The sequence below is a fragment of the Lynx rufus genome, unplaced genomic scaffold (genome assembly GCF_022079265.1).
Source record: "Lynx rufus isolate CCGP_SWC_20201006 ecotype Redwood Valley unplaced genomic scaffold, mLynRuf1.p SCAF_10, whole genome shotgun sequence".
Lineage (NCBI taxonomy): Eukaryota > Metazoa > Chordata > Mammalia > Carnivora > Felidae > Lynx > Lynx rufus.
In genome coordinates, this window is record NW_025814824.1 from 71,031,290 (window position 1) to 71,306,499 (window position 275,210).

The window sequence follows — 275,210 nt, forward strand, 5'->3', positions numbered from 1 at the left end:
CCTTAAGGAGAAGTCCAATTGTGGTTACTGTTCATGTGCTCTGACCTACTGGTGGTCTTAACGTCCCTCCCCTCTCCCCAAGTCCTATGCAGGATGAGTTCTTCTGTGGGCCCTTTGCACCAGAGATCTCTATCATCAATTTATGTAAAAGCAGGAAAAGGGTCAAACTGATTTTATGCTACACCTAGGTCTTAGAGAAAAGTCCTCAAGGATGGTCCAGACCATCTCATCAGGGTAAAAGATCACTGACACTGACCGAACTTCAGCATTTTGGTTCCAAATTTTTGGCTAATTTCAGTTCCTTACTTGATGATCATGAAATCAGCAGGAACTCACGGACGCCAGCCCTGTTTGTGGTCCAACTATCCGACCTTCTCACACTTTCTCTGTATCATCATAATTTCTGTTAATCTGAGCCTCTTGCTTTGCCTAGTTTAGTCTACTTATCTTGCTCCTTGAATTTGATCCCTTTTTTAAAAGCCTTCAGATCACCTCTGTAGAGCTTTTTCCTCAGGCTCCACTCTGCTTCTACCCTCACCTAACCATGTCCTGGCTCTAATCACCTCCTCTCCCAAAGCCCACACATAGCTTCTACCTGACCTATAGTTGGACATTGCCTTCCCCAGAATCTATAATTAGTTGCCATGTAATTTAAAATGTCAGTAGTTCACAATGTTCTTCAAAGGGTACCATGATCATGATCTCTGATTGCTCCAAACCTAAGCAGTTTGAGAACTGCTGATGTATAAAATGGGGCTCAGATGACCCGGCCTGCCTACCTCACGGAGTTGTTGTGAGGATTAAATGAGATTATATATGGAAACTGGCTTTGAAAGCTTTGAAGTGCCCCACAAATCCATGGGATTGCTACTGCCATTCTTCTGAGACCAAGCAAACAGTCACTGGGCACCTATACTGAGGCATACAGATGAATGAACAGTAAGGCCATTTAGATATTAAGTAGAACCTAGGTCTTAAATTTATGACATGGAGCTTCTCGTTGGTCTGTTTAGGCCAAATCCTCTTTTGGGTTTTGATAATTCGATTTTGTTATAGAAGCAAAACAACTCACGTAGAGGATTTGGAGTATATAGCTCTTTCATTGGACCACCTTCTCTTTCTCTTCCCTCCCTCCCTCTCTTCCTTTCTTCCTCCCTTCCCCGTTAAAAAAAAATTCTCAAACCATGCTTTTCTACACATAATATGGCAAACACAAGGAGTGTTTTGGGACAGAGAAGAGGTAGATTTCATCATATGTGAGTCAATTTTTCTAGAAGCTGTTGGATGGTCAGGTAAGTAGCTCAATCACCTGTAACTCCCTAGACTTTTCCCACTGTCATTCTTTTCAATAATGCTCATTGGGACACATGCCAGGATCTAATTTGAGAACTCTACTACAATACGCTCTATGTGTTGCATGATGTAGAAAAGGCACACAGTCTGCAATTCCCACCTTGCCTAAATGAACAATTCTGGGACAAAAACACCTTGTCATCGCCTTCCCTTGGCACTGGAATTGGTATTTAATCAGCCAGCATTGACACGCGAAAACAGTTTGGTGCTTGAGTAAAACACTGTGCACTCCTCTCCCTTCATCCCCTCCCTAGTTGCCTTCCTCTTTCTTTCCCCCAAGAGATAAAGACAAAACATGAGCACAACAGATGCAGACATGCCTAGGAGATTATATTATCACTTTCAAAAATGTAAAACCACATAAATGGAAGGTTTCACAATAAAACACAAGGCTTTACTTAATTGGGTAACTGAGGAGGGCATGGAAGCAGGTTAGGGGTAACTGGAAGTAGAGAGGGGAAGATTTGGGAGCAGAGTCTCAGAGAAGGGTCCATTGGCCAATCCTGGGGAACTTGGTCTCAAAACTGGAGTTCACAGACAATCTTCATAGGATGTTGGGAATGTGAGCAGTGCTATTTGCAACCACTATGCTAGACTGTTACTACAATGGGTGTGTGGGGCAAGAGACTTTTCCTCATTAGTAGAGTATCACAAGTCAGTGTGATAAACACAGGTCAACTTTAGGGGCATGAATACTCAGTGGTGGGGAGGGAAATGGTGACAAGTTCTGGAAAGAACTTCACAATGTACATTCCAGAGATGTCTCAGAGCCAAAGAGAAAAAGAATGGCAGATGTTACTTATTTGGGAAAACTGTAAGACAGCCTCAGGCCCTCCAGAAATGGTTGAGAATGCAGGCGAAGAGAGCTGGAGGTTCTACTACAGCAACAGGTGCTTAGTAGGAAACACATCTAGAATATACAGGTGCCACAGTCAAGTCCAGATTTCATGTGCTTCCAAAAATAGAGAAGGTGGACCCAGTGCACCTTCAGAGGAGGCGTCAGTGCTTAATGCCACACATTAGATTCCTTCTTTTATGTTGGCTGGATAGAGTAAGACCAGATTTACCATCTTTTTTCTGAGTCAGTGCTACTGGTAGGGAGTTAACTCTTGCAGGTAGTCAGGGGCAACCCAAAGAGAGAAACAAAGCAAAAGAAATCGTGTCCTTAATCAACATTCCTCCCTTTCTACTTGGAAACTAAAAAGCCTACCCTTCTGTTATATCCAGCAGCTCTAAAAGATGGAGGAGAAAACAGCTAAGCTGGAGACTGGACATGAACAATACATATGAAGAGTCTTGAGACTGGCCAACTTCTGGGGAGGGGGTAGTATCTGGTAAAGGGGACAGGAGGTGGGACTTCTGGAGGAAAAAAAAATTAAAGGAGAGTGAGGAGATGAAAGAAGGGAAGGTTTAGATTGTATCTCCCTCCACTGATTTAGGAAACATCTAAGAGAGGACATCATGAAAGTCTGGAGCTAGAGGCCTCACACTGTCACAGAGAGCAAAGAACCAGATAGCTAGAGGCCATCTAGAGGCACCCTCACCTCTCATTACTACGTCTGTTAAGTTTTATCACTTTTATTTGAGACAAAATTTTTTACTGAATCTGTTTCGGATTGTGTGTGTATGCTTTTGCTTAAGAGGGAGGATAGCCAAAATGTTCAACGGCATGAAGAAGAGAATACATCCTCACGTCAATGTCATATAATTTCACGGTAAAAGATGTTTGATAAATGAATCCAGCCAGGGAAGAGCCCCCAATGGAGAAGGCATTAAAGGGTCAAAGACAGAACCTATCACCTGGTTGAGTGAAGATGTCAAGGATATAGCTTGGGATATGCTTTGACCCTTTCCATACATCCTCCACTCTTTGATGCGGACAACTGATTTTCTCTTGATCTTAAATAAAGTCATTTGCAGGTGTGCCTTCAAGCTCCATTTCCCAACCACACTGCTACACCTATAAAGCCACCACTCTCTGTGTTTGACAGTGATGTCCAATACCTTCTCATACCCTTTTATTATAATCCGGAAAGATTTCAAAGAGGATGAGAGCTGCTTAGTGTTACCATTTATCTGCTCTCCTTGAGGCTGCAGTGGAGATAATCTAAACTGAGGGAAGAGGTACACATTCCCTGGGGGAAGGGCTAGTGGTCATGGCCAAGGTTCTGTTCCTCACGGTTATTCCTAATGGTGTCACTCTGGGTGAGTCCTTCACCCTTGAGCTCCATTTTTTAAATCTGAAAATCAAGAGAGTCCTTGGCCCCTGAGGACCTTAACTTTCCCAAGGCCCTTTCCCCTTCTGGTTATAACAACGATTCAGAAAACTGTGCCATCAAGGGGAATGACCAGTTGTGATTGTTACTGCAGAAGCTGATTTGGGAAAAAGCATACTTCCTAGGAGAGAGGACTATGAAGCAAAAGATCAGCACACCAGGAGAAAAGGGAAAGGGGATCATATCAGCAATCAGAAGACAAAGTCAGGGTGTGGGGGTGTAGTTCAGATACCACTGCCAAAGAGACAGGCCCTTCAATGTGTGTTTATGTGACTCACCAGGGAACTTGATGACAAGGCTGATGGTGGGTGGAGAAGGTAGTTTACGTGTGTGAAAGGGAATGATTCTGTTATGAGGCATTTTAGGGGGAAAGAAGTTGGATTTAGCCAACTCCTTTTTTTCCGTTTTCTTCACTCACTTATTAGGAAAAACCAACAGAATTGAGGGGGGTGGTCAGGATCTGGAGAGGCATTCCACAATGACTCATACAAACAAAAACAATGGAGCTTAGGAAAGAGCCTTTTTCAAATCGAAGTTCAGGGTTTCAAAGAACTCATTTGTTTTTCCTTTATCTTGCTGTTTATTTTTTATTAACAACAGCAGGGTTGGGAGGACAAAGAGACTCAGAAGGCTTTTCACAGACCCAGAAAGCACCTCCAGAGACTTGGGCCGGAAATTCACCTAAGACTCTAAGTTTCCTTATGTTAAATATATTCATACAGGGCCAGGCACTGAAGATGTCATTTGATTGCTTCTTATTAAATCTAAGATACCACAATGGTAAGATACACGATTAAACTGCCAGTTATATTACACCATGCCATTTCTAAGATGCATTTTCATCTTAGAGACGTTAAAAATATATTTTTGGTAGGGGCACTTGGGTGGCACAGTTGGTTAAGTGTCCGACTCTTGGTCTTGAGTTTGAGCCCCGCATCAGGCTCAGTGCTGATGGTGCAGAGCCTGCTTGGAATTACGTCTCTCCTTTTCTCTGCCCCTCCATGCTTGTGCTCTCTCTCTCTAAATAAATAAACTTAAAATAATTTATAAAAATATATTTTGGATGAATAAAATGTATTAAATATCCTAACTCTTTGAATATTGTGGTTTGTGTTAAAGTCTAACTTCAACTGCTCCCTAGACACCATCATAGCTAGGGATGTGGTCAGGTGACTCCAGCCAAGACTTTATTAATCCTCAAGGCCTTTTTCTTTTTCTTTTTTTTTTAAATTTTTTTAACGTTTATTTATTTTTGAGACAGAGCATGAACAGGGGAGGGGCAGAGAGAGAGGGAGACACAGAATCTGAAACAGGCTCCAGGCTCTGAACTGTCAGCACAGAGCCTGACGCGGGGCTCGAATTCACGGACCGTGAAATCATGACCTGAGCCGAAGTCGGACGCTTAACCGACCGAGCCACCCAGGTGCCCCTCAAGGCCTTTTTCTAATACCTGGGTCAGAAGGCAGAACACCAAGCCAGTAGACCTAAGTGGAGGAGACTTTGTGCTGTGTTGGTAGCAGAGGCACTGGGTGGTAGGGTATAGGATTGATTGTCTTAGCAACTTGAGAGCAAGCCATAACAATGGGCCAAGGATAAGAGTGCTCTTCAATTCCAGTTCTAGAGCTTGACCGTATAGTTATCTCAATGTTGTTCCTTCTTCAATGGAAGAGATTTGGGGCCATCAAGGCATCAAATCCATAAGATCCACAGAATGTTTCATTTACCTGTCTAGAGTATCGGCAATGTTGCACTGTAGCTAATGTTGCCTGTATTTCCTGTGAAGGAATCGTTTGTTGGTATTGTAACATTTCCTGCAGTCTAGTCCAGTTGCCTAGAGAGAATATGGGCTTAGAAAAGAAAACAGCCTGGGCTACAATCCCACGGATGGCTAGTGTAGTAATGGGACTCACAAGGAAATGTACTCAACTGAGAAAAACTGACTGGTTCCGTAAACTGTGCGAGTGCCTACTTCTTTGTGTTTGTCATCCTCACGACAACAGTGATCAAAGTAGGTCCTGTTATTGCTTCCATAATGCAGATGAAGAAAGGGAGGCTCTTGGACAAGCACCTTGTCCAGATGATGTGGCCCGTAAGGCAAGGAGCCAGGATTTGAATGTGGGTGGTTGAATTCCAGAGCCTGTGCTTTTCATGACTATATCCATAAATAAGAAAGAAATCTTGCCATTACGGAGATTCAGACACATAAACTAGCCATGACATAAAGAGGAAACTGCCTTAAAAGATATGTGAACAAAGTGTACTGGAGCCCAGAGGAGGAAGCTATTAAGTTCAGGGATCTTTCATAATACAAAAAGTGACTATGAGAGCAAGTCAGCTACATTTTCTTTTTTTTTTTTTAAGTTTTATTTATTTTTCAAAGAGAGAGAGAGAGAAACCGAGAGAGAGACCGAGAGAGAGATCATGGGTATGCACGTGCATAAGTCAGGGAAGGGCAGAGAGAGAGGGAGAGACAGAATTCCAAGCAAGGCTCCACACTCAGTGTAGAGACAGATGCGGGACCCGATCCACAATCACAAGATCACAACCCGAGCCAGTATCAAGAGTCAGACACTTAACTGACTGAGCCACCAAGGCACCCCTACACTTTCTTTTTAAGAAGGGACTTCCCTTATTGTTCTATAACCTCAGACCACAGGTTTCCCAGATACCATGCATTTGCCTATTTGTGGATTGAATGGCAATAGCTTTTCTCTAAGGCTCATGGATGTATATCAAACACAAGGGTTTTCAGCGAATAGCCAGTAAGTGTGATGTAAACATATTGTTTGGTTGTGGAAAATTTCACCCACACCCCAAGGTAGAGGACAGTATAATGAACCCTGAGTATCCTCTGCCCAGCTTCAGCTGCTATCAACATTCTGCTGCTGTTCTTGCTTTAGCTGCACCTGCCTGACCTGCACTTTTTTTTTTCCTGGAGCATTTAAAAGCATATACAAGCATCCATTTAGTTTCACTAGTAAATACTTCAGTCTGAATATCTATTATACCACGACTTAAAATATTAATGACAATACCATTATCCCAACCAATGAAATCAACAATAATTCCAAATATTCATCTGATATTCAGTCTGTGTCTAATTTTTCCTTATTAATAAGCATGCTTTTAACAGAAGAACTTTTACTCCTTTTGTGCAGAATAGACGCGCACAGTTTTCCCTCTCAGTTCTATTCTGGCATATTTGCAAAGACACAACCTTTCCGAGGAGCGATTTAGGTTGTTAAGAAGTAAAATAAAATGAGTTTTCATAGATCACACATAGAACGTAACTGTATTTGTAAGGTTAAAGCCACTAAGTAAATTAAAAAAATTTTTTTAACGTTTATTCATTTTTGAGAGACAGAGAGAGAGAGAGAGAGATCATTGAGCAGGGGAGGGGCAGAGAGAGAGGGAGACACAGAATCCGAAGCAGGCTCCAGGCTCTGAGCTGTCAGCACAGAGCCCGATGTAGGGCTTGACCCCACGAACTATGAGATCATGACCTGAGCTGAAGTTGGACGCTTAACTGACCGAGCCACCCAGGTGCCCCAAAGCCACTAAGAAAATTGAAAAACAAATGCCTGGTAATGATGGAAGTGAAATAGCATGTGCCAAGGTGAGGAACTAGGCTGCAAAAATCCTATTAAAGTATAAGCCTATTCTTGAGACACTAAGGTTACAGGCTTCTGGTTCCATTTCTGCATTTTGGGGTTTACCCAAGATTTGAGTGTAGCAAGCTGGGCAGTGGCTTAAGACCAACGTCATGGACTATTTTAATAGGAATGAAAAGGCTTATGGTGTGTGTGTGTGTGTGTGTGTGTGTATTTAAGAGAGCTTCTGAATATATCTGACCTGTTGCTTCTCCTCTGAATCTTAGTATTTTGCGTGCGCATGCACACACACATGCACACACTCTCACACACACACACTCACACAGAGTATATTCATTCTATATTGGATATCCACGTTGGTTTGTCTGTTCTACTCATTGGCATTGTTGACTGGGAGGAATACTGAAACGAGAAAGGGCATAACTCACTCTCCCTGTTCCTATGAACTTGACCTTGGGAGAGAGGCAGGGGGTTTAGAACGAAGTCACCAGCATCTCAGAACTCAAGAACAAATGGTAGAAAAAACAGTGTGGGGGATGGTGACTACCACGGTGGGGTTAGGTGAGAACTGGGAGTAGAGAACAGTGACACAGGTAAAGGGAAGGACTTGGGCAAAGGCCTCGAGATGACAACATGGCATTCTGAAAACTGAAAGCCATTCATCATGAGGTCTTCTCAATGTGGCAATTATGACTTATGGAACATTTTGGGCTGCCCTTTAAACATAGCCTAGAGTTATTTGGTGGGACTCTCACAAAAACCAAGGCTGCTTTGTGATTAGGAACATTTTCTTTTCCAAACGCCAGAAACATAGGCTGTAATAATAAACTACCATGGTTACAAAGCTTATTTGGGGTTGAAAATGCCAGCCATATTCTAGCTAAGGTTTGTTGTCTAGAAAGTGCTGTGGCTGAGTACTCAAGCCTAGCCTTGGACTTCAGGAGTTGGCTGGTAGTTCCTAGATCTTGTAGGCATTGTTTCTTGGTAACTCAGTTTTCTTGGGTTCAAGAGAGACCTTTGCAGAATTAGCTGAGAAGGGTTGGGGAGGGGCTGAGAAGAGGGAGGGACACAAACATTTATTCAGCCATTGGTTAACATAAGGCATCCACATAACTTCTTTTGAGACAATGCAGGACAAAATACATGTTAAATTACAAAGCAGCATACAAACTGTAAGGTGTGCAGAAAAGAGTTTGGAAATATTTCCCCTTTGATTATATACTTCATAGAGTCTCAACAACAGCTCTTTTGAAGAATGTGGTAGAATTGAGAAACACGTATGTAGTTTTTGCTTCTTTTTTGTGGTCTTCACGCGAATCCATTCTTTCAGGTTTTTCTAGTTTGTCAGTTCACACTCTTTATTACCTTTGCTGATCGGACACACTTTAACTTACAGAAGCATAAACTAGCTTGAGCACTCTGCTGGGGAAGTCAAAGATCCAGTGGACATAATGAAAGAAGGAATCTCAATGATTCAGAAGGGCGAGGATCAGGTGTGTAATTAGACAGGTCGGGACTTATGAGGGTGGAGGGAACGCACCAGAAAATGTTTTCTGTGAGCGGTGGGTGTGATCCGCATCTCTCGGTAGTTAGTACTGTAACTCTTACAGACACCCAGCCGAGCTCTGTGTGGGTTTCTTTAAAGTAGCATGGCTTTGTTCACAAAACGTAACAGCCCAGAATCGTTCCACCTGAAGAGCGCATATTTTAAGTGGCTTTGCCTGCTGCTTTCCGTGGCTAGGAGCATGTGGACGTGCAGCCCTGACAACACGTTTGCAGCTTTTCATTATTTTCAAAACAGCCCATTTCACTCAGGTTCCCTCCAAGTCTACATGTTGGGCCCAGGTTACCTGGGATGGCTGGTTTGTAAGATAATGAGGGGGAAAAATGAAGGTCTGAAGTTGCTGTCACTGCCTTAAGGTCAGAATTAGGAGGGAATCATGAGTAATTAGGTGTAATCCCTTAAAAAAAAAAAAAGAGTATTGTTGTCGCTATGTTGGTTGTTAAGGAAGCACAAGAAGGTAATTCTGATGTAACCTGGCAGGCAACTTTGCAATATTGTGTCAGTCTCTTAGGTTTCCTCTAGAGCATAAAGCACAAGAGTATTCTGTAAAAATACACTGATAGTCTCAATAATTAATCTGTTAAATCCTTTAATTTGATCCTCAGCAAATATTTTTCTCCTGTGTACAAAGGTAGCTCAACATTTATTGGTATTTCCTCTTGGTAACAGTTTCCATTTTTCTATTAACCTAAGGATCACCTTGATGTGAATTCTTCTCTAAAGATTCCTAAAGAAGTGTTTAAACAAAACCATATGGAGGCAAGATCTTTCAACTTACACATGCCGATGCATACCCCAGGCTAATTAGGGCAAACGGAAAGATGACACATGCATTAATGGGAGGGCTTTAAATCAATTACCTTTCATGAATTTAAGATTACTTCTGATGAATATGAAAGTACACTTGTCAATATAAAAGTAATATATTCTCATTGAAAGTAAGTCAGAAACTCTAGCCATTGTCCTGGGACAATATGTTCCATTGCCGTTGATCCTTGAACCCTACTAATACCTGGACTGCACGTCTATCTGTGACTGTGTTCTGCAAGTAAACAAAAGTGTATGTGACAAATAAAAATTCTCTGCGTGTTTCAGTAGAAAAAAAAAAGTCAGAAATAAAGGGGAAATTTGGACAAGAGATAAAAATCTCCCAGTATTCCATGTCTTAGGGAAAATCATTATTAACAAAGATTGGCATACTATTTCTTTCTATGCGTACTGCATATGCATATTAGGCAATGGAGAGCATACTATAAGCACTTTGTTGGTGCTATTTTTTGATTTTTGATTTTTAAGTAATCTCTACACCCAGCGTGGGGCTCAAACTCACAATCCTGAGATCAAGAGTCTTGCGCTCCACTGAGCGAGGGGGCAAGCCAGGTGCCCCCTGTAAGCACATTTCCTATACTGTTTCCACTGAACATTATGCCATAATGATTTTTCATGTTATTAAAACTCTTTGTAAATATAATATTTAATGGCTTCATGGTATTTAATACTATAAATATACCATGAATTCCATACCAATTCCAGGATTTTTAGTCATGTAAGTTGTTGCTAATTTTTAATATTAAAATGCCATGATATTTTTGTGCATAAATATTTGCCTCTAAGTCATATATATATATATATATATATATATATACAGAATTCTCAGACTGGGAATTACTGAAGTAAAAAATATGCATGCCTATTTTTCAAGTTTTTAATACATGTTGCCAATTTTTTGGACAAAGGTTGTACCAGGGTACATTCCCTATAGAAGTTCAAGGAAATGACTGTATTTAATAGCCAACTCCATTTATCACTAAAATAAATACCACCACCGCCACCAATTTAGTAGGCAAAAATTTACATCATTTTAATTTGCATTTCTTTCATAATTCATGAGGCTGCTCCTTTTCTATCTGTATTTCTTCTTTAATGAATTGCTCGTGCCTATCTCGGCCCCAAACAAAATGTCTTCTAAGGGCTATTTATTAAGTCTTAATACTTTAGAGTATTATTATTTCGTCATGTATGTTTTTGCTTTGTTGGAAACTCCGTTTATGGTCATTTTTGACTTGTGAGAGAAGTTTTCACATTTTTTGAAGTTTATTTATTTATTTTTTTTTTTTTTTTTTTTTAATTTTTTTTTCAACGTTTTTATTTATTTTGGGGACAGAGAGAGACAGAGCATGAACGGGGGAGGGGCAGAGAGAGAGGGAGACACAGAATCGGAAACAGGCTCCAGGCTCTGAGCCATCAGCCCAGAGCCTGATGCGGGGCTCGAACTCACGCACCGCAAGATCGTGACCTGGCTGAAGTCGGACGCTTAACCGACTGCACCACCCAGGCGCCCCTGAAGTTTATTTATTTTGAGAGAGAAAGCAAGAGCGTGTGCATGAACTGGGGAGGGGCAGAGAGAGAGAGGGAGAGAGAGAGAATCTCAAGCAGGCTCCACGCTGCCAGTGTGGAGCCCAACGCGGGGCTCTAACTCACGAACCGTGAAATCACGACCTGAGCCAAAATCAAGAGTCGGACGTGTAACTGACAGAGCCACCCAGGCGCTCCAGAAGTTTTCATATTTTGTAGTCAAATACATATTTCTTTTGTGAGTTCCTTAAAATTTTATTTTCAAATTATTTTTAAAGTGTCCAAATCAGTGGTTTTTAGTCTATTCACAAAGTTGTGCAACGATCACCACTATCTAATTGCAGAACATTTCATCACCCCCCAAAGCAATCTTGTACCCATCACCAGTTACTCCTCATTCTCTCCTTGTGCATCTTCTGTCCCTGTAGATCTGCCTATTCTGGGCATTTTACATAAATGGAATCAAACAATATACGGCCTTTTGCATCTGGTTTCTTTCATTGTGCATAATAATTTCAAGTTCCCAAGGTTAATGTCAGTCTTTGTTTTTTGTCTCCTCCTGACCACATTTGGTTTTGCTACATCCTTTGTCCTTTTTGAGAAGCCATAGGAACTTAAGATTTATTTGGTTATAGCACACCCTAACCCACTGGCTTCAGTTAATTTGCTAGTCAGCTTCTACTAAACATGATTGATATTAGTTTGAAAAAGAAAAGATTTACTTTTCTTTTTATTTTTTTAGATTTATTTTTGAGAGAGGCAGAGACAGAACATGAGCAGGGGAAGGGCAGAGAGAGGGAGACACAGAATCGGAAGCAGGCTCCAGGCTCTGAGCTGTCAGCACAGAGCCTGACACAGGGCTTGAGCCCACAAACCCCGAGATCATGACCTGAGCCAAAGTTGGATGCTTAACCGACTGAGCCACCCGGGCACCCCAAAAAAGGAAAAGCTTTACTATAGTAGAGAAGTATCTTTCTAGTCTGAGTTTTAGAGATTCTTATTGAGAATGGATATTAAACTTTGCTGAAAGCTTTTCCTACATCTGTTGAAGTGACCACATGACTTTTAGTACTTGATGTTCCCATGACACAGGGTAGGAATCACTTTACTGTGGTTGAACGATTTTTTCACTCTTGTGGCAAAACCATATTCCATTTGACTGTCATATATTGTTGAATTTGTTTTTATCTACTGCTGTTAATTATTTTATGTTTGCCATATAGATATTCTAAAGTTAAGAAGTAGTATTTGAAGACAGTGAAAAGAGCACAGACATTTGGGGCCAGACATAGCTGAGGGTTTTTTTTTTTTTTTTAATATTTATCTATTTTTAAGGGAGAGAGAGAGACAGAGCACGAGCAGCAGAAGGGCAGAGAGAGAGGGAGACACAGAATCCGAAGCAGGCTCCAGGCTCCGAGCTGTCAGCACAGAGCCAGACACGGGGCTCAAACTCACGGACCGCAAGGTCATGACCTGAGCCAAAGTTGGCTCTTAACCGACTAGACGCCACTATGAGTTTTAATTCAAGTTCTAATAGTTATAATTCTGTGACCTTGGCATTTTTCCTTAGAATTTTTATTATGCATTACTTTTGTAGATTTGTAACCAAATGAGCATGGAAAATTTTATATCTTGTTTTTTTCCCCTTAATTTAACCTTGTACCACAAGCATTTTCCATGTTACTGCATAGCTTTGAAAGCGATGTAATATGTGATTCAAAATGAGCTTCAGGTAGCAGAGTTTAGAATTCCTTACTGTTGAACCTTTCATCCACGTCCATATTTTAACCAATAATAATAATGCTATGATCAACTCAATTATGCCTAAAATGTGCTTTATATTAGCTCAAAGTGTATAGAAACACTTATTTGTAAGTTTATTTACTTATTTTGAGAGAATGAGTGAGTGAGAGCAAGGGAGGGGCAGAGAGAAGGAGAGTCAGAATCCTAAGCAGGCTCCATGCTGTCAGTGAGGAGGAGCCCCACAGGGGGCTCGAACTCTTGAACTGGGAGATCATGACCTGAGCCAAGATCAAGAGTTGGATACTTAATGCACTGAAGTCACAGCAGGTGCCCCTGTACAAATACTTTTAAGGATACATATGGTCAAAATGCTTTCTAAAATTATTATACTGATTTACATTTTCACTGACAATGTATAAAATTTCCTACATTTGCCCACATTGTTTATTAACATTCAAAACAAGTCACTGCTAATCCAATAAAAAAAATGGCTTCTCACTATTGTTTGAATGTACATGCCACATTTGTGAGGCCCAACATTCTCTCACATGTATATGAATTTACTGCATTTCTTTGGTGGGTTGTCTGAGTTCTTGAATTCATAAATCTTCTTCAATTTATATAATAAAGATATAATAAAGACACTGTTCCTTGGTCTATTATAAAAATCTGATTACGATTTTTTAAATGACACCAGAACTTTCCAGATGCTATCAAATCTGCCCATCGTTCCTACCATGATTATTCTGACTTCTAGGCTTGGGAGAGGTTATTAAGCCTTCAAATTGTTAAGAAAAATTAATTCCCAAAGCCATTTTTATGGTTTTAATATTGGTATTTCACTTCCCTATCCAACCTGAATTTAGTTTTGTTTGTGGTGAAAATACAAATTAAAAGATTCTCTAAATTTTACCAATTGTCTAATGGCAGTCACTCCTTCTAATACTTGGCAACAAAAATTCCACTGGTCACTTAAGAGTTTTTAAGTAGAATATTTGAAATTATGTATATAAACTATCACATTGATGCTTTTGTATTTTTTTTTAAATTTTAAGTGGGCTTGATGCCTAGCACAGAGCCCAGTGTGGGCCTAAACTTCGGACCCTGATCAAGACCAGAGCTGGCATCGAGTCAGGTGCTTAACCAACTGAGCCACCCGGGTACCCCAGATGCTTTTGTGACTCTTGATCCAGCATGCACTATTCGAATTACTGTAGCTTTTTAAAACATTTATTTTGAGAGAGAGTGCGAGTGGGGGAGGGGCATAGAAAGAGAGCGAGAGCGAGAATGAGAGAGAGAGTGAGAATCCCAAGCAGGATCCACACTGTCAGCGCAGAGCCTGATGTGGGGCTCAAACTCACAGACCGTGAGATCATGACCTGAGCTGAAGTCAAGAGTTGGATGCTGAACCGACTGAGCCACCCAGGGGCCCCATACTTACTGCAGCTTTTCAGTGTTTTGAATTTTAGTAAAGATGGGCCTTTTCATCATTTTTCTTTACAGTATTCTAATTTCCGGAACACCTGGGTGGCTCAGGCACTTCAACGTCCAACTCTTGATTTTGGCTCAGGTCATGATTATATAATCTTATATAATTATGTAATTATAATATATTTATATTTTATATAAATATGCTGATATTGTGGATAGGATCTTTTTCACTATATTTTCTACTTTATAAATATTCAGGAAAGCTCTTTTTGTATATTTATCTGTAACAATTCAGCTTACTGGACTCTTTTTAATGGATTTTCAGGCCTTTGGGTTTTCATTTTATTTTTTATTTTTTTTTATTTTTTTAAATATTTTTTTTTTCAACATTTATTTATTTTTGGGACACAGAGAGACAGAGCATGAACGGGCGAGGGGCAGAGAGAGAGGGAGACACAGAATCGGAAACAGGCTCCAGGCTCTGAGCCATCAGCCCAGAGCCCGACGCGGGGCTCGAACTCACGGACCGCAAGATCGTGACCTGGCTGAAGTCGGACGCTTAACCGACTGCGCCACCCAGGCGCCCCTGGGTTTTCATTTTATAAGGTATATCACCTTCTGCCAAAATAAAACTTGTGACTATTAATTTTCTCATCTTTATACCTTTTATTTGTTTGATAAATTTATGTATTACTGTTTTGGCTAGAACTCAGAATAATGTCCAAGATAAGTGGGGACAGCTTTTTTGCTTTGTTGCTGATTTTAAAGGGAAGCATTTAATACCTCACTACAGGACTGGTTATAGTTGGTCTGGAACAGATAGGTTTTGGCATGCTGGACAAACACTCTCACTTCCTTTTTAGAAATTTAAGAATTCATTGTGAATATATGCAGTATAGAAAATTTAAAAAAGAACATTCTTCAACTACTTTTAGTGTTGTTACTCTGTGACTCACATTTCTAGTTAGGAAATATGATTTGCAAACCTCATATGTATGATGGTTTATTTCATATTACTGTCTGCATAACACAGATAATTTGACCTATTGTGAAATATGGATTTTTTAACCTATTCAAAGTAACCCAATACGAGTTCTACTCAGTAGGCACACTTTCAGAAGTGAGTTTTGTTTTCAATTGCAGAAGCTTTCCCTATTGTATTTTCTGGTGCTCTCTTTCTTTTTGTTACTTGGCTTTCATTTTGTAGTTTTCTGATTATGATGAAGATCAACATAGTTTGGAAGCTGACGGGACAGTGATAAGCTAAATAAGAGGTATGCTTGTAAGCACATAAAATTGGTCGAGAGCAAATGTCAGGAGAAATAAGGAGAAGTCAACAGCCGGTACGTGCAGGGCAGTAAAGAGAACCACTAGGACAATGAAGATCTTTTTCATCATTCCTGCATTTCTTCATAGTGTTACAATGCACCCCACGGCCTATTTGGGAACATTTCTCCCAGAGGATGAAAGTGAGGTGATCGTGATTGTTCCTATTTTAAACAAAACCTAGCGTTTGGCGTCTTTTCCCCCCAGAAGTTTGGGGAAGTCTTTATCCCGGCAGAAGCACGGTGATGGAGTTAGCGGGGACTGAGAGCAGGTCCGCTCTGCCTTGGGCAACATCAATTCTTTTTTGCAAGTGAGACCAGGAGCACAGTTTTGGGGACCTTCTCCCATTTGCATTTTTCCTTCCCTTTCTCTGTCCTGCTATTCCTGTCTCCTTTCTCCCAAAGCAGTGAGTTGTGGAATTCTGACCCACAAGTGGGCTCTCTGTTAATCTTCCGGTTCGTGCATTTCTTATACCATTATACTTTCTTCCTCTGTCCACTAAGTTGATCGCCTACGGCTTTACAAGTGCTGGGAAAGGAATTAGCCAGGCTGCCCTCTGAGCCGGGACAGCATTCTATATGGAGGGTAGTATGTCCAATGCTTACCTGCCGATTAAATAAAAGGAAACCTTTACTGTTACACATACTGTAAAGAAGAAAGAGCTAGAAGGAAGGGGTCTCCTTCATTGGGATTTCTTGGTACACTGCTTGTGATCCTGTACTGTGCCAATAGCATAGATGAAAGATCATGACCCTCTTCATTATTTCCTGGACAGCTCACAAAACGGCACTATCCAGCAAACTATTATTTCATAGCAAAATATATTTTAATTGGAAAATCACTTGAAGTAACGGAATAAAAATGTGTAGCAGGAACTTTCCCAACAGACAGCAGAGTATGTACAGTTTGTGAGTGGAGCAGCATGTATTTAATATATTTTTATATAGAAAATACAAGCATATTTAAAAATGGAAACACGTAACAAAGTATGTCACAACGAATAACAAAATATAACACAAAATAAAAAGGTAAACCCAAAATAACAAGTTTACTAAACAGAACAAGACCCAGCACCGTGTTGGAATTTCTTTGCGTAAGTTCCAGGATGCCCAGGACTCCCAGGAAGAGATGATCCTGCTTTTAGGAGAGCTGGTTGGTTGTGCAGTGGTTAAAACCCAGTCCTCCTTTTCCTGGAACAAAAAAACAAAGAGATTCAACAGAAAAACTGAAGACGTAAGAGCTTAGGGGCTGATGACAACAGCATTGAAAGTCTCAGATGCCTGGGCATTATCTGTGACATGGTTTGTAGGGATGGGGGTCGTTCCTTGAGAACAGGTGCTACCTTATGAAAAGATCGGAGAATCAAAAGAACCCGGGTTTTGATCCCGTCCCTCTCACCAATTCCCTGTCTGATAATCCTCTTATCTCTAAAATGATGAGCTTGGACTTTGTGAACCTGGAAGTCTCTTAAGCATTAACAGTTGATGGTTTTTGTTTACGGCATTTACTTAGGGTCAATTTTCTGAAGATGCACACAGAGATCAGAGGAAACCCGGTCTCTTTCTTAAGGACGGAACGAACTGGAAATGATACGGGGTCTGCCTTTTTCATCAGCAGAGAAGGTTAGAGGCTGAGGGATTTAATGGTTGCCATGGGGTGCTTCTCCCCCAGCCGTCACTGATGGCAGGAAGGCGCTCCATCTGTGAAGAAGCGTCTACTGAGCACCAGTTTTTGTGCCCGTACCAAGTCCGAGGGATACAATCTTCAAGGCACTCAGTCTTGTGGGAGAGAAGGAAATAAAAAATTGCTTGGAAACATTTACTGTTTTGATTTCTCAGAAAAGCTTTCTCTTCTCCTCATTTCAGGGAATCATACTCCACCTTTCTTTCTTCCGGGAACTGCCAGCCGCCTCTCCCCTTCACCCATAAGTAAGGTAGAGATTTTGACAAAATGACCCTTCAAGTTAGTACAACAGAACTCAACCTAGGGCCGCAGTTTCACTGACCCCTCGTGGGCCCTTCAATCGATCTGGAGTAGTCAGTTCTTCTGGATTGTTAAACGGGGTCAGTGTCTTATTTGTGTGGATACCGTGGGATGACATGTAAAATGTGGAGGCTATAAGCAGGGCTGTCCCTCCACCTGAACTGAGCAGCAGAGAAAACCCCACTGCAGCAAAAGACAGGATGGAACGGACGCTGGAGAGAGGAGGGGAGACGAGAGGCGGACAGGCTTTAGGTGGCTTTCAAGTCCTCAGTCTGGTCCTCCTGATGCTCAGCCACCTCATGTCTTTGGGTGCAAGGTCCTTCTAGCCTGAGGACATATTCCATTCTTTAGTGAAGCTAGCTAGAGTTGCAATAAGAGAGTCCCGACTGTCACACATCTCCTAGCATAACGGATCACAGTACAAGGAGGCAGGGACTTGCCCCATCTTCTGGGTTGAAGATGAACCTCTCCTCGTATATGGGATATGCCTCTTAACTCATTTCGCTGAATATATACATCTGGATTCCTTCGTTAAACTTTTGCTTTAAAAAATTGAGATTTTGTTCTCTTTATTAATCATTTTCTTCACATAAGCTAATAATTATCCTTCCCCTAGTTGAGAAAGAGATCCTCTGGAGTATTTTGGTGTTAGGGAACCACACAAACTCTGGGTTTCCTTTTCTTATCTACAAGATGAAGGAGTTGAAATAGAAAGTATAAAATTATAAGAATTTTAGAAATACTTCCTGTTCCTTTTTGAGTCACTGTCATTCTTAGTCCTTTTATCTTTTCTTTTCTCTCTCTCTCTCTCTCTCTTCTTTTCCTTTTTCCCCCCAGAAATCCATTGCAGTTTGACTCTCATTTTTTTAAAATTCTTTCAACTCTGCTCTCATGTAAAACCATCATTTTTATCTTGGAAGTTTCTACATATCCATATATAATCCAAATTTGCTCTTTGGAGTTTATGTTTTCTCTCTGCAGAGATGGCATACACTTGATAGGAAGAAATTCATTGGCCCAGGGCTGATTTTTTTTTTTTTGTTCTTGTTGTTAATAAAGTGTGTACTTAAATAGGTTTTTGCCTTTGCAAGCTGAATTGTATTCTAATCACAACGAAATTTTAAAAAATGGGAAAATTAGAGATGATTTCAGTTAGCTGAATTTCCCACTTTTTAAAGAGAATATGAAACTATCCATTTATTTTTAATGATTACTTTAAGACAGAAGTAAATGTACATAATACAAATCTAAGTGATGTAATACAATGACACGTACTGAAAACCTTAAACTAGAGCTGTTAATATTCCAACATTGCAACATTTGTGAGGACAATGTTACAATATTGAAAATATTTTATCCGTGGTATGAAGTAGTACGTCTGACATTTCCTGACCTTTAAAAAAGTTTAAACCTTGGGGCGCCTGGGTGGCGCAGTCGGTTAGGCGTCCGACTTCAGCCAGGTCACGATCTCGCGGTCCGTGAGTTCGAGCCCCGCGTCGGGCTCTGGGCTGATGGCTCAGAGCCTGGAGCCTGTTTCCGATTCTGTGTCTCCCTCTCTCTCTGCCCCTCCCCCGTTCATGCTCTGTCTCTCTCTGTCCCAAAAATAAATAAAAACGTTAAAAAAAAATTAAAAAAAAAAAGTTTAAACCTTGAGGAAGAAGAACAAAGCTAGAGGCATCATGCTCTTGCATTTCAAACTATATTACAAAGTTTAGTAATCAAAACAATATGGTATTGCCATAAAATCAGACATGGAGATCAGAAAGACAGGAAAAAGAGCCCAGAAATAAACCTTTGCATGTATGGTCAATTAATTTATGACAAAGGAGCCAAGGATATACAACAAACTCTTCAACAAATGGTGCTGGGAAAACTGGACAGCCACATGCCAAAGAATGAAATTGGACCACTTTCTTATACCAAACATAAAAATTAACTCAAAATGGATTAAAGATTTGAAAATAAGAGCTGAAACCATAAGACTCCTAGTAGAAAACATAGAACTTGGTGATGATTTTTTGGGGGGATTTGACAGCAAAAACAAAGTCAAGAAAAGCAAAAGTCAGCAAGTGGGACTACATCAAACTAAAAATTTCTTCACAGCAAATGAAACCATCAACAAACAAAATGAAAAGGCCACCTACTGAATGGGATTATATATCTGATAAGACGTCACCATCCAAAATATATAAAGAGCTTATACAACCCAATAACAAAACAAACAAACAAACAAAACAAAATAAAAACAAACCCCAAACAATTGGATTAAAAAATAGGCAGAGGATATGAATACACATTTTCCCAAAGAAGGCATATAGCAGGCCAATAGGTACATGAAAAGTGCTCAACATCATCAGTCATCAGGGAAATGCTAATCAAAACCACAGTGAGATATCACCTCACACCGGGGAGAATGGCTATTATCAGAAAGACAAGAAATAACAAGTTTCGGCAAGAATGTGGAGAAAAGAGAACGTTTGTGCGTTGTCGGTAGGAACGCAAATTGCATACTATGCAAACAGCACGGAGGCGCCTCAAAAAAGAAAAAAAAATTAAAAACAAAACTGCCATCCAATCCAGCAATTCTACTTGTACTTCTGGGTATTTCTCTGAAGAAAATGAAAATACGAACTTGAAAAGATGTATGTACCATGTTCACTGCAGCATTATTTATAATAGCCAAGATATGAAAACAACGTAAGTGTCCATTAATTGATAAATGGATAAAGAAAATGTGACACACACACACACACACACACACACACACACACACACACACTGAAATACTATTCAGCTACGAGAGAATGAAATCTTGCCATTTACAACAACATGGATGGCCCCTGAGGACTTTATGCTAAGTGAGATAAGTTGGACAGAGAAAGACAAATACCATATGGTCTCACTAATATGTGGAATCTAAAAGAACCAGAAAAATCCCTTACAGATACAGAAAACGGATTGGTGGTTGCCAGAGGCAGGGGGTGGGGGTGAAATGGATGAACGGAGTCAAAAGGTACAAACTTCTAGTTATAAAATAAATAAGCCATGGGGATGTAACATACAGCATGGTGACTACAGTTAAAACACTGTGTTGCATATTTGAAAATTCCTAAGACAGCAAATCTTAAAAGTTCTTACCATGAGAAAAAAATTTTGTAATTATATATGGTGATGGATGCTAACTAGATCTACTGTGGTAATCATTTTACAATATATATACAAATATCAAATCATTATATCGTATACCTGAAACTAATATAATGTATGTCAATTATTCTTCAATAAAAAAGTTTACATTATTTTAAACATATTTTTTTCCTTAGACTTAATTTTGTGATAATCTTTTCTCACCTAACACACTTACTGGTTAGAAATGAGAAACCAATTGACAGATGTATTTTTACACTAAAATTTTTTAGTCAATTAAATACTGAATATATATATATACATATATTTATGTATATATATGTATATATATACACACACATATATATATATGTATATATATACACACACACACTAAAAATATGAAACAAGAGTTTTGATTTTAAAAATAAACATTTCTTATCAATTTCAATAGTATTTTTTTTGTAATCAGGAATGCAAATGAACATCATTAAAATGTACTGTTTATTATTTATTTTACAACCTTACATATGAAGGATGCAATCTTCTGTTCATGAAGGCAGTTAATTTATTTGTTTAATGAAACCTTTTTTCTTTTGTTTGGAAAACTATGGAATGTTGCATGAATTTGCATGCAATCCTTTTAGAGGAGGCCGTGCTTTCTCTGTAGTGTTCCAATTTTGACTTTATGCGCTGCCAAAGGTGAGCACAAGATTATTTATTTGTGAGATACCCTTTTGTCAATCCTTAACTAACATTTCTTTGTGTGGCTTTAGTTCAAATTTAAAGAGTACCGGAAAGCAGATATTTTTGGAAAATAAAAGCTTCTACTTAAACTGGAGATACGTTCTGGCTTTTGGGACACACTCAACTTGAATTTTGATCTCTTTGTGTTATAGTTAAACATTTGTTTCTTCTAATGGTCTTACCTGGAGCAGTCATGTCCTGTCCAAGCTGAGAGACAATGACATCGGTTTGGTCTTATGCATTTTCCACCATTTAAGCAGGGAGACTGGCAAACAGCTGGGATGAAAAATTCATGCATTTATTTAATTAATATTTAGCAGGTTGGAAAACATCCATGAAGAGGTGTAGAATAAGATCTGATGCTGCTTTCCACTCCAGCCACTCCCATTCCTCACTGACCATTTGTATTACATATTCCTGCCACTCTGTTTGACCTTGGGTCTCATGTGAACTACCCACCATCCCTCCCTTTCCCTTCCAAGCTAGTCAAGTTGCAAATGTAAGTCCCAGGTTAAGTCCTGCCTGCGTATTGAAACCTCTGCTGATGACATTAAATCCACTGATTTTTCTCAGCAATTCTTTTTATTTATGCAACCGATGTGATGTATACCGTTTTGAACTGCGAATTTTTCAAGCGCTCAGTGAGACTATATATCACTTGAGAGAGCTGGCAGTGAATTCTATGACTGACTGCGTTGTTGCACCAGACATTGACACGTATGATAATCAGACACAAAGATTATCCAAAATAACAACAAAAAAACCAAATAAATAAAAATAGCAGATGATTCAAAAGCTCCTTGTATTTGCTAGAAAACACAATTTTCAGGGCTTTTACCAGCTTTACTTGGAATTGCAGAACCTGGAATAGAATTAAAAGTTAGCCACAGGTAAAACCCTGAGTGAACATCCAAAGATTTACTATATGGACATCTTTTCTCACAAGGCCATCTTGGCATAACCACACTCTGCTTGCTACAAAATTTACAGATGCTAAAAACTGATGAAGACCTACCACCAGCAAGTTTAATATATCACAGAGAACGAAAAACTTTCTCGAGGAAGAAGAAAATAAAATTCTTTTTGAAAGAAGGTTGGAAATGAGAAAGTTTCAGCCTCATGATTTTACCCTCATTATTGCTTGGACAAGTAGCCTTCCCCAGATGAAAAACTCATCTTTGGTAAGATATACATGAATGTCACTTCTTTTTTTTATTTTTATTTTTTAAGTTTATTTATTTTTGAGGGAGAGACAGAGCGTGAGTTGGGGAGGGGCAGAGAGGGAGGGAGACACAGAATCTGAAGCAGGGGGCAGGCTCTGAGCTGTCAGCACAGAGCCCGATGTGGGGCTCGAACTCACAGACTGTGAGATCAGGACCTGAGCCGAAGTTGGACGCTTAACTGACGGAACCACCTGGGCACCCCACAAATGCCACTTCTTTTATCACTTATTTATAAAACATGGGGAAAACTCCAGAAAGTACCAAGCACTTGATATGCAAGCACCAGGTAGGAAGAGCGAGGACAAAGGTAAAACCATCTTTGCCCGTGGGGAGCTCTCTTGGGGAGTTAAGAGTAGGTATGGGCCAAGAGAAGGCATGTATTTGCCACATAACAAAGAGGAAATTATGAGACAAAGCAGAATTAAAAATAACAAAAATAAAACCCAATCATTGAAAACTAACTCTCCATAGATTCCACTTGCTAATAAAAAATTTACTCCTTTTCATTTTTTAAAAATGTTAATTTATTTTGAGATAAATAAATCTCTGCACTATCAGTGCAGACCTTGATGGCAGCTCGATCTTGTGAACCGTGAGATCATGACCTGAGCTGAGCCACCCAAGCACCCCAAATTACTCCTTTTCAATAGCATGATGATTCAGTGGTTCTTGACAGTACTAACAAATTCATTTCACTTCCTTGTCTAATAGCTTAACACCTTCCTCCTTCCCTATAATATGGGTGCCCCCAATATTCCATTTTAGGCTACCTTCTCATGCTATGTGCCTTCTGCACCGTCTTACATTTTTCTTCGTGTATGTTTTCCAGTGATGACTCACATACCACTATCTTCAATCTAGATGTATCTTCTGGGAACTCAAACCGTCATTCAACTCCTTATCAGACCTCTCCCTTGCAGGTTTCATGGGCTCCTCAAACTCAACATGTACATACTTAACTCCTTAACCATACATTCACACCTGCTCCTCTTGGGTTCTCTATCTCAGTAAATGGCACCGCCTTTCCCTCAGGGGCCCCAAAGCTGTATCAGTCTTGACTCTTCTCAGACCTCTCCCGCTGCAGTGTATCATAACAAAACAGTAACTTCTCTCAAATACATCTTTTTTGGTTATCATTTTTTCAGAATTCATTACATCTTGCCAATTCTGCTTTGATAACTTCCTAAGTGGTCTCCCTATTGCAAGTATTACTTTCTGCCATTTTCCATACTGCTGCCAAAATCACTTTTCTAAAAGAAAATCCGATCGTATGATTTTCCTGCTTAAAACCCTTCAGTGGCTTCTGTTGCTCGTAAGACCTAATCCAGCACCTTGAACTTGGCACCCATTGCATTTTTCTACTGTGGCTCTGTCCATCTTTACAGCTTCATTTCCAGCCACACCCCTACATTCCCTCTATGGCTTCAGTCCTGCTATGGTGAACACACCTGTGTTATGCTTCCACACTTTTGACTAGAATGATCTTTTGGTGACTACTCTCGCTTTTCTGATTCTATGCTTGGGAAGACTTCTGAATGTCTTTACTTGGTTAGTGTACCTATCTTCGCTGTTGGCAGAGCCCCTTTTAGAGAATTCAATTAGCTAGAATTATCTACTTAGAGGCCATTCTGCATCTTTTCTCCTGTTTCATACACTGCTGTCTGCTTAGTATGTAGGGGGTGTAAGCAGGTGCCAAGATAGCTGCTGCGAGGTTAACAAGAAAGGAACACTATATGATGCAGCATCATTAGGGAGCTTATTCTAGTTAGGGAGCCAAGGAGCTAAAAGAAATACAAATAAAGCAGATCAATGGAGCTTTAAACTTCATGGTTCTAACTAACTGTGTAGTATCTACAGAAATGGAATGTTAGAAAATAGATTATTGTGGTATAAAGCAAGTTTGGGGATAAGAGGAAGAGGTAGGGGAAAGAGGTGGGGAAAGAGGGAGACTGTGAGTTTGTGCTGAGAGATGCGGGGAGAAGGGACTGACTATTTGGGGGTAATGAAGAAGCCATCACTGCGGGCGATGGTATGAGATTGGTAGGATGGGAACTGAGTTTTATCAGGTGCGCTGAAGCCAATTTAGGCAGAACCTTGGAGGTTAGAAGAATTTGGGCTGAAAAATTTGGGCTGGATATGGAGACAATAGGGAACCATGTTAGGTTCCTAAATAGGGCAAAAAGATAAGCCCAAAGTGGTACATAGTGATGTCTAGCTGGGAAATGGAGACAGAAAGATTCATCAATAGACTCTGACAGTGATTCCAACAAGAGATCTTTTACTAGCTGGTGACAGCGAGGACAGAGGAGGATGTAGGAGATACCGTGCAGGAAGAAACAGAAAGGGGCTGATACTGGTGATCGCAGAGGAAGGAGCAGGAGACTCAAGGATGCCTCCATCTCGAAAAGCGGTGCCCCCGCTGCAGAGTAAGATGCCTGGAAAAGGGCCAGACTCGTCTGCATGTGACTTCAATTTGAGAAATGCAGATAAAACATCACAGCTGACTTGTTAGAAACAAACACTATATAGATTGCGTTTAGAGTTTCAAACAAAAGCTTCACATTTGGCTTCCTCTGGTAGGTTTTTCCTTTCCTACATTCATGGGTGGCTGTTTGGCTTGAGGGAGGGTGACTACACGTGTGATTTTGCCTGTGACAGTATGTTTCACCCCCATTCCCTTGGTTTACTTATTAATAGTACCCCTTTCACTCAAAAAATGCCCTAGTGTGAAAGCTAAATTACATGGTCACCGAGCCTTAGAGTTCATGCCAAACCCTGGTGCCAATATGCCTGTTCTACTTGATGTTTTACCCACCAGAGAGGTGGTATAAATACTGCTTTCACGAGGGATGGTAGAGTGTTAGACATAATACAAATAAATACAGCAAGTTCTGTTCTTTTAACAGTTGCCTAAAGATTTCAGACTTTAAAAACCTGTCATTCATTTTTTTTAAAAAAAACTTAACGTTTAATGAGAGACAGAGAGAGACAGAGCATGAGCAGGGGAGGGGCAGAGACAGAGAGACACACACACGGAATCCAAAGCAGTCTCCAGGCTCTGAGCTGTCAGCACAGAGCCCGACTCGGGGCTTGAACCCACAGACCGTGAGATCATGACCTGAGCCGAAGCTGGATGCTTCACGGACTGAGCCACCCAGGCGCCCCAAAACCTGTCATTTCAAGCAGATTCATTTATTCGATATGAGAAACTGATCATATGCAGGCACTATGCTAGGTAGCAGACATACAAAGATCATGAAGAAGCATCCCTGCCCTCAAGTGGCATATAATCTAGTAGGAGCAAGGACAGATCGATAATCAGTTAAGACCTCAAAGTACAGAAGAGTAAATATTCGAGACAGGCAAAGGTTAAGGGGACAACATTTGTCACCAATCAATGAACAACAGTTTGTTACTGTTGTCCACGAAGGAACCATCTCTTTGAGGAGATTTCCACTTTAACTTAAATGGTTTTTATTCAGGGTCGTGTTCTTTCTAGTTACCACAAATACAGTAACTTAGTTTCACAGAGCTTAAAATAAATATTCTTCTGAACCTCCGCATGCTGTCTCGATATTCTGCAAACAGAGCAGATGACGTGAAGAAGGCAGGCGGTTGAGCTGACTTAGAAGCTCTTCTTTGGTTCACGACCCTGACAGGTGCCTACGAAGCAGCCGTAGAGTTCAGCATTGAGACTATCATTCAAGACACCATCTTGGGGGATTTGTGAAAAACCTTGGCATCCTTTTGTTTCACTGCCACCTCTGAATCTGAGTCATACTCATCAATGTTCTCTAGGGCCTCATGGAGCCAAGTCACCAAGAAAACAAACCCAGAGAGAAGACCTACCTGTATGACAGCGGGACCCCGTCCAGCCAGGTGGGCAATCGCACTGATAAGGGGCCACACAGCGACCACCGTTCAGACAGGGGAGGATGCATATTGCTAGAAAGGAGATCGACAGGGATTAAATCAAAACACACACACTCAGACATACGTTCAAGTGTTCACAAACCGTTTTCCGGGAGGAGTAAAACCTTGAATGACCCACTAGATAGTCTCCCCGGATGTGTTCTGTTTATTAATCAGTATCACTGGAAAAACACAATCAGGAAAGTAAGTCTGGACCTTTAGCCTAATGAAATGACTCTAGTTCCAAATGCACTCTTTTAGAGAGGATACACCGTGATCGATGTCCGCTAAGTGCTGTGCTTTCTCTTCACAGGATAAGCAGAATGTTCTCCCGTTATTATTGTTTCAAATTTCCTTTTCAAATTACATAAAGTGCTCAAGAAGTTTGGCCGTCTCGAGGCTCTCTTATTGTCTCGAATTAAATCTAAGAACGGGTCAGATGGGCTCTCTGTAGGCCGGTGTTGGCAACACATTAGTAGCGATGGAACAGCTCATCCTTTATTTCCTTGAAGCAAAGGCCTGATGGGGACTGAGTGAGGCCTCTCCTACACTGTCCCCAGTGATCATTCTTCCTAGAAATTACTGAGCTCTTTAAAAGGGAATAGTCTGTTTAGAAGGAGTGAGACTGTCTATTGGCTTGCTACTCAAAGCACAGTTCTCCAGCCAATAGCATTACCTAGGAGTTGGCTACAAAATGCAGAATCGCAGGTCCCAACCCAGAACTACTGAATCAGAATCTGCATTTCACATCTCCTAGGTGGCACGTATGCACCTTAAAGCTTGGGGAACCCTGGTCTAATGCAGTAGCACAGGCACGTGCTCTGTGAACCAAGCGAGGCCTGCTGTCAGGGTCCCCCAGGGTAAATGTTTCCCCGGTCTTTGGACGCTTAGCATTAAAGCAGGTCAAGTTTGGGAGCTCTAAATGGGAAAGAATGATAGCAGAGCAGAGGGAGGAAAAACATAATTCTTCTTCTTTCTTACTCAGTGTGAGAACACTTGCTTTGGTGAGTTGTTGGCCTAAATTTATTTCCATTGTATATTTTTTTTCTTTCTAGATTAGTTGAAATAGTTACACTCAAAACAGTTTTAGAATCTCTTATGACATGTCTGGCCTTCAAAAAAATGATAAAACTGATAGAGGCCAAGAGCCATCACATGAATGACCCTGGATGTGATTTCCATATACCACTCCCAATGAAACAGGCAATAATTTTTCCCCACATATATTTTTTTAAGATATTAAAACAAAGAATAGTTTAGACATTAAAATTTTTTTCAAAATCACTTATTCACTTTCTCCCGCAAGTTCAAATTCAAACTTACAAGGATCAAAATTCTGTATTAATTTACTAAGCGTTGTGTAGACACAGGAGTGACTGCTTCCCCTATTTTTTTTTTTTTTTTAAGTTGGGAAGAACCACCCCTAGTGAAAAAGAGTGAATGGTGGGTTGCAAATACGACACACAAAGTACAATGTTATGCAATGCTGTGAATTTATCCCAACTGCAGCAATGAGAGACACAGTATATAAATTGACTTGAGGTAGGAGAAGATGGGGGCTGGGAAACCCTCTATTATAAACTCCTTCCCAAGAAGATTCTTGGGAATTTGTGACAGGAGGTATGTGTGGAGACGGCTCTTGATAACTGTGTTTTCAAGGTCACTTATATTCCAATTCTTCTGCAACCAATTGACATATTCAGATAGACTCCAGATGCTTTTGTCTGGTCTACCACAGGACCAAATGAGCTCCTTCCACCAGTAAAGCCCACCAAAAGCAAATGAGTTCCTTCCACCAGTAAAGCCAGTTCCTTCCACCAGTAAAATTTGCTTCCACCAAAGCAAATGAGTTCCTTCCACCAGTAAAACCAGTTCCTAGTAACTCCCCTGATTTGGCAGCTTCCAGGCAAGGTATCAGGACTCAAAGTAAGATTTAAGGACATAGTATGTAAGGTCTGAGGAGACTCACGTTCTTCACAGAGGCGCCCCATCCAGCCATCTGGACAGGAACAGGCATTTGGGCGTTGGCAGATACCTCCATTCTGACATGGGAATCGACAGACAGCTGGAAAAGAAGCAGGATGGGTCACAGATCTAGGGAATTATAGAAGAGTGTCTGTCAGAAGATAGGATTCCTTATTTATATTTCCTTGAGTCAAGTTTTACAGAAGAGAAACAAAACCGAATCTCAAGATTCAGCGAGGGGTTAATGTGAGGGTTTTGAGAAAAAGGCATACACAAGCTTGGGTAGTTCTGGGAATATGGCTTCCAAAATTTAATAACCTGGGGGTTCAGAGCAGAAGGGGACAAGGTGGTTTAGACCAAAGATAATCTCTTTTGGTCTGCCCCAGGGGAAATGCCTCTTCTAGAAGATGTGGAAATGCCCTTCCGAAGGTGCCCTTTGATGGCCAATAGCTCTTTGGTGCTGCCTCTGTCACTCAGTGTCTTAAAATAAACAAGTGAAGACACAAACAAGCAAGCAAAGCAAACACACAACTCTCATTTGCCTTCTGGTTTTGAGGGAAACTTGGGCTATTCTTTGAGGATGTCACCTCCTCAGCTGCCCTCTCACGAGGAAGAGGTTGTACCTTCTCTTACATCTCGCCTGTAAGTGATCTCATTTCTCACTGCTGCTGTCAGACAATCTCCTCCGAGCTCTTGCAATTGCCCTTGCCTCTTTTGAGGCCATTCATTCATGGATTTCCTCAATTCTCCCAACCCCACAGGTCATTAAAGACTTTGGCCTTTTCACCCCAAATCCAAATCCAACCATTGTTCACGCGGCTGTGTGAACAACCCATTCAACAATTAGATTATTCTTTTAGTTCCTGGGTTAATGTTTGTCATGTTCACTAGCATAGCTCCTGACTTTCAGTAGAATGGAACAATCACTATGATTTGTAAAACAAAACAAAACAAAACAAAACAAAACAAATCTGTTTTACTAGAAAAGTATAAGTTTTAGGACATACCAGGATGCCTCATTGTCTACTTCTTTCAATTTTGCAGAATTTTAAGCACAGAACCTTCTTCCCCCAAGGAAGATTTTATTGAGTGCACATACACAATTCATCCTTGGGTTTGCCAATTCAGTGCACCAAATGAAGAGACAGCCGTGCTCACATGAACTCAGAGTGCTTGTCACCAGCCCCCAGCGTGGCCAGGGAGACCTGGGGCTCCGCTTCCCTGGGGCTGACTGGTACCTCTTCCCTCTGAATCTGCCCACTGGGCGGGCTATCCCGTCCCCAGCGGGGCTAGGGGTCTGCCCAGGATGCGAGTGTGGAACTGGAATCTGCTGAAACATCTGAGCATCCGAGAGGTGTCCTCGTGGCTCAGACATGACACAGCTCCCCCTAGCAGCTGGAGAACACGCCAAGAGAGCACAAGCACTTCCCTGAGGAGCCATGATTGACTCAGGAAGGGGCAGTGTGCTGGGCCAGAGTTTTGTGTGAAAGCTTTTAAAACTCAAACCCAGAATGTTAAGGAAAATGACACAAACGTCAAGGGAAATGTATTTATTTTTAAAATTTTTTTCTTAATGTTATTTTTGAGAGAGAAAGAGGGAGACAGAGTGCGAGTGGGGTAGGGGCAGAGAGGGAGGGAGACACAGAATCCAAAACAGCTCCGGGCTCTGAGCTGTCAGCACAGAGCCTGACGCGGGGCTCGAACCCACAAACCGTGATATCATGACCTGAGCTGAAGTCAGACGCTCAACCAACTGAGCCACACAGGGGCCCCAAGAGAAAATTTAAAGCCAAGGAAAAAGAACAGAGCAGGCATCCTAGCTGTTGGCCTCCCCAGACTTCCATATACATTTCTCTACAGTTTCAATGAGAAATAACCATTCAAATATTTCCTTACCTCTGCAAACAGGAGGTGATGTCCAGGTTCCATTCTCCAGGCAAACACTCCTTAGGGGACCTTCCAACATGTATCCACTGTAGCAGGAGTAGGTGATCATGTCCCCATACTGATAACGCACGCCTCGAGTGATGGCATTTTCTACAAAAGTTGGTGGACCGCAAGATATTTCTACAGGAAAACAAAAGCACAATTGAGCCTGTGCTACTAACCCAGCCAGCGGATGAGAGAGAACACAGTCTCATCTCAAAGACTGAATTCATTTCAAGAGCAAAGATCAAATAGCACCAGAGAGGTGGCTTCCAAGAGAACTTCAATGCAGGATGTTTATCAAATTACAAGAGGAGAAGCATGGGGACTATTTGTAGTCTATTGTGTTAGAGTAAAGATCATTAATTGCAGTATTGCAGATTCCATCAAGGCTGTTTTATTAGTGCCTAGAGTAGCAACTGACATGCAGTGGGCTCTTGATAACAAATTTGAAAAATGAGTAAATGGATGAATATTGTCTCTAGCCTCTAGAGACTCAATGTACACACTTTGATGAGGTTTACAACATTCAAGGTTTCACATCAGTTTTCTTCTTTTCAAGACTGTAAAGCAGTGACTTGTCACTTATGAAACGTGTGAGAATGAATGATAATTTTAAAAGTGATGCATACTGTATATTTTTAATTTTTATTATTTTAAGAGAGAGAGAGAGAGAGAGAGAGAGAGAGAGAATCCCAAGCAAGCCCCACGTTTGGTGAGCAGCCTGATGCGGGGCTCGATCTCACGACTCTGGGATCATGACCTGGGCCAAAATCAAGAGTTGGACGTTCAACTGACTGAGCCGCTCAGGCACCCCTGTACTGTATGTAAATTTCAATAAAAAATCTTGTAACTAATTTTGCTTTAAGAAGCGTTGAGATAACTAGAGTCGTTCTGGGGAGGCTCACAAGACAAGGGTTGAATTAGAGTTGGTGCTCCAATCGATATCCAGTTTGTAGAAGTCTAACTTTTTGGATGACTCTCCCTGAATTGGCTTCTAAAAGGTGACTGTGGACATAATACCATTAAGAACTTGTCGGTGGAAATCAACAATGTGTACGATTTTTCTAAATTTTCTTTTCTCTCTAAGGTGGTTACAGACATTAATTAAACGAATCGGATATCAAATATGTATTAATGTAAATACTTAAATCAAATATTTATTGGAAACTGGAAAAGAAATTGATGAAGAAAATGCTGCCCCTTTACTCAGAGTAGTGGGAAGAAGATGGGCAATTTAAGAGACAGCTGTCATAGAGGCTTGGAGACTATTCTATGGGAAAATCAAGGTGAACGTCACTAATTATGCCTAGGACTGTCAAGATACAAATCGCAGTGAGAGTAGCATTTGGACTAGGCTACAAAGCTTGAGTGGAGGCTATGAAGCTTCCAGGTTGGGGTGAATAGCATGTAGAAAGATCATGGCTGGTTCACCGAAGTGATCAAAGCATGGATTTCAAACCACCTATATGGGAATCACCTTGGGTTCACATTAAAAGTGCAAATTTTAGGGGGGCGCCTGGGTGGCTCGGTCAGTTAAGCATCTGACTCTGGCTCAGCTCACAATCTTGCAGTCCGTGAGTTCAAGCCCCGCGTCGGGCTCTGGGCTGATGGCTCAGAGCCTGGAGCCTGCTTCGGATTCTGTGTCTCCCTCTCTCTCTGCCCCTCCCCTGCTCGTGCTCCGTCTCTCTGTCTCTCTCAAAAATAAATAAACATTACCATTTTTTTTAAAGTGCAAATTCTGGGAGTTTCTAGCTTATGAGTCTGCATCTTACTACCCTTGGTGATTCCTAGACACACTGAATTTGAGTCGCTGACTCGTAAAGACAGATATCAGGATGAGGTGACAAAAAAATGAGGGAAGTTGTTGCTCATGTCTCTCAGGGAAGATACTTTCTTCTAAGCCAGAGGCTTTGCTTTAATAGAAAATACAGAAGAGGGATTGAGGATAACAAACAATGGTAGAAACTGTCTCCTTCTCTCCAAGGCAACCCCTGATCCTCTCAAGAATATTGAGGAATAATTAAGCATGCACCAGAGTGCATGTCTCTCCTTGCTTTTTCTTCCAGTGCTCGGAGTGGTATTTGTCAGGGAGCCAAGACCGATGTGAGGATATGCGTGCAGAAATCAGGCCACTTGGCCTGCTTTAGTCCAGGCTGGTGGTCAAGGCTTATACACACGTAATGCTTCCTATTTCACTTGGAGTAGATTTTATAAGACTAAAAGCATAGTATATGTTCCCTGGAGTCAAATCAAAATTCTTTTTTTTTTTTTAATCTTTTAAATGTGTATTTATTTTTGAGAGAGAGACGGAGTGTGAGTGAGGGAGGGGCAGAGAGAGAGAGAGAGGGAGACACAGAATCTGAAGCAGGTTCCAGGCTCCAGGCGGTCAGCCCAGAGCCCAGTGCGGGGCTCAAACTCAGGAACTGTGAGTTCATGACCTGAGCCAAAGTTGGACACTTGACCGACGGAGCCACCCAGGTGCCCTAAAATCAAAATTCTAATGCTGTAGTAGGCTGCTAGTTGAAACTCCAGGCACTTGGGCCATTGGTGCATCTCCTCCTACCAGGGGACACTGCTAAAATACACCAGTTCATTTACTCTTCAAAGCAAACTTACAAGATAACTATTATTGGTGTCACTAACACAGGAGAGCCCGAAGGTTCGGAGAAGTTAGGGCACTGGAATAAGTTCTGACTTAGAAAGTTTTGAGGATAGAATTCAAACCCAGGTCTTCTCTGACTCTACAGTCCCCATGGCCTTCGCACTTCACAACTGGGGTGCAAGTGTTCTAAAGATAGACGCTATTGTAGGCATGATATAGTTGTTGACTATATAGCCCAGTGTCTTGCATCTGGTTAGACTCGATGAGAATTTGTTCACTGACTGCTGCAGAGGGAGTAGCTTGGAGTACAAGGGAGCCGGAGGGCAGAACGTTGGGCAGGGGAGATGTTTTCAGTGCAGGAAGTGTATGTGAAGAGATGTCAAGAGTTATCACAAGGCAATAAGAGATGCCGCCAGATGACGTGTGATGTATCACATGGTGCTAGCCAGGAGGGTCTCAAATCGTTTGGTTCCAGGACCCACAGCAACACCTGGGGGCTTGTTCAAAAGGCAGATTCTTGGGCCTCGCTGAATCAGACATTCTAGGGTGGGGTCCAGAAACCTGTTTTAAACAAGCCCTCTAGGTGGTTCAAGTTTGAGAACCAATGTGGAATCATTTTCGTATTGTAAAGCATCCACAGCCTATAGTCTGGGGACTCTCAGAATATGGGGAAAATATGTATTTTATTTATTTACTTATTTACTTATTTTTAGGTAGGCTTCATGGCCAGCATGGAACCCAACATGAGGCCTCAACTTACAGTCCTGAGATCAAGACCTGAGCCAAGATCAAGAGTCAGACACTTAACCGACTGAGCCACCCAGGCGTGCCTTATTTTATTTTTTTTAAGTAATCTCCATGCGCGGTGTGGGGCTTGACGTTAGGACCCTGAGATCAGGAGCTGCATGCTCTACCCGCTGAGCCAGACAGGTACCTCAGAAAAAAATACGTATTTTAGATTTAATATTTTGCTCATTCCTAGAAGAGCATGTTTTGAAAATCTCTTCAGTGAATTCTGGTCAGGTAGGTTTTAGCCTACTTCTGGGAAGATTTTTCCCTTTTTATGTTTGGAATGCAAAGATCTTTTTTTTTTTTTTTAATTTTAAAAATTGTCAACACAGAAGCCGATAACCACGATAAGACAGAGACCTAAATATCTACATTTAAGTTACTTGATTGAAAATAATCTCACAAGGATGAGAAAACATTCTGCACTCATGAGATGAAATGGCTTCCATCTCCATTTACTTACTTTCACATTTGGCACTTGTCAGTGTCCACGTCTCGTCGGGGTTACAGGTAATGACGCCCCGGCCTTGGAGCAGGAAGCCTTCCCTACACTTGATGGACACGTTCTGATCAACGTAAAACTCCTTTTCAGAAAGCAGAGCATTCTCAGGAATCACAAAAGGAACAGGGCATGGATTTGCTGTTAAACAGAAAAAACAATGCTTACTGATATTCTCTTTTCTGATTTCTTCAAATGCAGAGTGGGGTGAGCCCTGTAGGAGCTGGGTTCACAGTTATGATAATGAGGCTTAAAAATATGGAACTTCAAACATTAAGAAAAAAACAAAAAAACCTCGGTTTGGGGGCAGGTGGGTGGCTCAGTCTGTAAGCACCTGACTTTAGATTTTGGCTCAGGTTGTGATCTCAGGGTTGTGAGACTGAGCCCCACGTCGGGCTCCATGCTGAGCAGGGAGCCTGCTTAAGATTCTCTTTCTCTGTCCCTCTCTCTCTCTGCCCCCGCTCTCTAAAATAAAAAAAGGAGGGTGCCTGGGTGGCTCGGGTGGCTCATGTCTTGATCTCACAGTTTGTGAGTTCGAGCCCCACGTGGGACTCTGGTGGCAGCGTGGAGTCTGCTTGGGATTCTCTCTCCCTCTCTCTCTGCCCTTCCCTGCTCGCAGTTCTCCCCGCACCCCCTCAAAATAAATGAATAAATATTTTTAAAAGTAGTGTTAAAAAAATAAAACAAAAAATATTTGTTTTGTATCCACATGACATTATTTTTAAGGATAAGATCAGTTAAGGTCTGAAAACCCCAAGTTAGTCAACCACTCACACATTGCCCCAAAATTCTAAGATGGGAAATTAAATAGTTGTTTGAAATGATGGCTCAACACTAGGGAAACAAGAGGTGTGCTAGAAATCACGGAGTGCATCAACATTCCCCCCTTTTTTTCATTTATATATATGAAGAAAAAAATATTAAAAATGCAGAGTAAATGCTTCTCGTTGTCACTTTACTCTCTTTAACTGAACATCCTACAGAAGGACGACCCAGAGAATTGGCAGACATTTCTAAGTAAGCTGATATTAACTTTAGACTTAAACTACCATGAACAGGATATTAGAACTTCAATTGTAGTGTTTTCAAGGCTTATTTCTAAGAGTGGATTCATTTTGTAGGTCTGAAGGAAAAACAGCAATGATGATAGCACAAAGACTTCTCACTGCAAGTGTGTGACACACATATTAACATATATTTCAGCAGTTTTGGTTTTCCTGATTTTCAGTGCGCACAAGAGGTGTTTGTGAGTGAGGAAGGCATCAGCTGAGTCTTGAAGGCTCAGTTACTGCATTATAACACTTGAAACAATAACCAGAACTCCCTCAGTTCAGATCTTACATGTGAATATTGTTTTCATTCTAATGCTTCTAAATTATCTTCATTCATTATATATATGTATATACTTTATTATATTAAAATTAGACATTAATATATTCTTTCTTCACCCTTTTCACAGCCCCAGTCAGATTCATTACACACTTGCGTGAAAATTTTTTCATTAACTTGCATTTTTTATCAGTGCCTTGGACTACCTGTAATCATCCAAGGAATCTGACGAAAGCCAATTCTTAGGATATTTCAGATAATATAAGTAGGTTTTAAAAATAGCCCACAGTATTTGGTTTGGATATACACTGATTGCTTTCTCTGGGTCAGTCTCACTCAGTGGAGTTTCCTCTGTTTCAGACACTGGGGAAATTAATCATGAAACTGAATCTGATTAAAACCTCTCTTAGAGTCAACACACACGTTTGCAGAAAGGAACTGGGTGGCTCCAAGCTCCGTTTTCAGTGCAGTATGCCTCAGGTGCCCCTTCAAGGCTGTACCCTCTGTTACAGGAATATGCCACACTGGGTCCAGCAGCAGTGTTTTCGACTTTGGCTTTCCCGTTCAGAAACCCAAGAGGAGCTTCACACCTGGTCTCTGGAAAGAAAAATAAAAGCCTCATATTACATGCTTCTTCCAACCCTCTTTCCTTCTTCTGCTACAGTTGCTAAAGGTACTCAGTGCATCGTATAAAATATTATAGCCTGCTCATATGTGAGATACAAGGATACGTTTTGAAGGAAGAAAAAACCCCAGCGTGTCTAAGTTTTGGATTCATACATGCAGGTGATTCAAGACTGGCATTTTGCCTATTGACTCTAGCTGTCTTTATGTCTATTGCTACCTTTTGTCATTACTAGTGCTGGGGGTATAAATGAGCAAGCCCTGTCTCAGACCAAACGAATCAGTATCTCTGTGTTGTGGCCGAACTTCTGGTATTAAAAGCACCCCAAATGATTTCTAATGGTCACTCAGGGCTGAGAGCCAATGGATTAGACACTAACTGACTTCTCTGGGCCTCTTCCAGCCCGGTGAGTATTCCGTATACTGAGACCACGGATCTTAACTTTGGCTGTACCTTGGAATTACCTGGGAGCTTTAAAAACATATTGATGTGGGGTTCTACCCCCAGAGATTCTGACCTGATTGATCTGGGCAATGGATTTTTCAAAGCTCCCTTAGGGCGTCCCACTGTGCTGAAGGCTAAAAGTAACGCAGTGCTTTCAAACTAATGCGCACAGGAATCACCTAGGGATTTTGTTAAAATGCAAATTTTGGTTCAACAGGGTTGGGGTAGGGCCTGAGAACTTGCATTTCTTTTTCTTTTTTTAAAATATTTTTGATGTTTATTTTTGAGAGAGAGAGAGAGACAGAGCATGAGTGGGGGAGGAGCAGAGAGAGAGGGAGACACAGAAACCGAAGCAGGCTCCAGGCTCTGAGCTGTCAGCACGGAGCCCGACGCGGGGCTCGAACCCACAAACCGTGAGATCGTGACCTGAGCCGAAGCCGGACGCTCAACCGACTGAGCCACCCAGGCGCCCCGAGAACTTGCATTTCTAACAAGATTCAGCTGCTATTGATGCTGCTGGTCTGTGGGCCACACTTTGAGAATCATATTGATGTGAACAGGCTTCCCTGAAAACTGATAATACAGATATCAATATATTTAACAATTCCATAATTATATAAGAATCTTTCAAATCAGGTTGCTCAGTATGAGCACTTTTCCCCCACAGAAATATCTGTATTTTTTATATGCCTCAGAAAAAAGGTGTATAATAAAATATGTAAAATACCAATAGTTTTTTTTTATCCATGAGTGGTAGAATTCAAACTATCATTTTCTTTTTGCTTATTTGTGTTTTTTAACTTTCTGCCAAGAACTTGTGTCACGTATTTAGTAATTTAGAAAGAAAAAACCCCACAGATAATAATAGGATTCATACAGAACTTATTACTATCTTGCATTTCAGAGAGAGCAACTGTACAAACCATTGTCATTGCAGTTTGATTTATACCCGCTGCAGAACTAAAACAATTCCCTCACCAATGCCATGGTGGGTTCCTATGCCAGATCTCCATGTTTCCTTTTCTTTCCTCTCTCCCATTCCCTGCAAATATGTTCCTACATTTTATTTTAATCATGAACAGCTGAGATTAAAAAAAAATGCTATTATCAGGAATCCCCAATGATGCCTTTCTGTGACTTGAGATATCACTCAATATCTTTAAAAAATATTTTTCTGGGGCAGCTGGGTGGCTCAGTCAGTTAAAAGTCTGACTTCACTCAGGTCATGATCTCACGGTTCATGAGTTCAAGCCCTGCACTGGGCTCTCTGCTGTCAGTGCAGAGCCTGCTTCAGATCCTCTGTCCTCCCTCTCTCTCTGCACGCCCCCCACTCGTGCACTCTCTCTCTCTCAAGACATATAAGTAAACTTAAAAAAAAAATATTTTTCTGTATAATATATACAAGTTTTGGAGAACTAAAAATAGTCATATATTCTCCACTGAGTTTCAACCACACAATATTCCTTTAAGAATGTAAGATTCCTGTGTATATAAAATCAAATCATTACTCTACCCCAGAAGACACGTGGAAACAACCTTGAGTCCTAGCGGCAGCTTTGACACTAACTTAATTTATGATACTGGGTAGGTCACTTCACTTCTCCTAGTCCCCATTTACTTATTTAGTGAGATAAATAAATCTATCTGATCTTGGACTTAATCCAATCTAGTCCAGTTGAATCATCTAAGAAGCTGCTTGACTAGAATCTAAGAAGCCAATTCTAATTTGAAAATTTGATGATTCCCCATGATTATTAAGAAAAAAAGTTTAGGGGCGCCTGGGTGGCGCAGTCGGTTAAGCGTCCGACTTCAGCCAGGTCACGATCTCGCGGTCCGTGAGTTTGAGCCCCGCGTCGGGCTCTGGGCTGATGGCTCGGAGCCTGGAGCCTGTTTCCGATTCTGTGTCTCCCTCTCTCTCTGCCCCTCCCCCGTTCATGCTCTGTCTCTCTCTGTCCCAAAAATAAATAAAAACGTTGAAAAAAAAAAAAAAAGAAAAAAGTTTAAAGCCTGCCACTTTGATAGGCTTGTAACTACTTGTATCTAAATACAGTTGACACTTGAACAACATGGGGGTTAGGGGCGCCAACACCCCATGCGGTCAAAAATCCATGTATAACTTTTGAATCCCCAGAAACTTAAGAAACCAGTAGTCTACTGTTGACCGGAAGCCTTGCTGATGACATAAACAGTTGATTAACAAATATTTTGAATGTTTTATGTATGATATGCTGTATTCTCACAATCAAGTAAGCTAGAGAAAAATGTTACGAAGAAAGTCCTAAGGATGAGAAAATACATTTACAGTACCAGACTACATTTAAGCTAGAGAAAAATGTTACGAAGAAAGTCCTAAGGATGAGAAAATACATTTACAGTACCAGACTACATTTATTGAAAAAAAAAAAAAACCCACATATAAGTAGACATGCATGGTTCAAACCTGGGTTGGTTAGGAGGTCAACTGTACATTGTCTCCAGCAGAGGGATCATATGGGCCATGTGTTGGGAATGAACTCATGTGAATGAACTCATGTCTTGCTCAATAAACTTGCATGTTCTCATAAGATGAGTTAATGCAAAATTCCACACACACACAAAAAGTGACAGATGTGATGACAACATCACTTTAAAAAACTGTCAGTTTTGGCTAGTACTGTCACCAAAAAACAATAGCGCTAAGCCTTCTAATTATAATCATTTGGGGGAAAAGCCCACAAAAAGAATGCAAATAAATCCAATAATGAACTAATTTCGAAACAAAATGTTTGCTATTCCCAATTTGGTAATTTTGTGCTCTATTCCAATTTAATCATTAGTTTCTACTATTATTTTTGACCCTTTTATTGGCTTGGGGACCTTGAGCAAAAAGCCCATTAAAGATTCTCCGACAGTTTACGGAGATGATTAAAAAAAATTTTTTTTATTAAAAAACTGATTTATAAAGAAAATGTGGCCACGTTGTTATCATGTGTCATATGATATCGTATCTTTTTTTTTTTTTTAGGACTGCTCAGTGTCATTTGACTTACTTTTGCACATTGCTACCTCTCCACTCCACATTGTGTTCTTCTGACAAACACGTTCCTTGTTCCCCTGTGAATTGATGAGAAAAAGGTCATTGACAAGATTATACTCAGTAATGGAAAGATAATAAGGGAACACAAAGTAATCTTGGCCATGAACTTGAATCTTCCAGCACTGGAATGCTAAATAAATTGATTAAATAAATATAGATTTTAAGGGCTAGGTTTAAGACTTTCAAAAATGCTTTCATCAAATTACTTCAAACTTCATACCCTGGCTGAGCAGTGTAATTAACGTACAGATTTTATTTCACTTTCTACTGACCTGACAATTGATTATTACCAATAGCAAAGGTCGATCAAAAACATGTTTGAAATGTCAAAGAGGTATATTTGCTTAGTAAGTTTTAAAAATATTTTGAATTGAATTTATTTTTCAGTACCTGAGAGGTATGGCCAAGAATGTGAATTGGCATTGTTACACCTTATAGTTTTGAACATAAAACAAGTTAAGATATCTTATGGGTATGAAGATTGAATTTTTGGCAATGTAACTTAACCATTAAAGATAAATTTATCCTGGGGCACCTGGGTGGCTCAGTAAGGTCAGCATCTGACTTCAGCTCAGGTCATGATCTCACAGTTCACGGGTTCGAGCCCCGCATCGGGCTGTGTGCTGATAGCTCAGAGCCTGGAGCCTGCTTCAGATTCTGTTATCTCCCTCTCTCTCTCTGCCCCTCCCCCACTCACGCTCAGTCTCTGTCTCTCAAAATAAATAAACGTTAAAAAAATTGAAAAAAAAAGAAAAAAAAGAAAAATTTATCCTACTAAGGGCCCAAGCATTGAAAATTTTATTTGGGGTAAAAATCTTTCTAAAATGTATTTCCCTGCCTTCTTAAATAAAGTAAAATGATGGGGCGCCTGGGTGGCTCAGTCGGTTGAGCGTCCGACTTCAGCTCAGTTCATGATCTCACAGTTTGTGAGTTTGAGTCCATGATCTCGCAGTTTGTGAGTTCTGCAGTGACAGCTCTGAGCCTGGAGCCTGCTTCGGATTCGGTGTCTCCTCCTCTCTCTGCCTCTCCCCTGCTCATGCTCTTTCTCTATCTCTCAATAATAAATAAAAATGTTAAAAAAAAATAAAGGATAATTTAAAAAAATGAATATAATTTACTTGAAAAATTTTATGATTATTATTCTGAATATATTTTTGCATATTTTTCAATATCCCATAGCCCTTGATGGCTATATAGGCAGTTGGTCCTCTACAGTTATTATAGGCATATATGGACTAAGATTACTATTCTTTGACTTCTGGATATAATTTTTATGAGTCTTTGTTTCTTCCCTCTTTGTTGGTTATCTTTTACTGTAATCATCAGTGTTCCTAATGATAACGCTTCTCCATGCTTTAAATTCCTTAGCTACTATGGAAAAATAAGATAAATAAAATTTTGTAATATATGTTTAAAAAGATTAGGTTCTAAGTAAAGTTTTAGGGACCTTAAGTCTAAGTCAGTATATGCACATGGATTTTGTCACCTGTTTCTTCATTGCTCAGAGCCCTTTGGATATCATATTGTCTTGAAGCTGTGTTCTACATTAGCAAGAAGTCTGAAAATGAGCTATTGCCTCTATTTTGGTTTGATCTGAATGATGCCTTTCATCCTTATTCTTTATCAAAGATATTTTCTTTGAGCTATCAGTTTATTGATAAATCTTTACCTATAAAGATTCCATTGACTTTGGTGGAAGGTTACTGTCCTGACTTTCCAAGAAAATAATTGAATCAATGAAGAAAATGTTTCTTTTGATATACAGTCATTATTTTTTTTTCTTATTGAAAAAAGTTATGTGTGTTGATTATAGAAATTTTGGAAAATACAAATGAAAAATGGGTTTTTTCAGGATTCTCCATCCAGAGACAAACACTGTTAACATTTGCCATGCTTTTTCTACATTTATATACTTATGTATGCACAGGAAAATGTGCTATTTTAGTTTGTGAGTTTTTATTAATTTTGAGGAAGTGTATGACAAGCCATTAAAGCCAGTTCCCTATTTAGGTACTTCCAGAGTGGACTACAGTAAAGTAGTTAATTTCAGTTAATAGTTGAGCATTTTCCCCACTATTTTTCCCTTCTCTTTCATCTAACAATTTGAATAATAAATATTCTGTTTTGACTATGCCAATTTTTAATTCCAACAGAAACTCAAATAAATCTATTTTCTGTAATTATTGATGTAAAAAAAATCAAATGCTATCTTTGGGCTCCCTCCACAGTTACACTGCGAATTTCATCATACTTTTCCTTTTGACTTTTTTTCTCTCTGTCCCTTTACATCTCTTGTTTTTGATGAATCAAGCTGGAGTTTTAGATCCAGATTAACATCCAGTTACTATTTTTGACATAATGTTTTTGCATGATCAACCATTAGGTTAGATACTTACAATGTTTTAGAATCATCACAACTATATTGTTCACTAGTGATTTTATAAAATGACTAGCCCATTTTTGAGTTCTTTATTTTGATTTATTCCTCAATTTCCTGTAGTAATTTTATTTCAAGAAGATTGCACGTGTGGTAAAATTTCTGAGACTTAGGTGGCTTAAGAAAGTTGTTTATTGTACATATAAACAGTAACTTACTTACAAAGCGGAAGAATTTAACATGACTGACATTGATTGTCCAAATTGCTTTGCCTGATTTGGGTAACAATACAAATAGTAGTAGGGATCACAGTAATTGCCCTATACTGAACTGGAACCATGCATAAAAGGCAGTGCTTGCCACTTTTTAAATCTTCAGCCCTTGCAGTAACCTTGCAAAGGTCGCTATCAAATTTCTAGTGTAGACAAAACAGAGATGAAACAGCGGCAGAGAGGTTTGATTTGTTCTCTTAATACTTCTCGCCCAGTGAGAGACAGAGCTTGTAACAGAGGTCTGCTGGGACCATGTTGCTCTTCTTAACCACTTTCCAGCCACTGACCCTTGCCATCTGGAGTGCTTGTTAAAAATGCAAACCCGTACGTCTTATTTTTAGAGGGTCGCAGCCTAGGAACATACACTCCTTTTTTGAACTTCTCAGATGATTCACGAGCAACGGGTTCATAGACCGCACTTTGAGAAACATGGAGTGATGTCTCAGAGTGGTTCTCTGTCCTGGTCCTGGCCATACGTTGGAATCACCTGGGAAACTTTTAAAAAGCTGCTGCTGCCCCGGACCCAACCGACAGAGGTACTGAATTAATTAGCCAGGGGTGACAGTAGGTATTGGTACCTTTTAAAATCTTGTCTCATGGAAAAACTCAAACACATGAAAAATGTAACAGTAGAAAGAAGAGTAACAAACTCCCACATAACCATCACCCACCTTACACAATTGATTCAAAGCCAAACTTGTTTCCTCTAAGCCCCACTCCCTTCCTAAAAACTCACATTATTCTACAGCAAATCACAGATATCAAATCATTTAACAGTAATTATTTCAGTATGAATCTCTAAAAGATGAGGGTTCTTAGAACTATAACCACAATAACCAATAACATTACCACAGCTTAAAAATGACAATTCCTTAATATTAATCTAATCCTGTTAGCAGTCAAATTTCCAATTGTTGCATAAATTTTGTAACTGATTATTTTGTAGTTCACTTGAATCGGGACCAAAATAAGTCTACCTGGTTTATGTACCTTTTTAAATCTATAGGTTCCTTCTATTTCTCCCTTATACTGCCAACTTATTTGTTTTAGCAACTGGAAAACTGGGTCCTTTGTTCTGTAGCCATTTCTACAGACAGAATTTTGCTGATTGTTCCATGGTGGTATCACATAGCATGTCCTTCTGTCTTTGGTGTTGGTTGTCGGGATTTAGAGATTTTATAAGATTCAAATTCAAAAAAAATTTTTTTTGGCGAGACTTTTTCATATGGTGTGTTTTTCCATCCAGAGGCACATAACATCTGTTTGCTTCTATTTTTTCTAACACCAGTAGCCATGATGATGACCTACATCCATTAGTTCCTAAGAACTGCAAACTCTGAGATTTAAATCCTATTATTTATTGACTGAAATACTTCTATAAAGGGAAGCTTTCCTCATCTACTACTGGTTTTCTAGTCATCCAGCTAGCCTGGAAAAGACGATTCTTCTTTTATTGTCTGTTTTCAAAATAATGAATTTGTTCATAAGCATCTTCTAATATTGGTTACCAACTAATTTTCTTTAGTGTCATTATGAGTCTACTATTATTCATGACATATTTGATGTGTTTCAGTCCATTAAGTTATTACCTAATTGAAGCCCAAATGGTCTTATGTTGGCCTGTGGGAGCCTCATTCAGTTGACCCTCAAGGCTTTTTGACACGTAGGCTTTGATAAATTCCCTGCTATCTCACAGGACAAGTTTTCTTAGCTAATCTTTTATATTTCATGTACCAGACCTGGCATTGGTTATTTCTGATAGTAACTGGACATTAACAATTTTTAAAAGTTTCTAAGATAAGGGGAGCCTGAGTGGCTCAGTTGGTTGAGCATCTGACTCTTGATTTCAGCTCAGGTCACGATCTCGCAGTTCATGAGATAGAGCTCCAGGTCAGGCTGTGTGCTGACAATGTGGAGCCTGCTTGGGATTCTCTCTCTCCCTCTCTCTCACACCCTCCCCCACTTGTATGCATGCTCTCTCTCTCTCAAAATAAATAAATACACATTAAAAAATTTTCTAAAACAAGTTTCTAAGATGTTTCTAACATGTAGCCTAGAATGAGAACTATGGCTATAGCACTTCTTCTCCTCAATTTTATAGTTAACACTAAGGTATTTCCAAAAATTTTTAAGGTAAATTACCTACCTCCTCAAATTTAATGACCCATCAAGTTGTTAAATATTAAATTTCAATTATTAAGTTTAAATTTTATACCACTTTACTTCTTAAGAAAATGCAAGATTAGTACTCTAACATGAAGAAATAAATTTCAAAAACAGAAAAACTCTCCAATTGCAATCAACCATTACATTATCCTCCTTCTTTTCTTTTTTTTTTAAATCTTTTAAGAAAATGAAATAAGATCCATATATGTCTAGTTCAGGTTTTAATGGGCCTATGTTATGACAATTCTGATTGCATGCTCAAAAAATAATAGAACATACTATACAAATTTAACAAATCACTGGCAATGAATACTTCTGTAAAACCCCTATTTAAATACCATTACAACAATAAAAACAGGAAAGAAGTTTCCTGAAAAACCAGACGATGGCATTATGAAATATAAACAAGTCTCTTAAATTTCAAGTTTGATGATATAATCAATCTTCAGCAAAACTGACTCGCGAGAGGAGGGGAGGATGGCAATGGAGGAGGACCCTAGACTTGCCTCATCCTGCACATACAACTAAATAACTATCAAATCATACTAAATGCCACCCCCCCACCCCCAAATCAACTTGAACACTAGCAGAACAGCATCCACAACTTAAGGTAGAGAAGAGGTCACATGGAAGAAGGTAGGAAGTGAAGAAATACAGTTTGAGAGAGAAACAGATTGTGGTCATTGCAGTGGGAAGAAAGCTGCAGTCACAGAGAAGGGTGAGAGGCAGAATAGCATAGAGGGGAGTGCATGGGGAAAACAAATTCCCAGAGCAATTGGCTTGGAAATCAAGAGAGCCTGAATTTCATGAGTTCTGGCAACCAGCAGGGCTTCAAGCCTGGAGTTTTGTTTTTTTTTTTTAATTTTTTTTTTAACACTTATTTATTTTTGAGACAGAGAGAGACAGAGCATGAACAGGGGAGGAGCAGAGAGAGAGGGAGACACAGAATCCGAAACAGGCTCCAGGCTCTGAGCTGTCAGCACAGAGCCCGACGCGGGGCTCGAACTCACGGACCGGGAGATCATGACCTGAGCCGAAGTCGGACGCTCAACTGACCAAGCCACCCAGGCGCCCCAAGCCTGGAGTTTTAAAGATCAGTATGCTTGTCTGGAAGAGCTCGGAAGACGTTGGGGCTGCTCTTAGAGAGAAGGCAGGCAAACATCCTCGGACATACAGTGTGGACACAGTGATCTGAAGAATGCCTGGGGCATACAGTGGGAAGGTTAGTTGCTTATCTCGGAGCATGTCCTAGAGAGGTAGTGCTCACAGCAGACCCATCTGGGAACAAAGGAACTAGCAGGTGCCATTTCCCTCCCCTCCCCTCAGCATAAGCCCAGAGCTACCTGCAGGAACCAGCACAGTGCTGACACTCACTACCTCACTTGCTTACACCAAACCATGCCATCCCATACTCCAGAAGAACCCTGCTTCCCAGTCATGCTTGCCTCAGTCCCAGTGTAGCAGACCTCTCCCTCAGAGGAACAGTCTAAACCCCTGCCAACACCTCATCTCTCAATCTGGGAGTTTTGGAAGACCTTACTTCTGGTGGTCGTGGTGGTGACAGATCTCATTTCACAAACAGACCAGAACACAGCTAGTTAAAATGTGCCACATTCAGGTCAGGGACAAACACTACTCACAATAAGCAAAGAGAACCTCTGCAGACCACTGGCCTGAAGTATAACGAAGCCGGGACACAAAATCAGAGCACATGCAGCACACATTGGAGTTACTCTCAGAAGCACCAGGCCCTGGGGGAAAAGGGACACTACAGTGCAGGGTACTACAGACCTCTTCTTCATAAAGCCATTACCCTCAAGAACAAGAGATGTAGCTGACTTTCCTAACACAGAGAAACTGGCACAGAGAGTTAGACAAAATGAGAAGACAGAGGAATCTGTCCAAATGAAAGAAAGGACAAGGCCACAGCCAAAGGTCTAAGAAAGACAGATATAAGTAACATACCTGATGGAATGTTTAGCAATGATCATAAGGATACTCACTGGACTTGAGAAAAGAGTAGAGGACATCAGTGACATTAACAGAGACAAGGAATAACATAGCAGACAAAGGGCTCAAAAACCAAAATGAGCAACATGCTTAATGGAATGAACAGCAGGCTGGAAGAAGCAAGGAAATGAATTAATGACATAGAACAGAGTAATGAAAAGTAATCAAGCTGTAAAAAAGAGGAAAAAAAAGAATTATGAAAAATGAGGACAGACTTAAGGAACTCAGTGACTCCATGTATTATTGGAGTCTCAGGAGAAGACAGAGAAAAGGCAGTAAAGAATTTATTTGAAGAAATAATATCTGAGAACTTTCCTAATCAGGGGACAGAAACAGATATTCAGATCCAGGAGGCACAGAGAACCCCCAACAAAATCAACAAAAGCAGATCCACGCTAAGACATATTATAACTAAAATGGCAGAATATAGTGATAAAGAAAAATATTAAAAGCACCAAGGCAAAAGAAGACAGTTACGTACAAAGGAAATCCCATAAGGCTATCAGTGAATTTTTCAGCAGAAACTTTCCAAGCCAGAAAGGAGAGGCATGATATATTCAAAGTGCAGAATGAGAAAAAGTCTACAGCCAAGAATATTCTATCCAGCAAGGCTCATTCAGAATAGAAGCAGAGATAAAGAGTTTCCTGGAAAAACAAAAATTAATGGAGTTTGTGACCACTAAACTGGCCTTGCAAGAAATATTAAAGGGGACTCTTTGGGTGGAAAGGAAAGACCAAAAATGACAAGTATGAAGGTAAGAAACACAAAGCAATAAAAATGAGTATTTCTGTAAAAGTCAGTCAAGGAACTCACACAATAAAAAAGATATAAAATATGACACCATATAACTAAAACGTGGGGAGAAGAGGAGTAAAGAATGGGTTCAAACTTGAATGACCATCAACTTAATATAGAGTACTATATGCAGAAGATGTTATATACAAACCTAATGGTAACCTCAAATTAAAAACCACTAATAATTATGCGAAGAATGAAGAGAAAGAAATCCAAATGTCTTACTAAAGAAAATCAGTAAAACATGAAAGAGAGAATGATAAGAAAGGATCAGAGAAAATCTTCAGAAACAACCACAAAACAAGTAATAAAATGGCAATAAATATATATGTCAATAATTACTTTGAATGTAAATGAAATAAATGCTCCAATCAAAAGACATAGGGTGACAGAATGGATAAAAAAAAAAAAACCATCTATATATGTTGCCTACAAGAAACTCATTTTAGGCCTAAAGACACCTATGAACTGAAAGTGAGGGGACGGGAGAAACAACTATCACATACCTGGGTGTTAAAAGTAAGCCAGAGATGCAATACTTACATAAGACAAAACAGACTAAAACAAAGACTGTAATGAGAGACAAAGAAAGACACTGTATAATAATAAAGGGGAAAATCTAACAAGAAGATATAACAATTGTAAATAATTATGCCTCCAACATGAAGCACCCAAACACATAAAATAGTTAATTACAAACATAAAGGATCTAATTTACAGTAATACAATAATAGTAGGGGACTTCAACACTCCACTTCAATCAATGGACAGATCATCAAAACAAAAAGTCAACAAGGAAACAATGGCTTTGAATGACACACTGGAACACATGGATTTAACGGAAATATTCAGAACATTCAATCCTAAAATAGCAGATTAGGCATTCTTTTCAAGCACACATGGGACATTTTCCAGATCACATATTAAGTCACAAAACAAGCCTCAACAAATTCAAAAAGATATAAGTCATACCATGCATCTTCTCTGATCACAATACCATAAAAACAGAAATCAACCACAAGAAAAAAATCTAGAAAAAACACAAATACATGCAGGTTAAATAAAATGCTTTAAACAATGAATGGGTCAACCTGGAAATAAAAGGAGAAATAAAAAATATAACGAAACAAATGAAAATGAAAACACATCAGCTCAAAACCTCTGGATGCATCAAAAATGCTTACAAAGAGGGAAGTTTATAGCAGTGTAGGCCACCTCCAGAACCAAGATAATCTCACATAAACAACCTAATCTTACACCTAAAGGAGTTAGAAAAATAACAACAAGCAAAACCTGAAACCAGCAGAAGGAAGTAAATGATAAAGATAAGAGCAGAAATAAATGATATAGACAATGAAAAAAATAGAACAGATACATGAAACCAGGAGCTGGTTCTGTGAAAAAAAATCAATGAAATCCACCTAGCTAGACTTATCAAAAAGAAAAGAAAAAGGCCTCAGAGACATAAAATCACCAATGAGAGAGGAGAAATAACAAACAACACCTCAGAAATACAAATATTTTTAAGAGAATATTATGAAAATCTATATGCCAAAAAATTGGACAACCTGGAAGAAATGGAAAAATTCCTAGAAACATAGAAACTACCAAAACTGAAATAGGAAGAAATAGAAAACTTGAACAGACTGATAGCTACCAAAGTCCAGGACCAGATGGCTTCACAAGTGAATTCTAGCAAACATTTAAAGAAGAGTTAATACCCATACCTTCTCAAAATATTCCAAAAAACAGACGAGGAAGGAAAACTTCCAAATTCATTCTGAGGCCAGCATTACCCTGATACCAAAACCAGATAAAGACATCACAAAAAAAGAGAACTATAGGCCAGTATCTCTGATGAACACAGATGCAAGTATTCTCAACAAAGTACTAGCAAATCAAATCCAACAATATGTTAAAAAATTATTCACCACGATCAATTGGGATTTATTTCTTGGTTGCAAGGATGGTTCAATATTCACAAATCAATCAACATGATACATCGTATCAGTAAGAGAAAGGATAAGAACCATACAATCTTTTCAATAGATACAGAGAAAGCATTTGACAAAGTCCAACATCCATTCACGATAAAAAAAAAACAAACCCTCAACAAAGAAGGTTTAGAGGGAGCATACCTCAACATAATAAAAGCCATATATGAAAAACCCACAGCTAACATCATCCTCAATGGGGAAAACATGAGAGCTTTTCCCCTAAGGTCAGGAAAAAGACAAGGATGTCCACTCTTACCACTTTTATTCAACATAGTACTGGAAGTCCTAGCTACAGCAATCAGACAAAAAGAAGAAATAAAAGGCATCCAAACTGGTAAGGAAGAAGTCAAACTTTCACTGTTTGAAGAAGACATGATACTCTATATAGAAAACCCAAGACTCCACCAAAAAACAGAAAGAGAAATTCAGAAAACAATCCCATTTATAACTGCACCCAAAATAATAAGATACTTAGAATAAAACTAACCAAAGAGGTGAAAGACCTGTACTCTGAAAACTATAAAACACTGATGAAAGAAATTGAAGATGACAGAAAGAAATGGAAAAACATCCCATGCTCGTGGATTGGAAGAAATAATATCGTTAAAATGTCTATAATACCCAAAGCAATCTACACCTTTAATGAAATCCCCATCAAAATACCAACAGCATTTTTCACATAACTAGAACAAATAATCCTAACATTTGTATGGAACCATAAAAGACCCTGAATCGCCAAAGCAATCTTGAAAAAAAAAAGGCAAAGCTGGAGACATCACAATTCCAGACTTAAGGTACATAACAAAACTGTAATCATCAAAACAGTATGGTACTGGCACACAAAAAAAGACACACAGATCAATGAAACAGAACAAAATGCAGAAATAAACCCACAATTTATGGTCAACTACTCTTTGATAAGGCAGGAAAGAATATCCAATGGAAAAAAGGCAGTCTCTTCCACAAATGGTGTTGGAAAAACTGGATGGCAACATGCCAAAAAATGAAATTAGACCACTTTCTTGCACCATACACAAAAATACATTTAAAATGGATTAAAGGGGCGCCTGGGTGGCGCAGTCGGTTAGGCGTCCGACTTCAGCCAGGTCACGATCTCACGGTCCATGAGTTCGAGCCCCGCGTCAGGCTCTGGGCTGATGGCTCAGAGCCTGGAGCCTGTTTCCGATTCTGTGTCTCCCTCTCTCTCTGCCCCTCCCCCGTTCATGCTGTGTCTCTCTCTGTCCCAAAAATAAATAAACGTTGAAAAAAAATTAAAAAAAAAATAAAATGGATTAAAGATCTAAATGTGAGACTTGAACCATAAATTCCTAGAGGAAAACATAAGCAGTAGTCTCTATGATATCAGTCATAGCAACATTTTTCTAGATAGGTCTCCTCAGGCAAGAGAAACAAAAGCAAAAATAAACTATTGGGACTACATCAAAATAAAAATCTTCTACAGGGGTGCCTGGCTGGCTCAGTTGGTGGAGCATGCAACTCTTGATCTTGGGGTTGTGAGTTCAAGCCCCACATTGTATGTAGAGATTACTTAAAGATAATAAATCTTAAAAAAAGAAAAGCTTCTGCATAGTGAAGGAAATAATCAACAAAACTAAAGGGCAACCTATGGAATGGGAGAAGATGTTTGCAAATGACATATTCGATATAGGGTTAGTATCCAAAATATATAAAGTACTTATATAACTCAACACATCCAAAACAAATAACCCAATTAAAAATGGGCAGAAGACATGAACAGACATTTCTCCACAGAAGACATACAAATGGCCAACAGATACATGAAAAAATGCTTAACATCCCTCATCATCAGGGAAATGCAAATCAAAACTATGATGAGATATCACCTCACACCTGTCAGAATGGCTAAAATAAAAAACACAAGAAACAACAGGTATTGGTGAGTTTGTGGAATGGAATGGAATGGAATGGAATATTAGCCATAAAAAGGCTGAAATCTTGCCATTTGCAATGACATGGATGGATCTAGGGAGTATAATGCTAAGCGAAATAAGTCAGTCAGAGAAAGACAAATATCATATGATTTCACTCATATGTGGAATTTAAGAAACAAAAACAAATGAACAAAGGGGGATAAAAAGAGAGAGACAAAGCAAGAAACAGACACTTAACGATAGAGAACAAACTGATGGTGACCAGGAGGGAGGTAGGTGGGGGGAACAGGTGAAATAGGTGATGAGGATTAGGAGTGCACTTGTCATGATGATCACTGGGTGATTAAAATAAAAACTTTTAAAAAAAATGCAGCTTTCCCACCAAGGTAAATAGGAAGATAGAGATGCTGCTGATGGGGTTTTAATATTACAAACCAGGAGTGGTCTTGAGACTAACTTGGTATTCAGCTAGAACTGCTCTGAGGATTTTCAGGCCACACCTGCCAGGTGGCAACCTAGCATCTCCACCAAGAACTCTCCAAAGTATTTAAACCCATTGCTTGAGGAAATCCTAGTTTGCCTACGTCAGTCCCTATGGTTACTTCCCCACAGTGACAGATGGACTGGCCTGTTACACAGTAGGATTAACAAGAGGCCAAAACACAAGTTTAAATGGCCAACTAAAGTAACAATAAAAGTCTTGTGGCTGGTATACTAGTTTCCTCTTCCTTTTCATGGCTCTGATTCTTTTGTAATTTGAGACTTACTTTGTTTTTTTTTAATTATAAGTCATTTAAAAAAATTAAAAAAAATGTTTTTAACGTTTATTTTTGAGAGAGAGAGTGTGAGCGGAGGAGGGGCAGAGAGAGAGGGAGACACAGAATCCAAAGCAGCCTCTAGGCTCTGGGCTGTCAGCACAGGCCTGACGTGGGGCTTGAACTCACAGACCGTGAGATCATGACCTGAGGTGAAGTCGGACGCTTAACCGACTGAGCCACTCAGGCTCCGCCCCCCAACTTTTTTTTTTTAATGTTTATTTATTTTTGAGAGAGAGAAAGAGAGACAGAGTGCAAGCAGGGGAGGGGCAGAGAGAGAGAGGGAGTCACAGAATCTGAAGCAGGCTCCTGGTTCTGGGCTGTCAGCACAGGGTCCAACGTGGGACTTGAACCTGTGGACTGGGAGATCAGGACCTGAGCCGAAGCTGGACGCTTAAAGGAGCCACCCAGGCTCCCCAATTATAAGTCACTTCAAATATTTCTTGGAAAGTGTTAGGATGTAAGGTAACAAAGTATAAAAAAATCTTTTAGGACCAGAACCAGTGAAACAAATTGGTATTGTACTAAAAATGTTCCCAGAATACTCAAAAAACAAATTGATTCTAGTTAAACAATTAGTTCACTTACCTCTAATTCATAGCCAGGTTCACACTGATAAATAACTGTGCTTTCAAAAGTAAATTTACTGCCAAACACGAACCCATGTTCTGGACTTTCAGGTTTCCCGCAAGAAACTGGACTGCAGGATTCATCAGAAAACGGTGGCTCCCAGGTGCCATCAAGCTAAATGACAAATGACAGATTAGAAGTTACACTTAAGAGTTAATACATATGAATGAAGTTTGCAAATATTGGCAGAGCAGAATAATCCCTAAAATGATGATCCTAGAATTTGGTTCTACTTCTGATACGTATAGTCTGTGGCCTTAAAAAACACACATTAGTTATTAGATGCCCTTGTTAGTTATCACTGAATAATTTTAGACATTTCTCAAACACATAAAACAAGCATTTTCTTCCTAATAGAAACCATTAAAATATCAAGAACGCCAAGAAGTGTGTTTTCATTATGATGCATGAGGACTGGATGGTTGATACAAATATTCCAGGGCATCCTTATATCCTGATACCAATCTATCCTCACTTTTCACTTTATTTCCCACTGCCATGGTCAGAGTTAACATTTTTCAACCTTCTATTTAAGTGAAGTGAGGCATACACAGACGTTTCCCTTAAAGACTGTTATTCTCTTGCTAATATTCTTCTGTTTTCCTTGAGGAAACAGTGCATGAGCTCATTAACAGTCAATAACAGGACTTCAGGCTAAACCCTTTATTCTATATATGAGGCAGAATTAATCTTATACATATGTCTGCCTCATAATTAACCATTCCCTTAGTGTCGGAAGTGTTAGTTGTATCTAATTTTTCAATACTATGAATGGTGCTTCAATAAAGATACCTTTTTGCATAAATTGTTCTGGGTATTACTATTAACTTTTAAAAACTACATAGTACTGTTTTCTTTTGATACATCTGAAACCTGTTTTGGCATATTTTAATCCCCCCCTCCATTGGTTACTTCATTATATCAGAGTAATTTGTTTACTAATGATTCCTTTCTCCATGGACTTGTGGTGACTCCTTTATCAAGATGTACTTGGATTTATTTCTTCCGTTCCACTCATTTTCCTTTCTGCTGAGTCTACACCAATACCACACTGATAGGACCTTTGTAATTCTGTAATATGTCATCATTTCAGGAAAGGCTGGACCTCCTATACTCATGTTTCAAACTTCATAGTGATCTTCTCATCCATTTATTCTATGAAGGACAGAATCATTTTGCTCTATCAAGATAAAATATTTCTAGGTACTGAACATAGTGTTACACAATTTGTGCATCTAAACACTTATAAAGGGTCTATTCTACCTTTCGGACCAAAATTCAAACCCAAAACTCAGTTGTGTGAGGGCTAGGGGTCATACCTTGTGTAGAGAAAGTGAGGAAGGTTGTCAAAAATAAATTACTGATTCAGAAAAAAAGAGCATAGTCACCAGTATTTGGGGTCCCACAGGGCACATGGAGGGGCACTCGATTGTTCACACACCCAACCCGGAGAAGCTCTGGGAGAACATCGAATTATTCCCTTAAACATGGTGGGACGAATTTCCCATTAGCTTATTTCAAACAGTTCAGGGTCTTTGAAAAAGCTTCCCCTCAAACTGCTTCAGTTCTAAATCTAAAAGGGATAACCTGGAAACGATACCAATTTTGAGAGCGTGGTTCCCCCTGCCAGTCATCTGGCCTGCTTCCTGTGATGTTCCTGTTTTTAGGTTTGGCAGAAACCAATCACTGAGTATGCATGACTTATAAATAGAAAACTGGGAGGAGAATGAAATAGTTCTTGAGTCCCTGCTAAATGTCAGGCATGTACTAGATGCTTTATTAACATTAATTAAATCCTTGCAATTACTGACTTACAAATAAAACAAGTTGGGGGAACATAAGGCCACAGAGCCTATAAATACATTCAAAGGAATGTTTAAGGTAAAACTCATTTCTAGACCATGCAGCCTGCTCCCCACCTTCAACTCCTCCCTCCCCCAACTCCAGAAACAGAAGAATATATCAATAACTCATTTTATTTTTCTTTCTCTGGCTCATCTTATGGAAGCTAGGAGAAGGGGATGTGCTAGGAATATCTTCTATCTATGGTGTTGATCTAGGCCCTTTCCCCCATTAATCCTCTAGTTTTTTGTTCTAATCATACAAGACACACACTATTATACACATTTTTTTTCAAATAAGGAACCTGAAGCTTAGACATTTTAGGTAACTTTCTTAAAGTCATACAAGTAGTAGGTAGCAGAGACAGCATTTGACTCTATTGTTTCTGCGACTTTTGTTTTTTCTACTAAAACTAGAGACATTTGCTCTCAATCAGGGCTCAGTTCCCACACAAAGACACCCTTTACAGGATTTATGTATGAGCCACCTGACTTATGGTTAATTTTTCATGAATATTTTGTTATACATGTTTGAACACTTTATCTAACTTTGGCACTTTTTATCTACTCTTGGCATTTTCTTGGTTTAAAAATGGGAATATTGAAAAGAAAGATGCTTTATATTTCTACCAAAAAAAACTTCTCAAATTCTTGACACAATTGGAAACTTGAGACATTTTTTTTTCAGGGCTGCAAAATACTGCTTGTGTGGACACACACACATTTAATATATGTAAATGAGTTACAAATACATGTTCTAAGGCAGTGAATCTTACCTGACATGTTGATACGTTAACCCCCTCATAGATATACCCTTCTTCACAGGACACAGAAACTTGCTTATTCACACTGAAATCATCTCCGTGAACAAGTATACGTGTTATATTTGCTGGCAGAGGACATTTTTTGGGACTGCAGGAGATTCTCTCAGGAAACCAATGACCGTCTTTCTGACAGGTGAATGTGTCTATAGCTGTATCCATCACATAACCTTCTAGACATCTGGAATGGAAAAGCCAAATGAGTGTCTTAAAGGGAGTACAATACAGCTGGTGACTTATTCTTGGATTTAAGATGATGTTCCAACACTCAGTGGAGATTTTATGTGACATATTAAAACTGATTCAAAGCTCAAGGGAATGGCGCTGCCATGCAAAAAACAAAACAAAACAAAACAAAACAAAAACAACAGAACGAGGACAATCAGATCAGTCCTCATTTGTCCACCCCAAGGATTAACCAAGCCTACGGTTGATTTAAATGTTGTTGACATTATTTACCTTTCTTGCAGGTAATATTAACACTGAACTCACTTTTATTCTGAAAATAGCTAACAGTTCTAAAAATTCTAGACAAAGTCCAAAATAGACTCAGATATTAACAAGAATACGACATAATTAATATTTATTGGGTATCTATATGTGCCAAGCACTGTTCTAAGTCCTTGATAGAGGGCATTTCTTTTAATCCTGAAAGGCAGATACTGTTATGTAACAAACCATGAGTTTGGTATTCAAACTCAAATCAAACTGGCTCTAAAACACTCTGATTTTTAGAATTTGCATTTATTTATTCAGCGAATGTTCACATAGCACTTATTAAATTCCAGTCACTGTTCTAAGTGCTCTACAAATATTAATTGATTTCATTTTAATGTCAACCCTATGAGTAGGTATGATTATTATCTTCATTCCCATTTGGCAGATGATGTGACTGACACCAGAGATACCCCAGGAAGTGACAGAGCTGAGATTCCTGCCTACGGAGTCTGGTTCCAGAGTCCGGTTCCAGAGTCCATGCTTTCACTGCCGTACTACACTGCCGCTTAAGTTGAACCATTTAATTAACTAACATTGACTAGGTGGATATATATATTTTTTTAATTTCACAAATCACCAAGCTGGATAGGACTCACTTTTGCAAACTTGTAATCTGTTTACTACAAGATCTGAAACATCATCAACACACAACAAGGAAGAACAAACAAGGGGGGTCTTGAGAAAGAGGTGATATCGGGATTTTTCAAGATATCTCACACATCAACATCCAAAGAGAAAGCTGAAAATATATTTCAAAAGCAAAGGATAATTGTTGTTTTTCTTCTTGGTGCATGATATACTACTCTTTGGCTTTCTTGTCATTGAGGATCCTCCTGTGGGTTTATTCTTACCGCAATCAGGAGAAAAGGAAGTCAGGGCTAAAATGCCCACAAGAACAGTTACTGAATTATTAACATCTAAGAAGCCAATATGTGAAAGATAATCCATAACTCCTTCACAGACGTGAGTCAAATCTAAGTTGATTTAGAGGGTTGATATATTTAGGGACATTCATTCCAATAAAAAAAAAATTAATTTATAGATTTATTCTGTATTCTCTCATTTCTTTTTAAGAATGCATTGTAGATAGGGAACTTTACAGAAAAACTCACTATTTGTGCATTAAATGCTTAGTTTGTTCAAATTGCGAAGTCTGAAAGGTTCCTTAAGATATCTCCCTATTTATATTGATCAGTGAAGGCATATGCTTTTTGACCTGAATTCTTCAGCTTTTGCCTAATATGTCCAATATTTGCATGTATGGATATAACCATAAAGTGGTATCATAAAGAAATTTACCAGCATGATGTTTAAAAGAAAAAAGAGCCTTGTGACTTAAGAGATATGAAAGCTAGCTAGAGAATCTTACTGTTTCATGAAGATCAACAGAATATGATAATCATGATACTTGTATTAGGAACTACAATCTGAAAATGTAGTTTAGTTTTTATAGACAATGGACTTCTACATAATTATGAATAGAATAAGGCCAAGGGGTTAAAAACTTCAGTTTTGGGAGAGCAGTCCAGAGGTGGTATTTTCCCAATTTGCTAAATTTTTGACCGAGTGCTTTTTATTTTACCGCCCTCCTGCCTGCACCCTTTGGAGATTCTAGAGCCACGGTCTTACCTGAGTGTCACTTTACTTTCATAGGTGTGTGACTCTCCAGTTGCTACTGCATTGGCGACAGATGGGGGTGGTCCACAGGACAGGGGCTCACAGACTGGATAAGGCTGGCTCCATGTCCCCTCCTCGGTACAAATCAGATCTGAACTCCCTTGGATGACATATCCGGATCTGCAGTTGTAAGTTATCGCATTTTCCTCCAAAGAGCCGCTCTCACTGATGAATGCATTTGGTATCGTTGGGGGAGAACCACAAGAAGCGTGTTCACAGTGTGGGAAGACAGAGCTCCACTGGCCATTGGCTTCACAGGTGATTTCAGAAGCTCCATGGAGCTTGAAGCCTTTGAAGCACTGAATCTGGGTTGCCTTTCCACAGCCAAAATCTGTCCCGTTGACAGCTCCATTTTGAATTACTGGTGTGGAACACCTGCAAGGCAGGCAGGAAGGTGGGCTGCCGCTCCAGGAGCCGTTGGAAAGGCACCTTCTTGAAGGACTGCCATGGAGCTTATAACCAGGAAAGCACTGATACTGTATATGCCCCCCGTGATAAAAGGAGAAGCCATTAGAAAAGCCATGGGGAAGATCTTCAGGAGGGCCACAGTTGACTGGCTTACAGAAAGGAAACTCTGTATCCCAGTTGCCATCTGATTGACAGGTGAGTCTTGGAGCACCATGCAACACGTAGCCCTCCTGACAGTGGAACACCACTTCCTTCCCAAAGCCATAGTCCAAGCCATCCATCACTCCATTTGTCAATTGCGGTGGGGTAGCACATCTGACAGGCACACAGAGGGGAGTGGTTCCACTCCAATTTCCATCGGCAAGACAAACACGACTCCTGGCACCCTCGAGTAAGAACCCTACATTGCAAGTGTACTCAACCTCTTTTTGAAATGTATATTCATCTCCTTTCACCTGGCCGTTGGCTGAGACTGGAGGTGAACCACAGTCCACAGGGATGCAGATCGGCTCATTCCCATCCCAATTTTTATTTTGTTGGCATGTTCTCCTCTCGTTGCCATTCAACACATACCCAGGATTACACTCATAGAACACCACACTCAGGTAGGTGTAGTTGCTTCCTTTGACAGAGCCATTCATAACTGGATTTGGTTTTTTGCATGAAATGGCCTCACAGGTTGGGGAAGCACCACTCCACTCTCTATTCTGTAGACAAAGTCTTATGTCAGAGCCCACCAGAATGTGCCCAGGTTTGCAGCTATACTGTATAGCACTGCCCATGGTAGTCTCTGTAAAATGCATAAAGCCATTTTCAGGAGCAACAGGCAAGTCACATTCAATTGAAATACAGGAAGGTGCACTTCCATTCCACGTTCCATCTTCCTGGCAGATCAGTATAGGGTTCCCCAAAAGTTCATACCCTGGACTACAGGTGTATGAAACCATGGTGCCATGTGGAAAGTGTGCTAAATGTGCAGTAGGAGATCCCTTTGTGTTTTCCCAGGATTTAGTCACTGCTCCCAGGTGATGAGGAGGGAGAGGAGTCCGATATGGAACTTCCATCAAGTCTTCTTCTTGGTCAAAATATCCTTGACCACCTTTGACCTTAGTACAGTCTCCAAAATCAATATGAGGAGGGAGACCACAGTCTATGGTTACACATGTTGGTATGGAGCCTGACCATCCTGACTCTTCACAGGTCTGCATGGCATGACCAGCTACATGGAACCCAGGAAAGCAGCTGTAGATGATCATGGCACCGAAGCTATAATCTGCACCCTCTACAAAACCATTTTCAATGGGTTGTGGGGGATTACAGTGGATCGCACTGCATGATGGGACATCCACATCCCAATCACCTGTCTCTAAACAAGTCAAGGCTTTGGGACCTTGAAGCCTGAAGCCTCGGTCACAAGAATATATAACGCTTTGCCCATAGTGTAGGTCTGTATAAGAGAATTTGCCATTCAAAATCTCCTTGGGTTTGGGGCACTCAATGGGTTTACAGGTGGGTTTTCCTCCAAGCCAGTGACCATTTTCTCCACAAAGGGTGGTAGTATTTCCCACCAACTCATAGCCTGGCTTGCAGGTATAGAGAGCTGTGCTGAGATAGGCAAGACCTTGCACATCGATGATGCCATTGAGAATTTCCTCAGGTTGGGGACATTCCACTGGGACACATTCTGGCAGTGGGGAACTCCAGGTACCATCAGCTTGGCAGGAGGTGGTAGGATTCCCTCTTAGGAAAAATCCATCCACGCAAGAATACTCGACAGTACTTCCAAAATGAAGACTGGAAGAGGGAGCGGGGACACCAAAGGGAATTAGGGGAGGTGGGAGGCAAAGAACCATCTTGCAAACAGGAAAAGAATCATTCCATTGCTGTGATAGCAAGCATTTCAGGACAGGGGGGCCCTGAAGGGCATGTCCTTCTTTACAAGAAAATGTCACCATTCCTACTTCACTAGCTAACTCCTTCAGGACGAGCTGGTTTTCCAAGAGGGGTGGCTCTGGGCACCTGGAAGGCACACACTTCTGGTTTGGCTTCTTATTCCATTTGCCAGACTTCAGGCATGTCCAAGAATGATCACCAATGAGCTCATAACCCTCATTACAGAAAAACTGAACCTTGGACCCTACTTCAAAAATTTCTCCTTTCATGTAGCCATTCTGGATTGGGGGAGGTTTTCCACAGTTGAGGGGGATGCATGACAGAGGGGATTCACTGTACCAGTGGCGATTGGCTTGGCAAACAAATACAGGACTTCCAACTGCTTTGTAGCCTGGATTACATCGGTATCTCGCTTCACTCTCAAAGATCCTGCCAGCTGCATGCTGTATAACAGGGAGAAAACAATTAAGCACAGTTTGCATAACAAATCATATGGTTGACTAAATACTGTGAATAATAATTTAAAAATTAAACTAAAAATACCTATGTTAAAATGAATCCATTAAGGCATAAGTAAATGTAGACTTCTGTTTTTTTTTTCAATAGGTCCACTCTATTTTTAATAAGCAAAAAGGATAGGTCAAATTAGGTAATCTCTACTGCAGAAATTTTTACCATAGGGTTGAGCCCATAATTGGTAAAAGACCAACCATTTAAAATTGATGATTTGATGGAGCACTACCAAAAATTATAAATTACTTAGTTCAAAAAAATCTTGCTCACCAAAGCAATGCTGGAGTGTGTTGCTTTAATCACAGAAAAGGAAACATACACATACAAACATACATCTATTTGTTAATGTTGTTAAAAAAGAAGCAAACAAAATATGTTTCATGGATATATTCCTAACAGTACCATCAGAGTTTTGTGTGTTCATTCTTAACATACTTCAAAAAAATTGCTGCTCTGAGGATGGGAAATAAAAAAGTAATACTTCATCTTTTAAACAGAAAGTTAATACTCATGATCTCAACATTTAAATAAATAAGTGCTTAATATAAGAACAAGTCCTTTTCTTTCCCTTCCTTCCTTCCTTCCTTCCTTCCTTCCTTCCTTCCTTCCTTCCTTCCTTTCTTAAAAAATGTTTAAGTAGGCTTCACACCCAGTGTGGAGCCCAGTACAGGGTTGAACTCATAATCCTGAGATCGAGACTTGAGCTCAGATCAAAAGTCAGACATTTCACTGACTGAGCCACCCAGGTGCCCCAATAACAGATCATTGTTAGGCAGTACGAAAGACGAATTAGTTATGAAAGCCTTAAAAGGATTATCATGGTAATGTCTAGCTTCCACGCTATCGTGAACTTCTCATTCTAGTGGACATAATTATTTGTTTTGTGCATTTATTTCTTGGGCACCCACCCGCATGCACATAAGCACCATACCATCAGAGGCCTAAGCTGTGTTGTTAAATGCCAGCTTTCCGATGCTTACCTGGTGCCTAGTAGGAGCTCCAGAGATATTTGTCAAAGAAACAGATGAAGAAAGCTCCCTTATCTTATATACACCCTCTTCCAATAGAATGCTAATACAGCTGAGCAAAGGTGTCAAACAGAAGGTTGTTACTGTTGTTTTAGAATATAAAGGAGAAAAGGTATTATGTATGTGTGGGTTTTTACATAGTGTTTAATTAGAATATTGTCTCTTTAAAATGGCCCTTGATTTGGGGAAATAGATCCTCATTACTGTTTTCTTTTTTGTTTAAGTAGGCTTCATGCCCAGTGCAGAGCTCAAGATGGGGCTTGAATTAATTACCAGGAGATCAAGACCTGAGACCAAGAGTCGGACGCTCAACTGACTGAGCCAACCAGGTGCCTCTTATTACCATTGTCTTGATGGACTTCATGAGAAGGCACATATTAATATGAAAGGAAGATATGTGTGGATCTGAGAGAGCTCTTTGTCCTGGTGAATCTATCGTTGGGTCCGCTGAAAGAAACTTGCAGAAGCTGCATTATAGTGAACGGGTGGTTCACGCCATCTGCTGTTTAAAAATTAGAAATGATACCAGATGTCTACAGGTTCCATTAGACCTTGTTTTCTACAAAATCTACATCCATCTTGGAATAACCTCTTCTACAAAGCAAAACAATATTGTATTAAAATTGGTTTATTCTAACTTCATAGTTAGGACCAAGGTGTTGCTACAAAGCACTTCAAATGTCTCTACGCCAGCAGAAGGTAGAAACTCTACATGAAAAGGATTCCTAACCTCTATCAACTTCTTGCCAATACTCACTACCTATAGGGTTAGCCACTTCTGCTTTTCAACAGTTAATTTGTTCAATGCCCTGCTTCCGAATCCCCGGTTAGCTGCAGTGGACTAGCTGTCAGTGACAAAAGCCGCGAACTACTCATTCATCAGTCTCTTACCTCCAGAAAGCCATTCTCAACCTTAGGTGGTTCACTGCAAGACACAGGGTGGCATGTGGGTGTGGGGCTACTCCACTGTCCTGTGGCTTCACAGGTGCTCTTCTTCTCCCCTTTGATGTAGAACCCTCTGTTGCAGCTGTAAGCCACGATGGCTCCAAAACTGTAGTTTGATCCACTTGCATAGCCATTCAGGATGCTTGGTGGCTCTCCGCACCGCACGGGGATGCACCGGATGGACATGGGGGAAGGGCTCCACTGCCCGCCTCTCAAACATTCAATCTTTGCTGAGGTGTTCAGTACAAAACCTTCTGTGCATTTAAAGCTCACAACTGACCCTGCTGCAAATTTTGCTTTGCTCACAGATTCCAAGATGCTATAGGAAACAGATGGAGGTTTTTCACAGAAATGAGCTATACAACGGGGCATGGCCTGACCTTCTGGGGGAACCCACTTGCCCTGGGCATTGCAAAGGAGCTGGGAATTGTCTGCCAGGCTGTAACCATCTGAGCAATAGTAGAATGCAATGTCTCCAAATAACCGATGGGCAGTCTCTGGAGAGGCGTGTTCCACGTTGGGGGGCTCATCGCAGGAGACAGCCAAACACTGCTGGTTACTTCCATTCCACTTGCCATTGGCCAGGCATTCAATGGTGTCAGGACCAGCAAGGGTATAGCTATGAGATTGGGAGGAAGGGAACAATAACTAAGCATAATATTTGAGAAAAGGTATTTGCATCTTTGTATATTCTGTTTTTATTTTTTTATCCTTCCAACAATGATTTTGCTTTCATTTGTTATTCTTTAAAATAGTATTTGCTAAGATGGAGGCATAGTAGGGGGACCCTAGGCTCACCTCGTCCCTCAAACACAACTAGACAGCTATCAAATCATTCTGAATAACCAAGAAATCGACCTGAGGATGGACAGAACAAACTGCACAACTAGAGGGTGAGAAGAGGCCACATCAAGAAAGTGCAGAGACGGTTTGGGGGAGAAATGGATCACAGGTGCCGCAGAGGGGAGAAAGCCCTGGTGGCAGACAAAGGCGACAGAGAAAGCCCTCAGGGAAATGCACACAAGAGAGTGCTTCCCCAAAGCGATTGGCTGAGAAAATGAGAAAATGAGATTGGCGAGTTTTTGCAACCAGCAGGGCTTTAAGACTGGAGTTTTAAAGATCGGCAGGCGTGGCTGGTGTAGAGACCTGAGGACGCTGCCCTGCTCCTGGAGAGAAGGCAGGCAAGCGGCCCAGGGGCAGATGGCGCGATCTGAAGAACACCTAAGCCACACGAGGAGACTGTTTGCTCTTCTTGGACAGCACCCGTGGGAGGTGGCATTCACAGAGTTACCTCTGCAGGGACAAAACAGCCGGCAGGCACCATTTCTCCCCCTTGCCCCACAGCATGAATGCAGAGCCACTGGCAGTAAACAGCACAGCACTGACGCTGGCTGCCTGACCTGCTTACACCAGGTCCCACAGCCCCGAGCTCTGCTGTTACCGCCCTTCTCGGGCAAGTCTGCCCCAGCACCGATGCAGTGGGCTCCTTTCCCTTTCAGACCAGCACAAACCCCTGCCCACATCATGTCTTCTGACCAGAAAGTTCTGCAAGGCTTCAGCTCTAGTGGAGGGAGTATCAGGTCTTACTGAACAAGCAGAGCAGGGCACATCTACTTAGGGCTCACTATACTCTGGCCAAGGACCAAACACTGTCCACAGCAGGCAAGGAGAGCCTCAGCAGATGACTGGCCTAAAGGACAGAGCAGCTAAAACATAGCACCAGAGTGTACTCAGCACACACCGGACACCCCCGGAAGCCCCAGGCCCCGGACACCATATGACCTCTTCTTCACAAAGCCATTCCTCTCAGAAGCAGGAAACGTAACAGGTTTTTCCAACACAGAAAAGAAGACAGAGCCAGACAAAATGCCAAGACAGAGGAATTCATCCCAAAGGAAACAACGTAATAAGGTCATGGCCAGAGAGATCTTATTGAAACAGATATAAGCAATGTGCCTGATGGAGAATTTAAAGCGACAATCATAAGGATACTTGCTGGGATTGAGAAAAGAATGGGAGACTTCAGGGAGGCCCTCCACAGAGATTAAGGAACTAAAAAATAAGCAGTCAGAAATGAAAAATGCAGTAACTGAGATCGGAAATAGACGGGATGTAGTGAGCACAAGGCTGGAAGAAGCGGAGGTACAAATAAGTGATCTAGAAGATAAAATAATGGAAAATAAGGAAGCTGTACAAAAGAGGGAAAAGAATTATGGAACATGAGAATAGACTCAGGGAACTCAGTGAATCCATCAAATGTAATAACATTCATAAGAGTCCCAGAGGAAGAAGAAGAGAGAAAAGGGGACGGAAAATTTATTTCAGGAAATAATAGCTGAACACTTCCCTAATCTGGGGAAGGAAGCAGATATCCAGATCTAGGAGGCACAGAGAACTCCCACCAAAATCAACAAAAGGCAGGCCAACACCAATGCATATAATTAAATTTGGAAAAGATAGCGATAAAGAAAAAAATCCTAAAAGCAGCAAGACAAAAGATGTCCCTCACTTACAAGGGAAGAACCATAAGGCTAGCTGGAGATTCTCAACAGAAACTTGGCAAGCCAGAAAGGAGTGGCATGATATAATCGATGTGCTGAATGGGGAAAACCTGCAGCCAATAATACTCTATCTAGCAAGGGTATCATTCAGAACAGAAGGAGAGATGAAGTGTTTCCCAGACAAACAAAAACTAAAGGGGTTCGTGACCACTAAACCAGCCCTGCAAGAAATACTGAAGAGAACTCTTTGAGTGGAAAGGAAAGACCAAAAGTGACAAAGACAAGAAAGGAACAGAGAAAATCTCCAGAAACAACAACAAATAATAACATGGCATTAAATACATTCTAATAATAATTCTGAATGCAAATGGATTAAATGTTCCAATCAAGAGACATAGAGTGTAAGAATGGATTAAAAAACAAGACCCATCTATATGCAGCATACAAGAGACTCATTTTAGACGTAAAGACACCTGCAGATTGAAAGTGAGGGGATGGAGAAACATTTATTGTTTATCACACAAACAGGCATCAAAAGAAAGCCGGAGTGGCAACACTTGTATTAGAAAAACTAGATTTTAAATTTTTTTTTTTTTTTCAACGTTTATTTATTTTTGGGACAGAGAGAGACAGAACATGAACGGGGGAGGGGCAGAGAGAGAGGGAGACACAGAATGGGAAACAGGCTCCAGGCTCCGAGCCATCAGCCCAGAGCCCGACGCGGGGCTCGAACTCACGGACCGCGAGATCGTGACCTGGCTGAAGTCGGATGCTTAACCGACTGCGCCACCCAGGCGCCCCAGAAAAACTAGATTTTAAATCAAAACCTGTAACAATAGATGAAGAAGGGCACTTTATCATAATAAAGAGGACTATCCAACAAGAAGATCTAACAATTGTAAATATTTATGCCTCCAATATGAAAGCACCCAAATACATAAAACAGTTAATGACAAACATAAAGGAACTAATTGACAGTAATACAATAATAGTAGAGGACTTTAACACTCCACCTACATCAATGGGCAGATCTAGGCAGAAAATCAACAAGGAAATAATGGCTTTGAATGACACACGGGAACAGATGGATTTAACATATATTCAGAACATTCCATCCTAAAACAACAGAATACACATTCTTTTTGAGTGCACATGGAACGTTCTCCAGAACAGGTCACATACAGGCCACAAAACAAGCCTCAATAAATTCAAAAAGACTGAAGTCATGTCATGCATATTCTCTGACCACAACACCATAAAAATAGAAATCTACCACAAGAAAAAGATCTGGAAAGACCACAAATACATAGAGGTTAAATAACATGCTACTAAATAATGAATTGGTGAACCAGGAAATAAAAGAAGAAATAAAAAAAATATAGGAAAACCAAAGGAAATGAAAAAACATCAGTTCAAAATCTTTGGATGAATCAAAAGTGGTACTAAGAGGGAAGTTTATAGTAATACAGGCCTACCCCAAGAAAGCAAGAAAAATCTCACACAAACAACCCAAACATACACCAAAAGGACTAGAAAAAGAACAACAAACAAAAGCTAAAACCAGTAGAAGAAAGGAAATAATAAAGATGAGAGCAGAGATAAATGATATAGAAACCAAAAAAACAATAGAACAGATCAATGAAACCAGGAGCTGATTCTGTGAAAAAAAAAAATCAACAAAATTGGTAAGCCTCTAGCCAGACTTATCAAAAAGAAAAGAGAGAAAGGACTCAAATAAACTCACAAACGAGAGAGGAGAAATAACAACCAACACCACATAAATACAATTATAAGAGAATGTTATGAGAAACGATACGCCAACAAATCTGACAACCTGGGAGAAATGGATAAACTACAATCCTACAAATCCTACAAACTTATAAACTACCAAAACTGAAACAGGAAGAAATAGAAAACTTGAACAGACCAATCACCAGTAAAGAAGCTAAACCAAGAGTCAAAAATCTCCCAGTGAACAAAAGTCCAGGACCAGATGGCTTCACAGATGCATTCTATCAAGAGTTAATATCTATTCTCAAACTATTCTGAAATATAGAAGAGGGAAAACTTCCACATTCATGCTATGAGGCCAGCATTATCCTGACACCAATAAAAACTCCACTAAGAAAAACTCCACTAAGAAAGAGAAACACACAACAACATCCCTGATGAACACGGATGTAAAAATTCTCAATAAAAAACTACCACATTGAATCCAACAATACATTGAAAGAATCATTCTCCAGAATCACTTGGGATTTATTCCTGGGTGGCAAGGGTGATTCAGTATTTGCAAACCAATCAACAAGATACAGCACATTAACAAAAGAAAGGATAAGAACCATATGATCCTTTCAACAGATGTAGAAAAAGCATTTGACAAAGTACAATGTTCATTCATGACAAAAACCTTCAACAAAGTAAGGTTAGAGGGAGCATACCTCAACATAATAAAGGCCATATATGAAAAACTTACAGCTAATATCATCCTCAATGGGGAAAAACTGAGAGCTTTTCCTCTACAGTCAGGAACAAGGCAGGGATGTCCACTCTCACCACTGATATTTAACATATTACAGGACGTTCTAGTCACAGCAATCAGACAATACAAAGAAATAAAAGGCAACCAAATTGGCAAGGCATAAGTCAAACTGTCACGGTTTGCAAATGACATGATATTCTATATAGAAAACCCAAAAACTCCACCAAAAAATTGCTAGAACTGATACATGAATTCATTAAATTTGCAGGATACAAAATCAATGTACAGAAATCTCTTGCATTTCTATACATCAATAATGAAGCAGCAGAAAGAGAAATCAAGGAATTAATCCTATTTACAAACATACCAAAACCCACAAGATACCTAGGAATAATCCTAACCAAAGAGGTAAAATATCTGTACTCTGAAAACTATAGAACACTAATGAAAGAAATTGAAGAGAACACAAAGAAATGGAAAAACATTCCATGTTCATGGACCGGAAGAATAAATATTGTTAAAATGTCTATATTACTCTAAGCAATCTGCACATTTAATGCAACCTCTATCAAAATACCACCAGCATTCTTCACAGACCTAGAACCAATAATCTTAAAATGTGTATGGAACCACAAAAGACCCTGAATAGCCAAAGCAATCTTGAAAAAGCAAAGCAAAGCTGAAGGCATCCCAATTCCAGGCCTCAAGTTACATTACAAAGCTGTAGTAATCAAAACAGTATGGCACTGGCTCAAAAACAGACACATAGATCAATGGAACAGAACAAAAAAATCTAGAAACAAACCCACAATTATATAGCCAATTAATCTTCGACAAAGTAGGAAAGAATGTCCAATGGAAAAAAAAATCTCTTCCACAGATGGCTTTGGGAAAACTGGATGGCAATATGCAAAAGAATGAAACTGGACCACTTTCTTGCACCATACACAAAAATACATTCAAAATGGACTAAATACCTAAGTGTGTGACCTGAACCATAAAATTTCCAGAAGAAAACATAAGCAGTAGTCTCTTTGACATCAGCTGTAGTAACACCTTTCTATACAGGTCCTCTCAGGCAAGAGAAACAAAAGCAAAAATAAATTATTGGGACTACATCAAAATAAAAGCTTCTGCATAGTGAAGGAAACAGTCAACAAAACCAAAATGCAACCTACGGAATGAGAGACGATATTTGCAAATGACATACCCAATATAGAGTTAGTATCCAAAATATATAAAGAACTTATATAACTCAACACCCAAAAACAAATAATCTAATTAAAAATGAGCAGAAGACATGAACAGACATTTCTCCAAAGAAGACATACAGATGGCCAACAGACACATGAAAAGATACTAAAAAATCAGGAATTGCAAATCAGGGGAATACAAATCAAAACCACAATGATATATCACCTGACATCTGTGAGAATGGCTAAAACTAACAATACAGGAAATAACAGGTGTTGGCAAGGATGCAGAGAAAGAGGAACCCTCTTACACTGTTGGTGGCAATGAAAACTGGTATAAGTCACTGTGGGATAGGGTATGGAGGTTCCTAAAAAAGTTAAAAATAGGGGCACCTGGGTGGCTCAGTTCGTTAAGTGTCTGACTCGTGATTTTAGCTCAGGTCATGATCTCACAGTTTGTGAGTTTGAGCCCTGCGTTGGGCTTTGCGCTGACAGTGCAGAGCCTGCTTGGGATTCTCTCTCTCCCTCTCTGTGCCCCTACCCTGCTCATGCTCTCTCTCTCTCTCTCAAAATAAATAAATAAACTTTAAAAAAAGTTAAAAATAGAACTACTGTATGATCGAGCAATCACACTACTGGGTATTTACCTAAAGGATACAAAAATACTAATTCGAAGGGATACATGCACCCTGATATTTATAGCAGCATTATCAACAATAGGCAAATTATGGAAAAAGCCCAAATGTCCATTGACTGATGAATGGATACAATGTATAAAATGATGTGGTGTGTGTGTATGTGTGTGTCTGTGTGTGTGTGTGTGTGTGTGTGTGTGTGTGTGTGTGTGCACGTGGTGGAATATTACTCAGCCTTAAAAATAAAATCTTGCCATTTGCAATGACGTGGACGGAACTAGAGTGTATTCTGTTAAGTGAAATAAGTCAGAGAAAAACAAATACCATATGATTTCACTCATACATGGAATTTAAGAAACTAAACAAATGAACATGGGGAGAAAAAAAGAGGAAAACCAAGAGACAAGACTTTTAACTATAGAGAACAAACTGCTGGTTACCAGAGGGTAGGTGAGCAGGGGGATGGATGAAATAGGTGATGGGGAATAAGGAGGGCACTTGTTGTGATGAGCACTGGGTGTTGTACATTAAATGTCAAATCACTAAATTCTACACCTGAAACTAAACTTACACATTATGTATGTTAACTAACTGGAATTTAAATAAAAACTTGGAAAGACAAAAAATAATATTTACTGCTTGAATATTGAGCTTACTGATCAAATGATGCTCCTTTAAGATATAGAAATACATCTTCATATTAATATTAATGCTTGTTTAAGTAAGGGAAGTGGACTTACAATTTTGGCTATTTAAAAAACTCTAAAAATTGTTGCACATTTCTTTAAAAATAAGAATGACTCAGTTTAAATTTAGAACATCATCTGTCTACAGATGGTTTTAGTTGGTTGATTTTATCACTAGTCTTTGAAACAAAAACTCTAATGAACCATATGTGGCCCACACATAATTCATGCATTTACTCATATTCAATGATATTTAAAGCAGCAATTATAATTTCAGTCCGCAATGTTTCCTAAACCCTCAACCAACCAAGCGTTAGCGTTTGGCGCTGTGTTACACATACGGCTCTGCTATTCAACCAGTATGAATCAACTTTGCTTAATAACTCTCAGTCTTTCTTTCTGCCTTTAACATATTTTCCCATAGATGATGACAGATTAATGACTTGCAAAACCTTAAATTATTCTCAAGGGCTCTCTCAACAAAGTGGAACAAAGTATCATGATATACAGTATTAGAATAATTATAATGGAGTCATCCTTATTTTTAAAAAAATTTTTCTTAATGTTTATTCATTTTTGAGAGACAGAGAGAGAGAGAAAGCATGAGTGGGGGAGGGGGCAGAGAGAGAGGGAGACACAGAATCTAAAGCAGGCTCCAGGCTCCGAGCCGTCAGCACAGAGCCCGTGAGATCATGACCCGAGCTCAAGTCAGACCCTTAACCAACTGAGCCACACAGGCGCCCCTGGAGTCGTCCTGATCTTGATTCTTTCTTTTTGAAGAGAAAGATACAGAGTTTTAAAGGAATGTCTGGGGCATCTGGGTGGCTCAGTCAGTTGAGTGTCCGACTCCTGATTTCAGCTCAGGTCATGAGTTCACAGTTTCTGGGATCAAGCCCCACGTCAGGCTCTGCACTGTCAGTGCAGAGCCTGCTTGGGATTCTCTTTCTCCCTCTCCTTCTGTACACCCCCGCCTCAAAAATAAATAAATAAAAAATATAAAGGAACGTCTAACACCTGATCAGTCCATCATTTTGCTACTAACGAAGGATAAAAGGACTAAAATAATTTGGCAATTAACATAATCCTTTTTAGACATACAAATTTCTTCATTTTACAGATGAGTTAATGGTGGTTCCACAGGTTGAAAGACCTGCCTGGAGTCACACAGCCGCAAGCAGCAGAGTTAAAAATCTGCCTTTGATTTACTAGATTCTAACACTTATACCTTTTCCATGACATTGTTCTGTTTCCCTTCCTTTTTCTTTTTAAAATGAGGCAGATCACAATTTGCAGGTGTCCCGTGGAAACTGCACTGCAGTGTCACTAGTACAAATTATTTGACCCACCCTTCAGCAGAGATTCTCAAGTCATCAGTTAGCAAACATTTCCCCTGAGGTCCCTTTTAGTTTTATGAGGGATCTGCTATGATAGAGAGCTTTGAATCCCTTCGCCCTCGCTGTCAAGATTCATGAAATCTGTAGGAAACAAGGATCAAGGAGAAAAAGGCACAGCATCAGCAGAGATGTGAGCATCCACCTTGCTTACGGCCATATATCATGCTGTGGACAGAAGTGGTCTGGAAACACTCACAGACATCCCTAACAACTAAGCGCAGGGTCTGCTACAGTTCATGGCGATCGATAAGCTCTGCTCTTTCTATTAGAAATCAAACTTAGTAAGTTTTCAGATGGCTTCTGTCTAGAAGGATACAGGAAAGTATCCAAAGACAATATGTAAAGGCATAATGTTTTTAAAAAATCCATTATCCCAGGTTTGAGTGCCCAGATTTCACTGTTTCTATGTTGAATGTGCTCTGAGTAGAAATTCCATTTGTAGAGACTCCTGAAGTTTTGTATTTTTATAGCACAATTTACATCCTTTGTGCACTTTGAACCACGCATCATTATTTCCATGGGTCCCTTGATGCTCCTAGCATCAGTTCATTGGTGGAAGTTCACAGACGTCACCTGAGACATCCCTGATTTATTAGGATCCACCGGGCCATCTATAAAATGCTTCCTTTATTTCATGGGACCAGCTACTCTGAGGCAGAAGCATCTGCCTCCAGAACCTTCCTTATTCTTCGAAGCCTCTTAAGGATACAAAAAATTGTGTGTAGCAGTTTGGCAGTACTTTGTAAGGCCTCTGACCCTGATCTTCAGGAAAATCTCCACCAACGACTCCTCCCTAACGAAAAATCACAGCAAAGCTCTTCTGTAAAGTAGTGAAAGATTACCACCAAATACATATATTATGAATAAATGAATGTAAACAATGCATTTTCAACACTACCCATAATTTCCCGGAACCTACAATATCTCTTTCTCTGACCTAAGGTCTTAGCTTTTCTTTATTACTCTCAATCAGCATTTAGTCCTTCATTAAAGAATTCTTAAGGACCATGCTATGCGTTAGAGTCACTTCCTTAGTACACAATGCAAAGCTAATGCATTTGCTTGTTTTATGCATCTGTGTCCATCCTGTATTCCTTACCCCCTCCACTGCCTGGCGTACTGTAGGCCCCTTCACACCTAGAGAAGTTGCTTAAAGGAGAAACGATGGATTCTACCTGAAGAATGGAAAGAGGAGGGAAGCCTTCCCTGTTGAAATGGCTTTTGAGAGGAATCATCAGAGAAGACGAGCAGAAAAGGAGTCACTCAAGGGTGAAAAGTAACATGAACAAAGGGCTAGGAGTATGATATGGGTGGGGCATTCTGGCAACTTACAAATAGTTAGGAATAGCATATGAACACCGGAAGAAGGAAGTGGGGATCACGAGGATCTTGTGTGTTGTGGCAGGCACAAGTGAACAGGATATGGTTTTTGACAGTGTGACAAGGATACTCAGGTTTTGGCAGACAAAACGTTGCTAGAGCAGAAAGATACTGAAGTGGTGTATTACCTGGATGACCCAAAGAGCACTGATTCATAGAAATAAGCAAGTTGGGAGTTTCATATCTTGTGAATGCCATAAAACTCTGTCCTCAGTCCCTATGGTGCATCAGTTTACAAGAAACACATAACAATAGGGTGGGGGATAAGGATTTTTATAGTCCAGTTCTAATAATGTTTCTAATTACAAGTATAAGACTTAACAAAGATAAGAGGCAAAGGTCCTGCACATACACAGTAAAGTAAACCTGCACAAATGGCAAACCCGGCTTGACGACTGCCAATACGAGTCTTTAGTGTTTCACTGAATGTAAGTTGAATGAGTCAATGGTGACATCCTTAAAGGATGACTGATTTCTATAAACTCATTTATTTAGAAAGAGAAGAGAAATGAAATACATTTTTATCTTTGTATGTATGTGTCAGCCTCTCGATTTGGCATTTTTATCTCTGTTATGTTCTAATTTGCACGTGTCAGTGTGCATTATGGCTTTGGGTACCAAGATTGAAAATGGACTGCAGACCTACAAAATAAGCTCAGAGAGTGACTCTGAGAGGAACAGGCTTGTAATCACAACCATTTAAGAGGAACAAGAGCAGACTGGAGGCTGAGTTGGCTGAAATGTCTGTCTCTTGGCACCAGAGTAAGGGATCCTTTCTCAGTCAGGAGATGTGTGAAGGGCTGGGATCTTTTCCTGAATACTCCCCATTAGCTCTAATGATCCCTTTGCGGGAGAACCTCAGGACCAAGCTATGAATACTCGAAGGTGCGGAAAAATTTATGCTGAGTAGTTTCAAGAAGTGAAACCAAAGCTAGTACTTGAGAACAGATAAAATATTCAATAAAGATGGGGGTTGAGGTTTATTAAAAACAAACAAAAAAACAAACAAACTCTTCCGGGGCACCTGGGTGGCTCAGTCAGTTAAGTGTCTGACTCTTGATTTGAGCTGAAGTCATGATCTCACAGTCGTGAGACTGAGTCCTGCATGGGGCTGTGCGCTGACAGCATGAAGCTTCCTTGAGATTCTCTCTCCCTCACCCTCTGCCCCTCCACTTCTCACATGCACCCTCTCTTTGAAAACAAAATAAAAACAAAAAAAAAACGATCTTCAAAATATGTCAGGTAGTCTTTCAAGATGCTAAAGAAGGATATATTTTCCAAATGACAAAAAAAAGAGGGGTTAACTATTGTCTAGATTGAATTATAATTGGTCTCTGATCCAACTGCTGCATTACTTCCTTATGTTTGGAGTCTGAAGGTGTGTTATGATTTCTGGGGAACATATTTCACCTGCTCATTTTTTTAAAAGAATCATTTAAAAAACAAACAGTTTTGTACAGATGATGACACACACCCTATTTTGGCCAGCAAAGCAGGAAAATTGGAATTGGCACAAATCTAAAGTGCTGGAATATTTAATATTCTGTGACATATTGTATTCTCATTCAAGAGACATTGGGGACACTATTACAGACCCTCATTTAAAAATCAGGGCCTATGTATTATATAACAAATTGTTTTACTCTGTAATTCCAAGGAAAAATGACCCACTGGTATTACAGTGATGTCATAGAAGGGAATACTCCAGGATGCATTTGCTGTAATTCATTAGCATCTTTCTGGAAGAATGTTGAAAAATTCTTTGAAAATGGGCAGAGTAGTCTTCAGATGCAAATTTCAGTGATTTGATTCACACACTGAGTGGAAGCCTACTAAGGGAGCATGTGTGAAGCTTTATGAGAGAGCTCCCCAGTGGATTGTTAGCTCTTCTCTTTTTAAAAGAAGAACCTTAAAAGAGCCTTAAAATAGCAGCATACTAGATATGTAAAGAGCCGCAATTTAATAAGAACGGTAGAAAGTATAAATTTCCATCAGCAGTTAATTCTGTTTCCAATTAAAAATGATCAAAATTTTTATCTTAGTATATTCAGTAATTGAATTTAAAAATCTATATAATTAAAGACGAACCAAAGGGAAACATTCTATTAGGATTTTAGGATATCAATGACTCTTCTCTCCCTCTGAGCTTCTTATCAAAAGAACAGACACATAAGGATGAAAAGGAAAATGAGAGACAAGTTACCATTTTATTAACTTGGGCAGACAGCTGAACACTTCCAGCCCAGTATTTTGATAAAAGGTGAATTTTAAAGACCAATTTTAGGGCAGGAGGCAGAAATCCACTTTCTGCTTCTTTCTTTCCCTGACACTCATCTTACCACTCCTGTCTCCTAAAGTATCGGCTCTTCCATCTAGAGTTGAGAGCGGTTCATTCCCCCTTATTTCAAGGAAAGGTCTGTACAAAGGACAACGCCAATATGAGAAGAAACAACGCTGAGACTTGAAGCAAGAATGTGTGTATGTGGACTCACTAAGCAGGCCTGGGTGGCTCACACAGTGTGCAGGGCAGTGGGAGTTGAGGCAGCTGGAGAAAGAAAGAGGCTCTAATCCTCATATCAAGCCAACAGTATCTTGGGAAGCAGAAAGAGACCGCCAAACAGGCCCATCGCACATAAGCCAACACTTGAACACAGTGATGCCATCCTGGAAGACACAGTGCATGCTGGCCTATGCCAATCAATTCCTTGGGGGAAGAAACAGAAAAGGAGTGCACAGACAGAACTTCTACTTCTGGCCATGCCACAGTCTGAAACCTTCCCTCTACCATATTTGACGGAATATAACAAAAGTTATTATGCACATGCCAGAAATAAGGAGGGAACTAACAGAGAAGTAAGCCTGTGACTGGATGCTGCAATTGCCATGGATTGGACAGGGAAGGGAAGAAGAGGCGGTAGGAAATATAACTTTGGAGTTGAAACAGGGGAGCAGCCAAGTATCAGACATGGGTCTTTGTCCTACAAGGACATTCATTGAAAGGACATTCACTAGAAAAATTCCACCTAGAGGCCCAGTGAGAGGAAAAGTAAGATCTCTGTATTTGTTGAGGCCCTAGGTGGGTAAATAAAAAGTCCCTGCTAAGGTAGTAGTCCCTGGGTCTCATCTCACGTGGATTTGATGTTAGAATTTATACTATTTACTTTATATGGAAAGCCTTCAAATTTGTAAATTAATGTAAAATTGGGTTCTTATCTGGTGATATCCCCTGGGTTCCTGATAGAAAAAATAATCCACATACTTAAACCATAAGGGATTGTCAGGGATAAAACAAGTTTTGCTTACTCTAAGGACACAATATGAAATTACAAAACATACATGATCATGTTTTTCATCATGAATCAGTCAGCAGGCAGAACAAACAGCGAGATTAGAGTACCAACAAATTGAGACAGTAAAAAAAGTTCTAACATTAAAAAATTATATGAAATAAGTATGTTGAAATAATTAAGGACAAAAAGACAAAATCCTATCAAAAAAGGAAAAGATATTTAAAAAGAAAAGATATTTAAAAGATATTCAAGATGAAATACTTGAAAAATAAACAAATATAAATTCTAGAAGCAAAAATATATAAAGTACATTTTTAAAAAAATTGATGGACTCATTTAAAAGCAGATTACATATAGTAGAAACTGTAAACTAGATGATATATGTGAGAAAATTACCCAAATTACAGCCCAAGTTTATAAACAGATGGAAAATGTGACAGACTAATAAACACGGGGAGAGAAAGAAAAGGTCCAATACATAAGGCTTAAAGAAACAGAGAAAAGTGAAAGTGAAGAGGAGGGAATATTTGAAGTTAAAATAGCTGAGAATATTCCGAAATTGGTGAAAGATGTGAATTTTCACAGGTAAGAAGTACAATGAGTCCTGAACAAGATGAATGACAATATAACACATTTTTAGTCATATCATAAGGAAATACTAAAACAACAAAGACATATTAAAAATAAAAAAGCCAAAGGGGAAAGATATTACTTATAGTGGAACAACAATTCTTTCAGAATTTCTCGATCTCCGCACTAGTGACATTTTGGGCTGGACACGTCTGGGTTGCGGGCTGCTGGTCTATGCATCATAGGCTGTTTAGCAGCATCCCTAGACTCTATCCATGAGAGCTAGGAGCACCTTCCCCTCAACTGTGACAACCAAAAAAGTCTCCAGACGTTGCCAAATGTTCCTGGTGGGCAACACTGCCCCTGGTTAAGAACCCCAAGCAGACTGATGATGGAATCCTCAATAGCAACATTAGCAGCCATAAGGCAGTGGAATAATATTTTCAAAAATGTCTAAGGAAGAAAACTATTAGTGTAGACTCGTATACCCAGCTAAACTGTAATTCAAGAGCAAAGGTAAAGTAATATTATTTTTAGACAAAGATTGTAGAACATATGTTTGATGAAAAAAAAAAACGTAAAGGATATACTTTAGGAAGTAGAAATATTAAACCCAGAATTAAGGAATGGGATGCAAAAAGCAATGGTGATGAAGAGATTAATAAATGTGAGTAAACCTAAATAAGCGCTATGTTAAAAAATTACTAATTTGGAAAGTTGCAAAAAAAGGGAAATAAAATATAGTGATGAGATGTTTAAGATGAGAGGGGAGACAGAAGTTATTCATGCTTTCCAAGATCTTTGAGTTGTTCAGAAGAAAGGCAAAGATATTCAGTATGACCTCAGGGTAGGGATGATTCCTTAAATCTGACAAACACACACACACACACACACACACACACACACACACACACACAAATATAAACAACTGATAGATATCAAATAATATCTCCTAAGGTTTAAAATATGCATATTTCATGACACAACACTAATTCTTGGTGTCTGAGCCAGAAACAGTCTCACTCATATGTACCAAGAAACATGTGCATCTGATATTTACTTCAGAACGGTTACATCAGCAAATAAAGTGGAAACAAATTAACCTTCTACCAGTAGAGAAACGGGTGACCTACAGATAGTTCATTCTTCCAAGGGAATACCTTATAGTAGTCAAGATGAATTCTGTTAATTTACACGTATCAATAGAGAAGAATGTAAAACACGTGGTAAGCAAAACTCAAGCTTCAAAAAGACACTTAAGAGTACTAAGAGTCATATTCAGAAATTGAAAGACATAAATCAATAGAACATTGTTTATGGAGACATACATATGGAATAAGGGGAAAATGAACATTTGTTACTTCGGGGAGAATGGGAAAGTGACGAGGACGGCTTCTCGTTACATTTGAGGTACTTTACTGTATTATTTTTACTTCATACTGTATTTCTTTCATGAAAAGAAAGCTATTATAACTATGGCAAAAAAATTAATATGTACTTGTCTCTCAAGAATGGATGCCCAGTAACTTTAAATAGAGATTAATGACTTTTTGTGGTTTTCTGTATATTTCAAATGTCTCATTGGCCATTTGGCCAGACAAAAGAGGAGTACAAAGGCTTTCTTTCTATCTGGCCCTCCCTGTAGCATCCCAAAGAGGAGTGAGGGTATGCAAAGGGGCATCAATGTTCTTCCTCTCGCCTAAACTTTTGCTTTCAGAAAAAAAAATGAAAACTATCTCTTAATAGTTTTTGATGTTTTTCGTTTAGAACAAAATGTAGATGGGCAGTGATTTGTGACTGCAGGTACTTTCTATTAATTTGATTAACTATTTAAGATAGTTACCCCCTAAATTATTAAAATGTTATAACTGTATACAGCAATAATGGTGACAGAGAAAATAAAACAGCCATTTTTACACAAAGCACTTCATGCATGTTTAAAGCACTTTCTTAAAACTGTTCTCAAGCCTTCTAACAGCTATGTGATTTAGGTGGGTAGATTCGATTTCCATCTTTTCAATGGGATGAAATCTCCCACAGAGTGTCCATTTGCCTAAACCAGGAGGAATATGTAAGATAATGTGGCCCAATACCTTCATGTTTTAACTATAAAGCTGGAATACTATTTATTCTGCCAAACTTTCATTGTTGTAGAAGGGGGCACATGAGATAATTCATGTGAAAGTCCTCTGAGGAATGTAAACCCTCTATGAATGTATGGATTTGTTGTAATTTTTATTACTGCCTATAGTACTTTTAATAAAATCCTTTTGTATAACATATAGACTTAACATTAGGCAGACTCAGAACTCTTGTGACATATTTTAGGTGAATTATTCATAAAGAAAAGAAGAAAAATGTTAATTTGCATCTATAGAGTGATCTTTAGTATTTAAAAATATTTGTAGACAAAATTCTGGGAAGAAATACAGTAACTACTACCATTTACCTTTGGGTAATTAAATTTTTTTTGATGTTTATTATTTTTTAGAGAGACAGAGACAGAGCGTGAATGGAGGAGGGGCAGAGAAAGAGAGACAGAGAGAGAGAGAAAGAGAGACAGAATTCAAAGCAGTCTCCAGGCTCTGAGCTGTCAGCACAGAGCCCATTGTAGGGCTCAAACCCACGAACTGTGAGATCATGACCTGAGCTAAAGTCCGGCGCTTAACTGAGTGAGCCACCCAGGCATCCCTATTTTTGGGTAAGTTTTTAAAATATATTTTTTACTTAAGAAGGTGTCCAAGTTTGGGATCTCTATCGGCTATTCAAGTGTTTGACTCTCAGGAGCTTTTTGCAAAAAAAATATTGTCGCCACCTGCTGGCAGTCCTGTATTCCCGGGACTGTCTTCAACCCAGGTGAAATGAACTTCAGCTTCTATGGTAGAATAGAAACTTCACTGTCATTTGTGCTCCAGTCATAATAATGGCAAGGTTTGTTGAATTAAGTTTTTTTTCTTTTAATTGAAAATTTTTTAATGTTTATTTTTTATTTTGAGAGAGACAGACAGAGTGTGAGCAGGGGAAGGGCAGAGAGAGGGAGACACAGAATCTGAAGCAGGCTCCAGGTTCTGAGCTGTCAGCACAGAGCCTGACATGGGGCTCGAACCCACAGACAGATCATGACCTGAGCCCAAGTCGGATGCCTAACCAGCTGAACCATCCAGGTGACCCTTTTTTGTTTTTTTGTTTTTTCTGATTAGGCTAGGCATGATACCATTTTATTCCTCACAGTATCCATAAGAAGTGTGAGCCTTTAATGAGATTATTTTTATGCAGGACAATTGAAGCCCAGAGCTTTTCCCCAAAGCCACACAGTGAATGACAGAGCTGAGATGCAAATCCAGAAAGCAGCAACTCTTCTGCTGTTGCTGCTTCCAACTGTGTGAAAAACACCTGCTGTAAATCTGGAGCGTGAAAGCACTATTAAATGGTGAAAATATTTCTTGAAGAAGCAAGGGGGGAAGCAAGCAATGAAATGCACGTCAGAGGAGCCGGGATTCTCCTTCACTTGCTTGTTGCCTGCCTGAGATCTTAAGCAGACCACCCTCCCAGAGTGAGCCCCCCCTTTCTCTGCACTTCCACAGTTTTGGGAGGATCATATGAAACAGTGAGTGTGAAAGCTCTTTGTAACCTGCTTCCTCGTTTTTCAAAATTTATCTCTGAATGATACGAGATCATTAAAAATATAAAAACCTGAACTCTATTATCTTTTGTCCCTGTGGACATGTCACCTTTATGTTGTGACTTAAAGTCTTGCCTTCAGGTTTGCAGAAGATAAATATGCAACTGCCTATTTAAATGTGTTTTTCTCATCTCTAAGAAAGGTATAAAGATATTTTCCACTGCACTGCCCAATATCCATTATTCAAGGCCTAATTTGATAAATTACTCTAATTCCAGGAAAACACTGTTCCCACAGGAGAATATGCTCCCTTTCTGCTGTCAGGAAACAAGAGCATAAAACTCTCTGTGGCTTTGGCTGCCAAGAAATTTAATTTAGTGTCCAATGGAGCCCATCTCCACAGTTGGGGGTGCGTCCGCTCCCTCGAGGCTCCCAGTGTTTCTTTCCCTCATAGGGTTACTCACCCTTCTTTGCAAGTGTAAGTGACAGTGTTCCCAAAAGTGAAGTTGCTCCCAGTGATGACAGCATCTTTGATTGCCGGCGGCTCTCCACAGACGACAAGATGGCAGGTAGGTGGCGCTCTGTCCCAGCTGCCTGATGCCGAGCATTCAATGACAGAAGGGCCCTGTAAGCTACAGGAAAGAATGATGCCACCTCTTTCATTGGCTATTATTCACTGCTATGGAGAGGATTACATAAAAGCAGGGGAAACCCGAGCAGGCTCCAGGGTGTTTATAATAATGAATGGGCTTAGGGTCTCAGCTGCAAAATAAAATGTGCTCACTGGTGGTGGCATAGGGCACCCCAGACCTCACAAATAGGTTACCGGGATGAGAAGGGGTTAATGGGCTGGTTGGGATCCAGCAGGAACTGAGGCAGACACTCAGGAAGTCATGGTAACTGAAGTCAACGGGCATGAGCCTGGGCACCTGAACGTGCGTTGCTCACGACTCTGACCTCTGGTCTTCCTTTGATTTACAAACCTTACATCTCAAGGGCGTGGCTTACCCACCTTTGCTTGCCAACCTGATTCTGACTGTCTGTATCATTCTACTTTCTGGTCACTGGATATGTTTCACTTCAGATCCTGTTGGCCAAGTTTATGACTACAACCTCTCTCTATTGTCCCTTCTGTTTGAACATACGCACATACATCCCCTCACACACCATTAATCAAACCAACCTCTTACAGTATTAAGAACCCAGGCCCTTACCTTGACATGTTTTTTGGAACATTCCATGCAATGTTGAGTATAAGCGTGGTAAGTTATTTACCACCCACCCCCCCCCCAATCCAGATACTGTGTTTTGCTTCGCAAACGCTTTTTGCTTTTATGTTTAATGACTGAATGCTTATAGTAACTGACCTAGAGCTCCCAGAGTCAAAGTTAGGTGGAATATTTTTCTAGGCATTCCTAGCACTATAAACTAGTCTTCAGGAAGCATACTAATTTGAGACGATTTTTACATTTAGAAATTTGTATTTAAAGTCAGCTAGTCATATACAAATGAAATCTACTGAGTGAATAACGAGTAACAGGGTATTATAGGCAGCTTGGCTGGTGTCTACGGACTTTACCTGTATCCACTCTCACACGAATATGACGCAGTAGAAAGGTAGGTAAGCCCGCTCAAAATGTATTTCCCATTATTTATGTTTTCGGGGCTAGAACACTTGACCAGTTCACAGACAGGAAGAGAATGACTCCAAGAACCGCTAGCAAGACAGGATGATTCTCTAGCACCATCCAGAGTATATCCTTTATTACACCTAAAGAAGATAAAGGAAAATTACTGAATATACTTTGCTTTATTTTGCATCATTTTATGAGCACCAGAACCTTTAAAAATATTGAGGATTTACACTTTACGATTTATTGGAGGAGTTCTTTTTTTTTCCTACTGAAATAATGCTTTGAAATTATTTTTTTTTTTAAGGTTGAATATTGTACATCTTCCCCCAGGGACCCTGCTGAGTGATAAGTAGAAAAATAAAGAATTTGGCTTGCCTCCAGTTTGTGCCATGGATTAGTAGCTGCAAACAGACAATTCCTAATTTGAGAATGGTCTGGTTTAGCACAAGTGCCTGAGATATTGGGTCTGGAGACAAAACTCCAGCTTATAACCAAGAATATTCATCAGCTTGCATGGCCTTCCTCTATGACGTCCATTCTCAGAACACCTCAAGGAGATGCTGGGGATGAGAATAGGTGACTGGTCGAGGAATTTAAGGATTCTAGATAGGACTACCCATTAGGTTATTAAATTAGATTTCTTCATACTAGACATAAATTAATTCCATATTAATTCAAAAACATCCTCTGGGATTCTTCTTCTCCCTTTCTTTCAGTATTATATCAAAGCCAGCATGTCGTCAACAATGTATACAATGTAGTTTAAAGAAAATTTTTTAGTGTTTATTTAGTTTTGAGAGAGAGAGAGAATGAGACAGAGCATAAGCACGGGAGGGGCAGAGAGGAGATGACACAGAATCTGAAGCAGGCTCCAGGCTCTGAGCTGTCAGCACAGAGTCTGACACAGGGCTCGAACTCATGAACTGCAAGATCAAGACCTGGGCCGAAGTCGGACACTCAACTGATTGAGCCACCCAGGTGCCCCCTACAATGTAGTTTTAATCTTACGCACTTACTGATATGTTACTTTACTGCCATAGGTAAATGCTGAGCCATCAAAGCCTCCGTTTTCTGGAATAGCTGGTACACCACAGGAAACAGCTTAAAGGTGGAAAAACAAAGAAGGTACTGTTTTTCTTTGCTAGTGTGTACAAAAATCTCTAAAAGCTCCAGGGCAGCTCTAGGTTATCTTGTCACGTTTAAAGATGAACCTAATAGTTAGGCTTTAAATACGAAGAATATTGATACACTTAACACGTGACATTTCTACACTTTAAATCTCTAGTGCTGCCCAATGCCACGAACATGGTGAATTTACTACACATACCTTCACAATATGGTATCAGATGACTCCATTCTCCAGACCCCAGACATGTGATTTTGGTCACTCCCATCAGCTGATATCCTTCCTCACACGAGAATGTGACTTCGGCGCCCACTGTGTAAGTCTCACCATAAGAGTGGCCATTTTCTGGATCTCCCGGAGCCTTACATTTTATAGGTTCTTGAAAGGAAGAACAAGTTTTTGTGGGGAAATAAGTGGTGTTCACACAACCATGCAAGGTCTCACAGCAAAAGAGTTTCACTACCATTAAAGTACCAGTTAAATTTTTTGGAAAAAAACTTTTCAAGGGAGATGCATGGAGGTGTGGGATATGCTGAACATTAGACCAGAACGTTTTTGTTTTTGTTTTTTCAGAGAGAGAGAGACAGAGAGAAAGAGAAAGAGAGAGAGCTAATAAGCGAATGGGGGAGGGGCAGAGGGCGAGAGAAAGATTCTTAAGCAGGCCCCACACGGAGCCCAATGCGGGGCTTGATCCCACAACCCTGGAATCATGACCTGAGCCGTAATCAAGAGGTGGACGCTCAACCAACTGAGCCACCTAGGCAAACCCACAGAACATATATTTAATAGGCATTTAAACAACAATATTTTGGAACATCAATGACTAACAAAAATATACAAAATTGATCTGGCTGCAAAGGGAGTTGTTTGTTGGGGAAGTAGCGGTGGTACCAGGGCATTTATTAGAAGAACGTTAGCTCCTCCTACCTCGCCCAACCTCATACCTACTTTTTAAGCGCAACTGACTTTCTCTCAAATTGATGTAAAGGCAATACCTAAGCATATTTGAGGAAAGTTCTCAAACTCCCTTTCCAAACAGGCTATGGATCAGAGACCCCTCCTACGTACAAATTTGAGGTTGGTCACCTCTTCTAGGGAGAGAAATAAGTTAAAGGGATATTTGGGGCTAGAGTTGGATAGGAGTAAATATAATACTCAAATTCTCAAAAGGGGAAGATATATTGATTCAATCTTTCTAAAGGTCATTATGGCTATGTAAGTCAAGGACTTTAAAGCCTCTGAGAAAGTAAACGCCATTATAAGACTTGATTTTGAGAATTCCTCTTCACTTCCTGTTTTACTATTTTCTGGGAGTTGCTTTCTCTCAATAAATGCAGAAAGACATCAGTGAGTTGAGGGATGGGCTCGTTTTATCAAAGTTACCACAAAATACAGAGATGTGATAAGGCAAGATGTCCCTTTTTTCCAACAATATAATTCTGTGTGGCTGAGGCAGAGGAAAGATACTGATGGCAAAGTATCTTCTTTGCTCCGATTGAGGCTTTAGAGGCCAGATTATAGTTCTAAATCCCCTCTCTTATTCTCATACTATGCAGATATTGCTTCAATATTCTGGTGATATAGTTGGCTTTTGTTTTTCAGAGACTGGGAAGCTGGGCATAGCACAGTGCTAAGGTAAAGCTCCTTTAGTCGTTACTTATGTTTTGTTTTTTTTTTTTTAATTTTTTTTTTGAATGTTTATTTATTTTTGGGACAGAGAGAGACAGAGCATGAACGGGGGAGGGGCAGAGAGAGAGGGAGACACAGAATCGGAAACAGGCTCCAGGCTCTGAGCCATCAGCCCAGAGCCCGACGCGGGGCTCGAACTCACGGACCGCAAGATCGTGACCTGGCTGAAGTCGGACGCTTAACTGACTGCGCCACCCAGGCGCCCCGACTTATGTGTCTTTTTAAAGATGGTTTATCTTCTCCACCTGTCCTTTGAACTTGAAAATAGTGTTGTGTTTTTAAAAAAAATAAAAAATTAATAATCTTCCCAATTACACACGTACTAGTTACCTGCACAGTTTTTGCCATCTCCTGTGTAGGGTGGGATACAGGAGCAAATGTAGGATCCATTTGTATTCAGGCAGGAAGCATACTCACTACAATCTGACCCAACTGCACATTCATCGACATCTAAAATGAAGACAGCTTACAGGTAGTGAAGTTGATTGATTTTTCTTATGTAGTAAGCATTTTTTTATATTTTATATATAAATTTTATATATATAATTATATATAAATATATTTTATATATAAAATATATATTTTTATATTTTTTATATTTAAATCAACATATAACACTGTATATATTTTCATAAAATTTAAATATAGTAATAATGATCACATTGCAGTTATGCAATCAAAGCTACGATTTCCGAACTACTCTACAATCCAGCAATTGCACTATTAGGTATTTACTCAGAGGATACAAAAATACAGATTTGAAGGGGTACATGCACCTCAACATTGACAGCAGCATTATCAACAACAGTCAAACTGGAGAAGGCCCAAATGTCTATCAACTGATAAATGGATAAAGAAGAAGTGGTTTATATATACAATGGGATATCACTCAGCCATCAGAATGAAATCTTGCCATTTGCAATGACATGGACGGAGCTAGAATGCAGTATGCTAAGTGAAATAAGTCAATCAGAGAAAGACAAATACCATATTATTTCACTCATATACGGAATTTAAGAAACAAAAATGATGGGTATATGGGAAGGGGGAAAAAGAGAAGAGAGGGAAACAAACCCCAAGAGACACTTAATGATAGAGAACAAACTACGGGTTGATGGAGGGAGGTGGGTAGGGGGTGGGCTAGATGGGTGATGGGTACTAAGGAGGGCACTTGTTGGGATGAGCACTGGGTGTTGTATGTAAGTGATGAATCACGAATTCTACTCCTGAAACCAATATTGCACTGTATGTTAATTACATACAGTAAAAAAACCTATTTCCCCAGTTTGTAGGTGGGTAAGTAGAAGAACAGAGAGATAAAAATAGTCTTGATGTTGAGCCTGGTAACAATTTAAAACATTTTTGGCACCTCTAGGGACAGCTGCTTGGTCACTATGGCTTGTCCAGGGTGTCTTGGGATGAGATGAAGTTAACAAAGGAATGTCACAAGAGAGCCTCAGGGATTTGGGGTGACTGTCTCTCATGGAGCTGGAATAAACACACACAGTACTTGCCAAGATTTATCTCACCAAGGCATGATGGTGAAATGCCATTCCAGCTCCCATTATCTGTACAGAACATCCTCGAATCACCCAACAAATAGTAGCCGTTGTTGCACTGGTAGGTCACTGTGCTGCCAGCATGGAAGTCCTCGGCTGAATAAAAGCCATTCTCCAAAGGGGGTGGCACCCCACAGCTAATGCCTGCCACGTGACCAGGAAGAACAGAACTACGTTAGGAGAAACATGCTCAAAGGACATTTTGTTTATATTAAACTAGTAGTTCAGTTAAGCATGACTTTTTCATTGCACACAAACATAGATGGAGAGTCTGCTAGGAGGGGGAGCAGGCAGTAGACATGCCCGTGCCCTCGGCATCTAGCGTGCTCTCTGGCTCAGAGTGGGCATGCACTTCATTCGTTAGGAAGAAATATTCACGAAGGTCCTACTAGACACTGCCAGAGGCGCTAACGTTGCAGTAACGAACCGGAGATAAACTGCCCTGTGGAGCTTACTATCTAGTGGGAGTAGAGAAACAAGCCACAGATAAATATGTAAGTCAGTGAGAATAGATGCTATGGAGAAACTTTGCTGATCACCCTACCTACAACAGCAGTCTGCCTCCACCCAATCTCTCACTTTGTATTTCCCTGCCTTGCTTCATTTTTCTCCATAGTCCTTACTTCTGGCCCTTGTTTTTCTTATTTATTATAACTTAAAAAATACTTGTTATTTTCTGTCTCTCCTACTCCAATGTAAACTCCATGAAAGAGACTTTCTTCCAATGCTGCATCCCTAGAACATAGACCTGTGTCTAGCACATGGTAGGTGCTTTAAAATTGCTGAATAAAGAAATGAATGGACGCACCCAACTCAAGGGATCTTTTCCTATTTCCCACCCGGCCATAACCCGTCCCCCTTTGGACTCCAGGTCGCAGATCTGTCTTTCCCTCCCAACCAGTTCCCTGCTGCACCTGGGGTACAGCCACAGGTGGGTGTCTCTTTGGATTTCCACCACCCATTTCCCTCATGGTGGCCAGCACAGTTCGTTACACGAAGGAACTATTCAATGAACATTTGCTGTATTTGCTACTGTGGTGCACCAGGCTTTTATGCAGCATTCCTGAAACATTTCTTATGGTCCAACATCTTTCAAGAGCTACTGAAATGCCTTCAACAAAGGCAGCTCACGTTCACAGTGGGGGAGTGGTTGTGTCCATTGTCCTTGATTCAGACAGTACTGCACAGGGTTCCCGACCATCTGGAAGCCTGGATCACAGAACAGACTGATTTTGGAGCCTGGCTTTAAGTCTGTTGATACAGTTCGCAGATGAGGTACCTTTCCTTCTAAAGATGGGCAATCTGAGGGCAAAGAACAGAGGCCCAGAGTTCGTCAGCAACATTGTAACAGCATCGCTAGGTCAAGAGTTTCAAATCATGTGTTGTGCAGCATCCAAAGGCCACTCCACTGACACTAAAACAAGGTAACACGTGACCAGATCACTGACAAGCAAATTTACTCAAAAAAACTATTTGAGTCAACCACTTTTCCTCTTTCAGCAGAGGTCAGCTGAACATTTTTTAAAAAAAATTTTTAATGTTTATTTTTGAGGGGGGGGGAAGAGAGAAAGAGAGTGGGAGAGGGGCAGAGAGAGAGGGAGACACAGAATCCAAAGCAGGCTCCAGGCTCTGAGCTGCCAGCACAGAGCCTGACACGGGGCTCAAACTCATGGACGGTGAGATCTTGACCTGAGCAGAAGTCGGACGTTAGCCAAATGAGCTACCCAGGCTCCCCACTGAGTATTTTTTTTGAAGGGAAGAAGTGGTATTTTAGGAATATTAATGAAATCTATCAAAACCCACAAATTCTAGGACATCTTTTTTTTAATGTTTATTTTTGAGAGAGAGAGAGAGAGAGAGAGAGAGAGAGAGAGAGAGTGTGTGAGCAGGGGAGGGGCAGAGAGAGGGAGGCACAGAATCTGGAGCAGGCTGCAGGCTCTGAGCGGTTAGCACAGTGCCCGACATGGGGCCCAAACCCACAAACTGTGAAATCATGACCTGAGCTGAAGTCGGACACTTAACCAACTGAGCCACCCAGGTGCCCCAATTCTAGGTCATCTTTAGGAACTTCTTTACATACACTGAATTTTACAATCATTGAGACTTTGATTATTCAGTGTATGGGTTATAATGTCTGTTGCTTTACTCCTTGCAAAGTAGGCTGCTAGGAAGTGTGGAGTCAAGAGAGTACCCCATCTCAAAGAGGAGGACAGGACTTTGGTGGCATTTCAAAAATTAACTGTATCCCTCCTCTCGTCCTATTTTCCTCATCTTCTTTTACCATTGTCCAAGTTTCCTCCATGATGAATTTCGTACTCTCTTATACAGCATGTATTTAAGAATTAAAAAATGAATCCTTTGGATAAAGGTTAGAGTGAAGACGAATTCGTAGTTAAACAACAGACTGACAGGCACATACTATTTGACCAACATGGAATTTTGAATTGTCTCCTTTTGCCATAAAGTCTCGGGAGTGGTCAAGGGATGGCAGTCTAGAGAAGAAAGACATTCTAACCAGAACAGAATATGCTCTTGGAATCGATCTTCACTTTCCCCACAATTCCAGACAGGAAATCAGCCCAGGCTAACACATTTCCTTTACGGAGTTCCTCTGGGCATGAGGTTGCCAGTGACTTCACCTGAAAGTTTAAACACACGTCTTTAGATCAACCTTACTTGCCTCAATGTGACAGAGTTATTATGTCTTAATTTAGTCCTGCTGAAAAGATTCACAGATTTTAGCGGGGAGGGTAAAGGGAAGGAGGCTTTTGTACAGTATGATTTCAGGGGTAACAGGTAAGCCTCTTCCCTCCCTCTCTCTCCTCCACCCCATCATTCCTTCTCCCAAATACGTCAGTTGCCAGAAATCCTGAAATTCTACACACAGAATTTCTTATGTAAAGCTTTACAGTTTGTGGAAGTGTTGTAGAGGTTCCCCATTCCTCATCCTCCTGTTTTCTGTCTCTGATTGACAGGCGGGTAAACTGAGGTCTAGGCAAGTTCTGCCACTGTAATAAGGGCAGACATCTATGAAGCCCTTGCTCTGTGCCAAACAAGACCATGACTGTATACGCCGTGTTGTGTTCGATCCTGCCGAAACTCTACTAGGTACTATGCTATTCGCTCATCTTTCACGGATAAGGAAACCGGAGCTTGCTTGTTCATCTTTCACAGATTTGGAAAACTGAAGCTCAGAGAGATGGGGTAACACGTTCAAAATAATCACTACACGTGTGTGGTAGAACTGGGATTTGAACCCAGGCTTTTGGACTCCAGACTGTCTTTAACCACTAGCTCATCTGTTAATCTCTATGCATGATCTTGTGCCAACCCTCAATTTCTGCAACAGAGGAATTTGAAGCAGTATTCTCTACAGTTTTGAAAGCGCCGAATCCTGACCACTAGACCACCAGGGGGTGTCCCTACAGTCCTGAAATTACAAGGCATCATAAAATAATCATGTCTAATAAAACTTAAAAACATCACCGAGAAACCGAAAAGGGGATTCGCTGAAAGTCACTGTAGATAACCTTCGCCTGGCCTAGTCTACGACCGTAGTAGCATCAAATGATCTCGGTGGTCAAGTTTGAAAACCCAGAGGTTGCAATAAGATCATCATCATTAGTCTGTTCACAGTTGTACTAGGTTTGTACCTTTGTATCTCATTACTGTCATACACTGAAAATGGAATTGACCTGCTGTGGAGACAGGACATAGTCCCAGAGGTTCAGCTGGCTTATGGAGCCCACAAAAGACTCAGCTGGGTTGAATCCCTCTCCTTTTTTGTCTTGCTCTTGCCCAAGCACTAATGCACCACCACCTACAGAGACAAGAGAAATAGGGAGGAAAATTGACCTTAATGTCTGTTAGTCTTGAAATGCCAAATTAATGAAAGCACTGCCAATATAAACATATCAGGGAAAATTATTGAAAAGTCAAATTACCTACATTTACTGTGTGTTTTACCAATAAGGAAAAATTCAGTATTTTATATAAAGCAACTTAGAACATAGTCAGAGAAGGTTTAAATATTAGATTTACAAATATTTAACTATTAAGAACCACATATATACATAATATGCATGTAATATTTTGTGTCAGCAGTAAGTCCTGTTTTTCCTCCTTTCTTCCGGGAAATTACCAGAAGCTTCCAGTAGCTGCTCTTTGTTTTCTTCTTAAGCCTACAGTGCTTACATTTCTATCACCAATTCCAAGGTAACTTCTACATTTGCCAGGCCTACCTAATCACCAAACTCAATGGAAAGTCTTTAATATTCTCCTCTGGTGATTTCACTGTATCATCTGTTGCGGTTGAACATTTATTTCATTCTTTTGAACTGTCCTTCCTAGACGCACTGGATGGTCTGTGTTCGCTCCTCCAGAGACACCTGCCACCCTTCTCATCTCTGCTTTGTGCCCCCAAAGGTTGACACCTATCGATGGCACCACCTGGCTGCCTTGTTCCTCTGGCTTCTGTTTATCCCTGGCCAATGGAAGGACCGGCTCAGGCAAGAAAGTGGGATGAGAGAAAAGTTTAGTTTTCCTGGATGCCTTTGTCCCAGGCAAAAGGTTGGAGGAGGCTGTTTTCCTCTATCGAATGTCATGGTTTCTGCTGGGTGATTTCTCTCCGGCACCACAGGTTTGCCTAAGTTCTGGCAACAACTCCCACTCCTTGCCACTTCGAGTTTACTTCTTGTGCCATTCCATTGTTGCTAGTCATGGATGTTTTACTGTCATGTTTTGCTTCTCTGAATCCTGACCACGCCTTTGAAAACAGTCCCTTCCTTAAATTCTTGTCAGTTTATCCTCCTCGCGTGTGCTACCCTTCCTGCCAGGAGCCAGGCTGATTCCACTTGGTGAACATGAAAGCATCTTCTCCTGGTTCTCCTCGAACCTTTCTGCTCATTCATCTCTCTTGTCTGCCTGCCTCTTAAGGTGCTGATGCACCCAGGCTTCCACCCCTGGCCTCCTTGCTCCTTCCTTCAACAATCTCCCCATCTAATCTTACTCACCTGCCAATTAGTATGTGAAGAACCCCCTTTCAAGGCTTCCCAAACTATATCTTTTTCTTATAACAATAATCATTAAAAATTAATACATGCACAGAAGGAGATTTGGAAAAATAAAGCATAAGGAATTCTACTAACCCAGAAAAAAACATTTAACAGTTTTGTGTATTTCCTTCTAGGATTTATTTTTATTATTTTTTTAGTATATTTGTATGTGTGGGAGAGAGAGATTTTAATACACACAACTAAGGATCATACTATATACAATGTTCGAATCTTGCTTTTCTTCTTTTTTAATTAATTTACTTATAAATGTATATTTATTTCTTTTGAGAGAGAGAGTGAGTGGGAAAGGGGCAGAGAGAGAGCATCCCAAGCAGGCGCTGAGCTGTTAGCACAGAGCCTGATGCAGGGCTTGAACTCATGAACCATCAGATGATGACCTGAGCCAAAATCAAGAGCCAGATGCTCAACACTGAGCTAAAAAAGAATCTTGCTTTTCTTCTTCAACATGCTCTCATTTCATGAGTTTTAATGAATGTACAACAGTTCCTAATTTGCTTAATTAATTATTAACCATTTCTTATTGGATACTGGAGTTGTTTCCAAGTTTGGTGCTAAAGTTTCACTGAGATAAATATATTGATACATAAGCACTTATTCAGATCATTGATTATTTCCTTTAATCTGATTCCTGGTAGTTGAATTGTTGGTTGTATGCACAGGGTTTCTCTAACGTTCTTGATGAAAGTTTCTACAATGCTTCCCAGAAAGGCTGTATCAATTTTCATATCAGCAATCTCTAACAGTGTCTGCCATGCTGAATCCTTGCCAATCACATCCTATCATCAAAAACAACCCTGTCAATTTGATATAAAATGGTAAAAACGTATGTTTTTAGCTGCATGTATTCCTGTGATTAGAATTCAAACTCAATATGTCTAAAATCAGATATAAAATCTTACCTCATTCCTAACCTCTGCTCTGATAACTGTCCTTCTTCCTAGAATTCTTTTCTCAGCTAAGAGACTCTTCAATAGACCTAGTCACCCAAACTGAAGCCATCTATTCACTAAGCTCTGTCAGTTGGAGCTCTGCAATTTTTATGGACTCAAATTCATTTATACTGATGTGGGCAGACAACCATCTCCTTGGGTGGTTACTATTACAGTTTCCAGGTTTTATTCTCCTATTCCTTTAACCTACTTTCTCCCTTTTATCATGGTTTATTTTTTTTTTAAATATACAAATCCTTTTTTTTTACCATAAAGGAAATACATGTTCATTATGAATATGGGAAGAGAATAAAAAAGAAAATAAAAGCCACCTGCAATCCCACTATCCAGAGAAGAGATAGTTGAACCTAAGAATACTTAAACACAAAAAGGGAACAACACCCCACTTCACCTGATAATAATGCCACACATAGAAGGATCCAGATAGAGCAAGCATATTGCCCCATACAATACTGAGAACCCCGTATCACCTAATACTTCTGCATTCCTTCAAACAAAAACTCTCTGAATACCTTTTAAAAAGTACTTTTAGAAAAGAGTTTGAGTTCCATTTGAAAAAGGGCATTAAAGAATTGCTGGGAAGATGGCGGCATAGGAGGATGCTGGGCTCACCGTGAAAAAGGGCATTAAAGAGAGATACTATTAGCAGTGCTCCAGTTTATATATTGGATATACTTGTATACTACGTACATGATCATGAAACTAAATAAGCAAATGGAACACACCAGCAACTCCTCTCCTCCTTGGAAGACAGTTTTGTAGCCATCCATTGTTACCTCAGCATGGATCTTGCTAGTCTTACTCTAAGTCCCCAGTCGCATTTCTTACACAGGGAGTCCCACAGCTCACCTAGGAAAAGCTTCTAATAATTCACAGTCTGGATAATCAGGGAGTAGAAATCGAGAGATAATTGTTGACCTTTGTGTAGAACCAAGGACAACAAAACCAGCAAACTTGATGTTCATCTAAGCACCCGCACGTCTGGCATCAAACAGAATTACATTCCTTTAGCTAAGACATACCAGGTATGGCTGAACCAACAGAGAGGCCCATACCACCGTCAGATAATTTCCCATCGATATAGACTTTCCAGGCTCCATTAGCACTTGTCCAAGTGATTGCAATATGATGCCAACTTCCATCATTCACGGAGGGACAGTCTGTTATCTTTTCCTTGCCATTCACATAAAGAACCCAGCTGTGAAAAGATTCCAGGCAATAGAGTCATCAGTCATATGTTGTAATCTCATCTGTAAGACATGTTGCTATTTTTCTTTTTCTTTTTTTGTTCTTTAAGCACTTCCAGAAAAAACATTACTTCTTTTCTTCCATTTAGTCATATTTCATTGAGGCAGATTTGGTTTACAAATTATACTTTATCATAGTTCACTGAAAATTAGTTTATGCTTCTTAAACATGAAGGGGTAGGAAGAAGTCTTAGGATGATGTGAGAAGCTGATACAATGTGAGATAATTCACCAACTGTCTATCCTGGAGACGGTGAATCAAGAATGGAAGGAATGAGAGTTGTACAAACGTCAGACTGGTTTCCTTCCTTCTGAATGGATGTTCCTAAGACCAGGAACAAGCTTCAGATGACTCTCAGAAAGAAGTTCTGTCTCTGGGTTGCTGAAGCTGTCACAGGGCAGACAACATATGTCGCTCCAAAAGAAAGCATAATTGGCACTGAACAAAGGTGACCAACTACAAGAGGGTTCCAACAACCATGTCACTTTGGGGAATGTCAAAGATAAGAAGCAGCTTAAAGTACACTATCTTCCAAAGCAATTGGAGAAAAAGAAAAAATTAGGGAAAACTCATAAGGAAGATAAGAATCCGTTAAATATCTCTTTCTGCATCTTCTTAGTCCCTATTCAAAGATGTTTGTGGAAAAAAATGGTATCTTTATAATATTAATTGTTTCCCCTTTGTGTTTTCCCCTTTTCCTTCTGCTATTCAAGGGGGTAACAGATTCTCTCTTTATATGTATTTTGCCTCAGGAGAGTTTTTTTTTTTTTGCAAATACCTTGGATTTTGTTTCTGAAAGTTCAGGTCCACTAAGAAGAATAGGGTTTGAGGACAGGACGATTTCCACCAGAATAGTGAGCGTCCCATGGACTAAGGAGAGGGAAGGGAGCTCTGTGGGGCTGGCAACCTGCTCAGTAGCAACAGGACAGAAATTTGGGAGGATCAGACAGAGAAAGGACACCACAGAATCTGTCTAGATTGAAGGTAAGGATTCCACGCAGCAAAGAGCTGTGATTCTGAAGGAGCCACGGAAGCCGGGGCAGTTCACAGCCCAGTGGAGAGCAGTGTGGACAAAGGACCGATGACAAAAGTCCTGGCCAAGTCTGTGGCTCTTTAACACAGCTCTGTGGGGTTTTGACAATCTGCAAAAATCTAAGGTAGGGAAGTGCCCAATCGAAAAAGAAGGCAGAGACAGCTGAGGATGGCCTTTCTGATGGCCCAGAGAGATGGGGCCCTGCAGTTGGAATTAATTGATCCAAAAGGAAATAAAGAAATATCATTTTGTGCACTTGAACTTGTAGGTGGATTCATACTCAATGTATGTGTCTCGCATGGGTCAGTAATGTCACTGAAATCCTTCAACCCACAGAGGCTCTGATATGTGAAAGAAAGAGTGTCAGTGTTAAGAGTCAGAGTCTGAGACTTAGCTCTTCCACTCCCGAGGTGTAAGATTTTGGGCGAATCATTTAGTCCTTCTGAAACTTTGTTTTGCTACCTGTAAAACGAGTTCCTCAGGTCACTATGAAGATTAAATGAAGTGATACTTAGAAAATAGCAAAACATAATACATGCAGAAGGTACTATCCCTGAAACTTGCTTACAGAACTTGCCCAAATGTTCTGTTTGATTATTGTCACTCTGCTGTCCTGCTGGGGCACCTGACCCCCTTGTTCCTCTGTCCCCCATCCCCAATGTCAGTTCTACCTGGTGCCGGGATAAGATCCAGCGTATGGCTTTCCTGATGGTTTTGCTTACCCATTATAATCAGTCAGGAGGAAGGTGTTGTCACTGCCATTCTCAACTGCATAGGAGATTGGTGTCCCATAGTTAGTGGTGTCAGAGGATTTCATCCAGAAGGTGCAGGTTACAGCATGGAGAGGTGGAAGCACACCATCTAGCATGGCGTAGCCATAGATACCCGAAACTTCAAAATCCAGGTTAAAACCTGAAGACTGGTCTGCAACAAATAAGAAAAGTGTGTGGCCCGTGGCACTTGGGAGGCATTTTTCAACTGTCTAAGGTGATCAGCAGATCATGTAGTACTATTGTCAAAGCAGCCCATTTCAGTAAATATGATGATCTGAGAAGCAGTTTCAACATTAAATATATATTATTTATAAAATATAGAACACATTCTTTTAAATAGAATAATCAGTGGGTATCTAAGATAGGGAGAGCACTCAGTAGTGTCAGGAAGCAGAGAAATAGGGAATAGCTAGAAGGAGAGGTGGAATTGGGAAGTTAGTAAAGCTGGCATTTACTTAGAGACACTAAGGCATGTCTATATGCTGATGGGATGTCTCCGCAGAACGGGGTAATTATGCTGCAGGAGAGGAGGAGGGATAACTGCAAGGGCCACATTCCGCCTCTACTCAAGCCCCTAGTTCTTCCCTAGTTCATGAGCAATTCAGCTCTGCCCCAATCCTGCAAACCACACTCAAGAAAACAAAAGTCCTAGAGCTAAGAGACTCCAGCGTCCCGAGAAAGCTGCTCGGCACCGATTCTCATTCGTGTCCACGGACTCTGAAACCAAGTCCTCCTAAATCAAGCGTCCTTTCTAAACATGTAGAATGTGAAGAGTTCTACTATGTTCCATTTTCTCTATTTCCCCGTTAAGCTTCAGTTTCCTCACCTGTGCCATGGGGGAGAATATTACCTCATCTGCTGGATGGCTATGAAGATTAAGTAAATTCAAAATGCTTAGCATAGGTTATGGTATGTAGACAGTGCTTGGAATAGGTAAAAATGGACACTTTTATGATATCAACAATTTTAGTGCTGTTATGAGTAACACTGAGTTCATATATACCTATTTCACACCTGCTGCCTGAAAATCCTGGCCGACATTTACAACTGTATGAGTTTAATTCATCCACACAGGTGGCCTGATTTCTACATGGGTTAGAATGACATTCATTGATGTTTAATTCACAGAATGGCCCCGTGAAGCCTGTTGCACATTGGCACCTGAAAGAAACAAAATGTTACTAACACATAGAAAGGCATCAGAAGAAGTCTCCCATCTATGACAATATTATCTCAAGCCTTTGAAAACTGAAACTCATAGATACAGAGAACAGATGGGTGGTTGCCAGAGTGGAGGTGGGATGGCAGAAATGGGTGAATTGGGTTTTGTTTGTTTTTAGTTTAAATAAATTGGGTAAAATACTCTGAAATGCTGAAACATGTTCCACGTAAAAACAATACTTTGTTAGTCACCTTTATTTTTTTAGTTCCTTTGATTAAACCTCTTTAAGACAATATATATTTGGAGTGTTGTAGTAGCAAAAATAGTGTAGGAAGTAGGTCTGATCCAGTTGAAGTATTATGTACACACTGGGAGTTCTCTCCCCACAGAAGTGCTAGGAAAAATTATAAAAAGCTCACGTGCCATTCTAAAGCCTTTATATACATTAAACCAATCTTTACTGGTTTAATGAAGTAGCATTATTATCATTCCCCTTTTACAGACAAGTAAACTGGCTCAGAGAGGTTGATCTGCCCAAGTTCCCTTGTTATTAAACAATGGCGTATCATTTTTAATTAATTAATTAATTAATATCATTTAAAAAGTTTTTTAAATTTTTTTTTTGAGAGACAGAGAGACAGAGTGTGAACGGGGGGCAGGGGCAGACAGAGGGAGACACAGAATCGGAAGCAGGCTCCAGGCTCTGAGGTGTCAGCACAGAGCCTGATGTGGGGCTGGAACCCACAAACTGTGAGATCATGACCTGAACTGAAGTCAGATGCTTAACCAACTGAGCCACCCAGGCGCCTCTGGAATAGGATTTTAAACTCAATCTAGTGCCTTGTTCTTAATCATCATGCCATATGGTCTCTGTGGTATGCAACAAATCATTTAAACCTGTCAGAATGGAAAATATATTTGATAATGTCAAATGCTGATATAGGTGTCATGAAATGGGAAATCTCATATAGTGAATAGAAATACAATTTGGGATTGTCAAGGGAAGTTGAGAGTTTGCATTCCCATAGGCTGTATATCCATTTCTACTTAACGTGCTCCAGGAAATTATTGCACCAGTGCACAAGGACACATGTAATGAATGTTCATAAGCATTATTTTAAATATTTATGAAAAGGAGAATGGGAAAATAAACCATGGTATAATCATTCACTGGAATACTAATCAGCAGTTAAAATAAACTAGAGCCAAATGTATCAACCTTGACAACACATAATGTTGAGTGAAAACAAAACCTAAATTACATAATACCAATTATGTAATACGTAAAATTATACTATATACTATTTATGTAGTAAAAAATGAAATCTGAATGAGAAAAATATTCACCAACTTCAGAATAGTGGTTACTATTGAGGAAAAAGAGGAGTGTGTGTGTGTGTGTGTGTGTGTGTGTGTGTGTCTGTGTATGTGTATTGAAGGGACTCCAAAACTATCTTCAGAAGGTATTTCTTTAAAATAAAAGATGTGGGGGCCCCTGGGTGGCTCCGTCGGTTAAGCATCCAACTGTTGATTTCAACTCAGGTCATGATCTCACAGTTCGTGAGATTGAGCCCTGTGTCAGGCTCTGTGCTGACAGCGTGGAGCCTGCTTGAAATTCTCTCTCTCCCTCTTTCTGCCTCTCCCTTGCTCACGCATGCTCTCTCTAAATAAATAAATAAATAAATAAATAAATAAATAAATAAACATTAAAAAACCCCCAAAAGATGTGAATCAAATATGACAAAATGCTAAGGTTTGATAACTGCTGTGATGAGTGTGTGACTTTTATTGTTCTTGGTAACCTTTTGTATGTCTGAAATATTTAATTAAAAATGATCAGTCCAATACATGATAGTTAACATTGTTAGTAGCATGTTTCCATGGGGACCTCTAAGAATAAATGGTGTTTCAGGGGTTAAGAGAAAATGTCAGTTGGAATTGTGGGGGGGGGGGGGAGGAATCTTTACTGAGCTCTCTCCATTTGGCAATAAATCTATTTTGGCTAGAATTTCACTCCTCTTTATCTGCCCATGTTTGACATCATCACGGCAGTCCAATATCCTTGTCTGTGAAACAGGTTCACTGTGGTGACAACTAACATTTCCTCGGAATTAGGAGAGTTTACCTTCACCTTTCCTCTAGTTAGGATTTAGACAGATTTGGTAATCAGCAATTGTTTTTGACGCTGCGGAGACTTTAGAACTCTGTGTTTATCTGGAAATTTCTCATTTCCTATGGGTAGGCACTATATGCCAGAAGATGTAAACAGCCTATGAAAGATGAAGCTACACTGATAAGATTTCATTTCCACATCAAGAGTGAAAGTCTCACTGGCAGAATTTGCTTCCTATTTCTTCTGGATATGCCCTGGCTATTTTGTTGGGGGACAGTAACAAGGGGGGTGGTGCTGAACCAGAAGAGGACTGGCAAACGCTGGAATTGGGGTAGAGTGTTTTTTTCTTTTAACTTTTATAAACTTACAGAGACAGTGGCATGTTGAGGACAATAAAGTTTCCTAAGATTCTGCAAGTGAGATGAGTTCTGTTTTTTGTATCTGTACTACAGAAGGCATACACCCTGCACGGGTAACAGGATGAAATAGGGCAGACTTGATCACGATGAAGGAGAGTGTTGGTTTTCAAACGATACTCCACTGGCACCCCAAGAGCTGCCTCAGGAAGACAAAGTGTTTCTTCTCTACAAATACTACTGTTTCCGAACACAAAAGTTTGGTTTTTATTTATTTTTTTTACTTGTTTACATTCATATTAGATTTCTTATGAAGCAAGGGTTACTGAGCTAAAAAAAAATGTTTGAAAGCCACAGAGACTGTCGATTGGCCCTGTGACAGCATGATTGCACAATTTCCTTTGACTTTAGCTGGTGTAAAACCTCCAGCTAAAATATAAAACGCTTAAAAATGAGGTTTTGTCTCGTGCTTCGGGTATTTGCTTCTGTGTTACTCTGTTTCCTTTGATCTTTTGACCTCCCAAGTATAGAACAGTGGTTTCCAAGTCTGGCTGTGCATCGGAATCACAGGGGAACTTAAAATATACAGGTTGCCTAGACTCTAGCCCAGACTTAGTGAATCAGAACCCCAGGTGGTGGGGAGAGTCTATTGTAGTCTATTCTTGGGCTAGAATTAGGGAATGGCTGACTCGGGGCTCACAGCAATACTCGGTAAAGACTGCAGAATGACTGAATGGTTAAGAAAATGAAAATAGTGCAAAGCACCAGACTTAGGGCTTTACCTGAAGCTACTGGCACCATCTTTACAGGTAGCTCCATTTTTGCACGGTTGGCTGAGACACTCATCCATGTTTTTTTCACATCGGGTACCCAAAAATCCAGGAGGGCATTTGCACAAGAATCCCCCGACCTGATCTTCACAGACGGCATTATTTAAGCATGGGCTTGGCTGGCATTCATTGACTTCTGTTTCACAGTGCAGGCCTGGGGATGGAAGAGGACGAGGAAAGAGCCCAAATGTTAACCTTCTCGAAACCATGATCAAAGTGTTGACTCCTTGGAGGATGCTGCTCCTGAAGGAAGCAGGAGATTCCCTTCCTGGAAGGGAAGCTGTTAGAACTACTGGCCTGTCACACTGCTTTGAGATCCACTCCTGAATGAGCTTTGGCTTTTGTAAGTCATTTTAGCATTCTTTTTTCTTTTTTCTTTTTTTTTGGTAATCTTCTGTTTTTATCTTAGAACTTCCTGAAGCTAACATTAGTAAGGGACATCTAATTGAGATAATGTTAAAAGATGAAACTAGCAAATTTAGTTCAAAATTTTACTGTTTCTTTGACCTTGCCCTTTTCCTTCACTGGTCATTTTTCTGGAAATTTCTCTTTATAAATTATATATACTACATCATTTTATTTAGCATCAATTTGCAATACGATCTTACACAATTCATTTCCGGTTCCTTCTTGAATGTTTATCTTAGCATAAAACTCTGGTCTTCTCTCTCTCTCTGTCTCCGTGTCTCCCTTTACACACACGTACATATGCGTGCACACACACATACACACACACACACATTTTTCTAAACTGTTTGAAACTAAATTGCACCCTTGATGCCTTTTTACCCTGAAATACTTCAGGGTGAATTTCCTCAAAGGACTTTCGCTTAGATAATAATAGCACAGTTACAAAATCAGAAAGTCAATGTTAACATAGCATAATGTTAAAAAAAAATGTAGTACCTTGTGGTGCCTTTGCAGGACTTTGAGACAATGAAGGAAAAATGGAAACATCTTACCTGTGTATCCCTTCACACAGGAGCAGTGATAGCCATCTAAGCCATCGATGCAGGTTCCTTTATTTAGACAAGGACTAGAGTTACACTCATTTATATTTTCTTCACATAGTTGACCTGCAGAGAATAACAGAATATTTTACCCAGAGAAAACCTGAAAGGAATTTAAGACTAATAGTTTTCAAGCAAGCCATTCAGGTGTAAGAACAGAAGAATCAGAAATTGTGGCTAATATAGTTGTGAAAAATTGTTGCTCTTTGCCAAATATATTGCAGTAAAATGTTTTCTTCCATTCTACTTATTGCAAAACATTTCTAGCAGGAAATCTGGTATTTTCAGCATAGGACGGAAAATGATGACCGTGAATATCTTGCTTATTTATTTATTTTTATATTTATTTATAGTTAGGATAAGTGTGATCTGCTTTAAAAACTTTATATTATTTGTTAGTTGTTCACCTCTCTGTTGAATTTATTCCCCGAGTCCTTAAACATGACTTACTTATCTAGTAGTTGTAGGTTTGTACCCTTAAATGACATATATGATAACCCCACACCCAGCCCCTGGAAACTACTATTTGACACTCCGTTTCTGTGAGTTTGACTGTTTTAGATTCCACCTATGAGTGAGATCATACAGTATGTCTTGCTCTGTCCAACTTATCTCATTTAGCATATGCCCTCCATTTTTGTCCATGTTATTGCAAATGGCAGGATTTCCTTTTTTTTTTTTTGTGGCTGAGTAACACTCCACTACATATAAATCGATCGCCTTTTATTTATCCATTCATCCCTTGAGATACACTTAAGCTTCCTTCCATATCTTGGCTATTGTGAACAATGCTACAGAGAACAAATTTTCCAGACAGTGACTTCATTTCCTTTGGATAGATACCCAGCAGTGGAATTGCTGAATCATACAGTAGTTCTATTTTTAAGTTTTTGAGGAACCTCCATACTCTTTTCCATTAGAGGCTGCACCAGTTTACATTCCCACCAAGAAAGCCTCCCTCTTCTCCATGTGCTTGCCAAGACTGTTACCTCCTATCTTTTTGATGATAGCCATTCGAACAGGTGTAAGATACTATTTGTGGTTTTGATTTCCAGCAATGAAATTTCAATGATTTCAATGTTTATACTGTAAAGACAACAAACTCTCCTCTTACCTGTGTAACCAGATGGACATTCACAAACGAACTGCCCAACTAGGTCTTTACAAATTCCACTGTTGAGACATGGCAGCGAGCTGCATTCATCAATGTCTGTTTCACACTTTAAGCCTAAAATGGAAACCAAACACTGAAGGACAATCAAAGGAAGGATTAACAGAAACAGAACCATGATCACTTAAAGATAATTCTCTCAATTATCTGAATGTATAGGGAGCGGTGGTGATGAAGGAAAGGGCAATATCCCTTAAGTGCTACCGTCTAGTTAAGTATTTAATGAAAGCACTGCCTCTTTCTAAAGAGATTTAAGATATCCTTATAAAAATACATAAAAGATAGAAAACCCCAAGTTAGAGGTTGGTGGTGGGAAGGGTGAGGGGGAAGACCTGGGAGCATAAAATGGAGCCAGAAATTAGCTTAACTCCAAAGTGAAAAGCACCAGGTCATGTATACTTTCCACCAAGACCACTGGCTGAGAAGAGGGGGTGGGGCCAAGTCTTGCCAGATCTCAGCTCCTATACCAGGTGTCCTAGAGTGAGGATATATCTTTCCTTAGGATGCACACAAGCTATCGGTGGGCTAGCTCTGCCAGAAACCCATGTTCTTCCTCTACACCACTGGGTCTCAAAATGGTCCCTGGACCAATAGCATAAGCAATTACCTGGGAATGAGACAGAAATGCAAATGATCAAAACTTCCCTCGATCTACTGAAATCAGAAATTCTGGGTTAGGGTCCAGCACTCTGTGTTTTAAGAAGCCCTCCAAATGATTCTGATGCACATTAAAATTTGAGAACCACTGTTCTGTATTACGCCCTTGCTCAACCACCACTCGCTTATAAAATTCTAGGATAAGATCCATTATTTCTTATGGAATGTTGGGACAAAATTTTTGTGAAAATTGAAACACACACACACACACACACACACATACACCCAAGTTGAAATAAGTGGAATGCCATATTCTTGATAGGCCTGGGCTACATTGTTTTCCAACTTTCCTTTTGTTCATTTTGTGGTGAATTCTTTTATTTCAATACCATTTTCCTCATTGAAAAGATATTTTATGTTGGCTTCATAAAAGTGGGGAAAAATGCAAAAACTACATTTCTAGGAGGAAATAGCAAACTATTTTAAATAAATTATAATTTTAAGATATAGTTCACTTCCCTCTCAAAAACTGTATTTCTGGACTGAACTAGAATGCGACTCAAAGTGCAAGAAAACATAATTCTTACATAATTCCTGCATAATCAAGTTCAAAGCCATATTGTTTTTCCAGGCATAGCTTCCAGAAAGACAGAAACAAAGCAACAAATCACAGCTATTCACAAAAACTTCCACTAGTGTGAGGCCAATGAGAGAAACGGGAGTTTGTTTAAAGATGTTTATGCTGGACAAATTGTTCTACGTTGAGTATCATACATTTAATTTGTGTTAGAATGGAGCCTTGGCCATGGCCTCTGAAACTGCATTCCTATTTAAATTGTGAGTTATGATGTAACTTTTTCATAGAGAAGATGATTCGTTATTCTTCCTCCAAAATGTGCAAAGAAAACTGTAATTTGTAATTTATGCACTTTTTTCACCTTGGTTTATCAAGCCTAATCAAATTTTTGTGCATTGATACAGTCTAATGTATCTCACAGGGTTTATTTTTAGCAGATATGCAAGTCACAATGATTTCATTTGAAACGTATATTGAAAGTTGCATTCCTCTATGTTACCTGTATATCCAGATGGACAGAGACAAACATAACCACGCCCAAGCTGTTGGCAGGTTCCACTATTATGGCAAGGGTTTAAAAAACATTCATGGAAAACCTACCGGGTGGCAAAAAAGAAATCTATCAGAGACAAAACACTCAATCACTTCAAAGCAATCCTGACTAGGGAGTTTGATGTTTGCAGTGTTAGGTTCCTGTTTCTGGGTGAGTTCACGCAATGCTAGCTGGACTGTTGCCTGCATCATGTTGGTGCCTGCCACGTTGGACATATATGATATATATTATCCTTAAGTGATGTTCTAGTAAGTGTTTTCAAATGCTGCCTTCATGTTAGAAACCATTTGAGGTGTTTTAAAAGTACACAGGATGGGGCTCCCACCCAGACCAGCTAAATCAGAACCTCTGGAGGTTGGGGATCTGTGCATCATTGTTTTTTAAATTTGGCCAGAGGATTCTAATACTTCTCCAGGGTTGGTAGTCACTTCTCTGGTTATTATTACAAATTTCTATGTCTGCTGGGCTCAGTTTCAAATGTGACTTATGAAGCCCTGACAAGCTTGGACGAGACTGCAGAAACTTGAAATAAGAAATACAGCCTTATTATCCTCCTTAAAAATACTTAGAGCCAAAGAATTTATCATGACGTTGGGCAAGGTCTATTCAGAGTAATGGCTAAATCTACCAAACAATTAATCTAGTTATGTTCATGAGCTCTATCTCTTAATTTTTAAAAAACTATACCTTATTCCAATAAACAATCTCTTTTTTTCTCTGACAAAAATTTTAAATAACTTTCATGAAAGTTGAGTAACTCTTCCTGCCAATCAGAAAAAAGGCCTTTGGCTAAACCAAATGCCCCTTACTCAAATGATGGGTTATGCTTGTGATAAGTGTTAGTTATTAGTGAATTTAGAGGTTCCCTTTACCCACACGTTCTCTATGCCAGACATTGCTGGGGAAAATTCCCAATTTTTGGTACTCAGAATTTCTGATACTGCATTTTTTTAAAGTTCTTATTAGAAGTCACAAGTAAATACTATTATTCATTGATAATATCCATGAGACGATTACTTAAGGTTTCAAATCTGGCAATTTCCCCGAGTGTGGCATGTAAAATGACATCATGTTTTCCAAACATTCCACTGGAGAAGATTCTAGAAGTATAAAAGGGACTTGCCTGACTGCTGACTTCATAGTTCTTTTTGATATGTCCAGGAGAAGTAAGGGGCACTACACTTTCCTCTGCTGCTGAGAAAGTTGAACTAAAACCTAATAAGATTAATAAGAAAACATTAGATTTTCCAATTAGTGTGCTGTAGATATTGCCAGTAAGTAGACTCTACCTAAATATGATAGTCAATATTCTGGTTATCAAAGTGGGTAAAGTCACACATATTTTGTTTTAGTAACAGTAAAAAAGAGACCATATAGATGGATGGCATATATAATTAAATCCTAGACTCTTAGAGAGAGATGTGGAAGTTATCAAGTCCAATGCTCCCAAAATAAGAATCTTTGAGTCACTGTCATCAAAAAGCCCCCCAAAGGACAATTTAGCAAGTCCCTACACCCACATCCACTGAGAATAGTAATATTCGGAATCACGGTTACCACAAGACAAACACAAGTCTCCAACATGCGCGATTACGTAAGAAATGAAGTGTATCTTCTTACTGGAGCAGTCGGTGATCGATCCGGAACCGGAGGAGGCTGTAGTTCCATAAAAGGGACAAGATAAGCAGAAGGACTTCCCTGGATTGGGTTGGTAGTAGTCTCGAGGACACGGGTAACAGGGTGTTAATCCAGAACGAGAGAATTCTCCTACTGGACAAGGTACTGCACGGGTAAAAACAAAGCATTTGTGAGTTGGAAGCAACATGCTCTATTTTGAAAAGAAGAAAATCAACTTTCAGTCGTAAGAAAGCTACTGAATTGTGAAAATATTCTCTTGCACATATCTACTGCTTGCACTATGTTATCACCCAAACATTCTGTTGTTTCCCCCCCTCTTAACAACACACATTAACTCAATAAAAATTTGAATTGACCTTGTAATATTGTATTCTGATTTTTCTACTTTACATTATATCCTAAGCATTTCCCAAATCATTCTCCAACTTGTTAACCAGCATGGTTTTTAAGAAAAGAAAAATATTACATGCCATTGACAGACCATAAACGATCTAACATTTCCTCTACTACTGGCCATTTAGGTTGCTTTTCTTTGTTAGCTATTATAAATATTGCTGATGTGAAATTTTCTACATAAACTTATGTATACAGCTCTGATTATTTCCTTGGGATAATAGTTGAATTTGAACAGCTGAATTTGAGTCGTTGAATCTATAGATCTAAAGATAATGGAAAATGTAAAGCCATTAATACAGAATGTCAAATCCTTAAAAAAATAAATAAATAAAAAAGATTTTAACTTACAGCCCCATCAGTAGTGTATGGAATTGCTCTTACTACGTACTCATCACTACTGATAATGATCACTTAAGTATTTTTTCAATTTGAAAGTGAAAATGGAATTGCACTGTTATTTGAATTTACATTTTGATGATGATTTAAGTTGCTTTTTTCATGTTATTAGAAATTTTATTTCTCCTGTATAGTTATCCATGATTTATGGTATTTATGGGGAAGGGTCTTTTTTTTTTTTTTTTTTTTTTTTTACTTTTAAACCTCTTAATGTCATTTTGTGTTAGACATGCTTTTTATAAACAACATCCAGTTGAATATTGTCATTTATCCAAATCTTGCTAATTGGTGGGACGGTAACCAAACAAGAAATAGCTTCAAATATGACATGAACTTGTATTTTCTTCAATAAATTTTGGTTGCATTTGGCAGAGGGAAGATGGGGCAGACTAGCCACGACTAAATCTTTGGGTTGGGATTTTAGATGTGACCCAAAGATGAATTCATCCAGTGCATGTTCTTATGTGGACTGACTGGTGTCATGTGCATGAGTCCTAAAACCGTTACAAACTGAGGAAACCACTAAAATTATCAAGACGTGTCTGCATAAATTTAAATATAGAAGAACACAAGGAAGTAGCTTTGGGGAATCTCAGCATACTTTCCATTTAGGTTTTGGGTTTTTGTTAATAAAAATTAGTATGGCAGAAATAAGTAGCAATATGACTGAAAAATTTAGAAATGCACTTGAGGCTCAACGGAGCAGGATATTCTGGGTAATGGCATCTCTTTTTTATTGGTATGACAATAAACATTAAATAAGCAATAAAGCATCTGCGGTCATCTCAAGAGGTTTAGGTCAAAGTTTTTAAGCAGCAACAGCCAGTCACATCTTTTGCAAAAGTGCTCCTTTACACACCCTCTGACAAAAAGTCAGGAGTCAAATCAAGAGATGGCAGAAGATATCATAGATATGAATGCTTATTTAGAAACAAATATACTCGGGGCGCCTGGGTGGCGCAGTCGGTTAAGCGTCCTACTTCTCAGCCAGGTCACGATCTCGCGGTCCGTGAGTTCGAGCCCCGCGTCAGGCTCTGGGCTGATGGCTCGGAGCCTGGAGCCTGTTTCCGATTCTGTGTCTCCCTCTCTCTCTGCCCCTCCCCCGTTCATGCTCTGTCTCTCTCTGTCCCAAAAATAAATAAACGTTGAAAAAAAAAATTAAAAAAAAAAACTTTAAATTTTAAGTATCTTAGTGAAACAAGATACCTGTTATAACAAAAACATTTGTATATTAAAACTTCAAACTATAAATACCTTTGCTCACCAAGAATCAATTAATCTATTCTTTGTTGCTAGATCTCAGAGTTCTAGACAGGGCTTTGCACAAACATATTATAAAGTTGCTGAGTTTAAAATGGGTTTTCTGAATGTCAAGTTTCCAAAAAAATTAATCATCTATTTGGAAAAGGTACCTCCAAACAGCTAATTACAGTAGTTAATTGGAGGCATAGATCTTCCACCAATAAAGGTATAAAACTCTGCTTCAGAGGATATATGAGTGTGTATGATAAGGTAAAAATATAAATTCTAGGGGCGCCTGGGTGGCGCAGTCGGTTAAGCGTCCGACTTCAGCCAGGTCACGATCTCGCGGTCCGTGAGTTCGAGCCCCGCGTCGGGCTCTGGGCTGATGGCTCAGAGCCTGGAGCCTGTTTCCGATTCTGTGTCTCCCTCTCTCTCTGCCCCTCCCCCGTTCATGCTCTGTCTCTCTCTGTCCCAAAAATAAATAAACGCTGAAAAAAAAAATTTAAAAAAAAATATAAATTCTATCAGTGAAACCAAGATGCTATGATGAATTAAACTGTTTTGCACATACATTTTTTTCAGCACCTTACCCTCAAACAGAAAAAAAGACTACACCCCTAGAAACTGACAGAATGTCAAAAATTATACTAATATGCAATAATAATAAAATCTTAAGATTAAAAATCAGCAAGTCAGTTGGCTTTTCATAACAGTGATGTTTATATTTTGCTTTTTTTTTTTTTTAACGTTTATTGACTTACTTGAGAGACAGTGAGAAAGTGCAAGTGGGGGAGTGGCAGAGAGAGGAGAGGCAGAATCCCAAGCAGGCTCTGTGCTGCCAGCGTAGAGCCTGACATGGGGCTCGAACTGACAAAAGTGCAAGATCATGACCTGAGCTGAAACCAAGAATGAGATGCTTAACCAACCGAGTCACCCAGGTGCCCCTATACTTTGCTTTTTGGCACAGAAAATGTGAATTTTCATGTGAAAATGAGCTTAAATTATATTCCAAAGGGAGACAGTTGTCATCAGCAATATACTTTCCAGGAGTGGACAGTCAGTACTTAATATATTATTGATACATATAGTAAATACACATATATATATGTTGTAAGAATACATATACACATATAGCATATGTAAATGTAAACATAACATACATAACAATAGCGTCATATGTAGTATACAATACAGTATTAAATATACACACATGCGCCTATACACAGGCCGTTCCTCATGGTCTAATTTTGTAAGAAGAGAGGGGGAAAAAGTTTCATTTTGAATCTTGGTCAAAGCAGCTGTGGTTTCTGAGTCAAGAAAAATGGGACAAGATCCTTTTAACCTCTTCTACTGGAGACAGAGAGAAATCTAAGTATGCCAAAAGTGATATTAAAATAGAACTAAAAATAGTGCATTGAAGTGACCTGAAAAATGTAATCCCACACGTCTGTTCCCTGATGGTGTTAAGGATAACACAGACAGCCCTGGAGCCAAGTGAATTTTGCATTTTAAATGGTTTTCCTGGGGCGCCTGGGTGGCTCAGTCGGTTGAGCTTGAGGTCAGGCAGGCTCTTAGTCAGCTCAGGTCATGATCTCCTGGTTCATGGGATCAAGCCCACTGCAGGCCTGCAGCACAGAGCCTGCTTGGGATTCTATCTTTCTCTCTCTCTCTGCCCCTCTCCCACTTGTATGTGAGCGCACGCGCTCTCACTCTGTCTCTCTTAAAATAAATAAACTTAAAAAAATATGAAATAAAATAAATGGCTTTCCTAAAACAAATTCAGGGGTCAGAGACTCTTATCCTAAGCTTCCTTTTAACTTCATTCTGTGGGGCCGGGGTAAGAAATATCATCCTGGTTCAGCAATAATCTTTCCTTTTCCTATAGGACCATATGTAAAGAACACCATCACCAAAAAAAATCATTTGTGGGACTTATTCTTCTGGTAAAAGTCTACGTAATTTTTAATTTTTTAATTTTTATTTTTTAAAGTTTATTTATTTATTTTGTGTGTAAGAGAGAGAGCTTGAGCCAGACTCCATGCTGCCAGCACAGAGTCTGATGTGGGGCTCGAACCCGCAAACCATGAGACCATGACCTGAGCCGAAACCCAAGAGCTGGATGCTTAACTGACTGAGCCACCCAGGCACCCCTGAAAGTCATTTTTAAAAAATGAAAAATTTCAGACTCTTCAGTTTGTAGCCACCGACCTAAGGATATTTAATATTCTAAGTGGTGATAAAAATTGAAATGCATGAAATATATATTACTTTAATATAGTAATATACTTAAAAATAACTTTAAATTCAACATGCTAAAGAATGCAAAAAGTAATACTTTAGTAAAAGAGTAGGTAAACCATAAACATATACCTAAAAATAAATGACTACAGAACGAAAAAAATAAGGAAGGGAGGAAGGAAAGAGCTTAAAACTAAGACAAATATATATGAGACTATTTTAGAAATCATACACATGTAAGTTTAAAGTAAAACGGTATTTATTTAACACCACAGAAGAATGTTGAGTTCAGCTCTGCCTAACTCACTTATGACGAACAGAATGTGGTTAAAACTTATGCTGGGAATATTAGGAGAAACATGGCAGTTACCAGAAGTTTAATTAGAGACTTTCTGGGAATTATAATCACTTTATTGCAATAATTTGGTATTAGACAAACCTCAAGGCTTATTTGGGAAGCTAAAAGGAAAAATCGTCAGATATGAATTTGTTGCACTGTAAAGATCCTAGTTACTTTTGTGGTTGGAGGGAGTGAGGGAGAAAAAGAGAATTTTTTACTGTAGACTTTCTTCCAAAACTCATTTGTATATTGACCAAAAAAAAAAAAAAAAGTCCTTAGTAGATCAATTTCAACCATAATGTGAAGCCTGATTTGCTTTTTTTTTTAAGTTTTTTTTGTTAACATTTATTTATTTTTGAGACAGAGAGAGACAGAGCATGAACAGGGGAGGGGCAGAGAGAGAGGGAGACACAGAATCTGAAACAGGCTCCAGGCTCTGAGCTGTCAGCACAGAGCCCAACGCGGGGCTCGAACTCACAGACCGTGAGATCATGACCTGAGCTGAAGTCGGACGCTTAACCGACCGAGCCACCCAGGCGCCCCCTGATTTGCTTTTTAATAAAGAAAAGAATCCTCAAAGCTGGTATGACGTAACAGACATGGTTTATGAGTTTCAATTAGGTCGCCGTTAAATTCTCTTCTCTTCAGTGAAATATCAGGTTGATGAACGCTGCTTGCCCGGTTCCAAAGTTCTAACAGACTTTTCTATGTACTGCGATCCCACCTGACTGAGATGATTTAAACTGGCGAAACTGGCACAGTATATAAAACCTGTAATTATGGCATGCTTCCTGGTTTTTTCCCTGCAGCACCGTCTTATGAGGACTGCAGATCCTAAGATGTAATGCTGGACGTTACAAAAGGAATGTCCCAGCACCAAAGGAAAATGTCCTATACAGTTGTTGTCCAAAAATTTGTTTCTAATTGGATACAGATGTGTATTATTTACTAAGGGAGCGGTTTTTAAATTTTCAGATGGCCGTAGACCTTAGGTTTTTAAATAAGGGTGTAGAGAAAGTGGAGGATCCACAATTTTTAAAAAGCCATGTTTCAACCAGCATGCTTATTCTGTTCTCAGTGATGCAGCAGAGGTAGGCCAGCGACTTTTTATTTTTAAACAAGTTTCATTGACTTTGCAAAGTACATGCATGGAGTTGGGAGTTCCTGGCAGCAGGGCTCTCAGCCTTAGGGTCATGGCCATTTTAAGTTTTCATTTTTCAGTTTTGTTTGCATCTTCTAGTCTTTATGCTGTATTGGAAAACTGTACATGGTAGGGATGTTAGAAATATTTGAAAACTGGAGCCCTAATCTTTTTATTTCTGTTTAAACCAGTGGCTCTTGGGGCACCTGGGTGGCTCAGTTGGTTAAGCAACCGACTCTTGGTTTTAGCTCAGGCTATGATCTCAATGTTCATGAGTTTGAGCCCTGCATGGGATTCTCTTTCTCCCTCTCTCTCTGCTCCTCCCCTGCTCATGCTGTGTCTCTCTCAAAATAAATAAATAAACTGAAAAACAAACAAACAAACAAACCAGTGGCTCTCAACATTTGGTCCCTGGACCAAGTAGAAGGAGCATCACTAATGAACTAGTTAGAAATGTAAATTTTCAGGCCCCACACCAGACCTGCTGACTTAAAAACTCTAAGGGTGGGGCCCTGCAATCTTCATTTTGAAGCCCTCCATGCTGACATGTGAGACCCAAAATTAGTCATACTCAACTTTTCCTGTTACTTTTTTTTTTTTAATGTTTTATTTTATTTTTTAAGAGACAAGGACAGAGTGCAAGCAGGGGAGGGGCAGAGAGAGAGGGAGACAAGAATCCAAAGGTGGCTCAGGCTCTGAGCTGTCAGCACAGAGCCTGATGCGGGGTTCGAACCCACGAATGCGAGATCATGACCTGAGCCAAAGTCAGAAGCTCAACTGACTGAGCCACCCAGGTGCCCCCTTGTAACTTTTGAATCACTTGGGGAAGGGTATAGAACTTAAAAAGAACACCAGACAAGTTAAATCAGAATGCTGGAGAGGAGATAGGGCTTCAGTATTTTTAAAATGTTGATGTAAATGTGCAGATGATTCCAAAGTACAGCCAGAGTGGATAACTGCTCACAAAAACCTTCAAACTACAGGAAATGAAATGTCATAATTCACTGAATGTCTTTTCAGAGTTTCAAGGAACATGAGACAGGACCTCACTTCATAAAGGAGGAAACTAAGTTCCTAGATGAGATATATTTCTACCATATCATGGAGGCACATGTTTATTAATACTGAATCCTGAGACCAAGTCTTGCACCTTTTTTTGGGATCCTAAAGGCACGAGCACAGTGTTCGTGTTGCTGGTGTTTAGACTTAAGTGTTGACTGGCTGAATGAAAGGAAACTCTCCATGAAGAGACAGTAATTTACTTCCTTTGTGTGCAGTAGACATAACAGTTTTGCTGAAAACATTCCACTCCTCCAGGTATAGAACCTATATCAGGTGTAAAGAAATAACAACTTCTAAGGCTTCGATTACCTCCACAAGCAGATATGTCCACGGCTCCTCTTTTCACAGTTGAAGTGCTTTCTGGACACGAGAGGCAGCTCCGGGAACCAAATGCTGGCTGGTAGCTGCCCAGTGGACACGATTCACACATCTCAAGGCCATTTGATGAGTAAGTGCCTTGTTTGCACTGAGCTGAAGAGAAAAACTTAATATGGTTAGGAACAATGACATTAAGCTATACAAAACTAGCACTCGGTAGGGTAAGGTTTTCTGCATTTTAATTTATTCAGGATACAATGAGGGACACAAAGAACTACATATAGACTGTATTTTAGACTGCCCCATGCTTCTCTGTACTAGTAAGTTTTAGACTGATTTCTAGTTACTTTCGTTATTACCTAGCATAGCCACCTAGAAAGTGCCAATAATTATTTTTTAATTTTTAAAGTTTATTTATTTTTGAGAGAGAGAGAGAGAGAGAGAGAGAGAGAGAGACCTAGCACAAATGGGAGAGGGGCAGAGAGAGAGGGGGACACAGAATCCGAAGCAGGCTCCAGGCTCTGAGCTGTCAGCACAGATCCCGATGCAGGGGTTGAACTCACGAGCCATGAGATCATGACCTGAGCCGAAGTCGGACACTTACCCAACCGAGCCACCCAGGCCCCTGCTAATAAATGGTTTTTGAGTGAAGTTAGAAATCCCATCTCAGAGGGGCGCCTGGGCGGCGCAGTCGGTTAAGCGTCCGACTTCAGCCAGGTCACGATCTCGCGGTCCGTGAGTTCGAGCCCCGCATCGGGATCTGGGCTGATGGCTCGGAGCCTGGAGCCTGTTTCCGATTCTGTGTCTCCCTCTCTCTCTGCCCCTCCCCCGTTCATGCTCTGTCTCTGTCTGTCCCAAAAATAAATAAACGTTAAAAAAAAAAAAAAGAAATCCCATCTCAGAAAGGTACTGTCATAAGAACAAGTTGTACACAGGGGGACTTGTCCTTGTATAAGTTCTCAGCTTGTACACTACTTCTGGAGTGACAGAAAACAAAACCTCGAATTGGGCTAGAACCTCATAATTACAGTGGTAACTTCATGGCTCTGAGAACTGGCCCTCTTCTGCCCTCCTACCTACAGACCCCATCTGAGGGCTGGCAGAGCAGAGAATAAAAGTAGTCTTAGCATGAAGCCCAGAGAGATTAAGCAACTTTCTAAGATTCAAAGCAGTGGCTTTGTGGTAGGGCCAGAATCCTCAACCCCCAAGTATACCATCCATTCCTTCTGCCTTCGTCCTCCAAATGATGCTCATTTCCAGCACTGCTAATATTTTTAGCACTTCTAATCACCTAGCGCAACTCTCACGTTTATATTTGTCATTCAGCAACCACATCTGCATTTGCAACAACAGTGAGGGGTGCAGGTCTGAAATTCCTTCTTCTAGGTGTAGCTTATTATAACTTTAACCATGAAAGAGAACATTCCCATCAGGAATGTTTATTGAGAATGACAATAAAATGTTTTTATAAAATCTTGAGATACTTTACTAGAAAGAATACATGCATCTGTACCTATAGTCATAAATTTCCAAGTAAATGGAGAGTTGATCTCGTATCAAGTATCATTCTAACATGATTGCTAAGTGTTACGGAAGTCCTTGCCACCAATTAATGTGAGATTCACTAAAAAAAAATCTGAGTTATTTGATAAATGTGGATTCGAATTATTGACAGTGGAATTTGACTTAGAGCAATAAAATGTTCCAAAGGGGAAAAAATAGACTTCTTTAAAGTGAGGGAAACATGAAGATAATAATTGAAAATCAAAAGACAAAAATAATCCTATCTGCCATTGAGACTTCATAACTGGAGATCAAATTCAGGCTTCTGGTCAAAATGTGCACTAAGCCATTACCTCTGCATTCCGAGCTGCTTCTAGAATGGGGATATTCAGTATAAGTCCCTGTTGGACAGAGTTTGCACTCAAGTTGCCCTTCTTCATCTTGATAGGATCCCGTGAAGCAGCTTTCACAGACAGAATGCTTCAGGGAATAATAGGTTCCCAAAGGGCAATTGACTGAAAAGAAAACAAACAGGAAACACTGAATACAGTAAACTAGAGAAATGGAACAATTTGGGTTCTTTTTTCCTAAGGTACGAAAATAATTAAGCACGCTTCCAAGTACTACTGTTTATGTGTTAAATCTTATTGTCAGAGGTTTACTCACAAGATAAACCTTCCAGAAATGTATTTCTAGAAACCAAGAGTAGATTCTTTTTTGTTTAAGAAAATGCAAATTCTTATTGCCCAAGCTTCAGGCTTCCACGATAGGGGCTTTAAAGTGTGGATTAAAGAAGATCATCCCGGGAAACACAGAGCTAACAAAGAAAAGGCTGCTGAAAGAAAAGGATAAAACAATGCACATTTAGGTTAATTTGAGGCTTCAAGATCTGAAAAACAGTTCCTTAGCTGTTGCTCTGAATGGCTCCCTTATGAAATGGACTGCTTGTCCATTGCAGCATCATTTCTAGAAACAAAACCAGGAAAAGGCTATGAGAGTAAAAGAGATGAGTTAAGCAGACCCCTGTCTCTGCCTACAGGAATTACTGTCCACTGAAGGCAAGTCCGAGGCATCCTCAGACTCAAGGGTTCCCAGGAAACAGGCCAATGTCAGGACCTTCTTCCTTGGAGATCTGGTCTACTACTTGGTGGACTTGACGTGACTGAGGATTTCTGAGACCACAGTGGAATGTTAAGCCCACTAAAAGGCTGCTTGCAAACTTAGTATTTGCACAGAGAGGATATTTGAAATTAGCACCTAGAGGATTCTGATGTTAAAATCTATAAGAATTACCTGGGAACTCACTAAAAATTCAGAGTCCAAGGCTCTGCCCCCAAAGTGTCAGATGTATTAGTTCTGGGACAGGACCTGAGTCAAGATGCATTTTGATAAGCACTTCAGATGCTGCTGCTACAGGCAGTCTCAAGAACACACTGAGAAATGCAGAACACTGGTCAAGGTGACTTCTAATTTTTATTCACAAGGTAGGGAGGAAACAAGAGCAGGCTCAGAATGACCACTTTAATGTGCTTTTGCTGGGCTGCATTGATCACCCAACTGAGCTCTGGGAAAAGCAATAAAAACTGCTGAGGAAGGTTTTCCATCCAGGAGGCAAGATCCCATGCCTACAGAGAGACTGGCACCAGACTCATGTCATTTGGTCCAGTTGAGGTCCAGTTGAGTGTACAGAACCTGGTTAGAGGAGTTTCCAGTATCTATAAACAATCGGCTTATACGGGAAACAGGCTGGAATTGATCCAGACTGTGGCAGTCGGGGTTAGAAATTAAGGGGCTGGGGGTAAGGAGAATGAGGAATGGCTACTTAATGGTTATGAGATCTTCTTTGGAGTGATGAAAATATTTTGGTAGCAGTGATGGCTGAACAACATCATGAATGTACTAAATACCAATGAACTTGTACACTTTAAAATGGCTGATTCTATGCCACGCGAACTTGGCATTGGCTACCTGGGTGGGAATCTTAGCTACACCACTTACTGTCTTAAGGGGTAAGACTTACTAAGTGCCTAGCCTCTCTCTCTGGCTTCAGTTTTGCCATCCGTAAAATGTGCTTAAAAATAATAGCACTTCGCAGAATTGGTAAACAGAATTAAACACGAGAGGTGCTCAGCCAGCCTATGGAAATGGTCCAAAAGTATTCGTTATTATTATTACTGGAGATGTTGTTGAAAGCTGTGAACTCTAAGGATCCGAGTCCCATACGTGAAATAGTTTTCTTGTCCTGAACAATAGTGGTTACTTAGACTCCTCAGACAGAATAGTAGTAAGGACCACACAGCAAGAGCGAAATGTTTCATTTCAGTATCCCTGTATAGTTGTAAAACAGCTCTGTGCATCTCATCTGACCCACTATGCGCCAGGTATTTTGTATTGCAGGGAAAAGTCTTACCACACATCCGCCCTCTCAGCACTGAGCCTGGTCTGCAGAAAAGGAAAGCCTTTTCAGTCTCCAACGAATTGCTCTCGGCCACAAGCATGTCAGTTTCAAGCTGAAAGGAATACATGGGCTCCTCATTGAGGATCCTTTTCAGTTGATTTGTAATGGTTTCCAAAGTCATAATGAGTCGTTGCTGATTTTCCAGTTCAAGGGTATCATTTCTTTCACTGGGTAATGGCACACTAGCTGAGATAAAAACAAGATGAAATAAAACATAACACGGCACACACGGTGTTTCAGGAAACTGTAGTTAGTTCTTCAGCAAGAGGAAATGGCATATTTAGAATCTTCCAGGAAAGATAAACTCAAACTCAGTCACTACTTACTGAACAACTAGTACGTGGACAATATTAGGAACAATGCAATTTGTTTAAATCCTTCTCTTATATGCTGGATCTAGATTGTTTTTATGAAGTTCTCCCATGTAGCATGTTAAATTTCTGCAAGCTCTTGCTTTTTAAAAACATGCCTCAGTGTGTCATGTCAAAATGAGTACAAAGAAGGCTACTTGTTGCTGCGAGAATCATAAAATGTATCTGTGATATTAAATTGAAAAGAATGACAAAACTTAGGGGACTGTGCTGTCCCTAGTTTTGGGTTCCAGGATTATTTCCTAAGAATAAGACACGGAAAATTTGCAAAATAGGTTTCCACACCTATTTTCAAGGTTTCCACACTTGAAATAGGTTTCAAGACTTCCCCACAATATTGTTTTTTTCAAATAGACAGTCTATCCTTACCTGTGATGTTAAAAATTAACTTAATTTTGTGGTTAGATAACGGGGCGCTTCTTTTCATTCGTGAAGATCTGGCTTTGCTGGCACCTGAGGGTGTTTCTTGCACGGAGTCCAAGAAATCATCATAAGAGTAATCCAACCTATTAGCCGCGCCCCAGCCACCAGGTCCTAGACAGTTGGGGCAGAGAAACAAAATTCTACAGTTGTCTCTAGCAGCATTTAGATTTTAATGTTAAGCCACAAGTCAGATCACCCTTGATTATTTCTTAAATTGTCCATAATGAACTGAATGATGTCCATAATGAACTGAATACAGGGTTTCTTCTAGAACCTCATGGTTTTCATCTATGATTTTATAATTTTTAGGCACATCACTTTAAATTTAGATTCCCAAAGAATTACACCAAAAAGAAGAAAGAGAAGTCTCAGTGGAGCTACCTATGCCTGTAAGCCATTCTAACTTTGAGCTAATAGTTAATTACTTCAGCTTTAGAGGTAAATAGGATGTGGGTGCAGAATTTTAATAAATTCCCATTTCCCTTCAGGGTTTGTTCCATTCTCTTAAAAAATGTTAATATCAGCTTTACGAACTTAATGCACATGAGCAGGTTTCCTTTTGTGGGGATTATTCAAGATAGCTACATCATACTTTAGAGTGGGGTCAGTTTCTGAAGATAGCATGTAAGTTAAACGTGACGTAACCACGCTGGAGGATGTGACATGGAGACTTGAGATTCTTTAGATTCCCTGCATGGATTCAGATTGTAGCTTCATGATGTGAGGGTGTACAGTCCTCATCAAATTACTTTCATCTCTCTGAACCACACTTTCTCCTTTTATAAATTGAGGTCACTATTCTTACCACACAGGCCTGGGGGATAACTGAGACAATATACATAAACCATCTAGCTCAGTATTTGACTCACTCTAAAACCCCAGTAAATGATGCGAATATTGGCCTGAGTATATTGTTGTTGCTTACTTATGTGCTTTAAATACCAAATTATATTGGGGTGCCTGGGTGGCTCAGTCGGTTGGGCGTCCGACTTCGGCTCAGGTCATGATCTCACAGCTTGTGAGTTCGAGCCCCACGTCGGGCTCCGTGCTGACAGCTCGGAGCCTGGAACCTGCTTCGCAGTCTGTGCTCTCCCCCACTCATGCTCTGTCTCTCTCTCAAAAATAAATAAACATTAAAAAAATTATAAATATCAAATTATATTTATACAGGCCTGTCCACCTAAGTAGGCTGTTTAAAAATTTTAAATAAAATTTAAAATAGATTTTTAAATAAAATAAGCTGCTTAAAAATTTTTTTTGTTTAACTTGTTTTGGGCTATTAAAATTGCCTATGATAAATAATTTTGTAAATAATTTTGTTTTTCACTTAAGTGTTTTTCCCACAAGTATTAGGTAGCCATTATAGAAAAACAGATGAGTAAGACCAAAAAAAAAAAAAAGTGTAAATTATCTATAATTCCACCACATAGAAGTAACAACTATAGCACTTTAGGCAAGATTTTCTTCTATGGATATAAAAACCCACACATACACATTTGTGCATATAGATACTTGTAACAGTGGAATAGATATAAACATAAAAGATTATACTATGTGTATATCATTTAGTAATCTCTTTCTAATTTTATCAATGGTATATTATGGCATTTCTGTGTCAAATGTTTTCATAATATTCTCTTCTATGTCTATATACCAAAAAATAACCAGGTTTCTGTTTTCAGACTTTTAGGTTATTTTAAAATTTTGAACATCCTTGTGCATATAGGATTTCATACAGTGTAAGCACCATTATTGAGAAGACATTCCAATTTCAGAGATGTTCAGATGAAAAATGAACGCCTTAGAATTTATGAAATGGAGTACATCTTTGCGCATTGGCATGATTTTTACCTTGAGGAATATTCTTAGAAGGAGAATTTCAGGCTTGAGTGTTTTTAATCCTTTTGACACATGTTGTCCATTGTCCTCCAATTTCTCCTCTGTGTTCAATATGTGAGTATGCTTTTTTTTTCCTTATACCCTTGCCAAGTTTGGGTGTTACGGTTCTTATTTGAATTTGTTAATCTGACAGGTTGAAAATGGCATCTCATTTTAGTTTTCATTTGAATTATAAGACTATCATGAGGTCAAACCATTTATATATATATATATAAAGTATATATATATATAAAGTGTATATATATATATAAAGCATATATATATAGTATATTTTTCATACATTATGACTCATCAAGTTGTTAGAAAAATTATGCTAATTTTGGGGCACCTGGGTGGCTCAGTGGGTTAAGCGTCTGACTTCAGCTCAGGTCATGATCTCACGGCCTGTGAGTTTGAGCCCCGTGTGGGTCTCTGTGCTGACCGCTCAGAGCCTGGAGCTGCTTAAGATTCTGTGTCTCCCTCTCTCTGTCCCTTCCCCACTCATGCTCTTTCTCTCTCTCTTTAAAAATTAAAATGTTTTTTTTTTAATAAATATTATGCTAATCTTGGGACTCTCCATTGTAAAGGCATTCAAGGATGAAGGCTTATCTCTTAGGATCAGTGGTACCATCTGTCCATGTCTGAATCTAGAAAACTGTTATTTTGATCCTTATTGGATGACAACCATTGCCTATCTCAAAGTCTTCTGACGGCAAGTGATTCTCTCTGTGTGTATCCCTAAACCCTCAATAATCTACCTCAGTAACATGGGAGGGGAAACCTGGGTCACGTGTGGCAGAAGAGGCCTGTTACTCTAGTCATGTCACTGCCAATGCCACTTCATATTTTTCTACCTAAAACTTTAATGTCCGAAATTTTCGCTGAGAAGTTTTATATAATAGTTAAAATGGAGAGAAACCCAAAGTCTACCAACCAGAAGTTGTTTACCTAAGTTACAGCAATTGATTGATTAAATAATAATATGTGGCCCCTGAAATTGAAGTATAATATTTAATAAAGGAAAAATGTCCTCAATAAAATGTTAACTAAAAATTCAGGTTAATAAGATAATATGGGCACATATACACACATACATGTACAGTTATATGTGTGTATACATATACATTAGTATATTATATATACATATATTTGTACATTAATGGAATTATTTACAGGATTATTTATGTGGATTATCTTTATTTCATTCTTTGGGTTTTGGCAGTTTTCAAATTTTTTGTAATAAACATATATGCAAAATAATATTTCTAAAATTGAAAAAGTATAAAGCAAAGGTCAACATCACTCTTCATGCTAAGTCACTAAAAATACGATATATGTGATTAGTGCGAGAAACAAAAAGGATGTCTGCTGTAATGTCAACTAATATTGTCTCAGATAACCTTCTAAGGACTTTATTTGTACCTGTGTTTACTCAATTTATCCTGAGAATGGCCCTATGAGTTTAGAATTCTTATATACCCATTTTATAGGTGAGAAGACTAAGTAAGGCACAGAGTACAAACTTGCTCAAGACCACAAGCTAGCACGTGGTAGAGCCAGAATTTGGATGTAAGAAGTTGGTGTTAGAGTCCATGGTGCTTAACCATGACACTATTTTGTTATCACTATTATTTTTAAAAACAGTATTCTGGAAGTGTTCGGCAGTTTTATAACAAGGCGATAAAAATCAGAAATATAATTACTGGAAACGTTGATGATTTTGCTAATGAAAGACCCAAGAGTGACTACTAAAATCTCCCAGGAATATTAAGGCAGTAAGCAAAATGGCCAGATACACCAGCAAAAAATCACACACCAGACTTAGGAATAACCTTCATAAAAATGTTTAGAGATGCCATGCAGAAAACATCAAAATTCAACCAGAATGTATATCCGACCTGAACAGATTGAGTCTTAACATATTCTTGGTGAGGAATCGGGAGCATTTTACATGTGTAACTGTTTTAAATTCACGGCTTAATTGCAATTTTAATTGAATGCCATATAATAACTGCTTTAGTACTATCCTATCATATAAATATTAAACGATCACAATCATAATGTGACTTATTCTTCTTTTTATCACTTCAAGAGTTTTGTGGCTTAAAAAAAGTTAATTTTTCTAATTTGCCCCACTCTTCTGGAATTAGTTTATTTTGCAGATCAGTCTTGCAAACTACTGACACTACATAATATAATTACCAATTGCAAAGCCATTTTCATAGTCATAATTATATTCAAGGCAATATTTCTTGGTCAGGTCCTCCAATCTGCAGTCAATGTCATTAGCATCACTACAAAATGATGGGACCTGCAAATAAAAAATGAGAAGTATAAAATGTAAATCACATCTCTGTGTGCTTTGGATAAGCTCTTCTTTCCCCTGACCTTCACAATTCTATCCACAGGAGAGAGGAGAGGGCTAGAGCTCTGCATGTTCCTGGACAGACTCCTGGTCCTCCTCCAGGCCCGCCCCTTACAGCCTCCCGTGTCTGTGAATCACCACAATTATTTTCACGCCTTTTTGTCTCTGTTTATATCACTGATCCCCAGAAGCCCAGAACTCCTGGCGTATCTCTTGTCTCTGATCTTTTACCCCATATGGCTCTTTAGATCCCTTTCCTCTGACTTTATCTCCCACCCATCTCCAAGTCCTCAGAAGCTTCCTCTGCCCTTTGGAACTCACAGCCAGTAATCAGCGAATCTCCTATTATTTTTTTCATCCCCTTTCTTTCTGTTCCTTTTACCTTTACTCTCAATGGCATCTCACTTTCCAGCTTTCTCAAACTATGGGCATAGAGATGGAGGAAGTATCTTCCTCACTCTTCCCTGCTGTTTCCAGATCATGCTCCCTCACCCCTCCTTAGAGCCTCACAGTCCTGAAGCTCATGGTATAGTAGATGGCCTCTCCATGTGGCCGCTACCAACAGCCTTTCCCCATTCTGCATCACCCCCTCCTTCTAAGAACATCCAGTAACTCTCCCTGCTATAATTGTTGGGGATTTCTGTATCCATCCAGCTAATCCTTCCTTCACCTTGGCTTCTCACTTCCTTTTTCTCTTTCTCCTCATGTCTTCCAGCCTTACTTTGTCACCTGCTCTCATGGCCATACCCTCAGACCTCATCATGCCCGGTAACTGCACCCTCTCCTCCTCTTGGAATTCTTTGACTTCATCAGATTTATAATCCGTTGACCCCTCCATCTCTTCACCGTCTCTCAGCCTGATGTCTCTTCACCTCCTTATTATGAATTACTCCTGAATTACTCTCTCACACGCACCCTTCTTCACTTGTTTGTCTGCAGAACCCTTAACCCTAAACTGATTGCTCTGCTTTGTCCACACATGCACCCACCCACATGGTCGATTACAGCTTGAAAGAAAACACACACCTGCTTCTGGCCAATCCTAGCACCTTTCTTTAGCACATTCATTTGTGCCTTTCTAGAAAATTATTTGGTACCATCACCTCTCTTTCCAAACCTCAACAACTCCTTCCCATCCTTATTCTTTCAGCTGATCATTCTGTATCGTTGTTCACTGAGAAAATAAGAGACATCAGAAAAGATCCTCTGACACACTTCCAGCCATGTATACCCATTCGTGCGTCCGTGTTCCTGGGCACTCTGACTCCTTGACTCCCCTCTTTCTCTCACACTGCACATCAAATCTACTACCACCAATTCCACTCTTAGAATCTATCCCAAATCTAAGCTGCCTACTCCATTAGGGATTCAAATACGTATAGAACACGTTTCCTGCCTTTGAGATGCTCAACACAAGTTAAATATATTGTTTTGCTTTCCTGTAAACATTGAAAGAATCCTCAACAAAAATGCATGAAAAAGAAAGCCCTTTCAATGTTCAATTATCCCATCCTAAAATAAATACAGCCTACAATGGCATTTTTGTCATACTTTAAATAACAAAGCAGACATTTTCAAACCACATGGACCCCAAGCTTCTCTGGCTTTCTGACTCAGAATGTTTTAAAAAGTTCAAAATGTTTTAATAAAGATTCACTTATAATTCATTCCAGACGTCCAAAACCTATGACCAATTCTAAATATGAGGGAAAAGTCTGGATTACATAGAGGAGGGAAGTCATCAGGACAAGGAATTCCAGTGGCAGGTTACCCTGAGACGCGACGAAAACGCTCAACGGTATCCTTTAAAATATGACAGACAATACTACTGACATACCATTTTCCCCAGGGTAATCTCAAATGCTTCAGAAAACTTCTTCAACAGATCTGTATCATCACAACGAGTTGCTTTGTACAGCATCTCAAAGGACTTGAACCCATGATTTGCAAAACGCTTTACTGGAAAATGTTAGAGAAAACAGTTTCACTTAGCTGGTGTTCCAACCCAAAGATTCAATTGTCTTTGGAGTAATGGTAACTTAGTATTTTAATTCTAAAACAATTTGTGGGATCATTAGAAAAACAGGAGATGACAGTTAGGAAAAGTTTCTAGGCATTATAAACCACGAGCCAAGCAGCACTGTACCGAATTACCCAGTGATGAATTTGCTTTGATAAATTATTCTTTAGCTTACAACCACGTTAAGAAAATGAGTATTTACGGGAAAAAGAGATGTAAAGATTTTTAAATTGTATTTCTGGGAATTTCTGAAAAATTCTGCCTGGGTCGAAGAAATCTTTTATGTTTATATAAATTTGTATCATACATGTTTATATTACACTTTTAACCAATAGACACTGAAATTTTTCTAAATATTAGAGAAAATAATTCCTTGAAAGTATAATTTCCACAGAGAATTTCTCCTTGGATCAAAAGCTTGCATGGTTAGCCTTAGCAAGATGTCTCCAAATATTCAGAGACAATGCCTCCTAGTAGTATCAGCATTAAAATCCTACTGTCTAAATCTGTGATATAGGTGAATGATACTGCTTCTAATTACTTCCCTCATTTGGGATAAAAAATAGCTCAAGTAAGCGGGCTTTACCCTTTCTCCAAGACACTGGCATTTAAACTCCATCTATGGTACTGGATCAACTATTAATTCCAAAGAATATTTACACTAGACAAAGATATTGGTTATCTTTATAACAATACACATATTTAAGATTATAGAATAGCTCTAAATCTAAATCAGATCTAAAGAGAATGTGACTGATCTTTCATTCTATCACACATGTTGGATCTTACTTTATTTTATTTTTTTAACTTGTTTTATTTTTTATTTTTTTAAATTTACATCCAAATTAGTTAGCATATAGTGCAACAACGATTTCAGGAGTAGATTCCTTAGTGCCCCTTACCCATTTAGCCCATCCCCCCTCCCACAACCTCTCCAGTAACCCTCTGTTTGTTCTCCATATTTAAGAGTCTCTTATGTTTTGTTCCCCTCCCTGTTTTTATATTATTTTTGCTTCGCTTCCCTTATGTTCATCTGTTTTGTCTCTTAAAGTCCTCATAGGAGTGAAATCATATGATTTTTGTCTTTCTCTGACTAATTTCACGTAGCATAATACCCTCCACTTCCATCCACGTAGTTGCAAATGGCAAGATTTCATTCTTTTTGATTGCCGAGTACTACTCCATAGTGTGTGTGTGTGTGTGTGTGTGTGTGTGTGTGTGTGTATACCACATCTTCTTTATCCATTCATTCATCCATGGACATTTGGGCTCTTTCCATACTTTGGCTATTGTTGATAGTGCTGCTATAAACATGGGGGTGCAGGTGTCCCTTCGAAACAGCACACCTGTATCCCTTGGATAAAGGCCTAGTAGTGCAATTGCTGGGTCGCAGGGTAGTTCTATTTTCAGTTTTTTGAGGAACCCCCATACTGTTCTCCAGAGTGGCTGCACCAGCTTGCATTCCTACCAACGATGCAAAAGAGATCCTCTTTCTCCGCATCCTTGCCAACATCTGTTGTTGCCTGAGTTGTTAATGTCAGCCATTCTGACAGGTGTGAGGTGGTATCTTATTGTGGTTTTGATTTGTATTTCTCTGATGATGAGTGTTGTTGAGCATTTTTTCATGTGTCGGTTGGCCATCTGGATGTCTTCTTTGGAGAAGTGTCTATTCATGTCTTTTGCCCATTTCTTCACTGGATTGTTTTTTGGGTGTTGAGTTTGATAAGTTCTTTATAGATTTTGGATACTAACCCTTTATCTGATATGTCATTTGCAAATATCTTCTCCCATTCTGTCAGTTGCCTTTTAGTTTTGCTGATTGTTTCCTTTGCCGTGCAGTAGCTTTTTATTTTGATGAGGTCCCAGTAGTTCATTTTTGTTTTTGTTTCCCTTGCCTCCGGAGACATGTTGAGTAAGAAGTTGCTGCGGCCAAAATAAAAGAGGTTTTTGTCTGCTTTCTCCTCGAGGATTTTGATGGCTTTCTGTCTTACATTGAGGTCTTTCATCCATTTTGAGTTTATTTTTGTGTATGGTGTAAGAAAGTGGTCCAGGTTCATTCTTCTGCATGTCGCTGTCCAGTTTTCCCATCACCACTTGCTGAAGAGACTGTCTTTATTCCACTGGATACTCTTTCCTGCTTTGCCAAAGATTAGTTGGCCATACATTTGTGGGTCCATTTCTGGGTTCTCTATTCTGTTCCATTGATGTGAGTGTCTGTTCTTGTGCCAGTACCATACTGTATTGATGATTACAGCTTTGTAGTATAGCTTGAAGTCTGGGATTGTGATGCCTCCTGCTTTGGTTTTCTTTTTCAAGATTGCTTTGGCTATTCGGGGTCTTTTCTGGTTCCATACAAATTTTTGGATTATTTGTTCTAGCTCTGTGAAGAACGCTGGTGTTATTTTGATAGGGATTGCATTGAATATGTAGATTGCTTTGGGTAGTATTGACATTTTAACAATATTTGTTCTTCCTATCCAGGAGCATGGAATCTTTCTCCACTTTTTTTTGTATCTTCTTCAATTTCTTTCATAAGCTTTCTCTAGTTTTCAGTGAATAGACTTTTCACCTCTTTGGTTAGATTTATTCTTAGGTATTTTATGTTTTTTTGTGCAGCTGTAAATGGGATCGATTCCTTGATTTCTCTTTCTGTCGCTTCATTGTTGGTGGGACCTTACTTTAAATATAAACTCTTCTGCAGACTATAAGATTATACTTTAAGTTCATGTTTATAGATCAAGAACAGTAAGTCTCTTCAGATATTTCTGATAAATAACAATAAGAGGGCCAAGATGGTTTTGCTTTAAACTGAATCTTGTCCTGTAGCAATTCAACCAATTGTCTCTGGGGGGGCTAACATTTTAAATCAAGGGATGAACATTTCTCTTATCCACAGACATTTCAAATTCATGGCACCATTTTTTCCTAATCCCTATTGTAAGGCAGTTTTCCTTTTTAATGGTCAGAAATGTGCACACACCCAGGTGTGCCTGGTTAAGTGTCTAGGTGCATTTGGTTACGTGTTCAACTCATGATTTCGGTTCAGGTCGTGATCTTACAGTTTGTGAGATGGAACCCTCATCTCTGTGCTGACAGGCTCTGTGCTGACAGTGCGGAGCCTGCTTGGGATTCTCTGTCTCCCTCTCTCTCTGCCTCTTTCTCTCTCTCTCTCTCTCTCTCAAAATAAATAAACATTAAAAAAATGTACACACACCCAAACACATACTCACATATATGAAAGGAATCCAGAAAAAAAAATTAAAACTTACTAGCACAGTCTGGCCATTCAGTGGAATATGGCGGCCTCCATATACCATCTTCATAAGCACAGTAATAATTCTCAGTAGACCCTTCTGTGAAATCATAGCCCTCCAAGCAACTTAATGTGCAGTTAACTCCAGCACTATCTTTAGTGCATATAAAATCCCCATTTATTGGTGTGAATGGAACTTCACAGGGAGAACCTGTATAAAAAAAATGATACTATTTATATACAGTGGTATAAACAATATAAATTAAATTCCATGAGTCTAAGGTGATGTTTGAAAAGAATTCCCTTTCCACCACTATTCCTAGAAAAACTTTTACCATAAATCCTTGTGACAACGGACACTTTTTGGTTCCGAGGTGGACACAGTTGAAAAGCTGTACCTATGTGTAATCAGAATTAGAGGCTGTGCAAATTTTATGAAATGCTAAAAGTTATTTCTGAGTTGGGGTTGCTGTTTGTGGCGTTCTTTTAATAAGAGTGAAAAGTAGATAACATTACGTAGCAAGTACATCTTCAGAACCTGTCTCCTCAGTTATTTGAAGTAGAATTATGACCATAGTATTTTGTACCTTTAGTGCAAATGTTAACGAAGCGTTAATTAAAAACTACCTTGGAAGAGGTGCCTGGGTGGCTCAGTCGGTTAAGCGTGCACCTCTTGGTTTCAGATCGGGTCATGATCTCATGGTTCCGTGACTTCGAGCCCTGCGTTGGGCTCTGCAACGGCAACACCAAGCCTGCTTGGGATTCTTTCTCCCTTTCTCTCTCTCTCTCTCTCTCTCTCTCTCTCCCTCGCTCTCTGCCCCTCCCCCACTCACACTGTCTCCGTTTCTCTCAAAATGAAGAAATAAAGGTTAAAAAAAAATAAACTGAAAAAGACTACCCTGGAAGAAAATATTTCTACCTATTGTCAGGTGAAGCAATAATAATCGGAAACGTAAATAAAATCTGTCAGTATTCTAAATTTACAAATCTGCTTTACACAGTCTATTTTCTGCCACAAAACATAGCAATTAAACGTAACAAATGTCAGCCAGATTTTTCGAGGCTTATGAAGAGAATACCTTTTATGACAATGTGGATGTCACATGTTCTGTTATTGCCCGAGGGATCCGTGGCTGTATATTGCACTACAGTCTCCCCATGAGGGAAAAGGTCTCCTGGTGTATGGCTTCTGGTGATGATCAATACAGCCCCTAGAAGGGAAAGAAGGGATCTAGTTGTGGGGTGACTGGTCTGCCGTCACTTTACTTCTCACTTTTTTTGATCTGAATTTTCATTTTCTATTTATGCAAACCAGATGGGCACGCAACTTATGTTGATTTGGCCACTGGTGAGAAACAAACGATGTTACGCTATAACACAGAAGTGGTAGACTCAAAAGGTTCGTTAGATTAAGGCATTCTTGCTGAATCGGTGATTTTCCTCGAATGGGTCAGTCTGTCGGGACCCTGGAGAAACTTAATTAAGCAATCCATGTAATTTGCATTTTTTATTATTATTTACTGGGCTTTAGTGAAACCTCTAACATGAAATTCAGTTGTGTTTGCTCTTTTTTTTTTTTTCTGCTGTCCTATGAACTTTTATCATTTTGGGGGCATATGTTTAAGAAATGGGCATGAATACATAAACTGTACTAAAGATACGAATAAAATGCATAGTTTATGCCTTCAGGACAATATAAGCTTAGAGATTCAGTGAATTTATAGAAATCTTCAAGTCCTCCTAGTACAGGTTTAATAAATGTCCGCTAAATACTGAATGAAGGAAGGGAACCTAAAGAATGGGTAAGATTAATAACATTAAATGACATGTAATTATCCTAGATTAAAACATATTACCTTATGTGATTATTCATACCACTTAGACAAGACGTAATTTGCTTTTCATTTCTTTTATCCTTTCAAAAGCTTTTAAGGGGTGTCTGCGGGTCTCAGGTGCTTAAGCGTCCGACTTTAGCTCAGGTCATGATCTCATGGTTCAGGAGTTCAAGCCCCAGATGGAGCTGCCTGCTATCAGCATAGAGCCCGCTTCAGATCCTCTGGCCCCCTCGCTCCCTGTCCCTCCCCTACTCTCTCTCTCACTTTCTCTCAAAATAAACGTTTTAAAAAAGCTTTTAAAAAGGAAACACAATTCAGTGTTACCATGCTGACCACAACATCCTTGGGCTCGCACCTGAGTTGTCTGAGAACTGAGGCTCATCCCAGGTTGCAGCATGCTCCTTCTCCGAGACCTGCATCGGAGGTGGGGATCTGCACCAGTCTATGCTAGGCGGTTCCACGTCTAAAAGACAGGAAAGCAGAGAAAGAAGTCACAACTGATATTCAAAAATGACAAGGAGGTTTGCATAAGAGAACTGAAGTTTACTTGTGCTGGCAGAGAGCCTTGGCCTTGTTAGCACAAGGCTGGCCCTGGAGCTCCTTTGACAATGAGAGTTTGTTATCCCTCGTCTCAAGGCAGGAGAGAGAGCTGGTTCTTGCTATACTTCCCTCTGCCTGTTGAAGAAGAAATGCTAGGTGTCTAAAATCACCCTATGCACAGTGGTGTCAAAGGCAATTCTAGATGCGGCCAGGAAGTGAAGAGAACCTTCCCAGAGAAGTGGAAGGAGTGAAATGACCAAATCTCAGAGTACTCAAATAAAGGGACTCATCTGAGGTCACTAAGCTAGAAAATTGCAACCGCAGGCATCCAGACCAGGGTGTTTCTTTACATGATATATGAAAACACACACTCTGAAATTAAATGAGCTGTATCCGTGAGAATGTAGAGATTTCTGTTTTACACTACGTCTTATGAATAAATTCCATTTTCTCTTTTCCTCATGCTTGTCATTTCATTGGTCTAGCACCTTTGGTTTGGCTCCTTTTCTAGACTGTAAACTCTGGGGACCAGTGACGAAGTCTCTCTTGCTCACAGTTAGGTTTCCACTGCATAGCATAGCACCTGGCCTGTCACACAGGCTCAGAAAAACTTGCTGCACAAAGAAAAAAGTGAAAAAAAAATGCTCAGTGGAGGTCTGTGCGCTTGAAGAGTGACTCAGTCGAGTCCATTTACAGTTTAACTGAAGAATCTGGTGGTATTTACTATTTTCCCAAAGACATTGCAAATCGGTTCTTTCCAAGATTTTCTACACTCATCTGATTCTAGACGAATATTTTAAAGGCGAACTGCAGGTACGAGAGGGTGCTAAGACTCAGTCAAATACTGTCAAAAGAATGGGAGGTACCAGCGGAGGCGTGGTGTCCAAAGGAGAGAGAGAAAGCCTATTTCAAAGCAAGTGAGGCAGTATTCCCTGGAAAGCTAAGCCAAAGCATTCCTGCCTCCTCTCATTTATCAATAAGACACCCACACCCTGTCATCTGAGGAAACAAGAAAATGCAGGCTTTAGAATATTTTCTGTCTCTTATCTTTCTCTCTCTCTCTTCCCTCCCTCTCTCCTCGTCTCCCTTTCTCTCACCTTCTCCCGCTCCCTCGTCTTTCCCAGGTCACCTCTCTCTTTCACACTTTGAAAACTCAGCTAGTGTCTAGTCAGACGCTTGAGTACATATTTTACATTTCACTGTGCTGACTCTTCATGGCAAAACATTGAAACTTGGCAAATGCTTGAACCACAATGCCATGTTTAAGATCATAGCACCACAAAAAATGAATCCAGCATCTTTTACATATGACTGGCCAAGTTCATGCTTAAAACAAGTGAGAAAGCATTTAAAATACCTAAGCACTCTGAAATGTAGTAGACGGATTTTTACTTGAGTCTCTTTCTATGCACTTCTACCAAAACCTATCATTTCTAGGGTCAGGAGCCGGTCTGATTATACATTAGTTATTTCAAGAAGTTATGTAAAATTCTTAACATAAAATGAACTTGTTGTGTTGAAATTTTAAACAAACAGATTAAAATATATGAGGTGAATATTGCTAAATGTCAGTATGTTTACACAGAACTTAATGTGAGTTGGGCACTAGTTCGAGTGGTTTATATATTTTAACTAACTAAAAAGCCTTACAATAACCCTATACTCGACTTTTGGATGAAGCAGATTGGGTTCAGAGTCTGTGCTCTTGACCACTACAGGCTGCTACGTATCCTATTTCTCCACATATTACTTCTTGGTGGTGGGTACCTGGTATCTGTTGAATATCTACTGAATTGATTGAAAGTACAAAGAGCAATTGGAAGACTAAGAAATAAACCAGCACCCCATCCAAAATTAGACTGATCTACAGCAGTGGTTGTGAGGGTGAAGAGACTAGGGCAGATTTCCGAAACAATATGTAGATGAAACCAGAAGAACTTGAGAAATAATTGAGTGTTGGTGATGGAAGGAGAGGAGTCAGGGATGACTTCCAGATTTTTGCATGGTAGGTAGGCGGTTGGTTGTGCCATTCTGAGCTAAGAAATATACTAGGTTTGGGTGAGTCTGAAATGCCTCTAAGACATTTACCTGGGAATGTTGAATAGGCAGTTCTATATATTGCTTTGAATTTCAGAAAATAGATCTAAGCTTCAGATTGAATTCTGGAAGTTGTCAGTTAACAAAATCACCAGAAAAACTAGAGAGAGAGAGAGAGAGAGAGAGAGAGAGAGAGAGAGAAAAGAAGGCTAAGGCTGGAACCTTGGGGATGATCCACATTTGAGAGCCGGTCTGAGGAAGAGAAGCCATGTAGGAAAGAGAGAAAGAAGGAGAAATGAGAAAAACAGGTTGTGGAACCAAGACAGATTGCTGTCAGATAAGCTGGGGAAGGAGACAGTTTCGATAAGGAGAGTGTGGTTAATAAAATCTAAGGTGATAAAATCTAAGGAAAGATTATGTAATATAAGAATGAAAAAGTGTGCAGTAGAAATAACTCTAGAGACCAGTGATGCCCCTGATGAAAGTAGTTTGTACGTGAGTGAAGGGGACGAGAGTCACTTGAGTGACTTTGAATATAAATGGCTGTGGAGACAAAACAGATGACAATTACTGGGAACTTTTCCAAAGGCTCATATTGGAAGAAATCAAAGAGAGGCAGCAATGGTTAAAGAGGATGTAGGTTTCAAAGAGGGAGTGGCATGGGCAGGTTTCAAAGCCAGCCGGGAGAAACGGGGGGAGGGAGTTGTTGAAGATAAAGGAGAAGCCAAGCCCTTGGACTACTGGATTATTTTCGCAATCCTACTCAAGCAATTTTGTGACTTACCGACAACCTTGACGTGGAAAGTGCAGCTGGCTTGGTTGCTGGATAGGTCAACGGCTGTATAGGTGATGGCAACATCTCCAATTGGGAAGAGGTAAGGTGGGGTGAAAGCCGGATGAACATGGATGGATACCTTTTAGAGATAAATAAATATTTTGAAAGTTAAGGTTAATACTGACAGTGTATTTACTCTTCTTATATTTAAATATTATTAGGGAAAATAAAATTTTAAATGGCACAATCAATATTTCATATATATAGTGAAACGGAAAAAAAAATCAGACACAGCCTTTTAGTATGTTTCTTTCCAGACTACTATTTACATAGTTTGTGCAGCTGACGTACACATGGAATATTATTCTTTGTTTTTTAAACATAATATCTTAAAACACTCTTTATTCTGTTATGTAGTCTTTAGAATTCAAGATTAAATGTCTCTGTAATTTTCTATAGAATAAATATATGGTAATTTAAAAAAATCTATTGAAGGACATTTAAATTGGTCCCAAATTTTACTATACCAAACAATACTGGGGTGAACAGTTTTGAACAGGTAATTCTAAAATATTTTTATTATGTCTTTATAATACATTTCCAGAACAGAATTATTAACCAGAAGTCATTAACAATGTAATGATAGATAATACAAAATTCCTTTCCCAAGACACAGTAGTAATTTGCATTCCCATTTGTCAGTATTTGAGAGTCAATGTGAAAGTTCCCACTCTAAGTTCTCTGACCTATATTAAATACCATTACTTTTTGGTAACTCAAAAATATGACACCAGGTTGTTGTTTTAATTCACAGTTTCTTAATGCCTTATACCGAGATTAAAATCTCACATGTTTGCATGATATGGAAATATGGACATATTCATTCCTTTTTTTTTAAGTTTATTTATTTTGAGAGATCACGACCTGAGCCAAAATGAAGACTGGGATGCTTAACCTACTAAGACACCGAGGCACCCCTGTTCTTTTCTTTTTGAGTGATATGCTTGCCTTCTTAGTCCCTTTGAAAATTATGTTATAAGATAACATAACATGAACATGTTAGGTAATACATATTCTTCACTTTTGACACTTTCGAAGCATTTTTTTTCAAGTTTGCTATTTGTCTTTTAATTTAGAAAATTTTAAAAATGCAAATTTAGAAATACTTTTGTAGTCAAATACCCTGGTCTTTTCAATTGCAGTGTTAAAAATATTTCAACACACAGGTGCTACATTTAGTGTGACTTCTCATTAGATCCTGAAATGTGTCCCTGTGCTCTTCTTAGAGCTTGATGACAATCATGATGAAGGTAACAACAATGCATGCATGTTTTCATGGGTCCTTTAGTGAAAAGTAAAAACCACACATGACGGACTGATTGTTCAACACTTATATCACCTACTAGATGTCACATTTGCGCTTTTGAATTCACATGTAAAAGTTACCTTGTCTTTAGTTACCTAAAATATCATAGGATCTCATTTAACGCAGACTCCAAGGAAACAAAAAAGCAAATGCATAGATACAGATAAGAGATGGTGGTTGTCAGAGGAGGGGATGGGGGTAGGGGTGGGGGTGGTGAAATGGGCAAAGGGGATCAAAAGGTACAAACTTCCATTTATAAAATAAATAAATCTGCTGGATGTGTGATGGGTTTTAAGGAGGGCACTTGTGCCTGGGTGGCTCAGTTGGTTAAGCATCTGACTTCAGCTCAGATCATGAACTCACGGTTCCTGAGTTCGAGCCCTGCTTCGGGTGAGCTTGAGCTCTGCTTTGGGTGAGCCCTGCTTCTTTCTCTCCCTCTCTCTCTCTCTGCCCCTCGTAGGTTTTTTTCTCTCTGTCTCTCTCTCCCTCTCTCTCTCTCCCCCTCTCTTTCTGCCCTTTGCTCACTTGCGCCCTCTCTTGCACCAAAAAAAAAAAAAAAAGGAAAGAAAAAGGAGGTCTCTTGTTATGATGAGCACTGGGTGTTGTATATAATTGATGAATCACTAAATTCTACTCCTGAAACCAATACTGCACTCAGTAAATAACATAAAGTAAACAAAAATAAAAAAAATAGGGGTGTCTGGGTGGCTCAGTTGGTTAAGCATCCGACTCTTGACTTCAGCTCACAATTTGTGGGTTCGAGCCCTGCATCAGGCTCTGTGCTGACAGTGCAGAGCCTGCTTGGGATTCTCTGTCTCCCTCTCTCTCTGCCTCTCTCAAAAATAAATAAATAAACATTTAGAAAAAATAAAACATTAAAAAAATACCCTCCCCCCACACAAAAAAAGAAGCTGGTTTTACACAACACACACACACACACACATACACACATGCTCTCTCTCTCAATCAATCAATCCTGAGAATGTAACCCATAGTTAATTTTTTTAAGTGACCTTGATTATAAGTATATTTAACACAACTATCAGAACAGTTTTGTGTGTGTGTTGTGGGCCCCACCCCAGTATATCCTGTCTGCCATGATTTGTACATATTTATATGCAGCTGTGAAAACAATGTACCATAAAAGTATCTTCATCTATGTGAATACTAACAGTACAGGTTCAAGGGGAGTTAAATCATAAATTTATTTCTTTTCCAACATCTGATGGATAATTATCTCAAGCTACTGTACATATAATATTAAAATATTGTATTCTGAGTAAAATACTGTGTTAGAAAATGCTGAATTAAAAACACTGAAATCTCCTTCAGCTTGGCCAATATGCAGTCGTTTGGGGCTCATATTTTAAAAGATATGTTCATAAATAGGAATTAAGATCGTTTCCATATCTTCTTTTTCTTAAAAGATCACTGGAGCCTAATAAGAGGCAAAGAATTTTTAGTCCAGTAATCTTAGTGGATATACAATACAACAAGTCCACGGAATAAAAGTTTCCGTTTTAGAGATTTTTTTCTGATTTCTAGTTAAAAATTCAAGGTGAATCATTCTTTTATCCAATGAGGCATTAATATTTATGAGTAGAGTTTATACAGAAAGTACTATCCTGAGGGTATTAGTAACTCTTCAATATCGCACATATTTGCAGCGCATTCAGAATCCACTTGAAAAGGATGCAAATATTTGCACAAACCTTACCTTTTCCCCAGAGTTGTCGTTAGCTGTGGGGATTTGCCAAGTGATATTGGCGGAGTCTTGCTGTTCCTGGGTCTTCGCCTCTATGTCCTTGGGACAGCTGATCTGAGGGGCCTCCACATCTGACTCAGAAAATGCACAAATCGATATATAGATTGATATGTAATTCTAAGTCATTTAGGAAAGAGGCAAAAATATATGAATACTCTGTGACTCATGTTTTTGTTTATTTATTTTGAGAGAGGAGAGAACGCCAGTGGGGACGGGGCAAAGAGAGAGAGAGGGCGAGAGAAACCCAAGCAGGCTCCGTACGGTCAGCATAGAGTAGCCCCAATTGTCTAGCCCCAATGCGGGGCTAGATCGCATGACCCATGCGATCGTGACCTTAGCCAAAACCAAGAGTCAGTGGCTCAAGTGACTGAGCCCTCCAGGCACTCGTGACTCATTTTTTACACCGCAATTCCAGATTAATTTGGAATGTACAACTGCCTTCAGCATGGCTTACGAGGCCCTTCCTGAAGTGGAACCTGCTGACCTCTTAGCTTCATCTCTTACGGTTCCCCTACTGGAACTCACTCTCCATGCTCGATAGTCTCATTCCCATGGAAACCCCGTGGTCTTTCCTGCACCTGAGCCTTTGCCCGTGTTCTTCTCTGTGCCTGAGTCAGTGCCCTCTTCCTGTTTTACTTAAGATAACTCCTATTTGTCTTTTAGTTCACAGATTAGACACAATCTCCTCAGGAAGTGCTCCCTCCAAAGGGGCCCCCACAGCCTTCTGTCCTTCCTGACCAGACAACTTGCCATCAGGAAACTGAGTTTCTCCTCCAACAGAATTCAAATTCTTTGAAGGCTAGGGTATCTCTTGTCCCATTGTGTTACATAGTGCCTGGCACACACTAGAAGCCTGATAGATACTTTTTGAATGAAATAAAGAAACAATCAAAAAAACCTGGGGCGCCTGGGTGGCTCATTCGGTTAAGCGTCCACTGTGGCTCAGGTCACGATCTTGCGGTTCGTGAGTTCGAGCCCTGCGTCGGACTCTGTGCTAACAGCCCAGGGCCTGCTTCTGATTCTGTGTCTCCCTCTCTGCCCCTCCCCTGCTTGCATTCTGTCTGTCTGTCTGTCTCTGTCTCTCTCTCTCTTTCAAGTATAAATAAATATTTTAAAAATTAACAAAAAAGAAACAAACAAAAACTAAATGTTGACTGTGGCAGGAAAGAACCACGCTTGAAAACAAGGCTGTCAAGTAGAATTAATTAGCGGTGCTAACATGTACTGTCAAAACAAGAAATTAAAGCCAGTGTTATTTTTTGCAGTGTGAAACTCTATGGTACAAATACTGAGTTAGAGCTGGTAACATAAACATAATCCACATCAGTCACTGTAGAGCTAAATTCTGAATATATAATATAAAAAATCCCTTATTTTATGTTATGTTAAATTAGGTCTTCTGTAACTTGCAGGTGAATATATCCGAGGTGATACAATCTGTGTCTCTTCTTGTTTCTTTGAAACTTCATACAATTTATATTTTCTTTTTTTCCTGGAGGGAGCTTATCCTTGGACACTTTTTCCCCACAAATATGCATTAACATATTGACTCTGAAAATCTAAAAGAGTAGCTGACTTTTATTCATACTTGACTAATACTTTAACTGGATTTGGGATTGAAAGTTTATATCCATTTTCTTTCTGTATTCTTTGGACACTGCTGTATTTCCTTCTGGCATTTATAGCTGGAAATGAGAAGTATAATGTAAGTCTGGTTCTTGCTTCTTCTGTGCAATTTCTCTTTTCTCTCTGGAAACTCATTTAAGACTTTCTCGCTTATTTTTGTGCCAATACCATACTGTCTTGATAATTACAGCTTTGTAGCAGAGGCTAAAGTCTGGGATTGTGATGCCTCCTGCTTTGGTCTTCTTCACTACCACTTTGGCTATTCGGGGTCTTTTGTGGTTCCATACAAATTTTAGGATTGCTTGTTCTAGCTTCGAGAAGAATGCTGGTGCAATTTTGATTGGGATTGCATAGAATGTGTTTGTAGATTGCTTTGGGTAGTATTGACATTTTGACAATATTTATTCTTCCAACCCATGAGCACGGAATGTTTTTCCATTTCTTTATATCTTCTTCAATTTCCCTTATAAGCTTTCTATAGTTTTAAGCATACAGATCTTGTACATCTTTGGTTAGATTTATTCCTAGGTATTTTATGCTTCTTGGTGCAATTGTGAATGGGATCAGTTTCTTTATTTGTCTTTCTGTTGCTTCATTATTAGTGTATAAGAATGCAACTGATTTCTGTACATTGATTTTGTATCCTGCGACTTTGCTGAATTCATGTATCAGTTCTAGCAGACTTTTGGTGGAGCCTATCGGATTTTCCATGTATAATATCATGTCATCTGCAAAAAATGAAAGCTTGACTTCATCTTTGCCAATTTTGATGCCTTTGATTTCCTTTTGTTGTCTCATTGCTAATGCTAGCACTTCCAACACTATGTTAAACAACAGCGGTGAGAGTGGACATCCCTGTCGTGTTCCTGATATCAGGGGGAAAGCTCTCAGTTTTTCCCCATTGAGGATGATATTAGCTGTGGGCTTTTCATAAATGGCTTTTATGATGTGTAAGTATGTTCCTTCTATCTTGACTTTCTCGAGGGTTTTTATTAAGAAAGATGCTGAATTTTGTCAAATGCTTTTTCTGCATAGATTGACAGGATCACATGGTTCTTATCTTTTCTTTTATTAATGTGATGTATCACATTGATTGGTTTGCGAGTACTGAACCAGCTGTGCAGCCCAGGAATGAATCCCACTTGATCATGGTGAATAATTCTCTTTATATGCTGTTGAATTCGATTTGCTAGTATCTTATTAAGAATTTTTGCATACACATATATCAGGGATATTGGCCTGTAGTTCTCTTTTTTTGCTGGGTCTCTGTCTGGTTTAGGAATCAAAGTAATGCTGGCTTCATAGAATGAGTCTGGAAGTTTTCCTTCCCTTTCTATTTTTTGGAACAGCTTGAGAAAGATAGGTATTACCTCTGCTTTAAATGTCTGGCAGAATTTCCCAGGGAAGCCACTGGTCCTGGACTCGTATTTGTTGGGAGATGTTTGATAACTGATTCAATTTCTTCACCAGTTATGGGTCTGTTCAAATTTTCTATTTCTTCCCATTTGAGTTTTGGAAGCGTGTGGGTGTTTAGGAATTTGTCCATTTCTTCCAGGTTGTCCAGTTTGTTGGCATATAATTTTTCATAGTATTCCCTGATAATTGCTTATATTTATGAGGGATTGGTTGTAATAATTCCATTTTCATTCATGATTTTATCTATTTGGGTCCAACGGAATAGAACAGAGACTCCAAATTGGACCCACAAATGTATGGCCAACTAATCTTTGACAAATCAGGAAAGAATATCCAATGGAAAAAAGACAGTCTCTTTAACAAATGCTGCTGGGAGAGCTGGACAGTAAGAATGAAGGACAGAAGAATGAAACTAGACCACTTTCTTACACCATTCACAAAAATAAACTCAAAATGGATGAAGGACCTGAATGTGAGACAGGAAGCCATCAAAACCCTAGAGGAGAAAGCAGGGAAAAACCTCTCTGACCTCAGCCGCAGCATTTTCTTACCTGACACATCTCCAAAGGCAAGGGAATTAAAAGCAAAAATGAACTACTGGGACCTCCTCAAGATAAAAACCTTCTGCACTGTAAAGGAAACAATCAATAAAACGAAAAGGCAACCAACGGAATGGGAAAAGATATTTGCAAATGACATATCAGACAAAGGGCTGGTATCCAAAATCTATAAAGAACTCACCAAACTCCACACCCAAAAAACAAATAGTCCAGTGAAGAAATGGGAAGAAGACATGAATAGACACTTCTCTAAAGAAGACATCCAGATGGCCAACAGGCACATGAAAAGATGCTCAATGTCACTCTTCATCAGGGAAATACAAATCAAAACCACACTGAGATATCACCTCACGCCAGTCACAGTGGCTAAAATGAACAAATCAGGAGACTATAGATGCTGGAAAGGATGTGGAGAAACAGAAACCCTCTTGCACTGTTGGTGGGAATGCAAACTTGTAGAGCCACTCTGGAAAACAATGTGGAGGTTCCTCAAAAAATTAAAAATAGATCTACCTTATGACCCTGCAATAGCACCTCTAGGAATTTACCCAAGGGATACAGGAGTACTGATGCATAGGGGCACTTGTACCCCAATGTTTACAGCAGCACTCTCAACAATAGCCAAATTATGGAAAAAGCCTAAAGGTCCATCAACTGACAAATGGATAAAGAAGATGTGGTTTATATACACAATGGAATACTACGTGGCAATGAAAAGGAATGAAATCTGGCCATTTGTAGCAACGTGGATGGAACTGGAGAGTGTTCATCACTTATGCTAAGTGAAATAAGTCAGGCATAGAAAGACAGGTACCATATTTTTTTACTCAAATGTGGATCCTGAGAAACTTAACAGAAGACCACGGGGGAGGAGAAGGGGGGAAAAGTTACAGAGAGAAAAGGAGGCAAATCATAAGAGACTCTTAAATACTGAGAACAAAGTGAGGGTTGATAGGGGGTGAGGGGGAGGGGAAAGTGGGTGATGGGCATTGAGGAGGGCACCTGCTGGGATGAGCACTGGGTGTTGTATGGAAACCAATTTGACAATAAATTATACATATATACATATATATATCTACTTTATATGTATATTATATCTATACATATGTATGTATATATGTGTGTCCATATATATATATGTGCGTATATATATATACACACATATATATGTGTGTGTGTGTATGTGTGTGTGTATATATATATATATACATATATATATATATATATGTATATATATATATATATAACTTTCTTGTTAAACTCTGGAACTCAGAAATTTCACCAGTAGTGAAAATATGCTGCCGTCCTGGGCTATGATTGATCTCAAGTTTAGCCCAGAGAAACTTCCTTCTCCTGGTAGGAAAGTTTTTCTCCTCCATCTACTCTTCTCTCTGCTTCTGGAACTCGTTAGTAAATGGATACTGGCTTTTTAAAAATCTATCACTGGTATCTCTTAACTTCCATCTTTTTACTTTGATCCATTGGGCTATTCAAGTTCGTTGTGTATTATTTCTCCGTTCTGAGGGAACTCTCAGTTTGGTTCTTCAAATCGCTAATACTGTTTTCAACAATATCCACTCCACTTTATTTATCCTTCTCTTAGAAATATTTATGATGTTTTTACTTCTAAGAACTCTTTCTTGTTTTTAAAACCCCCTTTTATGTAGCAGGCTACTCTTGCTGCCAGTCAGATGGCAATATTCTCCTATGAAAGTAATGGGATGCTCATGTCTCTTTAATTTTTTATTTTTTTTAACTCATGTCTCTTTAAACTGATTTAGTCCTGCATTATATGGGCCATTAAAATTCCTCAAAGATCTCCATCTCCTGATGGGAAACTTACCTGATTTCCAGCTTGAACATTATCCTTATTTTTCTATTTCTTCTGTCATTGCCTGGCATATTATAATCGGATTCTGTAAATCCATCATTTTGAAACAGAAACCCTCATAGATCATATTAGGATAATACCCACCAATGTATCATGGGTTTGCAGCAAAAGCTGCAACGAGGCACAGCCCCGCACTGTACCAGTATATCATTATACAGGAATCTGGTTTCAGCCCGATGGATGAATGATGGGACCTACCTTTACAAACAGCTGTCTGAACTCTGGCACTCCACTTTCCAGAGGTGGTACATCTCACTTCTTCTCTGACGCCTGATAAAATGAATCCTCTGCGGCAACTCAGTTGACAAATCGTCCCAGGTCTGGCAGGCTGCTTGCCACAGCTGGCCGGGAAGATGATGACACCTTTGGGCTTCTGAAACGTGGGGCAGTGGCGCTCTATTGTAGGGAAACGAAAGAGTGTTACTTGCATTTCCACAAATTTCAAGAAAAATACAATTGTGCTGCCTTGGAACTGATGTAAGTCACTAAACGGTATCTGTTGATGACACTGAACCTATGATAGATTGTAAACAACGCTAAGCTGTTCTCTCTCTGGTTATCTCATGTTATTTTGCCAGTGCATCAACACCTTGAAAAACTTCTTATATTTTAATTAATGCCAACTGTGACTGTTATCACTTTCAGTTTGTGGAACATTTAAGGTTCTGAAGTATGAAAGAGTAAACAGAGTTCCGTGTTCATGGATTAAGCAAAATATTCAGCAGTCTCCATTTTATGAGTTTTTATTGGTTCCATCTTTATTTAAGTGGGCACATTAGGAGAAAAGTTTTTATTCCCTCCCTCCAATCACTGTGTCATAATCGGGGCCCTGATCCTAATGTTATCTTTGGAATCAATGAAGAATAACAAATGAAGGGGGCAGAATGCAAACAAAATGGAAAACCAAGACTAAGACCTAATGTAGGGTGTGTGTGTGTGTGTGTGTATGTGTGTGTGTGTGTGTGTGTGTGTGCCTGCCCATATGCACATTTATTTGTTGTAGGGACGATTCTCCCGGCAGCAGTGCTAACATCTTTAGTTTGCATCTCCCATGTAATAATCGCTAACATGTATGTACTATGTGCTGGTCATTGTTCTAAGTGCTTTACAAGCATCGACTCATTCAATCCTATGCACTAAGGGGTATTGTTACCATTCCCATTTACAAACAAGAGTCCCAAGGCACAACTATGGGGAAGTTACCCACAGTCTACATTCTTGAGGTCACCCCGCAGCTAAGTGGCAGACTCTCTGTGCCCCTAAACACTTCACCACCAGGCCTCCTCCCTGAAATTTCTTTTAACCGTCTGTGCCAGCAAATGCAATTGTTCCTGAGAAATTGGTTTCTTCCTTTTATTTTCGCCCAGTATGTGCCAAATGACTGCCCAGCCTTGCTGTTCGGCTGTGATGAAGAGCAAAACACAGAGCCGAATTTGCGGTTCAAATGTAATGACTACGTGGGGCTCAATATCCCTTATTTATGGATGGCTCTTCATAAATTAAGAAAATTATTCTTTTGGTTGTGATAATTGTGGGAGATTTTGTTCCCTATTAATATTCTCTTTTTTATTGTTTGCTTACGGTATTTGGGGTAAACATGTCTTTAATTATTTATATAGTCTAATCTGCTGATTTTATGTCTGCTGCTTTTATACTTAAGTCCTGAAATTGGCTAACGCTCACCTATTTTAACTATACTGCCTTCTAATTTTTAACGGTTTTATTTTTTTCTTTATATTTTAATATCTATGAAGAATTAATGTCAGTGTCTCATATGAATTAAAGACATACGAGAAATTCATTTTGTTTCATTTGTTTTTCCCAAAGAGCCAGCCAATTTTTCTATATTATAAATTGAATAAATCTTTTATTCGCAACTGACCTGCGATGCTTCCTTAGTAATACATGAAACTCGTAAGTTTCAGGATCTATTCAATCATCTTGATCTATATGGCAGTACTTGCAAAACTCTTCATTTTTGTATTTTCAGTATATATTTTAAAACCCTGTAGGAGCTACTTTCTCTTTACTATTCTTTATTACTCTTCCCTTTTCAATCTTATTTTCGTGATTCTTGCCTACATATTCTCCCAGATAAGCTCTAGAATCACTTCCTAATTCCAAAAGAGGGTCAAAAAGAAAAGCTTTGTTGGGATATTAAGTGAGATTGCCTTTTACCTATACATATATTTAGAGAGAACTTTCATTTTGATACAATTTTATTAAAATATTAAGGTATGTTTTTTGCTTCTCAGTAACATTTTCTAGTTTGTGCGACACAGGTTCCATGCACTGCCGTTTAAGATTATTCTTACATATTTTATATTTTCCACAAATCTTTTGAATGTGATTTTTTACTATATATTCTGCTTATCACTGTATATGGAAAAGTTCTTTATTTGGTATTCTTATGACTTTAGTGAACTCTCAACTCTCTTAGATTTATTCAATTTTAAGACATGTAATTACAAATGATGATGGTTTTAAATCCCCAAAGCTCTAATCTTAAGATTTATTACAAGTGCTCCAGCTTTGAGAACAATACTAAACAATGGATGATTCTGAGCCAGCACCCTTTTCTCTTCCCAGATTTAATAAGACTGCCTATATTGTTCCATAAGTGGCTGGGGGTTTAAGGACATCTTTTTTATTATGTCAGTTATCAACAAGAGTTCCTCAGAATTGTATTGAAAATGTGATTTAAACGATGATGAATGGCATTTTTATCTTCTGCCAAGCAGCCATGTGAATTTTTCCTATTTGTTATGGTGAAGTAATTTATTATGTTGATAGATTATATCTTATTTTAAGCCCTTCTGCATTCCTGGGATAAACCCTACTTGTTTGACAGGCTATTCTTTCAGATATGGATTGGTAGCATATTTGTTGTCATAGTTTATTATCTGTTTTTTGGTAATAGCTATCGGGTTGCCAACAAAATAACATTATTTTATTTGTTAATATAACCTGTTTAGGTTCCGATTACTTGGGCCAAATTATACAGCACAGAGTTACTGTTTCTGAAAAATCTGGAAGAGTTTCATTGGTCCCTCAGTCATTTTTGGAGAATTAAAACTCTGATAACATTTTCCACTTATGACTAATTATACACTTGCATTTCTACTTTTTCTTGATTCATTTAAAAACTTTCATTTTCATAGAAAATCATACATAAAATATCAACGATTTTTATTTTACGTGCACATATTTATGTATGATGTTTTATTATTCTTTGAAAAAACCTCTGGCCTCTTATATTCTTTGTTAGAGCTTCTTAGAATAATTTTACTTTTGCATTTTTCTTACTTATACTTTAAAAATCCATTATTTTATTCAAAGATTTCCCTCTTACTCACTCTATGGCATCCCATCTCCCTTTATAGCTCATTTTCCTTAAACATTAGTATGTATTTCTTTCAACTTCCGTTGCAATCTTTCTTTTCCTAACTTTTGAATTTAATGTTTAATTGTTTCCACTTCCCTGATTAACAATGAAAGGATTTATAACTATAAAATTACATCAGTGTGTAATTTAGCCCATATCTCGTAACTCTGGTTTTAGAAATTTCTCATTTTTTATTTTCTAAAAACTGTATTTTTAAATTTCTCCTTTATCCATTTAATTCACTTCCTTTATGACTCTTGGTATTGGAGTCTATACACTTTTGTGTTTTTGTCTAGTTTCATACTTTAGAAATGTTAAGGACAATCATTAATAACATTGACGTGGTTGTGTGTGTTTCAAGTAACCTTTCTTTTTCACTGTTTGCCTTTTAGTGATGTAAAGAATTCATTTGAAGAGTTACTGTTTAATATTTAAATCTTTATGTACTTAAATATTTATGTATTCAAATCTATTCTTTTTTCCTTTTATTCTTAGGAAATTCTTCTCCATTAAAAATTCAGATTGTCTTTTATTCTTAGAAAGTTCCCCTTCATAAAAATCTGTACCTTTTCTTACATTTCACCCCTTAACTTGCCCAATTTAACTAATTAACTTAATTTAGTGATTTTTTTTGTGGGTGTGTAGTGAGAGTCAAGACTAATTTTTAGATAAACTTTTTCCCCATTGATTTCTGAAATTTCCTTTACCAAGTGCTATATTCTTCTATAAACTAATGTTTGTTTCTGTACCATATTTAGTCATGTGTAGCTCCATTGTTCTGTGCATCCTTGCACCATTAATGTGCTATTTTAATTACTGTAGGTGCACAATCTGTTTTATGATGGTGAGAATAAGTTCTCCCTCATTTTACCTCATGTTCAAAATTTTTGTTTTGTACCTGTCTATTCTTCAACACACATCCTATTCATTTATATCAATTTTTTAAAAATCAGAATTATCACAGTAATTACGGTTGTTGTCAGAATTTGGAGGCTACAGTGAGTGGTTCTCCAATAAACTGTAAAAAGGGAAGCAATCTCCCTTCGATGGTTACATAAATCACCAAGATTTGCATATGCTTTAAATCATTACAGAAATGCACACAATGATTTTTACAAGAACTGAGAATAGGAAAACCTTATTAGATGCATTTTTTTTAAGTTTTATTCTATTTACTTTTGAGAGACAGAGAGAGCACACAAGTCAGGGAGGGGCAGAGAGAGAGAGGGAGAGACAGGATCCCAGGCGGGCTCTGTGCTGTCAGTGCAGAGCCCAACTCTGAGCTTGACCTCACCAACCCTAAGATCATAACCTAAGCGGAAATGCAGAGTCTGATGCTTAAGTGACTGAGCCACCCAGGCACCCCAGTATTACTATTTTTAAAAAAAGATTGGGTCCCTCAGAAGAGGAGTTGATCAGCCATGGAAGCAGGGTAAGAGGTGATTCTTGGGAGTAAACATTAGTACTTACATAGAAAATCTAGTGTAAGGAGACAACATCCCAACTAAAGAAGTTCATTGACATTTATTGTGCCATCGTAAAGGCACCTTTCTATGATGGAAGACCCATCATTTTTACCTCATTTAATTCTGTGGAATATCTGAAGGGCTATCTCCCTTTGTCTGGGTTTCATACAAACTAAGTGTATTCTTGACTTGGGTGTCCTTGCAGCTTTTGTCTACAGGGAAATACAACGTATTCCAGGCCTAACTCTTACAATATCCATAATAGTAGGCATCTCATTGCTAATGAATTGAATTTTTGCTTAATAGTGAATTTCATTTGCCCATCCAGGAGAGATTAATCTCTTCTCAGTTTGATAATATCAGTTTTTCTTAGCTTAAACAGTGAGGGCCAACTTTTGGACTGTTAAATGAATCCCCCCATACCCTGTAAGCTCAACAACCTTCCTGGTGATACCTTCATCAACCACGGATCGAGTACTAGATTATACTAGAACAAACCTGTAAATCAATTTGGAAGGAAATGACAGATTCATAGTACCTAGTTTTCCCATCTTGGGTCCTGGCATATTTCAATTTATTCCTTACATATAGTTCTTCTTTTTCCTTTTTTGGAAGTTGCTTATTTAATTATCTACCTGCCAAGCTCTGTATACTACATCTGACATTTTATAAGGATTCTCATCATCATCATCATTATCGTTATCATTTGTATTTACAGTGTATAAGGAGCAGCAAACTGGAAAGATACCTGAATTTATTCATTCTGGACCTGATTTCAGTAGTGAGATGTCACAACTCTTCGAGAAGGACAAGGCAAAAAAATCTTCTGATGAAATAGAATATTATGGTCTATCCTAAGGTTCACTGGTTCATAATTTTGTCCTTTTATCAACAAGGTAAAAGTAACTTCTGTTTAACAAAGCAGGGGAATCACACAGAATTTGGTCTTTAAAAAATCCATCCAAATTGGCCCCAGTTAAAAAAAACATCATCACCATTTCAAGCTGTAAACTTCAGTGACTCGGATAATGGGATTCTGGTGTCTTTTTATCAGTGGAGCGGAATAAAACTGCACATTCGTTTATGTACATGTATACCTGTGTCTCCGCGCATCTGCATACATGGATGTGGATTTATATTCATTATGAATCAACTTCACAGAAGTTCTAGGCCTTCACAGAAGAAAGGAGAAATCAGAGAGCAAGAGAAATAAATCACCAAACGCACCATGCCTTCCATGACTTACCCACACACCGAGGTTCTAGACCATCCCACTGGGTGTTAGCTTGACAAGTAAGCTTAGCACTTCCTTCTAGTCTGTACCCTTCATCACAGGTAACCAAACACACTGTCTTGTAGGACATTTCCTTGGTAGAACAGCTGATGCGGCCATGTTTGGGTTGGCGAAGATGGGGGCATGTTCGTACTATATAAAATGAAAAACATTGGGTCACATTTTACTAAATAAAGACAAAAATAGGAAGTTTAACAATGCCTACACGTTGTAAGCAAGAAAATAACTTTTCTTAAAATGGCAAATAGTAAATAGCACATCATTATGTTTTGAGTTAGTATGGGACAACTGAAGGCATGTGTTTCATCAAATGCATTGCCCTAGGAAGATCCCAGCACTCAACCTCCTGCCCATAAGTGGGAAACTTAACCTGTCTAAGGAGTCTGGTCCTAGATGGACGATGATACCTGTAGATTGGAGGTGGCTGACAAAGGGAGGGATCTTCAACCATCAGCTGGGCCTCAGCTGAGCTTTTCCAGGCTACATTCCAACAAAAAGAGGACGTCTTTTCCAGGACAGGGATTCAGGTTCACGATTAACTCAATTCTCAGATCTCATGGGTACATCCTGGGCTTTTAATGACCCCAGCCTCTGTAATCTTCAATTTCAGCATCCTACTCCTTGACTGTAACTCTGCTCCTTTTGGCTTTTTCACTCCTGTCTTCCAAGACACTTGCTGCAAACTCTACCTCATGATGCTAATCTTGACTTACGCGCTAACGTTGTTTTGTTTGTGTGTTTTGCTGCTTTGGCAAAGAGTGCCAGTTGTGCACCCGATAACATTCTTCCAAGTTCTATTCAGCACCAAATATGCACAGTTAGAAGGTAACAACTGCCCACCTCCATCACAATGACTGACAGCCAATGAAATATAAGCTGCAGTTGTGCGGGATGTGTGGCAAAGCTTTTTAATGGTGACCCTTTCAATTGAGAGAGTACTTTTCACCTTCCCCTCTTCCTCCTTTGTTGTCCTGAAATACGGACATGAGGGATGGTACCCCAGCATATTATCGTCTAAGTACGAGATACTACTATAGAATAACTATCAAGTACTAAGAGGGTACAGCAAAAAAAATTAAAGAAGCCTGGGTCTCTGATGATAATGGAGCTATCATACCAGCTTCTCGTCTTCTTTTAGATGCGAGAAAAGTAAACTCTTAATTGCTTTAAGACATTGTTATTTGGGTCTTTGAAATAGCAGCAGCTGTACACAATTCCTAATTTCCTGTGCCCAGCATCCATTCACTCCTCCTTTGCTACTTTCCTAGGGAAAGGTTTCTCCCCTCTTTCAGCTCATGGGATTTGTGTGTGCTCCAGCCCTGCTCAGAGGTAGAGCATGTGACTTAGGATCACATTTCCCTGGGCTCAGAAGTGAGCAGGTACAACTGGTGACATGACCCTTTTTTCTACCAACTTCAAAACCACCCTGAGAGAGTAGCCAAGGGGTATTTACTAACCCCTCAATGCCGGAAATGCCCCTGTGCCTCAGTCAGCCTCAACACCACCAGCAGAAGTCCCACGGGGTGTCCAGAGACATATGCCTTTTCCTAGTACTGCAAATTCTAACTTGATGGCTTCAACACTACATCGGAGAAGTTACGAGAGAGTACTCATGCTGATTCTGCCTCTACAGGTCCCCAAATGGAATCTGTGCTCTGAACTCTTCTGGCAAGATTTTCCTCACTGCCCAGCCCACCAAAATCCCATAATGTGTTTTAGGGTCTCTCTCAATTAATCCCATGATGCTCTATATTTCTGCTTCTGACAATCTCATAGGAAGCCCAAGGCTCCAAAGTTATCCCTCATCTATCAGGGTCATCCTCATATATGTCTAATCCAAATCTAACTCACAAGCTCTGGCACCTGCCCTCTGAAATACACAATCAGTCTTCAATAAATCCCCTCATAACCTAAACTTCACTTGTGAACTTTTCTCTCACTTTCTTATCTTAATCAGAATCCAATGGTCTCTTATAGACAAGGCCTGGAGAAAAAGATGTCCTCTTTGTTCCTTGTGCCTTCCCAGATTATTCTCTCTTCCTCCTCCCTTCTCTGTAAAACCTTTTAGCTCCCACGAAGTGTCAAAGTGTCATATTAAATATTCAACATCTTTCTCCCCCCAACTGTCTGCTGACCTCCGGGCCACTTCTCATTCTTTGAAGATTTTATTCTGTCTCTGTCTCTATCTGTCTCTGTCTCTCTCTCTCAGACACACACACACACACACACACACACACACACACACACACACATTGATGATTTCATTGTCTGTGTAGATGATCATTCCAGTATTGTGGGGTCATATTCTTCACCTCCTTTCCTGCAATAACCAAATCCTTCACCTATTTCATTGCCTTATCCTCTAGACCTTGCCATCACCAAGATAACATCCCACCCTCTGACAACAACCTCCTGTCTTCTTGGATCACTCGCTGAAGGGCTTCAACTCCATCAGTTTCTGTACCCTACTGGGCTCTCCAATATGTTGTGTGTTCTGTAGATAAAATCATCTCTAAAGAATTTATACTCTCTCTACTTCTTTTTCTCCAGTTCCAGCTTAAACCCACTCCCTTCAGATTTCCAATCAGGGGAAGGAGGGCAAGGGAAAAGGAGAAAGGAAATGGGAGAATAAGAAGAGAGAAGACAGGGAAGAGAAGGGGAGGAGAATGTAGGTATAAGAGAAGGAGGGGAGGAGAGAAAAGGGAAAGGGGATACGAAGGACAGTGTAGAGGAGGGAGAGGAAGCTGAAAAATAGGGAGGAGAAGGTAAGGTAGGAAGAAGGGAAAGGGAAAGAAAGAGGGAGCAGGGAGGCTGTCCAGCCCCGTGGAAATTTGTCCTGTCAGACAGCATGTACATCCCTGTCATAAACAGAAATACAAAGAGGAAAAGAGGGTGCATTTCTGTTAGATATGTCAAAGGATGGTCACATAAACTCATGTGCTCACAGATAAAATCCTACAAGCATCAGGAATAGCACAAAAAAATAACCCCTACAGAAGAACAAAGTTCTACTATCAACAATAGCACTTCTGCAACACTAAAGGCCCAAAGACAACATAGCAATCTCTAAATATTTTTGAACAAAATCATTTGGGACTCAGAATGTTTTGGAGGACTCTGGGTAGGGTGCATTTTTCTTTCTTCCACATTTCTGTATTTGCCAGTTTTTCATATGAAGCATATATTTATGATGAAAGCTTAACTTTATAATAATAGGAAATGAAGTTGGGGCAAAACATTCAGTGCATATTCAACTGAAGTCACCGCTTGGCAGGATCTATTCTGAAGGAACCCATTTAAATGATATTAGTCGGCATAGCATAAATATTGGGTGCATTAAATATATATTTAGGATTGATCATTCTTAGAGAAAAGACAAAAATCAAATTAGGAGTTAAACCATAAGCCTTTGCCTTTCAATCCCTGAGATGGCTTGGATCGAAATCAACTACTAATGACAAATGAGTAGACACATTTTGCCTTCCACATCTTGATTTTTATTGAATGTGTCCATCATGTAAGTAGAATCCTTGCTGAGTGCATCAAGGGCATAGAACTATTTTGCCTTCCACAGTTTGGTTTTTACTCAGTGTGACCACCATATATAACAAAATGCCAAGTGCCACGTGGAATTAAAAGGTAAGATAAATCCCTATGATCAAAATGTATAAAATCTGGAAAGCCATATTTTAAACAACTGCTTTTAGATTTAAAACACTGATGAAATCACTCCAGCTTTCCCACTCAAAATGAAATGGATTCACAACATCTCTCAAGAGTACTGATAGTAAATTAGAGTTGGTGTTTCATACACATACAAATTATATTGCTTCTCAAATGTTGCTTTCAATAAACTTTGATTGCTCCTCTGAGAAAACAAAGCATATGCAAGGATTCCTAGTTAGCCCTTAAACATTTTATACTCCTTTTCAACCAGGAATGACCATTTATTATCATTCTTAATAGGAACATGTTTATTTATTAGTTTCAATAAATTTTTTTTTATTTCAACAAGCTGACAAATTGTGCAATAAACGTTTCTTGATTCACATTCATGTCAAAGCAACCTTAAATGCTCATTTGGTCTTTTTAGAAAATAGCAATCGTTTCAAGAATACAGTCTACTAAGGAGTAGACACTGTGAGACCTGCTCTGGTTCTGATTTTAAAGACTAATTAGATTTCCACCCATATAAATAATTCCTGTCAAGCCCAAATTGTGATAGCATCTATACTGAAAATAAAATAAATCTGATATTAAGTGTAGGATTCTTATTGTTGTGTGAGCCATTTTCTGAGGAAACCTATCGCAAAATTTAATTTACTGTGATGTTGTGGCTTAGTTATCATTAGGAAACCACAAAAAAAAAACCCTTCCTAGTTTAGAAATAAATGTATAATTCAGAGAAAATTGAACAAAAAGTATAAATGCTTTATGATGAGTACAGAGGAGGAAGAAGGCTCAAGCCTATTAAGTATTACTTAACACTATAAAACATTAATGATGCAAAATGAAATTTGCAAAAGGCTTTACATTTTAAACTGCTCTTTCATTTCTGTCTCGATTTCAGGAAGATTTGCAAGAAAGAGATGACATAACTAAAATGATTCTGTTCGTACCATTAGATTTCACCTGGAAATGTAAAATACAACTTTCTCCAGTTATCCGCCCTGAAACAGAGGTGAATCCCAATGCAGCTGTCATATTTCATTGAATGCCAGATGCCCCATTTGTGAGGCACACCATTATTTTATGTGCCACTAATAAAGAAACAGTAATATCTATGAAAGGATTTCATGCCACTGACTTTAAGGTACATCTGAGTTTTTAGAGACATTAAAATATGGGGGAAAGTGTTTTATAATTAATGAAATATGGTATATATTTTCAAAGAGCAATATCTCACGTAATTAAAGTCACAAATGATGCGCCAGAGTTAGGGAGTAGGTATCTTCATTCGGGACAGCTTTGTACACTGGTAAGTTATGTGTAGCTTTGGGAATGAAACTAAAGCGATCTTTTAATCTTTGATTAACATTGTTTTGTTTATATTGGAATGTCAACTGAAATCACATAAATAAGAACAAGAATGCTCTTTAACAATGTGAATGCATAATGGCAAGTGATGCAGTCCGACCATCAGTATATCTATTTATCAATGGACTTACCAATACATCTATTGATCAAGTTCTTGATCATTCACCAGAGGTATAAGTAAGGGTTGAGAAGAAAAGATACATTCTGTGCTCATAAAGAACTCAGTCTAGCAGAGGCGACAGACAAGCTGATTAATAAAAGTTAAGTGTGTTGGTTTGTATTATATCGAGTTGGTTAAGCTGGGAAACAAGCTGTCAGACTCCCCTTACAATAGGGCAGGCTAGGGTTGATCAGAAGAAGAACGTGCCCTGGATTTTGGAAAGCAGCCTGGACCAATGTAGCCAGACACGGTGATGGACAAATGTAGACATGTCCCACGGATCCCAGCTTGTCTTTGCTTGCCTCTATTCCATGTCCCAATTGTTGACTGTGTTGGCCTGAGGAAGCCCCAAGCTTGATGCCAGGCTCTTGGCTGTGGAACCATGGAAACCTTCTCTAAGACCTCTCAACGCATTTCTCCTTTTCAGTCCCACCCCAGCAGCAGGGCAGGCTTGGTCTCACAGACTGAGTTGGTAGAAACACCTCTGATGCTCCAACTTCTCTTCTAGATCTTCAGTTTGCCTTCAGCTCCTTCCAAAATTGCATAAGGTTCAATTCCTAAAATATATCCCTCATCCCATGACACTCGTGGTCACTGTGCCTCCTTGACTGAGCCTGACACACAGAGCACAGGCTCTAGAATGAGGGGAGAACGGATGCATGGACACACGTACAGAAGTTGAGGTCATCCCATCCAGGCTGAGAAGTCTGATGACAGCAGAGGGTTTATATAGAGAGACAAAGAGCAAATTCAGGGCCATCAGGCACTCAAAGCTGTGGTAACAACTTGTCAAAGGATGGCTTCCTGAGAGGACATGGCCATTTCTTATGGCTTTAGTGTAGGATTTGAGGCTCAGGGTGTAGACTGTGGAGGGTAAAGAGGCAGGGGTTGGACCTTACCCTGAAGGCGTCGTCTACCCGCTTTTCTCACTCTTCTTTGGAAGACCAGTAAGTGGAAAAGTTAAAATGTAATGTTTTCCACCCTCTGCCATGACGTATTTGGAAGAAGGGGTAGTGATTTTACACAGAGCTGATAACTGTTGACTTTATAGGAATATATCTAAGAGGCTTTCTACGATTAACTTTTTCAGGCATGGGATGTGGCTTTTTTACCATTTGAGACTGCATGACTGAAAATGTCTTTCCTTGGCCTTCCCACATAAAACAGTAGCTGATCTGAGCTCAGAAATCTAGGGTCTGATTCTTTTCTCTCAGACTCCTGGCAACATACCCTTATCTTCTCATATTTAGAATGGCTAATAAGAGGCTCAAGTCTGATTCTCTTTCCTCTGTAGGTAATATTATTTATTTCTAACTGTGAAACAGGCACAATTTTCTATTTTTCCAACACATTCAGAAATTTCACTACGATTCTTTCCAGACATGGATCTGTTTTCAATAATTTTTTTCTAGCACTCATTAAGTGATTTTAAACTGAATATCAAAGATGTTAGTTGCATATATTTTCAAGATTTCCGCTTGGGGCTATGTTCTCTTTCATTCCACTCTCTCTCTAGGTTCCAAATATGAAAAGAGTCTATTTCCCGGGACTATTCTCATGTCACGTTATCATTTTATATTTTTTTAATCTTTGAAACTCTGCTTTACTTTCAGAAGAGTTTCTTTTTTTTTTAAGTTTTAATGTTTTATTTTTGAGAGAGAGAGAGAGAGGGAGAGAGAGAGAATGAACAAGCAGGGGAGGGGCAGAAAGAGAGGAAGACACACGATCTGAAGCAGGCTCCAGGCTCTGAGCTGTCAGCACAGAGCCCGACACGGGGCTCAAACACGTAAACTGTGAGATCATGACCCGAGCTGAAGTCGGAGGCTTAACCAATTGAGCCACCCAGGCGCCCCTTTCAGAAGTGTTTCTTGAGTTGATTTTGTAACTTATTAATTTGGCTTTTAACTGCATCTATTCATTGCGTCTGCAAACTTTTATTTCCTCTTAAGAAATCCTTTTGTTTTCAGAGATCTCCTATTTCTTGGAATCCTGGCCTTATTGAAGCACTGTAATTGCCTTAGAATCTCAGTGATTCCATTTGTTTCCCTTTTCTTTCAGGACTCTCTTGTTCAATTTTGCTGATTTCTTATTTTTTTAATGTTTATTATTATTATTATTATTTTTTTTTTTGAGAGACAGGGAGAGAGCACAAGCAGGGCAGGGGCAGAGACAGAGAGGGAGACACAGAATCCGAAGCAGGCTCTAGGCTCCAAGCTGTCAGCACGGAGCCTGACGTGGGGCTCGAACTCATGAACCGCGAGATCATGACCTGAGCCGAAGTTGGAGGCTTAACTGAGCCACCTCAGCACAGGCGTGCCTCTTCTTTTTTTGTAGGTACACAGAAGAGGACGGGTTGGGACCTTCGTTAAGCAGACTCATACTTGCAGATGGCAAAAACTGGCAGGTGATAACCACAGTGGTTATCTCCTGTGGCTCACAAACGACCTGGGTCTGAGTAGGTGGGCTTCCCTTATGAGTGCAAGAGCCAAGAGAAAACTCCTTACCGTACTCCAGTGAGCTGTGTGATGTGGGGTCCTGGAGCAGTCAAATCCTCAGCAAAGTGTATTGCCAAAGGATGCCTGGGGGATGTGGTGGGGGGTGAGGTGGCCAGATTTAGCAAAGCAAACAAACAAATGAGGAGATCCAGTTAAATTTGAGTTTTGGAAAATCAACACCTCATTTTTAGTATAAGTAAATCCCACATCTTGCATGGGACTCACTTACACTAAAAGTTGTTGTTTATCTAAAATTCTCGTCTCGCTGGGTGTCCCCTGTATATCATCTGGCAACTCTAGGTAGCGGGTGAATACTGTATTCAGAAGCTTGGAAAGGAGGGATTCTCAAGGCCTTTGGCTTGTTCCCCTCTTTTCTTAGATAGCCGTCTTTTCCAACCCTACTTGTGAAACCTTAGGAAGTTGTGTGTCATAGTTGTAAGAAGAAGGAAAGGAGATCCTACAGATGGCGAGAGTGGAGGTGAACTAAGCTACCATAATATTCGTCTTTTCTCTGTGTGATGTGGGAGCCTCTGCTTCTACTCGAGGTACAGTCCCCATTTCTATTGGCCTGACTAGACTCTGTGATCTCACTTTGGCAAATCCCCACTCTCTACAGCACACTGTCTATTCCAAGCAAAGGCTGGAGACATACAAGTTGGCTCACTGCTCCCACTGCCGGACCCTCATGTGGCTCCCTGAGTCCTCCAATCACATGAGTCCTCAAAGCCCTCATTCTAACCCTCTCCTTGGCACCCTATTTTGGCTGCTTGAAATCTGAGGTTTGGGGTAACCTGTCCATTTCCTTCCCAGGAAGGCCCTTTCTTTGCTCTCTGTCTGTTCATAAAAGAAACATAGAGGGCATAGTTTACGATGATGTGGTCAATTGAACTTAGTAGTTCTGACTTCCAATGTCCCTATAATTTTTTTCTCTTTCTGTGGTCTGTGGTCTATGAAATCAAAAGAAACAAAGAACTTCACTGGTCCATTAAAGGTTAAGTCAAGGAAATCAAGCAAGGCAATCAATAAACAATGTGAACTGGCAGTTTGCATACCTCTGCAGGAGCTCTCTGAACCGGACCACAAACCATTGGGTAGACACAGAAGGATGCTGCTTCCCACGAGGTCAAATCCAGGGTTACATCGGACCCCACAGGCTGCATTGAAGTGGTTGTTGCAAGTGTTCTGGATAAAGTAACCGTTTTCGGGAGGCCTCAGGGCAGGGCAGTGGACAACTAACATTTACAGAAAGAAAATAAAAAAGCAAAATTAGCCTTTTGCCTATGAAACGCCCTCCTTTCCTGTGTTTGTTTAAGGGGACATTTTACACACACAGCTAAATTACCCACATCATTCCAATTTACTGCATCTCAATTTCTTTTTTTTTTTTTTTTATATATGAAGTTTATTGACAAATTGGTTTCCATACAACACCCAGTGCTCATCCCAAAAGGTGCCCTCCTCAATACCCATCACCCACCCTCCCCACCCTCCCATCCCCCATCAACCCTCAGTTTGTTCTCAGTTTTCAACAGTCTCTTATGCTTTGGCTCTCTCCCACTCTAACGTCCTTTTTTTTTTTTTTTTTTTTTTTTTTCCTTCCCCTCCCCCATGGGTTCCTGTTAAGTTTCTCAGGATCCACATAAGAGTGAAACCATATGGTATCTGTCTTTCTCTGTATGGCTTATTTCACTTAGCATCACACTCTCCAGTTCCATCTCAATTTCTAAGTGCATATTTGAAAGAAGAACCCTTACATCTCACTCCTATTAGGTATGTATTTACTTCCAATTTTTTAAACAGACTAAATATATTTTAAGCCCTAAAAATGTTTTATTTTGACATCTATGTGGATATGAAATTTTCTAGTTCTTGATCTTCATAGGTCATAACCTATTTTCCTTCTTTTTTTAAATATTTATTTATTTTTGAGAGAGAGACAGGGACAGAGCATTAGAGGCGGAGGGCAGAGAGAGAGAGAGGGAGACACAGAATCCAAAGCAGGCTCCAGGCTCTGAGCTGTCAACACAGAACCCAATGTGGGGCTTGAACTCACGAACTATGAGATCATGACTTGAGCTGAAGTTGGACGCTTAACCAACTGAGCCTCCCAGGCGCCCCTATTTTCCTCCTTAATTAAGGTGGCATAAAACAAAGAATAAATTCAACAAAGTATGTTGGCTACAAATCCCAAGAGCCACAGCCTCTTGTACATGTTACAGGCTAATTACACAGTTTTAATTTTTGATATGAATAATATCAAGACACTTTACTCATGAACATATTCTCTTAAATGGATATAAATATCACCAGAGCCCAAACTAGCTCATTTGTTATATTTTTTGTTAAATTTGTGGCTGTTAGATTCATATTTAGATCTTTTTCAAGTACTAAATCTTTCTGGTTTCATGGTTATTGGGGTCTCAGATCTATTTTCTCTGGAGCAAGATATGGGTGTATGCATTGATAAGAAATGCTACTTAGTAAAAGCAAAGGGGGGCACCTGGGTGGCTCTGTCAGTAGAGTGTCTGACTTCAGCTCGGGTTATAATCTCATGGTTTGTGAGTTTGGGCCCTATGTCAGGCTCTGTGCTGACAGCTCAGAGCCTGGAGCCTGCTTCGGATTGTGCGCGCGCGCGCGTGTGTGTGTGTGTGTGTGTGTGTGTGTGTCTGCCTCTCCTCCGCTCATGCTGTCTCTCTCTCTCTCTCTCTCAAAAATAAAAAATAAAACAAACATTAAAAAATATTTTTAAAAAAATAGCCACCTTGGTGCCTATGGTTATAATTAAAAGAAAAAAAAAGAACTTCCCCCAAATAAGATTAGAGAAAGGATTATTAGAGATCATTTAAAATAAACTGGATGGAAATAGCAGCATCATTTTTCTTAAGAGATCAGCTTTTGTATTTCCCATTTGCCAAATGTGGGAGGCTTACCTTCACACGTCTGGCCGGATGCCCGATATCCCTCCTTGCAAACACAGTCTTCCAGGGACGTACTTCCAGGTGGAGAGGTGTGATTTTCATCAGGACACGGAAGGCAAGTGCTGATTCCTCCTGGAGAAGCTTCTGGTTTGTATGTCCCTGACGGGCAAGCTGGGGAAGTCCATTTTATATTAATTGATGGTAAGTGATAGTTAACATTTTTGAGACTAAGTAGGCAGAAAAAAATCCCAATAATAGCTTTCCATACCAATAATAGTATAATTCAAGCAAGGGAAACAGAGATTCTTTTTTTAAAGAATAATGTAGTTTGTTATTTACAGGTTAGGATGTGGCCTCTTCAGTCCCACAGTTAGTTAAGATTACAACACAACCCAGCATGAGATGCCTGGGCTTATTTGTGGGAAAAACCAAAACAACGACGCATGTTAAGGGACTAAAAGGAATCAGTGATACAGGACATATAAAAATTCTTTTTTTTTTTAATTTTTTTTAACATTCTTTTATTTATTTTTGAGACAGAGAGAGAGAGAGCATGAACAGGGGAGGGTCAGAGAAAGAGGGAGACACAGAATCTGAAACAGGCTCCAGGCTCTGAGCTGTCAGCACAGAGCCTGACGCAGGGCACGAACCCACGGACCGCGAGATCATGACCTGAGCCGAAGTCGGACGCTCAACCAACTGAGCCACCCAGGCGCCCCTAAAAATTCTTAATAAATACTGTTGACTCCGTATTCTCCTACCCCCACCTGTGCAGCCCCACCTCCCCTACTACACTCTGGGATCGTCTGCCAGCAGAGGAGAAGAGCCAAATACACAAAAACCAAGGAGCCCATTGTTTCTGTTCAAAGCACTTGTCTAAGGATAGAAGAAAGTAAAAGAGGGAAATAATCCAACTGATGGGAAATAGGCCCTTTGAAGAAAAAAGAATTATTAAGACCCTGCTGTCCCTGGCTCAGAGAATCTCATTCCCTCTCTCTCTCTCTCTCTCTCTCTCTCACACACACAAACACACACATGCTCTTTACTGACAATGTCACTTTGAATCTGTGACTTACTCTCTGGAGTTACACATCTACAAAATAACTCAAAATTGAGTATGGAAATTGCCAAAAGGCGTCGGCTGGGTGGCTCAGTGGTTAAGCTTCTGACTTCGGCTCAGGTCACCATCTCGCGGGTTTGTGGGTTCGTGGGTTTGAGCATGCATCAGGCTCTGTGCTGACAGCTTGGAGCCTGGAGCCTGCTTTTTTTCCCCGTGTCTCCCTCTCTCTCTGCCTCTCCCCTGCTCATGCTCTGTCTCTCTCAAAAATAAATAAACATTAAAAGAAAAAAAAAAGGACATTTCCAAAAGAAGGACTTGCAATGCTCAGCTAATTTGATGCAGCACTGTCAAGTATGCGTGCAATTATTTAAAAATAGTAGCAACAGGGGTGCCTGGGTGGCTCAGCTGGCTAAGTGTCCATCTTCGGCTCAGGTCATGATCTCACACTTCGTGGGTTCGAGCCCCACATTGGGCTCTGCGCTGACAGCTCAGAGCCTGGAGCCTGCTTTGGATTCTGTGTCCCCCTTTCTCTCTGCCCCTCCCCCAATCATGCTCTGTCTCCCTCTCTCTCTTTCAAAAATAAACACACATTAAAAAAATAACTTTAAAAATAGTAGAAACAAGTAATATATACTTGTGATACTATTTTATATAAATCATCTCATTTAGTCTACAAAGTATTAGTCAATAGTATTAATAGTGTTATTAATATGTGCATTAATTTTATTAGTATTTTGTCCACCTTAAAGATGAGACAATGGAGGCTTAGAGAGATTTGCTGACTTGAGTGAAGTTCCTGAGGAGGTAATACAGCTAGAATTTTTTCTTTAGTAGTTAACATTGGTTTGCTACATTTTTATGACAAAAAAATCAAAGTTACATTTATCTTGTTCTTAATTAGCAAGTCACATATTTCTAAATGGTAGCACATTCCTTTACCCTTCCTGTTGTCATTTGTTTAAGCTCTGTTTCTGAGAAGATAAGGTCTGGCTTATTTATTTAAAAAATATATATATATATATGGTTTACAACAAAATTGAGAGGAAGGGTAGAGCTAGAATTTTAAAGTAAATATTTATATGGTACTTACTATGTCCCAGGGACTGTTCTACATATTTTATAAATATTAACTTTTTATATCTCCTTAAAGACCTATGAAGTAACTAATATTATTAATTTCCTTTTATAGGTGAGAAAACCAAGGCAGTAAGAGGTTAAATAACTTGCCAAAGTTACACAGTAAGTGGCAAAGCTGAGATTTGAACCTAGATAGTTTGTATCCAGAGTCCAGATTCTTTACCACTACACTTGCTATGTCTTAAAACCAGGTCTCTTGGATGCTGTAGTCCTTGTTTTAACCACTAGAATAGGCTAAAAATATAAAAGAGACAAGATTCACAACATAATGTAATTATTAGAAAAAAATAACCATGCTTCTGAAATTCTTGATTATATTTATAAACAGAAGGTAACATTTTCCCGTGATATTTAGTAGAAAATTCTAGGACTGGCTAGATCTGTGACAGTATTTAAGACTGAGAGAAACATTATAAAAATAGTTATAATGATATGTGACTTATGAAAAATAGCTCAGCAGAAAGAAAACATTGCAATCAAAGCATCACAGTATTAAATGTCGAATTATTATTGAATTATTCATATTACTGAGTATTTCTTTCTAGGAAAAGTTCAGTAAATATTTGCACCAGTCTTCAAGAAGATGCAAGACAACATGGTCTCCTTTATTTTTTTATTATTATTATTTTAAAATTGTATTTAAGAGAGAGGGAGAGAAAGACAGTGCAAGCAGGAGAGAGGGCCAAAGAGAGAAGCAAAGAATCCTAAGCAGGCTCCACACTCAGCACAGAGCCTGACGTGGGGCTTGATCCCATGACCCTGGGATCATGACCTAAGCCAAAATCAAGAGTGAGATGCTCAACCGACTGAACAATTCAGGCACCCTGAACATGGTCTCCTTTAAACAGAAGTCAGCAGCTGTAGGAGAAAATGATTAAGACGAACACTGAGATGGAGAAGAAAATACAAACTGTAACAGCAAAATTAAACTTCTTTGAGACAGTAAAAAGAAGCCATAAAATTCCATAACAACAGAACTAAGTACACCTAAGAAAAGTACTAGTTGTGATATTAACACGAGAATATATTCCTTACTTGAAGATTCAGTGCAAAAAAAAAAAAAAACCCTCAAGTTTCAGGTGAAATTAACAAAAAGTGATTGACACCCAGGATAAAAGAAAAGTATAGCAAGCATCTGGGAAAGAAAAGCAAGCACTTATAAATGCAAAATCAAACTGATATTCCATTTCTCCTGTGCAAAAACAAAAAGCAGGAGAAATAATGGAAATAAGATATATAGCTATGTGGAAAAAATATTATCAGCCCCGAATTCTATATCTAGGCAAGCTATTGGTAAATATGAGGAAGAGAAAGACATTCCAGGATATGCATAGCTTCTGGAAATAAAGACACATTTCAGTGACTGAAAAGAAATCAAAATTAGAAACTCAAGCATGGGAAAAATGGTATTTAGCAAACAGCTTGAGACTAAGAAACTAGTAAAACATACAGTAAATCACTAAATATCTTGCTAAAATTGCAAAAATGAAAAAAAAATATCAAATAAGGCCCTTTTTAAAAAGAAAGATAGATGATCTGGGGTGCCTAGGTGGCTCAGTCAGTTAAGTGTTTGACTCTTGATCTATAGATCCTGTGGTTTTCCAGCTAAGAAGCAGAATCTCATTTTAGTACCTTTAGTTTTTTAAGTCATGAAGCCATATCTTTATGGGCTGTATTTAGAGGCACAAAGTCTGGAATATGTGTGTATTCACGTAGTGTACATTTTGTACTTTGAATCACTTTGAAAAGTGTCTCAGAACAATGGTTCACAGGATCGAGCCCCACACTGGGCTCTGAGCTGACAGTGCAGAGCCTGCTTGGGATTCTCTCTCTCCCTCTCTCTCTGCCCCTCCTCTCTCTCTCTCTCTCTCTCAAAATAAATAAATAAACTTCTCTTAAAAAAGAAAGACATATGATCTAAAGAAGAAAATAATCTGCATAATATAAAGAAGAAAGGTTTAAAATATGAGAGAAATTGGGAGATGAGTGGAAAGAGGAACAAGGGGGGGGTTCTCATTTCTTTTTAGGTACATTGATATGATAAAGCCGAAAGAAAAACAGAGGATCAAATTTGTACCTGAAAAAAAGCAAGTAACTATGAACAGAAAAAGACTGTATAACCTTCAAATCAGTGGAAGAGGGAAAAAAAAAACACCAAAGAATACAGATAGAAAAACCCTAGGAAAATAAAAAAATAACAAAGAATGAAAAACAGAATAGCATAAACTAACATGACCGAAGAAAACCCAAACACATCAGCTATCATAAATAATATTCATGGACTAATTTAACCCTGTTGATAAGATACACACCTAAAATAAGCCAGACCTACAGGTCAAAAATCATTGGACGTACAAAGATACACTAAATACTTCAAAAACCTATAAATTACTACTTTAAGAAGAAATAGAAACTTAATACATAAAGAGCTTTATCCAATGCATGAAAAAAAAATGAACAGTCCAATTGAAAAGTTGACAAAGAACAAGAATTAGAAATTTCCTACAGGAGAAATGAAAATAACCAAAAATCACAGGATAAACAGTTTAACCTCACTCATAATAAAGAAATACATAGTGATGGCTACATTTTAATTTGGCAAAATTTTTAGAGGATGTTGATAGTCATTTGCCAGTAAGCATGTGAACAAACATTCTCTCCTACTCTGTAGGACAACCTGGGGGCAGACGCCAAAACCCTCAAGTGGAACCCTCCTTTTGATAAATCACTTGATTTCTGAGAATATGTCCCAAGTAAAGATGAGTAAAAACATATGTATAATTGTTGTTAACCATTTACACACTCAGCAGTGGCAATAACACAAACGTCAAGAGATGGGGGGTTTGTTAAATTCTTATGACAATTCCATCCAATGGAATAGTAGCCATAAAAATACAAGTCTTGACATGGAAAATCATCCAAATTATGTAGCTGAGTGTAAAAAATGCAGGTTTCAAACACTATGTTTTATATGAGCCTTTTGGGTTAATAAATACATATAGGAAACTTCAAGGATATGATCTTTAAGGTTATGTATACATGGTATATATTCATGGTAGAATTACGAGACTTTCAGGTTTATTTTTGTTGATCTAGTATTTTCCAGTTTTGCTACACTGAATAGGTATTACCTGTGCAAAAAGAATTAAAAGTAAATAAAAATTATATGTAAAAGAAAGTCATTGTCTCAAATGCTGTATTTCACGAGGTTACTGGTTCTCTGACGTCGGAGATCACTTTGGTTCCCCCTTCTCCCTCTATCTTCTCCAATATCCAAATGGAAACCATGTTTTTCAGATTTTTCTCTTTCCAAAATCCTCTGCGTTTCTCCCCTCCCTCCATCAGCATTGCCTTATCTTAGATCTGAACTCATTATCTCTCATCCGGGTTTTTACACAGCTCTTTACTGGTCTCTTGGCCTCCATTTCTTCTCTTCATTCCACCATGAATGCTGTGCCTGAAGAGCTTTCTAAAATAGAAATGTGATCAAATCACTTTCTATCTAAAAACTGCACCAACAGGATAAGGCCTTCTCTCTTCACTCTGATCTTCACAGATCTTTGATCTGTCTGTAACATTCTTGTCTGTCTCCTACAAGGGATCAGTGCAATTTCACATCCTGGTTGGAACCTGCTTCAGAATCAAGGAGAGCCTAGTCTTGCATACCTCCTCCATCTCAATTTACTGGACTTGGGAGTTTGAGCAATTACTTAATTTTTCTGAGACTTGGTTTCTTTGTGCGTAACATTAGTAGTATGTCCCTTATAAATTTTGTTGTTAGGATTAGCAGAAATAATGTGAGTAAATGCCTGGCGTGGAGTTAGCATTCAGTAAATTTTAGAATAAGGTCTCCAACTGTTTTCTCAACAGATAATTATCCATCTTTTATAGACTTGTTGTGCCTGGTGGGTGCTCGGTGCTTGGCAAATATTACCTCTTTTATCTTCCAGTTAGCTTTGCCTTTGCATAAGCTCTCCTTTGTCTGAGTGAACCGCCAGCACCCTTCATGACTAACTCGTTCTTCACAGCTCCTCTGACTTTTTCAGACAGATTCCATTGCCTTCGTTTCTGTGCCCCCAGAGTACGTCATGCTTACCTCTGCTCTGACACATGTCACACTGTATGTAAAATATGCAGTTGTCTCTTTCTCTCAGTAATATGAACATGCCCTTGTATGTTCAGAGTCTTCCAATTATCTGACCTAGCCATTAGCCATTGCATCGCCTGACCAAGTCACTCAATCAAAGAAGGGCAAGGGCAAACAGCTGTGTTGGAAGGTGCAGGGCGGGTTAGTGCGGAAGGAGGACTAAAGTCAAAGAGAATAACAATCAGGTGATGTGAAGGCATTGACCTTGGGGTCAAGACCACCGAGTTGCATGCAACCTTGGCTCTTCTGCTGACAAGGGACAGGGTCACCGGCAAGTGACTTTCTTCTCTTTTCCTACAAACTACAGAAGTTACAACTGATGATGGCCCTGACCTTTTCAATGCTAACATTTGATGATTCTAGAAATAGAGTAATACTAGAAAGTAAGTTAAAGAAATCTTCCATAGGAGCAATCAGATTCGGTTTACAGATTCTACAATTTATTTTTAAAATAATATTACATAAAAAGGAAGCAATCTTAACAATATTACTCTCCAAACTGTTTTGAGTAATCAAGAGTTTATAACATTGGAGAACAGTGTTTTGGATAAAAATATCCAAAAGTACATTTGGAAATGTATTGTGAAATTCATAATGATAATGGAAAACAGACTTTAGGAGAACTATTTAAAGGCATTGCACAATTCTAGTGGGAGAGGTGTAATCAACTTCTTTGATACCCAAGGGGGAAAACTCCTCATCTAAAACCAAGCAAAAGTTGAAAATACTAAATAAAACCATGGTTTGAACAAGTTTCACAAGTGATGGTAAAGGGCCAGGTATGTTCTTTTTTTTTTTGTCATGAAATGTTTCCTTCCTGGAAATGTACCAAATATTATTTCTTAATTGCTCTTTTAGTTGTTAAAATAACCACTTTCTCTTTTCAGAAATATCTTGGCAGCTTTCAGCTACTATTACTGGCAGTGTGATTCTTGAAATTATCATGTTGTGCTAACATTAGTCTTCTGCTCGGCTGACAGAGGAATCCTTTGATTGATGCAAATTAAAACATCAGCCAGTTTGGAATTTGTAAAATATAAGGGAGCCTCCATTCTCTCTATCTTATCCACAATATTAAACTGTTAGATGACTATTTTAGCTAGAATAAATAACATCCGTTATACAGTAACAAATATTTTATAAACTTCCTTCTTACACATAATCTAAGATTAATTTTTTAAAACTGTGATAATTGTTAAGAGCCTCTTTTCCTTGCACAACTCATCTTTAAAGGTTAACAAATTCCTTTAAAGAATATAGTGGTAAGGTAGCTACATCAGCTGCATTCAGGCTGTGTGCTACACCACCCCAAGGGTGCCCATTCAGGTAGATGACAGTGCCACCCCGGTTCTGCTCTATCTATGAAGGGCACCAAGCAAATGTCTGGGCTCCCAGAGAAAGGTTCTTTATTATTACAACATCATGTTCCTCCTCAACTTTATGGATCTGGTCTGAATAAGGAAAATGTTCCTACAAAGAGTTCTGTTCAAATTTCGAGCACAGGGATCCACCACCCTAGAAGAGAACCAGTTCTCTTTCCCCATGCCGAGCCAATATTTTCATAACTACAAGACAAGGACGTGGGCATGCATACAAAGAACGACGCTTCTACCAGAGAGCTGAGATCCTTCCGATTTTCATTAATGAATTAGATAAGGAGACTTTTAACTGCCTTGGATGCCGCACAACTGAATCTGTCGTAAACGAATTAGGAGCCTGTCAATCTCCCTGCCATTGGGTAGCTCATTTGGCTGAAGTGCAGCGTATTTGGACTCAACTGAATTCGAGTAACTGTGTGGTGCCAAAGGAGCAAATGGCACACTCGCGGCGGGACGCCATGTTGCAAATAGAAGCACCTGCTCAGACTAGAGAGGAGATTACTGATGGATCAGGACAAGTCTATCAAAAAACAAAAACGAAAAGCCTCAAAAGACTGTGTCCAAAAGAGGATGCATCAGCAAAGTTATTATTATGTATTAAGAAATAATATATGTGACACACACACACACACCCACAAGCTCACACATAAATATGACCTGGCTGAGTACAGAATACAAGGTCTTTTGGGTTGAAAATTCTGTCTTCTTAATTGTCTTAAGGTGTCTACTGTCTAGACGAGAAATGTGAGATCATCCTAAGTTTTATAATGAAAACTTGGTGGGCAAACACTTTTAGGAGAGGCCACTGGGGATTTTAAAATTATCTTTAACCTTGTTTATTCTTTCTAAAATAGCTAATGACTCAGAATCATATAAAGAAGAAAATAAAATTTACTGTAAGCTAAACCACATTGGTTTAATGTTTGATATTTAAGTTGAATCCAGTTTTTTAATAATTATAAATAACTTTCATGCAATCATCTTGTTCTCTTATTTCTTTCATCCATTGAAAATCTTTTCTCTTAAGCAAAATAGTATTAACTTTTCAAACTCATTAGACTATTGTCGAATTACTTTATATTTCTATATTTATATTACTTTATATTTGAATTAAAGTCAAATACTTTATTAGGGCTAAAAGTATATATCTTATTGTACTCTCATGAACACTGGGTATTAACTTTTTTAAAAATTACTAATTAATCAGGCCATTTTGGAGCCTGCGGAGGCCTGCTGAGAACAGGACTCCTAAAATGACAAACATGTCTGGAAGGCTGTGGTCCAAGGTCATTTTTGCTGGGAGCACACAGTTCTTAAAGTTGAAGGTGTTTATGCTCGAGATGAAACCGAATTCTATTTAGGCAAGAGATGTGCTTATGTGTGCAAAACAAAGAACAACACAGTGACTCCTGGTGGCAAACTGATAAAAACCAGAATAATCTGGGGAAAAGTAACTTCTGTGCATGGAAAACAGTGGCATGGCTCATGCCAGATTACAAAGCAGTCTTCCTGCTAAGGCCATGGCCACAGAATCCGTGTAATGCTGTGCCCCTCACGGATTTAAACTTACTGAAAAGTAAATATAGGTGTAGATTTGTTCTCTTTTTAAAAAATAAAATAACCAATTAATCAATTATCTAAATGTGAAATCCTATGAGTTTCAGTGCAACAGGGTTTCAACTTGAACCTAGGGTGGATCTACCCCTGAGATTCAAATATGTGTAGGTCTATTGCTTGAAGAACATGAGAACATTTTGGGAGAAAACACCATCCATGGAAGGGTGATATTCAAAATACTACAACTCAGTGGCATGACCACTGATCACTGACAAGAGACATTAGCTGTAGCATCACGCAGAATTCTGCAGGCCCACCCATCTGCCAGATGTTGCCTCTACACGTGCTGGACCATGGGATAGGTGCCAGTGACCCTGGAAAAGGGGTTAGATCAGTGAAGGAAAATTCAAGAGACTTAGGGCAGTAGCCATTTACCAGTCAGTACATAAGTATTTCAATATCTCAACAACTTTTACAACTGGACTAATGCATAGCTGCTGAATATTAGCCTTTCCTAAGGAAAGAGAGCAGTGGTGCAAGTTGAATCTAAGAACAACCTTGGCAGTAAGAAAGGAAGAAAGCTCTGAGTATGGTTTTGTGTTTAGGGTCAAATTTGTTTCCCTGTGGTCTTATAAGGAGTGGTAAGTGACGAGTAAAGTCTGAGGCCACACTCGCCTTCAATAAGGCTTTAAGATCTTTGGTAGTTTGGAAATGTGTTTACCTGTTGTTTTCCATGCTCACTGTTGTTACACTAATTATACCTAATTATTTTACGATATGATTGATTCTGTAACCTCCATACATACAATTCTTGTTCTAGGTTACATTCAGTGATTTCTGTCCACAGATGCCGAATTCATATTCCTGTAACATCGTTTTTAACGTGCCACTTTCCTGCTCAAAAATCTTCAATGTCTTGCAGTTGTCAGTTAACCAAAGGCCATCTCTGTAGCATGGAATTCAAGCCCGAGTACAATCTAGTTCCTACTCCCTACCTTTCTTGCTCTGAACCCCACTATGTTCACAGATATAGCCCGTTCATCCATCACCAGTCCCCATCACGGGTCTGTACTTTCTGTTCTCCACAGTGGTATCTCCTATTTCTAACTGTCCAAGTCCTATCATTCAAACCCGGTGAAAATCCCATTACCTACATAACTAAATATTTTCAGAACAGTGATAGCCTTTTGTGTATCATACATGTCACAACATTTTTTTTTTTTTTTAAATTTTTTTTCAACGTTTATTTATTTTTGGGACAGAGAGAGACAGAGCATGAACGGGGGAGGGGCAGAGAGAGGGAGACACAGAATCGGAAGCAAGCTCCAGGCTCTGAGCCATCAGCCCAGAGCCTGACGCGGGGCTCGAACTCACGGACCGCGAGATCGTGACCTGGCTGAAGTCGGACGCTTAACCGACTGCGCCACCCAGGCGCCCCCATGTCACAACATTTTAATTTTCATTCAATCTCAGTTGCTTAGAACCGGATCAGCTATAACACTTTGTTCATGACACACATTCTGACTTCTTTATAGTTATAGCTCCATTTCATGATAAGCTACTTTAAGGCAAGTTTGGGGCAATAATCATATCTTCCAAAATATCTAAGAGATATTTGACAGTTAAAGGAGTCAATGGATAGATTGAAATGATTTCCTTCTGGAGTTTCCATAAAACCCTTATTCCACCTGGCATTCATTCTGATATCTGTGTGGTCCAGTCACTGCACCTTGAAGTAGTCCGCTCATGAAGCAATATTTTTCCTTCCATATTCCCATGTTAAAATGTTTGGATTATTTTCTGAATAATCTGTGTGTAAATAAAATTGCAAGTTTCACTGTGTCATCACCTTTCTCCCATTTCATCCATTAAAGCAGGGTGTGGTGCGAAGGATCAAGTACAGAATCCTTGGATGAGAATTCTGCTAATTATTACTGGCTCTGACACTGTCTGCCCTTCTCTGAGTTATATAACCAATTGAAGAACTTGTTTTGCCATCATGACATGATGGGTGATCATGTTTGTAAAATTTCATGACCCTCTGTAGAGATGAAAAGGGTATGACAGGTAATGGGCTACAGGGGCCAGGGGATAACACAGAACTCCATCTGTACCTTACAGTCATTCCGCTTTGACACAGATGATTAAGAGGGGTAAAGTGCCATGTTATATGACAACACATAAGAGAGACACTACCTAGACTTGAAGCAGGGGTGGGGTGATAGGTAAGCTTTGTTGGTCAAAGCGATTTCAGAGCGAGACCGGATGAACCATGCACACCAGTGAGAAGTGTAGGCGGAGGGCAACGGCATTCAAAACAGAGGCATCGACATGTGCGGGCCCAGAGGCAAGAGAGAGCATGCCTGAAAATACACGTGTTCACTCTACCTGGAGTACAGAGAGGCCAGAAAAGAGAGTGAGTGCCAAAACCATGAAGGTTGGGTAGGCCACATTCGAAACCTAGGAGTTTATCCTTAGAACAGTAAGAACAATGACAATGTTTAAGTTAAGGTACGTGACAAGATCACTTTGGGTGACTTCTGGAGACTTATTCAGAAGGACCGTAACATTTCATTCTCAGACACATGGCATGATTCAGTCACTTCCATTTTTCCCTATATGTAAGGATCGTTTAAGAACTTTGAGCTTTGATGAATTTTTTTTTTCTTTTTTGCTTAACTGCAAAAAATCAAGATTTTCTCTATAGCTTTTTCTAAAATTGTTAGCCTTTATTTATTGATCTTTAATTATTTTTTTTCCATTTCACTTTTGATTTCAGTAGAAACAAAGTCATCACTGGGTATAATATGTGGGAAAACTGATACCGCTGTGCTTCCACAAAAGGTGTCCCTAAGTAAGTCACACATAAAAAGTAATACCACAGTCGGACTGATACAACCAACATGGAAAAATCTGTCCCTAGAGAAGATCTGATGCACACAAAAAGCAGAGGAATCTGTTTCTGAGAAGATGGAGTAGGTGCACTTTTTCTCAGTCTTCCTAGTGGCACAACTAAAACCTCTGAATGTTACATATAAAATAAACATAAAATGACACGGATAAAAAGGCAGACCAGCTAGGGACCTTGAGAACCAAAGCCCAACATGGCAGTGAGTCCCTTGGGCTTCCTTTTACCTCACATATCCCAGACTTAGGGCTACAGAAGCTGGCAATCCAGAACACCAATGGGAATGGACAAAAAAACCCCAAAACAACAAAATACTGCTCTCTTCAGCCAAAGGATGAAGAAACAGACGCCCAGCAACTTAGGACACTTTTAGACAAGAGCCACTCAACTCCTCTACTCCAGCCAAACACCACACACACAAAAATATAAATATAAATATAAATATAAATATAAATATAAATATAAATATAAATATAAATATAAATATAAATATAAATATAAATATAAATATAAATATAAATATAAATATAAATAAAATAAAATAAAATAAAATAAAATAAAATAAAATAAAATTATGAAACAAAACTGTGGCCCAATGCAGCCATACCAGGGAGAGACCAAGTGGGAAGTCTAGATTTCTACTCTTACAAAGCTCTAGCAAGGCACCCCAACACCTCTGCAGGTGGTATCAGAGAAGGTCAAGTAGCCTTTCACACCAGTGGAGACCACAGAGGTGAGCACTGTCTCTCACTTCCACACCCACCAGAAAGTAGCAAAGGGTCTTTCCTCTGCCCCCTGGAGTGCTGTCAAAGCCAGCCCGTGGAGAGTCAGAACTTTCATCACCACCAAGCAGCAAAGAGGTCCCCTCTTTGTAGTGACTGGGGAGCAATAGGGAGGCCTTCCTAGAGCCAGAAATCCCATCTGCAGCCAGCAGTAATGAGAATCCCCTCACACACATTCATATCAGGGTCACTAGTAGCAAAATGAGGAATGTAGATATCTATGTTCACTTGGCAGGCATAAGGCAATGCTCATCGTCCCTCTTTCTCTGCTGAGCGAATGATTATTTAACATTCTTGAAATGACAAACTTATAGAAATGGAGAACAGATTAGCATTTGCAGGAGGTCAAAGTGAGGGCAACTAGGAGTAGAAGGGAAGTGTTGGGGCTCTACAAGAGCATATTATGAATCCTTGTGGTGGTGGGGCTGTTGCGTATCCTGACTACATCCATGTCAGTATCTGCACTGTGATATTAACTATAGTTTTGCAAGATGCTACCACGGAGAGAAACTAGGAAAATGATATAGGGGATTGCTCTGTATTATTTCTTTTTTTTTCTTTTCTTTTTTTAAATGTTTATTTATGTTTTTGAGAGAGAGAGTATGAGTAGGGGAGGGGCACAGAAAGGGAGACAGAGAATCCAAAGTAAGCTCTGAGCTGTCAGTGCAAAGGCAGACGTGAGGCTCAAACTCATGAACTATGAGATCATGACCTGAGCTGAAGTCAGATGCTTAACAGACTGTGCCACCCAAGCACCCTATTCTTTATTATTTCTTTAAATAGTTTTTTTTTTAATGTTTATTTATTTTTGAGAGAGACAGAGACAGACACAGAGCATGAGCAGGGGAGGGGCAAAGAGGGAGATACAGAATCCAAAGCAGACTCCAGGCTCTGAGCTGTCAGCGCAGAGCCTGACACAAGGCTCAAACTCACGAACCATGAAATCATGACCGAAGCGGAAGTTGGATGCTTAACCAGCTGAGCTACCCAGGCGCCCCTGTATTATTTCTTAAAACTGCATGTGACACTACAATTATCTCAAAATTAAAAACGTAATAAGAATTAAAAAGCAAAAGGCAGGAAAGCAAAATTTCAAGGTACATCCAAGAATATCCAAGATCAAAACACTGTATTTTAAAGTCTGGGGTACACTACACAGGTGTGGTTGGTTGGTAGTTGGAGGTTATTTCTTCATGGCTAACCATTGCCTTACAGATACCTTGATCTGTGAAACAGAATACCATGAACAGTGTATGTGAGCACTAGCATGACTAGAAACTCATATTCCTTCTGCTTAAAGTCATAAATTGACCTTCTTATTCATAATTGGTTTCAATAAAAGTTTACAGTTCCTCATGGGGATCACATAATTCTATTTCAAATTATTCTCAGGAAATATATATATTTTCCTTATTACTGTAAAAGAGATTTGATAAGGTTTTTTAAACCAAAAGTTTCTACATAAAAATTTATTGATTTTAATTGTATTTTATTTTGTCAGTTTATAAATCTATTAATTCTAGTGGTTTCCAATTTACTTCTTTGTATTTTCTAGGTTAAGAATAATACTACATACAATAGTAAAACAGCTCTTTTTTTTTGTTCAAAATATTAAATATTGATCGTGAAACAGATGTTGAATGTTGCTTCAACATTAATGTTTATGGTTGTGCCTTCAGTATTTCACATATAATGTGGATTTGATTTGTCTTTTCTTATAACTTGTTCCATAGTTCATGACATATTTTCATATACCTGCTTCCATATTTTGACAAAATTTATAAATCTCAAGTTTCAATGGAAATTTTCCTGACCGCTAACATTATCCTACACATAGTAATAATGATTTGCTTTATATATTCATTAAATGATTGCTAAAGTGGTAAAAATCCACATCATCCCGGAATGCTGTCTTACACTGCTAGATGAATTAAAACACTTTGCCAAACTATCAATCATCAATATATTCAAACAGCTTTACACACACACACACACACACACACACACACACACACACACCATTGTTTTAGGACTGGATTTTGGAAATAATACCAATAACTAGATAACATAAAAGAGATAAATGTGTTATTAGCCACTTCCTATTGTTGAACTCAGCCTTCCAGATGGCTTGCTTTGATTCTAAGCCAGTGCTTCTCAGGGTCAGTAGACTTGTTCACCTTCACTTCTCCAAAAAAGGAATGGAAAATTCCCAGGAAGTTGGGAACCAAGCAGAGTTTCCATATGTTGTGTTCTAGTATCTGAACATACAGTTTGCTTTATTTATTCATTCATTCTTCAAAGTTTATTAATGCTTACTCTAAGTCCCTGTGCCATGTAGCAGAGGTTATTAAAAAAAAGAGAGAGAGATAGATACAATCCTGCCTTAAAGGAATTCATAGAATAGTAAAGAAAAAAAAACTACCCCAAATGATAATACCATGTGGTGGGTCTTAACAGAAAGAGAGAGGTATTTAAAAAAACCAAAAACGCTAACCCAAACTCATTGCTAGAGCAATGAATCTATGCAGGAAGGGATGAAAGGAAAAGTTTCACGGGAGAAGTGAATTTGTTGTGAACCCCAAAGTACCAGTAAGAAATAGAAAAGATGTGGGATATTCTAGGCAAAGGGGACCAAAATGCACAAACTTGGAGCCATGAAAGGCCTTGACGTGTGTGAGAAGCCGCAAGGGTTTGAGATAGCTGGAGGAGAAGATGCTGCAATGTTCGTAACCAAGAGATAATTTAATCCTAGTAGAATCACGTGGCTTTGATGTTTCCTCTACAAGTTTAAAAAGAGATCCGGTAATGCTTTTTGAATCTTATGTTAAAGCATTAACTCAGTTTGTCAGTACAGAGCACAGTTTCCCAACCCCAGTGCTATTGACATTTGGGACTTGTTGATGATGGTTAGTGTATTATAGGATATTTAGCAGTATCCCTGGCTGCCAGCCACTAGATGACAGTAGCTCCTTCCAGCTGGGACAAACCATATTGTTTCTGGACATTGCCAAGTACCCCCTGGGGGGTCAAAATCGCTCCCTGTTGAGAATCATACTATAGACTGTAATAATTCAAGCCAAAAGGGGGGGGGGAGGGGCGCCTGGGTGGCTCAGTAGGTTAGGTGTCTGACTTGGGCTCAGGTCATGATCTCACAGTTCGTGAGTTCGAGCCCCTCGTCGGCCTCTGTGCTGACAGCTCAGAGCCCGGAGCCTGCTTGTGATTTCACGCCTCCCTCTCTCTCTCTGCCCCTCCTGCACTCATGCTCTGTCTTTCTCCATCTCTCAAAAACGAATAACTGTTAAAAAATAGAAAAAATTTAAATTAAGCAAACACTTACTATATGCCAAGCCTCCTAGTGAGCTTTTTGCACACATTATCTCATTAATTTTTATAACAATCCTACTATTACTAGCCCTATTTTATAGACTAGAAAACTGAGGTCCACAGAGGTAAAAAAAACTTGCCCAGAAGAACACAGTAAGTGACAGAACTAGGATTTATGAGTAAGATTAATGCCACTAACTGCACTCAAGAACTATACATACAGATATCATACATATATGTATGATATATACAGATGCTAAGATTTATATATATCATATATAAAAAAAGTAAGACAGATATATATGCATTTAGCATACTATGGGGCACATCATGATTTTAGCGAATCTCACTTTCTCTAGCTTGGGCTGTCATTTTCAAATTGCCAACAGTGGCTATCACCCAAACTTGGCTTATCATCTATCGTTCAGTAAAGTATCAACCCCGCGCAGACCCCACAGAACCAAACATTTGGGATGCTGAGCTACAACTTGGAAGCAAGAGTTGCCTTTAAATACAACCTGGAAAGAGCATCAAAATATTTCTGGATCATTTCTTTGATGGAGAATGACCATGCAGTAAGTGCTATGGATGGATCGTGGGCAATCTAATGGCTCAGAGATAATACGGACACTAGGATCTGAGAGAACTGGGTGTGCATGCTAACTGCTTTATGGTTGAATGGCATTAGGAAAATTTCTTAAATTCTTTAACACTGTTTCCTCTTCTACAAATGAGGAACGTAAATAGGGAAAAACTGCAAGAGGCATGCGGTTGTAGCACGAATCTTTTTAGAGAAACAATTTCCAGAACCTCAACATTGACAGGTACTCTTACCTAAGCTGATGTACCAAAGAAAGCATCCATAGCACCTCTTCACAACTGCCCTTCATTCATTTTTTCAAAAGAAATGTGTACTTTTCATCCCTTTTGAATCTTACTACGGTGCATTGTCCCAAGGTGGCAAACCTTCAGCACAATTCAAAACTCTTGGTATCTGGAAACCTTTCTTTAATTAAGGTACCATAAGCAAGTTCTCTAAGAAATGTTCCTTGTTTTTCACATATCCCAGTTAAATATCATTCAATATTTCCTGACCTTAGAAATGGAGTATTTTGGCTCGTTTCTGGGATGTTCTGAATTCAGAAACATTGTAGGCTGGGAAAGTACCAGTAAAGGTATTGTTCATTTACCACCTTTTCTTTCCAACTTCCTGACTACTGTCAAAGAATATGTCACTTCTTTAGAAGAGTCCAATGAGGGCAAAGCAAGGAAGAAAATGTCGACGGGAAATACTGAAGGCAGCAGCAACTTCTATCCAGCTGAGAGACTCAAGAGCAGGCTCTCTGCCTTATTCATCAATTGTGGAAATCTAAACCAATATGCTGGCCACTGGAATGTGCATTAGTTTATTTAGCCTTTTTCTCTCAGAAAATATTTGGAGGATAGATTTAACTGTGTGAACCATTTTCACAAATAGGTTATATATAGATATTTGTCCATAGATTAAATAAGCTAAATCTGTGGCTCCAAGATTTTGGTAAGGATATATTAATGCACATTCTAAGGTAAAATAATTTTATCAGAAACTACTGGATTGCTAAAAGTTTATTGAAATTTGTATTGTTTTGATTTTCCCAGACATAATTAAACAAAGCTCTTCCATATTAAATAGTAACAGGTTGTCCTTTAACATGTCCTAGTAAAGTCTCTAGGGGACTTCCCAGAAACTTGTGAAAAAGCGAATGGTTATAATGATTGGGTAACAACTACTTTTGCAAGTCAAAAGCATTCCAATTCTTCAGTTTCAATAACATTGAAAAAGGACCAAAGGGAACAGTCAGCTAATCATCTCCAATATTTTTTTTGATGATAGATCACTCATTTATTTTTGGCACATAACTCAGGAGGAACTCAAAGAATGAAGTGACGTCAATGTCACACAACTCTTTCAAGCTCCATCTACACATTTGTATGAAGGTTTTCAGCACTAAGACCTACAAAAATGAAAAAGAGAAATGAAATTGATGTCACATATGCCTTTATTCTTATAGCAGAAGTCCACGGGCACATGAATTAATTAATGATCCATCCCATGAAAAGATGAAATCTCCAATAGCATCTTATTTCTACAGGGAGTAAGTATCAAAAGGAGTAATAGCTCTGACAAATTATATACAAATAACAATTATAATAATAACTCTAATACTTGATATCTAACATCAATTTTGATCACAGAAAATTTAAAAATTAATTTCAATATATATCCACAATTTTCATGGCAGAGAAGTAGAATTCTGTGATCAATAAAAGGCTTTAGAAGATAAAAACTTACTGTATTCGAATCACATGGTACCAGGAGAAGGGAAGAGATCTAAGAAAACAAGAAACCACGCAAAGTCTCTCCATTGAAAAAAGCTGCTTAACAAACGAATATTACCAGAAGGAATCAAATTTGTTATAGTATTGAGATTTCAAAGGGTACATTTAAAAGTGATATAACACTTTTATTTTAAAAGGCAATACTGAATTATGGAAATACCATCTTTAAAAATCTTGCTGAAGGGGCGCCTGGGTGGCGCAGCCGGTTAAGCGTCCGACATCAGCCAGGTCACGATCTCACGGTCCGTGAGTTCGAGCCCCGCGTCAGGCTCTGGGCTGATGGCTCAGAGCCTGGAGCCCGTTTCCGATTCTGTGTCTCCCTCTCTCTCTGCCCCTCCCCCGTTCATGCTCTGTCTCTCTCTGTCCCAAAAATAAATAAACGTTGAAAAAAAAAAATTAAAAAAAAAAATCTTGCTGAAAACTTTTCGATAGCTATTTAAAAATCAACAAGGGGTACATGGGTGTTTAGTTATTTTAGGGGTGACATGAGCAAAATATTTAAGGACTACCAATTACCATATGTTAAATGTTTTTCTTTGCATCCTTTTTCTTGTTACTGAATTTACTTATAATGGGGCTAGGAAACAGAAGGAGAAAAAGTAAGATTCTATAGGTTCTAATAAGGTTATAATCCTTATTTTCACAATTTTATAATACTGGATATATTTTTGTGAGTACTCCTAAAAGACACAACATACTGACTTTGGGAGATTCCAGTTTAAGATAATGATATAGGAGGATCCTGGGCTCACTTCATCCCAAGGACACACTGACTCTGCAGCTACATATGGAACAACTTCCTCTGAAAGAAACTAAAAACTGAGCAACCACTACGTATCAGACAAAAAAGAGAAGGCCCACTTCGGTGTGTAGGAGAGACTAGGACATCATCTCATCATAAACCCCATCCCTGCCCGGGGTGACCCACCAATGGGAGGAAACTCAAAGCCCAGGGCATCTCCTTGAAGAGTGAAGGGTTTGAATCCTACATCAGACACCTGAACTTTTGAGACCTACACCTGAGAGACGAGCCCAGAAAACGTGTAGCTTTGAAAACCAACTCAGGCTCCAGGCTTGTGTTCACAAGCTGCACAGGGCCGTAACCAACCCAGAAGCGGGTTTCTCAGGAATCCCTCGATTCACCTGCCCCCACCCAGCCACCTGCAGCCAATCCGGAGGCACCCACACCTCACATGATGAGGCTCATTTGCTAACCCTAAAGGGTCGGCCTGGTGGGCAGGCATCTCGCACAGCTCACAGCTAGAAGCCTGCTGGCTGGCAGGCGCCATCTTCACGCTTGCTAGCCAACGGGCACCATCTTGTTTGTTTGTTTCAAATGCGAGGTTTTTGAGGGTTTTTTCCCAGCACGTGCCATCTGTATGAAGTCTCTCTGCCACATTCTATGGTGACAGTATCTCCGGTCTGGGGCCCTGGCTTTGCAGCTGCAGCCTAATAAAGGCTGCCCCTTCATCACCTGGCTCTGGTGGCCACGGGCTTTTGCTCCTGGGTCCCACAGATGGTATCAATGGGAGGGAGAGTTCTTGGCAGGCTACCACCGCCAGGGCACTCCAGAGACAACACCCCCTGTCTTTTAGAGGCCTGTTGCTTGTCCTGGAGCTTCGGCCTGCAAGCGCAGCCTCTGGTTTGGCACACAGATGCTTCCTGCTGAGAGGGAACAGAGGCAGGTGGATGCTATCTTGGTGCTCTCCCTCCTCCTGCTACAGCTCACCAACATCTCCCCCACAGGAGTATATACGCTCCACTGGAGGTTCAATTTTTCCAATAGCCACCCAGGGGACACCTCTAGATCACCTGGCTCTAGTGGCCAGGAATGCCAGGGCTTATGCAAGCATTCCCACAAGACTATGTATATTTGCATACTTTAAAAGCTGCTTCCTGAGGGTCTGGCTTCTAATCAATCTGTATCTAGATGCTAACTGCGCTCCTCCCATTTGGGACACTGTCAGGTCTTGGCACACCCTTAACAACTGAAAGCCATTAAAAATAAAAATGGCTGCTTGGACAATCGCAAAGGTTTGAGAGACAACCAAAGTTAAGTTTCATCTCCTCATAGGAGGTCATTACTTCAAGACTGGGAGAGGTGGCTGTTTTGTCTAATGCATAGACACGAACACAGAGAGTCAAGCAAAATGGAGAAACAGAGGAATATTTTTCAAACAAAAGAACAATATAAGACTTTAGCAGAAGAAACCTTGATGAAATGGAGATAACTAATTTGCCTGATGCACTTCAAAGTAATGGTTCATAAAGATGCTCACTGAACCCAGGAGAATGAATGAGCACAGTGAGGACTTCAACAGAGAGCCAGAAAATATGAGAAAGTACCAAACAGAAGTCACAGACTGGAAGAATACAATAACTGAGCTGAAAATACAATTTATTGACTTGGGAGTTTGGTGGTGTTTCACACCTATGGTTGTAGGCATCTAATTTTATGCATTTCCCTGTTATAAAATCGTGATAGGCTGGAAAATGCACCACCAGGACTGAATACCTACCTCACTCAGTGAAAAACTGAACAAACTAAACTATTTTAGGCAGCAACCTTAAGTTGGTGGGAATCAGTGTCAACCTGCTAGCAATATTCTCTCATAAAAAGCAAATAGGAATACATTGTACAAATTCCTTGTACCTTACAAACCCATTATTAGGCACTGCTGGGGATGTTTTTTGGGGAAAAAAAAAGTCAGCTAAGCTCTGCTCAGAGAACAAGATTTCCAAATGTTTTGGTTTCCATTCAAGAATTTGTAGAGCTCTCTGTCCTCTCTCTTTCCAAAGAAATGACATAATATTTAGACAAGAAAATATCTGTGTGCAGTAGGGGGTAGGGATTCATGTGCATATATTTACATGCATAAGATATTTCCACACAAATATTTTAGTGTTTCTATTTCTATGGTGTATCCTCCTTTTATGAAAAATAATGTAACTGGGGCTTCCGCTTTTTATCAAGCCCTCAGCCTTGGCCCTTATCCAGCTATAATTTCCAATCTGCGAATCATTCCAAACTCACTGAAATAGAGTCAATGTCTGCAGAGGAGCAGTGTCCTCAAGATGCCTATTGTCTTCATACTCTGCATCTCTCAAATCCCTTCAGGGGAAAGTTTAGAACAGCTGCCCTTGCATGGATTTACAATGAGAGTTCACTGGCTATTCACAACTGATTTGATGACCTAGCCATCCAAAATGACCAATCCAGATATCAACCATAGACTGAATTTGATTTATTGTTGACAAAGTTTAACCAGATGTAAATATTTTACATTAAAAAAATACATTCTTGAACTTTTCTTACCATGTGCCTTTGGGCTAGGAATCCTGTGGTCCCCAAGCCAGACATGGAAACCATGCATTGACTGAGATTTCAAAAATGAATTCTCGTCTACTTAAGATTCTGGTATTAAACTTGACCTCTTACCTACATCGTTTTTTCTTTAGCATTTACTCTTTTTCTGAAGGTAGGCAGTGGGGATACAAAATGAGTCCTTCAGTGCCTGTTAGAATCACTAATTGGATGAGGTAGGACAAAGAAAATAGTTGGGTGTGGTGGAAAAGAGAACCAGAAGAAGCATGAATAAAGGTCTGAGGAAAGAAATAGCACGGTATTTGGTGGAAACTATAACTAGTTCCAGCTTTTAGCTCAAAGGGTAAAGACAGGCCAACTCAGGCAAAGCCTTTATGCCATGCTAATAAGCCTGAAGTTTATTCTATGAGTGAGCCATAATTAAAAAACATTAAGCAGATCTGCATTTTATATAACTCCTTTTCTTCTTTTCCTTCCTAGTATTCAGTTAAAACATACACTATTTTGTGGGTAGAAAATGATCAAATACGGAAGATCTCATAAGGGTCCAACTAATACTTAGCAAATTTGAAATTATATTTTTAATTGCGTGTTTGTTAAATACCAATTTCTATGGCCAGACTGTAGGCTCTGGAGCCGGACAACTTAGGTTCACCTCCCAGGTCTACTGGCTATGTGACTCAGGACAAGTGACTCAACCTCTCCAATTTTTAGCTTCCTTGGCTCTTCCTTGGTGTGTGTGTGTGTGTGTGTGTGTATTGATATATATTGATATATATTGATATATCAATATAATTGATCAATATATTGATATAGTGATACATATATCAATTATATATATATATATATATATATATATATATATATCTCAATGCTTGGGAAAGTGAGTGCCTGGAATATCATAAGTGCTCTTAAAATATTAGTTAATTATTATCAGTTATTATTGCTGTCATCATCATCATCATCATCATCATCCATATCCCTGTCAAAGCCAATGTCAAAGATGCAGAATGAAGAAAGGAATACTAGAGCTAGAAATGGAAGCAACACCTACTTTTCACTAGACTCCACAGTTAAGCAGTACAGTTCCCTTAGCTGAAGTTCAATTACTAATCCTAGAGGAATGTCTTTTCAATCCTTTAAATATAAACATGCGGCATTAAAACCCCACACCTGAATTTGAATCACACAAAATATTTACGGTAAATGAAACTGAGTTATGTAGGTTTAAACAAAACCAAAATATCATAGTCCTTAAGCACTGATTTATGACAACAACAAAAAGTACTGATATGTAAGTATTCTTGGCTTTTCTCCCTCTCTGGTACCCCAGAGGGTGATGCAGATGCAGGAGGAAAAGAGTGATAAGGATGCAGAGTTTGAGTTAGGTCTTGTAAGGTACATATATGTGTGCTTGAGTATGAGTGGTGTGTGTGTGTGTGTGTGTGTGTGTGTGTGTGTGTGTGTGTGTGTTTAGGGAGGAATTTGAAGAGATAAGCACAGAAGAGTTATGGTTTCTAAGGGAAAGGATGATTAAAAAGGGGAGATTTTAAGAATTGCTTGGGTCTATAAATCCCTATTTTGGAGTCAGAGAAAATCAAGCAAAGGACTTGCACTATTTTGAAATCTATTTTGGTTGCTGCACTGGATTTCTTTTCCTGCAATGCCTCTCTGAGCCTGGAGTATTGGGAATATGGATCTGTAAGTATTACAACTATGTTTCAAATTCTCTTTCCCTAGCAGGTTTTCTAGCATTAGTTGAACTTCTATCAAATATGGTTTCTGTGGTCAAGGCCATTACACAAATGAATGAGAACAAAGCATCATTCTACTTTGGATTATGTATTTATTATATAGTCCTCACTTCTGTAAAACCTATCAGCACACACTCTCCAAGACCACCAGCCAAAAGCACGTGATTATTTTGAGACGAACTCAAAAAAGTTTTGAGCCAAGGGAAATTAGAAACCGGCTCAAACATATTAAGCAATGTCTCATAAAATTGAACTCTTTTGTCAGAGCATTACTTGTTAGTAACTTCTAATGAATATCTTCAAGCTTGCATTCAAGCTAAGATGTTCAGAATATGGGACGGATCCCCAGTGATTAAGATCTTTCTGGGCATCAAGGTCTTGTCCGTGAAGCAGCTGCTTACTGTGACAGTGGTTCTCAGGCCATTTCAAGCAAAGCTACTGCCTTGGACAGAGCTTTAGAAAGTCACTGTTTGAGAACCCAAGCAACCTAGATTGCCCTTCACCCAGAATGAGGAGAGAAAAGGAGAAGAGCCCACTCATCCTACAGTTATCAGCTTTCTTTGAAGGCTGACAGCACCAGTGAAGATGATCTAGTATAAAGGAAGGACCATAGGGATTTGGGAGACCTCCATTCGGCTTCCACTCTGACACTTATTTCCTATATGACCAGAGGATTGAATTTCCTCATCTCCCAAGTGAGCAGGGAGAAAAGTTCTTACAGGTAAGGTAGCTCTAGCATTCTGGCCTATGAAATTAACAAATACAAGTTACCTCAGCATAGTTTTTCCTAATCAAAGCAAACAAGCTCAACTTTATTCAACATCAAGTGGCACATTATCTCACTGTCTTCTCTCCACTCAGCGTTCTTGATTTGCACTGGATACTCATGGGTCAAAACTGCATTCCCAACACTCCTTTTACCTTGAGTACGTGTAAGCCTTCTTGATGGTTGTCCACCTGCATGCATCGATCTTCCTAATCCTCCCATGGCAAAGTTTTATAAAATATACGGTGTCATTCATCTTCAAGAATCTCACACATGAGGTAACTACTTAAATACCCATCCATTAACTTTCTCATAATAATACTTATATCATCGCACAATAGTGATTAATCATAAAAGTATTATTAGGATTAGTATGATTAGGAATTGATGGGCCAGATACCATCCTAAGCAGTCTATTTTCTCAATTAGCCTAAATATATATACAGATATAAAATATATAAATATATGTAAAATAGACACATATGTATGCACATATAGACACATCTGTGTATTTCTATATACAAAGATATATGTGTGTGTATATGTACACATATATATACCATTATCGGGTATACATACATACACCAGTATTAGGCCCATTTTACAGAAGAAACTGAGAATCAGAAGAAATTATCCAAACCCACATCATTTGTAATTGGCAGAGGGTGAATTTGAGCCAGATCTTCCTATGTTTTTAAACACTTTGAGCACAGTTCGGTGTCTATGGTCTCTGAAGAGCAATGTATATAAGAAGATATTTTCAAAAAGGCAAAATAAGCAGCGTGCTATCTTGGAAATAACATAGAACTTAGATAAGAAGTGTCCTGGGTCCCTCCTGGGGTCCTGCTGATGGCTGGATATGCCATCTTAAGTAAAATACTCATCTTTTCTGAGACCTCAATTTCCTCTTGTAGAATGAGGGATTTCAAGCAGATAACCTCTAAGGTTTCTTCTGGCTCTGAAGAGGAATGATTTGGTTCTGAAAGGCACTGTTTCTACAATGAGGAAAACTACTGGGAATTCCAAGTATTCAGAGCAAAAGGTAACATCCTCTCCTAGAGCAAGACAATAGTTGCTATCAAGGCACCTTCAGATCTTACTTAGAGGGACGATCTTAGTATCTTAGTAGAGCCTTCCCTGCAGCTCCTTCTTTACAGCACAGGCCTTTTTCTTTAATCACAGTGCGTGATTACAAATTGGCTTGTGTCGGGAGGCTGTGAGTTCCCTGCAGGTGAGGACCATGTCTGCTCACCATCGAACCCCTGCCTGGTGCCTAGCACAGGGCTTGGCGTGAAAAACACGCTCAATGCCATTTGTCGACTGAACAGATTGTAAAAGGAGGATCACGGCTTCCACGTTTTCAGTGCTGGATGATTTAGGGCTAATATTTCTTTTTGCCTTGCCTAAAGAGTCTGGTAATGAGTCTTTCGTGCCACAGGAAAGATGCAATTAATTTATTTTCTCTTAGTTCCTAGCGTGTAGGAGAAGCCAGTGATGAGTGCCGCCTCCTACAAATATACAAATCACAGCATACAAACTGGGGTTCCGACACTCCTTTTCCTAATCCCTTTGAAACAAATACTGTAGATGACAGTATGAACATTTATATCGATGCAACTAAATCTAATTTAACTCTTGCGTGAAAGGAAGCAGTAAGCTGAGGCTCACTCATTTAAGAGAAGGGATGGATAAATTAATCCTTTTGTGTTGGTGTTCTTGGTGAGATCCAGCTGCAAAAGTACTCCTGGCCCCTCTAGGAAGCTCTACTGACAAGCCCACCCAATCTCACACATTTACAGACTGCTGTCTCCGTGCCTTCCAGCCTGGGGTGCATGACTGGTTGCAGCCGCAGCTACTTGGGGATCTGGGGGGTAGTGGGTTTGTGAACTGCCCCCTCTCTCATTCTGCTGCTTCTCCCTCAGGATGCGAGATTATAGGGTCGCGGAGCAGAGGAGGCTGCAGCCCAGCATGGCTGGGCAGCCACATGGCAGTGGCTTATTGGCAAGGAGCAGTTCGGCCTACGACCACACGGAAAGCAAACATGCTGACTACAGCACGGAGAAAAGAAAATGAGAGCTTCTGCCTGCGTTTGGTGGGCTTGGGTGGGAGGAGGGGAGAGAAGGGGGTGCTGGGGAGAGTGCCAAGCCGGGCTGTTGATGAAAGTGTGGGAAGATTCCAGGGGAGGCATTTTGCCAACTCAGAGGCAGTTGGGTTGATCCCCCCCCCCCCTTTCTTCTGCTTAAATGAGAATTCCTGCTGGGTGGGGTAGGAGCAGAGCCAAGAAAGGAGTGATTTGCTGGGTGAGCATGGATGGTTGGACCTAGGAAGTATGTGTCTGCCCGCTGGGACCCAGGCCAGGGGAGGAAGGAGAAATGAAAGGAGAGGAACTGAGGGGCAACAGGAGTAAAAGAGAATAAAGGAAGAATGCAAGAGGAAATGTCCTATGAGGAGAAGGAGAAAAAAGGAAAGAGACAGCAGGTCACGTAGACAGAGAAGGGCCACGTTTCTGTGCTATAGAGCAGGCCTACCTACCTCCCAAATGTCAGCATAAAATAATGTTCACATGAAACAAGCAGTAAAAGACCACATGGTGCAGTATAAAGTAAAGCTACTGCTCCTACATTTTCCTGGTGGCTGTTAATTTCCATGGGAATGTATCTTTCCCAAATAGCAAATGTTGCCTTTTGGCTAAAACAGAACAAAGAAAATGCTATCACAGAAAGCGACATACTACTTCTAAAGATTAGGAGAATATGATTTAGAAGTAGTTCCTAAAATACAATGTAAAATACCAGAATCCTAAGTTGCTCTCTTGGCTTTTCTAATAAAATGTTAGAAACATAAAGATTCTCCTGTCAGGAAATCTAGAGCAGGTAGAATTACAAATGTCGATGAAGTGAAACCCATTGTGAAGTGATGTCACTTTTAAGGCTTTCATTTTTTTAATTATTTTAAATGCTTATTTTTGAGAGAAAGAACGTGAGCAGGGAGGGGCAGAGAGAGAGGGAGACACAGAATCTGAAGCAGGCTCCAGGTTCCAGGCTGTCAGTGCAGAGCCCGACACGGGGCTCGAACCCACACACCGTGAGACAATGACCTGAGCCGAAGTCAGATGCTTAACTGACTGAGCCACCCAGGTGCCCCAACTGTCAAGCTTTATGAGGCCCCTATGTGGAGGCTTGCAAAGAGGTGAAAGATCATCAAGTGAAAGTCGCAATTTTTGTGACAATCCCGTAAGTTATATGAGGCCTAAGGACCAGAATCCCACTGGCTTCTCCTAAGAGACGACAGCATGTTTTGGCTTAGGACAGACTTGGTTACTGATTGATTACAAATGAAAGACCCCAAATCTTCCCTTTCACAGTTCTGAACCGAGACTTCAAGAAGTCTCGCAAACTTCCTTTCTCTCTCTTGGACCTCTGCCACCCCCACAGGGACAAGCCCGGGCAGCCTGAGAGAATCTGAAAGGTCACACGAAGGTCAACCTAGTGGTCCTAGACAAAGTCATTATAGACCAGACTCCAGCCAGCTGATGCCCAAACAGGTAAGAAAACCCAGCTAAGACCAGCGAGGCAGCCGACCCAACTCACTGAGACCAGCACTGCTGAGACCAGACAAGCTGCCCAAGTGACCCACAGACTCATGAGCGGTAATAAATCAATGCTTTAAGCCACTGAGTCTGGGGATCTTTTCTTTACACGGCAACAGATAACTGACACGATGACGCACAAACTGGAGACTCACCTGTGCATTCGTACTGCAGACCTTCCCCATAATAGCCCTTTTCACAGATGCACTCAAACTGCCCCGTGTGTGTCCCACATTTGCAGCTCGCCATTCGGTCACAGCAGTCTTTGCCGGCTTCACACAGATAGGAGCAATGAGACATATCCTCTTGAATAAAACTCCCAGAAGGCAGATCTATCAATGACATATGACAGAGGGTAATAAAAAACAAATTCGCCGATCAATGTTACATTCTCTAGTTACTAAAATGTAGGTGCAAGCTGCAGAAAATATCTTTTCATATCCGTCTAATTCCCAGCTGCACCCCACTCCCACCCAGATATGAATGCGTGTTATTTGCACTAGCACAGGCTGGGAATTTGCTTCAGCCAGTTAAGTTATTTCAGTCTGGGACCTCATCATAAGTTCTTGGGGCCATGCAGGGTCAGGCAGAAATTAAGCACTTCAGCAAGGAATCTCCAGATGCTGCAGGAAGTATTGTAGTCCGTTCCATAGGTCACTTCCCTGGCTTCCACATAAGCAGCGTTCCACTGCCTCAATATGAGGTCAGGCAGCAGTAACGAGATTTCCAAAACGCTTTTGCAAAAAAAATAAATAAATAAAATGACAATCTCGATCGCTGCAAAAGGATTTTGATTATGAGCTACTGACTTAAGAATAAATCCCGTAACTTCTATAGTTATTTGATAAAGACTTCACAATGCCACACAAGTTTAATAATAGAACCAGAATATGGCTTATTTCTCAATGTTAAGTAAATTATCATGTTTTATGTGACGGGAGATCATACTCATTACGTGAGCCATGTTCTGAAGTGAGGCATGCTGGGAAGTCAATAATTCAGGCAGAGTTGTTCAGAAAGTGACTTAACTGGGTAAGGTAAGGTTGAATATGACCCACCCAGAAAGAATGGCCTAGAACCAGGCAAACAATAAGTTCCACTTACTCTGTTGAGGAAGTTCAAAAGTCTTAACCCAAATCCTAGAGGTAGGTCCATGGTGCTGGGCCCAGACATAGTGATGGGCCCATCATAGGAACTCGAATGCATGAGTTCCAGCAAGAAACATGCACTGCAATTGAATACCTGGAAATAAGATTGGTAGTGGCCTCATTTATGGAACATCTGTCTCTATGCATTAAGACTCTGAACAATAAATACACAGGGGCAAAGTAAGGAGAAGACTCCAGCCCCAAGGGAAAGAGACCAGTACAATCAGGTACCCTATTAAAGCTCCATCTAACAGACTGTGGTGTAGGTTAAAGGTCTGCAACATGCACACTTAGTTCTGAGGCACTGGGCCATGGGATTATTTGGCGGTAGAGCAACTTAGGAGCAAGAAAGATCTAGCTACCAAGACTGGCACACTGGCATTCATGTCTGGGAGAGAGAGAAGTATACGTGTTATGGGAGGCAAGCTATTATTCTGCAAGCTCTGTCTATGGAAGATGGCCAGAAAAACGGATGGTCTTGAGACCGAAAGTGGATCCAACCAAATTGAAAGTAGCTTCAGAGGACAGAGAGGCAGGGAAAATGATGCTCATTTCCTTCAATTTGACTATGTCTTTGCAATGGGAACAGGATCTTTTCTTACCAAATCCGGAAACTTGATCAGAGAATTATGCATTCTAGATATTTGTTTATTGTAATAAAAGTGATGCCTTCCAAAACTCTGTTGCAATACTGTAACCAAGAGAACACTCTGTCCCACCCAGCTTCTGGGGCAACTTGGCATTAGGGTTCTAGAAGGCCCCAACGCTACAAACAGAGGGATCACAGGACGGGAAATTACACAGCTAGTAACACCATGATTTCAGAATCCCATCTATTAACAGCCACCGTGCCTTCCCACTCAACATACCACTTTTCCATGAGAAAAGGAGAAACAAAGGAAGCCCCATAGTTACTGAACTTCCACCAAGTGACAGCACTATACTTGGTAAATTTTAAATATTTTATTTAATCCTCTTGACAAAACCATATGGTACACATTATAGTGTCTCCGTCTTAAAAGTAGAGGAAGTGAGGCTTGTGGACGTTAGATAAATTGCCTAAGGTAATAATAACAGGGGACGGTTAATGAGGGCTTCGGATAATAAGCCCTCAGTAACTTTTCTAATCACTTTATATGTATTAACCCATCTAATCCTTGTGACAATCCCATGGAATAGGTACTATTCTCATTCCCTATTCTATTAACAAGACACCTAAAGAATGTAAAAGCTAAATAATTTGCCAAAAGTCACACAGCAAGCAGGTGACTAAGATTTTTTTGTTGTATCCATAGCTAGTCTGTGACCCTGTTCTAAACGCTTCCCTTGGAACTCTGATAGGGCTGATCTGTCGTTATGTACATCACTAACTGCTTGAAACCTCGTGTGGCCCGATTTGCCCATCAAACCAAATCTTCCACATGGATACCTGCAAGGATCAAGCCTCACCTGCTGCATGGCTTAGGTCTGAGGCTGGATCTCCTCTAATTTCCTCCCAATCTACACTTTCTCTTGTGGCTTACCAAGATACATGCCCATATTATGCCTGGAAGTTCATCTAATCTAAATCATATAACTAAACATCCTTATAAATAGTGTATAAAGAACTCTAATGATGGAGTCACTGGTTTTATTCCTTGTTGGGATAATGTTCTTCAACTTCTACATAAGCATTATGTGTCTTCAGTCAGTCAAGAAGTATGTGCTAGTATTTATTGTCCCTATATCTTCATGTGTATTTCTGGAAACATTCTGGTGAGATTCACTATGCATGTCTCTGAATGTTTACTTCGGCTTTCCAGATAGCTGTAAATGAGATCTAAGTCAAGGCTTCCCACTCTGTGTGTGGCCTTAAAACACACCTAAATTCATTCCATCGATTCTAACAGTTCCTAGGTGGGAGCATTATGGATATTCTAGTGAAAATCCATCACAACTGTTAAAAAACAAAACAGAACAAAAACCCCAAATATTCTTCTTGCAAATCAGACTGTCATTTCTATTTGTGAAGTTCAACACAGCTCACAAAACACCAAGGATACATGGGCATCATGCTCAGTGAAGACATCACAGGGTCTGGTATGACCCTCCAATGGGTTTCACGCAGTCAAAGTGAAGGAACCCCCCCCCCCCCGCCGCTTTAATTGCATCATGTTATGCCACTGGGTTTCCGTTACCTTCATGCAATGCCCGGCGAGCTAAAGCCTCAAATTCTTCAAAACTGTGCAGCAGGTAGCAGTGCTCCTCCTTTGGGGTGGAAGCCATGTCATTCAGTTCTCGAATGTTCCCTTGCCATATGCCAAAAGTGAAGATCTCCACTCCAAAATCTCGCAGAGATGCTGCAATTGGCCTGGGATCTCCCCCATTGGAATATCCATCAGTAATGAGGAATATAACTTTTGTTGAGTTTTCTCTAGAGTGACGAAGAATTTGCTGTAATGAAACAAAGTTAGCGTGAGTTTGTATGGTGTTGGCCTACTCCATGCTTCCTTTCTTACGTAAAACAGTATTTGTGAGGATCATCAGCATGTCGCAAGAGTGAGGACAAACACTGATCAATGAGAGTAAGACAGAAGCAGGCAGACTAGGGCCTACCACGGTCTCCGCACAGACCCACAAAAACCTTAAAAGCACTTAAAAGATATCATTAACAGCAGCAGCAGCATTATCATCAACAAATATTTGTGGAATTCTTATGGATTTCCAGGCTCTCAAAACAGGAACCAAATCTGAGTCCTACATATCTATTTCCAAGTACATCAAGTATATCCAGCTAGCTGCCCATCTATCCACTTAGCTGAACCCCCTCGTGATCATATATCAAAAGCCTGATTAGATGCAAATTTAATAGAAAATGTCTCTTCCAGAGTTAACAATGGCCAACCTACTTCCCATGTTTGTTTTTCCACTGCTCCTCCAAAGCTGTAGAACTGATTCAATCCTTCATCTTTTCGGGACCACCCAGTATTAGCACAAAATCAGCTGGTTTTGTTGGTGTCCTATCTTTATGAGAAAATACTGATTTATTCAATCTAACACTTGGGCTTTATTATTTTAGGGCAAGTGAGTTATGCTTTATAATGTTATTATGCTATCCTTCCTCTACAGAAAGAAGAGAAAAAAATGAAACCTTTTTTCAAAAAAGGCATCTAATGGGGCACCTGGGTGGCTCAGTCGGTTTGGCATCCAACTTTGGCTCAGGTCATGATCTCACGGTTCATGAGTTCAAGCCCTGCATTGGGCTCTGTGCTGACAGTTCAGAGCTTGAAGTCTGCCTTAGGTTCTGTGTCTCCCTCTCTCTGCCCCTTGCCTCCTCTCTCTCTCTCTCTCAAAAATAAACAAACATTTAAAAAAAGGCATCTAGGGGCGCCTGGGTGGCTCAGTCGGTTAAGCGTCCGACTTTGGCTCAGGTCATGATCTCACAGTTTGTGAGTTTGAGCCCTGCATCTGGCTCTGTGCTGAAAGCTTTGAGCCTGGAGCCTGCTTTGGATTCTGTGACTCCCTCTCTCTCTGCCCCTCCCCTGCTCACACTCTGTCTCTCTCTCTCTCAAAAATAAGTAAACATTTAAAAAAATTGTTTTTAATTAAAAAAATTTTTTTTAAAAAGGCATCTATTTATTGCCACTGATGGATGCACTATAACATCAATTTGTAAAAGCACAAGGAATCCAGTGGTCACTCTGGCATTATAATTAAATTTACTGTTATTGCTTCTTACCAGAAATGGGTAGGAAAGGAAAAGAAGTGGCAGGGTGTATTTTCTGGCAAGCTCTTAGAAAGAAGACCTCAATGTCTATTAGGCAATAATTCAAGTACAGTCTGGAGGTAGTGAGGAAGAGCAACAATTATACCCTATGTTTTGTAAAGTTCAAAGGGGATGATATGATTAAAAACTCACTCATTCACTGCCTCAATTCACTTCAAGGGGCAGACTTCAGCTCTAAGCTCCAGACTCTCTCAGCTAATAAGATCCATGTCTTCATCAGTATATAATTCATAGCTATTGATTCTAATTTAATAACTCTTAGCAAATTTGATTCCTACTAAAGAATTAAACCAGCCTAAAGAAGCTCCTTCTGGCCAAAGGGCAATTTGAGTACCAGTAAAAGTAATAACTGAAATGAATTTAAATGCATCATATATATTTACATTTTATCATAAACATTTACCTTTAAATGTGTATAAACATTTATATTTTCAGTTAGTACACACCCCAGGTGAAAAGCCCTATCGATATAAACAATAATTGGAATGGACTGAAATACACACACACACACACAGAGAGGCACTTTTTTCATTCAGTACCACCTCTGGGGGGAAATCCAATGATTTGTTACAGGTGGCATGAAATGAGATATTATTTTATTTGTCTTTAAAAATAGACATCAGGACTCAAAGGGTAACTCCTACTTCCAGCACTCTGAGACGTGGCAACTTGTGCTTACACTGGCCTTGCTCTTAACCACGTGATAAACTCTCTCTTTCTGAGTTGTTCCCCTCTGAAATCATAACCTAACCTCCGCAGACACTCTGCTAAGCTTTTGCTCATTTCCATTACTCTCTCTTTTAGGAGACCATGGAGCAAACCGGAAGCAAGACCCTAAGGAAGTGAGAACTGGTGCAGAAAGAAGAGAGAAAACAATTGTCTTTTTCGGTCTGGTATTCTTGACAGTGTCTGGCACAGAGTATGGGTTCATAAATATCTACTCAATGAATGGATCCAAGAATGGATGGGTGAATAGACGGAAGGATGCCCTGAACACAGTTACTTGAATGAGCTGGTCTTGAGGAAGCAGTAGGAATGTATAGAATGTCTGTGTGCCCTCGCGTACTTCATTTTGCAGAGTTCTGTACAAAAAAGATAAAGTTTCTTTTTGTGCCTTTACTGTCCTTCTGACATAAACAAATACTATTTTGTAATATTAATTTTAGCTCATGTCGGTAATATTCCTTAACATTCAGGTTAGGATTTAGGGATTTAGCAGACATTTCTTGCAGTACGATTCATTACGTGCAAGACACATTAAGCTGTAATTCTATTTTTCTTCTCTTCTTGCAGGGAACTGGGAAGTATTTACAGGAACCATTATATCTGTTGGCAGGACAATATATTAAGCTTAAAACAGTCAGGAGAATAGCAGGACTACTAGTCCAAGCAAAGAATTACACAAGATCTGGGTTTGGAATGCACTTTAAAAGACAGAGGAGGAGTGGATGATTTACTGAAAATATTTTGTCCCCTTCCCCCAATCTTTCTGCTCCATCATACTTGAATAAAAACATAATTCAATAAAAACATTTTCATCCCACAGATCTAAGAAATAAATAGATCTTTGGTAATGTTTGTGGAATGTCGTAGAGGCCTAGCACTCGATTCTCCTTCTGGTGTTCCTGAAATCGTTTACATCATCTGCTATCCTTTATAAGGCATTTAAGAAATAGAATTTTTTTTTTTTTTTTTTTTTTTGCTCCAGAATACGGAATGAGGCAAGCCCTTTGCTGCCAAAGAAAAACTCGACATGGGCTTTGTACGGCCAAAGGTTATCACCATCTGTATTGTATCAAGCCTCTGATTAGCTTGTATAAATATCTGGCAGGGAAGGAAGCTCCCCTTGTCCAGCAAAAGTCATTAAAATGATAAAAATGCAGGGTTGTGTAACATTGTTCTAACACCCGAGATTCATCACCATTACACAAGACTGCAACGCCACCCCTACCCCCTAAGGCAGGCCACAAGGGAACTGTTTGGAAAGATACTCTTGAAAGAAAAGGAGAAGTCACAACAAATCTGACGTGGCGACAATACTTGCCCTTGGCCTCCATTAATTAAAATACATGTCGGTAGAATACCAGCTGTCACACAGCCCTGCGGTTGTGGCCCAACCTAACTGCGGAGACCAACGAGAGAAGCTCAGAAGTCACCCCTGAAAGACGTGGACTGGAATCCATGCCTGGCGTGACTCTCTCGGGGCCGCTCTCAGTCAGCGAGCAGGAAGTTAGTAAATACTGTGTTTCAACTGGTTTTGCACATGTATTTTTTTTCCTCATTAGGAAACATGAAGGACAAACAAGACACTGGAAGCTACTTATAACACTGTCCTCATCCTTCACAATCTAAGATCTCACCAAGCTTCATCTGTTAGGTACTTCATATTTTTAATCTGAAGACTCAAATATTCTTCAACTCAAGGAATGCTTACTGTTCTGCATCTTTGAATAACATCTCTGGGGAAAGAGGTTATCGTCTGCTGGCTCGTCATTTTCTGGACTTCATAGATTTTATCCTGGTTTTTTCCCCCCACTTTTATCTCATCTTCTTGCCCTTCTGAATTTGGTGGAAATGTCTGAAGTTTTTCTTCCCTATCACCTTTTGTGCCGGATGCACGATCGTGTCTCCTCCTTTGCATTTCTGACTAAGAACTGATGCTGGCCTCGCATTTTATTTTTCTTGTGACGATATTTCTTCCTCTTGCACATTCTCTCTTTGTTCCTTGCAGCTTCTCGGCCACTTTTGTTTTCATTTCAGTCTGTTGTCTATTCCCTCATTTCTCATCTTATTTCAGTGTTTTATTTACTCAAGTTCATGGAACAAACGCTTTCTAGGATTTGGTTCTGCTCTGTGTAGTGAATTCTTGTGCTTTATCTGTATCTTACATTCTATCTTTATTTTATTTAGCAGAAGCCTTTCAAAGAAGCCAGGTAGAGAGGGGTTCTACTGGATAGTGCAGGTCAAGATAGATATAACCTCATCCCAGGAGGAAAAGTTACAAAAAGCCAAGAGCAGGCCCATTGAAATCTTCCGTAATATTTTTTAATGTTTATTTATATTTGAGAGAGAGAGAGAGAGAGTGTGTGTGTGCAAGTGGGTGGGGGTGCAGAGAGGAGACAGAGACAGAATCTGAAGCAGGCTCCAGGCTCCGAGCTGTCAGCACAGAGCCCAACAGGGACTCACACTCACAAACCACGAGATCATGACCTGAGCCGAAGTCAGATGCTTACCTGACTGAGCCACCCAGGCGCCCCTAGCCAAAGATGTTTTTAATTATAAAATTGTAGGGGTGCCTTAAGAAATAAGCATGGATACACAGAAAAACTGATTGCAAAGGATGTGTATCCCAAAATAATTTGCAATATAAAGAAATAGAAAGAGTATAAAATTCCAACAATAGGTACAGGTTAAATAAATTACAGGGCAACCATGAATGATCCTTACAATGCTACTGTTGTGTAATAACAAATTGTAAAACTAGGCAACCACATACAAGGATTTCATTATATTACCTGTGCATGTATGTGTACATGTACTACATGTATGGGCATGTATGTATTAGTATGTTTGAAAGTATAGACATCCAAATGTTGACTGTCTCTGGCAGTATATTTAGGAAGTTTTACTGACTCCTATTCTGTAGTGTTATATCATTTCTAAATTTTTACTTTTTCTTCTCTAGTCTTTCCCTGGGGAATGTCATGTGAACTCAGAACTTTGAATCTCACCTATAGATAATGACTCCTAAATAAATCTATGTCAAATTGAACTCTTTAACTCTCAAAGGGAAGTTCCACTGGCCAGTGGACACCTCTGCCTGAATGTTTTATAGTACTCCCAAACTCAACCTATCCTCTCCGTGCAAAAGTAAAGGTTCCTTTCTCCTGTTTTCAAGATACATGAAACGTGGCACCAGAAACTCTACAAGTCTGTATCCAAGAGCAATTATGATGCCTCCTTTCTGATCTATCACCTTTAGTAATCCATCTAGACCTATACCTTTCACCTCTGAAATACCTCCCGACCTTGAAATCCTATTGCCCTAGCCTTGGTTCAGGTACTTCTGTCTGGATTATTGAAAAGCAAGAGGTGTTTTCAGCATCTCTTGCTGAAATTGCTCCTTTCAAGTTCATCTTCTGACCTACCATCAAGGCTATCATTCTAAAATATTGATCGAATCATGTTTTAAGGCTTTCATTATTTTCCCTGTCTCTGAAGTTTAAATTTCTTTACATGTCCTTAGACAATTCAGCCCTAAATAATACTACCAGCCACATCCCTTGTCACACCCCATCTCCAGCCTACTTCCCCAACCTACCTCTTATATTTTGTCCTCACCACACAGGTCTATTTGAAGGTTTTGGAACATACCATTCTTTCCTTATGTTTGCTCTACCTGAAGTTTTTAACAAATCTTTCTCATCTCCTAATATGTCTATATCTTCATCAATCCTTCAAAATCCAGATCGAAGTTCACCTTCTCTTTGAAACTTTCCCCAAGTCTTCTGCTGTACAGAAAATATTAAGTCAATTCAACAATCCCACAGCACGCCATTACACTAACCCCATCAAAATTATAGGTAACTTGTCTGGCTACATCCTTAAGCTAACTGCAAGATTCTATACGGCAAAGATTGATTCTTACATTTCCACTCTGTTGATGATCACAAAAGGGCTATGCAACCAGTAGATGAAAAAGAAATCAATAAACAAATGCCTTAATTTTCACTAGCTACACGTTTAACACGCAGAATAAATGAGTAAGTTCTAAGCCAAACGCTACTGTTACAGTAAATCCTTTTCTGTTAATTGTGACATGAAAACTCTTATAAAGATTACGCTTAAACTTATTTCACCAAATCCGTGCAGAGCCTCTATTATATATGAGGCACTGTGCCAGGGTTTTTAATTGTACTATTTGATGATACAATAGAACCATTAACTAAAAACAAGCCCAAACTAAAACAATGACAAAAGTATACCTGGCAAGAGTATCCTGCAGTAACTGAGTTTTCCTATTTATATTACAATACCAAATAAATCATATTTAGGTGTTTAATATGTCTCATTTATTTTAAGTATTTACTCAGGCTTCACAGACTGAAATTCTAGCATGAAAAGAAAATCTTGGCTCAAATAACATTTAGGCTATTTGTTACAGTCTAGCCAAGTCACAGAAGAGCCAGAGGGTCAAAAAGAACTTAATCTCAGATTTATGGTCATAGAATTTTTCCACCCACATACATGTTTTTGTTATTAAACATGGACACAAATCATTTTCAAATGGACCCATAGGGACACTACATCACATTGGGAAATGGTGTGCACAGGAGTTGATGAGTAGAAGACTCAATCCAGACTATAAAAAACAACAGAATAAATAGGCAAAAGACCAAACAGATTTCCAATAATGCTGAATTCCATCCACTATCCATTCTATAGACACACAAGGAATAAAGAAAATGAAGAAAAGTCAAGTCATCAGAATCCAAATAAAAATGAAAGAGGGCTAAATGACTTTGAATGGTTACCCTTGAATTAAAGGTATTACTCGGTGATCAAGAAAAAATGAAATCTTGCCCTTGCAACAACATGGCTGGAACTAGAGTGTATTATGCTAAGTGAAATAAGTCACTCAGAGAAAGACAAGTATCATATGATTTCACTCATACGTGGAATTTAAGAAACAAAACAAATGAACATAGGGGAAAGGAAGGAAAAATACGATAAAAACAGAAAGGGAGACAAAACGTAAGAAACTCTTAAATACAGAGAACAAACTGAGGGTTGCTGGAGGGGGGGGGTGGGGGGATGGGCTAAATGAGGGATGGGCATTAAGGAGGGCTCTTGTTGGGATGAGTCACTGGGTTCTACTCCTGAAACCAATACTACACTATATGTTAACTAACTTGAATTTAAATTTAAATTTTTTTTAATGTTTATTTATTTTTGAAAGAGAGATAGAGTGCGAGCGGGGGAGGAGCAGAGAGAGACTGGGAGACACAGATCCCAAGCAGGCTCCAGGCTCTGAGCTGTCAGCACAGAGCCTGACGAGGGGCTCAGACTCACAAACAGTGAGATCACGACCTGAGCCAAAGTCAGACACTCAACTGACTGAGTCACGCAGGCGCCCCTAATTTAAATTTTAAAAACAGGTATTTGTACAGTTTCAAGATAAAAATTTAGGGAAGGATGTCTTAACCACACTTGGTTGTCAGTAAAAATTGGATATCTGCTTTATTAGCTTCAACAAAATGGGAATTTATTGGAAACAGAGAGGACTATCCCTCCAAACCCAAGAGCAGGGAGAAGAACTGGGCCTCAAGAGGACCAACCAAGCTACAGGAACCAGTGGCTACTCCCTTCAGCCTTCCATCTGTTTGCCTGTTTGCTTCTGCGGCCACGCTGTGTCTTGTCTCAGTTTCTGTCAACACATCCTCACTCACTCCTAACATTGATGACATTCCTCTGGTTCTCTGTGCACAGTCTTAACTTTATATTCCCTACCTACTGGCAAAAAAACCAACAACAACAAAAACTATGCTCTCAGAGCTCTTTGTCCCCTCTTCTAAATTCCTAGGAGAAAAAATATAAATGATCCATCTCAACCTCTAGATTGCACACACACCCCCCCCCCCCCCAACACAAACAGAAAAGGATTGCCTCTCTAGGCTGGGCAAAGGACTGACGATGCGTGTGGTTCTCAGTGAAAATGGTTGCTGACGGACAGGGACTACAGAAGAAACGAGCTTCAAGGAGAAGAAAGAATTGAATCCTGTGCTTGGATTTATCCAGTAGAAAAATAGTTGCAAAAGCGTATCAGAGCAAATTCTCTTTCTAGAAAAGCACAAAATGCCAGGAAATGATGTAGAGATTTGGGAGAAGTCAACTGTAAACATTTTCCTCAGAAAGGAGAAAAATCTTCTTTAGGATTCAAAGCTGTCAGCAAAGAAACACTGTCTTACTAGGTATATTAATAGTAACTATGAGGGAAAATTTTATCAGGAGCTTAGAATATATAAAAGACACAGAGAATCTAACCATTATGTGGCAAACACTTGGGCTTCAGGAACAACCTTACTTTTCATAAAGCCAGATATGCTTCAAATCAAATGTACTGACACGTGGGAATTCACAGGGAGCAGAGACTGAGGGGAAACTTCAAGTTCATGAACCTACTGTGTATTTCATTTGTTACAGTTATCCAAAATTTATCAAAAAAACACTTTTAATTGGGACATTTATTAGCATTCCAAATAAATGACATTTTGTTTCATTTTTCTTTTTTTTTGTTTGTTTTGCGTTTTAGTTTATATAAATGACCGCATCAATTACCATTCTAGGGCAAAAGATTCTGTGTTTCATAGCTTAAGAAAACCTGAAGTTAAACCCAAATAATTTAAGGTTGCATAAATTAAAAGATTCATTGTATCTATATACTTAAATAATCAATGACTCAAAGTAATATTTACATATGTAAGTGTTCAAAGGTGTGGACTTTTACTTTTTAAAGTTTATTTATTTATTCTGAGGGGCATGAGGACAGATTGAGAGGGAGAGAGAGAATCCCAAGCAGGTTTTGTGCTGTTGGCACAGAGCCTGACATGGGGCTCAATCTCAGGAACCGTGAGATTATGACCTGAGCTGAAATCAAGAGTCAGACAATTAACCTGCTGAGCCACCCAGGTGCCCCAAAAGATGTTGACTTTTAAAATTACTTTGAGAAAAATATACTCTGGTGGATTAGCCAACTTCTTTTTTTAATGTTTTTGAGACCGAGAGAGAGAGAGAGAGAGAGAGAGAGAGAGAGAGAGAGAAAGTGCAAGCAGGGGAGGGGCAGAAAGAGGGAGGGAGACACAGAATCTGAAGCAGTCTCTAGGCTCTGAGCTGTCAGCACAGAGCCCAATGCAGGGCTCAAACTCATGAACTGTGAGATCGTGACCTGAGCTGAAGGTGGACGCTTAACCAACTGAGCCAACCAGGCACCAACTCTTATAATTTAATTTTAGCCAACTCTTATCATTTAATCACATGCTTACACTTACAACAGTGACAGTTTTCCCTAAATATGCACTGGATACATAAGTAAGTCTAGTTCATTACCTAAAGGGTTTGAAAAAAGATTTTTCTAAACACTGATGATCATGGAGCTGATTGCTAAAGTGAGCATTCTTTCTACCTGAAGAAACTACTAGAAGAGTCATAAGGGAGATTTTTTTTTTCTTTTGTGAAACGGGATGGCGTATGGAAACAAACAAACAAACAAACACACAAACAAACAAGGAATATTATGATGCAGGGGGGGAACACTGTGTATCCCAGATTGGGACATACGGAATTTAGTTGGAAGACCAAATTTTATATGGAGGTTTGGCATAAACATTTATAAACTTAAGTTTAGGCTGTATGGTAATTTGAGAAAGGGTCTAGATGCACCTAGGATTGGAAACATGAATTCTCTTTGAGTCATATTTTTAGTTTAATGGAGAGTGTGAGGTTGAGTACTTCATGACCATGGATTACAGAAACCTAAGAATTCATTCAGGAAACTAGATAAATGAAGAGGACAGACACAGATGTGCTGCAAATAGAAGATGATCTTTCACTTCCTTGGTCTGTGCAATGGTTGGTAGACACATCAGTTAAGGCACACAAAACGGGAGGTGCTGGCCAATCAAAGTACACTGTATACAAATGGCACATGAGAGGCAATTCCCTGGGCTGAAGGGGGGTCAGAGGGGTGGGGGGTCAAGGTGATCACTTGGGACTACCAGATAGTGAGAGAGCATCCATTCAAATGACAGTCTCCAAATGCTCACTCCTCTTGGTCCTGCATCTGCTCCATGTGGCCTTCTGCTCCGTCACCCATATACCTAGGGCCCGTCATGGCTGCCCTCCCTGCCTCGTGTCTTCGCAATGAACTTCAACGATAAGTATGTATCCGGGGGCCTTGTACCTACTGGATCTTCTGACAGTACAGCACAGGGTAGTACTACACGGTGGTTAAGAACTTAGACCTTGGTTGGAAAACCTCCAAAAGCATGGAGGTTAAAGAACACCCTACTAAAGAATGAGTGGGTCAACCAGGCAATTAGAGAAGAAATTAAAAAATATATGGAAACAAACGAAAATGAAAATACAACAATCCAAACGCTTTGGGATGCAGCGAAGGCAGTCCTGAGAGGAAAATACATTGCAATCCAGGCCTATCTCAGGAAACAAGAAAAATCCCAAATACAAAATCTAACAGCACACCTAAAGGAACTAGAAGCAGAACATCAAAGGCAGCCTAAACCCAGCAGAAGAAGAGAAATAATAAAGATCAGAGCAGAAATAAACAATATAGAATCTAAAAAAACTGTAGAGCAGATCAAAGAACTTAGACCTTGGCTCCGACTGCCCAGATGTGTTTTCTAATACCTGGACTTACTAGCAGTATAACTTTGGTCAAGTTACTTACATTCTCTGTGCCTCAGTTTCCTCATCTGTACTTAGGGGATAATAATACTAGCCTACAGGGGGAGATTTTTCTGTTGTGAGGATTTAATGAATTCATACAGGGAAAGTACTTAGCATGGTACCTGATAAGCACTGATTGGTTACTCATCACCATTATCATGATGAGTAAAAGAAACTGCTAGCACATTGCTGGGATGTCTGTCAAGCAGATAAACCATACAATGGAACCAACATTTTGTTCAAAGCTGTGAATGAAAACAAGTAATCGTATTTGTAGGAGCTGACAAAGTGGGTCAGAGGATTTAGGAGAATTATTATTCTGTAACCAAAGACCAACCCTACCTGAGCCAAGAAGAAGGTGATAATGCTTTGGGCAGAAGACCAGAAAAAATAATAACCTGACTTTTGCAGTTACTGAGGATGATACTGCAAGGTTGGTAAAGGGCCGTGTGGACATCGACACGGAGGGAGGATGTGAATTCACAACGCAGAGGCCTGCAGATTCCCTTCTGAACTCACGGCATTGAGTTCTCCACAGAGGTGCTATGGGGTTTGCCCCCCTTGATCAGATTTAGTGTGGGTGTGCGGGCGGGGAGGTAGGGATTCACACTTGCCTGAGATTCTATTCAACAGTTTATGTCGCTCCCTTGGGAAAGTGGTCTGAAGGGTAAATTTGCTAAAATTATTATAATCCATCATTTCAAAACTCAAGCATCCCCTAAATCCTCTGAGAAGATGTCCTAACTATCCTCATTTTAGTTTGAAATCAGAGCACAGTACTACCCTTGATATACTAAAATTTAAAATGCTAAACAGACGAAGGTATGTCTTTTCCGGAACACCAGGGTTATGATGAATATCATTCGCTAGGTCCTGGAGCATAGATGAAAATCACGTAAGATGTAATTTTTGTCCTCCACAAGTAGAGGGGAGACAGGCATCACACAACAAGTGCTATTTGCCACACTTCCCTGTAATTTCCTTAATCAGATACGTCCTTACAGTGTTTTTCCACATTTTGGGAACATGTCAAATGAGTGAATGCAGATTACTCTGCAAATCCCTGCAAGGTTCTCTGTTGCTGGGACTTCATCAATCTCTGCCTAGTAAATTCTGATAATGGGTCTTATGCCTTGAAGGTGTAGGAGAAAATGGAAATTTCGAAAGAGCAAAACGTGAAAAGAAATAAAGAAAAAGGTGTTGGCGCTTTCTGGGTTTGTGGACCACCAGATGCTCTGTGCTTTGGAGACTTCCGCACCTTTACTCAGATCCAGCTCCCAGGAGAGCACTCCACAACTTACTACTGGAGATGTCTTGCTTAATGGGCAACCAAGTGACTCAATTCCAGATACTTTCTGTGGTTGTCCTTCACCCGTGGAAAAGTCACACCTCTTGGCTTTACAAAGTGCTACTAGGGCAGGCCGTTCCTCTGAGCGGACCTTGTCCATCCCTCCCTGTTCCCATATCTCAGACTTCCAACTGCCAGCATCTGTATCTCTTCATCTGAGGGCTTGTTTTGGTGCCTGGAGACCACTCTGCCCACTCACAGGGGAGGTGACAGTGACAGAGAATTGACGCCCTCCAGAGAGCAAATCTCGACAGCGACAGTTGAGACTAGGTCTATAAATGCCACAGATCCCTCTCAGGTGTGGTCATTCTAAAGCCTGAACTCTACAGTGCCCCCCACCCCTGGTACAGTTAACCACTCTTAGCTTTTCTGCTGTTGGTTCCCTTCCCTGTCCCATGTCCTCAGTGTTTAGTTAGGATCACCTCCCAAACAAACAACTGGCACTTGAATCCTCATCTCAGGTTCTGCTTCTGGCAAACCCAAAACTGAGACATTGGCCGTTGTCTCTGGCTTGCTTCTTCTCCATTACACAGGCACGGGGACAAATGAAAGCTTCTGCCCAAGGACATTTCCAACCAGTATATAGAATGCCGGTCTCTTCTTTGCTAAGTTGCTGGAAAGGAAAGAACTGCACAAAGGACAGAAGAGATCTGCTTTCAGTACGAACGCTGCTCTCCCCCAGGGTCCCAATGGCTGCTCTATTTCACTGTTTATCTCTTGCTCCCAAATTCTCTGTCCGGTGGTACAGACTAGAGTCGGATGCTGGGCAGGAGGTGAGGGGGACTGAGTTTATAGGGTCTGTGCTGCACAGTCTGTGAACTCTGAGCGAATAAATCACTTTCGGTTATTGGTGGCTCTAAAATGTGGAATGCTCAGTGTTCTTTCGTTTAAGCCGTGGGTCCTGGTGCAAAATCTGGGGCAACAGAGAGTCCCACATAACATCCTGTTGCAGATGAGTATTTAAAACACAGATTTTTACTACTGACCAGATGCACAAAGCCTAAACTTTGGTATCTTTATTGCTAGAAAAGTCCAACAACAACGGTCTCAAATGATGACTTTTGAAGTGCCATTTAAAAGCCAAGCACACATATTTTGAAGGAAATTGTGACTAAAAAAAGAGCAATCTTGGCTAGAAAGAGTAATGTGAAAAACATAAACAAAAATTGCTTCGCTTCTTTCAGAGTGAATTTCAGGTTCAATTGGAAAGGTGAAGCCTATAAAACAGGATTAAAATGATGAGGCTTTACTTGCAGATATGATTCAACTGGCGTAGGTCAAAATATGTAAGCCAAGTTGAAAGAAATGCCAGGATCAAAATACACTATCAAACAACACCTCTGAATGTGCCTGAATGTTCTCCATCAACAACAGCAGGCACACAGACGGTCTTTTACTGCACAGGACAAAAAAAAAAAAAAAAAAAAACAACTCACAATAAAAAATGAAGCGTGAGAGCTACGGAAAGAGAATGAATTGTGGGAAACGGGTCCTTTGAGGCAACCATTTCATTTACATGTGATAACATTAGAGGGTTACAGGCTTTCTTCCCTGAGAATGTTCTTTGATGAGCATTACCAGTAAGGATGAGAGATGCTGACAGAGCAGTGGGCACGGCGTCCCTCCCGGTGTGTGACAAGACAGAGGAAGGCCACATTCTCCCGACCTCTCAGAGAGGTGATGGAGGCAGTTATTTCCACCATCCGCAGCCTCAACACCCTGCGCTGTGTCACCTCATGGCCAGCTGTCCGGGCTCATCTCCTCAGCGAATAACTGAAGGCAGCTTGCCAAGCAGTGAAAAAACCACTGTCATCTGTGTGCACAGTTGTGTGGGAATCTGGGTTCTCAAGAGCCAGTGTGGCACCAGGAGGGAGGAGAAGGACAGCTGGGGTGGGGTGACAGCGTCTGAAGGGTCAGTGCTTTCAACCCAGTATGATTCTCCAGCCCTAACAGACTCAGTGCTACAGTACTTGGCATCAGGCGAAAATAAGACTAGAATTATACCATTTTAGTTTCTTGATAATTAGCTAAAGCGCCTTTCATTTCATAAGGCAGAGCTATGCTGCGGGATAGAACACCATATTCTCCTGAATATTTAAGAGAAAAGCTGAGCCATAAAAGGACTTTCATACTTGAGACCGATCCCTTCAGGCTATGCCTCCAATGCCCCCAAGGTACGTCTTCAATCACCTGTGCCCAGGAGACATTGAGATTTCACTTCCTGTTATATAATACATGTTCATTGTAACTACTTTTTCAAAGGCAGTAGAAATAATATAATTCCTATAGATAACTACTGTTAACATTTAAAAATTTTTCTTCCCAGTTTTTTTTTTCTATGTTATAAATGCAGTTCTATATACTGATGCTAAATACACACACAGAGTTCCAGCTCATTTAATATGCTACTTGGCCAATGTATTACATCATTAGGTAGCTTTCAAAAATGTGATTTTATTGACTATGAGACATTTCACTGTGGATAGGATATTTGATTAAATTGTCTTGAGTTGTGGGAACTTGGTGGTTGCTGCCTCCAGTTTCTGTGTGGGGTGGCAGCCATTACAGTTACCCTCTGCCCCCCCCCCCCCCACACACACACACCACTTCTCACTCTTCTCCTGAGGAAGAGGGTTTCCCCAGCCCCTCTCTGCCCCCTTCTCTTTGGCCTCTGGCTGCCAGGAAACAGCTAGGTTTTACAGGGGCAAGCTCCCATGTGCCCAGAACTGTCTTTCCTGGGGAGGCAAGTCAATCTAATTTCAAGATTCAGTATTAGAAAGCTGTGCACCTAAGCCACATTCACCATTAGCAGGAGACAAGGACATGTTTGATTCTCCACCTGCCTTTTCCGTTGCATTGTAATGCAATTGATTTAGAACTCAAGAGAGGTGAAGAAAAGTATAATTTACTGAGCCGTCCCAAACCACAGCCAAACTGTTTCTAAATTTTCCCTATTCCAAGTAATGCTGGGATGAATATCCATTTAGAGGAATCTTTCACTATGTCTTGGGTTATTATTTTCTAAGAAACTCCTTGACTGGTAATTACTTAGTTTTAAGATATTTACTTTGAAGACCTGTAAACATACTGACAATTTATCCTACTGCTCTGGAAACATGCTACCATGTTTTAAACACACAGATGTATTGTGAATGCTCTCCATTGGGAGGAAGATCTTGAAGATGTAAGAAAGAAGGGGAAATACTTGGTGGGAGGTCTTCCTTGGCTGAGGGAAGAGACCCTTACTCTAATACGTATAAGGAAGCATTGATGCACGCTGAGTTTGTGGAACTAGAGGAACTAGTGAAAATTTGAAAGAGTTCATACCTGAGAAAATGAAGCATATGTATTTTAACCACATAAATGTATATGCATTTTAAATATCATATTTGAAAGTAAAAAATAAAAACTACATTTTGCATCGGCGGCTAGTACGTCCTATAACCAGGTGCTACAGGACGGACATTAAAATAATGAAGGTTATCAGGAATGGTTCAGCAGGAATTAAGAAAATAGTGCATCAAATGCACGTATCGCAAAGTATATTTTATATGCTCTAGCAACAACTTACAACTGGAAAAAACATCCAACTTGGACTTTACTAATTAAATGACTAAGTTTACTAAGTAACCTTACTTAGCAAATGATTCAATCATGTAATAGCTCCTGCTAAGAACTTTCTTTAAAATGTTTCTATCAATATTGTGGGAAGTTATTTCCCCCTTAGTTTTGAATTATATCTATTCTCGTGAAAGAAGGTAACTATCACTATTTCGACATATACAGTAATGAGAACCTGTCCTCACGTTTATAGCTTTCAAGTTTACTCCGTCTATGAAAGAACTATATGCTCTGAATTTGAAAACTCCTTACTATTTAACACTACAAAATAAAATAGGAACTGCCTGAATGACCTCATGAGAAGGACTGATAACAAAGGAGATACATGCTATAAAAATCTTTTTATGAATATTGATAAGAAAATTACCTACTAATGTGTTGCAGATTTCATTTGCACTATGGCTCATCTCATGTGAAGAGCTGTAGCAACATTGAACATACATCGTCAACTCTCACAGAGTTTTTCCTATCCACATTTGGCCTCCAAATCATAGCAGGTTACTGGATATAAGTAGAGTCTATGCCAGAAACCCACTTTTCACATGGTCTGGGGAGCTTTAGAGAACAGTCTCAAAAAATCTATGGGAAAGGCAGCCACAATACAGAACAGGACATTCCTTTTAATGTAAAATTCTCTTAACCTGACAGCTTACTCTAAGAAAAGCCAAAGAAGTACCATGTTTTCCTGAGAAGTGTTCATTTGGGTTTACTTAATTAATGACAAACTATTAAAATTAAAATATTAATTTTACTTTATTGTGTGCATCTTCCCCCATCACTTTCAGTACAGTATTTTATTTGGGAGTTAATGCCATATTATTTAGAAGCTTCTGGCTCCCGGGAAAATTACATAAGTAGCTTTCGATGCCAAAATTTAAATGGATTGCTCTGGAACATTGATAGTTTTTACTAAAAGAAGTGGAATCTAGTACAAGGAATAAGTTAGGCGAGGCCTGACTCTCCCATCTTGAGCTGAATCAGGCCAGTGCCACTAAGGAAGAAATGAGGTGGGATTTCCAAAATTTCCCCAGTTAGACACAAGCTCTCCCTGACACACTGGTGTGGCAAAGACTGCTTATAACTTCCTCAGCATCCACTCTCTCCTCCCTCCCCAAGGATGGATATGAACCCGAGTTGTTCCAAATGAGACCTACGAGGAAGTGTTGTGCGCATTCTCAGAGTCTCCTTAAAGAATGGTGTAACTCTCTTTGCTCTGTCCTCCTTCCTGGAGTCTGGAGTAAGCCCCTGATGTCTTTTTTTTTTTTTTTTTTTAATTTTTTTTTTTTCAACGTTTATTTATTTTTTGGGACAGAGAGAGACAGAGCATGAACGGGGGAGGGGCACAGAGAGAGGGAGACACAGAATCGGAAACAGGCTCCAGGCTCTGAGCCATCAGCCCAGAGCCTGACGCGGGGCTCGAACTCACGGACCGCGAGATCGTGACCTGGCTGAAGTCGGACGCTTAACCGACTGCGCCACCCAGGCGTCCCGCCCCTGATGTCTTAGTAAGCGCTCCAGCATCCATCTTGGACCACTGAGGTGCCCTGAAGATGACAGAGCAGAGAGCCCAAAGGAAAGACTCCAGATCCCAGAAGACATCACAGACTTGCCATACTAGAATTTTCCACTTAAAACAATTCGAGAGAGAAATAAATGTTTATTGGGTTTAAGCTAGTGGTACTGGAGATTTTTCAGTTACATCCAGCTAAACCTACTCCTAGCTAATTCACTGGTTAAAAAAGGAAGCTCAGAAGATAAATTAGAAGGGACTAGGCCATTTCAGGCTCTGCCAAGGATTAGTCTATGTTAGACCATGGAAGAGCAATCAAGGACCATGAAATGAAATTCCCTGTGCCAGGTCTCTGATGAATTGAGACAGATCACACCCAGAATTGCTACATACTACAATTTGTTAAAGGGAGGCCAAAAAGTCAGATTTTTTACAAAATGCTATTTTCTGATTTTAAAATTTCTGCTCAAGTTAGAAAATGTATTGTATGTATACTATATAGAGAGAGAAATGGATATTTGAACACACACAAACATGAACATATACACATATCTCCAACTGAAATGCACCCACAGAATGAAAAGGCCTGAAAGCCATGGTTTATGTCTTCTGGGTTAACATGTTTGGCTTTATATCTTATGTAACACTTCAGCTTCAGAAATGGAATCTTCCACTTCTCCCTAGCTTTTGATATAACTCAGGACATGGCAGTAACACAGTAAAATGTGGGAAATGGCAGGGGACACAAGGAAAAAGACAAGATGACAAGTCAGAAGGCTGGATTGACTCTGTCTGTGGCGTTTACTTAGCTTTGTGATTAGCATTTAGTTACCTGACTTCTAGAATCTGATGCTGTTCCTGTAAATCTGTAAAACTGACTGTAAAATCGTAATATGAAAGCGCTTTGTAAATTATAAATCACTTTACAAATTAAAGGTATATTTGGTCAAGAATGATGCATTTAATAATTTCATGGCCACTATTTTTTTTTAATTTTTTAAGGTTTAATTATTTTTGAGAGAGAGAGTGTGTGCATGCACAAATTGGGGCAGGGGGAACAGAGGATCAGAAGTGGGCTCCATACTGTCAGCACAGAGCCTGATGCAGGGTTCCAACTCACCAACCCTCAGATCATGGTCTCAACGGAAGTCGGACACTTTAGCAACTGAGCCACTCAGGTGCCCCCATGGCCACTATTAAGAGAGATCGTCTCTTAGCACGTTTGTACCAGGAGGACATGGCAGGGAGTAGGGGGTGGGAGGGACTTTCCTATCCTTTGACCACAGAAGTGAAGTAGGACAGAACAGTCTAACCTCTCTCTGTGTCTAGGCATTCAAGCCTTTGACCAAGAGTTCTCAAGATGCATTTCAGCCAAGCATAACGTAATACTGGCAGCCAATAATGGTAAGTGTCTTTAACAGAAGCAGGAGGTGTACATTCTCATTGCATACCTATAATAATAATACAGTGTCCTGTATGCTGGGAAAAGCAAAAGGATAAATAAAATATATGCAAGTGGGGAATTAAGAACTTTGGATGCAATCGATATTTGAGAATTATTTGCTCTCTCTCTTCAAATGAACAATTCTGGAACCATCTTTGCCTGGGAAATATACATGAGGTCTGGATCTATTTTATGCACTGAGGACTCATTTCATTCATTCATTCATTCACTCATTCATTCATTCTTTCATGCTGCTAAAGTTCCTATAGAAGACCAAGGCAATAGGAGAACTGTTGAAAAGTTTAAGCAGCACAAAAGAGAGAACATTTCCAGAAGTACATTTAGAAATAGATCTTCTCAGGATCGAAAAAGAACTTAGCTTTTGCATCAGTGAGCAACTCTTGACATCTAAATCATGTTCTCAGTTTGGAACAGCTGAATCTACTGCAGATTGTATGGCTGCCCCCGCATTTTCCCAAAGGAAAGGAAAATTCAAACCTTCCTTATTCCTTCAGCAGTTGGGCCACCAGAAAGACTGCTGGGAAATGCCCAATGGCTATTATCAGCTTACTGTCTGAAAACAAAATGGCCTTAATTTTATTCATCAGGGTTTTAATCTAGGGCCATCTCACACATCTCCAGATCTTATTAGAAAACATAAAAGCAGATCCTTTCTTCCCATGAGGCTGACAAAGCAGATTCGTGTCCTGGTAACAGTGTGAATGTGTACTACTGTGGACATATAGCAATGATGCTCTTTGCCTACAGCTAGGAAGGGCTGCCCCCATCCATTCCCAGTCTTCTGGCCATCTCAAGCTGGAATTTTTGGTGAGACAGCACATTCCCCACCAAAGGATCCTCTTTCTGGAACTCTGAAACAATGGGGAAAGCAGAAATTTTTTTCAAAGGAAGCTTCATGCTATTTGTTTAAGAGATACTTAGTGGGGCGCCTGGGTGGCTCAGTCGGTTAAGCGGCCGACTTCGGCTCAGGTCATGATCTCGCGGTCCGTGAGTTCGAGCCCCGCGTCGGGCTCTGTGCTGACCGCTCGGAGCCTGGAGCCTGTTTCGGATTCTGTGTCTCCCTCTCTCTGACCCTCCCCTGTTCATGCTCTGTCTCTCCCTGTCTCAAAAAAAAAAAAAAAAAAGTTAAAAAAATTTTTAAAAAAATTTAAAAAAAAGAGATACTTAGCAAAAGTGAAGTAGGAATGAGGAGATTTTATTATGACTTGAAATGCTGAAGAGGTGGAGAGCTTTGCATTCATAGTGGGGTTGATCCAAAATATGCAGTTTAGGAAAGGCAATTTATAAGAAGTACATGGTGGGGAGAAAAACTAAGAAGAAAAGTCATTATGAAATTGTCACTCCTTGAAAAGGAAAATCCAAAGAGATTTCTGTTTATTTCGTAAAAGGTTTTCACATAATTAAGTTCAAGGTGCTAAATTTTACCCCCATTCTCTTGGTTGTGCTTCTGGAAGGATCTGTGCTAAGTAGATTTCACTGCTTTAGTCCTGTACTCTTTGATGAGTGCCGGGAGATGGTGTCTAAAAAGAAAAGGTCTACGTTGCGGTTTACTCTTTGAAATAAAGTGTGATAAGGGTCCACACATATACTTTCCATTAAGCTGTCCAATTCTGATACCAAATAAAAAATGAAGCCCACTGTTATCTTTTTGTTTAGTCAAAAAGTCATATGTGCTGAAATGTAACAGCAAATTTTGCGTTGGCAGAAGAGATTCCGTATCTTGAGATTTTTACAGAGGAGGAGTAAGGTGTATGAATTGTGAGGGGTAGCTGTGTGCTTACAGGCACATCCTATATCTACGTTTATGTGTCTGTGTATTTGTCTGCCTGTGTTTGTGTCAGTGTATCATTGTGTGGACATTCAGTTACAAGTGGAAACGTTTGAAAAACTAATTTTTCTGGGGAAAGTAATTAACAACCTCAGAACTGCCCCTGTGATTTTCAATTTCCCAGATCATAAACACAATCAGTTCCAGTAATACCACTGTGCACACACATGGGAATCTGATGAACTGTCTCATTTCCATGATGAAATGTATTAAGTTTCATATCCAAACCCAAACGACAGAGCTAACCATTTTCAAACTAATTCCCCAATGAAATATGCCTCCCTGATCCCCGTGCAATGAATCCATATTCAAACCTCTACTAATGTCATTTTCAAACATCAGTCACCTTCTAATCAATTTTCTCCAAACGGCATACGTAATTACACCTAAGAATGCTCATCAGGGATTTGGAAAGGTTACAGTAAAGACATGTAAGTCTCCAGGTTAGACAGGGACGGAGTCCAGCTGACCCTCTCCTGTACCTTCTCATAACCCAATCAAAATGAGAAAAGAAAAATAAAATCAAGGGGAAGTTGAGTTAACAAAAACTTTTGAAAAGTCTCTGCTTGTTAATTACAAATGGATCTAGGCTGAATTAAGGCACTGGGAACCTTGTTGGCAAGTTCATTTTCCAAGACAGGATGTAGTATTTGGAAGGAGAAAGCTGAAGACAGAGTAGGTCTGGAGGCAAGCAGTGTGTACTCGATTCATTACCCATATAACTGCTTTGGATCAACGTACTCAGGGGCCCCAAGCCAACCTGGCCAAGCTAAACAGAGGAACGGGTATATGGCAAGTTTTTCCCTGATGCAGCAGGGTTCTTCTCTGATGGCGTGGGTGGTGACATCAGGAATAAGGCCAGCCTTAGGACCTCATGAGTACTTGGAGTGGAGGCCAACAGAGGACTGGATATGCAAAACTGAACCCTGACTGGTGAAACAACTTCAATAAAAAGAGAGCATCTTTAAGGAGTTATTTCATCTCTTAGAGGCAAAGGCTTTTGAAACATCACAGGAAATGAAAAGAGCACAAATAAAAAGAAAAATAAGTTCAGTGACAGATTTAGAAGGCAAGTGAAACACTGAGAAAAACTATTTGCCTCATACTTAGCAGCAGGAGGGTTAATACCATTACGATGCAAAGAGCATTTGCAAATCAATAAGACCCATCCTCAAATAAAAAATAGGTAACAGTCCCAAAATATTTTAATGGATATTCAGAAAAGAAGAATTATATACGGCAAATCATATATGAACAAAGTGTTCGGCCTCACTAATAAGGAAATGCAAGTCAAAATGGGATTCCATTTTTCACGTAGAAAGTGGGGCAGAGGGCGGGCGTGTTCAAATGACATTAACCTATGTTGGCTGCAGCCTAGGTACCGATCCAGATAACTGCACATAGCTGTGTAATTTGGTACCGATTTTCTGCAGGGAAACTTGGCACATGTACCAAAGGCCTTAAAAGATGGGCACGCTCGGGACACCGGAACAGTTTGGTCGGTTAGGTGTCCAACTCTTGATGTCGGTTCAGATCACGATCTCACAGTTTGTGAGTTCTAGCCCCACGCTGGGCTCTGTGCTAAGAGTGGAGCCTGGTTGAGATTCTCTCTCTCCCTTTCTCTCTGCCCCTCACCCTGCTCATGCACTCATGCTCTGTCGAAAAATAAGTAAACTTTAAAAAAATGAGCAAAAATTTAGTAACACAGTGTTCTTTTTAACAGCCTAAATATATAATAATAGGTATTTATGTGGTAAAAACAAAGGCATGTTCTACAGTGGAATACTAAGTGACAATGAAAATGATACAGCATATTTCTTTTTTTATTTTTATTTTTTAATGTTTATATATTTTTGAGAGAGAGAGAGAGAGTGCGAGCAGGGAAAGGGCAGAGAGAGAGGGAGACACAGAATCCGAAGCAGGCTCCAGGCTCTGAGCTGTCAGCACAGAGCCTGACGAGGGGCTTGAACTCACAAACTGGGAGATCTTGACCTGAGCTGAAGTCAGATGCTTAACCGACTGAGGCACCTGTGTGCCCCAAAAGTATATTTCTTTTTATGGAAAGAAAACTGAAAATATGGTGGAATAGAACGTCAAGTTACAAAAGGGAACATACAACATGATCTTTTGGGGGCAAACACTGTTTATACATGCACAAAATCATCCCTGTTACCTAGATAACTGTAAAGCCAAGAAGGCTATGTGTCATAATGTTACAATGTATTTACAGAAAGTTTGTCTGATTATTTTATTTTCTGGTTATAATAATAACTATTTATCATCAGTAAATAAAATATATTTAAAAAGAAAAAAATGAATCAAAGAAACTTCGACAAGAATCCAGATACAGAAGATATATTCAGAAAACCAATAACATTTCTGTACATCAAGAATAATTCTTTAAAATTTAATTTGACAAGGTGTTATTCATGGTAGCAATATTGAATAGAATATATTTAGATCTAAATTTGGAACTAGATGTAGGACTTATTAGAAATCTACAACTTTACTGAACAATATAAGAAGAACTGGTTATGTATGGACATACCATATTTTTGACTTGGGGGGACTATTATTATAAAATATAAGTAATTCACAACTTAGTTCAGTATTTTTCCATATTGATTAGCACCACACTCTAACCAACTGAGCTAACTGGCCACCTAGTATTTTTCCATATTGAAATGGAAATCCTGGGTGCTTTCATTTGAAATATGTGAAAATGAATTAAAAATTCATATTAAGTAATAAATACATAAATTGATTTTAGAAGTATAAGAAAAAGGGAGAATTTGCACTACCATATATTTAAATATATTGTAAAGTTATAATAATTAAATCACCTTTGCAAAGTTTAAAAAATAATAAATATATAGTAAAAATTAATAGAAAGCCAGGAGAAGATAAATACCCATAAGATTTAATATATGATAAAAGTGATGTTCAATTAACTTGAAAAGGATGGATGACTTTTAAGCAAATCATTTGAGGACAACTTGTTAACTATTCACTAAAAAATAAAATTAGACATCTTTGTCATGACATACACTAAAATAAGGTCCAGATGGATTAAACTGTTAAATGGAAAACCATGTCTCCAACTTGGGAAATGAAAAGACCATTCTAAGAGTATAAGCAAATACAGGATCTTAGGGACAATGTTTGATAGGTTTGAATTATATAAAAAGTTAAATCATCCATCTAATGACACTGCGATAAAGACAAGTAAAAGGCAGTGAACTGGAAAAACATTTGCAGCACATACAAAAAAGAGTCACCACTCTTACTATATAAAGAGCTGTTATAAATCATTAAAACCACACACATACACACACACAACTAAACATGTACTGTCATTGCAAAATGGGCAAAAATTATGACCAGGTAATTATCAAAGGAAAAACACAAATGCCCAGTACATACTGGAAAATGTTCATCCTCAATAAAACTTTTTTAGTTTCTGAATTTGCTGAAATGATACCTCTATTCACCCGTGAAATTGGCAAAGATATTTAAAAAGTTAGAGAGGGAGGGAGCCAAACCATAAAAGACTCTTAAAAACTGAGAACAATCTGAGGGTTGATGGGCGGTGGGAGGGAAGGGAGGGTGGCTGATGGGTATTGAGGAGGGCACCTGTTGGGATGAGCACTGGGTGTTGTATGGAAACCAATTTGACAATAAATTGTATATTAAAAAAATAAAATAATAGTACATGTTATTGGTGACCATGTGGCGAACTAACTGCTGTGATACTCTGCTGGTGGGAATGTAAATTGAGACAATCCTCCAAGGGAGAATCGGATAATACGTATCAAGAAGTTTACAAATGTTCAAGTTCTTTAATTCAGGAACCTCTATAGAAATGCTTCCTAAAGTAGTTAAAAGGGTGCACAGGGGCGCCTGGGTGGCGCAGTCGGTTAAGCGTCCGACTTCAGCCAGGTCACGATCTCGCGGTCCGTGAGTTCGAGCCCCGCGTCGGGCTCTGGGCTGATGGCTCGGAGCCTGGAGCCTGTTTCCGATTCTGTGTCTCCCTCTCTCTCTGCCCCTCCCCCGTTCATGCTCTGTCTCTCTCTGTCCCAAAAATAAATAAACGTTGAAAAAAAAATTAAAAAAAAAAAAAAAAAGGGTGCACAAATATTTGTGTCTACCATAATTTAGTTGATAAAAACCTTAAGTGTCCAATAATAGGTGACAGGTAAATTATGGTGTATGTATTCAATGGAATATTATACAACTAATGTTGATATCTAATACCTATATTAGATACATAATATACTAAAGTAGATCATTTTGATACAACATGAAAAATGCAGGCTACAAAACAGCAAGGCATCAATTGGGTGAAAAGTGTGCACAAATGTGCATACTGGGCAACTGTCCAACAACACGTAAACAGTGGTTTTGTAAGGGTGATGGCCTTACAGTTTTTCTCCCCCCTTTTCCTCCTTTCTGTTTCATTCATTCCACAAACACTGGCTTGCTATTATGTGTCAGGCATGTCAATATGTTACAAATTTTCTTCAACTGAATATGTATCACTTGGTAATCAGAAAAAGTTAAATGGTGTAAAACTCCATCATCTAAAACGGACTTCCTCTTGCAGATGCTAAAAATTCTGTGAAGGTCTCAGAGTAAAAATAGGAAAGGCACGTAAGGGTAGCAAAAGCATAAAATAACATAAAAAGGAATTGAGAAACTATTCCGTTTATTCTACGTCTTACCTTCAGAGACACTTCATAAAACACACTCACCTGTTCAGCTCCGATATGGTCTGTCCTTACAAGTGTGAATGCGAACCGCATCTTAAGGATCCCTTCCTAAGAAGGCCCTCAAAGAAGACCACTCCCTCAAAGAAGACCACTCCGTGCCATCACGCTGAGCGGTTAAAATCCATGACCCCCGAGGACTCCCACCTCCCCCCCCCGCCCCCCAACAATGGGAGGCTAGGTATGACTCTGATTTTGTGCACGGGAACTTGACCTGGGGAGGCTGTGGCTCGCCGGAGGCTGAACCCCGCGTTGGAGGGGAGCGGGCAGCAAAGGGTGGGCAGGGCCGGGGGCGAGGGCCGGAGCCGGGAGGGCGGGCGCCTTACCGCGGCTTGCTGGAAGGCGCCCTTGGTGTAGGTGCCGCCGCCACGGTAGGTGATGGCCGGGATCTCGCGGCTGAGCAGCGCGCACTTGTGCTGGTGCGCGCGGCGGTGGGAGATGTAATCGACGCGCGGCACCACGTTGTTCTTGGACGAGAAGGTCACGATGGCCACGCGCGTGGCGGTGGGCACCACGGGGAAGTCGGAAAGCAGCTTGCGGACGAACTTGAGCTCGCTGAGGAAGTTGGCTTGGCCCACGCTGGACGACTCGTCCACCAGGAAGACGAGCTCCAGGCGCTCGCTGAGCTCCCGCAGCCGCCGCACGCGCCGCCGGAACGCCTGGCCCAGCCGCTCCACTTTGCTCTCGGCCGCGTCCTCGCCGGGCGCGGGCGGCGCGGGCAGCAGCCCCGGGGCCCCGGGCGCGGCCTCGGGGAAGAGGCGGAAGCTGAAATTGCGCGACGGGGACATCTGCTGAAAGGTCGCCCAGCTCGAGACGAGCGCCAGACCCCAGCAACAAAAGGCCAGGCGCGGCCACATTGCGCTGGAGACGGAGCGGCCGGCCCGGAGCGCGGGCGTCGGCCCCGGCGCGGAGAGACGCTCGGCCGCCCGGCTCGCCGAGGGGCGTGCGCGGCGCGGGCGCGGGGCGGCGGCCGGAGCCTCGGCGCCCCCTGATCCCAGCCGGGGGACTACGGGTGGGCTCCGGCGCCTCGGGGGCTCGCAGGGAACGGCGCTCGCTCTCTACCCCTCGCGCTCTCGCCCTTTTTCTTCCCCCTCTCCTCCTTCCTCTCTCCCCGAAGCCTATAAAATGTTTGAAGGAAAGGGGGCAGTCAAGAAAAATCTCCCGCGTCCCTCCTTCTCCCTCTCTTCCTCCTCGGTCTTTCCCGCTCCCCTCTCCTCTCTCCTTCCTCTATCTCTGCCTCTATCTCTCTCCTCCCCCTCTCATTCTCCTCCCGGGATCCAGCCAAAGTCTCGGAGATTCCATGACACCAGAACCCCGCGTCTGTCAGGCTGTCAACATTCCCGCAGCAAGCGCACCAGCGCCGAAGCCCTGATTGATCCCATATGTCTGGCAGGAGCTGCAGAGGAATTCACTGGCGATGGATCCGGATACCGAGAGTGCCACAGTAATTGGAAACACTTTGTAGAGGAAAACACACACGGACCGGCCAGAGAGTTGAAAGCATCCTTTGAAAACTGCTTGCTCACCTTTTGTGTGTCTCTTCCCCCCCCCCCCCCACGGTGCCCCCAAACCCTCACCAAATACATGTGACTTTCCTGATGGGGATTTCTGATCAGTTGGTCTGTGTGCGCGTGCAGACTCTTGAGGTCCCTTCAGACCACACCGTATCAGGGACTGCATCTACCCCCCCCCCCCCGCACCTCAGGGAGATGATTTGTCCCGCTGCTTCATCCGTGCATTTATTTATTCATTCATCTGTTCATTCATTCAACAAGTACCTTTGAGCACCTATTATGGGGCCAGGACACCAGGAAGATAATGAGGAACAAAAAATTGGTGTGGATCTTTGCCCCCGGGAACTTAAAGGGTTAACAAGTGAGGTGACCATAGCCAGATATTCCACGAACAACATCTATAGTTACAGTCCTCCATGCTAAGTGCTGTGGAGGAGATCTTAAGTAGACAGACCCGACCTTGAAGAGGTCAGGAAAACCTCTGAGAACATTTATGCTGAAATCTGAAGAATGAGTAGGGGTCCTTTTCCCCCAGTCCCCTTTCCTGTGCTTTTGGTCCGTTTCAACAGGCAAGACCCAAAGAGGTCTACTCCCTTGACTTTGAGCCCTAGTCAGCACCCAGCTACTGTGAAACATAGTTGCTACTTGGGTGTGGTTTTTCCAAAGCAAGATCCCCAATTTAAAGCACACTTTGCATTGGAGAGAGAGAGAGAGAGACCTTCATTAAACTATCCCAGCTAGGAGTCGGGAGCCTTGTGGAGAAAGTCCCGGCAGTTACATAAACCACCTGAACCAAGTTACCACCAATTCTTGGCATCAGCTGCATCTATTTCATGCTAGAATTCAATGATCTTAAAGTTTCCTCGCTCTCTAATATCAGGTGATTTAATTCCATCTATATTTATTGAAATTCCTTCGATGAGAGATATCACAGGGCATTGGCTGAATTGTTAGGGTTCTGGAATCAGTTTGCCGGGGATGAAATCTTGGCTCTGCCATTCACTAATGTATCACCTTGACATCAGTTTGCTTATCTGTAAAATGGGGCAATAAAAACAGTCTGTTAGGGTGATTATAAGGACTTAATCATAAACACCTAGAGTTCTTAGGACAGTGCTTAGAATATAGTGTGTACTCTACAATTGCTGATTCTGTCATTGCCATCTTTCATCATGAAGGTTCTTCAAATTCTGATTTTTCTAACAATATGTATTGACCATCTATCATGCACCAGGATGTTAGATACTGAGGTTTTAAAGCTGAATAAGACCCAGTTCCATCCAGTCCTCCAGAAGTTCAGAGGATATCAGAAGAGAACGTAATTTGCAAACAGTTACAGAGCAGTAAGATGACTGCAGGGATGGAGAAGGGGTAGCAGGAAGGAGAAAGGTCTGAATCCTCCTGGGGGGGTGAGCAAGACCTCATGTGAGCTGAGACTTTAAGAAAAGAGAGAGTTTTTCCAAATTGTATCTCCTCTGTGTTATTTCAAACACATCATTAAGAGCTAACATTTCAGGACTTGTATGTGTCAGACTCCATGGCAACTACTATGTGTACTGGCCCATGTGTTCTTCACAAAAATCCAGGGAGGTAGACAATTGCTCTAGGATTATTTGGTTGAAAACAATAGGCACCCCCTTCTCCTCATTTAAACAAAAAGGGATTTCTTGGCTCACACAGGAAAGGGTAGGGGGCGGAGCTGGTCTCAAAAAGGCTTGGGAAGGAAATCACAAACGACTTAGATCTTCCATTTTTCTCTCCTGCTTCTCTTTGCATGTTAGATTTAGTCTCTATCTTCAGATTTGTGATCTGAGAAGGAAAGACTCTTCTTCTCAAGTTTAACTTTAAAAAGTTATCAACACGGGGCGCCTGGGTGGCGCAGTCGGTTAAGCGTCCGACTTCGGCCAGGTCACGATCTCGCGGTCCGCGGGTTCGAGCCCCGCGTCGGGCTCTGGGCTGATGGCTCGGAGCCTGGAGCCTGTTTCCCATTCTGTGTCTCCCTCTCTCTCTGCCCCTCCCCCGTTCATGCTCTGTCTCTCTCTGTCCCAAAAATAAATAAATGTAAAAAAAAAAAAAAAGTTATCAACACAACCACCACCGTCACCTTAAGGAAGGTCTCCACTAGAGCAGGCATGGGTTATATGCCCATCCCTTAACCCACTCTGTGATCAAGGGGATGGGCCGAGCAGAATCACCGTACTTATCTCAGATTTCCCATCTACCCACTTGATATTGACCTTTCTGTCACATGCAGCTGAACTGGATCCTGACTGATAAACCCAAACCTGTAGCCAAGGGCTGTCTTTCAAAACAGGCTTTGCTTTACATGAGTGCTGTGGCAGAAAAAAGGAGAACATAATGAATCGTTCACGGCCTCCCAAAGTTGTCCCCAAAGGTGATACACATCACTTCTCCATTTCATTGGCCAAAGAAAATTATATGGCCATCTGTAATTCCAAAAAGGAATAGGGAAGTATAATCCTACCATATTCCCAGTAAGCAGAAAGCTAGAAATATTTGATGAAAAGAACAAATAATTACCATATTGAGTCACGTGACAATGAGAAGACAGATGACTTCACAAAGCAAAGGAGGGGAGAAGGAGTGGGTAGGGGGTAGGGGGAAGGGGAAAAAAAAACCCAGAAAGCAAAGGAGAGATAAAAGCCTGGAAAGCTTAGCCTACCCCAACATTTCAGAGGTTCCTACAGGAAAGAGTTATCAATCAGTTTCTGGAAGAGCTTTCTGATCTTTGGTTTGGGACAGTAAGTTTATCTGATGACTGCTATATTTACATATAACTATGGTGAATTATGTAACGGTACCCGATTTTAACAGGAGTTTTAATTGAGCAGCCATGGGCATTAGGTTAAAATCTTCTTTTCTCTGTTTTTCACCCCAGCCCATCTAGGAACCTTTGTCTTTCTGTGCATAAAAACACTGGATTATATTAAAATATGGTTATTCAAATGTTTTTTATTCTAAGGTTTTTTTTTTTGGATTTTTTTAGATTCAAGTTAGTTACCTAAAATATTTAAAAAAATTTTTTTTAATATTTATTTATTTTTGAGAGAGACGGAGACAGAATGCGAGTGGGGAAGGAGCAGAGAGAGAGGGAGACACAGAATCCGAAGCAGGCTCCAGGCTCTGAGCTGTCAGCACAGAGCCCGACGCGGGGCTCGAACTCACGAGCTGTGAGATCATGACCTGAGCCGAAGTCGGAAGCTCAACTGACTGAGCCACCCAGGTGCCGCTAACTAAAACATTTTTTATTTTTATTTTTTTTTAATTTTTTTTTTTCAACGTTTATTTATTTTTGGGACAGAGAGAGACAGAGCATGAACGGGGGAGGGGCAGAGAGAGAGAGGGAGACACAGAGGGAAACAGGCTCCAGGCTCTGAGCCATCAGCTCAGAGCCTGACGCGGGGCTCGAACTCCCGGACCGCGAGATCGTGACCTGGCTGAAGTCGGACGCTTAACCGACTGCGCCACCCAGGCGCCCCCTAAAACATTTTTTAAAGCTAAATGTGTCATGTGGTAATACATGTACTTCTTCATGATCACATTAAATAACATGTGTCAACTGTCCTATAAATGCTTTCTTTTTTTTTTTAAGTTTATTTATTTATTTATTTTGAGAGAGAGAGAGAGAGAGAGAGAGAGAGCAGGGCTGGGAAGAGAGCACAGAGAAGGGAGGCAGAATCCCAAGTAGGCTCCTCACTGTCAGCACAGAGCCCAACGCGGGGCTCAAACTCACAAACCATGAGATCATGACCTGAGCTGAGATCAAGAATCGGATGCCTAACCCACTGAGCCACCCAGGTGGCCCTGTAAATGCCTTATTTTCTAAACAGTGATGAAGGTAACAGTGTTTTGAGGTATTTGGCGTGGCTCTAGGCACATTTGAAACTCCCTGGATGATCCTGACACATGCCCTAGGGGTGAGCATACAAAGTCAACATGGCGTCGTGTTCTTATGATAGGCTGAACAGTCAGGACTGTGTTCATCGTCCTCATGGTAAGAAAGTGGGGGCACAGGGAACATTATTCAGACTCCAGCTCCAATCTGGGCACTACTCCTCAAAGCTCTCTACGTATTCTACTCTCTAGTCTAAAGCAGTGGTCCTTAACGGGGGTTGACTTTTCAGAGAGCATTGGGCAAAATCTGTAAATATTTAGGGGGAGAGCAGTATTACTATTTGGCGGGGCAGAGAGCAGTGTTACTAGTATCTGGTGGACAGGCCAGAAATGCAACTAAACATCCTAGGATGCACCAGACAGCCCCCACAACAAAGAATCATCCAGACCAACATGTCCATAGCACCAAGGTTCAGAAATCCTGACTTAAACAGGGTTTAAACAATAAGTAACGGACACAGAAAATGATAAACTTTCACTATACCCAAAAACTAAGATTGAGAAGCAACCAAAAGCTACTCAAATGACTCAGCTGAGAAAAAAACTACCCTGGCTTCATCTCATGAAATACAGATTTCTGTGAAAGAAAGTGTGTGGGTGCAGTCGGGGAGAAGGGATGCATTATATTTCTCTCACCCTGACTCAGAGTCCTATGGTTTGATCAACTAGAGACTGAACTTCCATCCCTGTCTGTCCACTGACCCGTGACAGAGGACACTCACCTCCATCCCACCCTTCGGTGGCAACCATCTTTCTACATTAAAGCAAGTGCTGAAAAAGACAGGGCGCATGTGTGTTTGGGGAAACATGGAGAGGGGACTAAGAAAGGGAGCAAAGTTAGGCTGGCAAAGATCCTTCTGAAACATCAAGAATCGAGTCCAGTAAATGGAAGGGGAGCGGGAAAATGTTCAGATTCCACGTGCGCTGGGAAAAGTGTCTGGTTTTGTTTTAAAATCTGCAACACAACGTTAGCTAATCACAGCGACAGACAGTAAGGACAGGAGGAAGATGCCCCCTTGTGACTCTTTTCTATAAGAATATCTTTTTGTTGTGAGTTTAACAAAGACAGTCTCCCACACACAGAGGTTGGAAAAATATACCACCTTGTATATTTCTTTAAGTAGAATTACCCGAAGACAGAGCTCAGTGTGTGAAATACAAAAGTATCAGTGAAGATAATTAATTTCCTAATAAATGTTGTAAATCTGGTTACAACACTAGATGCAGATAAAAAGAATTTTTAAGCATCCTGTTTATGTGTTTTATCTCATTTAACCCTCCATAAATCCTGAAATAAATATCATGGTTACTCCATTTTTTATAGGTGAAGTGATAGAACTGTAAAGATGCCCATAAAGCCTGAAGATATAAGTGGTTTATTGCTATCACCTTCCAATGCATGGCATGTTCAACGTGCTGTGCTTTGTTAGCAATGCAAGCTTGCAGTGAACGTGGTGCATTACTATATCATTCGTGTCAATCTCTGCATTTGTATCTATGATGTACTGCCCTCAGATAATTTGGTCTCTGATTCCCACAGGCTAAACCTGAGCCTTTAACCAACCCCAGAAGAAGGAATCAAAAAAGTTCTGATCTGGCAGTCTACCCCCACATCAGCCAATCCAGTTTTGGAAACTATCCAATGAGTCCCTTCCCCTTCTGCCTTAATGGGGTGCTGTGCCAGCCTGTTGGAACCCAGCCCCAAGCCTGTCATATGCGGTCACTAATTGGTCCTTTTGCATGATGAAATTCATCTCTTCAGACATGTCGCTTCAAAGAAAATGGTCCCAAGACACAGGTCATGTCACACCATCGCTCTGCCTTGTGTTTGGGTGGCTGAAGTCCAGTGGAAGTTGTCTGGATTGTCTCCTGGCCCATCTCCTTATTTGTGTGCCTCCCTTTCCAAATGAAAAGTAGCTTGGTCTCAAAACAGTCTTTAGAAGAGCAGGTGTTCTTATCCAGGAGACCTGAGTTCCATGAGCATATTTGCAAACAATAGTTGGGGTTATCCTTGGCTAAACTTTGCAGGACTTGCATCTTGAACTTGCAAAGGCACATGTGTTGAGAATCTTACATGGGATACTGCTACACCCCAAGGTCAAGGCTTGAACCCAACTCTATTGGTGATTTCTACCATAATTCTGGAGGTTGCTCTGCTAGTAACAAATAATAATGATGGTAAAAGTTTTAAAAAGGCATATTTTTCTTTATCTCTTTTCCTTCTCCTACCAGTGTGTGAAATACGAAACTATCAGTAAAGATAATTTATTTCCTATTGACAAAGTATATCACCATCACTCTCATTTAGAGGCACCTATAATATGGTTACTTTATAAATTTTATTTTTAAGATTATCATACAGTCGGGGCGCCTGGGTGGCTCAGTTGGTTGAGCCGCTGACTTCGGCTCAGGTCATGATCTTGCACCCCGTGGGTTCGAGCCCCACGTCAGGCTCTGTGCTGACAGGTCAGAGCCTGGAGCCTGCTTCAGATTCTGTGTCTCCTTCTCTCTCTGCCCCTCTGCCTCTCATGCTCTCTGTCTCTCTCAAAAGTAAATAAACATTTAAAAAAATTTTTTAAAGATTATCATACAGTAAAATTGACTTCATGTGTATACAGTTCCATGAATTTAGACACCTATATGGATTCATGTAACTACAACCACAATCAGTATACAGAACAGGTCCATTCACTCCAAAAAACTCCTCGGTAATTATGCCCTCCCCTCACCCCTAGTCCCCAGGCAACCTACTGATTTGTTCTATGTCCCTATAGTTTTACCTTTTTCAGAATCATATAAATGAATCATACAGTATGTATTTTTTTGGAGACTTTTTTTTTTCACTTAGCATAATAACGTTGAGAGTCTTCTGAGTTTGTATACAGGTTTTTGTGTAAACTTTAGGTTTCATTTATTTAGGATAAATGCCCAAGAATGGGATTACTAGATTATATGGGAAAAGTATATTTAATCTTATAAGAAACTGCCAAAATGTTTTCAGGGTGGTGCAGGTACCATTTCTCATTCACAATAGAAACAGAAATGTGTGAGAGTTCTAATGGCTGTGTATTCTACCCAACATTTGATTGTGTGTGTGTGTGTGTGTGTGTGTGTGTGTGTCACCATTCAAATAAGTATGTAGTGGTATCTCATCATGGTTTTAATTTGCATTTCCAAATGGTTAGTGAACATCTTATTCTTTCTTCATTCCTCAAGTTTCAAATTTCCTTCTGTCTGAAGAACTTCCTTTATAAATTTTTGCAGAGCAGATCTGCTGGCACAAATCCTCTTAGTTATCTTTCATCTGAAAATGTGTTTTTTTCACCCTAATTCCTGAAGGATATTTTGCTGGATATGTATATAATACATATGTAAAAGTATACAGATTATATAAAAACCTGTATCTATATCTATATCTGGATCAGTAGATATAGATACACTTACATATGTAATTACATAGTTGCGTATAATTCTAGATTGCTAGTACTCCCCATTTCTCTGTTATCTTCAGTCTACTGTTGGGCCCATTTAAATTTTAAATTTCAGTTATTATGTATTTCAAGTCTCAAATTTTCCTCTGATTCTTCTTCATATCTTCTATTTGCTAGGATTATCTGTTTTTCCATTTGTTTCAAGAGTACTTGTTCCAAGAGTGTTTATAACCTCAACATAGAGTGTTGAGGTATCTCTATGATACCTTCTCTGAAGTCTTTGTGAATTGGAAGTATATAATTCTAATATGTCACCTTTTCCCATGCAATCTGTGGCTTTTTTTTATATGGTGGGAAATTTTTAATTGTATCCTGGACATTTTAGATATGTTATGAGACCCTGGATCTTGTTTAAATCCCATAGAAAGGGCTGATATTTTTGTTTTAGTTGTCAGTTAACCTGACAATGTTCAGGTCACAAGATCCAACCGGCCTTTTGTGGGTGTTCGTTCCCATGTTAGTTCAGATTCCAAAGTTTCTGCAATGCTATTAGGACTTTTTCCTATGGGTGAGCTCCCAGTGGTCAATCTGGAACCTGGGTGGCTGGCGTCCAGTTACAAATCAAAATCAAATCCATGCACGAGCAGCCAAGAAGATCCCAAGCCCTTTGTTTCCCATGACCTCCCCATTACATTCCTATTTTCTAGGGCTCCTCTTTTCAGTACTCTCTCCAAAAAGCTGATAACTTTGTTACCCTGCTCTCCTGCACACTTTTGTGACTGTGTTTTTGCATTTGGGCCAAACAGCAGGAAGACAGAAAGGCTTTGCCCCATCCTCCCGGATTTACAGCTCTGCTGATAAGAGAGGAAGGCTCTTCCTCCAAGATTTGGCTTCTGCAGATTCCTGTTGCATTACAGTCTCTGCCATCACTGCAGTGCTCAAGAGATTGCCTGAAGTTTGGGAAGTATGAAAGCAGAGAGGAGAAAAACAAACACTCTCTTTCTCCCTTTTTAAGCCTGAACTGGAATGCCTTCTCTGGAGCTCACTCGGTATCAATGCCTACTTTTGGGTTTCAGACTGTTGCATTCAACCTTAGGGGATCCTGGAGGGGAAGAAAATGATAAACTCATTGCTGGTTCAGTGGTATTCTGAATTCGTCTTCTTCCCAAGTCCCCTGCTACTATTAACTTTTCTGAGTTCTCAAATAGTGGCTCCATGCCTCCCATACAGACTTTATAGTTGTATTCACTGGGAGAGACAGGGTGGAGTAAACTTACTCCAACTCATGCAGAATTAGAACATTATATTTTGAAAAACAACTTATTTTTCCTTCATTACTCTTCCAAGGTTATTTGTTCATTTAAAGTTTTATAGCTTTTCTTAAGAAAGTTATAGTAATTAGCATTCTCTTAGGAAATTGTCCTGATTTAAATGCAAATTTAAAAATTTATTAACAGAGATTTAAGTAGCATATATTTCCAATTATCATATTCTCTTCTGTATGTAAGGTGTCAGGTAGTTTCTTTCTAATGTTATACCTGGGTCAGTTTACTTTTTTTCTCTTGATTACTTGTGTGAACACTTAATCTATTTTGCTGTGCTTTATGGAGACCCAAAACTTGTGGGCTTTTTGTTTTCTGATATATTAATTTATGCTTTTATCTTGAACCATTTCTTTTGTCATTCTTTGACTTGAATCCTTTGTTCATTTATTTTCATTTATTCGACTTTTTAAATAGAGCTCTTATAGATGTCATTTTCCACTCAATCTCATGTGTAGCGCACGATTATTTTCTAAACACCCTATAATTGGACTTTTATTTCCTTTTTGGCCAAGAAATTATTGAAATGGGTGATCTTATTTTTTTTTAAGTTTATTTATTTATTTTGAGAGAGAGAGAAAGAAAGAGAGAGAGTGCAAGCAAGAGAGAGACAAGGAGAGAATCAGAAGCAGGCTCTGGGCTGTCAGCACAGAGCCTGTCATGGGGCTCAAACTCCTGAACAGTGAGATCACGACCTAAGCCAAAATCAAGAGTCAGATGCTGAACCAACTGAGCCACCCAAGCACCTCATATTTTATTTTATTCTTACGTGATCATTTTAACTCCAAGTGTTTGTATGTTTTGTTAAACTATTTTAAAATTAATTCCCAAGTTTATTTCACGGAGGCCAGAGAATAGGACTGTCCTCAACTGAACATTTCTGTGACCTAATATATGTCATATAGTAACACATACCATTAGGTTTTGAGAAAAACGAGCATTTTTAGTTGTAAGATATAAATTCTTCTCTAATAAATCAATTTTACCATAAACATCATCTAAATGCTCTGTATCTTTATTCACTTTAATCTAGCTCATCTGTTCAAGACTGAAAGTGTGTTAAATTCTAGTACAGCCATTTTTTGACAATTTATACTTGTATTTTAGGGTCTGCCTTATAGTTTTATGGTATATTAAGGCATATGCATAAATGTTCATTATGGCTATATGTTCTCTGTGAATAAAGATATGCTCATTACCAAAGTAACCTCAAACTTTAACAACATAAAAGTAGTCTTCATTCATTTAGCATATTCACTTTGAATTTTACTATGTCTGGATGGCACCTCAGCTTTATTAAAATTATTACTATTATTATCATCAATATCACTATTTTCAATTTGCTTGATATTTTCTTTTTTTAATACTTACTTATTTTTTGGAAAGACTGCAAGTGGGGGAGGGGTAGAGAGAGGGGGACAGAGGATCTGAAGCAGGCTCTGCACTGACAGGCTGACAGCAGTGAGCTTGATGGGGGGCTCGAACTCACTAACTGCGGTATCATGACCTGAGCCCAAAGTCAGATGCTCAACCAACTGAGCCACCCAGGTGCCCCACAATTTTCTCGATATTTTCTTATTCAATCTTTTTACCCCCTCTTTTAGTCTGTCTCTCTTTGATATGCCTTACGAGGATAGTTGGTTTCTGATGGATTTAGAGAGAGAAATATAAATTAAATCATAAATAAGACCAAAGAATACACAGATGAACATTTAGAAGATTTTAGGGTAGGAAGGAATGTTTTAAACATGCAAACAAAAGACAAAACCACGAAGAGAAACATAAATTTGTTTGACCACATAGCAACGAACACCCTTACTCATCATAAAATATCATAATCATAAAATATCATAAATTAGATGGATAAAGATTGGATCACGGCAGAAAAAAATCTCATTATCCTTCCATATAAAGCACTCTTGTGAGTCCACATTAGCAAGACAATTGAAAATATGGATAAAGGATAATGCAAAAGCAATTCACAAAAGAATAAATTCAGATGGTCCCCAAGCATACGAAAAACCATTCAACCACATTTATAATTGTGGAAATAGGCATTATAATGAAAACAAAAAAAAATAATATGACTTTTTAAATGTTTATTTATTTTTGAGAGAGAGAGACACACACAGTGTGAGCAGGGAAGGAACAGAGAGACAGGGAGACACAGAATCTGAAGCAGGCTCTAGGCTCTGAGCTGTCAGCACAGAGCCTGACGCGGGGCTCAAACCCACAAGCTGGGAGATCATGACCTGAGCCAAGGTCGGACGCCCAACCAACCGAGCCACCCAGGCACCCCAATATGATTTTCTTTTTAAGTTATAATGATCATATCCTTTAACCAGGCATCCTCTCTAAGTAGATAATCAAAGATGAACACACATTTATGTACAAGGCTGAAATTCAGAGTACTAATTACAAAAGTGAAATGCTGGGAATATTGGCAATTATCTTAAAGTAAAATAATAAGAGAATGGTTAAAGCACATTCAATGCATACGGAGAACATTTACAATTGGTACGCTTATGTTTTCAAAAAAAGTGTAATGCTATAAAAATTCTCAATACGTCTTGCTAAATTGGGAGGGGGGAGGCAAGAAACACACTTGTGTAATGTGAATCCAAAAAAAAATACACATAGGAAAAAAAACTATGCAAGGAAACACATAAATATGTAATAATGTTCATCTTAGGATAGAGCAATTGCTACGGTTATTTTATTCGCTGCATTTTAAGCCACAGACTATACCTTTGTGTCCATATCCAGACAGTGTTGAGGAGGTCATACAGAGGCTGTAACTGCCAGTTGACCCTTGAGCTGGAGCCAGGCAACTGAAGGTTCCCCACCACCTGCCCTGTCCTTGGAATATACCTTCTACCTACCATTCCCACCGTGGGAAGCATTTTCAAGGAAGTAGCCTTGAGAGAGCAAAGTGTTGTTGAGGCCCTCTGGATGGTATATGTGACTAAACCCAGGTCAGGCCTCTATATAAACTTTTAAGATTCTGGCAGGTGGGTGCAGAGGTCTACTGATCTTTCAGCCTGCAAGTCTCATACCTAAGTTTGCTCACTTATTGAACCTGCCATCTATCAATCTGGAGTGGTCTGCCTCTTTCTTAGATCTCTTTGTGCCCTCCATGCCTAGGGGCAAGTTTCAGATTACTCCTGGGAAACTTCCGAGTTTGAGAACCAACAACATAGATATTATGAAATATGTATCAGCGGTATGCTATGGTTAAGTAATTTAATATTGTAAACCTCCCAAAATGTCTACATCTTTTTTTAATGCTCATTTGTTTACTTTGAGAGAGAGAGAGAGAGAGAGAGAGAGAGAGAGAGAGATAGAATGTGTGTGAGCGGGGGAGAAGCAGAGAGAGAGGGAGAGAGAGAATCCCAAACAGACTCTGTGTTACTAGCACAGAGCCTGACACAGGGCTCGATCCCAGGAACCATGAGTTCATGACCTGAGCCGTGATCAAGAGTTGGATGCTTAACCACCCAGGCACCCCTCAAAATGTCCATGTCTAATACAAAAATGTTTTTCAAGTTCTGGAAACATAATGGTTTCCAATGATCTATTGTGTATAAACCACTCTAAAACTTAATGTCTTAAAATTATTACTATTATTATCTTTTATGATTGTGTTGGTTAATTGGGATCAGTTGACTGAGTCTCACTTGGTTCTCATGTGATTCCAATTAGACAGAGGCTCTGGCTGGAGTTACCTAGAGGGTCAACAGGACGTCCAAGATGGCTTCTTCACTCACATGTATGAAACTCAGTGCATCTCTCTGTAGTTCTTGCTCTAAAAGAATAGCCCAGACTTTTTACATGGTGGCTCACAGCTTCAGTAGACAGGAAGCAGAACTGCTGGATCTGTTAAGAGTGATGACTGGAGATGGCATGGCATTACTTCTGTCATATTCTAACGGTCAAGCAGATAGAAAACCTATCTAGATTCAAAGGGTGGAAAAATACACTCTACCTCTTGATTGGGAAGTAGTGAGATCACATCACAGAAGATCATGGGGAATGAAAATTATTATTGTGGACCTCTTTGGAAATTATACTCTGTCCCTCAGTATTAGAAGCAAATATGTCACTTATTTTTTTAGTTTATTTTTGAGATAGAGAGAGAGAGAGCGAGCGAGCAGGGGAGGGGCAGAGAGAGACAGGGAGAGAGAGAATCCCAAGCAGGCTCCACACTGTCAGCGCAGAGCCCGATGTGGGGCTGGAACTCCCACAAACTGTGGGATTGTGACCTGAGCCAAAATCAAGAGTTAGATGCTTAATGGACTCAGCCACCCAGGTGCCCTGCAAATCTGTGACTTTTAAAGATATCTTAGCTATTCTTTATCTTGCCAGACTCATACCTAAGGATTCTAATCCTTCAAAGAGCGTTAATGTACTCAATGTGTCTTAAGCTGATGTAAAGTCTAAAAAACAGGAACTTCTCTTATTTCACTACTTGATAAAGGACCAATTTGCAGTAGCTTAATTTATCCCTTATGGAATGTGATTTGATCTCAGACTTACAATGTTTGCAAACTTGAACAGTTTAAAATGAAATAACATACTCCACTAACTTCTGTTCATCCTGTTAATCTGTGCCTTGTTTTCCTCTAGCCAGATGTTTCTTATACTTCATTTGCCTAACAATATTCAGACTAGGAAACGATTCTAGCATTAAAATGATGCACCAAACATACCCACATTTATTTTCCATATCCTTGGCTCTTTCTAGATCTGTCTTGCATTTTTCAACATCCTTAATTTCTATTGAACCCAGATGGGATCTATGTTTGCCAGGAAAAAAAGAAAACCAAACATGCGACAGTATTTTATATTCTTCCATGCTACATGGGTGAGGTCTGAAGATATAATATGCTCTTCAAGATCATGCACACCAGGCATTTGGTTGAGGAAAGTGTGGTAGGCAACTTCTGAAATGGCCCCTGAAGACCCCTCCCTCCTGATATTCATGCCCTTTGTAATTCTTTCTCCTTGAACGTGGGTTGCACTTCATGACTTACTTCCAACAAATAAAATATGGCTAAAGTGTTGGGATGTCACTTTCACGATTAGGTTACAAAAGACTCTGCTTTCCATTTTGCTCACGCTCTTTCACTCTCTCCCTCACTTGCTCTGAGGAGAAGTCACGGGATGCCCTATGGAGAGGTCCGCATGGCAAGGAACTCAGGTCTCTGGCCAACAGCCAGCAAGAACCAGCAGCCTGTCAATAGCCATGTAGCGACCTTCAGAGTGGAACTTTTGAAGCCTGTCCATGGCCTTATGTTCCGAAGCAGAGCCTCCCACCGCCCAGCCCGGAGATGACTGCAGCCCTAGGCAGCATCGTAACTGCAACCTCGTGAGATGCTATGCACCAGAAAACCCAGCTCAGCAACACTTAACTTCCTAAACTACAGAAAACGTCAGATACTAAATGTTTCTTGTGTAAAGCCCTAAATCGTAGGGCAATTTGCCACGGCAGCAGCAATCTGGGTACTAGGATCCATAAAGAAAGCTCATGTCTTTGACTATAGAACAAAGAAGAGGGCCTCTGTGGTCCAAAGAGTATGGAGGCAATCAGCATTATTATTATTTTCTCTTTTCTCTTGCTTCTTCATCCTGAGGGCAGTCCTGGTAGCAGTCTGCACACAGAGTGGGGGGGACCCAACTCTGAAAGAAACTCTGGCTGTCTAGTCAGAGGACCTGGAAAAGGCACCACAAGGGGCAGAAAGCGTAGGGAAGATCCCAGGGAGTAGACCACTGGAGGAAGTTGTTCTCATTCATGAGTCACAGGTGAGTGGAACAGACATGGAGAAGCATGGCTTTAAGAACCGAACGACAATATAAACCACTAGCAGCCCTGACTAATCCCTCTAAAGGGCATGGACGAAGCAGACCCAAGCAACACAGAAAAGTCTTTGAAAACGAAACTTATATTCGGGTCACCACCCACAGAAAGAGAGAACTTGTAGTCTAAACCTAACTGGATTGACGGCCTGCTAAAACAAAACAAAGCAAAATAAAAATAACTGACACCTCCAGAGGACTTTAAAAGGACCCAGAATGTCACAGTGTAATGTCCAAAATATCCGGGATATAACCCCAAATTACTTAAGAGAAAAAGAAAATTCTGACCACTCTTCAAAGGAGAAGACAGGCAACAAATACAAACCCAAAGATCGCCTAGATATTTGTTATCAGACGAAGATGTTCAAGCACCCATTATACCCATGCTCCCTAAAGAAAAGGTGAATTTTCTTCCTGTTTTTTTTTTTTCTTTTCTTCTTTTCTTTTCCTTGACTTTTACTGTGGCATGCAGAGATAACACTTCACCTACCTAGAGGTATTTCTTCCATAGAGCCTTTGTGTTCAAATTGTTTTTTCCCCTTTTTCTTTTTTCTTTTTTTTCTTAACTCTTACTGTTGCGTGCAGAGGTAACACTTCACCTACCTAGAGGTATTTCTTCCATAGAGCCTTTGTGTTCAAATTGGTTTTTTCCCCTTCTTAGCTTTTACTGTTGCAGCAGAGATAACACTTTACCTACATAGAGGCATTTCTTCCATAGAAAGGCGGACATTCTGAAAATGCATAGAAAAGTAGAATTTTAGAGCAGAGAAACTGTAAAATGAACCAGATAGAAATTTAAAAACTAAAAAATACAATATCTGAAATTTTTAAAAATTACTGGATGGCTCCAATGGAGGAAGGGATGACAGAGGAAATGTTTAGTGAACTTGAAAATAGATAAATAAAAATGATCCAATCTGAAATGCAATCAAAAAAAAGATTAGGAAAGGGGTGCCTGGGTGGCTCAATCGGTTAAACATCTGACTTTGGCTCAGGTCATGATCTCATGATCTCATGGTTCATGAGTTCAAGCCCCATATCAGGCTCTCTGCTGTCAGCGCTGAGTCCTCTTCAGATCTTCTGTCTCCTTCTCTCTCTGCTCCTCCCCCCATCTCAAAAAATAAATAAACATTAAAAAACAATTTAAAAAAAAAAGGGGGGACACCAGGGTGGGACAGTTGGTTAAGTGTCCGACTCTCGTTTTCGGCTCAGGTCATGATCTTATAGTTTGTACGTTCAAGTGACACGGAGCCTGTTTCGGATCCTTTCTCTCCCTCTCTTCTGCCCATCGTGCTCACTCGTGCTCACTCTCTCACTCTTTCTCTCAAAATAAATAAACATTAACAATTTTTTTTTAATATTAGGAATAAAAGAATAAAGTCATAAGTACCTTTGGGACAATATCAAAGTCCTAATATTCACATCACTGGAGTCTCAGAAGGAAAGAAGAAATTGATTGATGCAAAAATGCATACATTTGAAGAAATTATGTATAAATACTTCTTAAGTTTTGTGAAAGACATAAATTTACAGATTCAAGAATTTCTGAGAACCCTACATGGGATAAAACAAAACCCATGCCTAGCCAGACATATCATAATCAAACTACCAAAACCCAAATATATATATAATATATATAGTATATATATAGTATAGATAAAGACAATATATTTATATTACATAAAACACACAGGGAAACAATTTGAATGACTATGGATTTCTCATCAAAAACCATGGAGGCCAAAGACAGTAAAATAACTTCCAAGTGCTAACAAAAAAAAAGGAATTGTCAACCCCAAATTCTATATCCAATAAAAATCTTCAGGAGTAATGGCAAATGAAGACATCTTTGGCTGATGGGAAACTAGAACTAGGAACCAACAGACCTGTTCTAAAAGAAACACTAAAGGAAGATCTTAAAGATGAGGAAAAATAATGCCAGAGGGAATCATGGAACTACAGAAATAAAGAGTAACAGAAATGATAAATATCAAGGTAAATATAGTAGGTTACTTTTCTCCCTTTGAGTCCTATAAATATAACTATCAAATGCAAAAAGTGTAACATTGTCTGGTGAGCCTTTCAATGCGAGTATGTGTGTATATATTACAACTATAATACAAAGAAAGGAGTAGAAAGGGACCTATGTGGATGTAAGGCTTCTACATTTCTACATGTTCCAATTAAAAACAGAAACTGGCATATTAGATTGTAAAGCAGACTCAGCTATATGTTGATGACAGGAAATCCACTGTATATATAAACATATAGATCGATAAAAGTAAAAGGTAAAAGATATATTATGAAAACACCAATCAAAAGAATACTGCAGTAGCCATATTAACATCAGATAGAGTAGACTTTAGAGCAAGGAAATATTATCAGGATAACAAAGGACATTAAATTTATTGTTAAATACTAATAAAGGGATGAATTCTCTAAGAAGACATAATAATATTAATATATATGCTCCTAATAACAGGCATCAAACTATGTGAAGCAAAAACTGATAGATCTAAAAGAACAGATTAACAAATATAGTTGAAGATATCTACAGTCAGTGATCAATAGAACCAGATGGAAAATCAGCAAGGATATAGGAGTTTTAACACTGCCATTTATAGAACATTCCATCCAACAATAGCAGAATACAAATTATTTCCAAATATTCATAGGACAGTCACCAAGACAGATCATATTCTAGGTCATAAAACAAGTCTTGACCAATTTACAACTGTTGAAATCACACACAGCCCTACATCGTATGGCTCACTATAAATGGAATTACACTAGAAATGAATAACATAAAGACATCAGGAAAATTCCAAAACATTTAGAAATTAACCCATGGGCAAAAGAAAAAAAAACTCAAGGGAAATTAGAAAATATTTTTACCTGAAATAAAATGAAAATGCAATGTATCATAATTTATGGGATGTGTAAAGTTAAATGCTTATATTAAAAAAAGGAAAATTTCACGTTGATTATCTAACTTCACATGAGGAAACTAGTGAAGAAGAACAAGTTAAACCCAAAATAAGCAGAAGGAAGGAGACAATGTACACATTACTATGGAAGTGCACTCTCCAAATATATGAACAGATACAAATGGAGTGGTAAACAGAAAAATAGTAGAGGCAACCAATCAAACCAAAGAGTAGTTCTCTAATAAAACTCTAGCCAGATGAAACATGGAAGGAAAAATATGCAAGTTACCATAATCAGGACTGAAAGGGGAGATAAGACTACAGATCCCTCAGATAGTACAAGGACAATAAGGGAATACTACGAACAACTCTATGCACATAAATTTAACAACTTAAATGAGATGGACCAATTTCTTGAAAGCTATAAACTACCAAAAGTCACCCCAAACCAAATTTTCGGTGACTGGAAGGTGTTCATCTCAAAAAACTCCCCAGGCTTTATTCAGGACAATTGCCTGCTCCCAAGTGCTGTTTCTCCAGCCTCAAGCTGATTTCCCATCTCCACCCTCCAGCTACCATCAAAGTTTAGTCCCAAATTCTGGCCATTGATTCTCCAGTCTACCCTTTTCCTTAGAAACTTCTAATTTCATACCTTTGCCCTCCCCAGGCTATTTTTATTGAGAAGAATTGATGTAATCTTTGGAATCTTGGACAGCGTAGGCTTCCACAGGGAAATTTTTGAGGAGTGTCTGATCACCTTCTCTTTCTAGGAGTCCCTCCCCTCTCTCCCTATTTATCTGTTGCCAAAACTTCCTCAGGAGCAACATGTGCACTTGGTATTAGGGTACATTCAGAAAGTTTCAAAGCACTTACTTGCTACTCTGCACCTGGCCAAGCCCTCAGTCAAGGGCCTTTCTTCATCTAGCCATACTGCTCCCCAAATCAACCAGTTTTCAGGAGCATGTGATTTGTCTCAAGCGTTTTATTTACTGCTTAAAAGGACCCACAGAGTCCTCAGAGGAACTAAGCTCTTTGTTCAAATAATTGCGGTAAGATTAGGACACTAAAAGGACATCTGCTATAGCTCTTCCTTCTAATTTAAGGAAGAACTCAATGTGTTTTACACAACTTACGTCTGTAGATTCTGGTTTAATGATTAACTTCTAGGGCCCCTCCTCTCTTGTCAGCTTTCCAGTTAGTTTGTGTGAGTGTATAATATGCTGGAAAATACATATACCAAAAGCATAATTCTTGTCTCTGTCTGAAAAATGATTAAGTAACTTTTATCAATTTCTTATAATTTTGGAGTGGCATCTCCAAACTAATACCGATACTAGACAGGTATCTATTCTCAGGCAGCATTCGCCACTGCCTTGACAGGTATGACAGGTCCATTCCTGGCAATATTTTGAGAGAACACAGGAGCAATGGAGTTTGTAATAGATTCAGTAGTGCAGCCCAAAAAGTTACAATGCTTGAACTTCCCAAGAGCCGCCCCCTTATTTAATATGAATGTCTTTAAACCACCAGAACTGAGCCTCATTCCTCTCCCACACTCCCTGGGAATTCTGAATCCCATCCAGGATCTTCCTTATGATTTAAGACCAGGAGGACATGGCCTTTATGGTGTCTCCCAAACTGGACTTCTTCTCTTAGTTACATACTGACTACTAGTTTCTCATTGAAGTGATCCCCAACTTTGCAGAAATACCTGAAGCCCTTGCCCTGTCTTTTTTGTTTTTTTATAACCAAAACCTGTGGCATGTGCTTCTTTAAGAAAATACAACGTCTGCTCTCCTCTTTCTGTCTTTCAACAGCTAGCAGGCATGGCCTACTGTCCCTGTTACACATAATTACCTCTTTATGCACTACCCCTTCTTTAAAGAAGTATTTCCCTCTTTTGTTCTCTTGTATCCTTTTCTAAAGCCCAAGGCGTATTACATTTAGGGCTTGGATTTCACTCATTTTCCACATTTGTAGCACAAATGTCACCAGAGGATTTATAACAGATTAAGTGAAGAAAAACACAGAGTTCAAGGTGAATGAAGAATTTTAAAAAACTCTCCTGCAACAGATGAACCAAAAGGCCAGTCAATTATTTTCTGCTAGAACATAATTTCGTCAAATAAGTCATACTTACTCTGAGAACTACAGCTAGTTTGATCAATCAAAAAAAATCAATTTATATTATTTTTCTCCTTTAGAATGCAGATTTTCAAATTTGAATGCCGGAGGAATTCTTAAAAACGCTAACACCTGATTCCCAGGCATGAAGACTCTGATTTAACTTGCATGAGTTGCAACCTAGACATCAAGAATTTTTAAAGTTCCCCGGGTGACTCTATTTTGCAACAGAACGATTTTAATTTTTTTTTTCAACGTTTATTTATTTTTGGGACAGAGAGAGAGCATGAACGGGGGAGGGGCAGAGAGAGAGGGAGACACAGAATCGGAAACAGGCTCCAGGCTCGGAGCCATCAGCCCAGAGCCTGACGCGGGGCTCGAACTCACGGACCGCGAGATCGTGACCTGGCTGAAGTCGGACGCTTAACCGACTGCACCACCCAGGCGCCCCTGCAACAGAACGATTTTATCGTGTGCAGCAAATTTATCATGATCAGAACCACCAAGATTTTGATAAGACACAGATTGTTAGCGTGTCTGCTAGGTTTAGATGGGGCCTGAGAATTGCCATTTGTAACAAAACCCCAGCTGAGGCAGTTGCTCTGGAGATCTTCTGTGGGAAGCCCTACTTTAGAGCACTTTCGTGTGCATATGAATCACCTTCTTGCGCCTATGATTCTGTTAAAAGGCAGGCCTGATTCAGCCGGATTGGAGTAGAGATTCTGCATTTCTAGTAACCTCTCGGGAGATACTAATGATGCTAATCTGTGAACCATACTGGATACAGCAAAAGATTAGAGTATGGGTAGTTAACTATTAGAGCAGGGAACTCATTAAATACATATGGTTTTGTGAAACAGCGGGGAAAAAATTTAGTACCAAAGCACTCTTTTGAAGCAAGTTTTCAACTGTAGTTTCAATATTATTACATGGATACATTAGAAAAACTTCATGATCTCTGAGAAATGACAACAAAACCTGTTTTATGTCACAGAATAAGAAAACCAAAAGTACTCTCCTTTTCAGGCTTTTTATATTTATTCTCAAAGTGATTCAACTATGGAATGATGCATTTTTAGCACTATGAAATCCAGAGTTTTCAAATCCTTTTCCCCTGCAATTCTGTTCATTACAATTCTATAGGCCTGAAGAAACTCTCTTATCTGTAGTTATTCATGCATTCAAGCATTCAGGATGATGTCTGATATGATCAGTAATAAAGGTTGCAATGAAGTAGTAGCTATAATAATAACCCTCTTGTAATCTGAAAACAACAGGGACTTTGTACAAACAGCTGTGAAGTTACCAGGTAGTAATTGTCCATCTGAAAGGAACTGGTCATCTTTTCCTTGGTCAATTCGCACGTCTAGCTGAGAACCTGGATAGGACTTCAAAAGATGAGAGGCAGTATAAGCCTTCCACTTACTTTGATCTCTTCCCAAATATCCACTAAAGGCTTTTGTGTGTGTGTGTGTGTGTGTGTGTGTGTGTGTGTGTGTGTGTCCCAAAGACAGAGCACTGGGTTGCAAATTGGAACAAATGCTGACACAGATTTGTACTTTGCAGGATTCTTCAAAGTACAGATGAGAGATTCATGTGCTCCCACAGAGTGGCCAGAAATTGACATCCTTTGTGGGTCCACTGGAAAATGGGCATTTATGAGTTGGGCAGCTCCTCAGTTACCTAAGAATACATTCTATAGGTAATTTTCCAAGGATCTTCAATAGCATCCACATAAAGCCCAGCGCCGTTGCCAAAGTCCCAGCTCTAGCCTTCTCCTTTAAAATTACAGACACGAGGGCTGGTATCTGGAGCAATGACAAGGCCATGTTCTGAGGCAGCTTGATGAGAACCAGACTTTGATACAAAATTTTGTTCTGTGCAAGTTAAACCAGACAGCCAACTCAGTGCAGAGGATTTTCCAGTTTCTGCCTTTGGTAGTAAGTGATGTGGGAATGCTGGGGTTCGGAGCTGATGGCCAGGAAAGAATTCTTGAGATATCTTCGGTGCAAAAAGGTGGTTTTATTAAAGCACACGCAAAGAACCCGTGGGCAGAAACAGCTGCACTGGGGTTGTGATGGGTGACTGCTTATGCACTTTCAAGTTGGGCGGAGGCTGGGGATAGTGTAATTCTCTAAGGAATCTTGGGAGCAAGGTTTCCAGGACCCTGACAGGGCTAGCTGTTATTGTTAGGAAGAGGTCATTTATTTCTGTTTAGTAAATGCTCAGTCATGAGACCTGTCAGATGTATATCAGCGTATGCTTGGAGGATGATTGCCAACATACATTTGGGGGAAGTTTCCAAAGGAATTTTTACATGTTAAAGTAGACTTAGAGGAACCTGGAAGTCAGGATAATGTTAAGCTAAGATTGCCTTTTGCCCTCAGCAAAGTGTCATCATGAAGGCAGCTGACCTCCTACAGGAATGTCACTCTGCCAGTCTCAAGGACTCCTCAATGGGCTGTAAATCGTCAGGAGACTTAATTTTTTTCTTTTGCCTTTGTTGCCCACATCAGTAAGGAGACAGCCAATTTTATTTTGCAGTTCAGTTCAACACTGTCATGTTCCAAACCCTTCTACAATCCTCCAAAGCCTTTGTTGCTGGAAATCTGTTTGAATGTCATTCTTCTCCTGACCTATCGATACCTGCTTTTTTGTCTGCACTAAAGAACAGATCTGGGATTGGCGGCGGTGGGGAAAGAAGCAGCAGCTGGAATGGAAAGGTGGGGCCTCTGCTCTGTCTTTTTAAGGTAAAAGTGTCTAATGCTCCAGAATGCCTCCCAAAACATTGATAATATATATGTTTGTCAGTTTTACTGAAATATAATTTACTTACATAAAACTCACCCAATTAAAGTGCAAAATTCAATGGTTTTAGTCCATTTACAGAGCTGTGCAGCCATCATTATGATCTAATTTTAGAATATTTTCATTACTTCTAGAAGAAACTCCCTACTGAGTGGCAGTCACTTGCCATTCCCGTCGTCTCCCTTACTCTGTGAGCCCTGGGAATCACTAATCGACCTTCCGTCCTTACCTATTCTGAACATTTCCTATAACTAGGATCACACAGGATGTGGTCTTTTGTGCTTGCCTTCTTTCATTTAGCCTATGTTTGTTTCTCCGTTATATAATTCTGTCAGCATCACAGACAGGTTTTCTTCAGGTGATATTTAAGAATACTCAGTTTTTTGAAGCTCTTAAATACTGAGAACAAATAGGGTTAATGGGGGTTGGGGGAGAGGGGAAAGTGGGTGCTGGGCATTGAGGAGGGCACTTGTTGGGATGAGCACTGGGTGTTGTATGGAAACCAATCTGACAATAAATTATATTTAAAAAAAGGAATATCCAGTTTTTATATCTGTTCATTTTTTTTCAAGTGCAAATTATCAGCCCTAACCAGGAATGTAAGAGTAAACCAGTAACCCATATTTATGCTTTAAAGTACATCATAAGAAGTATCAGATTTCACTCTGGCTCTTCTGAGAAGTGGGAGGAACACATGAGATTCTGTTTGTGATGTAACTGGCTTACCACCACACTAGTGAACCTTCCTAATTTTCTTATCTGGAGTGACAAGCTTCTACAGCTCTAAGTGCATTTCCTGAACTTGACCATGTACAGCTAGCACCTTACTAAAGTTTGCCACCATCCCTTTCGAGGCCTGACAAGTTTTCCGACCAAACGCTATCAGGTAAGTTCATTTGGAAGGAAAAAAGCAAATGCCAAGAACCTTGGAATAAAAACGTAAGTCTTGTGGCCATTATTAAAAATCAGTGCCTGAAAAGTACCTATTAAATGTGACGACTGGAACAACCAGGCTCATGAATAATGATCTGGGGGCCATTTTCACAGCAGAGTTCTAATGTTACAATTTCATAATTCAGCTTCTGCTAACTACTTTGTATTTTTTTATTTTCTATGCTTAAACTTAGTAGGCTTAACAATTTCTATGCTCCTTCTACTCTGCAAGTGTTTATCCATTATACATAAATGACGAATCAATTCCTGAATTTTGTTTAGTGCTTTCTATTCTTTGGATAATGAAGGTCTTATTATAGGGTGGAGAGAGAACATTTGGTTTCTTTTGTGTACTTCGCAGGCACGCGTTAAAGCAATGTCTTCAGTTTCAGGAACTGATGGATTTTTTGGGAAACATCTGAATGTCAGACTTCCAAATTCTGAGAAAATATGTGAATAACCAAATAAAACAGCATCGTAGTGTGATAACCGAACCTTTCAGACTTAAGGTTCTGGATTTTAGAGGCAGTGACAGATACAAAAATGGCAAGAAATACCAGAAAATGATAAAGAATTTGATAAGGCCATCTTTCAAAAATAGGAATAAGATACTTACCGGATGTTAGTGAAAATAAAATCTGTAATATGTGTATTTCTCTCTTGCAAATTAGGATTATTTTCACCAGGCTGAGAGCTCATGGGTGAAGGTATAGAGGCTTTCGGGGATCAATGCAAGTGAACAAGACAGGTTGGGGTGACACCCCATCTGGGCTCTCTGTAAAACAAGAAGGTTCTACCTGACACCGTTTCCTAGTCTATGGGGGCAGTGGCTTTGAGCTTCTTAATGCTTTGAGAACCTTCCGAAGGCTATGGATCCTCTCCTCAGAAAAATTCATAATTTGCACATAATTCCATAGATTCCAGATGCCCTGAAGATGGCTAATGGGTGAGGGTGCCTGGAGCCCAAGTGAGTCATAGACTTCACACAATCCAGCATAGAATAAGTTACATATGTTGGTGATGATGATAATAAATAGCTTTGGGGGGCGCCTGGGTGGCTCAGTCGGTTGGGCGTCCGACTTCGGCTCAGGTCATGATCTCACTGTCCGTGAGTTTGAGCCCCGCTTCGGGCTCTGTGCTGACAGCTCAGAGCCTGGAGCCTGTTTCAGATTCTGTGTCTCCCTCTCTCTCTGACCTTCCCCCATTCATGCTCTGTCTCTCTCTGTCTCAAAAATGAATAAACGTTAAAATAAATAAATAAATGAATAAATAAATAAATAAATAAATAAATAGCTTTGGTTCACGAGGTGAAGAATGAGGAAAAAACCCACTTATTTTATAAATGGAGTTTCATTTAGGATAGTGACTAGTGACAATTCCTCCCAGATTCTGGCAACAGGCTGTCAGCCTATACTGTTGATACGTTATTTTGAATGCTCATTCTTTTCTGTTTTTAATCAATAATTTTTGGCAACTTGGGAAAGGATCCATGTAAGAACTACTGGCGATTTATTAATGACCTTGTACCAAGCACTCTGATAAGCAACTAGTCTGCATTAGCTCATGTAATACAAACAAATCTTAGCAAACAAATCCTTCCTACTAATGAAGAACTTCAGAATTCTAGTAACTCCCAATGGTCTCACAGTCTATTGTGGGACAGGAACAGCTTTGTTTCATGAAGGGAAGAATGTGTAGAACACAAATCATTGTTTTAATAAAGCCATCTTCGTTGCCCCAGGAATTACTGAAAATTTCTTCCAGATTCTAACAACAGTCTGTTAATACTGCTTTTCACTGTTTGTTGTTTCGGACTGTCATTATCCTCTGGCTCTGTCAGTATTTTAATGTGAACTCTGGACACGGTAAAGTCGGAGCTGCTAGTCAGAGGCCATCTGAGCCCTCGTATACACCATTCCGACCAGAATTGTCATTTCCATGGCAAAACTCCAACACTGCCATTTGGCTTTCCTATTAGCTTTGGCTTTTCCCCAAAACCAGCTACCTGGGTCATAAACTGAAACTTATTCTATGTTTTATGCATGCGTACCTTGTTTTCTTTTTCATTCATCCTGGTTTCATGCTAAATACGAAATTAGCTAGAAAACTGCCACTTCCAAATGTTCATTGCAAGGCTGTGAAGAAAAGAACACCATTTTTGTAAAAACTATCATGCCCACGTTTATTTGGTAAATATTTGCCATTAATGGCAGCAGGTAATAGAAACTGCTCATCCTGTAATCATCTGCTTTCTTTTTTTTTAGTCTTCTAGCTTCTGTCATTTCCTTCCACCACTCAAAAGCTTTCCTTATGCATATTCCTTTTTCTGGCCTCATATTTTCATGCCCTACACATTCCCGTTAAGTGACTTCATCCAGTCTCTCGCAGTCCTCCACTCCCAGCCCAGACCTCTTCCCAACCTCTTGACTTTAATCATTTACAACTTGGATCGGCCATCTGGTTTTCCATGGGCATCTCAAACTCAACACGTCCAAAATAAAGTTATCACCTTCAACAATCCTTCTACTTCCCGAATCATCCACTTCCCTCCCGCCATTCACCCATAAAGAATTAACCTCTGATGTTGCATGCTACCCCATACTATTCACCTTCATTAATTTATCCACGTGAAACTCAGAATCCCCTACGTTCATCGATCCACGTGGTATTATCTCATTAAACGCCATTTTCTGCATATGTAAGTAGGAAGAATAACATCCACTTATCCCAGCGGGGTGGGGGGAGTTGCTACTGTTTTAAGGCTCTTTCAAATCTACTTTTATGTGGTTAAAATGATGGAATATCTTTGAATGAATTTAAGTATAAAACTATCTCTATATGTTTTTTACTTTTGGCTTAGAAAATGTTAATATTTTCATTCAAGCCATCTGGGTCTTGGAAATACGTGCTTTTGATGACTATATGTGAAAACTATTTTTTGCATCTTTAAAAATTATTGAAGGAATGCTACTTACCAAATTTGCTTTCCATTTTTCTGACCACAAATGACAATTAACTTGCAGTTCAAAAGACAAACTTGAAATATATTTAAGCCGTTCCAAGTGAACACCACAGATATCTAATGATCAAATGAAGATAGGGATAGCTGTAGATGACTCAAATGTTTCCTTGACTTACCACTGTCTTTTCTCTGCATGTAATTTTCTTTCATATTAAAAAAAAAAAAAGTCCTTTGGTACCATCTACTCCTGTATTACTTTGCCACGCTTAAAACATTTTATTCCCGGACACTGCAGTTTTGAAATTACTCCCTGAAAGTCTCTTGAAGAAAATAAATTGAATTTCCATTCCCCCAGCTTGTTTCTTAACAAACAGCAGACGGAGAAAGTTTGTGACTCAAGAAACACAGAACTACATGAATATTTTGTTATAATCAGACATTTCCCTTCTGATTCTCCCTCTGACCCTAAGGCGACACAGTGCCCGAGGAAACAATATTTTATGTGCTATGTACACAATCTGTGCAACAGTTTTCCTTTAAAATATGCAGATCTACTTTTATAATCTGAACCATAAAATGGGGCGAATTTTCAAGTAGCCTCATCCATTTTATGGATAAACATTCAACAAATGACTAGACTGCCAAAATAAATTCTCCGAGGGAAGTTGATAGACTGAAGCAATAAGACCGGTAAAAGAAATCCAACAAAATAAACAGAGTCTTCCTCTATGCAACACATACACTCAGATGTATGTAAAACTATGTAAAACATGCACTCAGATGAAAATCAGACTTTTCCAATTTTTGACAGTGGTCAGAGAGGATGAATCAGCTGACATCTTCAGTGTGTGCAACTCCAAGTGGGTGATACTGGTTTAGAAGTATAAATAAGGGGCGCCTGGGTGGCTCAGTCGGTTAAGCGTCCGTCTTCAGCTCAGGTCACGATCTCGCGGTCCGTGGGTTCGAGCCCCGCGTCGGGCTCTGGGCTGATGGCTCAGAGCCTGGAGCCTGCTTCCGATTCTGTGTCTCCCTCTCTCTCTGCCCCTCCCCCATTCACGCTGTCTCTCTCTGTCTCAAAAATAAATAAAGGTTAAAAAAAATTAAAAAAAAAAGAAGTATAAATAAGTGGTATTAAGATAGTGATATTGGGGCGCCTGGGTGGCTCAGTCGGTTGAGCTTCTGACTTCGGCTCAGGTCATAATCTCGCAGCCCGTGAGTTCGAGCCCCGCGTCAGGCTCTGTGCTGATAGCTCAGAGCCTGGAGCCTGTTTCAGATTCTGTGTCTCCCCCTCTCTCTGCCCCTCCCCTGTTCATGCTCTGTCTCTCTCTGTCTCAAAAATAAATAAACGTTAAAAAAAATTAAAAAAAAAAAGATAGTGATATTGAAATGGTCATAGATGGAATAACAATAGGCCAAGTATAGGTTCATCCTTTTAGTCAGTATTCAATATACATTGAACGCCTGTTATGTCTAGAGTCTGTATCAGTTTCTGGAAAGAATCAACCATTTTCTGACAATTTATAACAAAATTTACTCATCAGCTTGTAGATGCAACTGGACCTCCTTCCTCCAGTATATTCTATTTGAATCCATTTTCCACATACAAGCCAGAATTAACTTTGTAAAGTTAAAATTTAGTTACATGGTTAAGCTCAAACTCCCCAATATGGTTTACAAAGACCTTTATGGTTTGACTCTTGCTTACCTCTTCTGCCTTGCTGTTCCACCTAGCTCCCTGATCACAGTGAATTACTAACCATTCACAGAGTAAGCCAGGCCTTTGCATTCTGTTTCTCCTGGCCAAATGCTTTTCCTCCTCTCCTTGTCTCACCCTTTTCCTCTGACCTTCAGTTTCTAACCTAAACATCTCCTTGGCTAAAACTTCTCCAAGGACTAAAACATGGTTAGGTGAGCCTCTTAGGCAGCAAATGTTCTACTCCCGAGCTATACCCACAGGCGAACCTTTTTTTTTTTTTTATGTTTATTTTATTTTTGAGAGACAGAGGGAGAGAGAGAGAGAGACAGTGCGAGTGGAGAAGAGGCACAGAGAGAGGGAGACACAGAATCCAAAGCAGGCTCCAGGCTCTGAGCTGCCAGCACAGAGTCCAACGCAGGCACAAACCCAGGAACCAGGAGATCATGATCTGAGCTAAAGTCCGATGCTTAACCAACTGAGCCACACAGACGCCCCCTGCAGGTGAACCTCTTATGCACCACATAACACTCCAGGCCTTATACCTTGTAGCCCCTAACACAGCAAGTGATTTACTTGCCTGCCGCCTACTAGACTATATATCCCTCAAGGACAGGAAATATCCCCTCATTTGCTCTGGAAATCTCCTGATGTGAAATAGAGCCTTGGCACATCTTAGTGATGATTTGCTAAGTAAGTGGAAAATTAAACCGTGTATTCTTCCCCTTGATTTTGGTAAGACCATTTGACGGTGGCAGCCGTGGGAGGTAAGGGAAATTATCCCCAGCCTCACTACTTGACTACATGAATTGAGATATCCGATGGTAAATGCACACACTTGAACATATTCCCTTTTCCCCTCCCTCACACATTTTAGTTCTAATTTATCATTAAAATGTTTCATCCTGAAATCAATAAATGCCCCAATCTTTCCCACTGAGAATATTCCGTGACTTCTTCTTGCTCTATGTTTTATGATGGATCAAAATACAAGGCATCTCCAAAATCAACTTAAAGCTTTTTCTTTTCTTTTGAAAGCAGGGTGGAAACTAAAATGAACTAATCTAGAAAAATAAAAAGAACTCTGTCCAAATAAATTGTTGTGGTCTGCACAGTGTAACACATAAAAAGTACTGAACTTCTTAAAATGTTTTATGTCATTGGTATTTTTCTTTAAATATTTATTGATATGGATATGGCACTTCAGTGTTACAGCATAATTTTAAGCTATATCTATAGATTCCAAGATCAAATCTGGAAAGTAAATAAACCTCCATCTATGTATATTTGACTGGGAGGGATTAGATCAAAACACAACAGTTATCTATGGTTGAATTTTATTTTCATTTTTCACTCTTCTATATTTTCCCACACTTTCACAATGAGCAAGTCAAAAAGAAAACCAATAAACATGCTTACACACAGGAAAGAACAGAAAAGATAGTGACATCATTCAAACAGAAATTAGTAAGTATGGGTGGTCTGTAAGTTTCTCGCTATCTTTAAAATTCTATAATGTTATGACTTCTCAATGTACTATGCACACATATGTAGATTTGTCTACATTAGACACAATAGGGATCCAGATCCCTACAGAAATGCGTGGCAAATGTTCTTTCACAATAGAATTAATGGAAAAGTTTACATATGACTTTGGTCATAATAAACAGTGAATGCCTTGCACATAGTAGGCACTCCTTAGGTGTTAAATGAAGAAATCCAGCAATTGGTCAACGAATGGTAAAAGACCTTGGTGTTAAAATTCTGTCTCTGCTGCCCTCCAGTGGCTCACGTGCTTAACTCTGAAAGACTTCAAAAGAGAAAATCAAGTGTCTTCCATTCCCAGATCCTCATTTGAAGGGACTATGACTGTTCAGATTTTGGGGGCTTGGTATTCATTTTGGACAAAGTTTTATACATGTCCTCTGTGATATTACCTTGGTAGGTCAAGATCAAATGCATTATCTGTCTCCTCCCACCTGAAGAAGGTCAAACTGAAGCAATAGTTACAGACGGGGTCAATAAACACGAATATTTGTACATTCACACTTCATAGAGATTTTTCACTTGTGTCACCACATTAAACTTCTAGTAAGAATCTGTGCTGATAATAATGAAAATAATTGCAACTCTTTTATTAGAAAGTTCTGGCGGCGCCTGGGTGACTCAGTCGGTTGCGCGTCCAACTTCGGCTCAGGTCATGATCTCTTGGTTGGTGGGTTTGTGCCCCACATCAGACTCTGTGCTGACAGCTAAGGGCCTGGAGCCTGCTTTGGATTCTGTGTCTCCCTCTCTCTCTGCCCCTCCTCCGCTCACGCTCACGCTCTCTCTTGGTCTCTCAAAAAATACATAAACATTAAAAAAATAGAAAAGAAAAAGAAATCGTTCTGGCCCCTTGTTCAGATACAAAGGCATGATAGTGTTGTCAAGTGCCATTAGGCATGAAGGTTCGCATCCATAGTACACCTTAAGGAGCGGTCCAAAACTCTTAAACTTACGTATCATCTTGGTGTAGTACTGTAGAAAAATGTTAACTTAGCAGCGAACACCATCAGCAAATATCAGCGCCGCAATCGGTGAACATTAGAACCGTATTTTTATATCGCCTTGGTCTGTGGGGGTTATATCCTGAATTCAGGTAGTTGGTCAGTAGAATGATCGCAGGAAGAAACCTTGTTTCTAGAGAAATCTTGTTTCTGAAACCTTGTTTCAGTCTCAGTGCTTTGACATTAGCTATGATCTACTAGATATCCTGCTTCCGGCCTCATCCTGTGGTTTTAGACAACAATCTCCAACTGAGTTATCTTCTACATGACTTCCTAATGTGTTTATCTTCCCCTGTTATTGTAGTTCTTCTGGAATATCCTTTTAGTGTTAGCCAAGGAGTCTCTCAATTCTTTCCTCGTCTGCCACCATACCTCCAGGTGAGGCGATTATTTCTATCCTTTTGCTCATCTGCACTCTATCTTTTTGAATTAGAGTCTTTTTATGTACTTTTATTTATTTTTATTGTATTTTTTTAGTCTTTACTTTCCATCTCTTACTTCTGTCTCTTACTTGAACAATTTCCTCCTTTTCAGTACTATGGAAGTATGTGGTATTATCCTTGATAATAATGAGTATTTTTTCTTATTCTCAGATTACTAGAGTCGTGTGTATTTCACTGATATTTTCATAAGCTCTTGGGTTTATTCAGCAAATGTATCATTTTTGTGCTTTTTACATCACAGTAATTTAGCAACTTGTTTTCAATTATAATACTGGCAATATTATAAAAGAACATTTATTTTTAGAACTAATCCTAAGAGAATAATTTTATCACAAAAGGTTTTTTATTTATAAAACTGAAGCATTTAAAAAAATAAACTGAAATAAGGGCACCTGGCTGGCTCAGTCAGTTAAGCATCCGACTCTTGATCATGGCTCAGGTCATGATCTCATGGCGTCAAGAGTTCAAGCCCCACATCGGGCTCTGTGCTGACAGCATGGAGTCTGCGTGGGATTCTCTCTCTCTCCTCTCTCTCTGTCCCTTCCCAACTCATGCTGTGCCCCTCCATCTCTCTCTCTCAAAATAAATAAACATTAAAAAAATAATAAACTAAAATAAATGTCCAAGAGATGTATGATATAAACTCAATAGTATCATAGAATGCAGTAATATTCAGGAATTCAAAGTTTTAATTTAATTATTCATTTGCTTGTTACAAGTCCCTAAAATACCAAGTGAAAGTTAAAATTATAAGAGATTTTGGGAGTTAAAAAATAAAAACAAAGTACTAAGTACAAACAGTATTTTCCCCCATTTTTAGAAATGAAGGTGCGTGCATATATTGTGTGTATGTTTATGTGTTATGTATATGTACACTTAATGTCTGAAAGAACATACTCTGAGCTAATAACAATGATTTTATCTGCGATGAGGTTGTCAGATAACGACAATCTGACTCTGTAACCAAAAACTACCCCAACTCTCATTATTCTTATAACAATGAGGACTTTAAACTGTCCAATTGTGGGGGTGCCTGGGTGGCTCAGTCGGTTAAGCATCCGACTTCAGCTCAGGTCATCATCTCGCGGTGTGAGTTCCAGCCCCGCATCGGGCTCCATGCTGATGAGACTGGAGTCTGCTTTCGATTCTGTGTCTCCCCTTCTCTCTGCCCCTCCCATGCTCATGCTCTGTCTCTGTCTCTCCATAATAAATACATGTTAAAAAATAAATAAACTATCCAATTGTGCCTTAAACTTCAGCACATATTTTCATACAATTTCTTAAACATTTCCAATCAATTTATTGTAATGCAATGAAATCTAACACACAACACCATCTCTAGTCTATCAGTCCCCATCAATTATTAGAAGAATATATTTGAGACTAGCACATTAAGATAATTTCGTTGGTCAATGGGCATTATTAAGCAAGAAGGGGAATTCAGAAGCAGAAATGCACCGCGTTTGAGAAGCAGAGACATCAAGCTTGGTTTGTAAGTACAAAAGATGAATTAAGAAGATGTGTCCTTAAGACCTTATGGAGACACATACAAAAGGAAAAATAAACAACTGAATCGTGGTAGCCTTTACATTTTTGTGGCAATGAAAGTGAGCCAAGAACACAATGAGAATTTGTTTTAAACCACCAAGTTTGTGGGACTCTGATATGGCAGCCATAGGACACAAATACAATTTCCTTAGGAAATTATCCATTTTATCAAGGTTTTAAATTTTTACATGTATAGACATCTATAAAGCAGTCCCCTGTGATTTTTAATTGCTTTCTGCTTCAGTTTGTTTCCACTCAATTTCTCATTTAGTATTTTTTAACTTTCTTTTTCCTTAAGTTAGTGTTTGTCTAGTGTTTTATTTTGCCACAAAATGGGGATTTTATTTATTAATTAGATCTACTGTTTTGTATTCTGAACCTCAACAATTCCTGGTTTTATCTCTACTACTTCCTTGCTTATTTCTTTCTTTGGTTTGCTTTATTTATCTTTTTTTTTCTTTCTTTTTTCCCCCTTGCATTTTGAGCTGGAAATCTATTTATTTTCATTCTTTAAGTTTTGCTCATAAAAGTGTTTAAGGCTATGAAGCTTCCTCTGATCGGTACTTTAAATATACCAAATAGAGTCTGATATGTAGTGTTTTCATGTCATTATTTTTCAAAATTTCTGTAATTTCAGTTTGTATTCCCCCATCACCTATTAAGCAAGAATTGTTGAATGGAAGGCTTTTAATTTTCCAGCTGGACTTCTGTTGTCAATAATTTTTATTTGTTGGCTCTGTGATAAGATAATGTATAACATTCTACTTCATGGTAATGATTGATATTTTCTTCATGACATTTGATCAGTTTTTGTGACTGCCATGTGCACTTGAGTAGGTACACTCTATTAACAGAGTTTGAAGTTTATATATCCTTGAGCTTTTATTATCAACTTGGTATTTGTGGTCTCAAGTTTATCATGGTATTTTATAATTACAATGTAAATTTGCTGAGTTTTTTTCTATACATTGCACCTTTTCTTTGTTTTGTTTTTTACCTTTTAAAATCTCTTTCTCTATTTAGAAAGTTCTAGTGTTACCCTTATCCTTACGTACTTTTTAAAACTCTTAGTTCTCTCTTCCTTCTTTAACTTTTAACTCAGCATTTTATTAGTTATTTCTGATATCCATTTACTCTCCTCCATTCTCTATATTTAAAAAAAAATGAAATTAGCGGGGCGCCTGGCTACCTCAGTTGGTGAAGCATCCGACTTCAGCTTGGGTCTTGATCTCATGGTTCGTGGGTTCAAGCCCCACGTCGGGCACTGTGCCGACAGCTCAGAGCCTAGAGCCTGCTTCAGATTCTGTGTTCCCCCCTCCCGTCCCTCCCCCGCTTGTGCTCTCTCTCTCTCTCTCAAAAATAAACATTAAAAAAGTTTTATAAAAGAATAAAATTATTCTACCTTCCCTTTTTGCTGTCCCTTTCCCATAGTTTAGTTGCGTTGTTTATATTTGTCAAAGAATAACTTACACAGCATACAACGCATTCTTCTACCATGCCTGTCTCCATTTTTGTTTCGATCTTACTTAGATCTACAACTGAATATATTAAATGTATGCCGTCTTTTTTTCTTTTTTTTGCTGAAGCTTCCTCAGTCATATCTTCAGTTATGAGAAGCTCCTGGTCTAGTAGATTTCTCAGGAAGGGCCGTTGGGTACAGAATGAGCTGCTCACTAGCATATTAGCATCAATATCTGAAAGGCAACTTGCCTTTCTACAATTCTTGGTTCACACCTCCTTTCCTTAAGCTGGTTGAAAACGCTGTCAATTGATGCCTCGCTTTACTTATGCTTTTCTGAGAAATTTGATGTTGGTCTCATTATCTTGTCCTTGTAACTTTTTTTTATTTTTTTTAACCTGGTGGCCTTGAGAGGCTTGTTTCTAATTTAAAAAAATTTTTTTAATGTTTACTTATTTTTGAGAGAGAGAGACAGAGCATGAGCAGGGGAGGGGCAGAAAGAGACAGGGAGACACAGAATCCGAAGTAGGCTCCAGGCTCTTAGCTGCCAGCACAGAGGCTGATGTGCAACTTGAACCCACAAACCAGGAGATCCTGACCTGATCCGAAGTTGGATGCTTAACCAACCGAGCCACCCAGGCATCCCTCTTTTTCCTAATTTTTAAAGTCTAATAGTTTCAGACTATACCTTTTTTAATAGGTATAATAGGGTATATCACAGCATTTATCATTGTGGTTCAATTTTGCCTGGTGGGTCAATTTTTCCTCCTTCTGAAACTGCAGTTATACGTAAGTTAGTTCTTCTTTGCTTGAATACCATCTCAGTCACTTATCTTTGGCCTTTTAAAAACCTCTTCTTTATTTTTCATTCACAAGGTTGTTTTCTTACTATTTTTCATTACACTTTATTAAGTGTTCACTCACATCTTTTCTTCCTTGGGTTCTCCATAATTTAGTCTTTATTTTTTATATGATTCCCCTCCCCCTCCAATTCAATCAATTCCCATTTCATTTCCTTCTATTCTTGACTCTTGGATTTTTGATGTAACCTGTTTTTTGTTTTAATTCCAAAAGACTGGTTTAAGAATATTTAATTCAGCTTGGAGCACTGTGTTATAGTTTCCTCCTACTTTGCTCTTCTTCTGTTTGAGGAAAAGTTCATCAGATAAACTCGATTTGCATTTTTGTTTTCTCTTAACAGTAATTTGTACAAAGACTATGTCCTTGCTTGGAACTCTTTTGTTTTTAAGGTTTTATTTTCAAGTAATCTGTACACACAATGCAGGGCTCGAATTTACAATACCAAGATCAAGAGTCTCATGCTCTACCAACTAAACTGGCCAGGTGCCCCTTATGAGATTCTTACTCAAAAACACCTTCTTCTGTCAGTATAACAAAGTGTAACTTCTTTTTAGATGGTGCTTGATTTTCTGTAGAGAGTAAAGAAAATGTGTGCTCTTTGACATTTTTATTTCCTTTTGTCTTTCAGGATCTTAAATTTCTTTTGCTTCTTTTCCTCATTTACGCTGAATTTTTCAAGACGTGTCTCTCTCACCTTTTTAACCCTTATCTTTCACCAAAATTTGTTCTCTTCCAATTGCTTTCTTATATCCTCTTATATATTTTTAAGCCCCTTTCATGAAATTACTACCCCTTTTCAGCATTTTTACACTTAGGGTTGATTTCCTTTCTCTGGAAGTAATTTTTAGTTCAATCTTAGGTCCACTGACATTTCTCTTTTTCTCTCACGCAGTTTTTAATGGGCTGCTGTTGACCTCAAAGAACACTTCTGTCATGAGTATGAGATATAGTTCACTGGTCTATTTAGTCTTCTAATTTTACATGTAAACTTTGGACCTTCTCTACTACAAGAGTTTTGCATAGTTTTATTTGTTCTTCTTGTTATTCTGATTTTTTTTTAACAGGCCATGTTGGGAGATTTGAATTTACACCACTGTCTTTGCTTTGGCTTCCTCAGACTCCCACAATTTTAAGTGGTGGATTTTAACATATTATCATCAACTTAATTAAAAGTTACTTTGAAAATAATGTGTATTTTTTAAGCAAAAAATCCCACAAAGCTGCATAAATGCTCCTCAGCAGGAGACATGTTGAAGTCTTCAGGCCTCTGCTCAAGGAGAAACTTCTTTCGAAATACCTGAATCACCCACTACTAAGCATCTTTGAGACATTAAGGGGACATGGGACAGTTGCAAGGGTATTACAAGTGGGTAAATGGAGTTTTCTCAAATGAAAGATAGATTAGGTAAGATAATTATGGCGATTTTGATTTTGAGCCTAAAATAGTGTTATAGAATGGCTATTAAAAAGATAACATGTGAAGCACTGGTTGAACATCAGTTTATTATGAAGAAGTACTATCAGGTTATCTAGACTTTTTTTTGACAGGATAGCTAGATTTGGGGATTGTTGTAAATATAAATGTATCTGGATGTGTGGTTACATTTGACAAATCTTTTATTAAACCCCTTCGGACAGAATGGGAAAATGGAGGCTGTATGTTTCTTACTGTTTCCTATAAGCTATTAGACTTATATTTGTGACAGATACTCATTCCTTCCTACAAAAAGGTCTATCAACACATTCTTTTTCACTACTGTTGTCCTAACCAATTTTCCCTTATCTGATCCTTGTTTGTTTTTACCCCAGCTTCTGACCTGTTCCATTTTCCCATTTATGACTTTGCCTTGAGCCTTGGCATTCATTACAATTTTCTGGCTAGCAGTGACATCTGGCTAGAATTCACATTCTCTTGGATTACTTCTAGAAAAGGGGTGACTATAAATTGAAGATGATAAAGCTATAAAGTAAAACAAAGGGATAAAAGAATGACAGAGTCCATATTCAGATTTTGAAAACCATTTTAATGGCACCATATGTAAGTTAAACTAAGTGAATTTCATAAGATTTCTTCATATATGTTCCTCTTTTCCCTTAAGTATGTCACAATGTTTAAGAATTACTGACTTCCCAAATTCTGAAATTTCTTGTTGTTCTGAAGAAACAGCAGATGGCACTGCTAACTTGAAGAACCAATTTCTAGATGCATTAAAAATTGGAGACATGACTTCTTAAAACTATTAACAGACACTATTGTTTTCAGCTTACATGTGTATTGTAGAATGGGAAAATAAAGTTAAGCAGATGGAAGAAATTTTAAATCCATAATTACAGATAAAATCACTATGAACATTTTAGTGCACAGCCGAGTTTTCTATTCACATGTTTAACAAAAATGGAATATATCTTGCAAGAGCTTTGTAACCAGGTTTTTCAAATGAACCACGTATTATAAACAAATTGCCTTGTCATATTTCAAAAACCGGTTTTTTATGGTTGTAAAAGGATATCATAATTTAGTTAACCAATTACATGTTGTCTGAAATTTGGATTATTTCCAGTTTCCTGTTCTCATAAATAACACTGTCATGAACATCCTATTGCCTAATTCCTTCATTACAGGGTCACATGCTTAATTGTCTCCACAAGATAAATTCCTAAAAGTAGAATTTTTGTTTTAAAATATATCTCTATTTTTTAAGTATTATTTTTAAATTGGTCCCAGGACCAATTTTTCCCTTTGATTTACATATACTCTATATTAAAATACATTTGTTTCAAAGTAAGTATAAACTATAACTTTTAAAAAATTCTGTCTGATTAAATATTTTCAAACTTTTTATAGGTTTATGGCCTGCTTGATTTTTGTGAATTTCAGAGTTCATGTCTTTTATCCCTTTTTAAAAAACAGAATAATTCATGATTTCTCTACTTATTTTGTAAGGATTCTTGATATATTAAGGTTATCATCGCCATTAAGGTTATCCTAAATATCCCAGTACCGTTAACCCAAAAGTAATGTAGGACAACATTATTTTACTTTAAAAAGAATATATTTCTTATTTTTAAAGTTTATCGAATTTTTCTTTGAGTGTTATTTTAGGATTAATTTTAATAAATGTCCACAGGAGCTATGAAAAGAGTTAGTCTATACTGCATTCTATAGAATTCAAAATTTATAGTTCTGGCATATTTCTCATATCCTCTACATAATGTTTATTTCTTGACCACTTGGTTTTTCATGGAAAAACAGTTATGTTTCTTTTCATTTTCTTTTTTTTGCTTTCTCATTATATTATTTGGTGCATGAAAGCTCATAATCAACATATTGTGTAGATTTTGCATTTTGGTTCAAAAAAAAGCTCTTCACCCTATTTCAGTTGCTTCTTTCTCTCGCTCTCTTTTTTTTTTTAAATCTCAAATTATACTACTTAGTACGCTTCTTAATTAATGTATCAATTAGTACATTATTAATATATCAATCAATAGATACTTCTAAGTGGTTGAAGAGTTTGATCTTTTCAGTAGCCTTAAACATTGTATTGATAATGTTTTCTAGGTGTTTTCAATGTCTCCCTTCAAACTAGCCCTACCACAGATTCATGTCACCACACACAATGGATTATAAGGGTCTGAATTCCATAATATAAATGCTATAAAGAAGGATGTGAGTATCTCTTATGTACTCACTGCTTAGGGAACTGCTTAGTTGGAATAGAATACTCCCATTTAAATTAATGGCTTTTTAAAAAATAATAGTCATTCACTTAATGACAGGGTTTTCAGGAATAATTTAAAATCTTTAAGCACAGGATGGTGTATTTCCTTATCAAACATCCACACAAGGTAGGTATTATTATTATTACAATATTTTACAGATGAAGAAAGAAAGAGATTAAATTACTCCCCTCAGGTAAAGCACCAGGATCCAAACCCACACTACAAAAATATCTGAGTTTGTGGTTTTATTCCCACAACCATGCCAGAGGGAGAAAAGCCTGTGAATTTTTATGTCCTTTGCTGAATAGTCAATTGGAGTTTTTTTCTTATTTTATATAGTTTACATAAGCTCTTTATGTGCTATAGTTAGTAATCAATTACGATTTCAGTAACAAGTATTTACCCTTAATTTCTCTTCAGTAGAGAAAGGTTCTACCTCATTCTTGATGTCTATGTGTGAATCTATTTGCATAAAATCCCTGGATATCTTGACCTTGTTATCACTCTTTTCGAGGGAGAAAAAGCATCATGATCCCATCGATGAGTTTGGGAGCAAACTTCCCTCCAGTGAGACAAGAAAAACAAGTTCTGTTCTGCTCTTTCATGCTGTGAGTTTGATAGGGGCAGGCCCCCCGTATTTTGTGAAGGCTCTGGTTGGTCCAAGGCTAGCTGTGAGTGGATGGGTATATCGACCTAATTCAGCGACTTTATACTAGCACACACCTGTCTATCACTATCCAGCAACACCCTCCAAGATTAGCTTACTAAGAAAGGTGATATCTTGGTCTCTACTGACCGATCTCTTTTATTTTTCAATAGGTTCAGAAATGGGACAGAGTAGAGAGGTACGATTTATTGGACAATTTGAATTTCAATAATTTGGTGTTTTCTTAATGATTTTTTTATAATATAAAATATTTTAATTTGGGGGAAGTAAAATGTATTGCTCTTTTTTTATTCTTTAGGTTGCTTTTATCCTTAGAAAATCTTTACCCATGCTAAGACCATTCAGATTTATCTATATATTCCATCCAGCTATTACATAGTTTGGCTTTTTGTTATTTAAATTCATGTGAAATTAGCTTATGTACAAAAGATGGGAAGATTTATTTTCTAAATAATTAAGAAAACACCCTGGCAAATTTTAAATTTTTTTTTTATTCACAAAATTGCTATAATTTTATAATATAACATCTATTTATGTGTGAGTGTATATGTGTATGTATATGTTATGCATGTGTGTGTATATATGTGTGTGTATATACATATGTGTGTGGGTGTATACATATATATGTGTGTGTGTATATATACACATATATATATGCACATGTTTACCCACATATTAGTATATGTCATGTCTCTGGACTGTCAATTATATACTCTTTTGATTCTTTTACCAAAGTTCTATTGTCAATTACCCTAACTACATATATATATTTTTTTCATTAAAGTATAGTTGACAAGCAGGGGTGCCTGGGTGGCTCAGTTGGTTAAGCGTCTGACTTTGGCTCAGGTCATGATCTCATGATTCGTGAGTTCAAGCCCCGTGTCAGGCTCTGTGCTGATAGCTCAGAGCCTGGAGCCTACTTCAGATTCTGTGTCTCCCTCTCTCTCTGCCCCTCCCCGGCTCATGTTCTGTCTCTCTCTCTAAAATAAACATTAAAAAATTAAAAAACAAATAAAGTATAGTTGCCATGCAATCCATATATATTTTTTAATCATGTAAGGAAAGTTCTGGTTTGCGTGATCTGATTATGTGAATACATGATATAATCCACAACATAACATAAAATACTATTTTCCAGCTATAAAGTTTGCAAGCAAATGTTTAAATCAATTTCCTACAACAGCTTTTATTATTTTATAATTATAATATTTAAGCACTGCCCATGTGTATGAAGAGTCTGTGAGTCAGGCCATAGACTGTATTGCGGATTGTGCTACCAGCTGGCCTACTGCATGACAGAGAACGGTCACCACCAGTCACAATTACATCTGTTTGTGCCTCTATTTGTTAGATAATCTGGCACCAGTAACAGCTGAGAAGAAAGATTTGCAAACAGCTTGTTTGATTGATGTGTCTAGAGTCATCTCTAAATCCAAATGAAATGTTAAGGGCTATCAAGAAATCGTAAATCAGGCATATCTCTCTTTGAGCCATGAGAAGGTTTTGCGAACGCTTTTATGGCACCCATGTGTGAGAGCTATGATTGGCTGATATTCAAAAAGAGAAATCGGACCTGCTTGTTCCACACAATTAATTAGGTCACATTTTTAAAGAGTTTTTATTTATTAATTTTGAGGTGAGGGGAGAGGCAGAGAGAATACCAAGCAGGCTTGGTATTCGAGCTCAGGGCAGGGCTCAATCTCATGAAGCCCTGAGATCACGACCTGAGCTGAAATCAAGAGGAGGATGTTTAACCCACTGAGCCACCCAGTGCACCCACCGGGGGCACCCTGTGCCCCTAATTAGGTCACATTTTTAACTTTATTGAGCTATGAGGTGTTCCACAGGGCCTAGCACTTAAGTCATGATCATAGAAACTGTTGGAGGAGGGGTTTCAACCAGGTAAGAGGAATACAGCATCAACTCAGGATGCAGAAGGTGGTTGATTCCAAGGAGTATGTTGGGAAAGCAGATAACCTGTGACCGAGGTTACATGTTCTGGGGTAGCCAGACATCTATCAGGACAGGCATGTACAACCAGGGTAGCTGAGCTCTAACCAGCAGGACACAACCTTGGGGGAGATGCCAGCACTGAACCTTCACGGGCTATGACAAGAAGTTTTCACATTTGGTATCTGTGAAAACTCTAAATGCCCAGGAGAGAGTGCAAAAGGACCTTTTTATGAGGTAAAACTTAAAAAAAAAAAAATTCCTTATCTGTTGTATTAGATGCTACTGATTAATACCACCTCTGCCTAACTGAAGGGGACAAGTAATTACTGGAAGAAGATCATGAATCTCACAGAATCCACACGAAGCCTAGAGGATCAAACTTGAAAAATGGGTAAAAACCAAGGGAAGTTAGGCGGGAGGCACTGTGTCAAAGCAAGGGCCCGGGAGACGTCGGGCTCTGGTGACACGTTGGCCCTCGCACTTCTGTCCTGAACTCTGTGGCTGCCATGTGCCATGACAGTGAATAAGTTCTAAGGTATCCTTGGCTTTCGTTTTATTCTTAGAACTTAAATTCCTGGTTAGGAGCATCTGATTGGCCGATGCTGTTCATGTGCCCGCCTGGTTTGGAAGCAAGGGGGGAGAATCTGAAACCTTAGGCTTCTTTAGTGTGAGGAGTGCCTTGACTCCTTAGAGAATCCCTGAGAGTAGGAAGGGAGAAAGTCTGGGTGTTGGGTAGGTAGCAGGGGGAAAAATGGAGAAGAAAAAAAAAGAGAAAGAAAAAGAAAACAGGCGCACATGCGCGCACGCGCACACACACGTATCAGCAATGAAGTTCTATACCTGAAATTTTTAAAACATTTTGAATATTTGTTACTTAGACAATAAAAAAATTTCTTTTTTCCACAATAATTTGTTTTGAAAAGGATATTTCTTAAGGTCTGCTTTTTTTTTCTACTTTTGGTGAAAGAAATATCTTCTCTTTGTTCATTCTTTTGATAAGCGCCTGGTATACCTCCCAGAAACAGGGTGCTTGGACCCTCCTTGATTTCCCCAAGTAAGGCTGATCTCTAGCTCCTGGATCCAGTAGTCCAAATTGAGTGCAGAGGGATGTGGGGTAGTTAAGTCCTGGTAGGTAAATCTCATTTCTGGAGAATTTCTCATCTGTGTCTCTCAAAATACCTCATCCTGTGTGGCTGGATGTCACGGCATTGGCTGTGGAAACCCACACAGAAGCTGTGCCACCTCCAGGAGACTATTCCCCACCTCTGCCCATGCCTATTTCAGCCCTCTGAACAGTGAGCAGCCTAGACCCTGACCAAAGCTTTCTAAAGTCACCACTGTTAGCAGCCAGTGACTTGATGAAGACTTCCAAGGCTCAGAACTCTCGGGACAGTTACTCGTGAGCCCTACTGGACTCCCCTACAGCACTTACACCATCAAAGTCTGGTAAGCAGCAGCTGGCAAAGGCCTTCCAGGAAGAGGATTTTCCTATGTTCCCATGGTCCATTTCCAACTCAAGCTACGGACCATATAAAATAATGTATGTTTAGAATTCTTAATTTTTGGAAGGCTCTAATTTCTAAGGCAAATGATTTGCAAGTCAATCTTGATTAATCTTCTTTAAACAAGTCTCATGTGCCTTACAATTAGAAATTCTAGCATTTGGGTGGTACCCTTCCCTAGTTTCTTATATGAATGTAGTTGTTTCTCCATTCTTGGCTGATTCCCCTAGTTACTCGGGAGGGAAATGCTGGACATCTGCTGTCAAGTAGCCAACTTGTCCAACAGATGGCAACGTGATCTACAATTGTTCTTGTTATATTTTATTTCACCTCCTCCTTTGAATTCCTGTCTCCTTACTTTCTTTTGGCATTGACAGAAAGGCAGGAGGCAGAAATGAATTGGGCAAGAAGGGAAATAGCACATTTCTCTCATATCCCCACCTCTTCGAGAGGCTGCTTCCTGTGAGCTTTGCTTCCTGCCCTCACATCTACCTAGTTAACAACTGTTCAGCTCAAATGCTACCCTCTCTGGGGAGTCATCTTAGACTGCCCTCAACATTGCCGGAGCCCCCATAAGTGCCCAGAGTGCTCCCTTAGATTGCTCTAAACATGCCTCTCTAGCACTTATCCATGCTATCCTAATTGTTGATGTATTCACTCATCTCCCTACCCAGACTGTGAGCTCCCAGATAGAGATGGACTCGTCACTGTACTCCCAAGGTCAAGTTCAGTTAGTAAAAGGAATAAACAGGTTTGGGAAGGAGACAAAAGAGTCAAGAAGGAGCGTTTTCCTGAAACCTCTAGATTGTTCTTAAATTGGTACCACTGAAGTTCTCCCGTGCTTTTGTTCGACCAATTTGAGAAGACAAATGTGAAGAATAAAGAAAGAGCTGGATTACTGGAGCTGATAACTATTTTTCACTTATGCCCTATTAAAAACATAGTGCGTGTGTTGAGTTAATTTATTGATTGTAAATAGTTGTTAATAGCAAATAGCAATACAACATAGCTTTTGATAATAGGCTCCACATAATCCCAGCTCTTTACAATACATGCACTATTCTGCACTGGTAGAAAAATAAGTTGTTCACTGTGAAAATGCCACCCATTAGTGCCACTGCTCCCAAACGATATACAATCTTGTGTTTTATGGCTCTCAGCTGCACACTGCCTGGAAGATGCTTTAGACATGAGCCAACTTTTTACATCTAACAAATGCCCAGTAAAAGACACTTAGAATTCCAGTTGGACTAAACTTGCCCCTTCTCCAGAGGGCACATAAATGAATAAATACAAGGAAATCCCCTCCCATTGCACACACACATATGCACGCACGCAATCCTCAGAGCAGCTGTGTTATATTATAAGTTGGAGGCCTTTTGTTAGTTCAGATGTTTCAGGTCTGCAAAGGCACTCTGGAGAAGAAATAAATATTATGAGTAAGTCTCGTTTCCATGCTTGTAGTGGGGAAACACTTACTAGCACCGTTTACTACAGTCTTAAACTGAAACAATCTCATAAAAGAATACCAGCATTACTCACTCAGCACATGACTGCTAACACAAGATGGTGTCTGTTTTATTCCCTAAATATTCAAAACATGATTTCATTCAGACTCCTTCCCAGATGGACTTCCTTTTCAGTTAAACTAATCGGAATAATCATGGATTGTGTGCTTGCTAAATCTATTTTTTTTTCCTTAAACCATTCAACTCTCTTTTATTTTACTAAGTAGTGCATATAAATAAAATTTCACAAATGAGAGAGCTTGGATATTAGCATTAACTTATCAAAGGAAAGGCAGGTTGGAGCTTGGTGGGAGCTCAACCTGGAATCCAGGTCATTCCATGTGAGGATTTGGTCTTCTACTGGGAAAGCTCGGCGTCTGAAGTTGACAAATTTGGTAAGAAGAAGACCGTGTACTGGAGAGTGATGTAAATGTGGATTTAGTAATTTACGAGGAGAAAGGACTCTCGAAATAACAAAAACACTACAAGTCTGCACAATCAGTGCATTCTCTTATTATTATCAAAGTATGTGTGAAGCCAAAGTATAATAAAATTTTTTCGTGAACATACAGTCAGAACAAGGGGACACGGAGAAATTTATTTTTAATGGCTCTGAGAGCCTGATACGTCCGTCTCTCTATGAAGCCTTGTCAAAGGGATTAGAAACACTTTGCCATGCTTCTCCCAAAGCCTGGTACATTCTCTCCCCATTCTTCACTAACTTTTACTAATCCATCTAATCTTAGCTTCATTATCACTTTCTTAGAGACACCTTTTTTGGTCTTCTTATCTGAGAAAGGGTCCCCACTGAACACTCCAGAGCACTCTGTAATTTCCCTTTATAGCACTTACCTCACTTACTCATCTGTTGCTGTAAGATCTGTCTGCCTCTAGACTGTAAACTCTAGGGGAGCAGGAACCACGTTTGTTTTGAGTCCCACTAGCTCCTCAGGGCCAACCACAGTGCCTGGCACCTCTGAAAGCATTCAGGACCTACTTGATAAATGAACTAATGAAAGCGCATCCAGGAGCTGGGCAGAGTAATGGCGAAGGGCACAGGTGCTATATTCAGGCTTCCTTGTTTGAAATCCTGCCTCTGCCTCTCAGTGACTGTGTGAGCTTAAACAAGTTACAAAATCGGATTCTTTATAAAATGAGGACATTGACAGCTCCTGCCTCCTAGCATTCTAATAAGGATTAAATAAATTGATACAAAACACCTGGAACAGTGACCGGCACAAAGTGAACACTCAAGCAGAGTCAGTTCTTCATATTATCTTGTAAAGGACAACTCTAAGAAAAATGTTAAGCCTGACTGCTAAAACTCAGTTTCCTTGGGATGTTCCTGGGATGGGTATGATTAATACTAACCTCTGAAGATATTTATTCATGTTTTCCATGGTTTGGCAGTACTATATTTCTGATTAAGAATACTTCAGGGGCACCTGGGTGGCTCAGTTGGTTGAGCATCTGACTTCAGCTCACGTCATGACCTCATGGTTTGTGAGTTCGAGCCCCACATTGGGCTCACTGCTGTCAACCTAGTGCAAAGCCCACTTTGGGCCCTCTGTCCCCCTTTCTCTGCCCCTTCCCTGCTTGTGCTCTCCCAAAAATAGATACATATTTTTTTTAAAAAAGAATACTTCAATTAAATAGGTGAATATATTAAAACAGATTATACCCAAGCCCTTCCAGACTGGAACCCACTTTATCTTCTTTGCATGATGTTTTGTGTCTATCTACTGATCCATCATGCATGAACATCAGAGCTTAACTCTGACGGCAGCTGTATTATCCTTATCTCCAAGTTCTTGGGACAGCCATCTCTGTAACAACGAACTACGGACAACAATATTCAAGGTGGATATTTTATAACACTTAGAAAGTAAAAAAAGAACATTATAAATATATACAATTCCATAACAACAGAGGTGATCATTGTATTTGTCTTATTTGGTTTTAAAGGGTTTAGTGCTAAATACCATGGGGCAAAGTACCATATTTAACAATTACATATTACAATGTTGTCAGACAAAACTTGCATGGTTGTTAGAATCTTGGTCCCTGGCTCATTTGGTGAACATGTATTTACTGAGTACCTAATATGTGCCAGCCATTACACTAGGGGTGGTCTATAACACTTTGGGTTTGAACTGAAGAATGATACAAATAGGACTCCATTATTTGATGAATTGGTATTTCAGTTATCAAACACTAAATAAACGTTTAATATATTACTGTCTGCTATTTTCAATGATAAAATGCTGATAATGATAATGTGTGAGAATGTACTGCTAAAACAACTAATGTGGGGGCAACCACCTTTTCCTCCCACCCTACATACACATGAAGTATGTCCTTTGATCATTCGCTGTAGGTGATACTCAAAGAGCCTATTTTCATACACAGTTGAGCATTATTTACTTGAAATTAAAACACATCTATGTCAAAACACACCTCTTCCGGGCTTAAGGTTAAAAAAAAAAAAAAAAAAAAGGTAAGGTTAACAATTACTCCATAGGATGGTGTCTCACACATGTTTAGTTGTGAACCAACAACCCAAAGCTGTCACAACTTCCAGTATCTTTGCTTGCCTCGGAACTGTTATCCATGGGCAAATTAGCCTTGGCTAAACTGGCTTCTCCACGGCTAGACAGACATTTCTCTTACCGGAAAGTATTTGGGAATCCCAGTGTACAATCAGCAATTAGCAAGTATAACATGCTGAGGAAGTTCTCAGTCAGTTCCGTATGGGACAATGGTTGCCCCTTCACCATGAATTCAATGGGAAGCCTGAATTGGATGTATTCCAGTTTTCCAGTCCATTTAAGTCATCACCTTTGGGATCAACCGTTTTTGTCTTCTCAGTATGGCTTCAAATATCATATAGATATAGGTCTTAAACTCTATAAGAATTTAAATATCTGGTAGTCTAAGAATACATGAAACATCTTTGGAATAATTCCCCTATTACTATTTTAGAGCATTAAATTCATAATGACTCAGAAAAAAAAAAAAAAAAACCACACACCTCTTCCTTACTTTTAATGTCACTATAGTAAACCCCAAATCAGGCCTTTCTGATGTGCCTTTCTATATCTGAGCCTTGATTTGTCCATCTTCTCTCTGTTCCATCTTCTTACTCCCTCATATAGGACATCTAGTGTTTTTAGTCCATAAGGTAACACTTTACCTGTGTCCCCGTGAATATCCCAAAGATTAAACTAAGATACTGAATCTCAGAATTGGGCCAAACTCAAAGATCTTACACAATTACTCATTTGTTGCTGAATTTCTGCTTGCAAAAAAAGAAAGAGAAAAAAAGAAAAAAAAAACCTAATGAAAGAAATTGAAGAAGACACAAATAAATGGAAAATTTTATATTCATGTATTAGAAGAATCGGTACTGTTAAAATGGCCATACGACCCAAAGTGATCTGTAGATTCAGTGCAATCTCCATCAAATTACAATGGCATTTTTCACAAAAACAGAAGACACAATCCTAAAATTTGTATGGAACCACAGAAGACCCCCAAAAGCTAAAGCATTCTTGAGCAAGAAGAGAAAATGGCAGACATCACATTTCCTGTTTTTTGTTTTTTTTTTAAATTTTTTTTTCAACCTTTATTTATTTTTGGGACAGAGAGAGACAGAGCATGAACGGGGGAGGGGCAGAGAGAGAGGGAGACACAGAATCGGAAACAGGCTCCAGGCTCTGAGCCATCAGCCCAGAGCCTGACGCGGGGCTCGAACTCACGGAACGCAAGATCGTGACCTGGCTGAAGTCGGACGCTTAACCGACTGCGCCACCCAGGCGCCCCTCATTTCCTGTTTTTAAACTACACTACAAAGCTACAGTAATCAAACCAGTATGGTAATGACATAAAAATAAACACAGAGATCAATGAAACTGAATAGAGCACTCAGAAATAAATCCATGCATATGAGTTCAACAAATTTCCCATAAAGGCACCAAGAATACGCAATGGGGAAAAGACAGTTACTTCAATAAATGTTGTTGGGAAAACTGGATATCCGTATGAAAAGAATGAAACTGGACCCCTATCTTACACCATACACAAAAATCAACTCAGAATGGATTAAAAACTTAAACATAAGACCTGAAACTGTAAAACTCCGAAAAGAGAACATAGTGGAATAGCTCTTTGACATCAGTCTTGGCAAAGATGGTTTGGATTTGACACCAAAAGCAAAGGCAACAAAGGTAAAAATAAACAAGTGGGACTACATTCAATTAAAAAGCTTCTGCACAGCAAAGGAAACCATCAACAAAATGAAACAGCAATCTACGTGACAGGAGAAAGTATCTGCAAATCATACAGCTGATTAGGGATTAATATCCCAACTATATGGAGAACTTCTACAACTTAATAGCAAAAACTAAGAAACCATCCAATTACAAAATGGGCCGAGGGCTGAATATCATTTTTCCAAAGAAGACATACAAATGGCCAACAGGTACGTAAAAAGGTACTCAATATCACAAAGCATCAGGGACATGCAAGTCAAAGCCACAATGAGACACCATCGCAAACCTATTAGAATGGCTATCATCAAAAAGACAAGAGGTGACAAGTGTTGGCAAGGATGTGGAGAAAAGGAAATGCCTGAATGCTTTCGGTGGGAACACAAATTGGTGCAGCCACTATGAAAAACATTGCGGAAGCTCCTTAAGAAATTCGAAACAGAACTACCATACATTCCAGCAATTCTACTTCACGGTATTTATTCAAAGGAAACAAAATCATTATCTCAAAGAGACATCTGAACTCCCATATTCATTGCAGCATTACTCACAATACCCAAGATAAGAAAACAACCTAAGTGGGGTGCCTGGGTGGCTCAGTCGGTTAAGCATCTGACTCTAGGTCTTGACTCAGGTCATGGTCTCAGGGTTTGTGGGTTCAAGCCCTGTGTTGTGCTCTGCACTGACAGTGTGGAGCCTACTTGGGATTCTCTCTCTCCCTCTCTCTTCCCCTCCCCCACGCATGCACACTCTCACTCTTTCTCTCTCAAATAAATAAACTTAAAAAAAACCTTAAGTGTCCATTAATGGATGGATGGATAAAGAAAAGGTGGTATATACATACAATGGGATATTATTCAGTCTAAAAAAAGAAGGAAATCCATTTGTGACAACATGGAGGAACCTGGAATGTGTTATGCTAAATGAGATAAGCCATACATTATGGTATGGTATAGTTTATAAGCAGAATCTAAAAGAAAACAGTTAAGCTCATAGAAAGTAAGAGCAGAATAGTAGTTGCCAGGAACTGCAGCGGGGAGGAAACGAGGAGAAGTTTATAAAAGGGTACAAATTGCAGTTATAAGCTGAATGAGTTCTGAGAACCTAATGTATGTCATGGTGACTATAGTTAATAATACTGTATTGTATACTTGAAATTTACTAAGACCATAGATCTTACACATTCTCACCAAAAATAAAATTTAAAAAAGGTAACTATGTGAGGTAATGAATGCGTCGATTGTAGGAATCATTTCACAATACATACATATATCAAATCATCCAAGTTGTAGAGTTTAAACACCTTATAAATTTGCCAAAGAAACCTTAATAAAGCTGGGGGTAGGGTGCCTGGGTGGCTCAGTCGGTTGAGCGTCTGACTTCGGCTCAGGTCATGATCTCGCAGTTGATGGGTTCAAGCCCCACATCAGGCTCTGTGCTGACAGCTCAGAGCCTGGAGTTTACTTCAAATTCTGTGTCTTCCTCTCTCTCTGCCCCTCCCACACTCATGCTCTCTCTCTCTCTCTCTCTCAGAAATAAACATTAAAAAATAAATAAATAATAGATAAATCTGGGGAAAACTTAACCATTTCCACTTAAATTACCAATTGTAGAGAGGTATGTTAAACTCTTCCATAGAGGCTATAGATTTGCCAATTTCTCATAGCAATTCTATAAATTTTTCTTTCATGTTTATTGGGGCTATATAATTAGATGCATAAAGCTATAGTACATGACAGTGCGTCAACAAGGAACAGATACTAACAAACACAATGTACAAATATAAAGCATGTTTACTATTACCCTCCCATTCGTGTGCTCATGGGAGACATCAGTAATCAATTATGGCACCCTAGTCTGCTCTGACATGGCTCCAGAACGTTTTAGCACACCATTCTATGCAATCATCTTAGTTGTCACTCAAACTAATTCCTTTTGCCTTTCCCTGGCCTACCAATTTATCGCCCTAAAGGCTGGAATATTCTAAAAAGGTGAGATTTCAGATCAATGGGATGAAGAGAATATTCTTCAATAAATAGAGGTAGAACAACCTATGCTTTAAGAAATAATGTCATCTTTCTACTTTCCATGTAAAGTAAGAATAATTCTGGACTTATCAAAAACTTCAATATAAAAATTATGAGCTCCTGAACAGTCTAAAAGAGAACATGGGTGAAAATGATCTTTTCTGGGGGTTCAGAGAGCTTTTATGACCACAAAACAGAGAGGATATAAGAAAAGAGTCTGATAGGGGTGCCTGGGTGGCTCAGTCGGTTGAGCGTCCGACTTCAGCCAGGTCACGATCTCGCGGTCCATGAGTTAAAGCCCCATGTCAGGCTCTGGGCTGATGGCTCAGAGCCTGGAGCCTGCTTCCGATTCTGTGTCTCCCTCTCTCTCTGCCCCTTCCCCGTTCATGCTCTGTCTCTCTCTGTCTCAAAAATAAATAAACGTTAAAAAAAAATTTAAAAAAAAAAAGAAAAGAGTCTGATAGATTAGGTTTCATAAAAATTAAAATCTTTTTTTCAGTCATAAAAAACAAACTGAAAAAATAAGGGAAAGTTTAGCAGTGTACATAATAAGGTTCTTTTTTTAATGTTTGTTTGTTTGTTTAGAGAACACGAGGAGGGAAGGAGCAGAGAGAGGGAGAGAGAGAATCCTAAGCAGGCTTCGTGCTGTCAACGCTGAGCCTAATACGGGGCTCAAACTCAACAACCGTGAGATCATGACCTGCACCGGAATCAAGAGGCGGATGCTAAGCCCACTGAGCCACCCAGGCGCCCCATATAACAAAGTTCTTAATGTATAAATATCTTCTAAATTAAATAAGAAACAAACATCCTAGAGGAAAAATAAACCAAGAACAACGTAATAATTTACAAGAGACAAAGTATTAATGGCAAACACGTATATTGCAAAAGGATACACTTCATACTAACAACAAAAAAACACGAGACATCTTTTTCGCCCATCAAATTACCATAATGGGTTCAAAAATGAGAATGCTGTGACAGAGTGTGCATAGGCAAAAACATCTGGAAGGAAATTTGAATATACATACCAAGGGCCTCATTAATATTCACACACTTTGACTCAATAATTCCATTTCTTTAATGATTGGAAGGCCATAATTACAGCATCACATGAAACAGAAGGGATAAGATGCTGACATTTTATTCCTAATAGTTAGAAATCAGAACTACCTACAACAGGAGAATGGCTACACAGATAATAGTGTATTTGTACATTAAAATAAAATCTGTAATAATCAATGATGGTAGAAATGTACATGAAACCATGTGCAGTGTGCGTCATATTTTATTTAACACATTTTCTGTACATAATATGATAGAAGTTAGGACATAAATGTACAAACATGGTAATAATGTTTGTTTTCTAAAGTCTGGGCATGTCTGTGAATTGACTGTTATTTTTATTCTCAATATCTTATGGTTGTTTTCTTCTTATTTTTTACAGTGCATGGCTAAAATCAGCAAGAGATTTTTAAAAAGAAAATGTCGGAGGACAAAGAGTGCCTAAAATCACATCAGTTTATTGCAATCTTCAAATATTTCTTGATCCAGAGACGTACAATCAGCAACCAACTTATTCGACTATTGCCAAAGAAACATCTCCAAATAGTACTTTGCCAATGAAGATAGAAAACCACAGAAAATGTGCGTGCGCTTGAGTATGTGTTGTAATAATGCATAAAGGCCTGTGTAAATCACAGCTCAAAATCTCTAGGACTTTCCCTAGTCAGCACAGTTCAGCCCGGCCCCTGCCCTGCACTAACCTAAAGCAACCCTAAGTCTGGTCCGCAGGCCACACACCCAGGCTTTGAGAAAGAGCCAGCAGCACTGCTGGGTTGCCTACCCTAATCCTGTGATTACCAGAACATTACAAAAATAAGACTTATCTGGGGGTTTATATTTTTATTAAATTAAGTCTCCCGAGAGCATCATGGCTATGCATAAACCACATTTATTAATCCTGGCATAGCTCAAAGAGATCGCTGCAAAAATAGACTATGAATAAATTGACCACGTCATGCTTACTCAGTGTGCAGCATAATTTTCCTAGTGTTATTTTGTGCTGCTGAGCCGTTGAGTTGCTGAGGGGCTACATGAAGGATTCTCTTCCCCTGGGGTGGTATAGTTTTCAAAACTGGAAAATTCCTTTCCACGCAGTGTTGACATACATGCACACTTCCTGAGCCCTTATTTATCTAACATAGTCACTGTAAGTGTACTGCATTATTTATAGAAGATGCTAGAAGATGTATCTAGCATCTAGAATTGATTCAAGATGGCTGAATTCAAGAATGTAAAGAAGCATTTTTATAATCTGTGTGTGCAACTAGCAATTGCTGCTAGGTAAGGTGAAGGGCAAGTTGACTATGTTCATTTTCTGATCTTTCAACCTATGGCAAAAACTAGGGCTAGTCATTTTGGGAAGCAATTTACCAAGCTACTTTATGGTGTTAACAGTTCAAATGTATCATGCTTTAGGTTTCTTTTTCTTTTTTTTTTTTTTTAATGTTTACTTCCCAATTTTAATGGCCACTTCCCATTCCTAAACTCCCTCACCCACTCAAAACCCTCTGACCAAGCTGACCACTCCCATCTTCTCAGGGAACTTCCTTCTCTTTCCCACAAGAATGCACATGCCTGGACTTCCTCCAGCTTCTCTGGCAGCTGTTGACCACTCTCTCCTGCCTCATTAACGTGTTCTTCTTCAATACGGCCTCTCGCAGTTGACATTACTAAGGGCTCGATCCTGGCTCCTCACTTTGGCTCCATCCGTACTCGCCCGTGACAATCTGTGCTGTCTCATGATTAAACGTCATCAGTGTGCTGACAACTCCCCCAGTTTATACTCAAGCCCAAACCTCTTTTCTGAGCTTCGGACCTAAATTGGTCCTACTTAGCAGACATTTTTATTTGCATTGTCACATAAACATCTCAAACTTCACATCCAAATAGAAAATCATCATTAAGAACATTCCCCCCCCCCCAAACTGGTTTTTAATCCAATCTTCAGCATCTCAGTTCCTGATACACATCCACCTAGTTATTCTATCCCAAAACCTCAACATCATTTCTGTTCCTCCTTCTGCTTCACCGAGTCCTGTTGTTCTGAAACCCCCTGATAGAAGAAGAATCTTTTTAGAACCTAATCTCGTAAGTGAAATAACATCACTTTTGCTGTGTCCTGGTCTTCAGAAGTGAGTCATTAAATCCAGACCACACTCCAAGAAAGAGGATTGTGCATTGGGGGGCCATCTTAGAGCCTGCCTGCACCACTCCAGCAACTGCCAGGGCAGGCTTGGCGAGGGTTGCTCTGACCCTTGGGCAGTGCAATGAACCCTGCCAAGAGCTTCTCTCCTTACACTGCACATGGCCTACTGGAAGCAGTTGTCGATGTTTCCTTTGGACTCCAGGGCCTGGCCTAGTGCCTAGCCATGACCTGCTGAACTGAATTGAATTGGGCATCTCTAAGCCAGGGTTAGAAGATATAAACAATGCTGGGACTAAACTGAGAAATGAAGTTCCTAGGACGGGATGTTTCCTTTGGAGGTGATCTCACGGTGCCCTAAAAACCAATCTAACATATTTGAGGAATATGTGGTAGGAGTCTGGAACACTCCAGTTATAATGAAGAAGCAGAAAGGAGACAAGCAGTGAGAAAGAGGGACGAATCTGTCATCCTGATAGGAGCTTCCACAATGGTTTCCAGTCTTCTGTCTCTTCATAATGATTCAGGAAACTCTGGATGAGGTTTGTGATTGAGGGAAGCAGAAAAGATGAGGCTATAGAAGGGAAAACCCTAGGGGACTCAGGTACCACTTTTATCATAAGAGGAACCAAGGAAGGGCATTGGCTTACCGCTACCCCCAGGTCCCCAAATGACAAAGGCCAAAGAAGGCCCAAATCAAATATACTCTTTTCCTGTACACAGAATATGCCTTGAATTCCTGCTCACCATTTCCCTCCTAACTTAACCAGATGAGTAACACAGATAACCTTTCTTCTCTACCAAAGCATAGACTTCAAATATGTAGCACTCTGTAACTCCAGCTCTCCTCTCTCTCCAGCATTCAGTGGGCCTCCCAACAATCGCTTCCCCAAGTTGCAAAATGCAGCTCTGTGCAACTCAGCACTCCACATGCTACTATAAAGAAAAGGGCGGGGGGTGGGGGGTGGGGGAGAAGACCTAAGGGAATAAGCCAAGGAAATTTCTTTAATGCTTCATCCCCCCTATCAAGAGAATCTACCAGCAAGGTCTAAAATTCTTAGGGAGAAAGAAAGATGTGGTTTCATTTATCCAGTCTTTCATCATAAAATAGGTACCAGGGGCTACAATACATCAGGAACTCTGTTAGGCACAGGAATCACAGACATACAGAACACAAAAATCAGTGTTCAATAAGCTCACCTTCTTGTGGAGAGAAAGAGTCAAGATCAGCTAAGAATTCTACTACCTGTGCTGTGGGTTAAGAAAGAGGTGAGCCCAGAGTGGGAGCTTCTGCTGAGAGCAGGGGGCATGCAATTTAGACTGGGGCATCAAATGAAACTTCTCAGAGAGGCCAGAACCAGGTGGAATCTTGAAGGACGAGCCATGTTTGGCTAAAAGAAAACAGGAGAGTGACATTCCAGCAGAAAGGAAACCATGTTAAAAGGCATGGAGGTCAGAACAAGTGTGGTGGTGATTCCGAGGCACTACAGTTACTCCTTAACAAAGAGTGTGAGGAAGGGAAGGCGAGGAAAGAGGGAGGAGAGGGCAGCAGAGGACTGCCAACAAAGGGAGCGTGGAGTTTACCCCCAAAGCAGCAGGAAGTCATAAAACATTCTAAACAGGAGAATGACATGGCCAAATTTATATACTAGAAGGAGTGCTCTCACATCGGCGTAGAGAACTGATTGGTAGGGAGACCCACTCGCTGCAGCTTAGGAGGCAGACCATAAATTAATGAGAACTAAAAGTGGCGTGGGGAGGGCAGTGAGAAAGGGACAATCCAGACAGGCCTTCAGAATGTAAACTTGATGGGTTAAGGAAAAAGAAAGGTGTCGGGGATGACTCAGAGCTCAATGGGTTAGGAAGCCGAATAGAAGATGTGATATTCACTGAAACAAGAGATAAAGGAATTAAAAAAAAAAAAAAAAAAGGAATTCCCAGGCTTTAGGGAAGATGATGAGTTTAGTATTGGACATATTGAGGTTGTAGGACTTCGGATCAATTTCTCCAGGTACTAGCATCTTGGATTTATTTAAATTAAGACAGATTCTTTGGTCAGCAGAAATTTAGGCTCTAGGTCTTGAGAGTCTTGGAATAAAAGTTTGAATTTCATCAGCTCTGAGACTATAATACCTTCCCAAGCTCTCTCCCACAACTCCCCATAACTACATCCCTCTTCCATATAGGGCTGGGGCAGTCGGGGAACAAACAGTGGAGAATACCATAGGTGGAGATACAGCTAGCTCTACTGGGCTAGCTCTTTTCTCGTCCTATCTTATCCCTGAGAGCACTTGAACATTGAGAATCATGTGTTACAAGTCAACCGAGAGCCCTGTCAACTTGAAAAAGCTCTGAATTTATGCACAACTCGTATTTATTACACACATCGCATGTGCCACTCACTATTCTGAAGTACCTGTTTTCACAGAACTCGCCAATAAGAAAAAGTTTGTATTTTCCAACTTTCCCGCTGACACCTTCATTTACAGGTGCTTGGAACCAGGTACGGTATGTGGAGGCATGTTGGCTTCCAGCTAATATTTTAGCTCAATGACAGCAGTAGAAAGCCATTTTAGAGCTGTGGCCTGTGAAAGTGGCATTTTGTCTCAGAGAGCCTTTTGCAGCAATGGGGAGAGAAAGCAAAGTTTGAAGGTTTCCTGTCCTTCCTCTCTGATTGCATTGCTAATTCTAGTTAAATATTAAACATTTTTAAGATTAATAATATTATATCTCAATATTATATATCTTGAGTTTCAGTTGCTTGTGAGCTAGCCACACAGACGACTAGTTATACAGGTGTTTCCGAGACAGATTTAATTCAGAGCTACAGGTAAGAGTCATACATATTTAGATGTTTTCTAACGCTGTAAAATGGTCGAAACAACTCTTAGAGTATGGCACACTCAGGAGAGGTGTGCCAAAGACTTAACTTGGGAAAATAAACATCTAAATTCTGCATGAAGGAATGGGGCAGGGTGGGGAATTTATGAAGGGGACAACAAAAAAATAACAACAAGAAAACCAGGAAATAACTCTATCATAAAAAGGCCAAGTGAAGAAGAATCTTAAGCAAAAAGAATGGCCAATACTTTCACACGTTGAGGAAAATTCAAGTAAGATACATAATGAGTATGTATGCACATATCTATTAGCTTAGCAAGTTGGGTGTTTTGTTTTTTTTTTAATTTCACTTTGATATTTAACCTTTGGCAACATGTTTCTTTTTCCCCCAGGTGGATTTTAAAACTTTATGTAGTCAAATGGAGTCATCCTTATATGACTTCTAGGTTTTGTGTCCTATTAAAGGTTTTTCCATGAGAATATATATATATGTATATATATATATACACACACACATATACATACATTATATTAAAGAAATTAATTAAATAAAATACATTATATTCATATATTATACATTTATTCATTTAATTATATTTTAGATGTATATATATTTCCTACAAATAAGTGTGTGTGTGTGTGTGTGTGTGTGTGTGTGTGTATCATGTAACTCGAGAGAAAGGGTTAACTTGGGAGGAAGGAAGTGTTTTGGAAGGCTACTGGGCAGCTTACAAAATACACAGGAATACCGGAGAGGCAGGCAGGAACCAAGGCAGTCAGGTGGCAAGCACCGTGGCCAAGCTCTCGACCGAGGAACAGCCCGGTCGGGGTGACGCAGCTCCGCCGCTGACGCTGGGCATGGCCACCAGCGCTGCCATCACCGGACACTGGATACTGCTGAGGCGCCGCCGTGGCTGCGTGCTACTCTTGGCTCTAATGCCGTCGAACGCGTGATGCCGCCACCACTGGAATGAATTCTCACTACCTCCTTCTTTGTGTCACTTGCTCCAAATTCAGAGTCCCAGCAGACGTGTCTGATTGGCTGAGCTGAGGTCACTCATCTGTATCCACCTATCAGGGTCCACGAGAGGAAGTATTCATTTTTCTCAGCTTACAGAGGCAGAGCTGGGACCTGCCGCTTCCAAAACCCATACAAACATACGAAACGTTTCGGATACTCAGTTTAAGAAACAAAACCAAAAATGACTTCGCTATAGAGACTAATGCCTTCCTGGCAAAGAAGATTTTATGCTTTGTACTTGCTTATAATATGCCATCTGTAGTTGTCATAATTTTTTATATATAAAAACTTTAATGAAAACATAAATTGAGCAGCGCCTGGGTGGCTCAGTCAGGTTAAGCGTCCAACTTTGGCTCAGGTCATGACCTCGCGGTTCATGAGTTTGAGCCCTGTGTCGGGCTCTGTGCTAACAGCTCGGAGCCTAGAGCCCATTTCAGATTTGGTGTCTCCCTCTCTCTCTGCCCCTCTCCCACTCATGCTTTGTCTCTTTCTCTCTCTCTCAAAAATGAATAAACATTAAAAAATTAAAACAGGGGCGCCTGGGTGGCTCAGTCGGTTAAGCAGCCGACTCCGGCTCAGGTCATGATCTCGCGGTCCGTGAGTTCGAGCCCCGCGTCGGGCTCTGTGCTGACAGCTCAGGGCCTGGAGCTTGTTTCGGATTCTATGTCTCCCTCTCTCTGACCCTCCCCCGTTCATGCTCTGTCTCTCTCTGTCTCAAAAATAAATAAATGTTAAAAAATTAAAAAAAAAATTAAAACAAATTGAATAATATCATTGTACTGGACCCTTATATATATATTTTTTCAATTAGCAATAGTCATGCCTCATTGACTAATTGGCTATAACACTGCTATTGCACAGAGCTACAGATGCTTTTTTTAAGACTTTATTTTTGAGAGCTGTTTAGGTTCACAACAGTATTGAGGAGGTACAGAGATTTCTCCTATTCTCCCTATCCCTACACCTGCTTAACCTCCCCCTCTATCAACATCATTCACTAGGGTAGAACATATTTTGGCAGAGATGAACTTATCCTGACCCATCATCACCACCCAAAGTCCACTGCTTACCTTAGGGTCCACTCTTGCTATCGTATGCTCTGTGGATTTGAACAAGTGTATAATGACATATAGCTATCTTTATTATATCATATAGAGTATTTTCACCGCCCTAAAAATCATCTGTGCTCTGCCTATTCAGGCACTGTTCTCTTATTCTGCCTATTCTCCCACTGCGTCCAGAAACCACTGATCTTTTTACCGTCTCCATAGTTTGACTTTTTCTACAATGTCATATAGTTGGAATCATATAGTATGTAGCCTTTTCAGATTGGCTTCTTGCACTTAGTGACAGGCTTTTAAGATTCCTCCACGTCTTTTCATGGTTCCATAGCTCATTTCTTTGTAGAGCTGAATAACAGTCCATTGTCTGCATGTGCCACAGTTTATTTGTCCACTCACCTACTGAAGAACAGCTTGGTTGCTTCTAAGCTTTGGCAATTATGAATAAATCTGCTATCAACGACTGTGTACAGGTTTTTGTGTCAACATTTTTTCACCCCTTTAGGTAAATACCAAGAAGTATGACTGCTGGATCATGTGGTAGGAGTATGTTTAGTTTGGTAACATACTGCCAGTCTTCCAAAATGGCAGACTCCTTTTGCATTGCCACCAGCAACGGGTGAGATTTCCTACTGCTTCACATCCTCGCCAGTGTTACAGATTTTGCCCATTCTAATAGGTGAGTGGTAGACAATTTTTAATTTTTTTTTGGTAATGGTTATTTTTGAGAGACAGACAGACAAAGT

General features: G+C 39.6%; 1 protein-coding gene and 1 pseudogene across 1 annotated transcript; both read right to left on the reverse strand.

Moving 5' to 3' along the window:
• Positions 1-16,688: 16,688 nt before the first annotated feature.
• SVEP1 (sushi, von Willebrand factor type A, EGF and pentraxin domain containing 1) lies at positions 16,689-215,203 on the reverse strand. The gene is made up of 48 exons (XM_047099519.1): positions 214,673-215,203; positions 188,758-189,013; positions 185,588-185,764; positions 157,338-157,496; positions 155,460-155,639; positions 146,668-146,847; positions 140,769-140,966; positions 135,030-135,148; positions 131,956-132,085; positions 128,950-129,057; positions 127,839-127,970; positions 126,776-126,970; positions 123,324-123,445; positions 121,324-121,432; positions 117,190-117,354; positions 116,402-116,635; positions 114,345-114,506; positions 112,480-112,641; positions 105,338-105,499; positions 104,841-104,932; positions 103,664-103,760; positions 101,934-102,047; positions 100,772-100,885; positions 99,762-99,963; positions 96,352-96,509; positions 95,298-95,499; positions 93,317-93,492; positions 89,965-90,089; positions 88,785-88,908; positions 87,401-87,571; positions 86,240-86,413; positions 85,041-85,160; positions 83,223-83,399; positions 82,912-82,996; positions 81,841-82,032; positions 80,726-80,893; positions 62,455-63,127; positions 57,674-60,465; positions 55,502-55,727; positions 52,843-52,998; positions 39,862-39,925; positions 36,187-36,360; positions 34,399-34,575; positions 30,512-30,682; positions 28,620-28,715; positions 26,588-26,683; positions 21,698-21,791; positions 16,689-16,849 (listed from the first exon to the last, which is right to left on the reverse strand). Exons 1-48 carry the CDS (start codon positions 215,201-215,203, stop codon positions 16,828-16,830), a joined length of 10,713 nt encoding a protein of 3,570 aa, XP_046955475.1. The 3' UTR covers positions 16,689-16,827.
• Positions 215,204-236,608: 21,405 nt separating this feature from the next.
• Positions 236,609-238,059, reverse strand: LOC124526506 (S-formylglutathione hydrolase-like; annotated as a pseudogene).
• Between the last annotated feature and the right edge of the window lie 37,151 nt (positions 238,060-275,210).

What these genes read in the sequence shown, in the direction of transcription:
- SVEP1 (XM_047099519.1), bottom strand. Translation starts at nt 215,203, where the DNA reads ATGTGGCCGCGCCTGGCCTTTTGTTGCTGGGGTCTGGCGCTCGTCTCG. An exon ending in GATGGTGCCAGTAGCTTCAG is followed by an intron (nt 96,510 to 99,761) that starts GTAAAGCCCTAA and finishes TGTTTCTTTCAG; the next exon opens with GTGCCAATGTGCAACAGGCT. An exon ending in CTCCTGACTGATTATAATGG is followed by an intron (nt 93,493 to 95,297) that starts GTAAGCAAAACC and finishes ATCTTTTCACAG; the next exon opens with CTGGGTTCTTTATGTGAATG.